The following is a 286,398-nucleotide window of genomic DNA, read 5'->3' on the forward strand; positions in this document are numbered from 1 at the left end:
TATATATATACTACCGATTCCAAATTTATAATATTAATTAAGTAATATTCTTACAGTTTTATGAACCAACAACGTGCAGGGGAACATATTATAAGAATGCTATGTGCACTATGCTAAATCCTAAAATAGCGTGACGAGGGCGATATGGGTTTGGAAGCCAGAGACGGATCACTGCTCACGGAGTCGTAACCCCAACTTTAGCTGCAGATGCACAGAGGAGCCCAGCTCAGAGAACACACTGCAAACCGTCCATGCCAGTGTGGTCATGTAGGTTCACCAGTGCAGTATAAGATGGACCACACTGAATGTGTTCAGTATGAGGATCAAAACAGCTATGAGCTTAACAAACTGAATGTACTGCCTAAACGTTATTACAGTTATATATGTTTTTTTTAACCACAGTGTAGAGTCATGTGTTACAGGGTGTCATATTACACTTCTGAATAAATATTGCCGTGATGCATGCGGACTGGGACTGTCAAGCCAAGATCTGGGACGATACCCGTGAATCGCAGCCATCCGCTTCTTTAATTAATCCGGACAGTTGATTCAAATGTTTATGGCCTCTGAGAGATTTAAGAAGCCTTTAAAGAGTAGTCCTGTTTACCATTTTTGAGAAGCATAGTCTGTGATGAAATTCGAGCCTTAGGGGATGGGTCTAAGTGTCAGAGAAAGGCGATCGACGGAGAGGTGAACGTGATCCGAATACTTTCCACCGTCAGAATACATTCACTTGCGAAGACTTGCGGCACACGGTGGCCAGGCAATGGCGGGATAGGCTGCGGAAGAGAGAACGGCCTGTAAGAGTACAGCAAAACGCAGCTGCAGGGTGGAGGACCACAGCAAATAGCAAGACGTACATATACATGTGCAGAAATGTCAGAGAAGGTCCTCAGTCCGGAAGTGACCAATCAGAAGCCTTCAGCCAAGAAGAACATCAAGAAACTGCGGGTGCTGAGCACAGTATGCAGCCTGGCAAAAAGCTGGCAGCAGTGGGTGACGGACAATGAGCAGAAGCAAGCCAACGAGCCTTCGGGCTGGAGTCCCTCCTCAGGCAAGCAGGATGAGGAGAAGCCGAACTCGAAGAGAGTCCTCTCCAAAAAGCAGACCCGTCCAACCTCGGCTCCCCCCAGTGCAGCAGAGTATACCTTGGTGTCCCTACAGCCCCTGGAGGAGGTCAACAGCAACATCCCAGGAGCCTCCAAGATCAAGACCAAGCAGGTGGCAAAGTCGGTGACGAGTAGCGTGCAGGAGAAAGGCGTGGGAATCGGGTTGCTCACCGAGCGCTACGGCAAAGAGGCCACGGAGGACGTCGACAGGATGTTAAAGGCCAGGGGCTCGCCGACGCGCCGACGCAAATGTGCTAACGTGGTGTCGGAGCTCACCAAAGGATGGAAGCAGGTGGAGAAGGGGCGACGGCAGAAGGAGGCCGACAGCCTAGAGGGTGACTGGGCCTGCAACATGGACACGAAGGACAGTAGCTTCTCAGAGGTGGACAAGAGGAGTCTGGAGAGTGACATCACGCCTGGCAAACCCATACAGACAGGCAACACCCAAGACTACTCAATAAGCAAAGACAAAAGGGATGCAATAGACACGCCTGAATCGTGGGTTAGGATAAAAAGACCTTCCTCCACAGTGTAAGTCTAACAGTTTCCCTATAGTTTGATTGTACAAAGATGCTCATGCATACTAAAATTCAAATGCTACTCTATATTCATCTCTTTTTCTCTATATTTGTCTCTTTATGCCTGTGTCTGGATGCCACTTTTCTAGGGTAAACAGGGACGTGGACGAGACTAAAAGGCTGAGTTCGGTGTCAAAGAAGTACAGTCCCGTCGGGAACCTGGCGAACAAGTGGCAGAACTGGGCCTCACAGCACGAGATCAACCAAAAGCTGAACCCGTTCAGCGACGAGTTTGACTACCAGCTGTCTATGTCCACGCGCCTCCACAAGGGCCAGGAGGGCTACGGGAGGCCCAAGGAAGGCAGCATGACGGCGGAGAGGGCCAAGCGAGCCGAGGCCCACATCCACCGCGAGATCGACGACATGTGCTTCATCATCCGCACCATGACCGAGCCGGGTGCCGACGGCCGGATACGAGTCACGTTCGGCGAGCTGTTTGACAGATACGTACGCATCTCAGACAAGGTGGTGGGCATCCTGATGAGAGCCAGGAAGCACAGCAAGGTGGCCTTCGAGGGCGAGATGCTGTGGCAAGGCCAGGACGACCACGTCGTTATCACACTCCTTGTTTGACGGCAAAAACTGCGACCAAAACAGCTGTACGAAGCAAGAAAGCAGCTGTCTCTTCATGCAGCACATATTTCATTAAGACTGATGTTACGGCAGGTGACATAGAGCTAACAGAACACACCTAAGAAACTTCTGTGCGATAAATATGACTGTATTTTTTCCAGATTTAAAGTTAAACTACATAGACAGGTAGAAACGTCAGATGTAGTTACTCTGGATAAAGGATGCACTAGCGAGGCTCAATAAATAGTTATACCTTTTATCTCAGCGTTTTGGGAAACAAACAGTTCAAAGTTGTGTTTAAAGTTGCTTTTTTTCTCATTATGTTTTGAATTTATATTCTTGGTTTTATAACATCATAAACTTTTCATAGTGAAAAATGGGACACTGGAGTTTGTAAAGCATATTGTTTTGGTATAATAAAACATTAGGTACTGAGACGGGTGATGGTGTGAATTGGCAATGTAGCTGGCAGGCAAGATCTTAGTCATAGGGAAAATGACAGATTGAAATACTTACAGCTCTGCTGTTTGATCTGAACCTAGGGCTGCTGTCATTTGAATCCAGTTTTTTTTAAAAAAATCTGTCAGGCTTGTCACATAAACCACGTGCAAAAGAAATTAATCGCACATTGCATTTTCACTTCCGGGAATTAGCTGTAAAAAATGTGAAAATCTGTTAAAGAAAAGTTATAACGAGTACAACATGTAGTGAAATGAACCCTGACCGATCCAGACTGTGCAAAAAAGAGTAAACAAGAATTTAAAATTACAATTTACAATAGCATATTATAAGCATAATTATAAGATTTGGTTTGCGATATAGGTCTTTTGATTTTATCATTAAATTATGTTACCATTACCGTTAATCACTGGAGACTGGAATTAGTACTTCTGAAAAGAACGTACGTAGCTCAATTTCTACTTTTTAACATTCTCCCAGCAGATGGCGCTCTATTACCATCAGCCAATTCTACGCAAGCTGAACCTTGTAAATAGACACCTCGGACACCCCAGCAAAGCTGCCATCTCCGCTAGTGGGTAGTCTGCCATCTCCGCTAGTGGGTAGTCTGGGAGACGGTGTACAGACTGTCCTTTGTGGCTGGCTGGCCTTCCTTTAAGCTCCATAACATATCCAGTGCGACAGAGTCTCTTTTAATAAAATCCACTGAAATATCCTCCTGAGACCCGACCTATTCATTTATGTCCATTGTAGTGGACATTGTATTTTTGCATTTATTTTTTCACTGATGTTGGGAAACGTATTTATTCTTGTTGTGCACTAAAGAGGACATGCTGTGGAATTAAAATAAGAATAAATTTGAAAAAAATCTAAATTGTAAGATGTCTTATTTCCTCCAAAGACAAATAACCTACAATTGAAGGACATTTTTTTCCTTGGGTCTCAGGAGGATATAGAAATTGACCATTTTAAAAGTTTACAGGAATGCATCCTCAGTGAGGTTGTAAGGCGTGGATGTTGCTATTTTCCATTCCATATGTGTTATCCAGTTAAGAAAAGGAACCGATTGTCCATAGTATGTGATGAGCCGTGGGTATGAGGATGGAAACCAGCTCAGTGCTTTCTGGTCTTTCTGGGACAAACATCAGGCTCGCTTTGACCCTGTATAGGATACGTGGTCTTGTGAAATGGTTGCATGGACACATGACTGTAATAACTTTGCTGTTGCCGTTCTTCGACGTCATTCTCAGCTCCAGCGTTAAAAGCCATCTGCACCTACTAGTAATCGATTAAGCGACGGTGATGCTGGGGAGAACTTTAAATTCACTTCCCGTTTTCAGCTTCATATTCTTCAATGACGCACACACGGGTATACTTTGTGTTATTTTTGGAAAACCCCTCTACCCTGTGCCTGACGCGTTTGGGAAATTACACATAATAATCCCAAAAGGCAATCCCTTCCCGAGAATGAAAAGGTATCTGTAACCCGTTGAACGGACTGGGAGGAATTATAAAGAAGCGTTTCACATTCCACAGTAAAACAATAGGCGTGCATTCTCTACATATCATCACACGTTTCGCCCATTTAGATGTGCACATCACCAAATTATTTAAGAGATCACTCCTAACAGACACACAATTCTCATTTTGCCAGTATCATATTTTCGTTAACACTTTACTTGACGGGGCACAAATAATATAGTATTATGCTATTACTTATGTATTAATTAACCACAAACTAAGTCTTAGTTACAGACTGATGTCATGTTAATTCATCATTAATGAATCGTGCCGCATATTTTGTCTCAAGCAGTTACTGTTGCTGTGCCTAGTTACAATATTTGTTACTGCATCTGTTAATTCTGTAAACCTTTGTGAACTACTGAAGGAACTACGAAATGAACATAATGAATAACAGAAGTGAAATACTGACGTCATGTTTGTTCATCATTAATGAATTGTGACGCAGTTGTCAAGTACCTGCTATATTTGTTTATGATTTGTACTTCAGTAGTAACTGAGTTATTACTAAGTATTTGTGCCCCGTAAAGTGAAGTGTTGCCATTTTTTCTTTATAGCCATTAACACTAAATATTTTTCCCTCCCACCCCCCAAGACAGGCAAAAATCATTTCACAAAAACTTTTGGCCCCCACATAAACTTTGGGTCCCTAAAAACACATTGACTTTAATCTTGTCCTCCTGCTTCTGTATATTACATATTAGCTTGATATTGTTAAACTGGATGTCATTTGTATGAGTAAATCTTAACAAATAATAATGTAGACTTCAGCTGCACAAACAGGAACTTCTTAAATGAAACATTAGTGAATGCATTTAATTCATTGGCAGACATTTTGAATGATGCACTTGCATTTTTTCAGTCCCTTCTCAAACACTATGCTGGATTTTTTCCTAAAATTCAAGCTAAGTACCTTTTCTCAGGGGTGTGACAGAAGAGTGTCTCAAGGGACTGGAACCAACAACCTTCAAGTAATAAAATAGCTTGAAGCACACAGCAGGATCTAAGGCACACTCACACACCATGGGCACCATCCATCCATCCATTTTATGAAACCACTTATCCTATTCAGTGGGAGTCTGGGCCTAAGGGCACAAGGCAGGGAACAACCCAGGATGGGGTGCCAACCCCTCTCAGGGAACAAGGCAAGGAACAACCCAGGATGGGGCGCCAAACCCTCTCAGGGAACAACCCAGGATGGGGCGGCAACCTCTCTCAGGGAACAACCCAGGATGGGGCGCAAACCACTCTCAGGACTCACTCACACACCATTCTGTAACACACTCACCCCTATAGGCAGTTTGGCCACTCCAATTAACTTGAGGATATTTTTGGACACCAGGAGGAAACCAGAGTACCCAGAGGAAACCCCACAGGGAGAACATGCAAACCCCACACATATGGATCCATACTGGAAACACAAACCCTGGTCTCAGGGGTGTGAGGCAACAGTGCCAACCACTGCGCCACCATGCCGACCCACAATAGACACCAGTTAATCTAAACTGCATATCTTTGGTCTGAGGGAAGAATTCATCTAGAAACATGCAGAAAATGTGAATGAACTGAAACCACAATCATGGAGATATTATAATGCAGTGTTTCCAGCAAATGTATAATAGTATTTTATTATTTAGTTTGAAAAATCAATTTACATTTTTTTTTTATATTCTGAAGTGACACGGTACACCCGTGTGTATGTGGTGATTTATTGTTCAGTTCCTGGCAACCCTCTGAATGAGAAGAAATATTTACCGTCTCTTTCAATTAGACGTCTAGGTGTCACGTAATGACGGTCGTCAATTAATCGGAGCAATGTGAAACTCACTGCAGTCTTCCGCATACCTTCAGCTGCCAGCCTTTTCATCAAAATATGAAGTACGTGCTGTTTGCGGTTTGTTCATACCTACATGACAAAGTCAGTAGCGTCACAGGAGATATAAGAAAAGGCGAGCTAAACCTTTATTAGGGGGGCCTAATTTTAATGAAAACCAATGAGAACACCCTTTTTCAACTAATTATTTTACATTTATTTCGGGGGGGTTATGCCCCCCAAACAAATGCCAGTATCCTAAGGCATTAATCATACCTCGATGAAACTCAACATCATGGTACAAATATGCAAAGACCGCACGAGCAGACCGGACAGCGTTCAGACCTTCACATACGCTTAATTATTCACCGCGTACCTATACAGGTCTGTGGAGGGCGATCTGACGATACTTCCATTATTGTAGCACAGTTTATTAATTAATGAAATGCTAGATATTTTAAGTAGGCCTACTTAAATATAAGTGACATATGACAAACCATTCCGAGAAACGCATAATATGTAAACGACTATAAAACAAATGCACATTAAAGTAAACAAAGGTTTTGGTATTTTGTGCGGAGAGGGCATTAAACACGAATCACTAGTGAAAATTAACCAATGTGAGTAAATGTTGCACCGTCACTCACACGACGTGTGTATAATTTTCAGTGTTTTCTTTCAAACAGCAGAAGATCCCTTCCACTCAGCAAAGGATGCCTTGTGAATACAATTCCCAATCTTAAAAAACAATGGAAACTGAAATCACTGGCATATAAAATGACTAGTGTATATATATGCAAATCACTCAGATTGGCTGGAGATGTGTAGTACTGTGACGATTAGGCTTCATCTTTAATTTGGACATTTCTTTTACATGTCAGAGAGCGAACTGGAGCAGAGCATTCAGGCAGGCTCACCCTCCCAGTCCCCCAAACCGGTTATTCTAACTACAGTCCCCACAATCCTCTGAACGCGAAACCACTCGGCTTTCTGCGGCTCGCTTGATTTTGTCAGCGCTGGTCTGCAGCAGGAAGGGAAAATGCTGCTTAAATAATAATGTACAAAGCTTTGAATGTAACGCCGAATCCACAGCCGCCCGAATAATGAGCGCATTAGAAGATGACTAGCATAATGGCTGTTGAAGGTAAGGCTGCACCGGGTGACTCATGGAAATCAACACGTTTTTGGCGTTTGCTGCTGGTTCAGTGCTTGGGAGATGCGACCATGATGAATACAGATTACAGGCACCTGGAAAGTTGTGAGATCGCGATTGGATACCGCAGATATTAAGTCACGTATGGAAAAATCCAGGCTTGCTTTGAGATAGCTGAGACAGAAAGACAGAAAAGGGGGCTCTGTGGGTATTGTTAGTAGGGCTTGCGGACAGGTCGAGGGAGGTTTTCGCGGAGCGTCATTTTGGTTTCCTTATTTTTTATTGTAGTTGTGTGGATGCACCTGTTAAAATTGGTCACCGTGCAGATTGGGATTTTATCAGAAATGCATCAAAATGCAGTCCGACTTTCATGCGGTAGCGACCTAAGACAGGTGATATTTAGGGGGTCAGTAACATTTGCGCTGCACCTCAGCGAGTCATTTTTCTAAGGCTGTCATTGAGTTAAAGCATCGCTTTCAGCTTCCAGACTCGTCTTATTTCGGCGATCTGTGGTGTATGCGGGCGCCATGTGGACAAACCGGCTGCGATCACATTAGATGGCATTGCTTTGTAAACTGCCATTTTGAACATACGTTTACTATCCAGATATATAGCATATTCCAGGTGTTTCTTGGGTTTTGCTGGGGCACTGGGCAGTCATATCACCTTAGCGGAGGGATCCCGTGGATTCAGAATCCGATGAGAGGTGGGTAAGTTCAGGGCGAATGTGCGCAACCCCCCGCTATAAATCGATTTAAACAGTTTCCCCCCATAAAATTGTTTCCATATATGGTGTTCAGACGTAGGCTGCTGTTAATGTCATTTTATCGGTAAATCTATCGCAACTCAACCAATGTTCTTAAAATAGCTACTTCTGGCAGTCTAGGGGATGATGTTATGATTGGTATAGAACTTTAAAAAGAGGTATTATTATTATTGTTGTTGTTGTTGTTAATGAATATGATGATTATACTCTGCATTTTATTGTCCATAGTTACCAAGCTCTGTATTTTTATTTTCACACTCGCTTCCCCATGCTGATGATGGACAGTGTCAAACTTACGAACTGCGAGGTGTCATAATGTGAAATAGCGAGTTAGTTGACAGTCCTGACACTGATCGTTTGCGTTCGTGCTTGTTGCCTATAGTCCTGCAACTTCACGGAAAAAGCCGATGTTGCTTCACGTCGCCCAGCGAGGTTGTACCATATCGACACGTTCAGCACTTAGAAAAGTTTCCTTCTAGGCCTGCCGAGGGAACTTAATGGGATAAGTGTACAAGAATTATATGTAAGAATAATAACGAACACCAGAACCAAAATATACAAAACTGACGCGACTAAATGTTGTCCCGTTCTTATTCGATTACCATTTTATAGTGTTTCATAGTCATTACTAATTTGAATGTAATATTAGGCAGCACCATGATACAGTTTTATACCTGTGACCTACTTCTCTGCCTTTGATCTTTAAGACGGTTAGAGATCATACAGACAATAGCTGCCTCACTTTGTGCTTACTTCAGTATATAAGCTTACTAATTTAGCCTTAAAGTGCTTAAAAGTACATCTCCGGGGTGCAATAAAATTTGTAGCCAGTGTTTTGATTTGCAGCAAGGGCATAACTTTGGGTTGAGCATTGGGATGGTTGAGGTGTCCACTAATTTAAGGGTGTTGAATTGGCTGGTTTTGATTACTGGGGGTTACAACCCCCCCTCCCCCAAAGTGTTGGTGAAATGGTCTGAAAACACTTCTCGTTAATAACTTTTATTGTAAATGAAGGATTGCCATCTTCGGCCTTGTAGAGATCTGCAGGCAAATGTGGAGTAAGATTCGTACCTCAAGTAGGTATAAGGTGATGTCAGGAAAATGATTGTATACATGCAATAAGTTTTATGAAATGTTACGTTGCTAAGGAAGGAGAGAAATGACAACACGGCTTGATTGCAGTCCGGCGACGTTACGGTGGTCACACAAAATGACAGCATGATGGATTTTATTTATTTTTGGATGAGATGGGCTTCGGTCGGGAGTGCCAGTATAGCGTGAAATCGCCGTATATAGCACTTGTGACAGTGATCGCCGATTTCTGTAGGGGCTTAATCGCGGGTATTTATTCGGAAATTGGGTTTTGTCTATGTACCGCACATGACGTTAGCCGTTTGGAAAGTGTACAAAGCTAACTGGCTTATGTTCAGAAACTTAATGCTAGGCTACCTTCTTTTCGTTGCGAAACTGGATCACGGATGACTGAAGTTATAATTAGTCTGTTTTAGCTATCATGCATTTCTGTGAACTGGGCTCTGAAAATGTGAATAAAACTGCTGCGTGGCTTTTAAAAGGAAAAATGTAGGGCAGCTATTAAACATTTAAAACAAGTGGCAAAGATAAGCTGGCGGGGGAGGCGGCCTTGCACTGCCTTAACCCCTGATTTCAGCGAAACCTCAGTCCACCCCCCCACCCCCATATCTTAACGTTCAGTTTTCAGATTATTTAAAACGCAACTTGTACTTGTAACTCCGCTAAAATGATGTACTGAAAGCATCAATGAGCATTGTATACCCACTGTGGCTGGGATCTCAGGCTGCTGTCAATCGGAGACGTTTTAATCAATTTCCTGTTGTTTCATTAGACCCGATTGGCTTACCCCAGGCAGTGACGGACAACATGCAGTAACTCCAATTAGTGTTAGTTTCCAACAATTCTTTCTCCTGTCACTAGGTAAATCATAATTTTGTGGTTTGCATTCTCCTCTCTCTACAGTGATCCATATTTAAATCGGTTTGCCAGGCCTGTCTTGGTAGTGAACCCTGTTCTGTTGGTAATTGCACAATGTTCTCTAAATTGATATTTCCAACCAGAAACTTTTTCCATGTTATGGGAAGTTAAGATGGGGGAAGTTTGAAACTTTCCATAGGAATTAATGGGAATATATGGGGATTAATGTGAAAAATCCTAGAATTTTGCAGCCCTAGTTGTAACAAGCAAGATCCCCAAGTGTGGGATCAATAAAGTCCTGTCTTGTCCTGTTCAATATGGAGCACTGGTGGTCAGGCAGATAATGAAACTGTCATGCAGAGTAGCCGGCTTTACAGACACTGATGTCAAGCAGACAGCATCCAGATTCCTTTGCACAGCACGTCTGACCCATTTAGTTTAATTCTCTCACGTTTTTTCTTCTGGGAAAAGGGGCCGGTGTAACCTGAGTAGATAATCACTTTGGATGGAAGTATCCTGTTACCAGTATAGTTTAATGTTTAATACAAGAAACGGCCAATGTCTCACAGGTCTGTCTGAGCGGAAAATGCAGGGGGGTGTTCTCAGGTCACTGCAGCTGGTTATGGAGAGTAAAGTTACCGGTGTTTGCCAAGCCTCCCGTCTTGGTACAATATGAAAGAGAAGTCTATCTGAACATACACTGAAATGATTAGTCATAGATATTGACTTCCTGACCATGAGGAAAACTTCCTGATTATTAAGGGGACGTCCTGTGTCAAAATTTCCAAAGAGATAATGTCTAAATTATTCTCATGCATGTTTTCTAGAAGCAGTGAGCACTGGTTTTGGACTATATCAAGAAAATTGGCTAAATCAAATGTTTTATTCTGTTGTTTTTTTGTAAGACTTTATATGCCTATGTTGTATGCATCACACACACATTGCACTTAGTTTAATTGGCTTCCTCTTATTGCCTCTTAATGCACCCTAAAATTTCAATGTACTTTCTCTGTAGAAAAAACACAAAGGGACAAAGAAATGAGAGAAGTCACAAATAGTTTTAATTTTCAGAATCCAATATGCTTTTTGCATTTATTATTTTTATTTATTTGCTGTAATGCCAGTAAGCAGTGTATCAGCTACATGCATAAAGACATTCGACAGCTTGTCTTTTTCTTTTGATGAATGCAGAGTAGAGACTCCTGCCATTCAAAAAGTACTTTGGTTTGGAGTAGTCCCTGTGTAACATGCTCTGACGTTGACCTGCCTGTGCTCCATCGCACTAGTGATCATATTTATATGGAATTATTACATGGTGATATGAATACCATAAGCCCCATTCTCAAACAGAACTTAAACTATACACTCATTGGCCACTTTATTAGGTACACCCGTTCAACTGCTAATTGAAGCAAATATCTAAGCAGCTAATCATATGTCAGCGGCACAGTGTAGAAAATCATGCAGATACAGGATACAGGTCAGGAGCTTCAATTCTATGTTCACATCAAACACCAGAATGGGGAAGAAAGGTGATTTAAGTGCCTTTGAAGGTGGCATGGTTATCGGTGCCAGATGGGCTGGTATGAGTCTTTCAGAAACTGCTGATCATCTGGTATTTTCGCGCAGCCATCTCTAGTGTTTACAGAGAATGGGCCAAAAAAAACATCCACTGAGTGACAGTTCTCTGGGTGAAAATACCTTCTTGATGGCAGAGAGCAGAGAAGAATGGCCAGACTGGTTCAAGCTGATAGAAAGGCAACAGTAACTCAACCACTTGTTACAACCAAGGCATGCAGAAGAGCATCTCTGAATGCACAACATGACGAAACGTGAAGCAGATGGGCTACAGCAGCAGAAGACCACACCAGGTGCCACTCCTGTTAGCTAAGAACAGGAAGCTGAGGCTACAGTGGGCACAGACTCACCAAAACTGATCAATGGAACAATGGAAAACATTGCCTGGTCAGATGAGTCTCGATTTCTGCTGCACCATTCAGGTGGTCAGAATTTGGCAAAAAATACCATCATAGCATTGATTCATCCTGCCTTGTATCAACAATTCAGGCTGGTGCTGGTGGGGTAGAGATATCTTCTTGGCATGCTTTGGGTCATTTAGTACCAACTGAGCATTGTTTAAATGCCACAGCCTACCTGAATATTGTTGCTGACCATGTCCATCACTTCATAACCACAGCATACCCAGCTTCTAGTGAATATTCCAGCAGGATAATGCACCATGTCACAAAACATGTATCATCTCGGAGGGTTTCCTTGAATTTGGAAATGAGTTCACTGTACTCAAATGGCCTCCACAATCACCAGATCTCAATCCAACAGAGCTCCTATGGGATGAGATGGAATGGGAGATTTGCATCATGAAGGTGCAGCTGACAAATCTGCAGCAACTGTGTGATAGTATCATATCTACATGGACCAAAGTCTCTGAGGAATGTTTCAATCACCTTGTTGAATCTACCATGAAGAATTAAGGTAATTCTGAAGTCAAAGACAGCGTCCATCCCTGCACTAGCAAGGTGTACCAAATAAAGTGGCCAATTAATGTCTTTTTTTTTATTGAACATAATATGCTGAAATATTTTCACCTGACGAGTCCACCCCCTGCATCCTCAGTAAAATCGCCTATACTCCACTTTACCTTCCATTTTGTTATTTAAGCTATTCATTTTATATAATCACTTCTTGCAAATGTAAACTCCTGATTTCTTCTCAATAGTGAGAATGCTTATTTACTGAAAAATATGATTGTATTTTTGGTTGAATTTCTTTATGCTTATTTTTCTGCTGTTATTGAAACATGATTTAATATTTAATTTTGGTTTATTTCAGCAATTCTGACAAAAAGAAATACTGGGAAAATGTATAGGTAAATGGGACTGAATGAACAAGTTCTCTCAACTTCTCTGGTCTTTGTACTGACTGGTACACGATACTCATTCTATATGATAAATCGATCAGAATGCTATGAATGCTCACCCTAGATTTTCATCTTACTTTCTGAATGGGAGTTGTTCCAAATGCTTGTGCATAGTTCACAGCCATAAACACCCATTTCAGAATGGGCTAAACATCCATTTACGTATATTTTAATATCCGTCAGATGAGATTCAGTTATTTGTATATAAATAATTAAAAGCATCGTTTCACATAGCCCGTACACTGCAGAAACAATATCCGCGAGATTCGTCTCGCATCAATCACTGTTTATACTGCAACAGATTCCAAAAAAACAGGAAAGTGGTTTCTTATTTTAGCAGTGATAAATATTCATTACCCGAGACGCACAGACAGCAGTAACTGCTTTTCTGTCCAAACTAAACCTTTACCATCTAAATCAGACACGGATTTGCTTTTTAACAGTTCCTTTTGTAAAGGATAGTGGATTTTTTTGTGCATTGCTATGATTTATATTAATAGAGGTCAACAATACCCATCAGCGAATGCAACAGAAAAAAAGTTTATAAAATAATTGGAGGATGTTAGACATGCCTACTTCACGAGCCTTAAAAAGATGGAGGATGTCATGACGCAGCTATTATCTGGCGTTACCATTTATAAAATATTGCGAAATGTAGGTCTTTATCTCTGGAGGCACTTGAATGGTTGTGCTGCAAGCATGAGACCCTCCTCCGTACTTTTTCCCCCTCTAAGGTTCCGGAAGCACTTTGCATGACTTTGCATGTATTAAAATAAGACTCTTGAAACATTCCCTGTTGTGCCGTATTAAATATTTATAATCTTCACTTTCTTCCTGTTAGCTGTGTTGCGCGGCTGTGCTATTTATATTTTATTTACGTCTTTGATGCTGTGGATATAAAAAATAATTCGGAATTTATGCTCCAGCGTGAGTGGTTAAGCAGAGTCGGGGATATTTCGGAGTGATTGTGACTGGGTAAACTGGGACACTCCTTTGATAACCCAGGGGAGTCGTGGGGATTAGATGATGTTTTCTCTGTGCTGGGGGAGCCTTATACAGTAGCTTGAATTAGGCGCTATATAGGTGCTCCGGAGAGCAGCAAAGTTAGCAGAAATAGGATTCGCATGTTATTTAATCAGAGGCATTAGATGCAGCCGTGGATATGTAGGCTGAGAGCGAGGAGTGGAGGATTTGCATCATGACCCATTTCGGACGATCGGGTGTTTTAATCTGCAGCTTGTGTGCACAAACAGCTGCCGTGGGCCGGGTGAAGGGGAGGGCGAGTTGGGCGGGCTCCAGCAGCGCCGGGCCGTCTGTGTTCGGGCTTCCAGAGAGACCAATTAAGACTCCGCCGATCTGGTGGCCAGCTGTCGGATCTCCCGCGGATGGCACGGGCATAGATGGAAGCTGGATCCTGGGGTAGACCGCTGGAGGATGGATTTGTATTTTTTTTTGCAGGCGTAGAGAAGTTTCCATAAAGTAGTTTCGATAACACTGCGGGTCGGCGGTGTCATCGCACTTTGCCGGAGGAGAGTGAGAGCAAGTGCAGCCTCTGTAGAAGGATGCCAGTGGTATCTTATATACAGTACTAGGCTAATTATCATAATACTGTAATTTACTTTGAATGCAAATTAATTTCTTATTCCTGTAGATAAGACCAAAGAAATTAAATATATACCCTGGGGTAATTTCAGTGGGCGAAAGAGTCTCCTCTTAATTATTTGTTGTCATTCGGATTATAGAACCTATTCACATTCTGGGTAAAACAAAATCTCCAGAATATATAGAATATATTGTTGGTGGAAATTACATTTTCTTTTGAGAGACTGCTATGAGCTGAATTAAACTAAATGAGAGATCCGTTGTTTAATTGATAGGTATAGCATAGATATGGCGGGTAATTCTGTGAACGATTCTTTTCTGTGCCAACGTTTTCAGACGCCATACAGAGCTGTACACTGTAACCTACAGTCTTGTAACATCTGCTCATCCTATGCAAGAGTGACTAGAATTGCCGGTATTTAAAGTCCGTCCCAATCCGGCCATAGTAAAATTGTTGCCATCGATCAGTAGAAAATATGAATATGTAAATGCAGTACAGCGTTAGGATAGGCGGATTTAATGGTGTGGCATAGGGTGCCATTTGCCACCATAAGAAAATTATGTGCCACCTCAGTTTTAAGCGATGTGACTGTTTTATAAAACATATTCAACATAATTAATAACCAAGTTTCCCCTGACTTAAAGCACGTCAAATATCACGTCAATGATGGTTTGTTCCACTTCCTTTCATTTCACCCGCTCACCGGCTTCAAATTTCAGCGTGCTATTTGTGAGAGAGGTAATGCTAAAATATTGTTTTCTAATTAAGGAAATAATTTACACGAATCAGCAGTTTTGTGCATCTTTGTGGCAGGGCGGAGCAATTTAAAAATATATATAAAAAAATGCGTGATATTTAAATTTGGAATATCGTGATAGATATCGAGTTCTGCAATGATATTCCTCAAGACCAACAGAGGGCAGCTGTCACCTAGGTCTAAATTAAGCTTACGCAAAAGTAGAATGAGATACAGTTTATAACTGCAAGTTTCAAGTCGTCTTGGGTTTTTAAAACAACAAAAAAACAACTTTCTTTTGTAAAACTACTTAACTGATGTCGGCTTTGTCTCCCAAACAATTTGGACAGTAAATATAGCTATTATTTACCTCTGCCCAATCACATTTCTCATTGAAAGTACTTTTTGATTCTTGTGATAAAGTATGATTTTTACATATAATTCAGTAATAATCAAGACATAGGTGCAATATATGAAGCCTCAAAAAGTTCAGGGTGGGAAAATATTTTTTGAAATAGTTCTGTGTCCCCTCGCAATACTTTTGCATTCTCACGCAATACTTTTGTCATACCTTGCAATAGTTTTCTGTCTGCAACTGAATGGGTTTGTGGAAAGGTGTGAATTGGCTTTAAAGAAGTAGTTCACAACCTTTAAATGGTAACCCTAGCTGAGTATCACAGTTATAACTAACGTTATACAGTGACACCTCCACACCAAGTAATAAGTGTTTTTTAACTGTGTCGGAAATGTTGGCTAGAAGACTGAACTAGAATTGTGCAACAAGAGTGAGAGACGAGGCTGGGCACAGGCAGGATCCAGTGGTCAGAATTAAACTCGTGGAATAAATGCTGGAAAATAAATAATTGCATTCCCAGACTTTCAGGGCACATCCGCCAAAGTGGCAGAAGTGTTGGTGTGTAAGGCGATATCTCAGAAACAGTTTGACGGATCTTTTTTGAACTTTACACAAACATTGTATGGGTGAGGAACTAAAACTGACTACATTTTCAGACAAATTCCCCCAAAGTTGAAGTAGTGCTGTGTAATGATGGCAAAAAAGGACCATTTGTACACTTGATTGTGTTAAGCCAATAACTCAAAAACTGTTTGATGACTGTTTTCAAACTTCATAGATGCACTATGGCTACTGAACTGGAACCAATTAAAGGTGCCATAGAATGAAAATCTGACTTTACAGTACCTAGGCATAGTTGAACAAGGAGAGCTGGGTACATGGAACTGACATGCCTTGAATCTCAAACAATGTTCCCCTTTTCCAATATACATCCCACATATTTAAAAGAAGGCAGTAAAATGGCCTAATCCAAAAATCTTAGACTGTTACGTAGCAGTTATTTATTATACATAGCGGGAACTATTCAGTTGTATGGTAGATTGTAGGCAAGAAGCTTCTGTACCGCTTGCAGCCTACTTTGTTAGCTAAAGAAATATCTAATCAATAATGAAGCTTTAAAAAAAATAAAAAATTGGAAGTGGAAGTCCAAATTCACTATAAACAGTACTTTTATGAGCTGCTCAGCTTGCTGTTGGCATTCTTAATAAAATTTGCACGCCAAAGCTAGCATCATAAAATCATTTATTAACTGTAACGCAAAATAATTACACTGGTTTTGTTACAATGCAAAAAACAAAGCTATGACTATGCTAAAATTGTGCCTAGGCTGAAGTGGGAGTATAACAGTTACATGTAGAAGAGTACTCTCTTAAGTAACAATAAGTACACTATAGTATAGTCGACCCTTCCACATCGCGGGGGTTTGGGGTGCAGACCCCCCGCAATCTTGAAAAACTTCGTAACTTTTTGGCAAGTGAAGTGAAAAAATGAGAAACGTGTGATACAAAGATCACTGTGAGTTACAAAGATCACTGTGAGTTACAAAGATCACTGAGATATCACACCAGAGGCTGCCATAAGCATGCTGGCATCCTTCAGACCGGCACTATACATATATTTTATGCATTTATGAGCTGCTAAACTTTTTTTGTTTTGTCTGCAGGCCTTTGCGTGTTCTCTGCTTCTAAAAATGTACATTTAATTTCTTAAGCCAATCTCGTGATGAAACACAATGGGGAAAGTCACAATGTAGGAATGTAAATACATAACCCAGTAACACAGTTGTTCATTAATATTATCAAGTGTTACACTTCACATATCTGGATGTGCTAAAGTTTTGTAAGACTGGCAGTGCAGCAGGTTTGTTTACACTAACATCACCACAAACATTAATAACGTGTTGCAGTACGACGTCACTGTGATAGGAATTTTTCAGCTCTGTTATTATCTTATGGGACCGCCGTTGTAAATGTGGTATATCGTTGACTGAAATGTAATTTGGCACATGACTAGAAATGTTGGTTGTGTGTGAGCCATCGCAGTGTCTTACTGTAAGCCAGCCAATCAGAGTACAGCTCATAACATATTAATAAGCCCACCAAAAAAGGGAAAACTGCCTGTTTTGGTCTAGGGCCAAATAATAGGGCAAGTAAAACCGTTCCTGGGCATTTTTTGACCAAACCAAGTTCAAATACCTTCTATGTAGACACCAGAGAACAATTTAAAATACTGAAAAAACTGTATACCATGGCACCTTTTAAAGTTTGAGACCAATCGCTGCAGAATTGAAGCAATGTCACCTAGCAGCATGGAAGGATGAAAGCAGAAGGTATCTAACCTTGTGAATGTAATGGTCTAAAAATGGATTTTATTACTGCTTCCCAAAAACATTATATGGTGAAGATCTACATGTGGCTGAAGACCTGAACTGGATCAAATTTTGACACCAATCGCACCACAATTGTGGCAGCGCTGTACAGTGATGGAAAAGATAAGACCAGCTCAGACACTTGATCTTGTCAGCATGAGAACGCAAACATTTTATTTGCCTGATTTTTCCCCAAACTTTTGGTGATGATCTGGATCTACTCAAATTTTGAGACAAATCACACCAAAGCTGAAACATGCGCTTAGTGACAGCAAAGAGAAGGATGAGGTGATCAGGGGCTTTTCCTTGTGAACAGGATCAATCTATTTGTCATTATTTACTCTGTTAGATGGATGTTATGGCTGCTTCACGAAATCATTATATGGATAAAAATCTACTCCTAAACATGTACAGTTAATCATTCTCAATCACCTCAAAGTCGTAACTACACTCACGGAGGGTAGCTAAACTGGAACCGCGAGACAGAGGACAGCCGAGAGTGACGATAAAGCCTTCGGCTGCCATCGGAACTTATTCCGTGGATCTTTTTGCGAACTTTTGAGAAACATCGTACAGGTCAGTAATAATAAAGCTGTAGTACAAGATAATTTTCCAAATATTTCATAATAAAATTTATATTGATTTTTGGTCACTACCCTCCCTTGTTCAGCAAATTTTACCTGTAACATTCCAGTAGCTGGTTGGCAAAATGTATCATAGGGAGGTGAAATTTGTTGTGGGAGAATTAAATCTTGTCACTTTTTTTTGGAGACTTGGAGAGAGAGTGCAAAGTAGGTTTGTAAGAATATTTGCTTTAGACTGCAAATGTTCGGCGGTTCTTTTATTAGGTGAAATTTGTCACATGAAGCACTTCAGGTGGTATTGTGCTCGTTAGCAGCCGTACCACCTGCAATTCAGACTAGGTAATGCACCTGAAGCTAAGCAAGTTTGGGTCTGACCGGTACTTGGATGGTTGACCAACAAGGAAAGCTGGGCTGCTGCTGGAAGAGGTGTTGGTGTTGGTGTAGCCAACGGGGGAGCCACCTCCCGTGATCCATTTGGAACCCAGTGCCCTAGTGCAGTGATGGGGACACAGCTGTAAAGATGTAAAACTGAGGTCCTCACTCTCGGAGGTCATAAAAGATATCTGGGTGTCTTTTTAAAGAGTAGGGGTGGTACCCTGATGTCCTGGTTCACATCTGACCTCCTAATCATCCCCTACATCTAACTGGTGAATTCTCTCCTTCCCCTTCACCACCTTAGCTACTGTGTGCTGAGCGTACTGGTGCAGAACGGCTGCCGTTGCATCACCCAGGTGGGTGAAACACTGGTGGTGGTTGAAGTGGTTCCCCATTGCTGTGTCTGTTAACAGTAAAACCTGTATGTCACAGAACATTTAGGCCACGGTGCTAAACAGACCTAAATACAATATAAATATTTAAACATATATAACAACATTTTCATACATGGACATTAAAACACAAAGTAATACAAGTAACCACCTAACTGTCGGGGAAAGATTCTGCAAATTGTCACAGAGGTGTGATGTGCAATAAATGAATAAGCATACTTACATATTACAACAAAGACTCAGTATTCAGGTAAAAAACACATTGGGGTAGTGTATGGCTCAGGGGGATAATCTGTGCCTGTCGGGGGAAGGTCGCCGGTTCGAGCCTGCCTTTGGCTGAGTAGTCATGTGTCTGGGCCCTTGAGCAAGGCCCTTCACCCCCCAGCTCCATGGACACCACTACAGGTGGCTGCCCTTTGCTGCCAAGCTCGCATTCACCTCCATTTGTGTTTGTGAGTTATGGAGAGCAAGATAGGTAGGGATCAGTGAAGTGTCACTGTTATTATTTATTTTTTATTAACGTCTACATTTCCAGGTGATCCTTCCCGGGCTTCTAGAAAATGTGCAAATTGGTGCGTGTGGGAGGAGTATGGAGTAGATGGCGGCACCAAATGTCTAGGGAATGCGATGTTGTCATTTCTGTCATTGTCATTTCTGACAGCACCAAATCTAGTTGTTATATTCAGTAAAACTCCAGCATAACTTCTAATAAAAACCGAATAGATTATACATATATACTGGGGCTTCAGACTAACGTTCTGTACTGGTCTGCATAACCATCTCTGACAGGTGCACTGCCACAACATTTAGGGCCACCCACGTCAAAGGGTACCATTTTGTCATTTCCCGTACACATTGATAGTTATGTAAATGACCATAAACAGGAATAAAGGTGTAGGTAAATGTTTGTCTTTATTTGAATCACAGCAACAAACAAAGAATTGCAAAAACTTCATCATTCTGAAACAAAACTTAAGCACTTTACACGTCAGCGCTTTTTAACAAACTGAAAATTTCAGAGGCTCAGTTGACTCAAAAGTATGTGCTGCTCCGAGACACTTGTAGAAAATGCTTTAGTTAGCCCCTTCCTGATGCTGAAATGCTGCCGGGGGGCGGGGCATTCTGGTGCTCACACACTTGTCATGACACAGGCTTTGTTTCTTATACCAGTGTTTCTGAAACTGTGTTTGCGAATGTTTTAAAAGTGCTTTATTATTAAAAGTCATTTACCTTTAGCTTGATAGTATAACCGACATGTTTTATTAACTATCAATGTGTTTTTATCTCAATAGTGGCAGCAAGCTTTAATAAAATAGGCTTACATCAGCGAATGATTTCAAAAATGTGTGTTTTTATTAATTATTTCAAATCGTTTACATTTATTTTGATAATATTACCAACTTGTTTTATTAGATTGATGTCTATATTTAGGTCAATTTGAAGCAGGTAGTGTTTACCTCAGAAAAATATACAACGATCTATACTATCTGTAGGTTTTTAAAAAGGTATGTCAGGATTATGTGTAATATAATTAGACCTGTGTCTGCAAATACATGTATATAATGGTAAAGCAAAATCCCTACAATCGATATATCAAGGTATTTATAATCCTGCAGGTTAAGCAAACATATTTCTATCAAACTAAATATACGGTTATAACAACATATCACTATAGAGTTAAATGTCCATTAATAATCTAATAAAACATGTCGATTATACTATCAAGATAAATGTAAACGATTTTATAATTTATAAAAATATACCTTTTTAAAACATTCGTAAACGTATACTTTCAGAAACGCTAGTCTAAATTGGCGAAGAACCGCTCTGGCCCTGAAAACAGACCTGTGAAAATTTTGGCACACCAGTGCGACCAAGGAAAAGATTTAGTCGCAGTTGACAGATTTTTGGTGCCATGGAGCCTTAGATACCTGCACGTTGGAAAGATGATGTTTTTTCACGTTGCAGCCCCTTAAAATCTTCATGCCGCCCTCTTGCCTCCGCATGAAAAATTCTCTAGATCCGCCCCTGGCTGTTACATAATGGCACATAATGCTTCAAAACGCTTTTTGTTCTGAAGGGCTACAGGATGGCTTAAACGCTGTTATGCCATAAGGCTGCAATGCTGTCAAGTAATTATGCTAATATACTGCATGAAGCTGCATAATGCTTCACAATGCCATTAGGCCACAAAGCTATAATGTTGTGTAATACTCTCCTTTTGGGAAGTGATGTTATGAAATGGTCCGTAATGGTGTATAATGTTTCATAATGCTGCTGTGCTATTTTGCTATTAAATCTAAGAGGAAGGCAGCATATATATGTGTAAGTCACAGTGAAGACTTATTGTGAGATACTGAGTTACAGTAACAGTTTAGAAGATACTGGTCCTCACCTCACTAAGACCGTGGGTGCTCCTTCAGGGACCTATCTGATTGATCATATTGTTTTCTGTGAAATGGATCGACATACGTTCATTGCCGGCAATAAGTCTGGAGGACACAAGCTGACCGATTCTGCACGGAAAACCTTTGCACAGTCATAAGCTGCGTCATGTGCCCTGGTGCGGCACAGCGGGTGAGACAGTTAGCGCACAGCCGCAGGGCTGACTGTCCAGTGCCCGTGACAGGCAGCCTTTTAAGATAATTACAGTTAAAACACACCCCCCCCCCCCCCCTGGAGCAGCAGACAAGGTGAGGGCGGGTCAGTGGAGAACCAGTGAACTTGTAACATGAAGTCGTCCAGGTGTGTTTCGGGAGGGGTGGGAGGGGGTGGCACCCAGTGCTCTCTCCATGTTGCTTTCCCGGAATTGCTTCACTGAAGTACCCAGCTGTAAGCATGAGGTAATCCGTAAGACGATTGAAAGGCAGAGGAGTGACTGTTCGCATAAATATGCTGAAACATATTGGTGACATTTGCGGGTTACAAGCTTGGTGGGTAAAGATACAAATGTTTCAAACAGCTCTCAGTTCCTTGAATTGCTTTGGTACTTTTGTATCAAGCTGTGTAAATGATGAGGAAATTGTCAATGGGGAAAGTCACTTTGGACAAAACACTTTGGTATTAAAATAAAATAATGATCAATCCTCCTGCAGTGATTTATGTGATTAGTGCTGATTTTTTTTTTCATCTTTTTCTTTTGTTAACGCTGTAAACAGAGGACTTCCATAGCTGGGTTGGCGACCTGGAATTACTGGTGAAAGTAACTGTTGAGTAAATTGGATGCTTGTCGCTAGGTGGTAATTTCCCCAAGCATCTGGAGCTTCCCTGGGATGTCGTGATGTGGCATGTTTCTCCAGAGGATGTTACAGTGAATGTGCAGTTTGCTGTCCATAAAGCACGCCAGTTAACAAGGATGTCAGCACTTGGAACAGATAGTGTTCATTGTGGGACATATTATCTGTACTGAAATGAAAAGGCATGTTGAAGGTGCCGATGACTGTCAGGGGGAGGGTGACGGGATCCCGGAGGTGCCGGTGACTGTCAGGGGGAGGGAGACGGGATCCCGGAGGTGCCGGTGACTGTCAGGGGGAGGGAGACGGGATCCCGGAGGTGCCGATGACTGTCAGGGGGAGGGTGACGGAATCCCGGAGGTGCCGGTGACTGTCAGGGGGAGGGAGACGGGATCCCGGAGGTGCCGATGACTGTCAGGGGGAGGGAGACGGGATCCCGGAGGTGCCGATGACTGTCAGGGGGAGGGTGACGGGATCCCGGAGGTGCCGGTGACTGTCAGGGGGAGGGTGACGGGATCCCGGAGGTGCCGGTGACTGTCAGGGGGAGGGAGACGGGATCCCGGAGGTGCCGGTGACTGTCAGGGGGAGGGAGACGGGATCCCGGAGGTGCCGGTGACTGTCAGGGGGAGGGAGACGGGATCCCGGAGGTGCCGGTGACTGTCAGGGGGAGGGAGACGGGATCCCGGAGGTGCCGGTGACTGTCAGGGGGAGGGAGACGGGATCCCGGAGGTGCCGGTGACTGTCAGGGGGAGGGAGACGGGATCCCGGAGGTGCCGGTGACTGTCAGGGGGAGGGAGACGGGATCCCGGAGGTGCCGGTGACTGTCAGGGGGAGGGAGACGGGATCCCGGAGGTGCCGGTGACTGTCAGGGGGAGGGAGACGGGATCCCGGAGGTGCCGGTGACTGTCAGGGGGAGGGCGAGACGGCGAGAGCCGCTCTGGAGGCGCCTTCCTCACCTCCTGCAGGGCGTTACAGCGATGGGGAAGTGAGGGCTTGGCTATTTATAGCAACTGTTGCAGGAAGAAGCAACATCCTCTTCTCTCCCCCTCCCCCCCACACCCACACTTACCTAATACCCCCCCAGCCACTGCCCCGGGGGCTGCTGGGAAGCAGACCCCTGCAGAACCGGCTGGCGTAGGAGATGCCATAGCTCTCTGTCATTGTGTCATTCCCTGTCTCTTTATCTCTCTTCCTCATTCTCAGGCCCTATCATTAAAGATGTGCTGCTCATTTTAATGGGGAGCATTTCAACAGGCCGCTATTGTGCGGATGAGCGGGTGTGGGAGGGAGATAAGCATGGGCCCTGTCCGCCATTCCCTTTGTCAGGTCCTATCTGTCCCTGTAAGACTGAAAAAGACATGGGGTACCGTCAGTATCAGGGACAGTAGAGCTCTGCAGTGGTTTCTACCTTCCGTCTGACAGAAAACCGCATCATAGGGTTGTATGGCTTGATTGTATTTGGTGTGTTTCTTGTGACTCCAGGTGTACAAAGGTCACACTTGAGCCTGAACTGGAAAGGCTTTTTTTTTTGGATGTCAGACCTGGAACGATGGGGCATGGTTGAAAAAAATTAGTTTGTGTATTCATGCTGTAGATGATATGATGAAGGTTGTCACATTCACATCACAGCTAACAGACTGAAGGTTTGTGTATTTACGCTGTAGATGATATGAAGGCTCGTGTATTCATGCTAGATGATGTGGTGACGGATCCTGTATTCGCGTTGTAGATGATGTGGTGACGGATCCTGTATTCGCGTTGTAGATGATGTGGTGACGGATCCTGTATTCGCGCTGCGGATGATGTGGTGATGGATCCTGTATTCGCGTTGTAGATGATGTGGTGACGGATCCTGTATTCGCGCTGTAAATGATGTGGTGATGGATCCTGTATTCGCGCTGTAGATGATGTGGTGACGGTTCCTGTATTCGCGCTGTAGATGATGTGGTGACGCTTCCTGTATTCGCGCTGTAAATGATGTGGTGATGGATCCTGTATTCGCGCTGTAGATGATGTGGTGACGGTTCCTGTATTCGCGCTGTAGATGATGTGGTGACGGATCCTGTATTCGCGCTGTAGATGATGTGGTGACGGATCCTGTATTCGCGCTGTAGATGATGTGGTGACGGATCCTGTATTCGCGCTGCGGATGATGTGGTGACGGATCCTGTATTCGCGCTGTAGATGGTGTGGTGACGGATCCTGTATTCGCGCTGTAGATGATGTGGTGATGGATCCTGTATTCGCGCTGTAGATGATGTGGTGACGGATCCTGTATTCGCGCTGTAGATGATGTGGTGACGGATCCTGTATTCGCGCTGTAGATGATGTGGTGACAGATCCTGTATTCGCGCTGTAGATGGTGTGGTGACGGATCCTGTATTCATGCTGTAGATGATGTGGTGATGGATCCTGTATTCGCGCTGTAGATGGTGTGGTGATGGATCCTGTATTCGCGCTGTAGATGATGTGGTGACGGTTCCTGTATTCGCGCTGTAGATGATGTGGTGACGGTTCCTGTATTCGCGCTGTAGATGATGTGGTGACGGTTCCTGTATTCGCGCTGTAGATGATGTGGTGACGGATCCTGTATTCGCGCTGTAGATGATGTGGTGACGGTTCCTGTATTCACGCTGTAGATGATGTGGTGATGGATCCTGTATTCGCGCTGTAGATGATGTGGTGACCGATCCTGTATTCGCGCTGTAAATGATGTGGTGATGGATCCTGTATTCGCGCTGTAGATGATGTGGTGACGGTTCCTGTATTCGCGCTGTAGATGATGTGGTGACGCTTCCTGTATTCGCGCTGTAGATGATGTGGTGAAGGATCCTGTATTCGCGCTGTAGATGATGTGGTGACGGTTCCTGTATTCGCGTTGTAGATGATGTGGTGAAGGATCCCGTATTCGCGCTGTAGATGATGTGGTGAAGGATCCCGTATTTACGCTGTAGATGTGGTGATGGTTCCCGTATTCACGATGTAGATATGGCGATGGTTCGTTTATTCACGCTGTGGATGATGTGCCAAAGGCCTATTCACACTGTACCTGGTACATATCTGTAATTCAGATTTGTCCTTGCTTCTGGATTGGTGCCACAGATTCTTCATCTTATAGTTAAATACTTGGTAGGTTTCTTCTTAGGCTGCTCAACGTATATACGCAACAGTATGTCTTTATTTGTTGTTGGAGGACTGGGTGCCAAAGAGAATATAAGTAAAGAGACTGTTTCTACCCACCTCCCATGGGACCATATACTCAAAACACTGCTGATGTGGGAAGCAGTGCCCTACTGATCACATCTCATGCTGCACTGGAGTGGCAGTTTGAATCACTGTAAGATTAGCATGTCACATTGTTCCTACACACTTAGTCAGTGACTACTGCCTCTATTAACATCACTGCAGCATTAAAAAAAAAACCCTACCAAACTTAATTAAAACTTTGGACAAGGAATGTAACTAGGATATTTTACAATCGAGGATAGATTGTTTTGGTAAATTAATTCATTGTATGGGTGCAGAAGAGACATCCTTTCATTTTCTTGTGAGGTAGCACCATCTAGTGGTTATTTTCAAAAGTGCATGTAATCGGTGGGGCCCTGGGGAAATGTAATAGCAGAAGATATGTAAACATGCAAACATCTCTGTCTTTCCAGCTAATTAACACTAAGTAATTGCATGCAAAATATGAAAAATTAAGCCCTGTTGCGTGCAAAATATGGAAAATTAAGTGCCATCTTTTCTCTGCAGGTGGGTCTTTTCTCCACTGGAGCTTTTAGGAAATTTGCCCACTGACCTTTCTGTGTTGTCTTCACCCCACAGCTTTCCACTGCAACCTTAGGCAGAATGGCATAGACCACCAGGTGTGCACAGAGGAAGTGACCTCACACCTGGAGGAAGAGTCTGTGCATCAAAACCCAGGCCTGAATGACCGAAGCCCCGGCTTCCATGACCCGAGGGGGAGTCCCAGACATCAGCAGGTGTCCGAAACTGATGGCACAAAGGTGCATCCCATGTTTTTCCATTTGCTTACGCCAGGCGGGTGGGGGGGCACATCGGGAATACCCTGGTCAGGATGCCAGTTCATGTCGAGGTGCATGCACACTTTGGGCAGTTTTAGAAATGCCAATTAACCTAGTTGCCTCCCTTAGAACTGCTGGAAGAAACTCGAAGAAGACGGGGCACACTGGGCACAGTCGCTAGGGTCATACTCACAGGGCACACGCACACGGGGCACAGTCGCTCAAGTTACACTCACGGGGTACACGCACACGGGGCACAGTCGCTAGGGTCATACTCACAGGGCACAGTCGCTCAAGTTACACTCATGGGGTACACGCACATTGGGCACAGTCACTCGGGTCACAGTCACGGGGTACACGCTCATGGGGCACAGTCACTCGGGTCACACTCACGGGGTACACGCACACTGGGCACAGTCACTCGGGTCACACTCACGGGGTACACGCACATGGGGCACAGTCACTCGGGTCACACTCACGGGGTACACGCACACTGGGCACAGTCACTCGGGTCACACTCACGGGGTACACGCACACTGGGCACAGTCACTCGGGTCACACTCACGGGGTACACGCACACTGGGCACAGTCACTCGGGTCACACTCACGGGGTACACGCACACTGGGCACAGTCACTCGGGTCACACTCACGGGGCACACGCACACTGGGCTCAATCGCTTGGGTCACACTCACGGGGTGCACGCACACGGGGCACAGTCACTCGGGTCACACTCACGGGGTACACGCACACGGGGCACAGTCACTCGGGTCACACTCACGGGGTACACGCCCATGGGGCACAGTCACTCGGGTCACACTCACGGGGTACACGCACACGGGGCACAGTCACTCGGGTCACACTCATGGGGTACACGCACACGGGGCACAGTCACTCGGGTCACACTCACGGGGTACACGCACACTGGGCACAGTCACTCGGGTCACACTCACGGGGTACACGCACACTGGGCACAGTCACTCGGGTCACACTCACGGGGCACACGCACACTGGGCACAGTCACTCAAGTTACACTCACGGGGCACACGCACACTGGGCACAGTCACTCAAGTTACACTCACGGGGCACACGCACACTGGGCACAGTCACTCAAGTTACACTCACGGGGCACACGCACACTGGGCACAGTCACTCGGGTCACACTCACGGGGTACACGCACACTGGGCACAGTCACTCGGGTCACACTCACGGGGTACACGCACACGGGGCACAGTCACTCGGGTCACACTCACGGGGCACACGCACACGGGGCACAGTCACTCGGGTCACACTCACGGGGCACACGCACACTGGGCACAGTCACTCGGGTCACACTCACGGGGCACACGCACACTGGGCACAGTCACTCGGGTCACACTCAAGGGGCACACGCACACTGGGCACAGTCACTCGGGTCACACTCACGGGGCACACGCACACTGGGCACAGTCACTCGGGTCACACTCACGGGGTACACGCACACGGGGCACAGTCACTCGGGTCACACTCACGGGGTACACGCACACGGGGCACAGTCACTCGGGTCACACTCACGGGGTACACGCACACTGGGCACAGTCACTCGGGTCACACTCACGGGGTACACGCACACTGGGCACAGTCACTCGGGTCACACTCACGGGGCACACGCACACTGGGCACAGTCACTCGGGTCACACTCACGAGGCACACGCACACTGGGCACAGTCACTCGGGTCACACTCACGGGGTACACGCACACGGGGCAGTCACTCGGGTCACACTCACGGGGCACACGCACATGGGGCACAGTCACTCGGGTCACACTCACGGGGCACACGCACACTGGGCACAGTCACTCGGGTCACACTCACGGGGCACACGCACACTGGGCACAGTCACTCGGGTCACACTCACGGGGCACACGCACACGGGGCACAGTCACTCGGGTCACACTCACGGGGCACACGCACACGGGGCACAGTCACTCGGGTCACACTCACGGGGTACACGCACACTGGGCACAGTCACTCGGGTCACACTCACGGGGCACACGGGGCACAGTCACTCGGGTCACACTCACGGGGCACACGCACACTGGGCACAGTCACTCGGGTCACACTCACGGGGTACACGCACACTGGGCACAGTCACTCGGGTCACACTCACGGGGCACACGCACACTGGGCACAGTCACTCGGGTCACACTCACGGGGCACACGCACACTGGGCACAGTCACTCGGGTCACACTCACGGGGTACACGCACACGGGGCACAGTCACTCGGGTCACACTCACGGGGCACACGCACACGGGGCACAGTCACTCGGGTCACACTCACGGGGCACACGCACACTGGGCACAGTCACTCGGGTCACACTCACGGGGCACACGCACACTGGGCACAGTCACTCGGGTCACACTCACGGGGCACACGCACACTGGGCACAGTCACTCGGGTCACACTCACGGGGCACACGCACACTGGGCTCAATCGCTCGGGTCACACTCACGGTGTACACGCACACTGGGCTCAATCGCTCGGGTCATACTCACGGGGTACACGCACACGGGGCACAGTCGCTCGGGTCACACTCACGGGGTACACGCACACGGGGCACAGTCGCTCGGGTCACACTCACGGGGTACACGCACACGGGGCACAGTCACTCGGGTCACACTCACGGGGTACACGCACACGGGGCACAGTCACTCGGGTCACACTCACGGGGTACACGCACACTGGGCACAGTCACTCGGGTCACACTCACGGGGCACACGCACACTGGGCTCAATCGCTCAGGTCACACTCACAGGGCACACCCACACGGGGCACATTCGCACGGGTCACACTCAATAATTTGGGTCACACTTAATAATTCATTCTTCATGCTTCCAGCTTCTTGCATCTAATGGCTCATTTAATGTAGCGTCATGCTGAGTTTGAAGACGCAAAGTTCAGGGGATGTTGCAAGGTAAACACACGCTGCACCTTAGATTGACAAACCCACCTTAACACATAAAATGTGCTAACTCCGCCCTCTCAGAGTAGGGACAGGACCCACACCCACAGGCCTGACAGGGTGAGGTCACAGTGATTGCCACCAAGGCGTCATGGTCACCATATTAAATGTTCACAGGGATTAGGTGATATGTGACCAGCTTTTCAGTGAAAAATGCTTATGTATCGCCTTTGTTTAGGAGCAGGTGTGTCTCTGTTCCTTGGTATTGGGCTGTAATTTTGTAACTGTCTGCCCTGCCTTGCAAAACACCTGCTAGCTTCAGATAAATGTATCCGTTTTGCCTAAACAGTATGTCTTTGTGTTTAATAAGCAGCTATGCTGCCTGGATCCATTGACATGTTACCCATCATGCACTGCACAATAAGCAAGAAGGATTGGAACTTATACAGGAGCTCGAGGTTCAGGAAATGCTTGGGATTGACTTGGAATTGCTGCATGGAGAAATTCACTCACTGACTTATCATCTAACTTCCCATTTGCCAAAGCTGTAAATCTTTAAATATAAGTATAGTAAAGAAAAAAGAAAAAAAAGATGAATTTGGTCTGTTATTTATTGCTATTAATGTAAATTGTCAATCGTGTTCATTGTTCCATGCAAGTTAATTCTTTAGCGAAATGCTGACAGTTCAGTGCCTAGTTAATCTTCATTCTGTTACTCTGCGGAGTTGAGGAGATCTGCCTGTCGATAGCAGACCGGGCTTCCGCTGCAAGAGCTGAGGGGTTTAGAGAGCATTCACTGCCCAAGCACACTTACTAAATTTAATTTTAACTGTATTCTTGGTGCACTTAGACACCCAGATCGCATCCATTTCTAGAATAATTAAGTCTGCTGAGCTGTGGCCTTGTGACAATGGCGGATTAGTGTGCCGTCGGAGCCCCGTGTTCGAGTACTACGAGCGTTGCTCTGCAATGCCTGGATAAATATCCGGTGATGGTGGGGACATAAACACAGTAAGACGTGTTTATTATTATGTTTTGGACGGTTAGCAGGGTTTCCAACTTTGGTCAGCTGGCTGGAGTGAGATTTTCAGTCTGAGACAGGTCTGCACCCATATTTACATATATGTAAGAGTTTTATTACCTTGTTAATAATCTGTAGGGTTTGCAGACCTACCCCCAACGCTTTGGGTGTAGCTAATTTTAGGTTTATAATGTAAATTTGCCATAAGGTTCCTGCGTGAATGTGACGTCAAAAGCGTGACAGTTGGCAACCCTGGGTTAGTATACGCTAATATGGTAAGGAAGGCTGGGGAAGATTATACGTGTCCCACAAAATGGTTTACCTTCATTTCACGCAGGTCCGGCCTTCTCCTGACCTTCCTGTAGTCAGAAGTACGCAGCATTTCTTCACAGATACATGATCAGTTTCATTTCCTCACCACGCCGATAAGAGCGGTCACCACCGATTGCCCTAAACGATAAATGGAAGCCGAAGCAGTTCCTCATTATAGACACCAGATGGTGCTGTGTAGTCACGATAGCTGACTGCTGTACCTCCGCCGTTGACTTGGCACAGTTGCGTGATGTACCCATTTACGTGTTTTTATGTCTTTACTGAACCTCTGTAGCATCCATATATATGAAATGGCTCTGATTAGTTATCCTTAAGGCTGTCTCTGCTTGTGTGTGTGGGGGGGGGGGTTTAATGGAGGGGTGACTGATGACCTGGCCAGTGGCTTGTTGTCTTGGCACATCGGTGAGCCTGTTTGCGGGGATCGGGTTTTTTGTTTCTGGCCAGCATGAAGTGGAGGATGACATCCGAGACGGCAGGTTCTGGGGCGTTCTGTTTCAGAGATGTTAGCACCTGAGCATCACCCCACCCCCTCTCCCTGGGGATCTGAACATGTCTGTTGCATGACTGGTATTTGGGCCACAGTTCAAGAACCAGGTGATCCAAGAGTATTCATTTCAGATGCCTCTCGCGTGTTGAGACTGTCCCATGGATCTCTGAGCAACGTGGGGCTCTGCGTTTTTAAGCGGAATGATGGGGGTGTATTTGCATTTGTGTGATTTGTCAGGCATGGTTACTTTTCAGGCTTGGTCGTTCCACACATTATGTTGTAGCCTTAGAAAGTTTGCATTTTCCTGTCAGTGGATCAAGACACAAATCCTCTGGGGATTGCAAAATACCAAAACTGGAACTAGATACAATGTGCGGACGTGTGCATTGTATTCAGTCCATAAATTCCTACTCGTAAAAATCTGTACTGTCAGCAATGTGCACGACAAAATCAATGCGGGAGCATTTTTTTTCGTACAAGGAACCAAAACAAAAATATCAGGAGTTTGAAAACATGAATCGCAAGCTGGGCTATTGTATATGTGGTATTGTATGAGTGTGTTTTCATCCTGGGCTCATATTAATGCAAATGTGCACTGGCATTTTAGTCAGGGTTCAGGGAATATTTGTATTGGCAGTCATTCAAGCACTAACGCTACCTTTCTGCCTTACAATATGTGTCTGACATTTTGGATTCAGCTCAGTTAAGAGAAATGTAATTTACTTGGAATGCTTTTACCACAGTTAGGGACATGAGATCCAGATGTCTATCTGAAGGCTTTAATGCCATAAACAATGCTCATCACCTTCTAAATGCCACCAAAACGTCTTTCCATTTTGATGCAGACAGAGAGCGTTTCCAGGAAGGAGGAGACTTTGTCCGAAATGGGTTAGCTTTGATCTCTGCCAATGTCAGAAACAGTCTGCAAGCCCACGTTTTTGAAGTAGGTTGGATTAAACATTGATAATTAATGTTTTCGCATGACGGATCCCAGTAGCTCTAGATTTGAGGAGATGGAGATTTAACAGTGACTCGCTTCATGTGGACCGCTCCCTAGATGAGTGTCTGTGTTATTGCAGCTGGAAATGGGCACTCAGCCCTCTGGAACTGGCTCTCCACAAGTTTTATGCACGCCTTTCACTTCACGTCAAGGAAATTTGCGTCTCTGTCCTTGTGCTTGTGAAGGGGTAGACAGAGATCCCTGAGGCCTCAGAATGACCCCAGCGCCACCCTAATACTCAGCCTCAGCCTCGGGGCTTTCAGGCTCCTGTCTCTCCATCACTGGCCCCCTCTGAGATATGACTATGAACAGAAGAGACCCACTGCAAGGAGATTGAGAGCCACAACAGTGAAACGCGGATGGCTGGTAGACCAATGGAGACGGAGTATAGCTTTGAAATTCCTGTCAGCTGGCATGCTGGCAAGATATCACTAATTAGCTCTATGTCTGTTACTCAAAATGTGCTTTAACGACAGGAATTGCCTTCAGTAGGATTTGATTGCTTGATGAATCAACCATACGGTAGGTATGGGGGAAAAACAAGGTTTCAAAACTCGCAGGAACTACAATCCTGAGGGTTTAAGTTTCATTTTTCCGATTGCTAGTGGCATTTACAGCATTTCTGTCTATCTGTTACTGTATTGGCTGCTTCTGTCCTACAGTCGCTCATTGGACATGTCTTCCCTGGTGGAAAATAAAAAGCTTTTGAGGGGTATTGGGCACCAATAAAGTTATTTGTCTTATTACGCTTAAATATCAAAGGAAGAGCATGATTTAATTTGTGACGATGAAAACGGCTGATGAAAGCTTCCGGAATCAAAGCAGAGCTGGTCTTTGTTCAGGTTGCCGCCATTGAAGTTCTCAGGCCTCACCAGGTTAAATTAAATTTAAATATGACGTCCAGACTATCTCTCTCACTCATTATTCTGGGAGCCGGCAGTGTACACTGCTAGTTTCCGAAAGGAACACGGACTTACGTTGTCCAACAGAGCTTAATTAAAAAGATGTTTGAAGATAAAACGGTAATGGTGAAGATGGGGCAGAACGTGAGGCCGGCCCGCTTACGACGGAGGAGTCCATTTGCGGGGCGTTTTGACAATGCCGTATATTTCAGTGTGCTGTCGGCCCCTTAAACTTTCCACACATTTATGTGACTGTCGCCCCAGGGTCCGATCGCAGGAACCAGGGCCAGTGAAAGATCAGCTCGCTTTTCACCTTCGTAATGTGTGACCAGGAAGCCTGAGGCCAAGTTAGCGTGTTATTGTTACGCGGTCTTAGCCTGCTGGAGGATCTGCTCCAGGTGGGGAGATGGCTCTCTGTGCCAGGAAGGGAGGGAGAAATGATAAACGGCAGCAGGAGAACAGGTTTGGAAAGGACCGTGACGGAATGCGAGATCCGATGTCCGTGTTTGGCCCTGGGAAGATACACCGAACGCAATCATATTTGATCAGTAATAAGGCCGGGGCGAATGAATGGTGATGAACGTCTTTGTCACCGGAGTTTGCTCTGCGCCAGAAGAGCCACGGGCCCACCCCCACATTATACCCGCGGTTATCTTTGTAGCTAGCCTGCTAATCACCTGCCATAGAGAGAAGCACGTTCAGTCATCCAAGAAGCCGTTGTTTAAAGTTGTATTATTAAACACGTGATTGTATGCCTGTCCTTGCCTGGGTATTTCAAGATTACTTTGGTTTCTTGAATATTCTTTTTCCCGTTGCATGGGAACGTCTAATTGATCATTAGACTTGTATAATAGATTGACATTTTTGAGTCTATTTTTAGGCATATGTATTGATTTCTTGTTTTTCTTCATGGTGTGTTGCTATGGTAGCATACCTGAATAGCACATTTCTGCTAATTAAGCGGAGGATGGAGTGAAGCTCTGTTTTAAGCTGGAAATAGCGCTGTTCTTCATACTTTGATTATATTTGGAAAATATTAAAAATTCGGCAGATTTTATGTCGCCAATTCAGTAACTCCGTGTCTCGTCCTGAGAAACAGCCGCTCTCTTCTGCGGAGGTGCACCTCATACTTCATTCAAAACGTCTGGCTTCGGGTTGATTTTGGCAGCGACCACACACCCGCAGCCTTCCCTGCGGCTCTCAGACGGTGGGGTTAATTAGCGCTGAACTATATTTATTGGCAAATTTGCTTCTGACCAGCTCCCCGCGGCGACGCCTTCCCCGGCGGAATTCGCTGGCCTCATCGGCGACCAGCTGTCCCCTTCCCGCGGAGCACAGCGGGTGACCCTCGGGAAGGTAAATGTCAACTTTACCGCAGGTGTCGGCTTGCAGGAGTCACAGAAGAAAGCCCGGAAGGCTCGAGCTTGAAAAACTTACACCGCTATTTTCCGAGAGACCATGGAGGGCGTTCCGGATTCGCTCTGTGGTGTCGATGCCCAGCATCCACGCTTCCTCTCCAGATGGTCCTCACACAGGTGCTCCAGGTGAAGGTTGACCCACGATCTGATCGCAGTCCGTTCCTGCGGATAGTTCCGCTCTTCGAGTTTAGTTTTTTCTCCGCGGATCCTCTCTAGCTGTTGAGTCCAACTGGCTGAGGAAGTTGACCCCGCAGTCCCCTGGAATCCTCGCAGAGCACGGCCCCATTTCGGGGGGGTGAAGGTGCTCTTTCTGTCCAAGTCCTGCAAGCCTGACTTCACACAATGCCCGCCAGGCCGTTGGAGCATCAGCGTCCAACATGCCTCCGGCGTCCTCCACCCGGTGGCTTTTTGGCAGAAGCTCCCCTCCCTTTGGCGGTATTTGGCAGACGAGCAGGGCTTGTTTTGGTTGGATGGGGCCCAGCTGATGTCAAAGTCAGAGCCTCACGGTCTTCCAGAGTGCTTCCAGAGTTCGGGGTCCCCGGGTCTTATCAAAACCAGCTGCCTGACAGAAGGGCATCATCACACAACATGTGCCCCATTGTGCTGACGTGGGGGTTTTCCGTTAAAATGCCACCTTCCTGTCCGCGACTTGCTCATGTCTTGCTTTAAATGTTGGTGGCCTTTTCAGATTACAGGTGAATGCTTCCGCGTACACAGGCTTTATAGGATCAGGCTGCTTCTGTCAGGCCCAAAATCCCAGGTTTTAGACCTGTCCCATGAGACGATGTTTGCACCAAAAGTGTAAATATTATGATACCCATGTGCAAAAATTCAGTATTGGGAGTGTTTCTCCGCTCTGGAGATTTCCATACAGGCCAGCCAGTTTTAATTAGCTATGTGCTAGTACGAGTTTTTTGATATTTACTTCTTTTTGTGTTTACCGCCTGTAGTGGAGAAGAAAAAACGCTTCAAAGTTTACTTTTTGTTCCAAATCTCTCTGCTGCAATTAAGAGGAATAAATAAATATTTAAAGGTTTACGGGCTGCTGCTTTCCGGCCTAATAAGGCTGCCACTCTTGCCCATGCGCAGTCAGGCGTGGACCGTCGCTATTCCGTTATCATCCGCAATTAGCATTTTTATGGCTGGTTTATGTGGGATTGTCCCCTGGAGGTGAACAGTCACATCGTGACTCACGCCGGATGAGGGCCGCATGCTGAAATTATGATACGACGTCTGTTTATTCTAGAAACAAACCGAGGCCGGATGGAAAAGAAGTGTTAATGGAATCCAAAAGGACCGATTTTGTGCACTTTTAAACAGCTCACCCCAGGAAATGTCTGTTTTGGGACAACGCTGCGGTTCTGTGTTTTCGGTTCCTTGACGGACACGCTGAAAATGAGCGCCGTGCCTCTTATCTAGCTGCCGACATCACTGAGGATGGAATGCTGGGTTTGTCTGGCAGCACTGTGGGAATGCAAGCTTCCGATATGAGCAGCCAGGGCCTGAGCCCGCCCTCCACGCATACGCCGGTGCCAGGGGACCTCGCCACAGTGCAGACCACCTCTCCGATTGGGCTTGTCATCACACACGCGGTGTGATGTCATCACAGGCCTTCACAGGAGATTTTGACCCTGATGGAGCGCAGAAGTCTGGGAGGCGGAGTTCATCCTGATGGCGATACGCATCCCCGTCTCTCCAGATTATTGCATGCGGTCCGAAGCGTGTGTCATGAACAGTGTTGATTTATAGCTCTACCCAGCAACAGTGCTGAAGTCACGTACATGGCTTCCGAACCCATTTTAAGCTTCAGTGTCGATTTGAGTGTGGATTTCACCAGACGACTTGCTACACTTCAGGGTCTCGCAGTGGGGATTGTTGGTTTTTTTTTACTTATTTTAAAGATAATTTTGTTATTTTTGTGCGTCAGAATAATCCATTCGTTGTGGTTGTCAGAAAAGGACAAACAGAGCAGCTGAACAGATGGGGGGGGCGTTGGACGCTCGGACCCTTGGCCCCCTGGGTATTTTATTTGTAGAATTTAAGGTGAACTTGTGTCCAGGACAAAATCCAACACAAATCATCTCTCATTTTTTTTCATGTACTTTTCTTTTTCTTTCCATACTTCTAACTATTAGCTGTCCCTCCAGCAAGTGAACCCAAAAGTATATAATCATGTATAACTTCACACATACTGTCACTTCATTATTTCTAACAAAACCACCATTAACGCAAATAATCCTTTTAGATATTGACACTGATTCGCTAGCAATATAAGGCTAACCACATGATCCTATCAAAACTACAAATAAAATATCGGCAGACCCAGTTTAGGAACAAGTCCTGTTCCCTAAGTCTGTTTTTAAGTTGAATAATAAAAAAATAAGAACAACAGTAATAATGATCAAAGTAACTAAATACAGTACTGTGCTGTACGTCAAGCTAACGAACCACTGAGGCTGTGCAGTATTTTCACGAGCGTCACAAACTAGTGCGTGCATTCGTTATTATGAACCAGGCTTTACGGTGATCCATCTTAAGTAGAGATGCTCCTCAACTTACGATGGGGTTATGTTCCGATGAACCCATCGCAAGTTGAAAATATGTAAGCCGAATATGATATGATAAATAAGTGACTGTAAGATACGTTGTTAAACAGTATGTGATATGTATGTATGTCTGCCTGTATGTATGTATGTCTGCCTGTATGTTTGTATGTATGCATGTATGTATTGTATGTATTTTTGCATGCTTGCAATGGCTACAGAGACTGGAAGTATGGCTGCATAGAAGTCACCATCACCCGGCATGAGCAGAAAGTATTGTATGGCTTATCGATAAGCCTGGGAAAAGATCGAAACTTTGATTGGTCTGATCTATCGCACCACCATAAAGTCGAAATATCGCAAGTCGAATCGCCGTAAAGCAAGGAGCACCTGTACTGGTTTTCAGCAAGTCTGATGTTCTTAATCCAGGGACGACCTGTATTGTACAAAACGATTTAAAAAGTGAGCGCAAATTATGTGGAGCAGTGAATGTACATTTTCATATCATCCTGGGATGGAGGATTGTGAGGCCGTGTCTACAGAGCTCCTTGGAGACTTACTTCTGTTTCCTCTTGGTGTCCGTAGCCAGGAACTGTGAAGCTGACCAAACCGGTGGCCCTCTGGACCCAGCAGGACGTATGCAAGTGGCTGAAAAAGCACTGTCCGCACCAGTATCAGATCTACAGCGACTCCTTCAAGCAGCATGACATCACAGGTAGGCGTGACCCCCGATGCTGCTTCCTTCCCAGCATCCCCTGGCTCTTCTCTGGTAGCTAATGGTTTCCTGCTAGCAGTCCCCCACCCTCAAGGCAATGACTGCCGATTCAGGGATCAATAACAATTTATGCTGTGACCTTTGGGGGCGAGGGAGAGGGGGCTGTCATTTATGGGCACACAGATGACGCACTGCTGGTGATTAATTCGTAGACCAATTAGCATTGATTTATACAGAGTTAAACACTTAATTCAGACCTGCACCCCATCCAGCACGAGTTAACAGCTTCCGATTAGCAAATATGGGGGGCTACCCGCACTGCTTTGCACCAGTCGAATTTTTGTAATGCAGTTTGCAGTGCGATCCGTGGGTCGCAGTGGCAGGAATAGCTCTTTAATGGCACCCTACAGATTCAAATTGATACTGCAGTAATTGCGGCATTTTCATTAATGAGCCGCCGGACAATAAGACAAAAATATATATATACCAGAGTCGCTCCCTGTGCCTGATGCTCGAGATCATTGCCGTCCTTATCCCATTTAGTAATTAGCAAACGTGACATATCAACAGCCGGTGTGTATGTTTCTTTGGAATCTATTTCCTGTTTGCTAATTTAAATGTTGTCGAGTGGGTCACCATGGCGATGTGAAAATGTCACACAAAATTGCGCTGCTTGAGAGAAACGCCGTGCACGAGCCTGAGTAATTAGTCCGTTATCAGCAGGCTTTAATTGCTCGCTGAATATTCCAGCGCCATGGTTGCCGTTAGCAGCACTGAGGGTCCCGTCAGGTTACGAGCAGCTAGATTAGAAGGCGGATGCTCTGGCCAACGTACCGCCCCCCGTGTCAGTCCTCACTCTACCCCAAGTTCATTACTGACTTCAGCAAAAGATACAACCTCCACTTGCCATTAGACTCCATCCTGGAGTGAGTGTGTCCTCCAGACTGAAGTATCTCCTCCTTTGTGGGCCTTTTAATTGGTCCTGGAGGCCGTCTGCTGCTCTATTTAAGGCTGCCCTGATATATAAGCTGATTTATTCCATTCTTTATCCGCCGCGGACGCTTCATGAATGCTGCTTTTAAGCACGACTGCTGTAATTCTGCTATTGTATGCAAATGCATTTCTGCACGTACGTCCTACATTGTGTGCATAGTAATGCTCACGCCATTGTGTGCTCATGCTGCGGAATGGCGCGGCTCCGTTCCGTTTTAGTGAAATCAGATTAAATCGTACCGGGGGGATCTCAGCATACGGTCGTAGGACGCGCGGGTCTTGGCGGATCCTCGCTCTGAATGACTCAGGATTATACAGCCTCTCTCTGTGATCTGGAGAATTCCGCCCGGACCGCAGTGGATTACGGAGACAGAGGGGGGCTGATTTTGTGGGGCCTCCGTTGGCCATCCGGAGGCCAGCCTGGTCTGTTGTGCCGTGTCCTCAGACCATCGCACCATCAGAGTAGTAGTGTTATTTTTTTGTGTGTGTGTAATGCTTGCGAAAGCAGCACTTTAATGAAACAATTGCCGCTCCTGTGTGTCAGCATGAACGGCCTGGCAAGTTGTTTTATAATGGTGAGTCAACTCCATAATAGAAGCCAACTTCATTATATTTTTTTTTATGCGTTCATACTGTGTGTTAAAAATAAGAGGTCAACATCCTGTAAATAGACACACCCATAATATCTAGACAGCGGGAGAGCGTCAAGACAATTTATGCGCGTTTTCTCTCCCATGCGCTACAGCTGATTGATTACAACTTACGCAGCTATTAGAAGAACAAAGTTAAATGAACTTCCAGGGGAAGGATAAATCAGAGCTGGAAGAATGTGCCGGAAACAATGCAAGCCAGGTGTGTTTATGTCGGACGGCGATGATGTATGCTTTTACCGCTGATGCGGTTTGCCATTGCGCCAGGGCTCAGCTGTGATTAACATGGGTGCCGAAAGCGGGCGCGTGAGAACCGGCGCATAGGAAACGGTGATTTGTGTGTCAGGTTGCTGACAAGTTTCAGAGTCGCCAGCTGACAGATAGCATCACGCACAAACGCCGTCCCACGATCCCCTCTGGGGATGAGGTCATTCGGCACAGCTTTTCATTATTAAATTGACTTATTTTATGATTATCTTTGGTTTGTTTGTCTTATGTCAGTTTTCATGCAGTGCCAACAACATTACAAATGAGGTAACCAAGGAGCTCATACACTGTGCACCAAGCCCTGCCTCCACGCATGGATATTGAATAATTTATTGTGGCAGAGTTTTAAATAAAACTCCTGGTTTTCCAGTCCAGCACCAGAGGGGATTGCTGGCATTGGTTCCAGACAATTTCTTCATAATTAGTGCTTTTATTAGTTATGGAATAATAATCTAGGTGTTTAGTCTGCTACAGTATATGATTTACATACAATGCACTGTGAGACTCTAGCACTCCTACAAATGCTGCTCACGTTTAGGGATCCTTGCCAATGTTTGTTTCGGTTTAAGCTGCTTAAGCGTTTATAGCTGGTAATAGTAACCGGCTTTAATTTCCGGTACGTGGTAAGTATTTAAAGATTTGATTAGCCCTGTATTCAAGCTAATTGGGGTTAAGGGCACGTGTAAACAAACTTGAATCTTTTATTAATTCATTTATTTAATTTGAAATTGGATTATATTATAACAGTAATCAGGTATTAATTTAAAAAATGTGTCAATTTGTGTCTTTTGCTGATTTTCTTTTTTTTTTTTTTTAACAAAAATCGAAACTGACAAGATCAGTACACTATTGTGGAATATTGTGGTATTCCAATACTGTAGCCACAGAATCATAATTATAACAATTTTTAACTTGTTTATGGTCTGCACAAATCTTCAGCAGTGTCATGTATTGCTTTTGATTGGCCTGTAAGAGGGAGAAAAACTGCTTAAAATACCTTTTAAAGTGGTTTTCTAATGATCTGAAGACAAAATGTACAAATGCAATTTTACTGTGCCTGTAATGTTCTCTCATAAACTGGGGAGAGGTTTTATAAAACATATCGAACGACTTTTTGCGGCCTAATTCTGACATAGCTTCAGTCATTTAGTTGGCCTTCTTGTTAAAGAATCTGGCTGTCTCTATTTAAACCTCCCATTGTTACCCGTTTTCTAAGATTTCTGGACATCTTGATGCAGTTTTGGAGAAGCTGACATCCCATACAGATGTTTTGGCCGTTCCATGAGGGCTCCGCATTGTTTCCTCGCTCTGAAGCTCCCACAAGCCCAAACTCTGGACAGCTTCTCCTGGATCGTGTTTCTCCAGGCCTCTTGGTATGCCTTGGTGGTCCAACCTCAGGAAACCTTCTGGTCTGTCATTTATTTTTGGTTCACCGATGTTGCCTGTTATTTTCACATTCTCCGTAGAGCTGTCCGAGTTTACTATCAATGCAGGGGTTCATGTAATATATATATATATATCTACCGCCTTTTTTTTTTCAAATCATTTTTGAGAAATGCCTTTTTTTTCATCTGTCTTGCATCGCTGCCATCTGCAGCATCGCAACAGATTTTACACGTTTTGCATTACTGTGCGAGTGGCCGCAAGGCTGAGGAGGACGCCCAGAAATCACAGTCTCACCTCGGTCTGATGGCGAAACGCTCCCCATACTGTAGCTCTGTCCACAGATGGTCTTACTTAAAATGCGCTAAAGCGTGCGTGCATGCTAAGCGCTTCTGTAATAAGATGAAAGCACCTAATCTCTGACGATTGTTAAAACGCGGCAGGTGATTAAGGGATGGCCTAGTAATGTGTGGCTACACATTTAGAGCAGGCATAATCGCTAGATAGGGTTCACAGTCGTAAGCCTTTCAAGCATGAATAGGGCAATGAGATGATTGAAAAAGTCTTCCATCCCAGAATAGCAAGTTAAAATCAACCTAGGGCAGTTGGAGAACGAGTGGAATCCATTCAAAACCTAGAATGATATGTCAAAGTCTAGTTTGTTTATTTAATTTAAAAAAACGCTTGATGGTACAGCATCCAGCCAGTTTTGAAGATCGCCTGCAGCCCGACTAAGATTTTGTTTGAGTAGATAAGACTTGATGTGCTTCCTGTGAGCAGTAACAGTCATTGGCTCGAACCATGAAGATCTTCATAAGCCATGAAGGGCCAAGATGCTATAGTACAATGGTGTCTTGTGTTCCTGTGAATGTGATGTTTGCTGGGACAAAAGGCAGCCAATAAATGGATTATTACATATGTGTAGTGAGGTTATAACTGAGCTGAGTCCCAGCTGAGTCCCAGCTGAGTCCCAGCTGAGTCCCAGCTGAGTCCCAGCTGAGTCCCAGCTGAGTCCCATAGGCTCTGTCTTGCAGCTAGAAGGCCGGGAACAAGAAGGATGGATTTATATGAATTGCCCTCCATAAGGGTATCAGTTGTAACTGGTGTAAATCAGGTGACTCGTGTGCTGACTCCATTAACGTCATTGGTGGGTCGGCCCCAGACAGTTTCCCATCATGCTCTGCTCCTGGGCTGCTCCTGCCGTCACTGCGTGCCCGATTCTAATGCGGCTTCTACATATGGATGGGCGGAAAGGCGAAACGGATGCATTCAGGTGGACCGGAGCGCTTGGTTATTTGCCAAGCGCCCGTTTCTCTCTTCGGCGGCGGGATCGATGGCGTGTCCGTCAGCAAAACAATTTCCCATCAAGTCGAGAAAGCTCTCCATTTAATGATTGTGTGTGTTTTTTTTTTTCCTTCACTCGGTGACTTAAAAACGCGGTCGATATGGCCATGTGGAGAGTGCAGTCCCCGGGCCTGATCGATGGCCCCGCGGGTGTCGGCGAGTCTCCTTGGTGTCGCAAGCTGCCGGCTTTGCCCCGGGGAAGCGGTGAGGAACTGTCATCGGAGTCCAGCCGATGCTGTACCCCCTATTATACGTGTGAACGTGTTTCATTTATAATCTTACACCTCTATTCGTGGAGGCTGCTGAGTCCCATAGGAGTAATCTTGGGCAACCGAAGCCCCCACCCTTCCCACCACGTCCCTCCACCTTGTGGACAAATGCGTAATTAGCATTGCCTCGTGGGCGAGGGAGGGGGATCCCTAGGGTGAGGCTGGCACATTCAGACGGGCGCATTAAGCCCCGCGCATTCATCAGCAAGCCGGCTGACTGCGCCGGGGCGAGACCCTGAAAAGCTGGAGATTAATATGTGGAGAGTTCCAGAAGGCTGCAGTCCTGTTCTGTCGGCCATTAATCTCTCGGCTGTTTGGCAAGCGCGCCTGCGGCGACGGCCGAGGCATTAATCTCACTGCGGTGAGTCTCGATGCCGCTGTCAGACTGTGCGGGTACGTGTGCACATGTGTGTGAGAGAGTGGCAGCAGGAGGACTCTCTGTGTGACGTGCAAACTCACAAACTCGCGCGCTAATGCATAGCCATGTGTGGCCTCCGCCCTAAACACCTCCTGAATCGAAAGTCATCAAGCAGTTTATTTCATAATAACCTGAAGGGTGAAATGGGGAATCAGCAGATTCTGTCTCGGGGTTCAGTTAAAAACTCAGTTAATAGAGCTGTTTCATTCATTCAAGTGGGGAAACTGGGTATCTTTTACATCCATCTTGAGAGGGACCGACACACCAGGAGATACAGATGAGGGTTAGTTTTGGGGGCGTAGCACAGGATCAGCCAGTGTCTAATGCCCTGGAGCCGTTGGGATTAACTCATCTGGTTATAGGATTCAAGCCCACAACCTTACACACATTGGCATAGATGCCTAACCCACGAGGGTACGTACTGCCGTAAAAACCAAAACATTTCTCCTCGTTTAAGAATTTCACCTGAGAGGCAGATTTGATGTCCTCCACACCATCGAGAACAAAGACGCGGTAAAATAGCAAGAATAAAAACTCATTGCACTGACTGGCAGAGTCCCTTCACTGTAGATGTTATTTTCGCTAACAAGCTGTTACTGAAACAGTATGTGAGTGTTTGATGAAAGCACGGGCGCCTCGATCTCGTGTTTTTGATAAATAAACAGAAATATTTAGAATTGGTAAAATGATGTCTGGAAAGGAATGCTAATTTGTCAGAACTAAACCGATAACAACTCAGAAAAGAAATTCTAAGCTTTTTTAGAACAATCTTATTTGTGTGCATTTCGAACCCGGACTCCCCTTTTATACGCAGAAGGTTTTTTATTAAGAATCCGTATAAACATACTGGGTGCCGGGCTTCCGCAATAACCCGGAGAGGATAAGATCGCGTGCCTTTTGAATAGAGGCTGAAAGTCAAAGCTAGGAACAGCTTGCATTTTAATCAGCCCGCCGACTGAATTCGCCCAGCCTGACGACGGGCCCGCGAACATCCACATGTCCCAGAATTCCCACTTTTACACTTTACAGTGAAAAAGTGTGGCTGCTTTTACAGCATTTCATCTGTGCCAGCCGTTCTTATGTTCTGAACCGTGAATCACAGATTAAAAATAGGGAGGGGGGGGGGGGGGATGATCGATAGAGTTAAAATTTAAAAAAAAACGACAACAAGAAAAACAACTGCACCTTGTGAGTGATTATTGTGGTACTGAGTAATTAGCGAATATTTTTATGGCGGTATTGAACTAGCAGGGAGGTCATGATACTGACTGGCTTAAGCAGCCCTGTGTCAGGGGGCCACAGGCCATCGCGCTAATGGGGGGGGGGGGGGGGCAGTCACGAGGCTCCTGTCGGTCCCCAGGGACTTTAACCTTCAGCAAAAGCACTTAACCTGAATTGCCTCGGTTCACATTCGGCTGTATAACCCGACGGAGTGTTAAAAACATAACCTGTTTACGTCACTTTGAATAAGAGTCTCCTGTGTGTGTTTAGCGGTTATGGGGGGGCTGCTGTGCATGGTTTTTAATTAGATCCTCCCCCTCCCCCAAATCGCGTAGTTTGAGTCTCTTTCTCTTGCAGTCTGAAGGATCCAGTAAACTCTACATTTTCCACAAGGGCTTCCGCTTTCAAAGAGGTTTGGACTCACTTAAGTAAATAGTATGCTGGTCATATACATAAATGTATCTGTATGGAAAGTTAAAAACTGAGGTAAAGACTGGTATAAGTAGTTCTTTAGTTGTCATTTGTTTCAGTCGCCGAGGGTGTTATTTTGGTGCTGAAACGCAGCGAGGCCCCCAGAGTCGACCCTGGAAGCCCCGTGGGCAGTGGGGTTTGTGGGGGGGTTGGGGAGCACTGATAAAGTGAATTTGCATTTAACATCCCTGGCTATTTAAAAATGGCCTGTCTTTAGGGGAAGGGTCAGGTGACCGCGATTAACTGTGATAATTCGGGTCACAGCCCCCACCCCTGATGCAGACGCATTGCGGTGTCGCTTTAGGTCCGTGCTCAGCGAGCTTGCCGTCCACTGCCCTGCCCCGTGACTGTCAGCTGCCTTTTTCTGTGGGTAGATGCAGGTTTGTAATTAATCGTGGTTTTAACCACATTTCAGAAAGTCCAGACTCACCTGTTCACGGTGACGTATCCGGTGATTTGAATTTAACTTGGCCTTATTCCTGGAGGCTTCAAAAACCCCCCTCAGCTGTGTAAACACGACGAATGCCGCGTCTACGGGGCTCTGGTGACACTGAGAAAGTGCACACTGCCTCCGCTGTGAATTACGACGCCGGGTGAACCTTGGGCCGGCATCGCGGCGGCTCAGGGAGCCGGGAGAGCAACACGGTCGGCGGGCAGGACTGTAAATGAATTGCCAGCCTGCCCGCCTTTGCTGAGCCCTCTGTCTTGCCGTGGAAGAGCTGGTGGCAATGCATCCGTCTTAGCGGGAGAGCAGCCGCCCCTCCCCCCCAGAGCCAATGCGCAAGCTCCCCGGCTCTCTTTATTAATCACAGCTTGGAGAATCAATGACTCAGAACAGTGTCGAACCCGCGCCCCTGGCCCCCGGACACGGGTCAGCTAGTCACCTGAGCCCACACGGTGCTGCTCATTGGCTGGAACTCTGCTGGATCTCTCAAGCAGACAGCAGCATCTTAGGTCCCAGGAATGGAAATATTACCCATACACAACTTTCTATCCGTCCGTCCATCCGTCCATCTGTCCATCCATCCATCCATCCATCTTCCAACCTCTTATCCTGATTATGGTGATAGGTTAGCATGGGGTCTGTCCTATAGGTAGTACAGGGCACAACATTGAGGAATATTATTCATGCATGAAGTAATAGCAATATTGTACACATACAGTAAAAAGTAACCACTTTGCTGGAATCAGCCTGTGCCATATTGCAAATCCCAGGGTAAATAATTGACTGGCCAGCAGACAGTGTCCTTAGATGTCCGTGACGTGACTGGCTTGTTTGGATTTAAAGCTGATTGTGTTTCGTTATGCCCTTGAAGTGTCTTATTGACGTCTGTAAGTCAGGTGTTTGTGCGTGGGGGACAATCTCGGTCTATACACATGGCTGTCACACAGATTTAGTCTATGATAAAGTGTCAGCACATCACTATTGATTGGCGTCCTCCTGCTATCACCTTAGTTTCTTGGCTGGGTCGTTCAGGTAAGACCCTGTATGCTTAATGAGGGGAAACCATACCTTCATCCGGGGAGTCGGCAGATGCTAGGGTGGGAAGATCAGAGCATTTCTCTGGGCACTGGCCAGTCCGGCGATTTGCAGAGAGCTGGAAAGTGTGGAAGGTGCCCCTTCTGTCCCTAATGTATCTGTAGATGACGGGGGGCGGGGGAGGGACCATTATCTTTCAGACGGTGTTCAGCTGAGTGAGGGAAGGGGGGGGCCGTTCTGGTCGATAACAGTGAAGGAGTAGCAGGGTCTCGGCCCCCGGGGAGCACTTAGAAGTACGTGGCAGGCAGGGTCTACCCCGGAGGGGGGGGGCGGGGGTGTCAGCACTCTGGAGCAATACTGGGGTGCTGCACCAGCTGAGTAAACTGCCAGTGATAGAGGGGTTGTCTGAAAATTCAAAGTTAACATTCCCAAATGTACTTATGTGAGACGGGTGGGGGGCACCATCTGTCCGGAGGGGCAGGTGACTGCAGTTGTTCATATTGGTTTGTTCCACCTCTCCCACACTCTCAGCGTTTGTTTACCACCGACTGTCATATCTCTGTTCACAGCCAGACTACCGTACCTACGCTGATTTGTGGTTGTTGTTGTGCAGTTCCTCCCTTTACTCCTGTATCCCTCATTTAAGAAGAAAATGTCTTTGGGCTGTTATGCCTTTTAAAAGGCATGACGAACAAACCTGTAGTTTTCTTGTCATGTCAATGCCCTGCAGAGAAGATTGATGGGAAAGGTCTTTGTGGGCAGCCTCCAAATCCCAGCATGCAGTGTGACGTAGGCTTTTCTGAGCAGCCTCCAAATCCCAGCATGCAGTGTGACGTAGGCTTTTCTGGGCAGCCTCCAAATCCCAGCATGCAGTGTGACGTGGCATGGTGGGCTCGAGGCTGGGTGCCGTTCCTTATGATAACGTGTGGTTACAAATGATAAAAGCAGCAGTGAAAATTATGGGAGTCATATGAAGATGGGGGTGAAATATTTAGGGGTTTATGCGGTATTGTTATTGTATTTGTGATTGTATTTGTGATTGTATTTGTGATTGTATTTGTAAATGTATTTGTGTTGAGAAGCTCTCCTGCCTGCTGAGGGCTTCTCAGCTGAGAAGCGGTGCTCCCCGCTGGAGGAGCAGTGTGGGTGTGTTGACGGTCTTTGTCGAGCCTGTAAATATGTTCCCCCCCTCCCCCTGTGTCGTGTTCTGCAGGCCGGGCTCTCATGCGCCTGACAGATAAGAAGCTAGAGCGCATGGGCATCATCCAGGAGGGCCAGCGCCAGTGCATCCTGCAGCAGGTGCTGCAGCTGCGCGTGCGGGAGGAGGTGCGCAACCTTCAGCTTCTCACGCAAGGTACCTGTCCGCCTCTCATCTGCCCCCTCCCCCTCATTCCCGCCAGCCCTCCGTCACACTGCCCCCAGAAAGCGGAGGTAAGAGCTCGCCGTCTCCCTGACGACGGAGCGCGGCTTCACTAGCCATCTGCGGGAGGTACAGTGGCTTTACACCAGGAAGGTGAGAGTTTTGCTGGTACTCCTTAGGTGCAGAGTGAGTCGGGGGGCTGTTGAGGGGGAGCTGTGGTTACCTGGCAGGAAAACGCCGATATCGAGCAGCGTTTAAGCACCACGATGAAGCCACATGGGCAGCCTTTAAGCTCTAAGGTAGAGTGCGGTCTGACAGAATGATTCCACTCCATGGTTCTGTTACCAAAAAGTCACACATCCTGTGAAGACATAAGAGCCTTCGCATTTTCCACACCGTGTGTATAACCACTTATAAAGGATTACCGGCGGTTTCGTCTTGTACGTGCATTTGCTGCTTTGACCGTTTTATGAATGCGAACACATCCTGGGTGTCTTCATTTTTAAAACGTTCAGCTGCTCTGGAACGAAGTCCATGAGTGAAACAGATGGCGATGCTGAAGGATCTGTCAGCCGTCCATGTTTTTGCTTGTGAAAGACATTCGAATGTAATCCGTCTGTCTCCCAGCCGCTTTTCCTGGAGCCTGTCCCTGGCAGCACGGGCCACGAGGCAGGGGCACACCCTGGACGGGATGCCAGTCCTTCGCAGGGCACACACACACACACACACACACACACTATAGAGATTCCAGTTCGGCTAGCTGTGTGTCCTTGGACCCATACAATGAGGAGAGAATTTGCAGACTCTGCAGACATGGAGCCGGGGTGGGATTTGAACCCACAACCATGGAGAACAGCCATGCAGCTTGGCCATCCAAACTCCCAAATCCAAACGTAGGAGTAATAAAACACACGTCAAGGAAGGCTTGGGCAGGGGGGCAGGCTAGGAGCTTCCCCAGCTAATTCAGTATGCAAACAATACAGGCATGTTTTATTAAAGCAGCCTGCTATTGTTGCACAAGGCCCCTGTCCTAATTGCTTATCGATCGCACCGCAAACATGCGTCCGGAACCAGCATTAATCAGCCGCGCGGAGCGGACCGTCCATTCCAGCCGCGGCATGGTTTCCTAGCACGGCGGTAATTTATTCTCCGGGGTGAAGTGGATTGGGAGGGAGCAGGGATCCGAGCCCGATCGGAACCTGGACTAGGACTGGTATCGGGACTGGAGCGAGCCTGCCAAAGTCGCTGCTGCGGTTCGCTAGAGCAGACGCTTACCTGGGGAGGGACGAAGGAAACCGCACATTTCCTATGTGGTTCTCGTGAAAATGAAAAATGTTCTCTAAATGAGTTTTACTGTTGAACTTAAATGGATTTCATTTGCATGCTTTTTACTCATTTGATTTCTAACCAAATTCAGCAATAATGATGAAGTTAAATGAAGTCTAATAACAAAATTATATATAATGATGAATATTATTTTGACACTTGTCTATAAAGGGGCTTTAAACGTGGCCTCCTTGGTCACCTGGGGGTGCTCATCTTAACGAGGCTGTCAGGTGGTAGATAAGTAGGCTTCTCCTAGATAAGTTGGCTGTACAATTTTCATCGCATACTAAGAGCAATGAGAATTGGGTTATGTTGATTGGGATATTTTATCATTTTTGGAGTTTTATCGTTTTTAAAGCCAATGCAGTCTACCTGAATTAAATAAGCTATTTGATTTAATTTACTTTAAATTCTTCATTGATTTAGTGTGATGCGAGCTCACAAAATAACAATTAGTCCTTGTATTCCCCAATGTTTCCACTAAATACCTGGCAACCCAAAATTTGTTTTTTAATAAGCCGAATAATTAGCAACCCAGAACAATTTGTGGGGTATTGTTGTTGTGGAAAAAAATCCATTAGTCAGAAACATCAGTGCTGCTTTTTAGCACAGCAGAATAAAACACTTTAATGTGTATAAGATGCCCAAGCGACAGAAGATCGAGGCGGGGTTGTACGTGAGGGATTTTTTTTTTACCTTGGCTTAATTTGTTTGATGGTTGATTTATACATTTTTACACTTTAAATGTAAATATGACATTGTCCCCCAGCTGCCTGTAACTTTAATGAAATGGAGAATGCAGCGATTGTGGGAAAATTGCGTTGTTTTTATTGGCAGACAGACACAGCGTGCTCACCTGCCTATCCAGATTTGCCATGGTTTATTGTGGCTAGGTGCATGGTGAGCGCACGTGTCTAATTGCAGGTCAGCGCGCGGCGAGGGGGGGGGGGGGGGGTAAACGCATCGTTTGCGAGTCCCGGCACGTACAGTGCTGCCTTTGTTCAATATTTACACGGCTTTGCTTAAAATTAATTTCTATCCTTGGGGGGTCATCCTTGTCCTGGACTCTCTGTAATTGATTCAGATACACCCCCATCCTCCACCTCTGTGCTACAGCACCGCCGTTCCCCCTCTCTGCAAGGCTGGACTGTAATGAGCTCCCTCGGGGACCTGAAACAGCCTCCGTGCAGGATTGTGAACCCCCCACCCATGCCAGCCCGGGGGCGTCCCGTTACCCAGCAGCCCTCTCGTAAAGCTACCTGGCTTCAACCCGTTTTTCAAAAAGAATTCGCTTGATGTTGCTCAGTTTTCCCCAGGAGAATGACTCTCCTGCACTGACTAGAAGCACGAATCTCTGCTTTTTAGGAGATATAAGAACCTCGGTTCACCCCGGCGTGCGGGACATAAAGGCGATTAACAAAAGCGGGGAAAGACACATACTGACTGCAGGAAAGACGGCGGAGGGGCCGCAGCGGGGGGAGGGCAGCCGGATACGTGGGCAGCAGTGTCACTAACGGGGCACTGGGCCCTCGGCCACTGAGGCGCTATTTTTAGGTGGTTAAGACACCTCCGAACTCCCAGCAGAGGCTGAAGGCTTTCCGCAACCTCAGAAGCATCGCATTCTATTAATTAGCTGCACACTTACGCTCTTTTTTTCCCCCCACACTCCTTTCTGCATCCCTAAGTCGCAGCAGGGTTGGGGTTTTGAGTTGAGGGAGATTAACTCCTCCTTAATTAACGTGAGTTGCTGCGCAGTGGGCCGGTTGTATGTACGGTTAAATACGTACAATTAAGGTGACTGAAGTCAGCCTCTCTGCAATGTTTGACGCAGAGACGTCGCTGTCCCTGACCTCATACCTAAGTACTGCCTTTGGGATTTAATGGCCGTTCACTACACAAGGGTCACATCACTGATCTACGTCGGTCCAATCAGACGGCTCTCTGGGAAGTCATTTAAAGACTGCTATTGCCAAATTTAATCTTTCCTTCTCTGCCGCTTTTTTATTAACCCCGAAGAGACCAGGGCACCCATAAATGTCCACCTCACGAGCCGCCAGAGCTCCCAGCGATGTGGACCTGGATCTTAGCACCTTCTGCCGCGGTTGCCATGGCCACGTTCATATACCCGAAATAAGAGGTGCACGGAGAAACCAGCTTTGGCGAGAAACTGCTGCCTATATCCATTCGTGGAAATTCCAGCATATGGTGAAATGTATTAAAGAAATGTATGAAAGAAACAACAGCTTAAATCAATCATTATATGAAGAGTAATATAGCTGTCTAGCGTATATACCCAGGGGTAGAAGCTAATATCCATTCATTTAAAAACCATTTCCTTTTATAAATGAGAACTGGCAGGGTGTTTGAGGGCAATGACAGAGAGCTACAGTGTCGCTATCTCACGGAATGGCCTTGATCAGCCTATACGTCGCTTGTTTAAAATGGCTACTTCCTGCCCGATTTCTGCACGCGCAGCCTTTACTGAAGGAGAGAGCGGCAGCTAAAACCGTATCCATCCTTCACATCAGCGTCAGTCCCCATTGCGGGGTCACGCTTTGCTTGATGCCGCTGTCACGACGCGCGACGCCATCAGAGCGGGTGACAAAATGACATAGTGCATATGTCGTGTTCAGCACTGAAAACAGCCGTCCCAGTGTTCATGATGGGATTGTAAGTGTTGTACTGTATTGTAATCACTATCTGTGACATTCTGCCAGAATAGCTGCTTAAATTCACCTTCTTTTTTGGAATTTCACTATTCCTGTCAGGAAAGTAAATCCAACTGTCCTTTCATAGTTCAGAGTTGCAGAGTTAACTCGCCGTGTTTCGGTAAGGATCGAAATCAACAAACCATCTTTAAGCTAGTTGGTTTTGTGGTTGATCGCTCTGAATATTCGTAATTTACATATTTATCCCAAACTTTTAATACTTGTATAGACCACATTAAAAGTAACAACGCTTTTTATTTTATCATACCGTGTTAATCTTCATGTTGTGTATGAAATGATTTCCAAACTGCTTAAGCATGCAAACTGACAGTAGATCCTCTAATGAAATATTGCAGATTTTTAGACCAGGATGTCATTGTGCGAACGTCTCACATTAGCAGCGAGGCTGAAGCCATTCGTTGCTTTAGGTGAAAATGCTAACAGCTTTATCTGTGTGAAAGTCTCATGAAGACGGGAGAGAAAGTGCTCAATGACGGGAAGCATTTGCATCTGCATTAGTTCACAAATCTCATTTTTACAGCGTGGATTTTATATTGAAAAATACACTGAGGGCAATTCATGTTTGAAATGTCCTTGTTCTCTTCTGAAATACTGCTGTGTGAGGTTAAATGTCACCCTTTTTTTCATAACTGACTTTGGATCTACCGAGTCACCCATAAATGTTTATGAGGAACAATTTAATGTTATTTATCACACTGGCGTTTCCTTTAGCCCGTTTTAATAGCTGCTCTGTATTCATGCTCTTGTTCACATCGCTTGCATTACTGCACCTTTTGTATCATTTTGGGGGTGGGGGTGGGGAGGTGTGGGTAGGTCGCTCCAGATAAATGTGTTTACGAGAAAAAGAAATAATACAGTATAACAGAAGTCACCCCCCAGTGTCTTCAGGGATTGGCCAAGCGTTTGGGTCAACAGGAAGTCAGGTTTTCTGGTTGTTTTTTTCCCTTTATTATTTATTCATTTTTTGCGAGGTCACTGAAAGCAACACCTGTTTCAGTTTGGTTCAATTCGGATCCAGTGTGCTGCTTGGGCTGCTTTGGGTACCGTGTGGTATGTGGCAGCCTATCACAGGTCATGGGTCACGTGTACGTTGGCAAGGTCACGTCACCTCAGGTCGAGCGTCTTTCCCAAAAGCCTCACTCACTTTTGGAGAGAATGGCACAAAGTTCTTCTTTCAAATGTTCGTCCGAAATGTAACAAAGCTTGCTTATTTTTGCAAAATGCCGGTCCATAGAATACCAGTCCATCATTGGCCAGACACGCACTCACACAGTAAGTGCAACGTAGAGACATCCATCCACAAAATGTTGGTAGCTTTCAGGTGGAAACCTGCACAAACACTTGGCTAACATGCAAACTACATGCACGCAGCCAGAGGCGAGATTAGAACCCCAGACCCAGCCTCTGTGAGGCTTTTGAGGTGCCCTTTATAAGGTGCTCAGCATGACGAATATGTTTTGCGGCTGAGAAACTGTTTTGGAACCATTCATCCTAGACTGCAGGTTAATCAGTCATTCTGTGATGTTTGGGGAAATAAAACTTGATTATATCTTTAAATTGGCATCTTGCTCTTTTAATCTTTAAATGCATAACTTTTGGTGAGAAATAATGAATTACAAGGAACTTTCTAGCGAGACTGCCAGTGCAGGTGAAAGTGTGCACTGTGTCCTGAATGTACAATTCACAGCTGGATTAATGCTGTCTTCCATTTGAATTCCTAACTTGGAATTTCACAGTTCCTAGTTGGAAATTTCAACTGGAACGCCCCCTGAAGTCAGAATTCCTACTCGGAGGGTCAGAGGAATCTACACAACCTCTATCTGTGGATGTATTGCTGTGGTGTTTTATGTGCAAAATACCACATAATGCACTGTTAACAACTGATATTGCTAACCATGGCTAACCGGGCTAGAACTGGGTCCTGATTCAGAAAGCAGGATGTTCTGGTTAGCCGGACAATTTGCTGGAGTTAAAGTAGTCTGGGCTACATGTAAGTGAACAAAGATAAAGGGCATTTAATCTGGGGTAATTTAAATCTGACAAGTTATCCCGCTAAACAAGAAATATTCCTATTTGAAACAGGTCCCTGGTATTAGTAAATGGCTTTGTGACTTGCTGTACTGGAACACGGCTAACTTGGGTGTGACGTCATTCCCAACTCTGACTTCCGACCTCCAAAGTAAATGGACACGCAGCGTGAGTGGGGGTGTGTGCGGAGTGGGGGTGTGTAGGGTCAGATGATCATGTGACTGGATTGGCTGACAGTCAGGTGGCTTAATTTAGCGAGTTAGAGATGGCTGATAGCGAGTTAGCTGAAGGCCAATCAGATCATTCAAACTTTATGGAAAGTGTGAGTGTCGTGTGGATTATGTTTATATTACGTTGTGGGGACCAATTGTCCACACAATGTGATATAATCCTGTTTTTTTTACGTTGTAGGAACCATTTTTTTGGTCTCTGCAAGGGATTTTTTTTTTAATGAAAATCTGTGACTGCAATCAAAAAACTAAAAATGCCAAAAGTCTCATATTTTGTTTTGGTTACTTGTGGTTAAGGTTAGGGCTGGGTAGGGGTTAAGGTTGTCATTGTTGGGATTAGGGTTTTTCCCATGGAAATGAATGGACGGTCCCCACAAAGAGAGAGAGAGTGTGTGTGTGTGTGTGTGTGTGTGTGTGTGTGTGTGTTTTACAAACTGTTTTTCTTTCCCCTTGAAGTGCTGATTTGTGTGCCAGCCTAGTTTAACTCAGAATATTTTGTTTTCCCACTTCATTTACAGTACAGCTTACGTTCCCGCATACCGCGTAGATCTGTTTGACTCAAACTCATCCTACATAAATTCTTACAGTAATCTTACAGGAGAGGTAACTATTTCCTAATTGCCAGTCCTCTTTGTTTTCTTGATTGCAGCATTATTGTAATTTGAGGGCGGTTCTCCAGATGTCCAGCTGTCGCTCCTGATCGGAACGAGCCTTCATCAGCCCGGCTCGCGTCTTTCCTGCCAGCCGCTCTCAGAGATTTCTCCTGGCTTTGGGGGAAGCTGATGCTCCCCTCTTGATTAGAAGGGGTTTCATCTTCAAAAGGCTTCCCTTCGCGCGTTCAGGACGGCGGGAGCAGCAGCGTGGAGCGTTTAGCTCAGCTTAATGTGTGGTAATTGGCTCGTGTCACAAGGGCCTCTCTCGCTGAAGCTCTTTTGGGACTGGGGCCCCGAGACTTAGCCCCGCCTGACCCAGGGCCCCGCCCCAGCTCCAAAGATTAGAAAAGACTGGGGCGTGGGTGTCTGATCAAAAAGATAATTGCGTCGTCCTTGTAGAAATTTGCTGCATTGCTCTGGAATCTCCTGTCCCGTGTGGCCCGCTGTGTCTGTTTGATGCTTTTCCCGCTGGACTGGGTGAGCACACACTCCCAGGTGCAAGGAAATATCCTCTGAAGCCTGCTGTGCTTCCAGACGCCATCGGCGTGTCTGCTGCCCTGTGTTTAGCTTGCACGTACGTCATTATTACCTTTGCCCATTTCGTCTGTAACTCAGGGATACATTTATGCTCTATTATACCTGTTCATTTAGCGCGTCATTCACCAGCAAACAATCTGCCATTTAAAGCGCTTTGGCATTTCCGTTCTTTTCCACATCGTAATTATTAACTGTTATGAAAATACCAAAGGGATTTATTGTACAGTGAAAGCTCTCCTGGGATATTCTGCAGGTAATAAAGTGAATGGTTTTATATTTGTTTTGTAAGGGATTTGTAATGCAGGAGGATCATGTTTGATCCGCCACCCTACAGTCTCAGGCCTGCGCCAACGCGGGTGATGTTCGTGTGGGCACGCTTTGTGCACCAGGCACATGTGCAGGAGGTGTGTGGGCACCCACACAAAGCTTTAATTACATTAATTGTATTGTAGAAACTATTGTTCTCTTAAGATATGGCAGGCTGACAGAGGAAAAAGCAGTAACTCCCAGCAGGTGTAGTCAGGAAAGGGGTCTTCCTGTCTGTGATGTCATTGGCCGGAAGTCGAAGGTAACCTCTCCATTCAGCCTGGGGTCTTTTCTCTACGCGAATCCCAGTGTTTCGCGCGGATGACCAAGCACCAATCAGAGGACTCGACCCTAACCACGATAGGCGTGCAGCAACCTCGCGAAGCCGAGAGCCGGAATACCCTGGCCGATTAATCCCCACTTCATATTTGCGAATGGGCGCAGCCGGTTCTCAGATATAAACCAGAGCCGAGCTCGGCGTCATGAAACCAAAGCCACAGCTCAGCCCAGATGGCTGTTTTGTGTTTGTGAAACAGCAAAAAGTGAAAGGGAAAACAAAAATATTGGGATTTTAGATACCTATCTCTCTACCCTACAGAGAAACATATTGTTCGTATTTAGAAATAAATAAAACATCTTTCAAAATCTGCCCATCAATCTTCTAGCTGTTTATCTTGGACACAGGGATATTTCAAAATGCATTTAGGAATTTGATTTATTTTTGAATGAGACAGGTGCTGTTTCAGTGTTTTGTTTTTTTGAACACCAGGCCCCAGACTACTACTGTAGGATATGTTTGAAGTTATTTCTGAACCTTGCGATGCTGTGAATTAATGGACAGGAGAACATGTTAAACATTAACTTTAGTCGAAAACAAACAGGCCAGTTAGTGCCCTTCGACAGGCTGAAATGTGACAGGTATTGTGGTGTACATTGTTTAGTTTCATGCAGCAATAAGATTAATGATAAGCGGTATAAGTGGCAGCTTGCTGCTGGAGCTCTTCAGTGAGATGTTACTGTAATATGAGCCTGACAGCCTGAAAGCATGGCGTGCTCTCCATCTGCCCCGGTAACTGCCCTACCCTCGCTGTGGCCCAAATCCTGCTCTTTCCTTAATTTGTCTGCAGCTGATATTAGGAAGCAAGCCCGTTTCCAACTTAGCTCAAACCCCTGCATTATTTGCAATTATATGTGCTGAATTTGCCAGACGTGCATCTGATTTTGCATGAAATCAGCTTGCGAATTTGCTCTGATTTAACGTGTATATTGATAAGTTGAGAGGCAGAACAGTGGTTAGCATTGTTACCACACTCCTCTGGGGCCAGGGTTCAAGTCCCCGCCAGGGTTCCGTGTGTTCAGTTTGCATGTTCTCCTCGTGTTATTTCCTGCAGGTACTCCAGTTTCCCCCTGCAGTCCATGCTGAGGCTCATTGGAGTTACCAAATTGCCTGCATGAATGGTGTGTATGAGTATGTCCTGTATTGGGTTGGGACCCCATCCTGGGTCCCCATCCAGTCCCCCCGCAACCCTAAATAGGACAAGCAGCTACAGAAAATGAATGGATGGATGGATTGATAAGTTGTTAAAATAGGCATGTATAATTAACTTATACATTTTTTTCACTGAATGCTCCACATAAAGTATGTGGATGTGTGAAATTTGTAGACCTGAATTTTGCAGTCAGTTGTATTTACACTTAAAACGTTAAACTAGAAGCTGATCGCTTTTGGAAACCAGTACAGTTTAATTAATGTAGCCTGACATTCATATTGATTTTTTGGGCCTTGCATAAAATTTACGGAGCCAAAAAAGAGACATGACCATTAACCCAAAGAAATGGACTTTAAAAGCCTGTGTTATTTCATATAAAATGCCATTTTTCATGTTTACTATATGGTGCTCCATTTAATAACTTAAATATTTACAGGTAACCTATAACACAGAGCTCTGTTCGGTGAGAACATTTAGTCGATAAATAGACTAAAGGAAAAATGAGCAGCAAAGAGAAGTTTTGCCTGGAGTTTGGGACGTATCATTAAATAATGATCAGGATTCTGCATTCTTTTAATCAAGTTAATACAATCTGGCACCCTTGTGGTGAGTGTAATAATTAATAACGCAGTAACTTACATCAAGAACAGAGACACAATGGATTTGTGGGGGCAGCCAGCTTCACAGAGTTTTAATGCTGATTTTAATTAATTATAAATATTTACGTGTGACTCTTGCCTGCAGGTTCAAATATAAATGAGGGTGTTTTTTGTAACTGGTTGATGTTCCAATCCCCCCGCGTGCGTGAATCGCCCCTAGCATAGTTTGCCCTCTATTAAATATTTACTTTCTGATGAAGACTAGTTATTACACCCCAGGGCAGCCTTAATCATGGTAACTTTAATGTTGATTGTAACATTGTCAGGTGATTAAAGGTAGGTCCCTGAAAGATCTTTCAGCCGTATCGCGCGATTGATCGACCCCGGCTTTTGATACCGAAGTCGACGGCACCTCCTCTCCGCAGTTCGCGCCGTCCGCGATCTCGCCGCACGCTTTTAAATGTAATTACGGCATTTAATTATCTTTCGTCTGCGGCTTGACACATTTCACATAATAACCTAGATGGCGGGCGCCCCCCCACGCCCTATAAAACTTTTATGCTCCCGCTTCGAGCTGAGTTATTTGTCCAATATGCGTGAGCATTTCAGATGGGGGGGGTCTGTTTGAGTGCTGAACTTGGTCCTGGCTGTCGCAGTACGCCTCAAAAAAAGAGCGAAGGACCAAAGCCAAACGCGCTGGCTATCATATAGAGCCGCGCGCTTTCAAAGGGGGCACAGTGCCGAGCTGGTAACTATGGTTCAGCGTGAAACCTATTTCGGGGTTTTTTCGCTCGAAGTTATAATGACGCTCGCTGGCAATAGCCGTTGTTTCCAAAAGTATCTTCTTTGTCGAGTGCAACTGAGGAGGTTCAGCAGATGGGTGAAGGTCCTTCTCATGCTGTAATTGGGCCCAGAAGACTGTAGCTTATGCATTAATGGTCTCCAGCCTGGAAAGAACCTCTGTAGCTCACAGCGCTGCATTTAAAAAGGCCAGAGCGGCTTTTTGAAGACAGTTTCACGCATCCAAAGCGCCGTCCCGCCTGTATGCTACGGCAGCTTTAAATATAAAGCCAACTTGTTAGATGTTTTTGAGCGTGTGTGGATATGGGTTAACTGCAAACTTTGAGCTTATATCTGAAACGTGTAGCATTGCCTGATGTATGAATATGTAAGTAATGTTAGCAGATGTGTGAGTATGTGAAACAGGGATTGGGGGGGGGTTTAGACTAACCTGCTAGTTTGGATGATCTGTTGGAGCCTCAGTGACTAGCATGTTGGCCTCACACCATCAGGATAGGGGATCAAATCCCGCCCCTAGCAGGCCCTGTGTGCGTATCACCCAGGACTGGGGTGATGTTGGTACTCTGGTTCTGATGAATGAAGTGAATGAATTCAGGGAGTGACACCCCTCCACCCCTTACTTGACTGTTCATTGTGACCGCCCCTCCCCCATCCTCTACCTTTTATGCGAAGAAATGTTTAATTTTCTTTGATATAAACTAATTTTCAGCCAGTTTCCATTATCAGCCTCTCGACCCTAATAACGTATACAGACGTAGCAAGCTGGTTAAGTGCCCTTTAAGATCGATATTCACAGATCGCTTCCTCGCAGCCCATCAAAGTGCTTTAAATGTGGCCATTGATGTCTGCAGAGCATTACGCGGAGATGTCGGTTCCTGTCGAAATTAGATATGTCTGTCTGTAAATCCCAGCCCATCTTTGCTGTGTTCGCCTTCCCTCTACATGTACCTGTCCCTACAGGAATGCTATTCGCGCTCTGATACACTCGCTGGTTATTAAAAAAATAAATAAAAATAAAACGCTCAAAATTTGGCGCTTCACATAATGATTGTATTTGTGCTGATAATTAATGATTCTGGTTATTACTGAAATTGTTGGTTAAACAAGAAATGAAACAACCATACAGCGTCGTAGAAATTTTCTTTGAAATTACGACCAGGCTCCAGTGTGCAAAGTGTGAGACACAAACCAACTTCGTGGCTGCTTTTCTTTTCAAATTACCAGCAGGTTACAACAGTTAACAGTGTCATCTGATGATTTTGCCTCGAGTGGGTACTGATTGGCCGGTCCTGCATACGGGACGCTGCTCTCAGCACTTACCAACACCCTGCTGACTGCGTACGGAACGTTCCGGCACTTACACTCCGGCTCTGCTCAGCCGACCGCGCTGTGCTCCGAATCCAGGAGGAGATAAAGGTGGACAACTTTTCAAACCTTTAAAAAACGGTCTGCAAACTCCCCAGATTTTACGAGCATTAAATGTCATCTGACGCGAGGGAAAATTAACATGAAGGTATGTTTCTAGCATACAAAGCAGTGTAATATTTCCTCTTAAAGGGCATCTTTCAGATACGGGGAAATGAATCTCAGCTCTTCAGACGAATGTCCCGCACATCTGTCTTCAGTGTGAACTGCAGTGTGAATAATGGTGTCTTAGAATTTGATGAGTCAACTGCACCAGAACAGCTGGGCATGAAGAATTTATTTTCCTCTCCAAGGCTTCTTGCTTTGTTTGTGTTTTTCCCTTCTATTTTGGGAAAATGTCGTAGTCAAAGTGAGGTAATGCACATGTGTTTTTTTTTTTATTATTTTAATTTTTTATTTTGCTCCAGTTTAGCGTATAGGAGGAATGCTATAGGCTAGGCCTCAGTTAGTTGCCGCATGGTGAGATATGTCCATATCTCACGGGGATCTGTACTCTGTATCTAGCCCAGCAGAATCATTGCCATCAGTGTCACTGGAGTTTCAAAAATGTGCTGCTGGAATTTAAAATGAACTATGGTGTTAAAAAGAACTGATCACAGTACACAGCGACATGGATCCGAAGCCCTGTGATATCTGTAATGATATGGCTGTTTCAGAGTTTTGGGGTCACATTCAGGGTCTCTGTGGGCCAGCAGCTTGTCCCAGGGCGAGGGGACATGGTGGACAGGCCCCCTGTCCATTACAGGACGTTTGTTTCATAGACCCGGTACGTCTCCGCATTCTTTGTCGTTGAGATTATCGCTTGAATGTTTGGCAAACACGAGCTTGTAATGATAATGCTTTTTCTGTGTGGTATATGGGTAAAGAGCAGGAATTCTGCCTGTCAGTTGCTCAGTCTCTGTCTCTGCGTGGTCACTGGCGGCAGTCTGGTGTCACCCCCAGTGAGGAGGAGAGTGATTGGCCTCTTCTTTCATTTCACACACTTCCCCCGAGCACACCCACCGGGTCCTCTGAGGCGCGGACAGAAGATATCAGCGAACCCTTTCGAGTGGGCTTTATAATTAACCGAGCACATCCGCACAGCAAGGGCGATGAGACGCTTTAAATTAAAAAGCCAAGAATCGATTGAGTGGTTCACAGGCATTTCTGTTGTTGTTTTCAGGCGTGGGGTCAGTGCGGCCGCGTCACGGGACGTGATACACACTGGCAGACGGTAATGGGCTCGCTTTCGGGGTGGATGCCAAGAAGGCGGACGGAGATTCCAGTTCAGATCGGTGTGGGAGAACGCTTTGTTTGGATTCCTGTTGAAGCCGGCCAGCCATTTTGTAGACCATCAGGGATTTCATAGCATGTGTGAAGTTGTTTTGTGAAATTTAAGATTAAGATGGGCTTTCTTGATCCCAGGGGGAAATTGTGGTATATACAGCAGCTAGAACATACAAGCAGATGAAAATATATATAGTGTACTCCGTGTTAGCCATAGTCACTTCACTAAATATGAAAAATGATACGTTCTCCTAACCAGCTAGCTAGCTATGCTCTGCTGTCTCTACACACTAGCTATTTAATTATGAATGTTTTTTAAACATTTGAGGGGGGAGCCTTTAATTGACTTTTAGAAACTGCCTCTGCGTAGAACTTCATTAAAAAGAGTCGTCAGTCTCACTCCACCCCCCCAACACTGCACATGAACATTCATGGGAACAAATCAACTGGGGTCCTTACCAGCAATTATTTATTTTGCAGCGAGGCATTCATTTTTAATTTGCGTGTCGACACGGACACGTTTATTCTTTGGCAGCCATACAGATAAGCGATTGTTACAGAATCATCCATCATCGTTTCCCAGACGTACGAAATATGGGTGGATTGAGACTGGCCTTGGTTGAGGAGCCCAGGGGGCCCCAAGCTTGGCTCCCAGACGGCAGCTGGGCCGATACCCGCGTGGTGTCTGTCGCCTGGCCCGCCGGCTCTCTGTCGCCCCCGCGCACTCAGCGGGGGTCCCTGCCTTTGATTCCTGCCTTAAAGATGGCGTCGGGAGAGCAAAGGGCCCTGGCTGGCAGTGTTACGAAGTGTCATACGCTCCTCATTTGCGAACAGATGCAAATACGATAAAAATAAAGGAAATCTAGTTAAAGTGGAGCAGCACCAAAGAAGAGATTAGTTTCAGGGTGTTCAGAGTAAAACACAGACTAACGCGGCGTAGATAATTACGGATTACTGCTCCATTTTTCCCTACGTTTCCTGTGCCTCCCACCAGTGCTGCTCTCACTGTGGATCTGAATTCCTGGAGACAGAGGGGGAGAAGGTGAAAGGGTTTCTGTTATAAAGTGGTGTTTCCCAATCCGCTCCTCGGGGACGTTCAGACGGTCCGTGTTTTTGCTCCCTCCCAACTCCCTGCCAGGCAGTCCGCATTTTTGCTGCCTCCTGGGAACCGGGAAGGAGCAAAAAAAAAAAAACGTGGACTGTGTTAGGGGTCCCTGAGCAGCAGATTGGGAAACACTGTTGCAAAGTCCCTGCAACCCGCACCCTTTGAAAGCCGGGTTGAGCTGCTCTGCCATCGCACGTTCATAAGCCCCATTGGTTGTTGACCCTTGACGAGATTATCGTTAATATCATTTCACGCTTAATTATCCAGGCATGATTTCAGAGAGGCTTAGATTTAATGGTGTGGTTTGAAGCCCGTGGGCAGCGGTCAGGCCTCGACAACCCGGCCACATTTAGGCCGACCACATCACTTTTTAATTAAGCGAAGAGCTCGGCCAAGCTCGTTTTGAAATGCACTAATTAAGGAGCATCACGGCCGGCTTTACGGACTTGGTGAATCGCGGCACTGATGAGGCGGCCTTTTGATATGATCTTGGCTTGCGAGACGGGTCCCCTCTTCTCAGGAAATTAAGGGGCTGGGCAACTTCCCCCTCCAGGGCTGGCTAATTAATTCAATTAAACAATCGTTAAGACTCACGTATTTATCTATCCTGCGCTTTGCCAAAGTCTGATCTCTATACCCTGCTTCAGGGTTTTAGTGTGATATTGCCCCCTCATTCCCCCGTTCTGCCCCGCTCTGCTCTCACACCTAACAGGTGAATCTCTGCTGTCAGACAACAGGTTTTTCTGTTTTTCTGTTCAGGGGTGAGGCCTTTAGAAGGCATCAGCGGCGGGTTCAAACCCGAGCCGGCCTTGTGGTGTCCGCTGGGCCCCCGTCCAACGGCAGAGATCAGACCTCCGCCTTCGTATCCCCTGTTCTTGTCTTTAAAGTGATAAATCAGATTCCGCAGGGATGGCAGGAACGAGCCCTTTGAAAGCCCCTGGAACCCTGTCAGATGGCTGAAATCTCTCTCTTTGTAGTGTGTGGTACACGTCGCCTCCCAGAGTTTTAAAGGGGGATTAATATTTCACCCAGGGGGGTCACTGACAAGACGGCAGTTTCTCCCCCACCTCCAGCGTTGGTCTGACACTGACTCGTTCCAATCCAGTTAGGAGTCCCAGCAATAACCAGTTAACTAGTCCTCTGTGTTTACGTTGGTGTTCGATGTCCCTGAGTCCAGCACCTCGTGGCAGGACGCCCGCTTAGCGAAGACCGCCACAGGTTTGAGTGGCACCCTGAGTCTCCCATCAGCCTTCCCTGGGTCCCCCCCCCCCCACCGATTCTCCATTTGCCCCCTGCTCCCATTTTCCTGCAGATGGCTGAGTGCTGTAAGTGTGCTTGGGCATGCACCGCGAATGGATGTGCGCAGCTGGAAGTCTGGCAGACTGGCAGAAACCGCCTGTCAAACGCGGGCGAGGATTAGAGTGGGAAAACCGCTGGGATGGTCTGCGCTGCTGATGGGGCCTCGGCTATGCGGGGGGTCCAGCTTAGACACGCGGAAATGTCTGATCGAGCTCTTCTGCCTTCTCAGGGCGTGATGGCCGACTCCTGTGTATGTATTTGTATGCATGTGTTATATACACACGCTTTTTCTTTGCCGTGTTCCTCAATAAGGGGTTAGAAGATTGAATATGGATTGATGTCACAGGCTTTCTGTGTAGCTCTGACATAACCATTTTTCCATTCTCAGTCTGTCCCCTCATTATGTTACCCTTCCTCCCATACTGTTCCTCCGCCGGTGGTCTGCACGGCGGTCAGGAATGTTCTGGAGGCTGTGCACGCAGACGGTGCCCATGTCCCGCCGGCTCCTGCGTGGGGCCCCGAATGCTGTGATAATCTGCTTATCCGCACTCGTTTGCATGGCCGCTGCACGGCCTCTCCTCCCTCGCCGGGGTGCTGGGCGTGCTCTCCATGCAGACACTTGCTGGGCCGCATTAATAAAAGCCTGCGGTGTCCATCTCGCAATGCCACCCCCATCCTGCGGGGGGCAGCGCTGCGGACAGGCCTGTGGCCAAGTGAAAGGAGAGCTCCCTGGTGATGGGTATAGGGGGTGTCGCTGGTTTGGAGAACTCTGCCAACCTCATTTCCTGTTTTATTATGAACTGTTAAATGCCCCCCCCCCCCAGTGTAAAGGATGGAAAGAGTATTTGTTTTCTTTCTTTCCGTCATGAGGGACAGCGCATAAGAGGGGATGGAGGGGGCATACCTTACATTTTCCCTCTCTGTTCCTCTTCGGTTATTTTAATATCAAAAGGGGCAATTGGAACCTCAAAGGGGGGCACTTTCAACTTCTCCCCCCGTACATGCCTGGTTGTCAGATCTTGTCATCTGATCAAGCTGATCACACAGAAAGGAGAGTATAATTTGTGCAGCATGGCATCAATTTATTAAATTGTTAATGTATAATACTATATTTCAGTTGTTCACAGGGTCATGTGATTGCTGATTGGCCAGGTAACATGTTTTATCTCATGACTGTTTGGCCAGGAGTGATGATATATGCCACCACTGATTGGCCTGGAGCAATATTATATCTTAGCGTTTATTAGCCCAGGGCAGTATAATATTTTGTCACTGATTGGCCAGGAACAGTGTCATATTGGGGCTACCATTTTTTTCTGAGAAGTCCCAGCGTCTGTGAGGTAGCGTAGGCGTGCGTGCGAAGCTACTTCACAGCGCGATTGTGAGCATTAGAGCGGTGCACTCAGAAGGCTACAGCTATTCAGCATGAGAGGCAGCTCTGAGCTCTGTGCTCACAGTGCGGGCGATCGGTCTCAGCGGGGCAAAGAAAAGGCCAACATACACCATATATATATATTATACACACACAGCTCCCTTGAAGCATTTCAGATTCACAGTCTAAGGCTGGATTCATGTCCAGCTTTTCATTTTCCCACCTCCTTGACCCTGAATCGCCTCCCTCTCGTAATCTCTTTCCAGCACAGGTCAGTATTAGTACCAGCCTGTGCGCCAGAAAGCCCCTGGTGAGACGTGAGCGCCGTAGAAGTGAAGGGATTATACATGTTCCCGTACAGCAGTAAGGATAGTGTGTTTTTTGCCATTACTGAATTATAACATTTCTCTTAAGGCCATGCATGTTAAATTTATGGCATTAATTTGCGGTCCCATTACGGACGGGTGTCTGAGTGCTCGTGTATCCCATACCCCCCCCCGTCATGGGGGGCTCGGAGACTTGCCCGAAGTCTTGTGGCCCGGAGATATGTAGTCAGTCCCTGGATGACTATGCTCCGCTTCTGTGATTGGCCAAACGATGAGTGGGGGGGAGGAGGGAGTGATATCTAAACTGGGAAGCTCTGCTGCAATGGGCCACACAAAAACAATACACCTGACAGAAGCACGAGGCGATTTCTCAGGTGACGTTCCTGATTTGAGGACCATCATGTGCTGTGTCACCGTTTAAAGGGATGAAAGCTTTATTAATATGTTTCCTTTTTCCCCCGATATGACATGACCACCACGCGGGTGTCCATGAAAGTGGGATGTACCATAGCAGCGGGAAGTGGGGGTGCTCCTTTTGGAGATCATAGCTTTGGAAACAAACGTGAGAGAAAATGCTAGCGGTAGGAATAGATAGTGCAGTTCGTGCTTTCGCTGGACTCGTGCAGGTGTCCGGGGAAATAAATCTGCAAGCGATGTAGCGAATGGCAGTGGATTGCGGAAGGATCGGCCCACCGGCAGAGTCACGCGGGGTCTCCGTGGCCTGCGCCGCAGCGCTAATGCTAAAGCTAGCCAGCGGAGGAGATAAGAAAATCAATAACAGCACAGCGGTAGCTGGGATCCACTCAGACACTGCAGGTGCGAATACGGTGTCACCCTCCTCCCCGGCTTGAGATTTTCCATCACTGTACGGCGAGTCTCCTAATCCCAGAGAAGGGGGGAACGGGGAGGTGGGGGGGGGGGGGGTAGCATCAGGCTTGTTCTGCATCGGGAGAAGCACACCGACTGCCCACGGCTCATCGGCAACTCCGTGGATCATCCTCACCACCTAGACACCCCCAGCCTCACGGGGAGACGCGCTAGACCGAATTGGGAGTCCGCGGAGAAATGTTTCAATTTTAATTCAGTTTTTTTTCCTTTCCTCTTCTGTGAACTGGATTTGTCATGAATGAATGCAAAAGTTACATTAGTTACAGTACAGTCAGTCATTAATATGCATTCCTCAGCTCAAAGATTAATGAAGTCTGTCTCTGTCTATCTGTCTTAGAATCTTTCACATTTATTCATTTAGCAGTTTGGCTGCTATCTAGCATCTTGGTCCTATAGGATGGGACTGCATGCTTTATTCGTATAGCAACTAGTTTTGGGAAATCTCAGCATAGATGTAGTGGCAGGCTGCACAGCATTAGCAAGATGTTTCATGCCGTGTACGGCTGTGCCCTTTAAGGGATTTAAAGGGAAAGGAGCGAGAACAGAGTCTTGAGGTAACCGGTAAGCCCATTCTCATAATCGGACTAACTGGTTCCCATAATTACTGCTGATTTGTATCAGTTGGTGGTGGTTGTGAACATATGTGGGTTAGCCTAGGTTCACCACCAGAGCTTGTTTCCTGACCGTATACACCTTCTCCAGGAATACAATGATGTTATCTTGTGCCATTTTCTTATTTTTTATTATTATTTTCTTTAAACCGCATTTCCGATCCTGTTTCGTTCCAACGCCTGCTTCGGTAAACAAAGAGAGATTCTAGTCACACGAGGGAGTCTTAAAACTGTTGGCAAAATATCTATAGCTACAGTAATTCTGCGGAACGAGAGGTGCGACGTTACACCCGTCCTCGCAAAACACTCCTGCACAGGTGTACCGAAGCGTTGCCAGAATTTGCAGCCTCGCATGTAACAGTGTATTTTTGAATAAATCCATAATCTCAGAAGCCGGTAGAGTTCCGGATGGGAGGTAAACACAATCCTCACAGATACATCCCTGTACACTGTGTGCAGAATCATTGGGCAATTCCTGGGGCTAATTTTTAGCAAGGGTTGAGTAGACTTATGAAAGTGAATTCAGAAGTTTTCTTTTGTTCCAAGTAAATTTATTTAGAGAGAAAATGTTAAATTAGTCTGTCACAAACAAAAATAAAAAGGCTTGATTATCATTTATCGTGCACAATTATTAGGCAATCAGAAAATGTGGATTTTTCTTTCTTCACCATCAACAGAAATAATAATAAAAAATAGTTTCAGTTATTCAATCTATACAAAGAATACCAAACTCTCGGCTGTTCTATACAGTCCACTTTACCAAGCTTAATGTCCTGCATAGCCACCTTTCTAGCCATTGACCGTCATGAGCCTCTTATCCATTGCACCAGTCAAGGTTTTGATTCGATCCTGTCCTACATTAGCTGAAGCAGCTAGGACCTCCTCCCAGGCGCTCTGAGAAGGGTACAGCATACTACTGCCTGCTAAATCTCACACTTCAGTAAGGCCCAGTAGTTCTCAATGGGGGTTAAGTTATGTGATGTGGTCAGGTCATCATTAGATCCCCGTTCAAGCTTTTCTTTGCCAATCTGTGGAATACTTTGATGTATAGAAGGAGCATTGCCCTGCATGAATATCATAAACTTTTTGAAAGCTGCTGACTACTTCTTGTACTAGTGTTTGAAGAAGGTATCTTCTAGAAATTGGCAGTAGATCTTGTATTTAATGTTTAAACCATCTGCAAGTTGGAAAGGTCATCACTGATAACTGCAGCCCACATCATCACTTTTCCACCACGCTGTTGGTGCTTGAAGAAGGTAAACATCCACAGCGTCACTCTCAATCTCATCTGTCCACAAAACCACTGTGAGATCAGTCTTGATATATGTCCATGCCTGTTCTTGATCTTTTAGTTTCAGCCTCTGTGACTTTAGCAATGTCACGTAGCCCACTGCACCTATTATTTCCGGAGATTCTCTTCAGATTGCAATTTTGAAAATTGGTGGCATTTGATTCTAAAGAGTTTCTGGAAAAAAAAGTTCTGAAGGTCCTGTAACTTGACACTTCATTGGCAGTTAATTTGTCGTCTTCTCTCTACATGCTTCTCCCAACTTCTTTTGCTGTTGGTTGGTCACTTGATTGTACAGTGATTGTGTTGTAAAAGTCTGGCAAATTCCACCCCTCTGACTGGCACTTTACTGTTTTGTTTTTTCCTCTCTAAGGTCCTGTTTGGCCCATTTTAATAGTAATAGTAATTTGCTTAATAACTCTGCACTGTTTCCTGTTTTACTTCAAACAGAAAGTACACAGATAAAATACTGAGCATGCTCTATTTTTAAAGTGCGTTCTTATCTGGACTGAAACTAATGATCGAATGATAAGATACAGGAAATGTACACACTCGTCTAATAATTCTGCATGTGATATAAACCCACCACGGAAAGATCAAGACAGTTTCCTCCTCACAGATTTTGGTCTTTTTTTTAAATCTTGGTTTCTTCATTGGTTGTGGCAGTCTGCTCCCATGTAGGGTTACCATATTTGGTGAGATAAAAAAAGAGGACGTGTCCGGGGTTCAGAATATTTTTACATTCACCAGCCAATCAGGTAGCGCTTCTCTCATGAATATTAATGCATTTCCGCTAACCACCCTGTGAAACGAAAATGCGCATCCAGAGAAACTTGGACACATGGCAACCTTACAGTTAACTCTCAATTAATAATCAACACATAATCAATACAATATACATATATACAAGTCTCTTTCAACAAACGTTACAAAACGCCAAGTTAAACTTTGTTCAAACTTCAAGCAAACGACATGATTCACTGTTCACACGAAAACAAAAATATAGTGTCAAAGTGCCAATGGTTTGAGGAAGCTGGCATCACTTGAGAGCAGCTAGACACGTAGGGATATGCATGTCGTTTCATTTAATTAATTATAAGTAATTGTGTGCATGACCCTTACAAATGCTGTGTGATGATACTGACTGGCTGCTGTACATTGGTGCCTTTTCCTTCACTTAGTACTCGACTGTAACTTGCCACACTGGTTCATACGGGCTACAGTGCTAAACCTAAACAAACCGCCGATTTTTGAAAAACTGCCCGGACACCCGGACCAGAAAAGGACATGTTCGGTGAAACCCGAATGTATGGTAACCCTACTCCCATGTGCTGAAAGCAGTCAGCTTGGATCTGGTGATTTACTGTGGGCCATCAGAACGATCTGGTTAGATTTGGGATTCATGAATCTGGGAGTGGAGGAAGCTGACCCTTACCCCGGCTGAGGACTCACCCCCCCACCCCACGTCTCCTGTACCTCTTCTGACAAGTGCCGTAATTTCGGGATAATTAGGTGACTCATGCAGCGTAACGTAAATCAACACAGGCCGGTCAGTAGAAGTTAATGACGCTAATTAGGTATTCAGAAGGCGTAAAGGCCGAGGTCTGTTTACATAAAGATGCAGTGGGCTCATTTTAAACCCTTCATATGAAACCGTTTACATTTTATCTGGGTGTCACAGGCGCTCAGGCTAGTGCTGAAGTGCTTCCTCAAGGTCATTGTTTGCGAAAGGGTGTCTTCGCGATGCAAATAGCCCGAAATTAGCCTTCCGGAGAATGACTGACACGACGCGCCAGCACCGCAACGTATTATGGGATGTTGCGCTTAACAGAAGCCAACGTTTGGTCACGGTGCATTAACGGCCAGCGGCGATGCAGGTCCTCTGCGGTGGGAGGGGCCTGGGCCTGTCCAGCCCACTTTGGTGTCTTTCCCAGCTGTTCCAGGGCTGATTCACACAGCGGGAAGCGGCGTTCCAGGACCAGGACCAGGTCCTGCTGGGATATTGCGTCAGCCCCATTGTTTTTATTTTCAGCCCGTCATTACCTTCCAGAAGTGACCACAGCCTGCTTGGGAGTGACGAGAGAGTCTCCTGTTCATTCTCCTTTGCAGCCCAAGCTGCTCTAAAAACTAAACATGTGCCCCCTGCTATTTATTTGTGACTTTGCATGCTGTTGTGAAGGGGACATTTTCACACAATGCTACCCTGTCTAAGGGTACAACAGCATGTCCCGCCCAGGACCTGAACTATGAAGTTCTAAAATTGAGTTCCCATCTTTAACCACAATGCCACCTGCTGCCCTATTTTAAAACCTTTTTATTTTTGTCACCTAACATGCAACATTTATTTTTAAGCTTTGAAATGTAATATTTTATCTCTTTTTTTCATCATTTGTGAAGCTATATAGAATGACGGAGAGATTGATGACATTTAAACTGTATTTTACTTTTGGAAGCAGTAATTATAGGTTGTATATTGTGAAATGAAAGTAGATTTTCTTTTTCTTTTAATTAGTCGGCAGGAACAAATCGTGAGGGCCAGTAAAATCCCCCTGGAGGCTTGGAGGTGAGATGGCCCCCCTCTCAGACTAGCTTATGTGTCCAGCCATGTGATTTTGGGGGGGGGGTGTATTTAAATCAAATTAAAATGTCCAGACAGCTCTGAATGAGGTCAGAGCAGACATTTCACGGTGGTGGAATAATCTTTAAAAAATGGCTAAACCTGGCCTTTGGGCATGAAAATCTGGATGTGCACATTGAATGCTGTTCCGCCAGCCAGCCCCCCTCCCCCGCTCACACATTCCCTGGGAATTCCTGACTCCGGGGGTCCCAAGTCTCCCAGCCCCTTATTAAGCTGACTTTCACAGAGGGACAGCTCAACTGGGCCCCTCTTTGATCCGTCAGTGCGCCCCGACCCTGTGGAATTGCAATTACAATCTGCCTGCCATATAATAACCAGCCTTCTGACATTCCCTTAATTATATACAGAGGTGGATAGTTCAGGTTCAGAAAGTACAAATCTGGACCAAGATTTAGTTTCAACCAACCAGTTGAGCGCTCTGTTACTGTCACTCTTTATACCCATCTGGTTGGTTGAAGCAAAATCTTGGTCTGGTGTGTGGGTGTGGGTGTGTGTGTGTGTGTGTGTGTGTGTGTGTTTTTGCTTAGCCAGTGGTTCGATCCCTGGGGAAGGTTCCCTTCTTAACCTTGCCTGGCCTCCCTCCACTGCACAAATTGATAGAAAGAGTCATCATATTTTTTTCATGAGTTCCTCACGGTTTCCTGTGCAGAGACCCAGCATGCGTTTACTGCTCATGCCGTGATGTCAGACAGCTGGGGCACTGACGTGCCGATCTGCAGGATGCCTCCAGGCCAAGTTTGGTGGTCACTTTGGGGGGGAGGTTGGAAATTCCATTGGTTTTTAAAGGAATCCTGTCCATCTTGGAACCTTTTGTTTAACGTCTGATGTCCAGCAACTACCTGAGAAACAAACGCAGATGGCGCCACTCGGGGAAAACGGCTAAAAGCCTCCGCTCACAGCTTTGCAGCTCTTTGGAATGAACAGGGGCAAAAGCAGGCAGAGAGAGGATGTTTAGCAGGGTGCGAGATACCAGCCGCATCCTACAGGAACCAGATGCACATAGCAGACGACAGCACCTGAGTACTCTTGGCTGCGACAGTGCGCTGCCCCCCCAGGGTCCTCTGATACCGACCGGTCCCCAGCGCCCACCCTCCGTCTGCTTGCTGCTTCCTCGAGCTTCCCTGCTGCCTGCGTTTCAAAACAGGACACCTTCCCTGGCCTTTCGATTCTGCTGTTTAGCTGAAGGATTGTGGCGGGGAGAAGCCAGGCCTCTGGCATCGGTTACCCCCCCTTGTGATGGCGATGCCCGCCGGGTCACTACACTCCATGTGTCATGCGTCATCAGTGGATGTTTTGCCGCAGCCCAGGTGCCCCCAGCCTTAGGTACGGGACCCAGCAGGGGGGGGGGGGTCACGCTGACAGCTGCAGAGCAGATCCGTCAAGCACGTCGCCTCCTGGGTGCTGCTGTTATTTTACCGGTACCAGCAGTTTACGCGGCATTAGGAATGCGTGCCGGGGTAGATTTAAACACTCGTGTCATGCGGCCCACAAGCCCCTGCACCCAAAGGCTCCCTGTTGAGCCAGAGCCGGAACGCGGCCGGACCCCCGGCATGGAGCCTTCGACGGCGAGATGGCAGCCATGCAAGCAGCCTTGAATATGGGCTGGGCCACATCCGGCAGCAGGATAAACACAGCAGGGTCACGCCAGAGGACTTTGGCTCTGTAGACATGAGTGAGGAGAGAGCAGCGTCCAAAAGGCTGGAGACTGAGGCGTCCTATCCCACCTGTACGGGTAAAGGCAGTGAACATGGCGGGCTGGTGCGGGTCACGCTGTCCCTCTGCGGCAGCACCTGGGCGCGTTACACATTTATGATAACGGTGCTGATGAAGGCCGAGTGCAGCTCCGTTCCCGTTTGAGCTGGGCGACATCGCGGCTCCTGCGTTTCCCCTCTGCGTGCTAATTAACCAAGTTGGTGATGAGGTATGACTGTAGCACAAGATAGATTGAAATATGACGTTTTAAAAGAGGAGTGTAATTCTGTAGGACTGCAGAGGCATGTCAATTTTTAAAGCTGGAAGCGATTTAAGGACAAGGAGGAGGAGAAGCTGTCGATTCAATAATGATTTAAATGTCCTGATAGTGCTGAGTGTTAAACGCTCATTACAGCAGTAGTGCGTGTTTGTTCCGCTATAGAGAGAGTGCTAATTGAGTAATAGTGTTAAACCGTGCTGTTTCTGGGTTACACAGAAGCTTTGGGGATTACGGGGGGGATTTGGCGCATGTGATGCCGTAAACGGCGCCTCGATCTGGCACGCCGCCCCGGGACCAGCGTCACGTCCACATGCTGAGCGGAGCTTTTCTGGGATGAGTGTGATGGGTCAGCCTATAGCCTGCTGGGCTCCATTAACATCTCTGGCTCCGGAAGTGATTACCGGGCACGGTCCGTTAACGCCAAGCGACAAGGACGTCTGTCGCCACTGAAGTGAAAACCCCGTTACCATGACAGCGATCCTGATCGGTGAGGACCCCTGTCGTTCATCTTCGCCTTTTTATCCTGAACGGGTCACCTTCTGGTACTTTCTTCGGGACCCGATTTCCCATCCCATGCATTGTGGGTTCTTTTTAAACCCGACAAGTACTTGAAATACGTGCCTGCCTCTCAGTATAAGCAACTGACATATTTGTTTTCATTTTCTGCAAGTGATTATTTTCTAATGGACACAGGCTTTAAACAATACGTCTTTCTGTCCTCATCATATTTGATCTACTTCCCTGTTATAAACTTCAGAGCCAGTCCAGATCTGATATGAACCAAATAAATTCCCCCGAGTGCTGGTGGCTGTATTGTAAACACTGAGCTAGCATTGTTCTTGCGGTGAGCCGGCTAGATTCATCACCAACGGAGCCCACCGATTGGACTACAGACAGCACTCTTCAGCGAAACAAAAACCAGAGCATAACAAGGGGGTAAACATCAGGAAGCCATGCTCGGAATGAAGAGAGCCCACCTCCTGGCCATACGGACGTCGGTCTCGACCCAGTTTCAGCTCCGCTTAGGCCACTCGACAGAGGCGCGATGCAGTGGATGGGAGAAGGAATGTCGGCGGGCGCACAGATCATAAAGAGCCAGACAGACTCCAGCTGCAGATCTTGTTTTCCAAAGACAGGGGACAAATTAGCTCCGGATGGGCTGCAGCTCAAGCCCTGGTAGAGATGAGAGCACGGAGTGTGACATATTAAAAACATTCCTTTGACTATTGCACCCGTCAATAAAGACAGTGGCTTTTGAGAAGATGATGATGCTGGATGGTATGTACACCAGCTCATGAAGGCTTGGATATGTGTGTTGGTTATTTACTTATATTAGGGGTGCGACGACATACTCAGCCCACGAGGACGAAACGAGACACGATATTTTAAGGAAAACTTCAAAGAGGAAATATATTACTGGAAAGTAGCCTTTTATTTGATACATTTAAAAGTTAAAAAATGGTAAATAATACAGATATATGGTGAAATGTTTTAAATAATCACCATCCTCATATGCAGTAAAGAACACAAACTCAAATTCTCTCGTATTTGACTACTCAATTGAACATAAAATAGAATATAAATAAAACGATATAAATAACAAACATAAAACATTTTTTTAATGTTTTCTTGACTGGTGCAGTGGATTTAAGTAAAGAGTGATGATGGTTCTGCAAATGGCTTTGCATAGTAGTAGCGTTAGTCGCTGTGTACGGTATTATTTTCCTACAATGCTTACAGATGGTTCGTGTTTTGTCTGTCACCCTTTCGCCGTTTAAATTTTCCGCCGGGTACCCAACATGCTGCCATGCAAAAGATTTAAAAGTGTCTGGGGCATCTGCTGTGGTAATTTCCGTCATGTTGTAATATCGGGAGATCTCGTGACACGAGATCTCGTCACACCCCTAACTTATATAACAGCTGTCTGTGTCTCCTGGGTGAAGCACCTATATATAGAGGTGTGCGTATATGTATCCATCCATTTTCTTAACCTCTTATGCAGTGGAGGGTCACACTGAGCTTGCTGGAAGTGCAGGGCAGGGGACAGGCTGGTTGCCAGATCTTCACAGGGAACGTACACAGCAGCAAGGAATGGTAATGGACATTTAAAAGCACCAGCTGAGGCAACCGCATGAGGAAGCTGACATGAACTTGGTGAAAATGAGGAGGAATGGAAGCCGTGGCCTTGGCAGTGCGAGGGTGCAGTGCGGCCCAGTGAGGCTCCGTGCGGTGGTCAGCATATATAACCGAGATCTCATCCATCTGTTCGGCGGCGTCCACCGTGTTCAGTTCAAGAAGACGACCTGTGCGGGGGGTCGGTCGGCTTAGCACGCTTTTCAGAAATACCGTGTCTCTGTGTGTCTCCTGCGTTTTGGCTGAGGACTGATTAAGTTTCATCTGCCCTCTAACAGGCAGCTTGTGGGTGTGTGACGGGGAGATGGTCAGCTGCGATTAGGGCTGAAGGGTTGACCGATGTCAAGGGCTACACGCAATATATAAAAAGTGCTGGACTTAAGCCCGGAAAATCTGTGCGGTTCTGATTGGGTCTGACTAGCTCGCCTCAGACAATGGATCTGTTGAGGGGCTGTCATCTCCTTTCTTTAATAAATCCCATAAAACTCAGGTTGGATAGAGAGAGAGGGAGACTTTGAGGGGAGAGAGCAGAAGGTGTGCTTTTACTGGCGGGGGGGGGGTCTCTGTCACAGCTCACCTCCAGCAGACTGTATACAACACCCCCTCTGAAAGGGCCCCTCCCTGTTTCCCGTCGGTGCTAATTTACCTTCTCTGCGATCCGCACTCCGAGGTTAATGGGGAAGCGGCCTTCTCACCTTTGTCATTGGGGTGGGGGGGCGCTCACGCTCACATTCTGGAACCTTCTGGGGGGCTCGACCACTGTGAGCGTCCAGATACACCAGCTTCTGGGAACGAGAGATGTTTTTAGCACTCTAGAAAACTCACAAAGGAGAATGATGCGAGCAGCAGCTGTTCCCGTGGAAACACCTCAAAATAAAGTAGATAATGGAGCGCGGGCATCGGTTCTGTGTCAGTACCTCGAATCCACCGAAGGCTTTTGTTTATCTTCCTAATGGAATCGTCAGGGAAGCGCCGACGGAAACGGCCCCATTTCCTGAGCAAGAGGTGATTATCATAGGTGCTTAAGTAGGAAATTGGTTTGCAGTTGTCCGTGGCTCAGTGAGTCCCCCCCCGCCCCCCCAGCTCCAGCAAGGCAGTGTGCTGGAAAGCGACGTTGAGGCTCTTTTAATTACGATTTATTACGGGGGTGGTAGCTGACTTGTTGTGTCGTCCCACCTCGTGTTTATGGTTGGCCACACGGTATCACCAGCTGCGAGTCGTTCATCCTGCAGCGTCGCATTTCTTGGCACATTTCTGGGAAGTGCAACACTGGAACCTGATGCCCACTGCTGACCCCGGAACGGGCCAGAAGGGGGTTCTGGTTTTGGCTGCTGGAGGCGCCGGGCCGGAAGATGAATGGGCTGGCTCTTGCTCTGCCTTTTCCCCTCTTTCCCTTTAACCCGGATCATTGCGAGCTCACACCGGCCTGACGAGAATGCCCGGACATGTCGGCACTGGGAAGGCTTTGCCTCCCACACACTGCATTTGCAGCTCCCCTCCCCCCCCCCCCCCCCCCATTGATCATTCCAGGTCATGTCAGTATCTGGCTGGGAAACCCTTCCGTTAAAACTCCCACAACATTCCCACCCAAGTGCTGTCGCATTCCAAGGGCCGTGTCCGTGTCCGTGAGGCAGGCGAACATCCGTCCTGCTGCCGGGACGCACTTTTAAATAAAAGATGAGCCCCCCCCCCCCCCCCCGTTAGGCCTGAGAGACAGGATCTCTCTTCAGCCACCCAGCGAAGTTCGGCTCTCGCTAAGTTCAGTGACTCGAACAGCCAAACTCCAGGCCAGAGGAAGCCGTCGCCTGCTGCGTTTCCATAGGCAACAAGTCAGAAGGAAAGCTAGAGGAGTGACGTACGCAACAGCGGACGCAAGGAAAACCGGAGCCGCCTGATCCCACCTGGCTGGCAGACGGGCGCGAGGTCGCGTTCCTCCTGCCAAGTCGCCAGGGGAAAATCACACCAATGGAGCTGAAAGCAGAGTTACACTCCCCTCAGTTTACTGACCTGTCAAGCTACCGAGATGCACATCCAGCCAGGAAAATGAAAACGCCTGTTTATGTCGGCGCCTAAAGCGGGGCCTTGAAGAATTAAACAGATTGTTTTTCATTTCCCTGCAGTCGGGTCCTCTTTCATCAATGCCTTTGCAGGGTGAAGATCGACATTTTATTCAACGGCAGCATATTTTACTGCTAAAATGTATTGGCTTTGGAATGAACAGCAGTTATGTTGTAATATAATTAAATAACACTCATCTGTAGTTAAAAAGGGATGGTTTTCACAGTCCTCTGGAGGCCTCGGTAAACACTGGACTGGAACCGGATTTGAAAGATCGTGGCCAGGAGCACCGCCACGCCTCTGGGGATTCTGGGAAAAGTGCCTAACGGCTTCTAATGCGAGTCCGGGGTCAGGTGGCTTGCCGGATTGCTGCAGGATGTGATTGGCCAGGGTGGCTGACTGGTTGGAGGCGCGGACCGGGTCAGGCCTGCCTTTCATCTGCGTCTCTTGGTGTAACCGTAGCAGTGGCGTCGCTCTGCGCAACATACCCACAATTAGCCCCAACTTGTCCTTCGCAGCGTCGTAGGGGAGATAAAGTTCTGTAAGCTGTGAAAGTAATGAGTCATATCTGTGCTTAACACCCACGCGTAACGCAAAAGCTACTTATGATGTAAGACTAACAGCTCGGTAAATTATTTCATGTAAGTAAAATATTGAAATTGGTTTATTTGTCAAGCAAATAAATATTTTTTTTTAAATGAACTACAGAATGTGAACCGAAACCGTTTATTTATTTTTATTTTTTCAAATATAAACCCTATGAACCACAAAACAGTAACATAAACACCTGAGATATACTCAAAAGACATTATTAGTTATAGGATCACAATCATGCTAAAGTACGCTGTATTATCATACATATTATTATAACGGCTTTGTGCTAAAAATTAAAGAACGCCTATATAATTCTGCCGGTGCTAACGCAAGGGAGGCTCAGTGTTGCCTCAGCCCTCAAGGGTTGCGGGTTTGAGTTTGACGGTATCTGTGGGTGTGCCTGGCATGCTGCCCAGGGCGCCCCCTGTCTTCTGCCCTCAAACGCCGGGGACAGGCTCCAGCTGCATGGTGCGAATCCCGTCAGCAGCAGGATAATCGTATCACTGTTTCACTCTTGGGGCCTTTAACCCCTTAAACTGCTCTGAGAGATGACTCTCACCCCGTCACACTCACCTGTATGGGTGTGTGCCTCATGGGAGAGCGAGATGGGACACGGCAGTATTGAATATCTTCGTACTTGCTAGCTGTACAATGACAATAAAGGCATCTAGCTCTGTTATACGGCAGGCATTTCTCTCCAAGGTGACTTGCAGGCTGAGGTAATAAGCAGCAGTACTCAGTAAATATGACTCCGCAGGAAATCGCTGAAAGGCTGTCGCCGGCTTACAGAAGGTGGCTGGATGGTCTGTAAGAGAGCAGCGTGGGTCACGTGACCAGGCTAATCAAGTTTTTCTTGTTGGGAGATGTGAGACAGCAGTGTTCGCCGCAGCGCTGCCCCCTCCCCCCCCCCCCCAATCCCGCATGCCTGGGCATGCCTCGGCTGTTGGGACGGCATGTGGCCTCTTCTGATCATTCGCAGGAAAAAGCAGGAGCCCCCCCTCAGACAGCGGCCATGGAGCTCAGCTTGGCCACATCGCGGCCTGGGGACTCATTACTCACCAGAACCGCCGGAGCACGTCGGATCTCGGGGCTCCAGAGTCACTCCCAGTGTCGCCATTGAGTCATGGTACCCTGGGCCCCATTTCAAAGACTCGAGCCCGTTTCTGGGCCGGGGTGGTGATTTTGGGTATTTGCTCCTCACTCTTTCAGGGATGCCCGTTTTACACTCGATGCCGTCTCTACATCAGAGGACTGTGTTTGAAATGTGGGGGTATCAATGCTGCCGTTCCTGTCCCCAGTGAGGGCTCCCATCAGCATCAGCCCCCCCCCCCAAAAGGAAGCCACGCAAGAGGCAGGTGGGGACCTGTATGTCTCTATTCAGAGAACTGGGCGTAATTGTAAAATTATCTATGTTACCGACAGGGGTGATTCTAAGATACTCGTTGGTGGTAGAAGAGGGGTCACAATTCATATGGAGGGGCCAACCTTATCAGTAGACAAAGATATGTTTTGATTTAGTGAGTGACAGGGGAGTGGGAACTCCAGGGACCAATCAGCTTTGTCTGTACCCCTGTGGCCACGCCCCTGTCTGTACCCCTGTTGACTGTCTGCGGTTTACATTTAGCTTCAGTTCAGCAACAACTTATAATGTAATTGGCTAACTCTTCAAATGATCTCCTCAGTCAGTCCTGTCATCACAGGTACTTTTGGCCCGTTTGAGAAGTTACAGCTAAATACGTAACAGGTCTTTCTGGGCCAGGAGAGCACGCTCGGGTTCGACGCTAAAGCAGATGTTCTGCTTTTTTGTTTTGCATGTGTGCATTCAGCCACGATTCTGAGCGCAGAAAGTGCTTCACGCATAATGGGCTGAGAGCCGACTTGCGAACCCCCCGACCCCCCCTCCCAATTTTCCTTTCTTAAGAAGAGTCGTCCTCTCTTGTCAGGAAAAGAGGCCGCCTTGGATGCGGCAGACTGCAATGCGGAGAACATCTCCCGGCGGAGAAGGCGCACTTTCCTTAGCCGCCCGGTGCGATGGTACTCCAGTTAGATATATTATTGGAGGGCTATTTTTAGGCTGATGTGCAAACGTGCTAATCCTGCGAGCGGGAGGCGGAGAGGAGCCTCTCCCCGCTCATTCAGGCAGATGTGTCGGTGTGGGCCTCTCGTAGCCTCGTCTCGAGACCCTGTGACCGCCATGCTGACGGGACTGGTTCAGGGTCACCTTTGAGGTGCTCTGTACTGCTGTTTCCCTGTGTGTGTGGTTCTTCTGCCCAAATCACACGCCCCCTTAATAACAGAACGTAATTAATCATTAACGGGCCTCAGACTCGACAAGGTTAATGACAGCGCCTCGGCACGCCTCTTAAGTGTGACGCGTCTCCCTGAATATCTGTCACTGTCGCTCTCCTTCTTATAAGTCGTCCTGCCTAATGACGCCCCGCTATTCCAACGGGCCTCTGATTTAGCACATTCATCTTCCGCCGTTCCGAACGATGTAATGAAAGTTTACGCAGTAATTACACAGCTGGAGCTGAAACAGAACAAAAAACTAAAAAAAGATCCTCCGTATTCCCGCCAGTCGGGTGCAGATCTGGAACATACGGCATGGCTTTTTCTTTTTTTTCTGTTTTTTATTTACTCATGTTTTTACCTTTTGAATAAATTGACTCTGTCCTTTTTGCTGACGTTGCCCCTGGAGAGGGGAGTCGAAAAGTAACGCTATAAAAAACTGAGGAGCAGAGCTGTTGTCTCCCGATGGGTAACGATGCGGAGGCGTGCTTGAAGGGGGGAGGGGAGCATGAGAGGGGGTGGGCCGGTTTATCTTCATACTGACAGAGAGAAGATCCCTGTCTTTAGTGATGTTACCCTCGCGTCTCCTCCATCATCATCGCCGCGATGACATAGTCAGTGGTGGGTGGGTGGGGGTATGGGGGGCAGGTGCGGGAAGCAACACTAGTCAAAGGGAGCGATCGAACACCACTCTGAGTAAGCAGTTTTAGGGAGGCCGATGAGAAGTTAAGGTTGGAAAACTTTGTAAGCGCCCCCCTCAGTTTATTATTTAAAATTAGGGCAGTAAAATAGAAGTTGCCCCTGCAGAAGCTCACGGTGACCTATTTCGGCTCCGCTTATAGTAAGAGCAGAGGAGCTCTTGCCGAATGTAGCAGCCTGGTGTGCGTGAACTTTGACCCACGTCCCACTGGGCCGCCTCGGGTTAAGCAAAGCGTTCCCATCAGAGTATCCCCATGGCGTTCGGCACACAAGCTCCAAACCAAACACTTCGGAGCGGATTCTCGGAAGGTTCAAATTTATTGCACGTTGTGCAATCCTGATCTCTGCACGTGTGTTTATTGATTTAAAAAGCAGAGAGCAATTTTCCTTTGCCTGCCTAAATAAACTGTTTCCTTCAAGCCTGAAATTGATTGCTAGTTGTTTTTATGGCAGTCTATACTGTTGCATGGTCCATTGTTTATTTTTTTGAATTTCATTTTAAAAAAATTGTAATTTGTGGATTTTGTACTGGCTAAATAATTGTTGTATCCTTCTTATAGCTTGATACCCTGTTTTATACCACATTGCATTGTTGACATCATCCATTTACAAATTAAACTGAGTTTTCTTCCATTTTGTTCCGTCTGATCGCCAAATAAATATGTAATATTCAGTTTGTCCCTCATGATTAACGGAGGGAATGGAAATTATTCAGAGTGACACAGAGTTCATTGTTTTCATTTGTGCTTTGAGGCTACATGACAAGGGATTTTTTAAAAGGTTTCTCGGAAAAAGCATTTAGTGACTGCCTCAGTATCAAGAGATTTGCAGAAGAGTAAATTAATTTGATTATTTTTTTCCCCTCCAAACAAAAAAAAATGTAGTCAGCTGAAGAAAGCAGTCAGTGACAGTATTTCATGGCTTTGAAATAACTGACTTTACTATTGTGGCTTGAGTTATCTTTTAGAAGTCATCCGGACGCTTTGTGCAGATTAATGTTTCCGTTTCTGCCGCCGATCTGCTGATGGTGATGTTGATACCTCTGGCGGGGGGGGGGGGGGGGGGGGTTACAGATGCCTGCGATCTTTGAAGTCAGCCCTCTGCCGTCTCGCATTCAGGACGCAGGGAATCTGCAGACATTCCCGCGGAGAACCACATTCATTAGTCCGCTTGTCAAAACATGCCGCAAATGTGAAAAAATATAATGCCAGTCCACATTCTCCTATTTAGTCACTGGAGGCCTCTCTCTCGCTCACGCATTATTCGCCGTGTCACTCATGGTCCATTTAACACGGTCAGCGTCCTCCTGGCTGGTGTGAGGTCGCTCGCCTCCGATTGGGCCAAGCCATGCAAATTATGGACCTTATGAAAGTCATCTTGGTTATTAGTAGAAGCACAGGCTTCTAATCATAGAAATATATGCGTCTGGTTTTTCCTGTGGTATTTCACGCGCTAAAGTCATAGTCACATTTTACTTTGAAGTAGCATACAAAAAGTCCTGGTCCTGGTCATCTCCAGCACTGCGGTGTCGTGAGATCCGGCTCTGAACCCGGCTGCTTCCCACTCCCATTTCCGGCGTCTGATCCTCACCTTTTCCGTGAATCTTGGCTGAGACTTCCGAGCGACGGGCTTTACTTCCGAATGCAAGCTTTCCCTAGTGTGGCTCTATCTTCCAATGGCAGATGTGAGGAGTGACTTGTAAAGCGATCGTGTTGCAGTCCAGTCATCCTTTAAAGGAAGCTGAATTTTTTTGTAAGCCGCCGCCGCCGCCGTCTTTGTGCGTAACCGAGGCTCATGCATTCATGGGCGTATAATGTGCCTATTATGCTGCAGCTACTTGGCTTTTCATAATTGCTTGTTTTTTGTGTCCCTCTTCCGTTTTGTCTTCCTTGTATCCCGTTGCATTGTGTCCGTGCCCTGTTCTCCCTCCGCTCTCCTGTCACATTCCGCGTCTGCTCCCGTCCCCCGACATCATGCCCCCCCCCCCCCCCCCCGCCGGTGACCTCACCTGTCCCGTTCCTCTCTCTCCTTTTTAATCTCACTCTTTCTTGTCTTTCAGCTTCCTTGGAGAACTCCCCTTAGCCCGACGTCCCAGGGAGCCTGGCCAGCCACCGTGCCGCCCTCTCCTCCCACGCCGCCTCCTCTTCCTCCTCCTACGCCGCCTCCTCTTCCTCCTCCTCCTCCCACCACCCCGCGTCCCCCAGAACAGCCTCCTCCGGACGGAACACTGCTCAGGCTTCCACCCCTTTCACCAAAATTAACGAAATGGACAAAAAGAAGTCACCCCCCCTACACATATGTGTATGTGATACACTCCACCGTCTGTCCACTCCCCAGAAGTAGCACCTCCTTGTCTTATACACGCAGACAGCAGCATTGAATAGGTGTGCTTTCAGCCCGGTATTGTGCGGGGTGAACCATTCAGCGATGGTGGGGTGGGGGGGGGGGGGGGGGCTGGCAGCATATCAGCTATATTAGCCTTGTTTCTGAGGCAGCACCCTCCCCCCCTCATTCTGCCCAAAAGCAAGATGGTTCTGTCTGAAGAATGACCCTTGGTCAGTGTCTCTTGACTCCCCATTTTATTTCTTGCCTGCTGTGTGTGATTCCTAACTAAGAGGAGTAACAGAACCCCAGTTCCTGCTAGAAACTTTCACTGTGACTCTGACCAGCTGTCTTAAAGAGACTCATACTCCGCTTAGTAGCTGCTAGCAGTGTTGTGTCCCCCGGTGTGAGATGTGTAGGGCTCACCTGGCTCGGCTGAGCAGAAGATGGAAGCCTCTGCTTGGGTCACCATGCACACCCCGCTATACTCGAAACCCGCAGCTTCTGTCTGTCTTTAGCTATGAAATATGTAGGAAGCAAAGCATCCACTGCGTGAAAAGCTGAAATAGGGTAACCTCTCCATGGACAAGTATTATTACCTGTCATCATTTTGTCCGATGAATTCTTCGCTAAGTGTTGCTGTTTTGTGAATTCGGCTGTACGCTGTAGATAATTGGGAAGTCAGTGTGGACCCCACACACCGTCGTCCATGTGTTTAACCCTCCCGGAAGACCCCAGGGGATCGCCGTAATGGGGGCGAGACTGACTATGTCAGCTCGACAGGTTGGGGGGGGCAGTATTTTAGCACTTTATGCTTTGTTTTCTGGGGCCTCTGGGGATACTGAACCGAATGGAAACTCGGGGGATTTTCATTTTAAAAACACCGAGCAGAGGATGAAATCGGGGAGATTGGGGGTGGGGGGGGTGGATGCTCCCCGATATGCATTGAACTCCCTGTTTCACGGTCAGTGGGTTTTGTGTATCCCGGAAGGAACTATGTAGGATCTACTTAGGACACCTTGGGATATTGAATCCAGGTGTTTTTAAATTCAATTCCCAGAATAGGTTGTAATGGGGACGCCCCTCAGTAAATGTCTTCTCAGATATATAAAGTAGCTATCAGCTTTATGAGGTTTTAGTAGGAAATCTGCAATGACACCCATTTACCACTCACATTCTAAGATGTGTTACTGTATTTTGTTGCCAAGGTGACACTTACCATGGAATTCCCCGACGAGACTCATATCATGTGACTATTATACTGTTCAGTCCAGGCTTCAGTCAAATAGTATTATGCTGATTTTAGGCCTGTTATTAAAAGGAGCGAAATGGATGAAGATTCACATGGCCAGAATGGACTTTTTTTTTAAGCCAGGGCTGCTTTCTACTTTTGTTTTTAAAAGCCAGGAAACATATGTTTTTGAAGTCTCTGTTGACAACGTCTGATAGCGCAAGCTTGGACTTCCAACTCTGACCGTGTCGCCTCGCTGAACGCGGGACTATGTTTAGCACTTTTCACACTCACGGTTCACTGTCACTGGGGGGGGGGGGGGCTCAAAGACCCCTCCCCCTCTCTCACAATCATTCTGCTCTCCGGTACGGACATATCACTCATCACAGATCGAATTGAAAACGCGTATTCCTGTCGCAATAGACATGACAGCATGGTTTCTGTTCATTTCTCGTGTTTTATACGGCACAGGCATGTGAAAACGGGTTTCCTGCCCAGAGACTCGTAGTCTATATCCACGAAGGGTGCCTGGTCATGGATTGTTACTGTGAACCTGTGATTACTAACGATAATAAAGGAAAATTATAATAAAATCGTAATACACTAAATCTCCTGTGTTGTTTTTTTTCCCACTCAGCGTTCTACGTCTGATTTCTTTTTCCTATAAATTATGGGCGTAGTTCTGTGTAAAATGAACTCCAGAAACTTTTTTTTGGCCCAGATCGCCCTTCCAGTATTGGGTAACATTCTTAAAAGACATATGGGCCGACTGCTTAGGAAAATATCAGCGCTGGGATACATGATAGCCTAACTGAACCTTTGTCCAATGGTATAGTGTCTTTTCAGCAGTCTAAGATTAATCAGAGTGAGGCTGGGGGCTGTTTTGGGCTTGTCCAAAGAAACTCAAGTCTTTCTGTCATTTCGACTTGCCCCGTTTGCTCTTTCTGTCCCTAACGCCGTTCCACAGACCTCTTGGATATGAGGGGGAAAAGCGCCATTTCTGTCTTCAAGCTGCAGTTCCCTTCAACTGGCTGCTGTTGCTAAATGGGGGATTTTTTCTTTTGTGAATGATTGGCGGGCAAGTTGACTGGGGGGCAGCGATAGTCACACATGCTTCTGCCTGTGCAAATAAGCCCCCCCGCTTCCTCTATGATGAGCACATGAAGGGAATCTGAATTGGAAATCGCCGGCCTTTGCAGCAGAGCGGTCTATCCGCCGCTTGCCATCATGACACTTGAGGTTGTGAGAGGTATGCTGACAGTACGAGATGGGGATTAAAGCCGCGTGTTTCAGCTCGCCCCGTCTCCCGTGATGCGACATGGCCGTCTCGGACTGAAGTGTCCCCCGTTCGTCTCCCGTCGTCCTTCAGACAAGTGTGCGCGGTCCGAAGAATTTCACAAGTGTCACCCGCAGGGCCATTTTGACGATATGCAGTCACATCCCACTCCTGCCTCGAGTCGGCAAGCAGACAGCCATCGATACGGCAGGCAGTCGGCATCTTTCAGTTCTGGTCGCCAGAGCCAAGGGCGTCAGCGGTTCTGCCCGCGCGCTCGCTCGCTCTCTCGCTCGCTCGCTCGTGTGCGGCCTGGCCCGGTCCCCGGCCTGATGAGCAGTACCAGGGCCGGGGAGCTGCCTGGACCAGTGGGTGTACCTCCCCTAGGCCTCTTACAATCCAGCAACCCGTGTCTGTTTAAAGTCAGAGCTTCACAAAACACGACTCCCGGACGCCTCCAGAAGGAGGTGGTATGTGGTCTTACGGGCCATTTAGTTATTTTTTTCAATTCTCTTATTCCCTTGCCATTTTTTCCACTGCTTTTTAAAATCTTTGTTTGTTTTCTTTCTCTTACAATATGCTAGTCATTCCTGCCTAGGGCTGCTTTGTTTGCGTTTTGCACAGGTAGAATTATTTATTATTCGTGATTGCGTTTCAGCTTTAGGCTGCGCATTCTTCGGCTGTTTTTTGACCCTCTCACCCACCTGCTGATCCAGTACAGCGTTGGTGGTTAAGTCAGGTTCCCCTTGGTGGAATAACCAGCAACTTTCCGACAAGAAAGTAACATCCTGAATTATACCATGATGTTGACCCACAGTCTCCACGGTGCTTTGTCTTCATGTGTTTTGAAACGCCGTATCAAAGCAGATAGCTTCATGGTTACTACCATGGCTGTTAGCCAAGACTTTTAAGGTGCACTGTGGAGCTTGCTGGTTTATTGCCACCTAGTCAGCATAGTGGGGGGTATGGGGGGACAAGACAAGTCATATGGTGCTGCCCCCGAAACAAAACTAACATCTAGGATGAAAATGTGTGAGGTTTGCAGGAACAGCTTCTAGACCAATTCCCAGTTGCCGGTTCAAAGAAATCCCAGAGTTGGCAGAGTGATGTCACCATTAGGCCCTTGAGCAAAGCCCTTAACCCCCAGGTGCTCCAGGGAATAGGCTGAACCTGCTTTCTGGGTTGGATAAACGCATCTGTTAAATAGATGGATTGTAAATGTAATTCCTGTATCAGAGAAGGGAAAGGAGGGATAGGTGTAAAATGATTAAATTCCAGGCCTTTAGCCTCACTTAAGTGTCAGAGAAGTCCTCATGTTCAGCTCTATAGAATAAATCCTAGCTCTCACATCCCTCCATGTACGTCTTTAGACTTTTCTTCACCGCCCTCACTAAGAGCCCCCTCCACACGAGTGAGCTGCTCATGCACGCAGCGAGGGAGGCACCTGACCTCTCAGAAGTGGCTCCATATCATTTCCCCCAACGTCTCTGTTCAGTAACGCGCTCAGAGACCTCGGGGCGTTTAAAACGCTGAGCTAGCCGGAGTGCTCACGTTAAGGTGTGCCATGTGTGAGCGAGCAAGCGAGTGAGCGAGCAGGAGTGTCTGCCGGAGGGGCGGCGGGCGGCGGACGACACACCCCGCAAGCCATGCTGCGTCAGCAAATCTCTCCCTGCCCTGTAAAGGGCCGCCCGTAGGGTTGAAATACCTCCCCCTAAAAATATATAAATCCACCTCACAGCCCCTCTCTTCATCATGGTGCTGCTGGAATTATTGACAGGAAGTTGTCACCCACCGATATACGGCCTACTGCTAAATGGGTTGCGTCAAACTAGACGCAGGATGACACGGGGGTGTATTGGCGGGTGAATCAGGAGGCCAGGCCGCCTTGCAGGTTGTGCCTGAGGGTTCCCTTCCTCCGCCGCAGACCAGGCCCTGCCTGGGTGATCGGGATGGACCCACAAACATCTCCGTTTTGCAAGGGAAAAAAAATCACAGATCCTGTTCGGTTTGCCAGTTTCCATTTGGCAGACGGGAACACTTAAGGGGCTCGGAACTGGCTATATTTTACCTAAATGTTTTTGTGCATGATTATATACTTTTAATATGTTTGTCTAAAGCTATCCAGTGATGTAATGTGCAATTAACGTCAAGCTAACATATTTATGTCCGTAATTATGCACAAAAATCTACCTTGACGTTAACTCTTCGCCAGAGGATATAAAGTAGCTTCAGGCTGCACTTAATGATTTACATAATGATTAAGAGAATTGTTGCCTCTATTTCTTTGGTTTGTAACTATGTGTTATTTTTATTATGAGTGTTATGAGTTAAACTTAAACCTCGAATGTATTAATGGTGACTTCCAAAGAAAGCACAACTAAATTTAGTATTAAAATGTGTTAATGTGGATATGGTAGCCTCATATTAAATGTTGTTTTCCAAACACATGGATGCCATTTTGACTTTATTTTATTGTAGTTGTATATAGCAGAAGCAGGCTATAGGGCCATATATGAAGAAGCCTCCATGGTTATTTAGAAGCAGCTGCGTGTCGTATATGAGGTAGCTAAATCGCAAGGGATTCACGTCACTACATCGCTAGTGGGATCGGCGGGCACCGGTCACAGATGACGGACGGGGTCAGCAGACGTCAGCGTTCACGGGTTAAGAACCAGCACGAGACTGACGGCCTGAGCGAAAGCGCAGAGAGACAGAGGGCTGCTTGACGGGCCCGCGTACGGTCCCCTGTGGCCCGTCTCGCGGCACGTCGTGGGGGTGAGCAGGGTGGCAAGCCGGGGAAGCCAGCTGGCGACGGCAGACAGCTCGCAATTGCACTCTGCCCCGCGGGCAGACTACCTGGCATCATTCCCCGTGGCGACAGCAGGGAGCGGCCCGTCTCCCCGGAGACGGTGGCCCCGCCCCCGACCTACCCCTCCTTCCCCCATTCCGGGCCAAGGTGAACAGTGAAGCTAAATGCTATAAAATCATGTCTTTGGTCATGCTTCATTAGCCACCCTGCCCCAGTCATACCCTGAGAGCCTCTCACCAAAATCATAACCAAGTAAGCAGAACATTCTGGACCTCTGGCCCGGCTGTGAGCCGTCGACTCCTCGATGAACCGTCCGCCTGGAGGAATGTTGGTGGAGCGTAGGTGAACAAGACACCAGACTGCAGCAGCAGACTCCAGGTCTCCAGACCCCATCTCCTCATCTCCTCAGTTTCAGCCACATGACCCTGGGGGCTGCGGCCTGACGCCGCCAGGAGCTCATTCACATAGATCTGGTCTCACCCTTCTTGCACCATCTCAGTCATCGTCAGTGAGTGCTTGCCATAATTATCACTAATTAACAGGTGAATCTCGCAGTTCCAGAGAATGATCAGGTCAGTAACCCAGATTAAGGCTCGCTGGTTTTGGATAATTCATACATGAAAAAATCCCCAGATTATAAGGGTTTAATGGCTGATCAATAAATATTTATTTTTGGGGATACACAGTCAACATATTTGATGCTACATTGCACTGATATTTCACTGAATGCATTGAAATAGCATAATTATTTTTTTGCAAAAGGTTGTTTCTTCTAACTGCCCCTCCTGGCCAGGTTTTTAGCACAGGCTACAAGGCTGGGGTAGACCCTAGACGGGATGCCAGTCCATCACTGGGCATGAGACAGGGGGACACCCTAGACGGGATGCCAGTCCATCGTAAGGAACGTACACACTCAGTCAAAAAACTATGGGCAATTTACGATGCTTTTCCACGGCCACCAAAAACCAAGCCATACCCGAGTCGTACCACGAAGAGGTGGTTTTCCATTGTAGGTGAGCCGTACCCACGCTGACATGGCCCTGTCTACCAGCAGGTCTAAAAGCATAACCAAACCGAGCTGCTTGCATCGCCACCATCTGATTGGTTGAAATGCATGGAGATTCCAGTGATCTGCGTATAAGATCCGGTGTAACGTTGCAGTGGAGAAACATGACTCGCCTCAAAATAACCCCCCATCCCTCTATAATTTACACCCATGAGAGTAATATCTGTTTTAAAACAAAAAAGTAGCAACGTGCCTCATACTAGCAGTGGGACCAGTTGAGGAGCTAAAATCACCCCCACCCAGGCAGTACAGGACCGGGGGGCCCTTGTAGGGGTTTTCTCACAGTCATGGCCAGCTTTCACAGCCCTCACCCTCGTGCTAGCTCCACTTCTGAGTGGGACCTCACGTCACTCTGGCTAAGCTAGCCGAAAGTGTCAGCTACTGTACTGGTAGCTTGCAAGACAGGCAGCCAAGTCACGCATAAAGCAGCTTGTGTGTTTGTTGAGCTCTGTTGAAATGTTGCATTTGAGTTTACCAACCACAAAAACTCATTTTACGCCCGCTCCCCTTCTGTAGCTAGCTAGTACCGAGATCACAAGTTTGTCTGCACGTATGAACCTACTGAAGGGGAGGGATGGAAACAGAAAAGGTATGTGTGTTGAGTGCGGGGGTGAGACTGTGGCGTGACATTACTTTCAGATTTGCTGAGTATCTCAATAGCATCAGCTGGAAGGAACGCCAGGCTGCAGCACACGAAAGATAAACTCACTTGACATTACTATGTATGAGACTGCCAATCAGATCATTCCGGCCCATTTTAACCCCTGGAGCCGACCCTTCTGCAGTGGAAAATCAAAGCGAGCTGGAACCGCGTCATAACAAGTGTCTCTTTGCAGTACGGCCTGGATCCTGTGTGCCAGTGGAAATGCACCATTAGTGAAACTAATATGGGGGGCATACAGACTCCACAAAGACACAGCCTTCAAACCCCCTGTCCTGGAGGACTCGGGTGACAGCGCTTCTCACTGAGCCACTGAGCCAGCCAAGCTCACTTCTGGTATTTACAGTATAAATGAATTTCCAGCACAGTTATGCTCTGCGACAGCCAAGTGCATCGTCCCTGTGTTTGCTGGCCTGAGCTGACAAGTCTGTAATGTATCGGTGACCATGAAAGATAGATGGATACACGTATAAATGGATGGACTGATGGATTCAGTTAAACTGAAAAGTTTGTAAATATTGACATGAAACATCATACTCTGTCAGGCATTTCGTCATAATATTAGGTCAGTATTCTGCACAAAGTTTAAAACCAAACTGGACCAGTGTGGCAAGAGGGTGATTAAAATCTTGAGTGTCGTCTTTGTTTCCGAGGGTGACTTACTTCCAGTTCTGAGGAGTGACATCTTCAGCGCACAGTATGTGCTGATTCGTTGCTTCTCAAACATAGCATGGAACTTGTCCTTCAGTTACGAAACTCATTGTCTTGTGGAATCCAACCCTAAGCCTGCTTTGCTGGAAGTTGGGGAACACATTCCCGGCCATGCCTCAGGATGCCGGTAAACAAAGACTGCCAGGGCCCTGTGAATGACAGGTCGGGAGAGGCCGGTGTTTGTCACATGACCCTATGAAGGGCTTGCCGTTGCCTCTGCATTGCATCAGTATATGGGTTTTCTTAATTGTTACTGATTTCAGAATGAGTTACGCAAAATAGCTATGAAAAATTTCCAGAAGAATAAAGAATTAGGCTGATGAGTTCCTACTGGGCCTTGTTGGCAGTTGGGGGGGTTGCGGGACCCCTTTAAGGGTACCAAGGTGACTGTTTGGCCATGTCAGGCCACGTCATGCCCCACGCATGGACCTGCCATGGGTCGGTCTTCATGGGTCGATCTGCGTGCCCCCTTACGCAGACCTGCGCGTCTGATCCCCTCCAACAGTCAACCGCTCGGCTCGCCACTTACTTTCATCCAGTCTGTCCGTCCGGGAAGTGATCCCTAATAAATCGAGGGCAGCGGCTGCTCGCTTTGTGGTGTTGATGCAGTGCGAAGTCTATGGTTCAGGCCTGAGACTCCAGGTGGAGACCAGTTTGATTTATGGGGAGGTGCTTTCTTGGGCCATTTGGGCCGCAGATAGAGCTGCGTTAAGCGATGCAGGCGAGCGGCAGCGAAGGACAGCCATGAGCCCATCTGCGTCACGCCTCCGAGGTAAAGGGTGGGGTCGTAACAAAGATGGCTGACATGACGACTGTCGTCATACTGTTGTAATTAATCCCTACGTTCGTCTAACCTCGTTGGCCATCATTCAAGCCTTTAACACAATCCTGTGTCTTAAGTGTTTAAATAAGCCTTGTTCTATTAATTTTTTTAAATGAAAGTAGTTTGACCACCTTGTTAATTTTCCATCTTCCAGTGCTGAGCTGGACCCTGAGCCATCCCCGGCAGCACAGGCAGCCAGGCAGGGAGCAAACACTCACACAATCATTCGCCTCCCAGCATGCCTTTGGGCTATGGGAGGAGCCAGAGTGCCAGAAGGAGAGCCACATGGGGAGAGCGTGCAAACTCCACACACGCAGAGCTGGGGACGGGAATCGATCCCTCAGGGTGTGAGGACACAGAAGTATGTCCTGAGCCACCATGCTACACTGGTAATTAAAACCAAGCCTTATGGTGACTCAGAGGAAAGCAAAGCTGTCACCTTGATGATTGTAGTTAGAGCGTATGTGTATGTAGCATGTCAGCTGGCTATTTCCCAAGCCTTTCTCTTACGAGGTGTGGACCAGCATTGTGCTGTTCCCCGACCAGTAAGTGCCCCTCCCCCAGGAGCGAGGTGGGCCTTGGCTGACCCCAAATGCGACGGCAAAGGCAGCCGCACGACAACAGGTGCGACCGGACGGCCGCGGCATCATAATGCGGCTCTTGCGGATCGCGGTGCGATGACAGGAAAACATGGGTCTGGTGCCCCAGAATAGGTGGGAAACAGGTGCGTCCGTGCAACATTTCTATATGAAAGAGAGAGAGAGAGAGAGAGAGAGAGAGAGAGAGACTTCCGAGGAGAAATAAAGGGCAGAGATGTCAGGGGATCATTGTGAAATTTCTCAGGAGCGGCGTCCTGCGTGCAGAAGACTGGCTGCGTGGCAGCAGGGGCGAGAATGCTTCCAGAGTATGTCAGCACTGTTGCAACGCCAGAAGGCCGCGACCTCACACCCCGCAGCCCACATTCCAGCTCAATAAGTTCATGTCGCTGCACGTCTCATAAATTGCGGTTTGCCTGTGATCAGGGGTGCAGTTAGAAATTCTGGGCCTCCTGACAGAATGTCACCTTGGGCCTAATTTTTTGTATAATTTTATTTAATCAAGGGTCCCTGGAAAATGCTGGGCCCCTGAATCTGCCCAGGTATCCATGGCTCTGCTGCAGCTCTGGCTGACATTCACCTCATGTTCTCCTTTGACGTATTTTGCTATCATTATTATCATTTTTCTGCTGAACCATCTAAGAACAATTAACTGTGGAGCGATTAGCGCAGAGCGCTGACGTAAACAGACGCACGCTCCGCTCAGGCGGCCTCGTCTATCTCCCCGGTCTTCCATTATCTCATTAATTATGATCTTGTGCAGTCGATAGCAAGATTTGCTCGCCTCCTTTAATAACTGATCCTTGTAGCGCTCGTCTGTAATGGAGTTACTGGGACATTAACGCGATGCTGGGATGAGCGCTCTCCGGGTCCCACACGCTCTAACAGGGTTTATGCTCAGGCAGCCGCCACTACCGTCTTATTGGCTCATTTGACTGGTTTCTCACTACTTGCTCAATAATAATTTATTTTAGCTTTAAACATATATTGGATGGGATGAGTTTGAGCGTGCCGCTCCACAATGAGAATAGTAAGGGCAATGCTGTATTTGTGTCAGCGGTAAGCTGAGTCCATCTGAGACCGTCTGCAGAGTGTGAATGATTTGCACAGCGTTGGATTTCCTCCAGGAACTCGCCTCATTTTCATCTACGGCCGACCAATGAGAACGAAGAGAAACGTCCCTGATAAAATAGCCTGGCTTAGATCGACAAGTTCCACTGTCTTATTAAATGTTCCTGCTCCCATAATTGCACTCCAATTTAATATGATTGTTATCTGACCGTATTGCTTCGCCTTTCTGTCAAACAGTTCCTGCATGTTCCTGTTTGTTTATATAACAAAAGCAAATTTATTACACCAAATTCTTCCCCCGCATGAGCTGCGGTTGCACATTGCGTACCGACGTTGATAGCCCTTCATGTTCGGGGTCTTGGTTTGGATTAAGTTGCCCATTCTAAGCCCAGTGGAATTTCAAAAGCTTTATGGAAAATAAGCATTAAAGGTATTTAGGTGAGTTTCAGTTAGTACATATGATGCTCTTAGTGGTATAGTGTAATAAATAGAGGAGCTAATGCAGGCAGACAGGGTTCATAGCCCTACCCAGGGCTGGACCTACATTTTCAGGGGCCCTAGACAAAGCTTACCTTGGGAGGCCCCCCTACTAAGAAAACTGATGATCACTCCACATGCCCTAGACAGCTGCCTGTTCTGCATATTTTTATTTAATGCTGCATTTTTTCATTTTATTATATTAATAAATTTTGGATATGTGTTTTTCATGACTTTGTTTGAGCCCCCTTGTGCCAGTTTGCCTGGATCCAGCACTGGCCCTGTTTGCTGGAATCTTCATTCAAGGGCAGGTTTTATAGTGGTGAAGGACAAGGGCGTTGGGTTAAATCCCAAGAGATGTATTACTGTTAGAAATCTGAATTATTCAGAGTCCGCAAGCCGCGTGATGAGTAATAAACTGTAGGTTGCTTTGGATAAAAGTACAGATTACAGTTACAGTTCTCTCACACTGTGAGCATGTATCAATTGTTCATATTTGCTTAATATTTTAATAAACATGTTTATTCATGCATTTTCCAGTCACTTTCCAGTGTGTCCCAGTCAGTCTACAGTCAGTCCACATTTTTGTCATTAGCTGGGAGGGAGCAAAATGTGGACTGTCTGTGGGTCCCCAAGGACTGGATTGGGAAACAGTGTGGTACAGGGTTACTGGGAGCCTTGGACAGGATGCCAGTCCTTCGCAGGGCATGCATATGCTAGACACAGATTTCCCTGACTGATTTTGACCTGTAGGGGCTGATCTGCAGGAAATCTGCATGACATGAGAACATGGGACCAAAGTTTCAAACCCCTCACCCTGGAGCAGGGTGGCTGCATACCACATTATGCATAAATGTCAATTAATTTTTATTCTCATTTAAAATGACGACAGTTTCCACATTGTGAAATTTGCGCGTGATCTTGGCTGCCATTGTGAGTCTGAGGTGTTTTTTCCATCACCTCTGCCTGGGCGTTCTCGTTGGCAGTGCCACCTCCCCCGGGATTGGGTCAGACTGCGGTTTCCCGGCCGACCATGGCATGGGCGTCTCCGGTGATCAGCCCCGATGCCCGCGGGTTGGCAGGTGCCCACCGTGGGAGGCCCACGGCCCCTCCTTTCAATGTTGGCCCTTCCCAGTGTGACCAGTAGCTAGAGAACTGTGGAGCGAACGAAGGCCCTCACCCTCTAAGCTTTCTGGCTCACACTGAAAGCCCAGACAGATGGCCTAATGTACGAGGCAATCAGAAGAAAGGAAAGATGGTGCAAATCAATCCCCCATCATATACAGCTCAGGTAGACAAGCACTGCCATTAACTGCACTGTAGGAAGATCCTTATGAAATATTAAGGATGGCACTTACAATAATAAACTATTTATATATTTTACATCAGAGTAGTAGTTCGAAGTAACTCATGAAAGAACGGCAAGAAAAGTGAATATCAGTGCTCCTGTTTTTAAAGGACCACAAAATATCACTGTGATATATAATCTTAATTTCAGGAAAAGAAACAAGTTAACCTCTTAATTTTTTGATTTATTCATAAAATGAAATGGATGTATCAAACGGTTCCTTTATTGGTTTACAGATGCAAGAGCTCCCTCCGGGAGCAGGGGGATAAATAATTACCCAGTTGATCCTTGACCTCCAAAAATAGGGAGAAAGCCTATTCTTTTAACACTTTCTGTTTGGTGAATCCAAATAAACGTGACGACTCACCTTTGTTTTAACTGCACATCAAAATGCATGAGGTCACACGCAGGCAGCGACAGGAACAGCACTTATCAGAAGATGTTCAATATTTGGCAAGTAATATGCAATTCAATGGAGGCCATTGAAAGGCAAAGCGATTGTCTCACCTCGGCCCTGACAGCACGGGGAGGGATCAAAGGCGGGCCTGGACCGGGGGCAACGGTCATGTTCCGACAGGAGCTGCGGAGGTGATGCCCGGGAGCTTTGATCACTGGATCCTGGCATATGGATCCTGATCCACGGCGTCTCTGGAATGTGGCTTCAGGTTCCTCGTGGTTCTCCCTCTCCCCCCCCACCGCTCAGAGAAACCGCAAAGTCACATTGATGGAGGTGCCACCATTTTCATGCTGAAGTGGTATTTCTCATTTATTGATTTCCATTTAATCCTTCAGCCATAGAGGGTAACACACAGTTGACCCTGTTCCTGGACAGACCCACCTAGTTGTGTCGTCTTACTTCATGCCTTCCATAGGAGATGGACAGCACTGTGATCCCCGCAGCTCCAGGACCTCAAACCTTTGCTCGTCTAGTGAATGGTTATCACTGTGAAGCGGAGTGGCACAGTGCAAACTACAACACCCAGCATCCCCTGCAATATCGACCCCATATCTCCATGACGACCAATATAAAAAAGGCCAGCAAGCTACTTAATGACGTGCTCATAACCCAAGTCCCAGGAGTCTGTCTTGCCATACAACGTTACAGTACCTGCATATTTTAATGCTATTTTTATGTTATAACCAACATCAGGTCCATTAAGCTTTGTGTTATTTCACGACAAAATATCTTAGTTCACCTGTGCTTGATTTTGAATAAACATACGTCATTTACCTAACGACTACACTTACAGCTGCGTGGACTCAGTTGAAGTGTCAGCCTGGTTGTTGTGTTTTTAAGGCAGTGTGGTGTCCCTGGGTGAGATACCTCGAGCCTGAATGGATTCATTAAACATTTCCGCTGTGTACAGCGGTAGAACTGCCTCACTAAGCAACTAACTGTAAATATAGAGCATGTAGCGTTTTCCAGGGGAGAAACCCCCCAGGAGCAGTGCATTAACTGAGCGCAGGGGTATCTAGCATGTCCCAACATGGCAAATGGCATCTTTACATATCATCATATTCAGCACCTGTGACCTATGAATTATTACCCACATATAGTATCAGTAATGGGGAAATGGCACTCAGTAGCACTTTCTCTGGCATATAGCTTTAAAGAGCATCTGCACATTAAATCATATGAATTATAGACCGTGCATCATGCTGCAGTCTTGACAGTGGATAATGATGGCATGGTATCGATGTGCCGTAGAAGTTCTCAGAGAACTCAGGTATGCTCGATGCTTTAATAGGCGCTACGCCAGTGAACAGTAAACAGGCTCCAGCAATTGTGTTTGGTTCCTGCGGTTCCTCAGTTAGGAACAATGACATCTCAGGAGATTTGCTGGTATATTGCTGGAAACAGTTAAAAAAAAAAAAAAAAGAGCAGCGATGGCTAAAATGAGTATGGGGCGCAAACAAAAATAGTAGGTGAGTCAGAGAACAGTGTGACATGTGGACCGTGTTGAACAGCGTGTTGCAATGGAAAACGGTGGCCATACTGCCATCAGCTGGGAGACGACCTGATCTCAAGAGGGCAGATAAAGGATTTAGGAGATAGAGTGTAGCGTACGGCTTCTGGTTAGCATACGGCTTCTGGTTAGCGTAGGGCTTCTGGTTAGCATACGGCTTCTGGTTAGCGTAGGGCTTCTGGTTAGCGTACGGCTTCTGGTTAGCATAGGGTTTCTGGTTAGCGTACGGCTTCTGGTTAGCGTGCGGCTTCTGGTTAGCATAGGGCTTCTGGTTAGCGTGCGGCTTCTGGTTAGCGTGCGGCTTCTGGTTAGCATAGGGTTTCTGGTTAGCATAGGGCTTCTGGTTAGCGTGCGGCTTCTGGTTAGCGTGCGGCTTCTGGTTAGCATAGGGTTTCTGGTTAGCGTACGGTTAGCGTAGGGCTTCTGGTTAGCGTACGGCTTCTGGTTAGCGTGCGGCTTCTGGTTAGTGCGCCACAATTAGAGGGCAGGGAAGCTGATCCCACATGCAACCTGTGAGGATATATTAACAAAAACCTTCAGAAGGTCATAACTCTCTCTTGATTGGCAAGAGTGGCAACTATTATACCCTCAGTTTATAAACTGATTGTGAGGAGTGGAATACATTCTGAATCTCTGCAAAATAGTTAATTGTTTCGTTTGAATCAGGACATAATGTAGGTGATGGCTGCATATGATCCCACCTGTCAGTCATCTTTTTCATTTTAAGCACATTTTTCATTGGGGGGCATAACCACTTTAAAAAGCATGCCTCGGGACATAATAATGAAAAACATCTGAGTTCGCGCAACATATTTGTTCTGACATATGGAAAATTTAGTCATAAGCTTTGCAGTGCACTTCAGCTTGCCTGGAATGTATCTTGGTGTCGTTCTCATGTATCTGTGTATATAATGTGAGATTTCAGCCACAAAAACGTTCCCCTGTATTTTGTTAATATAACTCACTGTAGAACACTGAGGAAAAATAAAAAAATCTATAGTTCATTCGCTTTTATTGTCTACTTAGCAAATAATTTAAGTGTATATTACTCAGTCTACAGTAACATCTTACCAGTCAAGCCACATCTGGAGTTGAAAAGGACGACTACCCTACAAAAAAGGTACTGTAATGCGGAAAAAAAACAACATAAGGAATAGATTGGCATCTGTCAGTGGGACATCTACTGAGTGACGGCCTTTCGTGTTGTACAACACAGGACTATATTTTCAGATGGAGATTGTGCTCCTATGGTACCCAGCAGGTGAAAGGTTAATGACATAAATTTGTCACATGACCAAGGCTGGTTCAAGTCCTGTGAGAGGCCTGGATCATGGTGCTTGCTTGAAGGCCTCCAGCCAGGTATACAGTCGTATAAAGGTTTCAGCCATGTCACTGACTCTTGCATGCTCATACTCTTAGATGACAGCAGGTTGTTACGTTGGACAGGAGCTTCCCGAAGACCTGGACTAGGCTGGGCTGGATGATCGCCGATCTAACCTGAGGATCCGAAGGTATTTCAGTCTTTGTTCTTAAGTCTGATTCCAGCTGAAGCTGGTGTGTTTGTCAGGCCTGCCTTCAAGTTGCTCATGTAACCTGCTACACTCCAAAAAAAAATGCACCAGTAAGCAGGGGCCTGTTAAGAAACCATAGCCCTCCTATGATATGAGATACTCAGTTTCCAAATCTGGCTAAAAATGCAGACAAAAAGGCTCACCCTTATCAACCGCGCTGAATATGGAGCCCCAAGGACGACTCATGGCTGACTCGTGGTCTCTCGGAGAACTAAATGCGGAGAGGTTTTCTTTTCAAAGAAGAAGGTTCTCCTCTCAGTCGCCTGAAGAACATTGTATTTCTATTTGACATCTGGGATTATGGCACTATTCCCAAAATATTTCTTAACAGGGCACATAATACTCAGCGAATATTTGAGGTGTCTAGCAGTTTGTATGTATAGTGCTAACCGGGTGTGTAACGCGGAAAGTAATTTCTTTGTGACTGTTAAGGAATGCTTTTATAGAGATGATTAACATATTGAAGGATGATTAATTTAATGACACGCTTAATTTCCCAGCAGTTGCTACATTATTGCAAGATGTGTCCTTGCCAATGTTAAATTTCTTCTATTTTATACTCTATTGCAATCGATTCAATTGTCTTTAGGTTTCAAAGTCCATAGGTGAGGAAACCTGTTGTTCTTGTACTCTCTTTGTCTTCTAACCAATCTCTTTCCTAGGCTATTTAGTCACCAAATCAAACGGAATGATGTATTTTAGGACTGCGGCAAGAAACCCACACATACGTGGGGAGAGCATTCAAGCTGCACACACAGAGAACCAGGGGTGGGATTCAAACCTACAACCATGAAGGAGGATCCAGCACTACCCACTGAGATGCCAAAACCAGCCACGAGAGGCATATCCATATCATAATATTCTTTGGGAGTTAACAATACACTACACAGGTATCAAATCAACTCATGTCTTCTCTATGATAAATTCTATGATCAATTTTTAATGAGGTCCAAAGACCTCACATTTGATAAATATTAATTGGAGTGTTTCAAAATTTCAAAACAGACCACAGTGTTCAGATTCCAAGTAATGACTTGTATATTATGACTAGGTGCTGAAGGCAGTGGAAGCTTAGATTTTCTTACAAACCTGAGGCTGTCTGCTTTGTTGCCTTTATTTAATTATTTAATCTCAAGGCAACAGTTTCGCTGCCTAGCTCAGCCTTTGCAGCTTTTCTTCACAGAATCGTGCAAGAAAAGATTTGTTGAGAAGTGCTTTCAGCAGCTACCCACTGAAAATGAAGTTTAAAAATATCGCTGATATGTTTCAGACCACCGGTCTTGAAAAAAACAGATACCACTGCACAGAATTTTTGCACTTAGAACTTGTTCCTTATCCGCCCTGGATACGAAGGTGGTTTCTTTTTAAAAACAGATCTTGCATTTTGAACAGTGTGGGTCTTTCTAATATGTGGGCGAGAGAGTCGAAAAAGATCACGATAAAATAACACAAAGCTGTACCCAGACAAACCGGCAAACACAAGCAATGGGGGACGCAGGGATCGATGCTGTCGTTTTCACAGCAGCTCACTGGCACAGCCTGCACGACTCTCTCGGTTGTGGTCAAGTGGAAATGAGTGGGGATCTGTGAGCTGGGATGTGCAGAAGTACAGAAAGGGAGGAATAAGATCAGCTTGAAGGAAAAGCACGAGGACATTAGAAAAGACCCCACAATAAGGCTGCATTGATTCCAATGGCCTGGACCCCAAGCTTTACGTGGGAATGCGAGAGTTCAGTGTCTGTTTGCATGTTTTCCTAACCTTAGAGATGAAAGGTGTAGATTTTTGAGAGTGTTCCCACAAGATAAAATGCTTCTTTTCTATCATGTGGGTGATGTTGTAAGGGAATTTCTATAAGATGTCCACTCTTATGAATGTTTTAAACTGTTTGTAATCAAGTTTTGGAGATAATGGCCACAAATATAGAATATATATAGATGCATTCCAGCATGTGTGGGTGTGTTTATGTGCTTGAGTCATACTTACATGAATTTTAGTGTAGATCGTCCGATTCTCATAATATTACAGTTCTGCCCTTTAACAAACTGTAAATCGTAAAAAATATTTTTTTTTTCTGATAAATGGATGTTATTTGCTATTGTGTGCATTTTGCAATACATGTTTGTATATTTCCAGCTAAATAATAATGAATTATGTGAAACTTTTAGTGGTCAATTAAGTGGACAAACAGTGCCTTTTTCTGGGTCAGCTTGTCGAGATTTTTATCGGTATACTGAAGTGCTTTTGTCCTCTGCTTGCGTTCACATTCCCATTTGATATGTCAGGGACAGGTTACATCATCTGTTGGCGGTGGGTTTCTTCACAGCCTTATCTACAGGGTGGAGAGAGCTCTCAAAAGCTGTTTTGTCTGCCACCATCCTGGGAACTCTCTGAACCCCTAGACAGAGTTTTCAGAAGTAGGTATTCATCACAGTTGCCGGCAGTCTGAATAGGAAGTGCTTTCACAGTGTCTATCTGCGTTAGAAACAAAAAAAAACAATCCTGAGCAGAGCAAAAAAACTAAACAAAATAATCCTCTTATGAGTGACAAGACAAGCAGAAACTTCTCTCTAATTCAAGCCCCAAACCAGAGGGTAGATTCCCACGTCAAATAGCTTGTAAGTTAAACAGAAATGTATTTCCATTTTAAATAAAACTATGATCACAGAGCTGGTGAAAGACTCGTTCATGAGAAGCCAGGAAGCCATCACCCAAAGAGGAAGATTAAAAAAAAAATCCCCTCAGAGAAACTGGGGACATTTTGCTCTTCAAAGTCCTTTGGTGAGATATAAAAAGATTATGACATCGTGGCCATCAAATGTCTTACAACATATGCAACGATGGGTATTATTCCAATTATCCTGGCTGTAATCTCCATCTGGCTTCTTAACCTACCCATCCAATGATCTCCCAGTCAAAAACGCCTAAGTGTGATTTCGCCTACCCAGCTGAGAATGCCGTCATAAAACCAGAGTTTTAGAAATTCTCATAAAACATTCGCGCAGAAAAACTTCGTCTTCACTGTACATGTTAATTGTTCGATAAGTAGACACTGTAATGTACATTACACGACACCGAGAAGCGCCTCAATGTATTGCCTAGAAACGGCTCGGTTAATGTTTTATTTGTGACCACATGGTTTAAAAATAACAAACCTAAAGTGGTAATTTGCATGCATCGAGTCCACTTCTATTAGAATTCTTTTTCTTATTTTAACATTAAAAAGAATTCGCCATTACCACCATAATCTAGATTAAATTCCATACATAATTTACGGCGAAGAGGGCATGGCACCGTTCCTCTCCTATACGTCTTATTCAATTTAGGAGGAGATGCATAATCAGCTTCCACACACAGCTACCAGTTTTTAGACTTTGATTGCTAAGTATTTTCCAAATCATGTTTTAAAACTGCAAATGAACTGGTTAAATTGAAAGTTTAATTGAAATAATTAATCCAAATTATACTCAGGTGCGATAAAAAAAAAAAAAAAGTCTAAAAACGATAAATCATCTCTTCGTCTGCTTCATTTAAGCATCACGCATAAAATTTTGATTTAAAATGCTGATTAATATCATATAGTTTGCTTGTTAATTAGACATTACTCTACAAGTTCCGCCACCAACCCCGATAGCGCGCCGATTTTTTCCGAAGTTCACAATTCGCTGCGCTCTGGTTATGAATGGGTGCAGCGGAAGTACAATACCGTTTCCGGTCATGACGTCAACCAATAGGGGAGCTCAACGCTCGGCGGTGGGACGTCACTCCGGCTGCCGTCGTGTCGGGATTGGAATGTTACAGTGAAACAATCGGAACAACTAAGCGCTCGGGCACTGGGCACTCGGATCAAGGGGTCTTTCTGTTTAAACAGCTTCTTTCGCTATTGCTCTTAGTGCTTCAAGGGTTGCCGGAGTCGGCCGGTATTAGTGTCAGTTTTCCTTTTGTTTATTTTAGGTCCGGTGGCGTTAACCCGATGAGAAGGATTTATATTAACGCGTATGGGGCGCTATCGGATAAATAAAAAATAAGAGATGCAGGGATTTGTTAGGTTACAGTCGCTTAGATAAACTGTTACTCTTTTGCTTTTCATGCATCTGATTTCGCTACAATCATGGAGTGAATCACAATTGCAGCAAATATACAGCGAAAGCGGGGCAAATTGACTCAGAGGCATCTGGATGTTACCAAACGTAAGGCTTTAAACCCTTGTCGGCGTGTTAACGACTTAACATCCAAACTGTGGGTACTCTCCCGGTCAGTTGCTCTGAGGTAAAGCGGCTCGGACCCTCCGCCAGGCTTGTCTAGAGATTGTTAGCCATTGCTCTCCAGTCCCAGGCGAGGAAATGCGGAGTGAAGGTGTAGCTTTGTATGCGTAGGTACGGCAGAGATTGTAGACACAGATTTCATTTTAAAACTGGATTTAGATAAGAAAATCCTCCGCCGCTCCGCACAATTACGCCGTCGTAAAATGGTAGGTAGAAAAGGGAGAGACAGAGATAATAAATAATAAAGTCGCCCACATGCTCTGGATCAATCGCTGGATTGGGGAACGGAATCAGAAGAAGAGGGAAGACGTGAATTTGAGAGCTTTGTATGCTGGAAGATGGCGGAGCGGTGCAGCTGGGGCTGGTGAGAGCAAAACTTCGGGGCGCTTTGGATTCATTCGCGAACATCTCGATTCAGATCGCAGGACACATGCAGGCCAAAAAACGCTATTTAATTTTGCTCTCTGCCGGCGCATGTCTTGTTCTGCTGTTCTACTTCGGAGGGGTGCAAGTCCCGGCGTCGAGCCGGAGCCCGAGCCGGCGTGACGAGCGCAGTCGCAATGGGTTTTACCCCGAACAGCCCTGGCCGGACTTCGCGGACTCTTTACAGGCTTTCATTCCCTGGGATCAGGTGGAGACCGAGGATTACAACGTTCACACATCACCAAGGCAGAAGAGGGACGTCAATTCAAGCGTTTACAAGGGCAGGAGGTGCCGCATGGACTCCTGCTTTGATTTCTCCCTGTGTAAAAGAACCGGCTTTAAAGTTTACGTTTATCCCCAGCAGAAGGGGGAGAAAATCTCTGAAAGTTACCAAAATATCCTGTCGGCCATCGAGGGCTCCAGGTTCTACACCTCGGATCCTGGACAGGCATGTCTGTTCGTGCTGAGCCTGGACACACTGGACCGGGATCAGCTGTCACCGCAGTATGTGCATAATCTAAAAACTAAAGTCCAGAGCTTACATCTTTGGAACAATGGTAGGAACCACATTATATTCAACCTGTACTCGGGGACATGGCCGGACTATACGGAAGATCTGGGCTTCGATATCGGCCAGGCCATGTTGGCCAAGGCTAGTATTAGTACTGAGAACTTCAGACCCAACTTTGATGTGTCGATCCCGCTGTTCTCGAAAGAGCACCCCAGGACCGGAGGGGAGCGGGGATATTTAAAATACAACACCATCCCACCTTTCAGGAAATACATGCTGGTGTTCAAGGGAAAGCGCTACCTTACTGGAATTGGGTCCGACACGAGGAATGCCTTATATCATGTGCATAACGCCGAGGACGTGGTGCTACTGACCACCTGCAAGCACGGCAAGGACTGGCAGAAGCATAAGGACGCTCGCTGCGACAGGGACAACGCTGAATATGACAAGTAAGCGTCAGAATACGTCTTCAGTTTATTTGTACACGTGAAACTTTTTTAATCAGTCGCACTTAAATCGGAGTGTGATTTAGGATGAGTGCTGGAGTCTGTGCATGCCATGATTGCACTTGTCTCATGGAGATTGGATTATAAGCTTCATATCACATTTAACATTAACATTTAATTTTATACATTTTTAAAAAACATTTAATGTTGAAAGCAGCGTGACCTTCGTCCTGCCGTTTAATGTAAATAGCGCCGCCGTAGACTTTCCCCAGTGCGCCTTCGTCTCGCCGCGCCGATCCCGCCGACTGTGGCTCTCCTGAGTGCTTTCAGTTGAAATAATGCGATTTCCACTTCCATTCATTACAATCGCAGGCAAATCGCTGTCCAGACAGCGGCGATCGCGGCTGCTCTGTCATTTTTTCCCTCTGGCCCTTCCGCTGTACTGTGAATGGAAACTCTGAGTCACATCCCCGTCCTGCATCGCCTTAGCTTTTCGGGGGGAATTCCCAGTGGACTGAGGGACTCGATGCCATTAATAAGGAAGTGCACACATTGTTGAATAAGGCTAATGTTAATAATTGAAACGGTTCTGCCTCGAAATCACGTAAATCGGAGGGATGAATGAAACGTGGCCCCCGCGTTTTGAGAGCTTCCCCAGTCCGAAGTCGCGCAGTCGGCATTACGCAGCATTATCCATGCTGCGTAATTTAAGAGTCGGCACTGCTTGCAATAACAGCTGTTTTAATCATGTTGAATGGTGTCGTGCTTTAGAGCAGAGCGCACACTGATTGTGCATTAGCTCTATATAAATATAACTCACTTTTCCTGTCACGCATCAGTTGCATTCCCGTGTACGATTCTGCCACCGAAAAAAGTTGGAATACAGTTCATATGTGCCAATATGTCATGGTACTTTTTCACTGACTTTTCCCAGTCTGGGATTTGGGTTTTGCTGCTGGGATCTATTTGTTGCTGCCTGGAGTTTAATGTTTCTATTAAAATGTTGAACACATAAACCCGGCTGTCATACGGGAGCTCACCTGTGCGATGATCATATAGGCCTATGCCAAGTTATATTTTATTCTTCTTCTTCTTAATGAATCTTGGCTTCTTACAAGTTCAAATCAAAGTCGACCACAGAGATAAAAACAGGCGATGAGATAACAGGTTTTCTTTGAAGAGAGGAAATTGAGCTGTAGTGGGAGAGGACAGCGGGAATGGGATCTGGTGGCGGCTGGCTGCTGGGATCTGTGGAGTGGCTTGTGTATCTACATGTTTAGGTATGACGGAAGAAAGAGTGTGGGCCAATTTATTATAATGATAGCAATGAAACATCTGAAAGTGTGAAAACCTGCTATCATTTTATCTGTTGCCATGATTTGATGCTTCTCTCCTGGCTCCTTGTTTCTACCCCATCTACGTCCACATCTCTTTGGCTTTTCCTGCCTTGCAGGCAGGACCTCTGGGGCAGTGAGGTACCTTATCAAAAGTTACTCCATAAGAAAACCAACAGTGGGGGGGATTCGGTGTGTGTGGAGGGTGAACGTTAAAGGATCAGCGCCGGAGGAAATTGAGACCGAATCTTCGTCATCAGATTGTCGTGATTTTTTTTGCTGCAGCGTCATTTGCATTTTCTGAGGCTGGGGTGGATAGCTGAGGCACCTCTGACCGTCATTTCTGTCGAATCAGGGTTTTCTCATTTTATTCTTTGGGTGCATTTTCTCGCTTAGTAGTTTTCATTTTAATTCCCGCATCATCAGCCTATTTAATACTTAGCCGTTTTTTTCCTCTCCGTAATGACTCTGTAGGTTAGTAATTTGAACATACTGGCATTATAAGACCGCTTGAGGGGACTCTGCACTTTATTTTCCATCCAGAGTGTCTTAGCACTGTATTTTGATTTATTTTTTTTAATGGAAGTTGCTACAGTCAGCACCACTCAAATACGTTTTCTTTGGAAATGTAATTTCTTCAGTCGGACAACAAATGAAAATTAACTGGTATTTGCCGCTGAAAGCGTCTTCCCATGCCTTTGTGACAGATTGTAAAACAAATGAAAGAAATTTTAGTCCAAAAAGGTTTAACGTTTCAGGAATAGCGACTTCTCCTTTAAGTGGAATTTGCATTTTCTGTTTTCTAACTGATAGCAGATTATAGATCATTTCCTGTGCATCTGTTCTTAAAAATTCTTTGGTATGCAAGATAGCTTTTTTTTTTTTCTTCCCCTTTTCCTCAAAGGGACTTTCGCAACAGCAAATAAATGACAATATTGAAACACATGTCAAAATAGGCCTGCTGGTGTATTATTCAGAATGGACAGTCACTTCTTGTTAAAAATGTTTAAGACCCGAACATGATTTTTCTTGTATGATGATGCCTCATTGATTTCTATCTACACTTCTGTTGGGTGGGTTTGGCTGAATACGGATTTGCTCCAGAGTCTTCGTTTAATGTTAATCATCTCCGCTGCTTTTCATTATAAAATACATACTGCTTAGTGAACGATTAAATATGAAAAGCGTGCTTTATCTCATACGACGGTGGCATGTTATAGAATGCAGTGAGCCCACAGAATTCGGGCTTTAATTATGTAATTGCGTACAAATTACACATCGTGTGTGATCGTGGCTTTTATGGCTGCTCTTGTATGACGAGTACTTAACGGCAGTCCGACGCTGTTTATCCGACGTGCCTGCGGTTTATGTAGAGTGTCGTCATCGTAAAGACGCCTGTCTGGTCCATTTACCTGCGCCAGCAGTTCCCCTTGTGGCTTTTCGGGGTATTTTTTTTTATATGTCCCATGTCCTTTATTCACCCCATGACTTCTCACTTCCTTTGAAGTCGGTCTTCCTGAGTGAGACTTTGCACTGATCCCCAGTTTCCAGTTGCCGTGGTTTAGTTCTGCATTGCGAAATTCAGCAGAATGAAAATGTATGTACTTTTAATCCAGTACTGTATAATTAATATCCACCACTAATCCGGGAAGAGCCAGTATGGGCTCAACTGAATGGGTAAGTAAAGCATGAGAGCTGTATAGAGTCGTCACTGTTTGTTTGTTTGTTTTTATGGGATTTTAATTCTGAGAACTTTCCGTAAAGTAACGGTGGAATTTTGACTGGTAACCCACACAAATAAGACTTTTTAAGGTTGTTAAGTAGTGTGTCACTTAAAGTAATGAAACTCTGAAATTACATTTGTACTTTGTTAATGTGGCATGTCATAACATCCTTGTACTGGGTGTGATTTAAGAAGTCTTTTTCAAAATCAAGATAATTTACTAATGGATATAAATTTGAAATGTAGGATCTGGGTAAGTTTAGTGACCATCACACAGGTTTAGAAATAGCTCTGACTAGTCCCCTCCCCTGAAATTTAAGTGAGGCCGTCACTATTAATTCTGGCCGGAGTCTCTGCCCTGCGGCGTATCCCAGCATGCCGTGGTCTGTGTGGCTGGCCCTCTTTGTGTCTTACACCCGGCCTGAGTGTAGCTGTCATTTTTGGGGCATGTTCCCGTATTTGCCGCTGTTAATATTTTCGTTGCCGGGTCGCTAAACCCATGAATATTTAACGACGGCCTCGTTTAAGCAGAAGCAGCCGCGGTCTTGGCTAAATGCTAATGCTCTCGAAGTAATTAGCTGGAAATCACTTGTGCTGAATTAGTGATTAGCGCTTTCTGAGCGGCGCGCTGCGGCCTTACGGGGGAGCTCATCAGGCAAATACCATCGAAATTACCCGAGCGGCGTGCTGTACTCTTTCCCCTGTCTTCGCGGGGATGTCCCGCTGTGCCTGTACGCCTTTTTATTTTTAAACTGGGGAAGGTGATGCCATGTGCCCCCCTCCACACCACTGGATTAATCTGAACAATCCCCCCCCCCCCCCAACCCGGTGATAATGCAGCCATGCCTCGACGCCTGCCTCTCGTCCCCAGGATGCCAGCACTGCTTAACCCTCTAAGTCAGGATGCCAGCAGGCCTCTGGCTGCATTAGCGGTGGTGGGATTAACTTTGAAGGAATTCTCACCAGAGATCCTGGCCAGTGGGGCTGGAGGATCTTCTGCTAGAACATGGGTGGCCAGCTGCTGGCGGGCTGGACCCCTTTCCTGCAAGTTCTTAAGTGCTTCACGGAAGACCCCCACCTCGTTCGACCTTTATGGTGTCAGACGGGTTGTGGTGCCCAGTCCTCTAACTCCCGCAGACCCTCGTGGGATAAAGGATGTATGGGCCATGTTTATGGGTCTCTCTCTATTAACAAACGGATTCGCCCTGTTGGTGGGTGACCTGGAGTGAGACTGCTGCCATATTAGGATCTTGCTGTTATGTTTTTAATCATTGCAGCGTTTTTTCTGAGTGCATGCCCGTGGATGCTGGGGGGGGCTGTGTTGAGTGGGACGACCATGGTTAAAGGCAGCTCTGAGTCACCCAGCGGGACTCGTGGGGGCCATTAAACAGGATGAGGGGGGCGAACAGACGGGCGATCGGGTGACCCCCGCCTGTAGCCCCTGACGACTGCAACAACCGACATGCTTGGGGGGGGGGGGGCTCTCTTACCGTGGTGGTGGCTCTGCTTTGTACTCGGAGACGCGCATTTGCCACCAGCCTATGAGCGTCAGGAAATCGGGTCTGCGCTGGGGGTGACGCCGGTTCTGTGGCCGCCTGACTCGCCTCATCAGAGTGGCTTCATGGGAGGATCAATGCAAGGGATGCTGCCATTTTTATTCCCCCTCAAACTCGCATTAACGTGCCTTTTAATGTGTAAGTTGCACAAGCCCTTTGATTTAATAGGCTCTTGGGGGGTGAAGTCAAATCTGCGAGTCTGATGCTAGTGACAGTGTATAAACCACAAGACACCATGGGGATTTTTATTGATAGAAAACATGCTGTATATCAGTAGTAGAGTGATATAAATTATGGATGCAGTGTCTGCGCGTACGGTATGAGCTGGTGCTGTATTGTACATTTAAAGTGTGCTGTAGCTTTAATGCTGTAATTTTAGTTGTACAGTATGTATTTTTTATGTAATCTGAGTCAGGTCCTCATTTTACTGTCTCTTTGTGGTTTAAGTTGTAAATCGATGTTCATGTGATTTTATGCTTCTAGAATATTTTCTGTCCTAGCAAAGCACTCAATAATGATGATGATGATGATGATGATGATGATGATGATGACGACAGCAATGCTATTGTTCTTCAGTGAATTCCACATAGGAGTGGTATGGGCTGGTCCCAATCGAATGGTACTGAGTTTAGTTTTAGCTTTTATTTATAAGCCATTTGAAATGTCACTTCATCAAAGCTGCGTAACAGTTTTTTAAAGTCTGTGTGTGTGTTTGTGTGGGTGGGGGGATCATTTTCTCATTCTTTTGGGTGCATTTTGGGTGCCCCTGACCTCCATACATAATTTTCCTTGCCTCTTAAGGTATGTGTTAAATAAAGAGCTTTTAAACTGTGGATCTTTTATCGCCTTTTTTCCCCAAGATGCTCCACAAGTGTGTGTTTGCTTCCGTGCCGCTGACCTTCCTCCCACTCTGGCCCAGTTGTGAAGTGACTGAGCAATCGCTCAGGCCTGTGGTGGCTCCTTTCGCTGGCTCCTGATCCACTTTGTGTGCGTCTGCCTGCCTCTATGGGCGCGCGCGTGCGTGCGTGCGTGCGTGCGTGTGTGCGTGAGCTATCTGGAGAGCCGTCTCCTAGATTTGGAACCCAGCCCCGTAATGACTCAGACCGGGCTCGTCAACAAAACGCATGACAATCCGCGCTTATCGGAGCAGGCCAGTGGGCAGGAGAGTTGGCCCGGTTCACCATTTGGGTGCCGCAGCCCGTCCGGCGTGCCCAGAATGACGAGGGGGATTATATCGCAGGGACGGCATGCATGCGGCCGCCGCCGTGCCATGTGGTCGCCTGAGTGTTTGTGTGCTTGTCCTGACTGGTGCTCCAGACAGTTTAATCAAAATATTCACAAACTGGGTAAACCGAAGACTGACCCAATTTGAGAGAGAACGCGTCAGTTTCGTATGTATGCGCTTAAGGGCTGTTTTTTTTTTTCCCCTTTCTCTCTCGGTCAGCATGCCAATTCTGTGGTGTGGAACAGATCGGGGGTGTTTTAACCATATAAATTTGCCAGTTCAGATTTTATGGTGCTTATCCACCAAATGGGTCATTCAAGGCTTCCCCAAGGATTGTCCCTCAGCATGCCTTTTGTGAGAACGTTTGCACAGTCTTTTGCCTCCTGCTCCTCGTCAACACCAGGTCCTCTCTGCATGTTTAGATCTGGAAACGGGGGGGGGCACCCCAACCCCGCCCCCTCGGTCACCAGTGACCTCTCCTCTTAGCGGCAGAGCCAATCGGGGGTGGGATTCTGTCTCTCCCTTTTTCGCTTTTGAACTCCGGGTGGGGGGCAGGGTGGCGGAATGGCAACAATAGCAGTTGAGACTGCTTTCCACGGATCACTGGCTCGGCCGCTTAGGAGGGGGGGAGGAGGGAGGAGTTCTGGGATGAGACTCCCTCCCTCCTTCAGGGATTTAACTTTATCGCTTGGATGAAGTCTAGGGAAACTACTTTTGCTTTTCCTCCCTACTTTTACTTAATTTATGTCTTTAGATAGAGGGAGGGAGACACGGTTGTTTACGAAGCGTCTAGGGTAAAGAAGGCACTCCCCCTTACTGCCACTTAACCACCTCCCAGTTACCCCCACATACTTTCACCTAGAATTCTGTGCAGCATGAGCGCATGGAGAAAACAGCCATTTGGAATCTAGCCAGCTCTGGGTCTGCTTGTGCAAAGAGAGCGTGTTGAGTGGGGGAAAGAGGAGCACAGACCCGTTTCGGCTCCTGAGAATCACGCCGAGTGTGAATCTGCAGTAGGGAGGTTTTCTTTTATTACCTGTATCAGTGTTTCCCAGTCCGGTCCTCGGGGATCCACAGTCGGTCCATATTGGAGCTTGAAATATTCCATATTTAGGTCTTTTTCCAGACTTCTCTCATTCCCTGGAACCAGTGAATCAGGTGGCTGAAAGAGGTTGTAGGCTGGAAACTCACATTAGTAATGCAGGGAAGCAGAGTAAATCAAGACTTGCCATTCTACTGTCCTGACAGTAATTCAGTGATGCGAGTCTTTATCAGGAAATTCATTGGTATTGATTAGTTCATCTAGTTCCATGGAAACCTGGTAGTAGAGCAGCATGCTATGACCCGGAAATGAGACGCGAATGAACTTTGCTCTTAAACTCTGCGTTACCGATCACCCTTATGCCAAGGACACTTGAATGCAGCGGCATGTATGTCAGTCAAGAAAAGACGGAAAAATGAAAACAACAAAATACTTCAGTGTATAAGCACTTATAGGCTAAAATGGAGGCGTTGCCAGATCAATAATTACCAAGAGTCCTTGAATGTTTAGACCCTCTCATAGCCCGTCGTCTGCAGTGACGACCTATTCAACTGTGACCCATTCCACTGTTCTGCTTTGGCATAGCCTGTTCTCTCTGGAGCACTCTTGTCCTTTTCCTCTTCCTCCTCCTCCTCCTTGCTGCTGAAGTCTTATGATGTACTGCATGGTCTTTGTGAGCGTGGTCAGTCCTGGGGATTCCTGGGTGGCCTAGCTTTTGGGGAAGATGCTAGGGGTAGATGCGAGACTTGTGGGGCTGATGTCACTAAGACACAGATGTTCACATGTCAGCGTCAGGCCTCCGATCGCTCATGTGATATGGCTCCCAAACTGGATGGTGATCTTGGTGCTACTACACACTATTTTGAAATGGGCCCTCATGCACTATGAGTAATCTAACCTTGGCGAGTATCTCGAGTCTCATTACCTATGAAGAAGGATCTGTTCCCCAGTGTGATGGGATGACCTTGTGGCATGACCCATGTTCCGCATCAAGAAGCTGGTATAGTAACACTAGCCTGACCATAATTATGTAAGAGGTCTTGAGTTCACATCTAAATCAGATTGTCTAAATTTTATTTGCTCTCTGGCAGTGCTGTGCACCCGGATCTCAGGTAAAGAACCTTTCAAGGTTCTCCAAGAGCAAGAAGAGGAAGAAATCGCACACTGCGGAGGGACGAGTCCATTCTAAGCTTTTCCTGTGTTTAGAGGTCTGTGGAATTGGCTGCCATTTTCTCCTCCTGCTGACTCTGTGGGAGCAATTTGTATTTATTAAAACTGCCTGCGGGGAAAAAATATTGTCAGCCCAGAAACACTTTGCGAACGTTTGAACGGTGGCTTGAGGGTTTATGGTGCGATGGGGCAGGGTGGGAAACCAGTACTTTCTGGTTTAATTAATTCATGGGAAGCTGAGAAGTTGCACAATTATGGCACAGTTGCCAAGGCAGGGGATTAGCTGGGATTTGAATGCAGCGAGGCTTTTCCTCGTCAGAACTGGTAACAGAACTGGCATTCCCGGAGTCCTTTTGGAGCTGCCTGTCTTGCTCCTTGTTTTTACACGCCTTGTTTTTCACTATATTGCTTGCATGTGTGTGAGCGTGTCCTGTATAGGCTGCATATTGATTGGAACAGGCTGTTTGTCGGAGGGAGGTCGGTGGGCTTCTGCTCCCTGGTTCTCTGTCCTCATTGGCCCGGCCAGTGCCTCTGGGTTCACAGAACCCACTTTGTGGTCCTGTGGGTCATATTGCCCCCTGTTTTTGGCTTGGCCAGATCAGCCACAGTGCAGTTGGGCTCCAACACGAACAACTGCGCTTTTACCTTGTGTTTTTGCTGTTTTTGGCGGTTGCACACTCACCCGTTTTTAAGACGCAGGAGAGACAAGCCGGGTTTTGACTGGGTTGTGATGCAGGTCTTTATTTTCTCCTGGAGTTCTGTAAATTCTGCTTCTCGTCCCTTTTCCATTCTAATAAGCAAAGAGTCTGAGAGCCCCATGGTTGTTTGGAGCGTAATATGGCCACCCTGCCTTCTGACACATGCTGCCGAAATATGGCCTTCAGCTCTTCAGTCACGACCTAATGCCGGATATCGGGCGGCAGAGAGCAATTTGCAGGCAGTCCATCGGTAAAGAGCCTGACCGTGTTGTTGGGAGGGGTGGAGTTAATGCTGTGGAAGCGAGCGTGTTGCGCTTTGTGACGGTCCTGTGATGCTCAATCGCCAAGGAAGCGCGGAGATTGAATTTTCGGAGAACAATATTGCCCGGCTTGCCGGCTGCCACAGCGTAACCAGACTTGCCGAGAAGAGCGGATTATTACAGTGTCTGCAACGCGGGATCCTGCAAAACACACAGAGGGAAAGTGGGCGTGTCTGTGGATGCCGAGGCGTGTAATTGCTGGTAATGTGTACGTCGCTACAGGCCAAGGGGAGCGGCTCATCTGTTATTCCCGCCCCTCTCCTTAGGAGTGGGGGTGGGGGGGGGGGGGGAGAATTTTCCAATCGATTTGCCACCTTCCTTCATTTTTATGGTTATATTATTGGTTTAAATTCTGTATCTGCGTTTTTGGAGGGAGCTGTGGGCTCTGACACAGGAAGTGATGTCGTGTTGCTGCGGTGACCATGACATTTAAGCTGTTTTGGTTCTGGCCGGGATGCTGGCAATGGGCCGAGGTCCTGTCTGAAAGGCCCTCTGGCCCTCTGAGGGAACCTCGTTGCCCCTGTTGGCTTTCCCGAGCCCTCTGTGGTTTCTGTGGGAGTTCCTTGGTCAGCATTGCTAAATCTGAATCTGGATCAGATTCAGTGCACTGCTTTCTTTGCTTGGTTTGCCCGCCATCTTTTCCCTGTAAGGATTAAGTCTTATGGCTTTTGTTAGTTTTTTTGGTTTACCCCTGTGTCATTGTAGTCGGTCAGCCAGACCACCGGCCAACTGAAATATGGAACCAAAACATCTTTGGAAAGACCCACTGGATTCTACTGTTTTTCTGCACAGTTGTTTAGACCAGGGGAGGTTGGATGGAGCAACTAGACCTCATTGGACATAGGGGTGACTGATCAGTGGTATCTCAGTCTCTTTGCCTTGTTTGCCCATAAAAGCCCCCCCTCACTGCTCAAATGGCTGACCATGAGGTAAAGGGGGGTAGCCTTGTTCACATGTTACTTTGCCTGCAGGCTGTAGATCTCTCACAACCTGAAACAAGGGAGTTGTTAATCAGAAACGAAAATGAACTTTAAGTATCACCTAACAAGTAGGTAACATTTGAGTTTAACTGGATCTGCAATATGGTCTGGTTCCATTGGTGTTCTGTTGCTGATTGATTTCACAGATTCCCACTTAGTCATTAATTGCTTGAAAAAGCAATCAAACACTCATCCCTTGATGAATCTGATGCGGTCGACTTCCCAAGCTTCACGACTGCCCTGTTATAGCTCAGTGGTTGAGTGGGAGGGCTGGACAGGTTAACGATGGATTCCTCTGAGAGAGACTGTGGTCCTGCTTTCCACTCCTCGCCTTGCTCCACTTGAAAACAGGAAACGGGAAACTTAACTCCCGTTATCTGTGTTTAGGTGGCTGAATCACAGTAACCTTGGCCTGCTCTCTGGCTGCCTCACTTCCAGTGGACTGGAAATCACGCTCGATGTATTACACCCAATTAATTTTAAAAAGTTTATTTCCCTAAAATAGTCTGTTTTGATCAACCATCGATGTTTCCATCAGTTGCAAACTTACACTTAAACTCCGATAAATCTGAGGTGGACAACGAGAGTGGGACCGCAAATAGGAAATGTAACCACTAACGTGACCGCTAATGTAACCGTTAGCATCAACGTTAACGCAAATGCCGGTTTAACTGCCAGAGACTCAGCTTTGCGGTGTGCCCCTTGCACTGTGTGTTCCTATGTTGTTGAACACCTCCTTCTGTTTCCCTTCTATATTTGTTAGTTTAATACATTTGCTGTTCGCTGTGCTTCCTTCTGGGACTGGTCATGAAATTGCCACTGAACCATGTTTGGTTCTATGATTCCTGCCCCATCCAGCACAGGATTCTCCGGCATCTGCTCTGTCCCGACAGACCCCACACTCCCTGTGAATGGTATTCTCGTTACCCGGCATTGGGAATGGAAACAGCCTCTACGTCCCAAGCACAAAACCAAGGAAAGGAATAGGGTGGATCCACTGGAATTCTTTTGGAGGGAAAAATCGAGCACAGCCTTGGTTCCTTCCTCCCTGACCCACGCAATCCGGTTCCCAGACATCTGGCACCTCCATTGGTGCCCTTGCCTGATGAATTCAACTTGACATAAATAGAGATGGAGAGGCGGCCAGTGCAAGTTCAGCAGGGAAAACGGGACACCGTTACACGGCGAGGATGGCGAAAGAACAGGCGGTGACACCTCAGGAATAGGAGGCCGGTGGCTTTTAAGTCCCTGGAAGGGCTGAGGTGGGAGGACGCTGTAATAGTGCTCACCGTGACCGTGTGATTACCGAGTTTCTGGACCCATATCCCGTTCCATTTTGGGGGTGGAATAGCTAACGAGGGAGCTGCTAATTTAATAAGCAGGCCGTACATTATTAAGACCCCTGCCGTGACGAGCAGGCATCTGCTGCTGCTGCTATTTTAATGGTTTTCTTTTTTTAATGATTGTTCCTCTAACTTACAGTAAAGACAGGTGATGAGGCTGGAGTCCAGATGACCAGGGGGAGGCCGCGTGGAGCCCGAGTCGGCGGAACAGCTCTGTAAATCTGTCAGGGGCCCCTTGATCGGGATTGAAGCAGTTTGCGGATGCAATTTAGCACATGGCTGCCTTGGCCGCCCAGGTTACTGTCGCCATCGCAGTTCGCCGCGTCGCAGCCTCCTGCCGACCTTGTTTTCGGCTCATAGCGGCGCTGTGGGTTTCGCATCTGTGAATGCAGCATTTTCGGGGCCACCGATCTATCCGAAGTTCAGCGTTATGTCTCACTGTTGACAAAATAACGTTTTGGGTGCCCCTGCTTTGCACACAAATAGGGTGCTGGCCCAAAGTATTTTAGGTATGCATTTTAAAAACGTTTTTAAGATACCGCCGTGTCTGTTCCTGTCTCTTTACACATGCAGGGCTAGCTAGGCGGTTTTTGCCAAGGCTGATGTCGAGAGATGTTTGCTTACGCCGCCCATCTGCGGGTCCGGCTGACACCCCTGATTTTTGCCGTCTCCCCACGTTCCCCCTAAACGTGCGCTCGTCTTTTGTATAGTAGAAAGGTCGGACCGGCTCTGATCGCAGAACCAGGACAGCCCTGTAAGAAGTTCAGAAATAATGGAGAGATGGGGGGGGGGGGGGAGTTGGGTGGGAAGTAAGCTTGGAGATTTCCAAGGAGATTAAGAAAATGTCACACAGCGAATTGCATATGGGGTCCTTTTTGTGCCGGGTCCATTTGATAAAAGTAAATGGAAAAGGTGAAGAGAAGCGGTAGGGGTGGAGGTGGGGGGGGGGGCAGCTCGAGGCAGCCTCTGAAAAGAGTACCTTTATCGCCCTGGCATCCATTACTGTTTAATAATTGGATGCTGTTCATATAGATTTGCCATGCCAGGTCAGAGCCATTGTTATCTCTCCCCAGAGCCCCCCCCCCTGTGTTGCGGGTCTGCCACAAAAGGCCGCCCTTCAAAGAACATTTTATTTAATCACTTTTAAAGCCCCTTTCTAATTTGTCCTATTTTGCCAATCGGAGCCATTTCTAGTTGGCTGCTGCCCAGAAAAGAACAGCTCCCAAAATGAGCGTTCGCCCCTCCAGTCTTGCCCTGCGACGTGAACCGTAACCCGGAACTCGCCGGGACTCTGATTTACCGTGCCATTAAAATGTGCTCCCAACCGGACAGGGTGACATTGCTGGGTTTTTTTTGTTCTCCCAGTGTAGCGTCGCCGGTGGCTGTCAGTAGAGCCCGTGTGATTATAATGGCGCCATTCAGGTTAAATTTGCCGTTTCATGTAGTTTACTTGAGCGGCACTGTGATGATTCGGTGTCTGGGAAGGAAGGAAGAGGTCAGAGTGCGGTAACTGCAGAGTTGCCCGGGGTGACGGTCACACGCGCGGTAGGGTTTCTCCTCGAGCGCTACAGGAAGTAACTGGAGTTTGCTTTGTGGCTTTTTTGGTCTGCTAATTACGTCTCGAGCAGCTGTTGAAAAATGACCATTCTGTTACCACTATTTACTTGTGGTTGGCACATAGATGGATAGTTGAAATTAAATGATTTGCGTTTTTTTTTTCTCTATATTCATGGATTGAGTATCACTTTTTTATTTTTTGTTTCATGTTCCACTCATTAAATCTGACTTCTGCTTTTGCTTTTTGCTGTGCTAATGTCTGCCGGAATTGGTCAGCGAGTTTCTTTTTGCAGAAGGAGAGCAGTCTTTGGTAGGTGAACGCCATATCGATGGGAAACATGCCTCCCTGACACAAACTTATCTGTTTGACATTCTGGTCACCTTCCTTATGTATTAGCCATAGGATGCCAACATGTTAAGCCATAGGATGTTAGCCATAGGATGCCAACGGTTTTACGTTGAGCTGTAACTACGATAACGAAGTGTATGCTCTCCTCTTACTTGTTTTTATAAGAATTGTAATTGGCAAGAGCTCTACTTGTATTTTGCCCTTGACTCTTTAGGTTTAATAATTAATTTGCCATTCTGAAATGCCTTTGAAACCATTTATTCATGAGAAGAGCCTTACATAAAATCAATCTTTAATTAAGGCCAAAAACCAGTAGGGGAAACCTTGCCATTGAGATGCTTGTTTATCAAGTATTAATGAGGAAAGTTATTTTGAAAATGATCCTGTGTGCAATGCTTACAAGCACAGTACCGTCATTTCCATATTAGCCAGATCTTTCAGGTGTTCTAGCTTCGAGCTCTTATTGGGGCCGTGCAGGACCTGTCGCTCTCGCCTTATGTGGTGGGGCTGAACCATGGCTCCTGGGGGGGGGGGGGGGGGGGTTCGAGTGAATGGGGTTCCTCATGGTGCACATGACAGATGTTTTTCTGGTTGGTGACGTTTATCCAGGTTTGCGGAGAAAGTGTAAGTCTTTCGACAAGGACAGTGTTTCCCAACCCAGTCCTTGGGGAACCCCGGACTGTTCACGTATCTGTAATATGGTCTCGGAGGAAGTAAAACCGTTGACTGTCCGGGGTTCCCCCGAGGACTGGGTTGGGAAACACCGGTCTAGGACATGAAATTTGGCCTAGAGGGTCCTTGTGGCTGGGGGACATTAACCTTGGACATTCGTAGTTTTAAAAAAGATAAAAGTAATCACGTAAAATGTTAAACCCTGCTGCAAGTATTTCTGCTGACAAACCCTTGCATAATTGATTTGATCAATCATTTTGCCTAATTAGCCATATTTGCTGTTGCTTCAGATCAGAAGAACCGAATTACAGCCTCTGTCTGTAGTCAGTCAGTGTTAACGTGCCAGATTGAAACGGTGCCTACATGTTTGTCAGCTACATTAATATTATTCGGTTTAAATTTTTAGAACTTTGTCCCACTTGGCTTCTGTTGGCTGTAAGATGCTTTTTGTGGCAAGGCAGAGAGGCGAGCACGGTTTGTATTATGCTAAGATGTGAATTGTCGATGTATGGCGAGGGTTAGCTACCTCTGCAGAGACTTGCACAGCTGAGACAGCCCTCAGCAATAATGTATAGAACACAAAAGCCGAGAGGATGCGTAAACATGCTTTTCAAGGGAGCGGAAAGAAGATCATGCTGTACCTATATTTTCATGATGCGCTGCTATTTTGCCAATTTTTTAAAACCTAACATTGCTGAGACTTTGAATTGCCTTCTACCAGTGATCTCATTTGTTGAAGGAAGCAACTGTAAATGAAGTTAACATAGCACAGCGTGAGCATGGAGATGCTGATCCAACAGCTAGCTGACGCATGCTCTTTCAAGGCTGGAGGAACCGCCCGTGAACAGTGTCAAAGATTAAAACCATAGAATCGCATCCCCCATTTTCACAGAAAGTGTGACCTTAAAACAGAATACCCAGAAGCCTTGGTTTTGTGCTGGATTTTTTTTTTTATTTTTATAAATCCTTTTGACTCCCGGACCTCTTGGAGCCCTAGACTTTGTTACGATTTTTTGATCTTCTGATTGCTGTGAATGCCGCCCTGTGGTTTTCGATCGATAACAGTCTGGTCGTCAGTAAGGTTTTCTTCATCCGCGTTTTGTTGAATTTGCTTTGGCAAGAATCAAATTTGGATCAACGACTTGCCTAAACTTGAAGATTTTTGACGATTCTTGAATCGCACATTGTCAGTATGATGAGTTAATAGTGTTTTGCGATCAGCACTGTGCATCTATTACCGCAAGAAATCTGCCTTGGTTTATCCCTCTCATAGATAAAGTTCTTTTCCAGAATACTGTTCCTGAAGCTTGTCCATTATCTTCACAAGGCGGATTCATCGCCTTTGGCTAATATTATAAATCCAGCAGCCACACACCGACGGGGTACTTTTCTCCTTGAAATTAAGTGGTCACCTTGGCACAACTGCATAATTGTGCGGGGATTTAAGAGTCCGGTGGAGATTTGACCCATCTCCGAATTTCTCTGGCTCTGCCACTGCGGGCCCCGTGATCCTCAAGTGCCGCAGTGAATTACGTGCCGCCATTCGTCAGCTCTTAGCGAGGGCTCTCTCCATGCCGTGTAGTTACACATGGCTCATCTGTTTCATCTTATGTGCCGACTCATAAAACCGCGAATGGGGCCCTTTTAAGGGGAAGGTGAGGAGCTCTTCTGGCTCGTCGGGAGACATTGGGCTTGAGTTGTTGGATGGGGCTGCTCAGGCTGTTAACGACGATGAGGGCAGTGATTTATGTTGCATTGTTGGATGCCATTAGTCTGCTTCCTGGGGTTATGTCATCACTGTTTGAATAATTCCAGATGATGAATGCTAGTTAGGGCAGACGACGGTCATAAGCTCTGACTGAAGGCCCATTCATTTCATTTGTCAGCAAGACGTACTAAATAGCTGCTGAGGGGGGTTGTGTTTATGGATGGCTCCTCTTTGCCCCTTGTATCGCTGGGCACTAGCAGCTGGCAAGGTTCTGAGATTTGCCTTGTTTCAGATTCACTTGGCAGCGGTTGAAACACCAAGTTGAAGGGTCATTAACTGTTTTTGAGAGAGGCTACCTAGCTATCTTCCAGCTCTGTTTTAATTCGAGTGACTTTCTCCGAATCAAATCAGCTGACTTGGTATCAGTTGGTTTCACCAGCTGGCTAGTTGTGAAGCTGACTGCTGTGACCACCTTCCACTCTTCAGCAGAAGGACACATTTTCTCTCTTCCTCCCCATCAGGTTCCCCAGGAAGTTCACTTTCCAGACGTGCGGCCGCCTCTGATATATATTCCTGTGTGTACGCTGATAAGGATGGACACCATTTTCTCTCGCCGTTATACCTTTAATTACCCAAAAGCCAGATAAGGGCAGGGCTGCTGTGCGCTCCATGGTCGCGCATCCGAAGACCGAAGGGCATACACTCATACTCAAAAGGACCCTTCCCCTTTGCCCAGTAGTCACAGAGGACTGGAGCCATCTGAGATTCCGCCCTGCACATAACGATGTGGTATAACTAACGGTAAACGAAGGAGAAAACTTGTCTGAATTGATCAGCAGGCACTTGCATCCTCATGCGTGTTTTTATCGGTGCGTACTTTCTGCAAAGCCATCTACTTTATAAATTGCATAAAGTGGATCTAGACACTTTCCTGAATCATATTTTTATGATGTTTGGAGTGAGGGCGATTAGGGGGACCCTTCTTGTCTAAATAACGGTGGGTAGGAAAGATCACGTTAATGATTTACAGCACCAAGTTGGTACCAACAGTGTGTGGAGTCTGGTTCTAATGGCCTTTGGCACCCACAGCTCGAGCAGAAGTTTGACGTCATAGGGCAGCCGTCCTGTGTTACCTGAAGCATTCATCAATGGGCTTTTATTTTTATAAACTAATGTTTTAATGGCAACATTTTATTTCACTCCTTGCTGTGCAATTACTGCTGAATAGAGGTATTTAATGTTACAGTTCTTCAGGTAATGGTTGTTGTTTCAGGTATTGGTTGTCGAGTCATATTCCCAGGGAATGGGGGGAGGCCTGGTGCCCCTCCCTCGTAAGCTTCAACCATTTGTGCCAGAACAGCGAACCCCACCGTGAGATTTGTGTGAATTGCCCCGTGTGGGGGATGTCCGGCTGCAGGAGCTTTTTTGAAAGGACGGATGGGGGGGGGGGGGTGGTTGTTGGAGGAAGAGCTCAGGCTGGGGGGGGGGGGTATGTGACGGGGCTGGGTGCTCGTGGCTCGGATGCCCCTGCCAATTAGTGTGGTTTGGTTGTCAGAGGAATCAGCCCTTGTTGAGAAGCTGCCACAATGATGATGGGATCACATGCAGTTTATACTCCTCCCCTTTGTCCATGTGTTGCTCCCATGTAGCACTACTCCCCCCCCCCCCCCCCCCGCCAATGGCAGCCAAGCCCTGTTTAGTCAGCAGAGACTGGGATTGAGAAAGTGAGAGGGCAAGAGAGAGAGGGATAGAGTAAGGCTCGCTGTCGTCCTGCCGGGATTAATCAGGATCAGCCCCCAGGGTTAAACCTGCCCTGGCAGCCCCTTCATGGAGCTTCTCCGGGGGCCCGGATGTGTGTGTGTCTGCCTGTGATTTTCAGGGAGCGTGTGTCCCTGTGTCCGGCCTTCCGGCTTTGTCTCTCTGTGTTTATTCCTGTACGCTGCTGAGGCTGGGGGGGGGGGGGGGTGTATGTGACGAGGCTGGGTGCTCCTGGCTGGACATGGACAGAGGAATGTCAGAGTGCATTTAATAATGCAAAGAAATGTCTTCAGTCTGACAAACGTCTGGTACATTATGACGCCTGTTGGTGGGCAGCCGGTCAGTGGAGGTCCGTTGATGGCAGTGTCCAGGGGTCCCGGCAGCTGCAGGGCGTTCAGGTTGCAGGGTCGCCTTCAGAGGCATGCAGCTAGGAAGCAGCTAGGACACCAGATAAAGACGGACACACAACCTTCGTTCTGTTGGTTCCGGGACTGTAAGTGTGATACCACCTCAGTTTCCCTAATGAGAGATCCAGTCATATGAATGTGTAGAACTGTCGCTCTCTAGACAAAGGTATCAGCGATAAACTCTCTTCCCCTGGGATCTCATCTTCAGTTTTAGGAGAGACCTCTGTGATCTTGGGGCAACTTGGTGGTTGTGCTGCTCGTTATGCTTGCGGGAGTTTTACTTGCACAAAAATGCTCTGAGGGCACAATGAAAAATGATTGGTTCTCTCTCTGACCCAATCAGATTGCAGGGGAGGTGGGTCCAAGCAACTAAAGGAGGCGGGACAAAGACATATGATTGGTTGGTCCCGCCTCCTCTAGTTGCTTGGACTTCACCTCCTCTTCAATCTGATTTGTTTAAGTAAAACTCCCATGAGTGCTCATTTGTTAAGAGAAATGACTGGAATGTCTCCACACAGAATGGACTGTTGGCAAACTTGCACACAGGACACGCTTTATGGGGGCATCGTGCTGTTTGACTCGTCGATGCTTCCCCTGTGTTTAATGCAGAAATTGACAGGACTGCTGGTCGACTGGCGTGTCCGATTGGCACTTCACTGGCTCTGTGTCAAACCCTCGTTTTCTGCAATTCTTGGTAACATTAAAATTTCAATTCTACACTCTGATGATTATAGCCTGCAGAACTGCATGGGCATTAGCCGTGCCGTTTCCGCCAGGTGCTATAACAGCATACTTTGTTTAGATAACAGGGTGACTCACTTGTAAGCATGAGTCAGTGTTCGCCGCTCTATACATGAAACACACCCCATTACGACGACGTCATCCCCTTTAACGTTTGTAACACGTCGTCGTTCCTGATTAAACACGTTACTGATTGTCACATCCTGTTGTTGTTTCGTCCCATTACGCCATGCTCCATTTTGTCACGCCATGGAGTTTCGGGACAGGATGGGGTGGTGCAGGGACAAGCCGCCCGCACACCTGCGTGTTTTATGGCCCTGGCAGTCGGAGCACTTTTATTGGTGCTGGATTAAACGTTTCCCCAATCGACTGGCAGCGGCTGACGTTTTGATACGACTCTGGAAATACCCCGGCTGTTACTTGATCCCTTTGGGCAGAGCTGCCTTGCAATCACCGTGCTGTTAAAGTTGTGGTTCGCTCTGCTCTGCGCCTTTGAGTTTGGTAGCCCCTCCCCTGCCCCCAATCTGCATTCTCCTCTCTCCCTGCCTGATGTGTCCCGTTCGGATAATGAGCGCTTGCATCAGCAGAGATCTGCAGTTTTGCTTTCCTCCCAAATGTGCCTTTTGACTTGAGTGGCTTTATTTAGATATATATTACACACATACACACACACACACACACACACCTGTTTACGTGTCCCCCCCCCTCCCATGCTCCTCCTTCACTTTGCCCACTCAACTCCCCCCTCCCCCCCTTGGAAAAGCCTCCCTTATGAATGCAAGGTGACCTTGGACCCATCACCCTTCTTGCTAAGGATCGACAGAGCAGATGAAGGAGGTCGGGGTGGGGGCTCAGTTTAGATCCATGAGAATCTCCCCCTACCTCTACTCAAAGGTCAACGCGGGGCCCCCGCAGGCTAAATACGCGACAACATGCGGCCCAACCAAACGCCGCTCTTCAAGGAGATCAGTGCCGGCCGCCGGTATTTATACGTAGTGCCCAAGCCGGTGCGTTATCAGATCCTGCCGCCGCCGCTGTGCCAGTGGGCGGGGCTACCCTCACCCAGCGAGCACAGGAAGTCGGGCAGAAGGTGACTGTCACCGAGGGCGGGGTTACCCTCACCCAGAGGGCACGGGCAGAAGGTGACTGTCACACAGCCACACCTTTTGAGGCCTTGTCCCCTGGAGGCAGTGGCAGCCTTATGTTTGAGGGAGAAACACCAGGCATTAGGATGCTTATTTTTATTTATCAGGAAATTTTATATGAAAATGCCACATGTTGGAGTAACCAGATGTTATTAATGCTCTGAGGAGGTTTACTTACTGCTCTCTTGTTTGCTTTGCCCTCTAACCTCCTATATGGATCCTATGCGGTATGAAATTAAATTGATATAAAAATCCATATATGGTATGCAAGTCGGCAGTGCTGTTTGTTTATCAGAGTATGTCCCCATTAACATAAGCCCCTTGAGAGGGGCACCCCCGTTATTTTAAAGGACCACTTCCAAGAACATCTTTATTTTGGGTGCTATAACAGTTTAGTGCACGTAAATCCCTTTGTTTAAAATTAGTTTCCCAGAAGTTCCCTTGGCATTTTAATTATTTATTTTTGTATTTAGCTTTATTTTTATTTTATCTTTATTTCGGGCTATTCTCAGTGGCTCAGCTAATGCCGTCTTTTAAAGCAACGAACGGTTTTCACCCTCTTTTACCGCGTTTGAAGTGCCGTACCCAGATACCGCAGGCCACCTTTAGTGGCATTCGATCCCACAACCTTCATGGTTTAGAGGTTCTGTGTTCTTAACCGCCGGCCGGGATTAGAAGGAAGCCCTTTCAGATGCTGGGTGTGATTCCGAGTACGTCCGGGGCTTAGCAGGCAAGGGCGCGCTCTGCCTGGTGTACTCTGTGGTGCCCCCCTGAATCATTTATAGCATCCTGGAGGAGCTGCATTAAGGCCCAGGGAAACACCCCCCCCCTCCAGCCCCGATGCAGTTCCTGTTTTGGAGCCTAACCCCTCACTTCATTTCCTCTTTCTAAATGAGGAAAAATTTTTGTTTTTGTCCTGGTGAGTCCGAATTGCTTGGAATTATTTCCAGTTCATAAAATGTTAAAATACTGAGCTCGTCCTGCACAGATCTGCCCCATCCTGTTACACCACATGAGCAGCTCAGTAAAGGTGCTGGGTTCAGTGCTGGATAATGTGTGTGTGTGTGTGTGTGTGTGTGTGTGCGCGCGCTTGGTTAATCCCATCTATTGCGTGACCTGAAGATCACTAGGCCAGTGAGCCCTCTCAGTGCACTTCCTATGGGGGGGGGGGGGGTCATCCCTACTGCTGGAGAATGGAGAGGAAGGACAAGCAGTACTACAGCTGGGGGTATCTGTCTATGCCAAGGAGAGACTTTGTGTGTGTGTGGATGGGGGGGCATCAGCATCTTGATGGATTTGGCCCTTTGTTTGGCACGCAGACAGACAGGCTGGGAATGTGACCTTCCCCGGTGTGCTTCACCCCCCCCCCCCAGTGCACCTCGGGCCCCGAATAAATGCCCCCTCCCCCCTCAGTGTGACAGAGTGGGTCACCCTCCACTGACAGGTCAGAACACATGCCAACGGCTCTCTTCTTTCTGGAGGGACTCTGGGCGTAGTGCCCCCCCCCCCCCCCCCAGCAGAGGTATTGCACATGGAATGAGGGCCACACATGGGGTGTGGATGTGCCCTTTGTCTAGATGAGCAGAAATGAACTTTTAATTAAGCCAGAGGTCGCAGAGGAGGTCTCTCACCAACCTGCGGAGCGGTGAGCTGCTTCCTGGGGTCGGGTTACAGTGAGTCACCGCTGCTGTGTTTCGGGCCTGGGGGGGCTTTGCGGCTGGTGGCCCCCTTGACCCAGCAGCAGAAGACTGCACCGTCCTGGCCCCCACCTGTCTGTGACAGCTGCGTGTTATGCCCTCCCTTCAATTCTGTGCCTCTCTCGGCACTCTGTCTGCAAGGGTCTGTGCAGGCGACTGTCCAGCTGCAGCGCCTGCGACCTCAGTCAGGCTGGGCTCAACCATTATCTCGGGGGGCGGTGGTCTACACCGGTGTCCAGGATACGGTGTGCAGTGTCACAACAGCATCGAGGGTGCCTCTTTGATTGCCGAGTCTGACTAAACAGAGTATTCCATGTCACATCACTAAAGAGGATGGGTGGGTCAGGGGGGCGGGGCCTGATCAGGGGGTGGGGCCTGATCAGGGGGCGGGGCTGCCACTGGTTTTAAATGACAGCAGTAAAATGAAAGGGTTGTGTCCCGCTGAGCCGTGCTGAGTGACGTGTCTCACCGATTAGAGCTAGTGGGCCAGCCAAAGGATGCTGCTGCACAGTCTGGACCATTGATTATATCCTACATGTCGAGGGGAGAGACTCTGGGTTCTGGGCAGAATCTCCATGTCGTCAAAGCCTTTGATTTAATCGCTTACGGGAACGTGGGGAGGTGTGTCCGTGCAGGCAGCCGCGATTTGAGGCTCACCCCACCTCCCTGCGTAAACGGCACGGGCCCGAACAATCCTGTGAGAAAGTTCTGCTCGATCTGAAATCTCCCGGGGGGGCTGTGTGCCCCGCCGCCAATGCTGCCACTGCTGTGAAGTGTGTGAGCGGTGCTTGGGTCCGCCGTGCTTCCCCAGCTGGCCTGTGTTTACCTTGCATTGTGAGGAACTGAAGCACAAACAGTGAGATATCCTGTTATTGACTCTTAAAACATGCTTCAGGGGAAGAGATGATAGATTTTTCTATCCAACTTCTCTTTTGCAATGTAGAGTATCAGGTAGCACTAGAATTTATTGTGCCAAATATATATATCAAATTCACTAGTTTTATCAGTCTGAATGATCAGATTTTAATGTTCAAAGCTGTAAATTAAATGAAGTTCCGCTTATTTGTAACTTGTTTTAAATTCTTGTCGTCCTGTCGGTGGACAATAAGAGATCAGGTGAGCTAAAGCCGGGTCTTGTTAGGTACCGAGATTCTCTGGTGCTGCTCAGCTGATACCTTTAAATGTCATCTTTTACGGTGTGATGGAGGCTTTATTTTCCAAACCTAGACAAACATCTTCCTGCAGTCGCCAGTTCAAGCTCTTGATCGGAGCCCTTTCCACGGTCACCCTGCAGTGGGCTTGCGAGATCTGTAAGGTAGTCTGTTACTCTCTTAGGTTCTCTCCCCTGAAGCTGATGTCATGTCATCCACTCTGCGGGGGTCCCTTCAGGGTCGCGCGTCTTGCTTTTTAAATTATGCTCTTGCGTGTGGATCGTGGTTGACATGGAAACCGAGCGAGGTGGGGAGGGGGGTGTTTCGCCACGTGACCCTCGGTCCACCATGGCGTCTGCCGCACGCGGCGAGAACCCGCTGGTCCGTGGCGAGAGACATCTGCAGGTCCCTCCGCGGCGAGCCAAGGCCACACGCGCCTGGCCCTGGGGGAGGACCGCGGGGGCCCCCGCCTCGTTCTACAGCCCTTAATTAGCAACGTGCTATTTATGGTCGCTCGCAGGTGAAGGCAGTGTGTCACGGAAAGTGCTGGAGCGTCCGGGTCGTCACATCTGCCTGCTGCCGCCTGCTGCCCCTCCCCCCCACCAGGACAGAGGGTCCCCCAGATGGGGGTGCAGATGGCGTTCAGGGTGAACGGGCATGTGCACCTTCCTGGTTGGCTGCCGTTCTGGGAAGGCTGTGTGTGTGTGTGTGTGTGTGTGTGTGTGTGTGTGTGTGTGTGTACGTGTGTGTGTGTGTGTGTGTACGTGTGTGTGTGTGTGTGTGTACGTGTGTGTGTGTGTACGTGTGTGTGTGTGTGTGTGTGTACGTGTGTGTGTGTGTGTGTGTGTCTGTGTACGCGTGTGTGTGTCTGTGTACGCGTGTGTGTGTGTGTGTGTATTACCTATGCCAAACACATTCAGTCAGTATATATAATATTTAGGGCAAGACCCATACACGCCAGTTGCTCCAAGGGCTGTCCGTCTCTGTTTGTATCTGTGGATAAAATGCTTTGGCTAAAAGCACCTGCTACCTAAACAAAATTTAATGTCTAAATTTAAATTATTTATATATACTGTCCACCTCCCCATGCATGTATATATATTTATATATCCAGGCAGCCTGTGTGTTTTGCTGTGTGCAGTGAGACGTTCGGAACACCATTAAAATATATGTAATATATATAAATGTCAACCGTTCAGTTCCCTTTAAATGTCATGGAAACGGCCGGGGGGCGGAGCCTTGGAGTGCTAACATTTTAGCCACTGGGAATTATTCACACATCTTTCTGCAGCCGTGATTCTGAGGGGACGGGACATTAATCCCCATGTGCTAATGCCACATCCCTTTGTATGAACGGGGGGGGGGGGTTGTTTGTTGATTTATTGCTTTTATTTACCAATTGTCTGTTTCTCACTGATGTTTAAATTACCCTTGTATTTAAGACGCTGAAAAGCCCTGAGCGGCAGTTTGGGAATCGGCTGTTAGGCTGCGGAGGTGTGACTCCCGTTCGTGGGCCTCCCTCGCCCGCTCCCCCTCGCTCGCCCGCTACCCCTCGCTCTCAGCACGTGCTTTATTGCGTTGTTTTTAAATGCCACATGCAGCAGGTTTTTCCACCATGGAAATATTCGCCGCTGTGGATGTGGGGCGCGGAGGGTCCCGTCCCCCGCCTCCCCGTCCCGGCCTTTGATGGTCAGCTGAGTGCTGCCAAACCACAGGCCGTGGATTCCCTCACTGGGACGCCGGCGGGCTAAGCCTTGGCGCACGGTCGGGGAAGGGGGGGGGGCGACGCTCGGGGGGAGCTCGTGGCAGTCTGTGATGGAAAGCCCCCACGTTCCACTTCTTTCCAGTTGTTTTTTTTCTGTTCCCACTCTCGTCATTCACATAGACTCTCGGTCTGAACCGGTTCAGACTACGCGCGTCTACAAAATTCCGCCTTGTGTACGTCATGTCGGCTTAATGGCTGGATGTGGTCTGTCAGTGCTCCCCCCACTTTGTTTTACGTGTTCCACGCGCCAGTCCGGCAGAACAAAGCACAAGTACCGTGTTTTAGCTGCTGTCCCATGCGACTTGTTTTTAGCTCAAGGCATCAGGAAGATGCTTCTGGCAGAATGAGTATCATAGACACTCGCCGCTCAGCTAGCAGTAAGGACCTTAACTGCTGTACCTGGAAAGAACAGGCTGCCCCCCCCCCCACAGTCTCCCCCTTCTTAAATCAGTGTTTCCCAGCCCGGTCCTTGCAAACGCTCCATGTCTTAGTTCCCTCCCAGCCTCTGATACTCTCCTTTATAATTCCCCTTGGTGCCGCTCTGATCAGCTGGATTCCCGCGGCCCCCGATGCTATAGCACGGAAAACGCCCAAACCCACCGCGTGGTCGCTAGATCAGTGCCGGGCCAGTCCGGAATCCCAATGGAAGTGAAGGGGCTTCGCTCGCAGAGCCGCGTCAGATTCTCTCATGCGCTCGCTGACATTTGCAGTCCTTATGCACATATGTATTTTGCCTTTATGTACATATGTATTAATCCTGGTGTTTTGCTTTAGTGGTTTGACGCTGATTGTGTGCAATCACACCTAATCAAAATCTATTTTCTTTTTCTTTTCTCCATGTGTTTGCGGATGGTGCTGGGTTCCTTCAACAAAGGTAAGAAGCTTTTTTTTTAAACCTCTGTTACTGAATTTGTCTAGCTGACAGAAGGTCAGGGCAGGTCAAGGGATTTCTGGAGCTATGAAGGAGATTGAGGCCTAGGTGTGTGTGTCTGTGTGTGTGTGTCTGTGTTTTGGGACTTTGCCTGTCGGTGGCAGTACTGAGCTGGTTGTGCGCCGGACGGGGGGGTGGCAGCAGCTCTGTGTGTGTGTGTCTGTAGAGTGAGGTGTGCCGTATGGTAACAGTGTCGAGTTGGGGGGGGGGGGGGGTGCGGGAGCGTGAGAATCCTCCCGTCTCGGCCTGTGAGCGTGCCCGGAATGCCGACGCCGCCGGGATGCGTGTGTAAACAAGCGGGCCGCACTCGGCCGTGGGTGGGGGGGCCTGTCATCGGCGATCGGCGCGGCTTTCAGCTAGTCTATTCAGGCCCCTGGAAGAAGGCCGCTTTCATCTGAGCCGGGGATACCTCTCCAGATTTAAGCGGCTCCTAAACGGCGGCCTGACGCTGTGTGCATTGGGCTTCTGCGATCGGCGCGGCGGGGAGGTTCGCCCATGGAGGTGGGGGGGGGCAGGCTGGCCCTTGGTTTATAGATCAGCATGACGTCTGTGTTAGTTTTTAATGGAAGAATAAAAGATGTGGTGTCTGTATAGTGGCTGATATTCACAGTATGTATTTAAATAAATTCTGCAAGGCAGGATGGGAAATATTCAGTTTCCGCTTTTGGAGAGCAGACTGTGCATTTATTCCTGGCATCACGGACGGCCGGTCTCCATGCCGCCACGCCAAGAAAACACATGATGTCAGACTGGCCAATGGCGGATTTTTTAAGTAACGATTATCATCTCCTGTGACTTTTTGGGAGTGGGGGTGGGGGGGATTTCAAAGTGCCGAGTCATGGCACCCCTGTCTGGAAGTGGTGGGCAGCATTCTTACTTGGGACTGACTGCCTTCCGGCAAATGAACTGAATTTAACCCCCTTGATCCCCCCCCCCCCCAAGCCACCCCCCCTAGCCTTATAATGGTGCTTTGGGATCACCACAGGCTGTGTGGAGACTCTGTCTGGTCCCATTACGGAAACGTCCAGAACGAGGGCGGCTGGCGTTGAGTTTATAGCTATTTTTCTAGCGGTGGTGCTGGGGGAGGGGCGGGAATGAACGGCACGACCAACAGTTGCTGCTTTGTGTTCCTGAGTCGGCCTTGTGACCCAGACTCCCGAAGCTTATACGCATTTAGTAGTGTCTGTGGGGGGGGGGGTTCAGCTGGAAAGCGGATTTCATGAGGCAGCTCCTGGGGTCAGTGTTCCTGCCCCCCCCTCCCCGTACTGGGAGGTGGGCTTTTTTTACACATACTGTATATATGGGCAGAAATCTCATCTTAAGCTGGTTTTTCTGCCTTTAAATGGCTTGATTAGTTTCTGAAGGGGAGAAATGGCATGTGTGTGTGTGTGTGTGTGTGTGTGTGTGTGACAGCCAGTGAGAACCTCTTTAATCATATTAAGTGGTCGGTGGGAGTCACTGACTCGCTTGCGGAAAAATGCCCATCCTTTCCAAGGAGGCAGTTTCTCGTTCCCAGACCACTGGGCCCTCGTTTTTGAGGGGGGGGGGGTCACGTGGCCGACCCGCTGTGCCTGCTAAGCGCTGCCTACCAGCTGCTGCCCCCGCACGCCGCCCGCGCTCAGCGGGGATGCCTATTTTTATACTTTACCTGCTTTTTATGGATTTTTAGGGCCAGGAAATGAGCCAGGGCTCGGGTGGGGGGTGGGGGCGCGGGGCAGTAGGATTTCGGTGGGCCCCCGCGTTGCCCGTTTCCTGAGGAAGGATTGCTGTCCACACTGTCCTCAGCTATGAACCGGACTCTAGGGTAAAGGCCCCCAGTCATGCTGGTGACCCTCTGGTTAGTGTGCGGAGAACATGGCTGCAATGTAACCAGCTCGCGATGAGGGAGACGGGGGGTCGGCATGCGGGCCATGCTGCAAACCGCTGGCCGGCCTGCCGCTGTCAACAGGCCAGCTTTCAATCTAGGGGCGTCGCCGGGCTCCAGTACCTCCTCTTTTTCATTGGATGGGGAACCGGTTCTTGAGGCCCCAGAAGGAAAAGACAGGCCTTTTGCTGATGCTGTGAGGGACACGGAGAGTGGCAGGGCAGCCGGCGGGCGAAAGGGGCATTCAGGAGGATTCCTGGGTTCTTTTGTTGGACCCTCGTGGGCGGCACCTGCCCGTCTCTGCAAACCCCAGGCACGGTGATCCTTTGATGGGGGGGGGGGGGGGGGGGTGTGATGTCCAAAATGTTCTCAGCCTGGCTTTCTTCAAGGGGTGGCGTGAGACAGGCGCTGCCCAAACACAAGTGCTCCGCGTGACCTGGCATGAGTCAGCGGCCGGGCACCGTGGCACGCGAGGATGTCATCACATGCAGAGCCTCCCCCCCCCCCACACACACACCCTCCTCTCCTTCCCGTAATCTCCTCTCCGCGCCTGATAAGGGCCGCTGCTTCCCCAGCTGAAAGCCACTCTCACTCCCATATCCACGTAGTGAGAGCTGCTTTTACGGCACGCCGCCTGGCACAGATCGTCGACGGAAGCATCCAGAAGGGCCCGTGTGCGTACGGGACGGGAGTCTGAGAGCGGGGTTAATGTTACGGGCCACGCTCTGTCTCCTGGCCCCTGGGGGGCTGCCGATTACATCATTAAGGTCCATTCTCATCTCCTAGCTGCTCTACCCTGTGTTGTTGCTCAGCTGCTCTGATGAGGGGAAAATGATCTGTAAGTAATAGCATATGATACTTTCATGCCCCCCCCCCCCCCACACACACACAGTATAAAATTTGCTCTGCTAATATAGTATCTCTAAATAAAGATCACCCCCCCCCCCCAAGTACCCTACCGCCTTGAATTGTGGTGCTTGAGCATGCAGATCCAGCCCCCAGGAAACACTCCCCACGGAGAGCCTACTGTAGCTTTTTTTTTTTTTGTTTTTTTTTTTACTGCTGCCTTCTGATCTGTAATTATTTTAAGTTTTTTTTTAAGTAATAAAATTCTTAAAGAAACGTTCTTTGTCTCGCAGCCATCCTCCGCCTTTGATTCGTTTAACATCCGCCCTTTGACTGTAGCGGCGTGATGGATTATGTCGGGGTTGAAAGTCCGTTTTTGTTTCTGCTCAGAGACTGGGGCGGGGGGGGTAAGATATCCTGTGAGATAAGCTCCAGGGTGCCATTCGCTGCCTGCTATGGTTGCTCCGGCTTGAAGCGACTTGTGTCTTGGCCGCGCTCCATCGCAGCCTCCTCCGCGAGTGTTCCGTCTGCGCCGCTGAGTCGCCTGCTCTCTCTCTAGCTCACCCGCCTGCTGCCTCCCATCTCGGCATCATCGAGGCTCACGTCCCACCTGCCGCCATACAGGTACCCCAAAATTCTGGCTATACCGTACCCCCGTAAACGTCAAGGAGGACCCTGTCACTCCAAACCCTGTTTTGTGGAAGCCGGGTCATTTTTACCCATAATATCAATAAACGCATGCCGTTTTGCTTAGTCCTTCGCTCGTATTTGGGTGAAACCATGGAAACGGTGTTGCGGAAGGGCACTGAGGTTATTGTGGCTGATAGCCAGGCAGATGCAGGATTTGCCGAGCCATTAGCCGGTTAGCACTGCATGGCACGGTTAGCGGAGCGGCGACGGTAACAGATACTTTTCGCTTTATTTCTGTGCGACGTCGCCTTGCTTCCCCAGTGCAGTGGGTGTGATTCTCGTGTGTGTGTGTGTGTGTGTGTGTCCGTGTCCGTGTCCGTGTCCGTGTCCGTGTCCGTGTCCGTGTCCGTGTCCGTGTCCGTGTACGCGCGCGCACCGCTTTTGCACGGCTGCCTTCTGGGTACTCCGGTTTCCTCCAGCAGTCCAAAAGCACACTGTTTGGGTGAATTTTTATCTCTAAATTGCCCCGAGTGTGTGATTGAGTGTGTGCCCTGTGATCGACTGGGATGTCTTCCCTACGATAATCTCCAGACTTGATGTGGACTCATGCAGGATAAGCAGTTACTGAAAAATGGATGGAATGTTTTTCCTGGAGCCATATTTCTTTGTGTCTTTGTGGCAGCCTTTTGCCATTTTGATCCTAAATATCAGATTATTACCTTGTAACACGCTTGCTGTGATGTGGAGCGCGGATGGGAGGCGGGAGAGGCTCACCTTTACACCTACGAGGGAATCGTTACCGATCGATACGATTCGCTGTGGTATTTCGCTGTCACTGTGTATTGTGCCTGTTTATGGTACTGATGAACCTTCCCCACGCTAGCGAGCTTCTTGTGGGGGATGTTTGAAAGCGAGTATGATATTTATGCAGGTCTCTCATGCTACATGGCGCATCCAGCAGTGCACAAGAACCTAACCATGCATCGGCAATGACCTGAATCAGAAAATAACATATTTTTCTCCAGCAACAATATGCAACAATCTCTAAGGGGTGCGACTGATAGGGAATACGGTACAAATATATGCAAACACAACCACCCTAAGAGGAGGTCTGTAAGCTCTTCTAGGCTTGGAATATATTTTAATGTACACACACACACACTTGTATAAAGTATATGTTCTGTAATTTCTGCTGAATGTTTGTCAGCAGGATTCGCAGATGTTCATTTTCAGGGCGACCTCATCCCCCCGGTGGATTTGGAAAGGCTGCGTCCCGGAGAGGAGCTTAGAATAAATCGGGTGGGATCTCGGGTGCCGTCTTATCAGGCACTCGGCAAAAAAAAAAAAAAGCCGTGAGCAGCACTTCAATTCGACAAGGTGCTTAATTCTCAGGCTGTTATGAGGAAGCGGCTTTTTGCCGAGTCCCGTGGAGTCAGACCCGGGGGGTAGCCAGACCCGGGCGGGTAGCCAGACCCGGGCGGGAGCCTGGCCGCACGCCGACACGGTGGAAGTTCTGACTTCCCTGTGTGAGTTCGCGTGTCAGCGTCGCCGTCGCCCACCTTTGATCTGCTCGTCGTTTGGGGGCCGGCTCGCCGGAGGCTAAGCGCGAGTTATGCCTGCGATCCATGTGTGACATTAATGGTGACAGAAATCAAAGCAGAAGTCATCACAGACAATGAGAAGGTTGGAGACTAACCCTGGGGAATCTGAGTGGCAGCTTTGCCCCCCCCCCCCCCCCCCCCCCCCCCTAACAGGCAGTCACACCTCAGTGCAAGGTAATCGTCTTCCTGGCTCACACTGTGAGCAGAGACTCCTCAGGGATGCCCCCCCCCAACCCGACCCTGTCTGTGTCTTTATGCCAGGCTCAGTGGGAGTCCGCCTCCCCTCCCCCCCACATTCCCACCACCCTGAATGCTCCGTCGCTATTTGCAGGCCCGCATTGCTTGAACGCACTCTGTCTCGCTCCCATCCTGCGTCTGTGTCCCCATGGGGTGGTTTTTCCCCCGCAGCTCCTTCTCCCCGGTGAACCACCTCCTCCGCAGCCGCGGTCGTAACGCTGTTCCTCCATGTGCCGCTTTGAGGGCCTCGCAGCCTGTCACCCGGCCTTGTCTGTGCCTCGCCCCGTCCTGTGAACACTGCCACTTTTGTTTCCCTTTGTATGCTCCGCTAGTGCCCCATCAGCAGCCCCCCCCCCCAATGAAAGCGGCTGTCAGTCACCCAGGGCCTGTCTTCTAGCCCATCTTGGTCCCACGCTCACACTACATGACCGTGGTGGAGTCTGTCCCGTCCTGGAGCAGCAAATCCCAACCGGGACGCAGGTCCACACGCTGATGACGGGTCACCTTCATCTTTCTGACTGCCCCATGCTCTACAGCAGGGTTATCTAACTCATGGTCCTCGAGGTCCGAGCACTGCTGGTTTTCCAGCCTTCCTTTACCTGTCAGTCAGGTGCGAAGCCTCTGACCAATCAGAATCAGTAATTATTAAACAACTACCTGGGAGAACTGAAAACACGGCTTGGATTTGGAATCGAGGTCCAGAGTTGAAGAACCCTGATCTACAGGAAGGGAAGATCTGGAAGTATCAGACTATCATACTGTTGTAATTATTGCGCAAACTTACTGTGCAAGTTTTGAGCAAAGCCCTTAACCTCCCAGTATGCCCCCGGGTGCCACATAAATAGCCTGACCTGCACTCAGACTTAAAAGCGTTGCCATGAACTGTATATTTGTGTGTATATACATCTGAAAGGAGAGCATGATGGGATATGTGAAAAGAAGCATACAGACGGTAAATAAAGCATCATTTAATTTCACTTAATCCTGAAGTCTCGGAATACACCCCCTGACCTCACCCCTTCTGGTGAGAAGCCTGGCCTCACTTCCAACAGTATGGGCAATCTCAGGTGTGTTGCTCATTTGAGTTTTGTTGAGGCATGTCCCCCCAACCCCCCCCCCCCCCCCCGTCATGCACCATTTTAATAGTTAAAGGGTCATAGAAGACAATCTAAAGGGTGAAGGCAGATAAATAATGAATGAAAGGTAGCAGAATGGCAACGTTTATGCTGAGTGCTCTCTGCTCGGAGTGCTGCCTTGCCGTCGTGTCAGGAGGCCAGCATTTTACATCCTCTGTCACGTGCCTTTCCGGCCCGTTTTCTGAACAATGCGAAGAACCGGCGGCGAGGTGCTGCCTTGTTGACTGAGGTTACCTGAGCGACTTGGAAATTGCTGGGAAGCTGCATTTCTCAAAGCCCGCAAAGACTATCTTCTTTTGCCAAACCCTTGGTATTCTGAGAGCCGGTAAATAGTATGGAGACTCTCCTCGCCACTCTTCCTTGGCTCAGTATCACCTTCTGTGATGCCGACACTGTATCGATGCATCATGCATGCTGCGGTCTTAAACCGAGCCGGACTCTCAGCTCTCGGCGCCGAGGGTGACGCTGGGGACACAGAGAGGCGCCAAATGAGATCGGCACGTTTCTGAAAAGGCTCATAAGTCCCTGAGTGATGCTGTGGGGTCTCTGTAGTTTCTCAGTGGTGTCTTGTGGATTCATGTGTATTAGACATACTGTGGAGTATATGTGTGTCTCTCTGCCTGCCTGTCTGCCTCGGCCTCTGTCTCTCTGCCTGCCTGTCTGCCTCGGCCTCTGTCTCTCTGCCTGCCTGTCTGCCTCGGCCTTTGTCTCTCTACCTGCCTGTCTGCCTCGGCCTCTGTCTCTCTGCCTGCCTGTCTGCCTCGGCCTTTGTCTCTCTACCTGCCTGTCTGCCTCGGCCTCTGTCTACCTGCCTGCTAGACTGCCCCACTCAGATGGTCTGCCTGTCTTTCTGTCTAATCTGTTAGTGCTCTCATTTCCAAAACAGAGTAAATGCAAAGAAACACTCCAATCAAAACTCAGATCTCCTGTCCTCTCCCCAATGTGCCCAACTGGCTTTATTTTAATGCTTACAAAGTGATTACTCCAGTTAGCTGGGTGTCATTATGGGACACATCTGTATAACCTGAGCAGGTCGCTTACCGGAATCACTCTTTAGCTCTGTCCGGCTCACAGAACCTAAAAGGGATTTATAGACCAAGACAAAATGCTTTTCCATTGAAAGGCTTTATGTTAATTAAGTGTGTGTGTGGACAATGATTTATTTTTCTGTTTTTAGTAAATATACAGCATCAACACAAGTGAATGTATGTATAGTTTCCTTATACCTTTGTCTTGCAGATATTGTAAGCCGTCCTTGCCTCAGTCTGATCCATTCTGCCTCTCTCCTTAGTGCTCGGTCGCTGAAGTACTGCCATTAGTGAAGTGTTGGGACGATAATGGTGTTATCCTCCTGTAATATTATTTTTTCATGGTAACTTTTAGGCCAGCTCCGACTAAAATTCTTCCGAGACGAATCGTGCATCGCGTGATTCCTCCTGTCCGGTCCTGCCGTTGTCAGACGCACGCTTTCAGCGAGGGAACTGCTTCCTTCCGCTCAGATATTTTAAATGTCCCCTTTGTTTTCGTATCTATTTGTTGCTGTGGCTGGACCAGAGATTTAAAAAACAGTCCTGATCCTGTACACATTGCATATCTGCCGTTGCTTAGCGCCACATTAATCTCCAGAAAGGGGAAATAACTCATTGTTTTTTCCTTTGTCCTTTCAGGTCGTTGTTTTGTTAATCACAGATTGTGTGACATCATTGACTTCTGAAGAAAGCCAGTGCCCCAAAAATAGTTCAAAAAACAAATAAATAAATAGCTAAGCTAGTTGGAGAGGAATGGGGACTGTGCCTTAGATTTATCTTGGCAGGAACCATCTGAGTTGTTTCATTATGGAAAACGAATTGGAAGAGGAATGGAAAAACATTATTGGTGTGAAATTGAAATACAAATTCAAAATCCTGTTTAATTCAGCTGCTGGGATTGGCTTTACATATCGTCCGGCACTTTTCTCACAGATGTCAACATTACCTTCCTCAGCCAGGTGGGAACGTGCTGTTTCTGGCCTCCATCGCAGCTGGACTCGTCTCAGACAAAAAAATATGGCTGTCCTTATTTTCCATTTGGGTGAGCTTAACAAAGCCTTTTTCATATGTTGGGGTTTAAGTAAACAGGCTTGTGTTCTGGTCCCAGATGAGGAGCGGCCTGCCCTTGCAGGTGTATCCCTCGATGACGGAATAAACTGTATTTCGTGCTTAAAAAATGGTGAATATGCTGAGAATCATTGAGGAGACCTGTTTTTTTTGTTTGTTTTAACTCTGGTGTGCAGAAACTGGACATCTCCGTAAGTGACCCTCCTCGCTTCTCCTGGAGGAGGTGTTGCACGCTCGCCTCCTCGTCACACTCTCTCATTTCATGTCCGCTCACTTATTTTAATTTGGTAGCTGAGAAACTCCATGATTATCGACCCGGAGCAATCTGAGGCAGAGCGGAGCGGCTGTTTTCAGGGTTATGCTGCAACGGAGCGTTGCAAACGAGCCTCTCACGGCCAGCGTGCCTCGTTTGTGGCAGACGTTAGCAGTCGAGCGTTGACTCAAAGCGATGACCTATTTGGCTCCTTGCAGAGAGGCAGAGCGGAGCTTGTTTAGCCCAGGGCTTCGTAACCGAGTGGCCGTTCCAGATGTACAGTGCCTGGTTTCCCTTATTAAGCCTGGTTGTGTGTTGCAGATACCGGCAGTGAAATCTCCCCCTTCCCCTACAGTAAACAAAAGTGCATTTAAAAAAAAAAAAAAATCTTTTGTTTTTACTACCAAGAAAGTTTTTAACGGCAGAAGTTACCAATGAAAACTGGCAGAGGGTTGGTCTGATGTCCAGAAAATCTGAAGCGGGGAGTTTAATTCTTATGCCGTAATTAGATAAACTCACTCCTGGCCGTTCCCGAACCCGTGTGCGATGGGTAGGACTTCACCGAGCAGCCGTCATGGTTTTGTGGACGTCCTTTACTGCTTCCTTGGCAAATGGGCGTTGAGGCCTGTTAATTTGTTGTTGGAACTTAAAGCCCTCCTGATGAATGCATCATTTATTTTTATTATTTAGCCCCAGTTCCCAGAGCCTGAACCATCTCTCACCCCGCACAGCTCCGCCTTCACACCTTTAGACACGGAGTAGTTCATGGTCGCATCACTCCCAGCAAAGGCCTCTGGGAGTTACCGTATTCATCAGTGTATGAGTGACCTTAATCACGTGTACAGATGCCTAGAAAAAATGTCGTCATACTGCATTGCACACTGGTGTTAAAATATGAAAATGAAGCAGTTTGCCGTTTGCTTCCTATTATGTCTGATCACAGCCAGAGACTTCTTTAGACAGGGATGAGCGACATGTGATGGAAGACATCAGTCTGTCTTTGCTGAGGAGGAAACATGCAGATATTATCTTCCGCTTCTGTACGGCGGCGATCGGTACACCTCTCTACATGATTAAGGGGCCGGCATGACATAAATTTTTTTCTGCAGGGTGGCTAAGGAAATATTTAAGTTGTGCATGGAAACATTTTGCTTGCCAGTAACTGTGGTCCAGGGGAAGATGGAGCACGCAGATGTGAGGTGATGAGAAGTGTTTCTTGCCAGCAGCTGGATGGATTTCCTACCCTGCTGCATCAGCAGCGTTCTGGCCTGGAGATGCTGGAAAGGCTCCAGTGCCGTGTCTGGGCCATTACTGATGTTCTGTCCATCTAATACTGGACTCTGGCAAGCTGGCGCTGCTCGGCAAAGCTACCCTGGGGCTAATGAGGGTCTAACACTGTCTGGTGAGAAAATGCGGGAAATGTAAGGAATCATATAACATTGTTTTGGTGGGTAAAGTGTCTTGCTCATGGGCCTAACAGGGATGTGACAGATGGGATTTGAACCAACAACCTTCCGATCACAGCCACCAAGACCTAACCCATTGAGCTACCTACTTATCACTTTGTGTCATTATTTCACCACCGGCAGAGCAGGTATGAATCACGTGAGCTGTCAAATAGGGGACTTAAAGTGGAACCTCTCCCAGGTCCAGTGAAAATGCCTTTTCAGCCCCCGGCGACCGGCTTTCCCAGTGTCCCGCCGAGGGCCTTTCTGTGCAAGTCGTCCAGACGTGCTGTAATTAGGCCCACGTTCACCTGCGGCCACCCCAGCAAGGAATGCGATGGGGCTGCGGATACGGCCTTTAACCCCCCCCCCCCATATTGTAGAGTGGCGCTGCATTCCTGAGGAGCTGTGGGAGTGTGGGTGGGCGGTGCCCCCTCCGCCTGGCACCGTGGGTCCCCCACCCCGTGTACGATGACTCTCTCTTTCATCTTGTCCCTCCAAGGCTCCGGGCTGGAATCCCTTTGGCTCACAGTCACGCTCTCCGGCAGACGCAAACGCGGCGTGACGGATTAAAAGAAGGGCCCCCTTTGGTCAACTTTGACAACAAGCGACCGAAGAAAAACAGCCTTGCGATCTGAAACGTAAACTAACGTTTGGGGGGAGGGCCGTAGCGTTTTATGAATGTGTGTTAGCACATGTGTGAGAGTGCACATCTTCAGCCATCTGTGGCCCCATGAGCTCGGTCAGCTGGGGGCTCAGTCACATCCTCCAGGAACAATGAGGCCTGTTCCAGCAGCATGCTGCTCTCACGCTCCTGGGGAGGTCCTGCAAGCTCAGTTTGTGCTTAGCTTTCGAAAAACACAGCTAGCGCTAAATCTCGGCTAGCTCTGCGGAAAATCGGTCTTGTATCAGTGTAAATGGCGTAGCTAGTTGGCACGGCTAAGCGTTTTTTGTGTGTCATCCTTAAAGAAGTTGTAGTATTTTACACTATAACCAGAGATGCACATATCTGATACGCAAAAATGCATTTGGCATATGAAGCGATACGCGTGGGAATTTCTTGGTATGAGTGCAAATACACAAAGTATGTACGCAGTTGCGCTCTTACGACATTACTGTGCATTTTAACCTTTACGCTGCAAATGAAGTACACATTAGCTGTACCAAGGTTAAAATGCATTGTAAGTTCTTGCCACAGTACCGCAAATGTGTATGTACTTCATGTGCATTTGTGTTTTTTATGCCAAGAAATTGGCACGTGTATCACTTTTTGCACCAAATGCATACTTGTGTGCAGTTCTGTATATACCTGACTATAATGGGCCGAATAGCATGGGGGTGTCCGGGACACTGCTGGAAACCCTAACCCTATTATTAGTGCATATATTGCTGAGATTGTCAGTTTAGAGGCTTCATAAGCAAATCACTGTAGGTGAAAGTCCCTGCTGTCCGCTTCTCCCTCAGTCCTTTTGGGTCGTCCTCCGATTGCTTGGGCTCCCTGCCGTAGCGGAGAAGCAGGCCGGTCTCCCTGTGAGAGAGCGCACGGATCGGGCGAGGTCTGAGAGAGCAGCGTGACGGAGCCGTGATTTGCGGCTTCCCAGTCGTCCGTGCGTGTTGCTAGGATACCTCCTACTCTTCCGCTTCCATTGCCGATCCCGCCCCTATTCTCTGACGCTCTTAGCTCTAATTGGTCCTTGAGAAGTTCTGCGGCCGGTGAGGCTCTTCCCTTCGCTTGATTTAATGCGTTTTCCCCTCGTCCCTGTCTTCCTTGTCCCATTGAGTTTCGGATTAATGTAGCGGGAGTGTGAATAGGCCCTCTGAAATGAGCCTCTTTAATTGGGCTTGGGCTGTAAAGCTTGATACCAGACGATATTTTCCCGCTGTCTGGGGGAGGGGCCACCGGGGTGTCGGCCAGACTGACGTTATGCAGATTTCTAATTGACACGATGGCGGTGATGCAGCTCCATGCGTCTCGCGACCGCAGGCCGCGTCTGTCGCCGCATTTATTCAAATGAGGCCTAATTACCGGAGTCGCCGGAGAGCCCCGGCCGCGGCCACCTGACCCAGCCACGCGCTGGCTGATCCGCAGCCTGTTTTTAGAAACCTCCAGAGCGCAGTCTGTCTGCTTTTGTTTTTTTTTTTTTGTTTTTTTTTAGCCCGCCCCCCTCCCCACAAACCCCCAGGGAGCCAGGCTCTGGGGACAGAGCTGAGGAGCGATGCAGCCTGCCTCCCAGCTGGGGCAACTGCGCAGCGGGACCTGGAGCAGCTGTTCCTGCTGTGGGCCTCACATGTTCTCACATCTCACATAGGGTTTAATGTCCCCAGGACAGGAAGTGTATTATGCCCCCCCCCCCCCCCCCCCCCAGGATATTCCCACACCAGCTTTCCACAGCAAAGATGCTGCTGCATAATTCTTCTCTGGGTCAGGATTTCTGTCCTGCACTTTACAAAAAACATTAGAGTCCATTCGAAGCTTTCCTGTAGTTCACCATCTTTCATTTGCCAAAGCTGGGGAAGTTTATGATATGGATTTCAAACTCGCCCCCCCCCTTGTCTGGGAAACATCAAAGTAACACTGACCCGGGGCTGCTTCCTCAAGGGCGGTCCAACATCAGGGGCGCTGTCCTGGCCCGGCCCAGTTCCATGTGCCAGAGTCGGACTCGGGGATGCCGGCTGTGGGTCGCCCTCATCTCCGCGATGGTACGGGGCCAAATGAAGCCTCATGGAGCGATGCATTATGGTCCGGACTTCCAAAGCTGTCAGTAGTGCTGCTGACACCACTGGGCTCACGCCCTGTCAATGGCGGCAGCCGTCACATAAACCCCTATGCAAAGGTTATTATACACAGCCTGCATGTTACGGATCATTTAATAGCATTATACTCCGTTATTCTAGTCATAATCTCATAATTTGGCTCCTTTCTTCTACTGGTAGTGCTGTCTTTTCAGAATTACCTAGTATTCGCCGTTGATTCAGTGCTTCATGCCAGTATTCACAATAATGCTCATCATACGTAATACTTAACGGTTAGAGCCTTGGCTTAGTAGTTATTTATTTATTACGTAAAATGGCATGGATTCCTTTAGATGTTTTGGTTGCTGGAGCAAATCCAGAGAAGATTCGAAATGCATTTGCTCATGGCTGTCCTTCATTTGGTGTTTCGAGGGCCAGAGAGACACCGCCCCCTGCAGGCCGGGTCCAGCTACTGCCCGCGCTGACTTAACATGGTCAATGGCAGTATGAGGACGCAGCGGGAAGCAGAGCCACGCTCATTATATATTAATTTTATTATTTGCATAGCGTTTGCCATGGATTTCTCTCATATCTTTGTGTTGGTTCCTCACGTCGAGATGAACCGTGGCATCTGTCGCGCGGAGCTGGGGGAGTAAATGAGTGTCTGCAAATAAAAGGCTAAATTAGATGCTCAGACATCTCACTGGGGAGAGCAGCGAGGGCTCCGGAGATCTGGTTTTAACGTTATTAGCACTTTTTTTTAAAAAAAATTTTTAATTTAATTTTTTGCTCTGTTAGCATATGTAGCGTTAGCACGCAGGTCTCTCATCTACTCCTCCCAGTATGATGGCGTGACTGGTCTAATCTCTATCCGGCGACCACTCTGGTGCACTTTGGATTCCCGGGAAGGGTCGAACGAGCCGTCCATCAGCCCGTATCGATTCCTGGCTGGTCCGGCCGGAGCAGGTTTGCTCCGGATTGCTGTCACGTCCCGGCCGCGTGCTGAGAATATTCCTCCTCCTGCTGATCTGACTCTTGCTCATTCCTGCGCTCGTGTTGACAGGAGCGATGGCCCGTCCGGCGCTACCATGCTCCAGCTCCGATCGATAGGTTTATTGTACTTGTAGAGCAGTGTGGTTCACTGTGGGTCTTTTATCAACCAGCGCCTTTGGGGGGGGGCAGCGTTCTGGGGTGTGTTACTGGGCATGGCTCACCCGACAAGGTCCATTTCCCAACCTTATTCCTGAAAGAGCGCCCTCTCTGGTCAGGGGACGGAATGACGCTTTGGCCTTACAGTGGGCCCCGAGATGTACGGTGACCAAAAGGCCATGCGATCTGAGTGTAAATGGCATGCGAGCCCAAGCCCCACTGCATTCTTCCTGTACATTTGTCCTGTGGGTTTGTGGATTTATTGCCGGTATATGGGAGAGGGAAATAATCATTCATGTACAAGTGGGCGGGTGGGCTGTATACGAGACACCTGCTTTTTTTATGTGGCCACTGGCCGCAGGTCCCAGCTCACAGATGCCTGAGGTCGGCGTCCTGGTGTCTGATGCGGGTTTGGGATCCTCCACCGAGGCGCAAGGGCTCGTCTCAGAGGATGACGGCTAATCTCAAGACATGGGGCCTAATTCTGTGCTGCTACCTGCCTTTCAGGGAGGAAACAGACCTACCCAGCGACATTGGGGATGAGCGGGTCATTGTCAGAGGTCTGCATCACAAACACACCTGCAGTCAAATTCTTTAATATGCCACTGAGATCCCGTTTCCCTGTTTGGTTCATCATTCAACGGCGAGGTTGGCTCTGCTGTGGTTCTTCTTGTGGACATCTGTGTGACTTGCGGTTCCTGTTTGGGTCGCGGTTTCCTGCTTTCACTTAAGTTTTAGTGAAATATGTAAGCCGTCATGCTGTATTCCTAACTAAATAATTGATATGCATGGATCGATGCCTTTTTTTCCCCACTAAGAAGCTAAAAGTAAGTACCTTAGTTACCCTGGCAGGTGGGTATGACCACAATTGAATGCTGAGAGCTGATCGTTTTGCATACCTGATTATTCAAAACTGTACATTTTTACGACCAATAAGCACGTGAAAGTAAGGTTAGGGTCGTGCACCATTTCACAGGGGACCACTTTGTTTTCTATGTTCATTAGTACATTTAGCTAAAATCCCAGTCAGCAGCGGGTTAGTGGTTTGATTGGAATATGCATGTGTGAACTAATTAGTGACATATATATTTAACTGCACCTGTTTAATTACCTATACCTTAATTATCGTGTTCACATTTTCCAGGGGTGTGAGTAATCATTTAGCCATGTATGTTTTAGTGATTTACGATCAGTTTGTTTCCCCTGTTAAGCGAAACCGCATTTTCTGCACCAGGGAACCCACAGGCTGTATGGCCATGCGGCCGCGTCTAGGACGGCGCCTGCCTTGCCCAGCGCTGCCCGCTACATGCCCGTCTCGTGCCCTTTAATCCGCCAATGCAGCCTGAAGGGGTGTTTTATCTCGTGATGTTAATAGGATGTAATGTGAACTTGGTAATTACCCGCGAACGGGAGAATGAATTTGCCGATGAGCGTGATTGGGGAGGGGAGGGGTGAGGAAGGGGTGAATGCAGACCCAGGATGTAATCCAGTAACAAAAAGTGATGATGACGACGAGGATGGTGATGCGAATAATAATAATGATGATGATGATGATGAGGTCACTGATATGGCCTTGACATGTCTGTGGGTCCTTGAGTGAGGCCCTTGTCCCCCCAGCCCCCTGCGTGCTGCTACGGGTGGCTGCCCTTCACGGCCAGCTTACACTCACCTACAGAGAGCAAGTTGGGGGAGGTGTACAGAGAATTTTCCCATGGGGATCAATAAAGTATCTAATTATTATTATTATTACCACTATTATTAATGTCTGACACAGTGCTGGCTTTCTTCCCTGTGAGCCGTTGGTGGGATCCCTCCCCCCATTAGCAGAAAAGCTGTTTTTTCTTCCTTTTTTTAAAAAAAAAAAAAGAAAAACACTCGAGTCATTTTTTTTTTTTATTCCTCAAAAGTACAAAAAGCTTGTAATTAAGCCACTCCAAATGGAAGCATTTATCTGCTGTTGCCGTGGCGACCGCTGAAGGCTGCCTGGGGGTCTGGTCTGGCAGAGCAGGGTCACCAGATTGAATCGAACCCGCAACACAAACACGTTTCTCACAGGTTCTCCCTCAATGTGCCCTGCGAGGTGAAAGTTCCCCCTTTCATCGCTCTCCTCTCATTCGGCTCAGTGATTAGCCTTCATTTCCTGCATATTAGCTGTGTGCTCACCGTGGTCTGACTTCAAGCCCGGCACTCGTAACCCGAATCCGGAGTGGGAGACGAGGCTCGCCGCAGCTGGGGGCCTTTCATTTAGCCCGCCCCTCCCCCACACACACCCCCCACCCCAAACTCTCCCTCATTTTCTGTAATTGTGGATGAAATGTACTTTTTGGGTAATGATCGAGAGCCTTTCTGTCAGCACAGGCCTGTCCCATTACGGCGTAATGGCGGCTTACGATCGGCACATACGGAGGCGCAGGGTTTCCGTGGGAGAATGAAGCCGCCACCAAAACTGCCGGCTGGCCCCTGTCTGCTCGTCACGCTTTATTATGCCGACGACAGCTTTGTACGCGAGAGTGACTGTCGGAACGGCTCGTCACCATGCAGAAGGGGGCTTGTAAACGAGCAGGTGAGCTCATGGGACTGGACCCCGTCCGCCTGACCCCTGTGGAGTCCGCCAAACCCGCCCGGCCTGCCGCTTCTGCCTCGGCGATTCTCAGCTGGTTCTCGTTCATTTCAAGGGCAGCGGGAGGAATCTGCTCTTAAAAGAAGTGGTTGGGGGGGGGGAGGGATTTATGGAATAATTATCGCTCTGTCCTCAGGCTCACTCTCTTTATGGCGTCCTCTGGCTAACAGCAGCATCCCGAAGGCTGAGGCAGCTTTAATTGTGCTTCAGTGCTGATGCCAATTAGTCTGGCTTTTCCTTTATTTTTCACCGCTGGGGAGAACCTTGTGTGCTGTATTTTAAGCTATTTTGTGATGAGGAGCAGCTAGTAATACAGAAATGGGGCGAGCAGAACACTTGACATTTGAGGAATGGCTTATTTTAGACTTGGGCGATGTCACCCTGTGCGTTTCCTTGTTGGCCACCTTCTCTTGGTGCCGTCCCATGTTTGCCATGGTCAGCGGCCGTCTGCGGAGACCTGATACCCAAGGCCTTATGGGGGGGGGGCTCTTCTTACAGACTAGTCCAAAATTATCCAAGGAATATGGCGACGACGAGAGAAATTCGATCTTCCTTGATCTGTGCCAGTTGGGCCGCTCTGAGTTTCCTGGAGAGACACGGCGCCGTTTGGAAGCTGGCGTTCCTAGGATGGGGGGTGTCAGTCGTGTTGGCGCCCAGCCTTTGCCGCGTGGTGAAAGCGCGAGGAATGCTGCGGGAGGCTTTTCGTTACCTACGGCCCCCGAGTACCCCCCCCCCCTCCCCACCCAGGATCGCCCAGCGACGCTGGACTGAAGAGACACTTTCAGCTCCTGGATCCTCTTCGTTAATAGGCTCCACCGCCCCTCCCAATCTACAGCTAGTCGTTTGACACTCGCCTGTCATTTTCTCTGCATTCCTCCCGTAAATCTCTCTCTGTCTCTGTAGAAACGTCACGCTTGCCTGGTAAAAGATGAGCTTGAGGCTGAAGTGGTGATGTGACGGATTGGGCCGAAACCATGTCTTGGCACCGCGCCGCCATCGGGTTTCCGGAAACGGGCATGAGAGAATACAGACGCCAGGCTGGGTATCAGCAGCTTATCTGGGGTCTGGATGGATGAAAAGCTTCTAGAAGGTGCCCCAGCAATCCTGCCTTTGGGATACCCAGTAGCCGAATTATCCCGAGGGTCATCAGACAGCTGGAACCGGGGCCTAACAGATTTACACACTCCTGCCCCCCCCCCCCCCCCCCATGCCCGGGTCAGGGAGTAACAGGTCGAGGACTGTCTAGGCCACACCTCCTGAGCCCTCAAAGAGAAATGCACCTGATGTCTGGTTATTTATCACCCTGGGGGGGGGGAATTAGGAATTCCAAGCAGCTCCTTAATCCAAGTGCTGACTGAGGCCTGGGATGGGGTCGCCGGGTTCAGCACCAGAGGCCCCAGGCGTGTGCTTACACGACAGGCCGCATGCCTTGGCTGGCGCCCGTTTCTTTTTTTTTTTTGCCTGGGGAAACATTTTGGGCCGTATTTACTTAAAATGGATGTCGCTGATAAGGGCCGGTCGGAGGCCAACACATCAGCGGCTGTTCAGTCACTGGCATGAATGACATTTGGTCAGTAAGGAGCGGCAGGGTTGCTCAAGAGACATTACAAGCCACGTGAATGTAAACTCTGCCGCGGGAAGCTTTCCGGCGTGGCGTGGCGTGGCGTGGCGTGGCGTGGCGTGGCGTGGCGTGGCGTGGCGTGGCGTGGCGTGGCGTGGCGTGGCGTAGCGTGGCGTAGCGTGGAGCGGCGCAGCACGGCTGCCCCCGAATGCGTCAGGCTAGTGAGAGGAGGCAGCTGCTGGGGGCTGTGGCTAACTGTTAGCAGCGGCTAAGTGCTAGCTGGTACATCACTCTGGCTTGGGTAGCCTTTTCAATTTCCCACAATGCCGAGCAGGTTGGGGATTCTGAGGGACACTGGGTACAATCCTGGTCTGACCGAAGTTTGTGTTTATTATTATTATTGAATAATTTTGGTGCAGTTTTAGGCCCTATAAAATAAGTATTACCCTTGATAAAATGATTTGTGGCCAACAAATCTTTTCTTTCATTCAGTAATGAAATAATCAGTCACTGGGCAGTTGAGTTAATGTGTTATTATACTAACTGGTAAAAGTCATTGAGGAGTTTGTACTGCGCTGCAAATTCAACTTTACTTTTTTCCACCTCTTAAAATAAAAAAGAGAGATTCTACGAGCTCAGTTGCTTTTGTGGTTTAGGAATTAAGTTTCACTTCAATCTTCGGAGGAGAAGTGACACTTAATTGGGAGCAGGACATGGAGGCCTGTGTCCTGGTCTGACAGGGACATATCTCACAGCTCTGTACCTGCCAGAGGAGAATATTCCCCTCAGCACTGGCTGCGTGATGACTGTCACGGGGGGGGCGGGGGGGATGGCATTTTGGGCAGGGTTCATTAACCTTGAAATACCTCCCCAGGGGTGACTTTGACCAGCTTCCCAAGAAAACCACACATTCACAGCCCAGTGTCTGTGGTTAATAATTGTTTTTGCCTTATCGAGGCCGGTCTCTCAGCCTTACGTGGAATCTGATCTTTGACCCGTCCTGCAGCGCCTCCCAGAGGGAATTGCGTGGAGGGATTTCAGGCGTTGGCGGGTTATTGGTGGTGGCTGGGGGGTGGGGGGGGGGGGGTTTAAGGGGGGGTGTGTGTGTCTGTGTGTTTAAGTGATGGATGCTCCCTATGGAGGCAGTATTTAATAATGCGTGTTTAGAAGCTGTCAGTATGGCTTGTAATATACATGCCCATGTGCTCGTGCATATGCTAGGCGTGTTAGCGGGTCACGTCCGTGGGTGTGTTTGTGGGGGTTTTTCCCCCCAGTACACGAGGTCCCATCTGCAGGTGGCTGCCCCCCCCCCCCCCCCCCGGTGGGCTGTGCCAGCGCGTGACACAGCTGTGGCTGTCTCTGAAATGCTAATGCGCCTTTATTCCGTCCCCACGTCCGTCCTTCCGTCCCGTTGCCGTGCACCCAGGTTCTGCAGACGCCCGCTCCGTACCCCTACACCCCTTGGCAGAGCCCCCAGATCCCCCTTTGACCTCTGGCTCTTTCTGTCATACCCACTGACTTTGCCCCCCCCCCCCCTCTTGTCGCTCCAGGTATGACTACAGGGAGCTGCTACACAACGCCACCTTCTGCCTGGTGCCGCGCGGGCGGCGCCTCGGATCCTTCCGCTTCCTGGAGGCCCTGCAGGTGAGGAGGCCCCGCCTCTAACTCCCCCCCCCCCCCCCCCCCAGCCGGGCCACGATGGTGGCAGTGGGCGGATTTACGGGCTGCCGTGCTCCCCATCTGTTCCTAACAACAGCAGCTGGTGTGACGCTTGTGATATTTTTCAATTGGAATAATTTACATTTTAGTCTTTAATCTTGCAGGCGCTCATTACCGGGCATTTTATTTGTAGATATGCTCATAATTCCTCCACGCATAAACACTTCTGTACTGTGGATTGATATGTGTCAGGTATAACACCCTACATACCGACGGTGAGATTTTTCACTCGTTTCAAAACTTTCAGGTGTGAAATTGTCCGCACTCTGCATTTGATTGTGGTGGTATCCTTATTAGGAGAATTTCTCTGGAATAAGTTTTGATGCTGATTGATGTTTGCTGCAGGTGTAAGAAAAGTCTTTTTTTATTTGCAAAATTCCAAGCAGTTCTTTTGTCTAAAAAAGGAAGAGGAACCGCTGAAAAGGCATTTTTAACACTTGCTTTCTTTCAAGTAGAAACACACAGACACCTTGAGTTCTAGCAGACGGCTACAGTCACATTGCCGCTTCTGCTTTTCTCTGCAGATGCACCCCAGATGAAAATATTCTCTCCTTCTCTATGTTTATCTCTCCTGTTCTTCCACATGTGCGCAAAGTCACGCTCACAGACAGAATAATTCATTTGCTAGCTTGTCGGGAATCGCCTCCCTGGCTGACTGATCGAATCGCAGCTGGTTGTGGGTCTCCTGATGCCACTCTGGGGGTGTGGGAGTCTTGCCCTTTTTTTCCCCTTCAGAGGTCTGCTTTTCTGGCCTGAAAGATTAGCACCCATCGCCCCCCAGGGAGACCGTCCTCGTGACCGGTCGTGATGGGAGCCCACTCAGAGCGCCTCCTCTGACCCAATAAGGCACTATGGATTTGGGGGTGTGGTCCCACCCCCCGAGCGGGACTGCGCCTGATTCCCAAGTTAAAAGCCAGCTCTGGAGGAGAGCAGAGTCAGTGAGAGAATTCGCGTTAGATGTGAAGAACAAAGCTGCCAGTTTCATATCTCTTCCAGGCCTACAGCCACTGACTGACAGCGACACAATCAGCCTTGCACTTGTGCCGGCTCGCAGATCCGTGCCTCATTTCCCGTGCTGTGAGCTCGGCGGTTGTGAGCTCGTTACCGGCCTTGTGATTAGGAGACACCCCCCCCCAATCTGTTTACAGGGGGACTTGACTCTGGTGGCGCCCTGCTGATCCCGTGAGTGACAGGGGCTTTTCTGATATGCAGTCTCTGTACCTGCCAGCCCTTGCTGACTCAGCGGCCCAGATTCGCATAAACGAACGTCTCTCATGAAAGCCATATTTAGAAGCCGCTGTTATTTGTTTAATTCCCCCGGATTGTCGTCTCGAAACTTCCTGACGACTTGCCTTATTTGCACTACGGAACCGAAATAGGAATCTACACCCCCACTCCAAAAGAGATTCAGCTCGTGTGCTAAGATTTCCGTGGTCCTGGGCAGGCAGGGCTGGGCTGTACCCCCGGTATGACAGGCTGGCCCCTCCGGGACTCCCCTCCCCCCCCTGGAGCACCCCCCCAGGGATCCCAATGTCTCTGGCTCTGCCCCTGCTTCTCCCCCCTACCTCCCCTCCACCTGTTGTGTGGTGTGGCGTTAGTTCCGCCCCGTCACCTGACGTGGGGACTCCGCTCGCTGTCCTCAGGCCGCCTGCGTTCCCGTGATGCTGAGTAACGGCTGGGAGCTGCCCTTCTCCGAGATCATCGACTGGAACACGGCGGCCGTCATCGGGGACGAGAGGCTGCTGCTGCAGGTATTGTGTGTGTGTGTGTGTGTCTGTCTGTCTGTCTGTTTGTCTGTCTGTCTGTCTGTCTGTCTGTCTGTCTGTCTGTCTGTCTGTGTAATTCTTTTGTAATAAACCATTATCAAAACACTAATAACCAAGATGATAATGATATGTGGCATGAAGACGCCTGCTAGTGCTGAGAGGCTTTTCATATCGTATTAATAACGATGATGATGCATTTTATTCATGTAGTGATGTCATTTAGCAAAGGCATGGATGTGTTACCTGGTTATATGCCTTCCCACTTCGCCCCCCCCTCCCCCCCCCCCCCAGCCTTTGGTGGAGTGCCCCATCACATCCTGGGAAGCGCTCTGCTGTTACGCTTTCCGGTTCCCCGCGTGAACCGCCGGCCAAGTGCACGTTTCAATCAGAGCCGCTTGACGGCGGGCCCCTGGTCGTGGCCCCCTGGCCGCTTCCCCTCTAAAAATAAAGTGCCACTATCCTGACCCGGCTTGGTGGGCCCACCTCTGCCTACAGCCTGTTTCCCCTCTGCCCCTGGTGGGACAATGATTGATGACGGTGCCAAATGGGCCGCGAATAGCGTCTGTCACATCCGGCACTGATACGAGACCTAAAAATGTCACACAAAACAGACCACTTCCCTAAAAGTACACCCCCCCCCCCTTCAGTTTTTTAGCTCACTTTCTGACCCCTGCATAGATGTAATTTAAGCACTATGCCATTCCTGCCTTATTCTTCCTACATGGGATGTTCCACTTGGTTTTGAGGATCGACCCCCCCTTCAGTGGTGGGAAATGATGGCGGGTCCGGGGCCCGGCTTGGGTTTCCAGCTGCGCCGAGTTTGTATCCCCAACCCGTATCAGAAACATGGCTCCCTGTGGGCGGGGAACAGCACATTGGTGTGAGAATGGAGCAATTCCAGCGATCTTGGGAAGACGGCAGGTCACCCCAGCTACCCTCCCCAGCACGGACACCAGTCTGACCTTCCGTCTCCCGTCCTGTGGGTTGTTAATCACATGCTAATGCTCCTTTCCCCAGGCCAGCTGCAGATGACCTGATTATTCTTGCTGTCTTGTCGTTCCCAGATCCCATCCACGGCCCGGTCCATCCATCAGGACAAAATCCTAGCACTTAGACAGCAAACACAGTTCCTGTGGGAGGCCTATTTTTCTTCTGTGGAGAAGATTGTATTGACCACTCTGGAGGTAAATAAATAATGGATGGTCCCAGATAACTCCATCTGGCCTGGCCGAGCACACACGAGTAATGGCAGAATTTGATCCCGTCGTCCTGGTGCGTTTCGTATCCACTTTCCCCACATGCCTGTAGTTGCTCATTTGGGAGAAATGAAAATCCCTCCCCTTCCACATAGGGGGGGGTGTGTTCCTGGAATATGTGGCGTTCCTGAATGAGGTGCATCCCTACGCCACTAGGTTGGGTTGCCTTCATCTCTGCCTGAGGGGTGGGGGAACGAGGCCAGCCTGGAGGTTCTGGTCAATACATGGGAACCGACTGTCGCCGTCTATACTTGGCGCCCACGCCGCTCCCCGACCCTGGGATCATTACAGCAGACCAGGAGCTTTTGTCCATATTGCTTTCGGCAAAGGCGTCTTAATTAGAAAGCAGCCCATCGTACTAAACACACCTGAGGGGCCACTTAGGCATTCCACGGACAGCCTTGCCGCGGGAACCCAGGCAGCCATGTTTGATGAGCCAACTTTTTAAATGAACTTCTAAACTTTGTGGTTCGTGTCTCCCACCTCATCAGCAAAACATAGTGATCCCTAGTGAATATCTGTGGGATGGCTCGAAATGTCTGTGCCAGAATTAAATATAAAAACACGGCCCACCTCGAAAAAAAGTACTATTTTTTTGGTTTATTATGACTGAATACAAATTAAATGCGACTGCATGTTCAGACTGGGTTATGTTGACCTTTTTTCTTTCTCACTATATGCTAATTAATCATCCATTAGCTAAGTATTAATGCCTGATTTAAATGTAGCTAAAAATTACACCATTTTTTTTCTGCCCTTCTGTTTTTGAAAGGCAGCTCTGCTTTTGATCAGAGCCAGTCGGGCCCATGCTGTCCACTCGCAGTTACCACAGCTATCGATTAGCCAGTGCTAACTAAACGTGCTTGTTTTCGCAGTTACCAAGTGAACGTGTATGAGAAATTGATAGGAAAGGGTGGTACCCCGCTGATTAAGCCAGCGTGAGGTACTGTGGGTAACAGCCCCCCCCCTCCCCCCTGCCCCCTGCCCCAGCGAAGCAGAGGGAGCAGCCCAACATATGTAAAGCGTGTCAGCACCATAGTCATGTTTAATTCACGTGCCAGGCCGTGGGGGGTATGGAGACGCCTGTAAGCAGATGTAATATTGGTGGTGTGATGGGGGGTAGGTCACATTGTTATCCCTCTCTGGGGCCCTGAAGGCAGCCCATTGGCTCTCTGGCAGCATGTGATCTCTCCAGACCGAGGCAGTTAGCCAATCAGTATACTTTGAAGGCTTTGAAGAGCCTTTACCTTACATTCCCCTCCTTCCTCATCTGCGTCTGGGTGATTGTGGCCGGAGAGTCCGGATTGCGTAGGACATCGCCCCCAGCATCCAGCTGGCTGAGAAATTGCCCGTTACTGAGGAGAAGGATGATGCTCTTTCAGCGAGTGCCCCTTCATTAAGCGGAGAAAGGAGCACGTGTAAATGTGACCGCTGCTTATCGATCTACCCCCGCGAGTGTAAGGGAGGCTGTCTGATTGGCGGCAGTCTGACAGCTTTCTGGCATTTTTCACTCAGTGTGTGACAAGTTGTGGCCTGAGTTTTAATGGTGGCCCTGTGCCCTGTTGTAATGACGGCTCTCTTTTGTGATTCTCCCTGCCATCATGTGTCACGGTGCCGTTAATTCATTCCGAATTGCGCTCGTCGCTGTCCCACGCTCCTCTCGGCCCCCTTCACTCAGAGGTGGATAGCTCAGGTCCAGAAAAAATTCATATTGTGGTTTTGTTTCAGCCAAGCAGCTCTGTGAGTATGACTCTTTATATTCTGGACCTGAACTGGGACGCCTGCCCCACGCACTCATCGCCGGTCCCTGCCTCCCCTCCCCACAGATCGTCCAGGACCGCGTGTTCCAGCACTGGTCCCGCAGCACCCTGATGTGGAACAGCCACCCTGGGGGGCTCTTCGCGCTCCCGCAGTACTCCGTCTACCTGGGGGACTTCCCCTTCTACTACGCTGCGCTCGGTGAGTGACCCCCTCCCCCGTTCCAACGTCGCCAGCGTCCGTAACTAAATCTCTGCATCACGGGGTTCGCTAACAGATCAAGCTGCTTGTTACTTTATTATCCTGCATCTGCTAAGTAGCTGTCGCTCGCTAATCTAATGGATAACTGAGCTCCCTTAACTAATAGAAAAATGAATGTAATTATGCAACGGGATGCATGTAAATGGCCCCCCTTATTCAAATGGCCAACATGTCATTTGCGTGATCTCATTTGATTAATTGAAGGAATCTGCCCACCTGGAGAGTGACATCATTTAGTGGTAAAGCCTGACCAGCTGATCAGTCATGTGACCATATTTAAAAATATCCCAAAGGATGCCGGTTAATTGGACAAAAGTCAAAGATGGCGACCTTGCGGTCCGTGGTTGTGCCGATCTGTGACACTGAAGCTAATTGTCCTTCTGGCCCGTTTCACAGGTATCAAGCCTTACCCAAAGTTCACGGCAGTAATCCACGCCGTCACGCCTCTGGTGTCCCAGTCCCAGCCCATTCTCAAGCTCCTGGTGGCGGTGGCCAAGTCGCAGTACTGCGCCCAGGTAAGAGCGCCCCCTAGGGGAAGGAGGGGGGATTGCATGGACCCCACTCAGCCTCTGCACAGGTGCAAATCCGCTGAATAGGAAGGGGAAAATGGGACATGGGGGGAAAAAAAAAAAACAGGCGTAACACACACTATAAATAAAACCCAGCTGAAGCCTCGCTCTGTTTACAGTATTATGCAAATACGCATTTAGTGCACAGATAAATAGCTTTAAACTTAATTTAATTAGGGTGTTACAGAATACTGTATGTGTCATAAAATTTTATTAAACCCTATTGGAACCCCTCGTGTGTCGGTCCGCAGCAGCATCGAAATGTCGATGCCTAAAGATCAACAAAGGCTGTCTACGTTGCTGATTAAAGGCCATGGGGAGGAATCTCAGCCCTGTGTAACGGACAGCTCACAGACTGCCGTTTCTTCACACGAGAGAAGGGCAATGGGAAGAGTTCCCGTTGATTCTGGTTAATTTCTCCGCAGCCTGACTGGGAGAGGTGGTAATTAGCCCAGAAGCTGCTTTTCCGCTCTGTCGGATAGCGGCCGGGGGCCCTTTCCTGATGAGACCGGTAAACAGAGGCTCTACCAGCTTGGATCCTGCTCACTCTAAAGCGAGCTGCCCGGTATCCCATAAGCGCACATCTCTGTTTTTCCACGGAACAACGCCTTGCCATGTCCGGCGCCCCCCACTGCCGAGCGAGCGGCATTGACTGACACAGCGCCCCCCTTGTGTTTTTCGGTCCTCTTTATCAAAAAAGGAAACGCCGCGTGTAATCAGGAAGTTCTGAAATAGCATCCCTGGGGTCCCGAGGAACTGAAGTGGACGTATGAAGATGTAAACACAGAAGCGGGGCCTGGATTTTCCAGAAGTGATAATGACTATCAGGCTGCTTGGCGGGGGGGGGGGGGGGGTATACGAATACTCCTTCAGTACCCTCCTTCAAATAAAACGCTCAGCAGTTGACATAATGGCTTCTGCAGGGTTTGCCTAAACTGAGCCGCTGCTGTGGGGGGTGTCCACGGGTGTCCCAGACTCAATAATGTAGGTAGGACAGGCAGGTAAGATCTTCAGTTGGTCAGCATTTCTACCAAAGGGTGCGATCTCTCACCAAAAGACTCCCTGTAACACGTGCTGGAAAAAAATCCAACTTAAACAAGCAATTAACTGCTGTTGGTTTTGCTCTTGACTTCACAACCGACGGTGCATGTGTGATTTAATCATGTCCTTATTACCATAATGTTGTTTTCTAATGAATATATAAGTATTACAAAGAGGCCAGTTTGACGTGTCGTATAATGTTTGTGTTCAGCGCCATCAGTCCTGCACCTTGTGTTCGTGGGTGTTCTTCCCGCGAATCGCCGTTAACACGTTTGCCGTCGATCGTATTCCCTCCCTCCCCCACAAACCCCCTCTCAGATCATCGTCCTGTGGAACTGCGACAAGCCCCTCCCTGCCAAGCATCGCTGGCCTGCCACCTCTGTGCCTGTCATCGTCATCGAGGGGGACAGTAAGGTGGGTCCCTCTCTGCGCCGTACTGTCGATTTGGGAGTCTTGTGGTGTGAGCGCTGGTGTCATGGCGTCCCTTCTCCTCACTCCTACCTCCAGCCCGCGGTGGAGAGTGTTTATCCTGTGGAGGGAGAGCCTGTCTTTGGCTGTAGGCTGCTCAGCTTGCCGGCCAGCCCGCGGTTTCTCGATTATGACCTTGCTGGCCTGGCCGGGTCCTGGCTCTGCCGACCTCGTTCCTTCCGCACAGTGCCGTCCGCCAATCTGTCCCCCGCAGGGTTGTTCTCTTGGCCTCAGACCAGGCCTTTGTTTTAAGGGTGGAAACGAAACTCACGTCCCTCTGGAGAGCCTGAAGTCCCACAATGCACTTCTTCACTGTCGGCCATTGCTAACGCGGGTCTGTGATGTAGCGGGAGATGCGGGAAGGCAGGGTCACTGTGCGCCAGGTGTTTTATAGATTAAGAAGGATGAGGGCCAAAGCTGAATCTGCGAGCTGGGTCTCAGCCGGAGAGGGAGGGTTATGCTTCTAGCCCTTTCCCACATCTGCTCATGGGCCCTCCTGGGGGGGGGGTTGCGTGTTAGGGCTCGCATGGAGCATGCGTGGGCGGGAGCGTACGGGGGCTTGCGGTGACTCAGCGACTCTGAATTGGAAGGAGGTGGGGGGAGTGCTCTATGGCACGGGACATGGGAAAATTTCTGAGCACAAAAAGCACCATCTTTCAATTTTCCATGTTCCTCCTGTTCCCTGGGGAGTGGTGGGAGTGTCTCGTTCCGCCCCCCCCCCCCCACCCCGAACTGTCATGGGAAGTGTGTGTCAGGCCGCCTGCAGCGAGACTTTCTGCCCGCTGTCACAGGACTTGTGGGTAAGCGCTCCCTCATTCCTGAGCCGCTCCTAACCCTCCCTCCGTGTGCTGTTTACTGTCCATCCCTGGACAGGTTGGGGGGGGGGGGGGGTGATCTGTGAGTCTCCCATGGGGCTTTTTCCACCGTTGGCCTGCCTAACCCACCCCGCTTCGTGTACAGGCCCCATGTCTATGTGCAACTCTCCGTATCGATCTCCCCCCAGAAGGAACTCAGATAACGCAGGCAAACTCCGGCTACCCGAGTGCGTCCTGACATTTTACACGCCTCACGCTTTATGTAACGGGAAAAGTTTCAGGAGCGCAGAGGCACCGCGGGTTGACTGACCTTCACGACCGAGCCTGTCCCAGGAGGAAGCTGGCAGTGAGCGGGAATGTGGGGCCGCGTGTGGGTGGGTGGGTGGATGTAGCACACAGCTCATTGATATTCCCCTGCACGCTGCTCAGCCCTACCGCTTGGCCAGTGTGATTCAGCCCCTGTGACACTGACCTCCGTTAGAGAACCGCAGCGCAGGTATGGTGGCCATCATCCATCTGGTCATGTGACATTTGGCCATAGAATCGCATTCGGCTGTTTCCTTTCGCTTTAATGTCGGAAATGGATATTTGCTTAAACCCGTTGCCGGGGCCTCTGTGCGTGGGGCTTTGGGGGCTCCGTGTTTGCGTATGTGCCGTGTTTGGTCGCAGCTGCAGCACTGAAGCACAGAATCCTTCCAGAGTTATCGCTGCTATTAGAGGCTAAATGTTCTGTAGCAGTTTACATTTCATGAGATTTTAATAAAATGCAGCTGGGATGCTGTGTCTCCCCCCCCAAGCCAGAGGAATGACTGTCTAATCTCGTGTCCCACTGCAGTTTTATCTTTGCTGCGCAAACTGAGAAGCGTTGTGTACAGAGTGTGTGGCGGCTCTCGAGCATTACCTTAATGATGCGCTCTCACACACCCCCCCTCCCCCAGTCTGCCCGTCCAAAATGCCCCCATTAATTAACTGGAGTCCATGGGAAGTTCAGTCAAATCGCCAGTTCTACCGGGTGGGAGCATCTCTGAATATTGCAGATCATGTGACCCTCATGGTCCCTCCCTACCGCCCCCTACAGGTGATGAGCAGTCGCTTCCAGCCTTACGAGACGATTGTGACGGATGCTGTACTGAGTCTGGATGAAGACACGGTGCTGTCCACCACTGAGGTAACTGCCTGCCGTGACTCTGCAGCGCCCCTAGTGGGAGAATGTTCTGTGTCCGCCACAATGGCCATGGGCTCTCGCACCCAGAGCCGGCCACGTTGAGCTGCTTTGCTAGTGCTGGGATGATGACATATTGATTCCTTATTTCATACCCTTTTGTTTTTCATTCGCATCTGTTACAATGAGTTAACTGGTCGTTAATTATAGGATGGGGTGTGGGCCGGGGGGGTGGGTTGAGGCTGGTGTGAGGATAAGCTGTCAGGACAGACGGGGGTGCACTTTTTCACAAACCCCCTCAGGGTGTTAAATTCCGATCTGCATTCATTTGTGTGAAAATCATGTCCAGCACCAGTTAGTCATCGGTTCTGATCCCGCCCGATCTTAATGTTCACCAGAGTGCCTCCCATGGACCCACACTGACATGAGTGGGTAGGTTGCAAATGGCCATGCATTCTCTGACTGGAAATGATGAAATGGGGTGTAACGTAACAAAGTTTTTTAAAAGAAAGCAAAGCTTTCTTTTTTTAATTAAGCTTGATTACATTTTTTGGAAACTTCTGAAGAGTCTCAGTCCTCTGTTATGGCTGGCATGGTTTCCGGTGCCAGGTCCACTTGTGTGCCAGCTCCGTGCTCTCCGGTGTGGCCTGTGGGGCCTCCTGACCACCCACCTCCCTTCAAAGACACACTGCTGCTGCTTTGTTGTTGGCCTTGTTTCCGGCTAGGGAAATGCTGTCCTTAGAGAGTGCATTTTGATTTTCACTTCTCCAAATTAATAACACGGGCAGGGGGGGGGGGATCGGTTTATTGCTGGAGAAATCGTCTGTTTTCCCTTTACAAAAAAGTATATGAAAGCCCCACCCCCCCTTTGGATCCTGCTGTTATTTATTCCTTTTGAGATACCTAACAATCGCTTGTTGTTCTGTCAACGGCCTAATAGTTATAAATTCCAAATCTTTGACGATTAACTGGTTTCCTGAAAGAGCGATAATTAGCACATTTCATAAAGAGCTCGTTTTGTGTCTTCTGTTCAAGTAGCACTGATAACTCTTGGAAATATCTGAAAGATTTTTATTCCAAAGACCATGGAGTGTTATGCAGTATTGCCCTGTGGCTGTTGAGAACCTGCTGAGTCAGCTTAGGTGGAAAGGTCACGTCCATCCTTGGATGTCTCTCTCCATCTGTTTTTCCTCCTGGCATGAAGGTAGGTCAGTCTTACCTTCGTAGGAAAAGGCTCCTGCTGAGATTAATGGAGGGGTGAGAGGTCTGTGGAGGCAGGTGTGGGCAAGAACATGAATCATAACCGGAAGGCTGAGTGTTCGAATCCCAGGAGCTCTCTGGTTTGGTATTTATAAGAAGGTAAAATGTGACTGAATGGGTAACAATTGTGAATGCTTTTGGATAAATGTTTTCTGATATGGAGGCCAAGGTGTTGTGTGCCTGCAGTTTGCTGGTGCTTCTGCGCAGTTCAGCAGTCGGTGTGGCGCGGTGATGTCAGCACTGGCGCAGTGGCGGGCAGGAGGGCGGGCCGGGCGCGGTTTCCGTTACTGTCGCCGGCACAGCTGGCACGGCGTGCGCCTCGTCCGAGCAGAGGGCTGCCCAGGGTGGTGCCCTCCTAGCTCTGCCTCCTGACGTGTCGCCCCGGCGCCCCCTTGTGGCCACTGCCCCCCACCGTAGAGCGCTGGTGGAGCTCCTGCCAATGGTGTTGCCACACCTTCGGGCCCTGTGGTTTGGGAAGCTGAGCTCCGAGCTGCCTGCTGTACATGTGCCCCCATAAAGGGACTTCGGGGGTGGGGGGGGGGGCAATATGGCTGTCGTGTATGTAGCAACAACAGGTATTTTACCTTTTTATCACCGTCTTTAAAAACCGCTCAGCTGGATTGTACCATATGGACAGGAGGGTTTGTGTGCACTGACTGCGTGTTTGACAGCTACTGTTCACCCTGCTCATTCCCCATAGGTGGATTTTGCCTTCACCGTTTGGCAGAGCTTCCCGGAGAGGATTGTGGGATACCCCGCACGGAGCCACTTTTGGGACAGCAACAAAGAACGCTGGGGCTACACCTCCAAGTGGACCAACGACTACTCCATGGTGCTAACTGGAGCTGCTATCTACCACAGGTGAGGGGCCGCCGTCGACGCGCCGGGACCTCAACCTGCCTGCAAGCCGTCAAGCTTAACCAGAACTTCCTCTTCCGACAGATATTACCACTACCTGTACACTAACTTCCTGCCAGCTAGCCTGAAGAACATGGTGGACCAGCTGGCCAACTGTGAGGACATCCTCATGAACTTCCTGGTGTCTGCAGTCACCAAACTCCCCCCCATTAAGGTCACACAGAAGAAACAGTATAAAGAGACCATGATGGGACAGGTACACAAAATAATATTATTATTATGCAGAGTAATACAACAATGTTCATATTGCTTGATTAGAGAGAGTTAAGACCTAGCGCTACAGTGCTGCTTAGCTACAGTGCTGCTTAGCTACAGTGCTGCTTAGCTACAGTGCTGCTTACATGGTTGCCAACTTTGACCAGCTGGCTGGAGTGAGATTTTCAATTTGAGACGAGTCTCAAATGCGTGCGTGCGCTTATACACACACACGCACGTGCATGTATGTAACCGTTTTCTTACCTTGTAAATAGCCTGTAGGGTTTGCAGACTACCCCAACACTTTTGACGTAGCTAATTTTAGGTTTATAATGGAATAATATATATTTGCCGTGACATTTCTTGCGTGAGCATGAGATTAAGGCTGAAAGCGTGAGTGCATGCATGAGAGTTGGCGACACTGTGGTTAGCTACAATGCTGCTTATGAACAGTGCTGCTTAGCTACAGTGCTGCTTAGCTACAATGCAACTCGGCTACAGTGCTGCTTAGCTACAATGCAACTCAGCTACAGTGCTGCTTAGCTACAATGCAACTCAGCTACAGTGCTGCTTAGCTACAATGCAGCAGTGAAAACAGTGAAGTGTACGTGAGCCATTGTGTGTTCCTCTTTCCCCTCCTTGCTTTCAGTCATCCCGAGCCTCACGTTGGGCCGACCCAGACCACTTTGCCCAGCGCCAGACCTGCATGAACAAATTCGCCAGCTGGTTTGGCACCATGCCCTTGGTCCACTCCCAGATGAGGTTGGACCCAGTTCTCTTTAAGGACCAGGTCTCCATCTTGCGCAAGAAATACAGGGACATCGAGAGACTCTGACGAGCCCTGGCGTCCCTGCCCCATGGCTGCCCACCCCTCTGCCCAAAGCGCAGGGGAGGATGGGCACGTAGAGACAAGGAAGGACAGGACATGCTGCATGTGCACCAGGGGGTGCTACAGCTCGGTCTTCCAATCAGTGCGCGTTGCCACGACGACGGCCGCAGGACCCGGGACACGTCAGGGGAAGCACATACACGCACACACACGGGCGTGCGCACATGCACACACACGACACAAGCACGCACTACTGATGACAAGACTGTGGGAGAGCATATTTTTTTAACGAATGCCGCAAGTGGACTGACCCCTATTCTCTGATTGCCCCCTTTATCGCAACCAAGCAGGTTTTATTTGAAATCTGTTACCTGGGAGAGAGAGGAAAAAAAACACTTTTTTTACTCCTTTTTTTCAGCCTTTTTTATTTGCCTGGTTTTGTTTGTATTCCCCCATCGCAGTTCCTGTTGAAAGCCCTCGATCTTTCCTTTCAGGGAGGTGAACACCCAATCGAATTGTCAAAACCACAACTTCACGGTGCCTAACACTACAAAGTACAGCTGTCCTTGTCCGTTTTATAAAGTTTTTTTTTTTTTTTATTTGTGCAGGTTTTCTCTGTTTTTATTTTGATAATGTTTGATGTCTATGGTGATCGGTTTAAACACAAGGTCACAGAATTCTCATGTTCTCCGTTCAAACCCACCAAGATTTAGTGTCGTCGAGGATTCTCTTCAGTGTTGCACTGCCCATAAATGTTGTAACATAAAAATGTGACAGACAAATTTTTCAAGCTACATTCGCCTGAACAGCTTTTTGTTGGCATTCAGTCAACAAAACAATTTTATCGTCGCCAAAACATGATCATCACCTGATTGTAACATCCTGTCGGAGGTGTACGGTAGCCATTTTCCCAAATCCTTAATGTTTTTCTATATCGTCAACATCTTCAGACCTCTTTATACACCACCCCGCATTGTTTTGTTGCCATTGTGTTCTCCTGTACAAATACAACTCGAAGGAAGGGGTGCGCCTGTGAATTACAAAGAGGGGCAGCCTCACTGCAGCAAGCCATTGTGCTGGGTTAAAAGGCCTGGGAATATCCCTAAGAGTAGAGAAGGCGACCTACCCCACCCGACACCCCAGTACTCCAGTCATTTTCAGCCTGAAGCCCCTCCCACGTGGGAGGTCTCTCAGCCCATCCGTCTCCAGCGTTGTGTGCTGTCTGTGTAGCTACTTCATTGCTCATCACTATAGTCTTGCATTCACATGTTTTTATTGATTACATTTCAAGGGAATGGTGCTGAGAACAGGGAACGGTACTTTACCATCCATGCTGAATAAATGCTTTTTTATGATTATTTTTTTATGTTTTTAGAGCAAGGGCTATGTTAGTCTTAGCTCGGACAGGTACTTGAATGTCTGAGGACTTGAAGGAGCACTCTGCAAGTGGCCTTTTAATGAAGGGGACTGGATTTCAGTGTCAACCAGCTCTGAACCAAAGTCAGATTACACAGCATCGTTGTGACTTTAATCCCCATCACGATTCCTTCTAAAAAAAAAAAAACTTTCCTATTTAGCCGCGAAAGTCTGTTTCAGATGTGTACCGTAACAGACGCCAGCTTTCCTGGATCTGTGCTCGAGCTCTCAGTGACGGGTGGTGACCTAATTCTCCAGCTTATGTCATTATTATATAACCAAACTATTTAAGAGCACAGCTAGCCTGTCACCTTAAGAAAGTGGAATTAGTTCCTATTTTTTTATCAGAATATACTAAACTGCCAGAAGTGTTAGAGACTATGGTGCATTGCAAGGATTTGACAAATATATAACAATATAGGAAACGAATGGTATAATCCTTGATTTTTATGCCACTACAGATACATTTCCCAAACTTTTGTGAAAGAATTCAAACATTTCAACTCTGCGACATTAGAAACTGCTCTTTGTTAAGACGGCAATCATATTTAAACACTACAGCAAAAGGTGTCACGGGATATCGGGAGTTCAAACTACCTCGACTGGGAAACATTGCCCAAAATTGCACCCCAATCTGACCCTGGAGATTCAAAGTAAATTTATATATAATCGCTTTCATGAGGATTTCGAAAGCTTAGGTTTACTTATTGCCTCACTATTTAAAAATGAATGATGTACTCTCAGCAAATACACAGACGAAACGATCTGTGGGAACGGATTAAGCCACGGCAACCCAAAAACTCATGACCCTCAGCTGGTTAACACTGGAGTACAGCTCTCCTTTAAATCGCATTTTAAATTGAAATCCAGTCTTTATGTCTGTCATTTTAATTTAAACATTTGAGACATCTCACATGGAAACTCCCAGTTCTGTGCGTGATTCATTTCTTAGCCAACAGACATTTCACAAAGCCTAGTTACAGTATATAGACTTGTATATTTATTTTCACAAGGAATGGAGGCTAACAGATGTATTCTATGTGATTACTGACAGCAATCCGGGGGCTACTTAGCTGGGGTAAATCTGTAAAGCATAAAAAGAACGTATCTTATTTTGTAAACGATGTACATTTGTAATGTCACCCCTTCCCCCCCCCCCCCATGCTGACAGTTTTGTTCTTATTTTCCACTATGCTGTCACGTCATTCAGAGAATAAAGACTATCCTCATGACCCAAGCATAATCATCTCTCAGCTCCACCATGGCAGGATGGAAATGATTCTGTGACCTGTGCAATTAAAGCCGGGGAACGAGGGAGATATGTCACAAAGCCATACAGATAGCTTTCAACGTAATCCGCAGTTTGACCGCTTCTTTTCCTTTGTAGATTACATTTGACATAGTTCCACCAAAGACTTCTGTCCTGTAAACATAGCTCTGTACCTCTTTTTTTTATCGGTCGGTTTTTGTTCATTATGAGATTTGTGTCACATGATGTCTCAATTAACCAATTAGCGGTCTGGGCGTCTTCGCCTCTTCTAAAAGGCACCTAAAGTACCGTTTTGTAGAACCTCCTAATGAATGAGAACGGCGTTGTACATTCGTAAGAGCCTGCAGAGATTCGAGAGATCACTGTGTACATCGGCATTTCATCTGCTCTGGAGTTCTAATGTTCCTGATCAGTGAAAAGGGTTTTTAAGTGTAAAATGTAATTAAATAGCAGTATTATTGGATGCATCCTATAGTTAACACCGTTGGCTGAAGAAAATTGTAAATATGGAACAAGAACACTACCCTCCTGTAAAATAACTAATACTCGATGTGTGTTGCGTGCCAGTCCAGAGTTTTATCGCTTCCTTCCGATATATCATGAAGGAGAATCCCCTCTCATGCTCAGTGTGTTATGCATGAAATTCCTTACTGTCAAGTCTGGGTTTTTTTTTTTTTTTAGGGAGGACGGGGCATGTCAGGATGTCCGTTTCTGGACAGTGTGAATGTGCCTTTGACTAAATTCACTTCCTATTTTGGTTTCTAAACTGGCCCCCAAATTGCACAGCCCACCCCTCTGGCGTTTCAGCAAACGGACCCGCGAGCACGCGATGCTGCCTTGATGACGTACACTGTCTAACACTGGAGTTCTCTGCTTTGATTGGTGGAAGTACCGCCCCCTTCGTTAGATCGTCATGCGGCGGCTCTCCGTGGAACAGACGTTCAGACCCGCATGAGGTTATTGTCCCCCTCCTATGTTTTGTTTCCTGGGTGGAGGGGGCCGCTAATCACACTTACGCATATTTTTTTTTGTTTGTTTTGGGTTTTAATTTTCTTCTCCTCCCTGTCCTTCCCCGTGTTTCTCATTATCAGTTGTAATTAATAAATTACTTTTATAGCGGTAATAAAGAAAAATAGAATTACAATTTTGTAAGAATGATTTTATAAAAAAAATTAATAAATCATATTTGATAATAAACCTGTGCTGTTTTCTGAGTGTTCAAGGATGCTGCTTTCAATGTGAATAACAAAAACACCTAAATATTGAAATGGATTGGATGTGACTGATTATGTGATTATTACGTCTCCCCTGGAACGATTCCACCTCTACCATTACTAGGTTAACTAGATTAGCATGCCTACTTATATAAAACAGACATTATTCCCCCCTCCTTAAAAACATGAAACATTTGGTTGTAATGTGTGATGACACTTTTCTGATTGCAGAAGTAGGCGGATCAGTTTTGATTCTACCGTTGAAGGAATATAGTTTAATTTTTAATGCATCACACACAAAGTGGGGAGATATAAAGAATGCAAAGGTTTTTAAAATAGAGCTTGGAAACATACAACCTTATCACTTTTGTGTGATCTTTTTTTGGAATTCTGTCATTTTATCTGGTGAAATATAACAATACACAAACATTGAACAGTGAATATGTACGTTATTATAGCTTAGTTTAAAAGTACTCTAGAAGATAAACACCCATTCAGCTATCCTTCCATTTTCTAAATGTGTATTCAGTCCAGGGTCACTGGGGGGGCTGAAGCCTATCAGACAGCACTGGGGACAATTAAGGCAGAGGAACACCCTAGATGGGGTGACATTATTAACCTCTAGTAGAATTTGAACACGTGGTTATTACATAAAACAAGATATTTCAGATTTTATCTAGGTATCTTACAAAAACTCACCACAGCAATAACTAATCTCCAGAAATTATAGGTAAAACATATCACATCCATGTACTCAAAGATTCAGACGGAAGCTGAATCCCTACTCACTGTATCTTAACCGATAATTTAAAAAATCGATCATAGGAAATTTTCAACAACAGAATTAATACAGTTACCTTTAACTTCTTGGAGAGACTGTTACAAATTTTCCGTTTATAGTTCTATAATACAACTCGCAGCCTATATGAATGTGTGTGTGTGTGTGTGTGTGTCTTTAAGAGAAGAGACCGTACCGAGCATAGCAGTTGATGACGTCAAATATATTACGAATTAGGCCCAATCACATGCTACCAAATTCACCTTGCATTCTGGGTAATATTCCGATTGCTTCTATATCGCAAAATTGTTGAAATTTAGTTTTTAATATATAGATATTAAGAATAGTTATATATATTAAGTATGTGATGAGGGAATATGTGTCACATTTATAACAAATACTAATAACAAATAACCATATACCAAACAGTGATTGGGAGCTCATTGTATAAATAGACTTTTAAGCTATGTTACTTTCGGATGTGAGGGCGAACTGGCTGCGACATCTGTAACTCCCCATTGATCGCTAAGGGTTATTCGGCTGATCTGGTATAGGCGGGTGTCCCCTTCCTCCCTCGACAATCCACCAGCGTTCCTCCCGAAGCTCTGCGCTCGGTCGAAGAGGACGGTCTGCGCGTATCCGCTCCCCTGCTAGAACCTCCAAACGAGCCCCCTTGTAGGAGAGCCGAGCATCGAGAGTGCTCACACACATCTAAGTGCGGCACTGCACGGGGCAGTTTGCCTTCCTTTTTCTCTCTATTGTGTCATATGATCATCGACTGCACTCACACACACAGACACACATAGTTTCCCTTCTTACAGATAATGTATGAGGTTTAATGACGTCCAAACTACAATGCAGGGTAAGTTATTAAAATATTATCAACGCCATTCCTAAAACTTCAAATACTTTTGGGTTCCATGTATCAAACCAGAAAGTTAAATGGCGAACCAGGTTAGCTATGCACGTTCACAGTCACCTGTTACAAAAGAAAAAAGTCGATGTTAAATTTGTCTGCGTTAACCTGCTTATTGTAACTGCTTGTTTTATGGAAAAAGGTCCACATTTGAAAGCTTTGTGAGGTATCCAGGGGTGAATGGCATCAGAAATTTAGTTCGTTTGTTAGAATACGTAAAAACACCATATTCATGGCTAACTTTTGCTTTTGTTTATCCTTGTTTAGTGTTCTTTAGTCCATTTTCGGTGTAAACCAATTAACTAATTTACAACCAGAAAAATTAACTTTTTTGCATTTTTGTTAATGATCTGTGGAAGATATAAAGCTAATTAATTTATTGTTTTGTTTGTTTTACTAAGGAACGGGAAAGCGGCAAACATGAAGTTAACCAGAAAAGCAGATCTTCACGTTAGAGTAAGTTTAAACTTTGACACATATTGACAGATTAAATGCATTTAGGCTGGACAGTGTAATTCGAATGGTAATCCGCAGTCTTTTTAGATTCCTTGTAATACTTCGTTATTAATTTTCTGAACATTTTAAACGCAAAGATTTTGTATGTAATAAATCAGTTGCACGGGTAGCTTACTTTTTAAACGAGGATTTTTTTAAATGTATTTTTAATTCCACCTTTTCAGCATCCTATAGATAGAGATTTAAAAAAATTTCAGTTTAATTTTTTTTTAAAGGTTATTGTTCACTTTTTAACCACGTTTAGTAATTCCAAACCAAAACCAAAGAATATTTTCCATATAGAATATTCTTAGGTTTTATCTCCCATTGCTTTTATTTTTTAATATCGTGGTTTTCCAAATACTGAAAACATTCTCCTGACATATTGCAAGGCTCTTTTGGGTCCATGATTTCTCTGCTAAGTTTTGGTTCTTTGAACTGGTGCTTGTTCTTGGTATTGCACAATGTTTTACACTGCAGAATGGTTTCAATATCCGATGTATGTTTTATTTGAAAACAGATATAGTACATATTCTTTGTTTTTAATCTAGTATTGCAAATTGTAGGAGTTTATAAATATGCATTCCTTTATGCATATTTTAGTCAAAAGTACAGGTCGTTACCAGAGAATTACAGACATACACAAGAATTTCATAACCAAAAAGTATTAAAGGTTTAAAGTATTAAAATTATTAAAAGTATTTTATTATAAAGAATGTATTTCATAAGGCTCCATATTTGTTGCCAGATTTATATTGCATTTAAGGAACATCAGTAATTAACAAGCACACACACGCATATCCATAATGATCAGATTTCAGTTATACCTCTACAAAATTTCCCAAAAAATGGCCAGCGAGTTCAGCCTTTCCCCCTTTGCCAGTCATGAATGTTGTCACATACTTACCTGAGCCGGCTGTCTGGGTTACATTCAGACCGTCTCCTCAGGTAACAATCATCTTTGTTGATGTTCCAGACATGCCTCGAACTGCTCCATCAAATCACACTGGTAACCTTTCCCCAAGGCCGTTTTGTGGGATATACCATTACTAACACTTTATCTCTGATTTCAGATGCTCATGTCTTCCCCCAGACACACAGACACTTTCCAGCATAATGCTATTTGCTCTTTGGTTTCTGCCTCTTTCTGTCCTACTCATGGGATTTAGAGGCTGATTCTAGATTTCAGGTGTTTTTCAGCACGGTCACCGTTTCTGCTGATTTTTCAGAAATATGGTAATCTTCATAATTTGGCAAAGCATCAGCAATATAATTAGTGACTAAATGTATGCTCATGGTGCGAAACACGAGTAAAGCTACAGATCTCTGGCACTGCCATCTTAAACGATGATGTGCTAATGGACCCCCGCCCCCCACTAGGGAGGAAAAAAATATATTAAAAATTCACCGAAACGGCATCTTGCAATCAGCCAGTGTCAGGCCTTTTGATGACAATCTCCTCCACGGCTTCATCATTTTAATGTTTATTTGTATTTATCATATTTTAAGCCAGTAATTTATAAATCACAATTTCCCCCCAAAGAAGTAATATTCAACAAGTTGATGGGCAAGAAAATCTTGTCGAAAGTCTTCACCGTTACTGGTTATTTACATTATAATCAACATCTCCGTGATCATTTGAAAGGTATTCTGCTGACATGCATCGTGGTGAAGGCTGGAAAGCAGACCTAGACCTAATTAAAAAGGCCCACACATCAAAGCCTGTAGATGAGATGCTTATGTACCTTCTCTACCTTCTCTACAAAGCAGCTAAAAATGAAGTTCCTGGCCTCTTCCAAGTATGGATGCAGCTGGTGTTCTGCTGGTTAACACGCACGTGCCTCCTTACTCTTCACACAAATGACTTTTCCCTGTTGTGTTTCAAGGAGGCCGTTACATTCTGAACGCACAAGGATCTGCGTCATAACCCAAAGAAAACCGTACAATATGCGGCTCTCAGAGAACAAGAGCTCCATCATTCACAGAATTTCCAACCTATCCCTACTGATTTTTTCCTCGTTCCTTTCAAGACAACGCCTCTCATCTCTTCAGCTTTGTCCTTTTTACACCTCTTTGTGAAAACATCCTCATTATATAACTTGCATGACCCAATGATCAAGTGAATTATTAATCATTTTCATTTCAGATTTCAGATAAGCAGTTTTTTTTTTTAATTGAAAGGCTTTTATGGTCTGAGTACACTCAAAAAAGCACACAAATAGATTTAATTTCATCTGCACGTCTGCAAGAGCAGACCATGAAAATGAAAGCAGGCTGGAACGACACCAACAAGCAGCAGGAATTAAAAAATACACAATAATGCTACTGAACTCAGCCCTGCTTTACAGTGCTGTACATAACAAATATATATTTTAAAACCACAACGAATGAGACATAACACTTTCCTTCATTTAGTTATATGGTGTCAGAAAATGGTTTGTGCATATAAATGCTGACCTCATCAAAATCAGAAGATTGACCCCTCATTTCAAAATTTTAGGACAATGGCACTTTGAACTGAGAGGCTAAAACAAGAACACAACTACAAGCACTCTCCAATATACCTTTCCTATTTATCTAGTCATCCATTACATTATACAACATAAATATTAATTAAAAACTCTTTCACAAAAAAAAAAGCAAGAAGCACTTAAGATCTGAATTTAGAAGTTCCATTAAAATGTAATCCTAGAAAATGAAATTCTAGAAATTACAGGAAAATGACTTTTCTGGAAAGCCTTGCTTCTCAGGGTATATTTTAAACCCCGTGTAAAATATATCGCGGTGTAGTACTGCCTACTTATAGAACAGCGTGCCAGCGCCCAGACTAAGTCAAATGAGAGTCAAGCATCTGGTATCATTAAGCAGAAAGGCGACTCTGTTTCTCTACCCTTAGGGAGGTTTCTTGATCATTTAAACACAAGTAAGGCAGTAAACTACCTTCACAAACATACATTTTGTGGGAAATTCGATCCACTGGGACAGCAGAGACGTCCGCTGCTGACTTGCGCTTTCGCAGACATCTTGATAGGGGCTAACACCTTAGATGCCATGAGTGTAATGAACTCCACCAGGACACTCCGTTACGGATAACAGGGCTTGGGGAATCGGTCTGGCTCTCGACGTGAGTCTTCTGCGTATTTTTTGCCATGTACGAAATAACAATGTAGCAACGGTGTCCCTTGGAGGTGACTGTGCTGTGTGAACTGTGAAGGTACTCTGCTCTAAAGTGCTGCTTTGGGGTCAGAGAGAGACACTCAGCCGGAGTGCAGCTGCCATCTCCCTGCCCTTGGCTGTGTGTGTGTGTGTGTGTGTGTATGGGATTATGTTTATATTACATTGTGGGGACCAATGTCCCCCACAATGTGATAAAAGTCTGTTATTTTGACGCTGTGGGGATCATTTATCAGGTTCCCACATAAATCCGTAAATGCAATCAAAAACTTAAAAATGCCAAAAGTCTCATATTTTGTTTGGTTACTTATGGTTAAGGTTAAGACTGGGTAGGGGTCAAGGTCGTCATGTTGGGATTAGAGTTTTCCCCATAGATATGAACGGAGAGTCCCCATAAAGACATAATTACAAACCTGTGTGTGTGCATGTGTGTGTGTGTGAGTGTGTGTCAGTGGCTCAATTTCTCACAGCAAGCATGGAATTTATCTCCCAGATGAGATTCCGGAGCTGGTCCATTATTTGCTTCAGCTGTTGATTCTTCTGTTTGAGCTTCTGCAATAAACAAAACACACTGGAGATTAACAAATTTGACGTAGGATTATTACCGTACATTCATTAAAATGCGTACACCAAAGCCAATTCAAACTCAACTCGGACTCTATGGTATCTGTGTTTGTACGTCTCCCTCCGTGCCTTGATATCGCGGTGAGGTGAATCGGCCAGCTTAACCCTTTTCCTGACCTCATCTTCACCCAATCTCCAGTGCATCTTCTGCTGGATACACAGGTCCCTTTCCCTCAGTTTATACACGCATAAATAAGAGTAGCTGCTGTCCATGGCAAACAGCATCATCACGGCATCGTAACAACAGTTTAACAAGGATTACGGATGTAATTAAATGAATGACTACAGCACTTTAACATCAGTCCCTAATGAAAAAGTTACATTCTGGGGAGTTATTAAATCTATTCATTCTCTTCTACTGGCAAGATGCTATATTGTGCAGAATTGCAATTAGTATTTATAATGGCTTCGGGCTAGATCAGTGATACTAGGTTTATTTTTCCCGAAGGTCCAAATTCCATCAGCAACACAAAGACAAGGCCCAGGATAAAATTTTCCGGGGTGGAAGGGTTGGTATGCTATCTTGGGTTGATCTCTGCCTTGCGACAGTATCTTCCAGGACGGGTTTCCGGACCCCCATGACCCTATATAGGACAAGTGGGTATGGAAAATGGAAATATGGTTGGATGGATTAGAAGGTACCCCCTCGGTAGATTCTGCCAACTGGGGGAAGGGGGGGGGGGGCTGGGGTGGTTCCTTCAGTAGATATTGTCAACTCTGGGGGATTAAATCATTCCAGTCCGAAGTCCACCAATTGAGTACCCCTGGGTTACAGAGATAGGAGTGTCCTCAAACAGTTATTTCACGAAGAAAAATGCCCAGTGGTTTGCTATTATCACAGAGTAACCAGAATGGCAGGAATAGAAGGGAAACAGTGATTTCTGTGTCAGCAATGACATTCATTTAAATGAATATATTAGGACTATATAGTGACACTCTGTATCTAAAGATTAATTACATGGATAATGGGTAATTAATAAGATCAAGAAGAAGTTCTTAGGAAAGAATGACTGCCATTAGTTTTTAGGGGTGAGTGATGACTGACTGATAAAGCCCAGAGGTTAATTTAAGTCGCACTATTATCGATTATCTAGTAAATTGTCCTTAACCAAGGTGCTAAACATTTTTAATGGTGATGGCAATTGAGAGGGTTCTAAAGATGTCCTTCATCATTCAGCCGGGTGAGATTCTGTTCTGTCTTTATTTGCTCTATTATATACATGATTAAATTACTTATAGGTACTGAAACGGCTCTGTATTTTCTGCTGATAAAGAGGATCGTTTACATACCGGTGATCTTATCTACTTTCCAAGCGAGGGCGTGTCAGCGCTTGTCTCACTGGGGAGGAACCAATATCTTTATGTATCACTCACATTATGGAATATCTGTCCATCTGTGAGCTCAAGTCAACACCAGCAAACTCAACAGATGCTTTGAGAAGCACTTGCTATGTTTTTTCTTTTTTTTCTCCCCGTGAATGTTTCCGTAAGAAGAGTGTGATCTTCACGGAAAACAGATGCTGCACTGACCCTGCGATGCTTCAGGGTAACACTGAGCACCAGATTGATGAGATAATGACACATTTTTTCAATTTTTTAACCATCATGACGCCGGTGAGCACAGATGAATGTCAGTCTTGCAGTGTACAACCCCCAACACCGCAGAGACCCTGTTCAGGAGCTTTTATCTGAATCCCGTCTGACAGTCACCGGTATCTGAATAGTTCCCTGTCATTTTAAGTGTGTTTCTGACACCGCTGTGTCATATGTGAAACGACAAGAAAACTTGAGTTCAATCTGGCCTGACAATGAGACCGATGTACAAATGGCAAACTCCACTTTGTCAGTTGACAGAAGGAAAAAAAAATGAATTTCTTGGTATCAGGGCTTAAGACAGTGAGACCTCAAGCTAAGCTAGAGTGATGCAGTGCTGGGGAAACATCCCTATTGTCTGGAATGAGTGAGAGGTTTCAGCACACATGCTAACAGACCCCAACCTTCCAGAGAACTGGACTCTGATGTTCTGATCTAGCACGAAAACGCCACTCCCACTCCTGTAACTCACCTATTCCTTTGACTGTTGCTTGATTCTCGTTTACTTACTTTCCCTCCATCTCTTAACCCTTTATTCCAGTCAGGGTTGTGGGGTCACTTACTTTCAACATGTTTCAATTAATCACATTGCGAGGATCTTTTTGTTTGAATAGGAATGCATATCTGGTTTGACACAAAAGAGGATGGTTAGTGTTTAAACAGTGGTACTTTACAGACAATCATTTCAAGAGGAAAAAAGGACTAATATTTGAACAGTGACAGTCTGTTTTAACTGCTTTCGCCGAATTGGCTCCTAACAGCCATTTCAGAGGTGGATCACAAGAACCCTCTTCAATAATGGTGGAAGATCGAATGTCTCTATTTTAGCACAGTCAGTAACGTTGAGTGCTCGTCTACCATTCCTGATCTTAGCTTTGATAAAGAACAACTCCACCCCAACATCACACGTCTGATATTTTTCCCTGCATCCTACTTTGTCAAGACCGACACTGTATCTCCATGCAAAAAAAGCATCACGACACATCGTTGTTATATAACTATGGTAGTTTCGTAAACCTAATACATTTTTAAAATAGCTATTGATGTATTATGCATGGTTAATTCGGCAGTACACCAGGGAATAATACCTTTGGAAACGGTGTAAAACAGATGCTGTGTTTGGTGTGACAGAAGTTTATTTGATATACTTTTAATCCCTTTCTAACCAATTTACTTCAAGGTGAATTTTTGATTTATGACTGCAGAGAAACATATAGGCTACTCATTAGTGTGAAGGATAAACTGCAGTATGCTGCTTTTGAATCAGGTTATAACCAAAAAAAGTTACATATATACTAATGACATACATTTACATTATTTAATACTCATGCTGTTGTGTGTGAAACAATACTGAATAGCATATATTGTGTAATAACCTCTTTTTTTATTAGCCAGATCCTTAGTTGATAATTCAAGGGATATCTACGAGTAATCATTAAAATGGTTCACTGCGTGATTTTACTAATTTCTCTAGTCATTCTGAATAGCCAGGAATCAGGAACACAGTTGCATTTTATTTGTTGTTTTCGCTGGAGAGTTCTGTCTTAGCCTATCACATGTTCTGGCTGAAGATGTTTGACCTGCCCGAGAAACCGGCCTCATCAGACAGCTTTATTTAAAGTTTAATTTAAATTTAAAGTTACGGCGCTTATTTACGCAGATGTGTGGCCTCGGAATCCAGAGTAAACTCCTCCGTTCTGCGTTGTCATCTACTTGTAGTTATGTATCTTCTCACGTAGTAGCAACGGTGGAAGCAGAATGTCATAGTGTGGCCCGGCTCTGCTAATCTGCAACGTTCTACCACCGGCAACTCAAATCGCCCTTTTCATTGCTGCGGTGCCGCCTGAGAATTACAAATGTAATGTCTGTGAGTGAGGTGAGGGATTAGGCAGATGGGGGGTGGGGGGACGCTGATAATCCCACTAAGGCAGCAACTGCCATCGTACGTCTGTTACCTTCCTGAAATGGGATTCACACCTTCTTCTGTTGCCGTGACACCTAAGCGTTAATATGCTAACATTGTCTGAGATGTTAAATAGGGTTTAAAAGGTCAGTGGTTTTAGAATGGTTGCAAAGTATATGGAATTCGAATTCCAATTGTGTCGAGGATTCAAATCTGCTTGTTAAATGCTTTTTGGAGACCGTGTTTAATGTTAAAATCCTTATGAATCCAGGGGCGTCACTATCGCTGACACTGTATCTTGCGTGGGATTATGAGAACACGGTTGGTGTCACAGAATAATTCCTGCAGTTTCTGTCCATCCATTAGTCTGCCTGGGACGTGTCCGCGAGTCAGAACGCTCCGGTGCAGAGGCCCGGAATGCCGGCGAGGAAGATTGATTGCTCCAACATGGGAGGGTCAAGGTTCTGACACCGAGGGGGAAAATGAAGCGGGGAGCAGTGTCCGTGACTTGTCCCCGCCCAGAAACGCACAGCCCAAGAGGCTAAGGCTGCTCATCGAAAGCCTCATCAGCACAGTAATTAAGAGACACAATCAAACATGCTGTCAAATGTTAATTAAAGAAAAAAACGCATATGTTATAAATATTTCATCACATTTACGTCAGCCATGTTGGCAGACTGTTCCCGCAGTGAGGCGCTCTGTTTTTGTGCGTGCGTGTGTAGGTCATGTATGTATTACATTGTGGGGACCAAATTAAAAACCTGCTATTTTGAGCCTGTGGGGCCATTTTTTCAGTCCCCACAAGGGGAAACCCTATTTTTCCAAGATGCAACCAAAAAACTAAAAATTCCAAAAGCATTGTATTTTGTTTGGTTACTCATGATTAAGGTTAGTGCTGGGTAGGGGTTAAGGTTGTCATAGGATTATGGTTATACCCATATAAATGAATGAAGAGATGCCATAATCTGCCATAATGTGTGTGTGTGTGTGTGTGAGTGAGATAGAGAGACCTCCACTCGCCTGATATTGAGTGCCTTTCTCATGATATGTGTGAAATCTCTCGTTCTGTGGTTCTACTGTCATCAGCATGTGAGGCAGTGTGTGGCTCAGTGGGCTGAGCCTGTGTGCCTGTAATCAGAAGGTTGCCAGTTCAAACCCAGCCTCAGCACGTCTGCAGGTCCTTGAGCAAGGCCCTTAGCCCCCAGCTCCCTGGGTGCCGCCACGGGTGGCTGCCCCTCACGGACAACTTGCTCTATGAAAAAATAGAGCAAGTTGAGGGAGGCGTAAAGACAATTTCCCCACGGGGATCAATAAAGTATCAATTATTTTTATTCCCAGTAAATCCAGTCTGCCTCCCTACAGCTCACATCCCCTGTTCTTCATTTACTTGAACAGGACAGGCTCTGTTCATGGCTGCTGGTGCTGTTGGTAGCATCAATCTATAAACTGGAGCTTTTTAAGCCAGCGTCTACATCCACGTGTCTGCAAATTTCACACTCCGGCTGTTTCTGGGATGTGGAGGGGACGGGAGGCAGTGATTTTTGGGGGGGATGTGGAGGGGACGAGAGCTAGTGTTTTTTTGGGGGGGGATGTGTAGGGGACGGGAGCCAGTGATTTGTTTGGGGGACTTGGATCTTGCTTGCCAGTACAGGGTTGGCACAGTCTACATTCTCTGCTCCTCTGATTAGCTTTCTACTTGGTCAGTTTCATTTTGCATAGTCAGTATTTTAAATCAAGTGGGTATATTGATATTCCATGTTTAAAGCAGACCTGTTAAAAAGCGCTTTTAATTTGCACCTTCTTAAGGAATCAAGGACACATACAAGGACACTGGGTTTTTTTTGGCAGAAAGAATTAAATGCATCTTTGAAATTCACAGCCTCCCCCAGGAGGTGATTGAGAGTACAGACCGCGTGTGAGATGGATCAGTGATCTGGCCATGAGTGCGCGTTCTGTGTGCCAAGTCCATCCCTTCTGGAAAAAGCTCAGGTGACGAGGTGGGCAAACGAGGTCCCCTCTGCCTAATTCCCTAAAATGTGCGTTTGCACTTTTTGAGTTTCTCGTCAAGGCCGTCCTGTCCACTCTTCCAAAAAGTAAACGTACAGCAGAAATGTACGGCCCGCTTCGAGAGATACGGAGCCTCGCCTTCTGCGCGTCCCTCTAGACGAGTCTGCGGTTTCTGCCAAAACACGACGGATCGGCCATCGCCCTGAGCTAAAGAAACATGGTAAACTTCATTATTAATCCGATATTTTGCCATTATGACAGCGCATAAAGGACTTGTAAGTTTCATCAGTTTATGGGGGATGGAGCGTGAGGCTTTGAGTTGCAAGTCTATGTTACTGGTTACTGTCATAGTTGCCTGCAGGAGGCATAAATTGCAATGTGCTGGTTTGTTTTGCCTACAATAGTCTCCTGATGCCAGCCCTGAGAGCTAAAGAGCAGTCTGGTTTGCGTTTTATTTGTCTTTCTAAAGCCACTAGCCTGTGTTGTGTTGACTCCTTCCCTGCCTGGACCCATTACTGCTGAATAGGAAAAACCCCAATTATCTGTCTTTCCTGCTAAAACTCTGAGTCACGCGGCTCAGCTGGTGGTCTCTCACATTTTACTGCAGTGTCTCTGAGCCTCGGCAAACAACACATTTCCGAGGCTGCCGGTGGTCAAAGGGAAACATCTAAGCCATTCCCAGGACGGGGATCTGGTGCCGTACCGCGGCGTCTGAGTAGCTGGAGGAAAATGGAACCTATTAATAGCTTTGTATCCTCTGCAGGTTCAGTGACACATGTATCCGTCCATCTGCTAATCTGTATCCTGGTCAGGGTCACGAGAGAATAAGGGACCAGTCCCAGGCAGCGCAGGGCATGAGGCTGGGGTTCACCCTGAATGGGATGCCAGTGCATGACAGGACACACACACACACACACACACACACTGCATGGGAGGCACCAGTTTTTCTGGATGGGGGGGAGGAAACAGGTCATATCTATATTTATGTCTATGTGCATATCTACATCTATCTATATCTATATGCGTGTGTGTTTATACACACACACACACACACATATACAATATGCAAACAGCCTCAGTGAATGACCCATTCAGTAAATTGATTGCCTTACAAGAAACACATTTAGTGCTAATTAGCACGTGAAATATATATCTAGTGAGGCACTGTACAGTGCCCTTCAGAGTACAACTCCTCAGCCGTTAATTGGACACATGCAGAACGGCACAGGGATTTGAGAGGGGGCAGCAAGTGGCGTCATTTTCGCACAGTCTGAATCCTCGTCAAGCGCCGTCACGCCTATTGTTACGGCATGTATGGACCGGCAGACCTCGGTAGTGCAGACGCTTCCACTGGCCGGGTCTGTGCGCTGAATCCGCTGATCTCGGTACCGCCACCAGCTGGTCGCAATTTGAACAGTCGTTAAGAATTTGAAAGTGAGTCAGGGTCATTCATCTTTATGTTTAGCCTTCAAACTGGGCAGCATTAATTCCTGAAGAGAGTAGAATGAAGTGTGAATGGAGACGTACTGTTGCGAGTATCTCTGCATCACTGAGAAGGTCCTACAACTGGTCACACAAACCTGACACTGCTGATACATCCGATATGTGTTCCGGCAACTTACATCCAGATGTGTCTCGGTCAATTTAGCGCTTTATTATGCGAATTTACACCTATACCAATGTATCCTTTTCCACCTTGCAATATAACTATACAAAAACTTACAAGTTCCACCAATGTTTACATCGGTCCACTAAAACCAGCTTTATACTTTTGAAGATCAACTCGTTCAGCTACCTCCTGTTAGGACAGATGCTATTTTAATAAAATTAATGCATTTAAAATCCCTAAGTTGAAAAGCTTTAAAAAATCTTCAAAGAAGCATTTAGGATTTGATTTGAAATGTTTTCGTAAGTATGAAAGGCTCGGCACTAGAGGCTGAGAGCTGGGGAATTGATTTGCCGCATTTAATCAACGGGGGGCAGGAGCGGGGGGGGGGGGGGGGTCGCTTCTGGGGTCGAGCTGAGAATCACACTCCTCCGCGGCTCTCCGTGCCAGACTGGGAAGCCCCTCCCCCTTCTGAGGACCTTGGAACATCACGTCCGGCTTTGATTTTTCACAGGGAGACGCAGAACTAGGCAGAGCGGGTCCGGCGGCGGGGGCTGCGTTCCGCTTCTCCTCCCAGGGGAGCACTGGGTACTGCGTCTCCTACGCCGAGGAAAAGCGGCTCCTTGGCACCTGGCCTCTTTCAGCCTCACTCCTCCTCCCACGGAGATCCAGTCACCGCAGGCAGGGTCTCCGGAATCCCCTGGGCTCCCCGCACATCCCCATGGCCCGCCCATCTTGTTCTCCCCTCCCCTCCCCTCCCCGGGGCGTCCTTGGCTCCCGAGTGCGCTGGGCTCGTCGTGAGGGCGGCAGGAATATGGACGTCTTACAGGTGGCCTCAGACTGGCCGCCCCCCAGCCCTGCCGGTCAGCACAGCGCCGGTGCGCTGCTGTCGGCTTCAGATACGGCCGCTACAACACCGTCGCTAAAGATAATGCACAGAGCCCGGCTCAGTGGGCTAATTGAAAACGATAAACATCCGTGTCTTTGGGCAGAATTTATAACACCCAGGAAGCCCAACCTTTCCCTTCCCAAAGTTTGGCTTAATGGTGTATGACGGGAACCTCCCCGTCCTTGACCAGATATTAAAGCGACGGCGCGGCCACTCTGCGAATCGGGCACCGAAACCCCACGAGATCTGAGCGCCACCTGCATGTTCGGTCTTCTCCGTGGGCCCATGTTCGGGAGAGGGGGGGGGGGCACCTAACCAATCGACTCGCAGCAGACAGGATGACTGCAGCACAACGGAACTCAGACACAAACCCTGACAGCAGCGGGCAGACTTAACAACGAATCCTCCTTTTCCTGTCTCACGGTTTATCGGGGGGGAGAGCAAATTCGAGGAGACCTAGTTTATTGAAGAGTGGCATTACAAGTGCAATTACCACCGTGCTGCAAATGCGACGCCGTGGCACATTAATCCTGAGCCTCGTGCGGCCTGACAAAGGGATCCTCAAGCTTCCGTGCGGTTCTGAGTCCTCCCTGCTCGCTCAAAGTGCTGACTGACTGCAAGGTTGTGCGGGAATGGCATCCCTGAACAGGCAAGCAAATCCGGAACAGTCTGAACTACATAAGCATCGCCAATTAGCTTGGCTGAATACCCTCCAGTATCGTTTTTTTAACCCGCTGTCGTGTTCTTTAAATAATTATCCATGTTTTATGTATTGCTTGTCCGTATAATATAGATTAGCATTCCCCAACAGTATTTTGGCATTGGCTGCATTAATCCTTTTTGAATTCAGCCTAATTAAATTATGATCGAAAGAAGCGGTTTGTAATTCTGCATAAAAACAGTCTATAAATACAAAATCAATATGAAGTGAGGGCCAATTAACTGATTGGTTTGTACGTCATATTGCACGGATTAGGAATGTTAAAGGCTCAGTGCTTTCGATGTAGGGGGGGGGGTGAAGTGGGGTGATTTCCAAAGCCAGGCTCGCTCCGCACGATAAGCTCAGTGCTGCAGGGTGGGTGGGGGCCACGCCATCTGTCTGGCGGGGTCATCCATGGCAGATTTGTTTTCGTGCATGTGGGATTCCACTAGTCGATCTATACTGATTTTTTATTTTTTTTTTCCCCTCCAAAAGAATATAATAGAAACCGGATAATTTTAGTTTTCTGAAGAAACTCCTAAAAGCTTCACAGTCCCTCAGAGGCACCGAAGATGTCAGGCCTATCAGGAGCGCCTCTTACAAAGGGGGGAGAGAGAGAGGAGTGAATTTTTCTCTCACTTAACACCATTTAATAGCTGGCCTGAGAGACAGCCAGCACATCAGAACGTGTATCTTTCCTTTTCTATTTTTTTATTGTCTCTTGTTTCTCAAGCTAACCATTCACTGTCAAAGAGCTTCCCACAGCACTCCCCCCCCCCCAATCCATTTTCAGGTTAGCCCCCCCTCCCCCCCAAAAAAAACACTCCTTACTCACACGATCTACCCTTTACTCCTCGTTTACTCCAACCCATTTGAGGTGGCAGGTTCCGATGGATGGCTGGGCCTAGGGGGGGGGGCATTACACTTATGTGCTGTAGCGTTACGGTACAGCCCCACAGCTGCAGCCCAGACAGAGTATGGCTGACACCCCAGCATCTCATACCACAGCTTGGCGTTCCGGTACTTTCCAGAACAAACCACGACCGTGTCCAACACCACAACTGGAGCAGATGTGGCCCAGCTCCTGAACATCTGTGTGAGAAATTCCGATTCGGTGCCTCCTTCCCACACAATCGATCATTTTTTCCCTTCCCTCCCCTCGTTTGAATTGTAACATACAGCTGGGTACCGGCGCTGGGAGTCGTGTGGAGGATGGAACGACAGAACCCCTTTGTTTGTGGCCAAAAAAGCTTCCCGTCATACCCCACCCCCCCCCCCACTGTGCGAAACCCACTCTCGGAAAGAGCCTGTGTAAATAATTAGCTGTGAGGCTGAGTGACACTATCCCCCTGTGCCCAAAAAGGGGACAAAGGGACACCCAGGCCTGAATGTGCCTCATACCACCGACCCCCCCAGCCCCCCCCCAGCTCTAGACTCCAGTTCCATGTAAATAAACAGCAGACTGTTTATAGTGAATCACTGTGAGCTGTATTCTTCTTAATAAATACCTTCAGCACATGTTCTGCACACATGTCAACAACCTGGGGTCAAAGGTCAAGCGCGCTGTTTACCTTATTGACTTCAAGCACTTCCCTCCTCTCGTCGCTGGCGTAGCGGCTCTGCTGGGCTGAGTGCTCGTCGTGTTTGGAGTCCTCCTCGACATATGGGATGAGTTGCTGTAACAGACAAACGAAAAACGGGTATGTTTTTTAACATCATACTTGAAGGTGGATCTCAGCTGCATTTTAATTTCATTGATCTCAAAACCTGCCTCTGCTAACTAAGGACAGAACTTGAGGTTCCTCTCCATCAGGCCATGGATGACAGAAGCCAAGGCTAAAGAATTTGAAGAGAAACGCCCCTTTAGAGGCGGGGCCTGGAACAGCCAATAGGCCGGTAGCTTCACTAAGCCACCTGGCAGTGATCGTGCGTGCCATGACACATCTGCCCCCCCTTCATGTTACCCAGACACCTTAAACTCACAGCATACTGGCCCCCCAGGAAGGCTGCAAGAAAACACTGCTTGGACTACCTGAAGACCAGAACGCCATTCACTTGAGCGATACATACAGACTGTCTGACAATTCAGAAAATCCTTCCTGCCTTTTGCTTGCCAGACTGACACCGAACCAGCACTCCGGTGCTGTGTAGATTATCCCTGGCTTAATCCATCAGACTCTGCTGGCCCGTCCTTTATTTGCTTTAAGTCACACTGACACCTGCTGGTGGAGACGGTGTGCAACGCCGACAATGCCTTTCGCGTCTAGGAGGACGGTGCGGCGGGAAGGGAAACGCGATTGTTAGCGTTAGTCGCTCATTCCATCCAAAGCGAAGCAGAGAGGGGGGTACTCTTTGATGTCTGTTGCTCAAGCAAACTGTTATACAGCAGGAATAAAGAACAAAGGTTTCAAAACAAACTGCTTGGTATTTGTTTGCGGGGGGAGTCAACCGTGATTCATAAACAGCACAACTAAGATGTAGCATATGTGGAATCCTGGAGGTAATAGCTATGCTATACAGACCGTAACAGGGCAGAGATATCCCACTTATCCACTCTAGTAGGATGGATGTTGGGACGGGGGGGCACCCAGAAAACCCTTCATCTGTCTGTCCACGCGCCAAGCTGCACGCCCTCCCCTAAACCAGCAGCTAGACACAGAATATACACTACGGGTCGCATTAAATTTATTCTCGTTAATGGCAAAGCTAGCAGGAAAATCAGAGAAAGGAAACGCGTGTTCAGTCTGAAGCCAGGCAAATATCGAATGTGAGACGTGAACGTTTCTCTTGGCAACCGGAGGGGCGAATGTGCTGGAGCAGAAAGGTGTCGCTGACTCACGGCGTATCCTCGCCTGCCTACGGATGAATGTGCCCCTCTGACGAAAATGGGAGAATCCGGCCAGAGGAGAGAAAAAAAAAAAAAGTTAAATGACTTGGCCTCTTCCGACGTGAGAGGTGCCTGGAGCACGGAGGAATCGGTCACTGCCTTTTTGGAAAATGCTGACATCATGCACTTTACCAGCTGTTCGTTAGTGAGACTGAGGCTAATTAGGCAGCTATGAGATAATGCTGCTTGGACAGGCTGCCTGCTCATATCTCATTCTCAATGGCTTCCATATTTACCGAGCACATTAAGTACTCCGAGTTTCTCTGCCGATCCTTCGGGACATGTGATCTTTAGCTCCACCTCCCCACCCCCCCCCCCTCCAGATGCAACCTGTGACCGTTAGCTAGAGGAGTGTGGAGTGGGGGCAGGGTGATGGTAACTGATGTGTAATTAACTGGGAAAGTCCCTCGTCACCCCACGGGGGCTAACAAACAGGTAATTTGAAGGCGCTAGATGGGCAATGGCTATCTGGCAGCCGGGGAGGGTGGGGGTTTGAAAATAATTATGTCTGCACCAGCAACCGTTTGATACCCAGGGCCTCCAGCTGGCTATCTGGCCCTTTCCTTTGATTGGCTAATGAAGCGTGATGTCAGAGAGGAAGTATGCGCTATCCTGTTTGCTAAGCTCTGCTAATGAAGGTGTCTGATGTACCGAAGAACGTTACATTGTATTATGTACTCCGATAAATCAAACGATACACAGTGATATTTTCAGTGTAAATCGCTGAAGGAGGGCTCCCCCCCCCACCCCACCCCCAAAAAAAAAAAAAAACGTCTCATTGAGGCCCATTATAAGAAGCTTATGGCAGCGGTCCCATGCGAACCCGCCCTCCTGACCTCGACAGGCACGGGGTCCAGGCCGGCACAGTTCTCGTTGCACTTGTCGTACACCAGCCGCAGCTTGCGGAAAAGGACGGAGAGCTGCCTTAGGTGTTCCTGCAGCTTTGCCAGCCTGTCCTGGTGTGTGTTGGGATGGTACGTCACGCCGTTTGGCAGCTGTGAAAGCGGCAATGCGTGTTCAGATAGGTCAGGCTGCCGTTCGGAGCCAGCAGTGACATCATGAACGCGGTCAAGGACGGAAGGATTAAGGGCATGATCCAGGACCATCCAGAGTAAAAAGCAGGGGCACCAACCCTACCTGCATGTTCCTCAGCAGCTGGAAGATCTCCATGGTCCTGAAGACGATGTCCTGCACAGTCTCCTGTCCAATGCGGCAGAGCGACGCCGTGTTGACCTCCCGTGCCGCCTGCGCCTGCTGCCCGGGGAAGGGCGTGGCCGTCATGCAAGCCCCGGCCACAGGGGGCGTGGTCATGGCGACGGAGGCGGGATTTCGCTGCTGGAAACTACCCTGCATGGGCACTCAGCAGCATACCTGGGCACGAGAAACGTCTGAGTCTGAAATTAAAGTCCTAAAAGTGAAGAATAATAATATAAAAAATCTTAGTTTCCAACTATAAAAAGGATGTGCCAGGAATAATTCTAAGCATTAAATCATTCATCTGGTAGAAAGATCTTACTTTATTAGCTCTAACAAAGTATAAATTTCCATGAATTACATTTCTTTTTTGTTCCAGCTCTCTGACTACATTTAAAGTATTAAACTTTGCTCCAACAACCAGAAAACCACGTACATCACTGCAGGGTCATCATTTGATTAACCACTGTTTATTATACAGCGATCGCTTACATCTCTTATGAGTTTAACATTATATGTTAAATAAAAGACAAAAGTTGCTTAGACTTAAGTAATTTGACTTTTTTTAATCTGAAATATGCCAAGCACATAGTTTGGAATCATGCAGGGCTGTCAACTGTCCAGAACAACCCCAAATATTTTATAGTAACTAAACGGTTAAATGGTACACACTTTATAAACTGGAAGCCCTACACATATGACTAATTAATACCTTTAAAACTGCGTCATCCCTGTTTTATTTGCCATTTTTGTTTTGCATTGTCCCATGCCCCAGCTTGTGGAGGGGGACCATTAAAGCGCCGTCACATTAATGGAGGACCGCTACCGCCCCTTAGTGCCTCACCTAAAAACAACCTTCACTCGGAAATAAAGGACACCTGGACAGGGTATAATAAATGAACGATTAATCAGCAGGCCCGGGGTCCGCCGTGCGTTGTGACCGCTTGTTATGAGGCATCTGATGCCTCCTAAGCACAGCTGATTTCCAGCCTCAGGTCCCATATTACAAAGGCAGCGAAGCGCGACGCGAAACTCGAGGCTTCTGCTAACCGCCATATGCTCCCGATATCCGGCGGACGGCAAAACGTTACCTGGACAATCGCTACTTTTGCACAGTGCTGCGATCTACGGAGACAAACGCGCTGTTACTGTTACTGTCAATACTGTACGGGTCTCATTTTTTCCTTATGCTCCGATATCTCGGCTTGCGTCGCAGTTATCGCGAGATGTCCGCGTACTACCGCAAATATGATAAAGAAGTGGCATACGAATTATTTCTTTGCACCGCGCTACATGCGTGTTTTACAAAATAATATACGAAATGTTTCTGATTGACGAGTTACACGATGGTTCTGTGGGTGGTACTGTTTAGGGTGCTAATCCCCACCCCACTTATTATGTTTGCATGTTTTTCCACCGGTGGTCCAGGTTCCTCCCTCAGTAGAGACACCAGTTAGCATCATTATTGTGTGAGTGTGTGCACTGTGAGAGAGTGACATCCCTTCCAGGGGATCCTTGCGCCCCATCCTGACAGAAAGGCACCCCAACCTTGACCTTTCCCAGTATAAACGATTAGAAGATGGATGGAGTTTTCACATGAAAATGTAAAACGTAGCATGTGCATCATGTTGTACTTTAACATTAATTAGAAATGCAAAAACCCAGATTCCCCTCTTTTCTTGACTTTACGGTACTTGCCGACTATCAGTCATAAAGCGGCACCTGCTGTTCAGAGTTATGTTTACCAACGTTATCTGGGGTCTTACTCCACAATGGTCTACAAACGTCATTCGAACACTAATAATAGCTATAACAAATTATTATCATTTATTATCCTACTATTAGTTATAATATTTGTAAGTAGTACCTGCACCAGTGAGAGTATATCCATTTGATTCTTAGTTTGCTTCTTAATTATACAAATATATAATATATGTTTCAACAGTTTCCCCTAATTTTAGTTTTCCCTAAGTATTCGAAATCAAGTGTTGTTTGAAGTAGATATTATATTTTGCTATAAAATGTAAAGAGATATATTAAGGCAAGGTGGGTTTCAGTTTTGTGTCTTGCTGCTGCATTTGCATTGTAGTCGCGCAATAATTTCGCACCAGTCTGAGTCTGGGACTTTGGTTATGGCGCCCTGTCCCACATGGTATATAATACCTGGCAACTGTTCAAACCCTTTAGTGTGAAATTACCTTAAGACAGACTCCAAAAGAGTATTAGCTTGTTTCCCACCAAACGAACCGTGACTATTAGAGCACCCGGCAGTTTCATGATGACCTCTCCATCTGTTACATGCTAAATTTGGAGATAACGTGTATGTCATATAACACATCATCTGATTACCACCGAGTTTAGGGGGAAAAAAACAAGAAATGTCATTCATTTCGTCTTAAAATCAGGACAGTGCCTTACCCATTAATTAATACACCATTTGCTAGATATTTGACTCTTTGGAAAGCACGTCTCGGGAAACGATATCCAGCCATAGCTTCTGAGCACCTGCTAAAGCCGCTGTACATTATGGGGGATCGGCAGGACGGAGTGCACATCTTAGGAAATGTGAACTCCATAATGCCTCTTCTGGGGATATCACAGTAACTCGGATTATCTGCAGTATCCAGTGATCCGATGCTTTAATTAAAACGGGACTTATCTTCTTTGCGGGTCAGGGAAAAGGCGCCCTTACCCAGTGCACAGCACATTCCTCAGGTATTTCCCTAAGCAGACTTAGCGATGCGGAGCGCCGGACGTGCGCGGGCTATTTGTTCATATGCACATCGGCGCAGAGAGCAGATAAAACGGGCTGAGAGCCGAACAAGAAGTCTCAGCTATTTGCCTGCAGCTGAGAATCATGACAACGCTAACTGCAAGTAGAGAGGTAGCAGGATTAGGGGCTGTAACTAATTTCAGTGTCCTGCACAGCATTTGTAGTAGTGGTATATAGCTTTACATTGGCTTTAATTCTGAAACACAATATAAGAGAAGTGCACGACACACGGAAAGAGGAATATGCCTGGGTTAGAATATCCCAGACATACAAATATCAAGTTTTTGCCTGACTCATGCATAATTCGGTTTATATGCCAGGCTAGCGTTACCCTTAAGAGATTAGGGTCTGTTTCTCACAGGAAAAGCATGTGTGCAGATTCTGTGGAGTTGTTGCTAGTTATTCCAATAAAGTATGAATTAAAATACAATTTAAATAGAGGCATCGAGAAAAAGTCAGTCTCAAAATGTAATACAGTAATAATTCCTGAGCACCTTGACACATTTCATGGGGCAAAAAGAAGCACACTACACAATTGTACTTATCTGCCACCCTACCCCCCCCCAGTGGAATGGGGGCGGTGGGAAGTTACTGAGACAGACCATTGACATTGCCTGCCTGCTGGTGAGCAATGTGCATTCTCAGACTGTCATAGCAAAAAAAACCACGCCATTTTATTTACCCCGCTAAGAAATATTACAAACATGAAGTACAGTTAAAAAAACAGTACAGCCACTTTGTGACTTAATGGTTTAACAGTGGCCAATTGCACTGTTTTCCTCATTAAAACATTGCACAAATAACTGCTTTGGAGAATGACAGTTGTTTGTTTATATAGGGCGCAAGGCTGGGGTGAGCTCTGGATGGGATGCCAGCCCGTTTCATGGCACATACATGCACAGACACACACACACATAATCACACAGATGCTAGTTAGCCTAACCACATGTCTTTGGACTGCATGAGGGAACCTGTGTGACAAAATTAGCAACCTTCATACAAACACAGCGTATGTGGGAGCCCTGGAGGCGTGAGGCAGCTAGTGTCTGTGTCATTGTCTGTTCCAGCAGCAAACTAAATACAAACTAAATCGATTTCTTTTGAAAAATATCTGGCCCGTTTTCTCATTAAAATGCTGTGAGAAAAAATAATATAATACATTAAAGTTACACTTTACTTGAGGGGACACAAAACAATGTAGTATTACGCTACTATCTATGTAATAATTAACCACAAATTAAGTGTTACAAACTGAGCTCATATTTGTTCATCATTAATGAATCATGACACATCTTTTATGTCAAGTACTATATTTGTTACTATATCTGTTTATTATGTAAATCTACTTAAGGAACTACTGAAGAAACAAGTAATGAATGACACAAGTGAAATACTGATCTCATGTTTGTTAATCATTAATGAATCATAACACATCTTTCATCTTAAGTAGCAACTATGTTTGTTCATGATTTGTTCATGCTTTGTACTGAGTTAACTGAGTTACTACTAAGTATTTGTGTTTCCTCAAGTAAAGTGTTACCTACATAAAGATAAACTCCAGTCATAATAGTACGGCTTGAGTTTGTCTGTATGTTGCTTTCAGAGCTGGGGGGTACTGTGCAAAGGGATATGAGGAGCTGACTCTCTATGCTAAATCCGGCCCCCAGGCAACAAACTACGTACAGCTGTTTATTGAGGGGAATCCTATAGAATCCCAGGATGCCCCAGTAGTGATTGGCAGTTCCTCTGCCCGCCAGCTCCGCCTTGCTGCCAGGGTCAGCGGGAGCGTCCCTCCGTTAGGGCGGGGCTACTGCTTGGGGTCCAGACACAGGCCACACCCCTGCCTCTGGTCAGACTGTTTCTCCAGCTGAATGGTGACTGAGTGGAAGCTGTAGGTAGTGAAGCAAACCTGATTGATCTCCTTGAGCACCGGCTGTGGCTCCACCATGTCCTCTGCGGGGGGGGGGCAAGCAAAGATCAGTCTATCAACCAAATGCCTACTGACACACCACCCACCCCTAGTGGAGTGCCAGATATGTCCACACATTATACTCCAAACACTCACCACACACCTTCTAGCACAACTAGACTATAGTCAGACCTGCTTCTATGACTGATCGCTCGATTGTGTGAAATCCCAGTCAGACCCGTCACCTTTACCTAAAGCCACATGAGCGGACAGGACAGCTTGGTTCATGGTGAGGCCCCAGAGGTGCAGGTCGTGCAGCGCTGCCACTCCCTTCACAGACAGGATCTTGTCCCGGATCTCACTGTACTTCACTCCACCTGGAGCACCTAAACAACCCAACAGAAGTGGGGAATCAGGTGGGGTGGAATTTACCTGCATCATTCATACGGTCTAGGGATTCTTTCATCAGAACTGGCAGCTAGAACACTGCTATAGCATATTACAGGTCCGAGTCCAATCATCAAGCACCTGGTGACCTAAAGAAGGCCTAGAATGGACTGGGGTCCCACCCTCAAATTTGTTTAGTGGATTATTCAACAAAAAACACCTGTTCACCATGTTGATATTTTGATAAATGTATATTATTTTCCATCTATCCATCTTCCATCCAGGTCAGGGATATGGGACACATAATTGTAATTATATTTTTCGATTTATGAATTCAAAGAACAAAGCAGCAGACTTTACCTTCCATGAGAACCACCAGGATGTCTCTCATAATGGTGATGGTGGTGCCCAGGACGAAAATGGAGAAGAGGAATGTGCAGATGGGGTCGGCCATCTTGTACTCCGGCTGCAGAACACAAAGCATTCATTATCGGATTTACTTTTTATTTTCACTGAATAGTGATGAAAAATGATATGTTTTAGAATGAGGAACACTCTGTCCCCCATACAGACACAGAAAACAGGCAAACCGTTTGTCAAATACCATCACTGTGATTTAAAGGTTGGGGGCCGAAGAGCTAACGAATTAGCAAAACGTTAATTTGTCTACAGTCTGGGCAGCAGTGCTGATGTTGAAAGTGTTTCTGCTGGGCTACGTGACGCCGAACACAATTTCCAAAATGAGAGTCTTTGGATGTCAGCCTTTGTTTTTTTAGAAAGGATGTTGAGCATGGCAGGACACCCGAGGGAAAAGCATGCACGGCAGACTAACAGGTGGCCACCACCTAATGCCCCCCCCCCACAACCAGCCCCCTACACCAGCTGTCAGCCTTGACCCCCCCAACCTTGAAGAAGATGATGATGGCGCTGATCAGTACGCTGATGCTCTGTAGCAGGTCCCCCACCACGTGCACGAAGGCCGCCCGCACGCTGGCGTTTGCCTGTGGCTGCCCCCCCGTGCCAGATTTTCCGTGTGCATGCCCGTGGGAGCCGCCGCCTCCGTGACTGTGCCCGTGTCCAGACTGGTGCAGGGTGAAGGCCATTCTGCACAAGAGACACAGCGATGAGGCCTGGGACCCGCTGTCACTTACCCACTCTGCCACCCTGGGTGCCCTTAGTAACCCGTTACTGCAATGTTTCTCAATCCGGTCCTTGGGGACCCACAGCCAGTCCACATTTTTGCTCCCTCCCAGCTCCCTGCCAGACAGTCCACATTTTTGCTCCCTCCCAACTCCCAGTAGGGAGCAAGAACATGGATTGCCTGTGGGTCCCCACATCCGGATTGGGCAACACTGTGTTACTGTGTTTTGACAACTAAGGGATCATGGGAGATTTGGACAGAAACTGTAGACCGGTATCCGGCATCCATGTGTGGTCCTAAACAGTATGGCGGTTCTTTAAGAGTATACCAAAGCTCAGACTGTGGTTTGAGGTATTACAGACAGGGGGACAGAGCCCAGATCGGAAGAAAAAAGAACTAAATTTGGGCGAAAAACGTGAGAAAGATAAATAAAACATCAACGTCACACTGATCAAATTGAGCTAAACCAACAGGGTTAAATCTCCCAGCTTCTATTGTAGCTACGCATAATTAGCCATGAAGCGGGAGACTCACATGATGTTAGCGATGACAGCACAGCTGGAAGTGATCAGCATGACGGTGCCCTCGATCGTGTAGTCGTCGTCGATGAGCCGCCGGACCGCCAGATACACCAGTACCCCCGTCACCAGCCAAATAGTGAACACTGACAGCAGAGCGCCGAGGATTTCTGAAGCGGGCAGACACAAGGGAGGCACACCATCGGGAAACATGATCAGACGTACAAGATTTGACAGTTTCGATGGTAGAAGCACTAGTTATTCAGAAGAGGAATTAATATGGGGACGATGTCACATGCTGTTTAGAAATAAGAGCCTGAATTAGCATATTGGCAGGTAGTCTTGCCTGCTCGGTGCCAGCCAAAGCTTAACGCCCGGGTGGGGGGTCTGGAGGAGAGCCACAGGGAACACAGGCTGATGAGGAAGCTTGTGAAGTCCACCATCAAGTGGGCCGCGTCTGTCATCACTGCCAGACTACCAGCGAAGTAGCCACCTGGAGGAACGCAAGGAAGAGGTGACCAAGCCTCAGCAAGAAAGGAGTAGGTTTGGCAAGAAAGAGGCAAGAATAACGATGCCGGCAGATTCCTACCCAGGATTTCGCCGACCATGAAGAGCAGGCAGATGATGGATACCAGGTACAGCCTCCTTCTAGCCTGCCGCTTCTCTCGTTCTCTGTCCTCGAGTGCACGGCTGTTGTCATGGCAGTGGTTGATGGTACTGTCCTTCTGCCGTGTCTCCTCATTTGGCACACTAAGGAGGAAAGGAGAGAAGGAGAGACAGGAAGTGTAAGAACAGGAAATGGCGATAAAAGAACTTGAAAGAAAGAGAAAGCTTTGAGGAGATCACAGGTCTGGGTTCCTCAGAACATTTTCCTCACAGTGTTCATGAAGTGTTTGTCTACCCAACAATCCATCCATCTTCAGTAAATTCTTACTAGCATTACAGTGATCCAGACCCAGTCCCTGGAATCTTAATCTGTAAAGCAGGGTACTTCCTAGACCTGACAGCCAGCCATTGTAGGGCACCCGCTGGGAGATGATCTCTAAGGGACACCCCTTTTAAGATAAGACAAACTTTATTGGTCAAGGGGTAAATTCTCTTTCTCCAGCCCAACGATGTCCAAGGTGGGTTCAAAAATTTCCACAGAATTTCTCAGGTTGGGTAATCAGAATTTCTCCAGAAATGTTAAATGTTAAGTGGATTAATTTTTTTTTGAGTTTGCCGAAACAAAACAAGGAATGTAAATCACTTACTAGGTTTGTGCCTGTTCTTTCTGTCATGTGAGATTCATCTGGCAACTCCAGTTCCCTCCCATAGTCCAAAGACATGCGGTTAGACTAACTGGCATCTCTAAATTCTATGTAATATATGTGTATACAAACTGTAATGGGTGACCCCAGCCTTGCATCCTAGACTGGCAAGACTGGCACTGTGAGGGCATTTGATGGTGCGCTCTCATGTCCCTGCCATGGATAGCATTTTTATATCCCAGTTCAGACAGGACCATCCTGGAGAAGCAAAGGAACAGCGTAGCGTGTGACTTTGCAGGTTAGGAGTTTGCGCCTCTGCCCAGAAGGTTGTTGTTTCAAATCCCATGGGTGACAGATTAATCATATCACAGTTGGGCCCTAGTTTAAGGGCTTTAAGCTGTGTGTGTCTGTTACATAGGAGAGCAAAGTGGAATATGTGAAAACTACATTCCTCTATACTTGTGCTTGAACAATGGTAAATAAAGTATAATCTCTCAATGCAAGTAAAAGGTTCCCTGCAGGCACTATAGCAGGGCATCTATAATGTGCATCTACCTTGGTTACGTACCATCCATAGAAAATGCTGCTGGAAATTGAGTAAAAATGTTTTTGGTGCCCAAAATTAACACAGTAGCCCAACCCCCCACCGCAAGACTGAGAATAAGATTTTAGTGTAAAGGATCATTCATATTTTAGCCACAAGATGTGTACCATGTGACACATTTTTGGCTGAAGGCAAATGAATGAGTCCTTGCCATGGTATATTATTTATTTTGGCTTATTTTTAACGCTTTCTGAACACTGCATGAATCATGTGATTCCACAAGGGATATCTGCTTTAATGTGCAGGGCATGTGAGCGTATATAAAACGTAAAAATAAAGAAAAACATTTTCTGCATATTTTTAAAATAACCTGCGCAACCCAATAATTAGATTATCCAACTGTTAATATGGTAACACTTAATCAGTGACTGAAAAACTCTTCAGCGTTTTTAAATAGTAGCAGTGATTAAAAGATGATTGCTTCAATCATTGACAGTCGCACAAACGAGAACAATCTAATTACATTATATTAACTGAATGTTAGTCTAAGTTTATGAACTAAGAAAAACTGAAAGACTGATCACCATTGGGCTTACTTTAAGAAAATTAATGCCGTTGATTCCGGCGGTCTCCAGATATTAACACCATCAGAATTCCTTCTCTGATATAGATCTGATGTCTCCTCTAATGTACCAAGTGTCAGTTATAATAAGAAAAATATGAAATGTATAAAATTATAACGATTCCTTTTAGTCAGTGGAAAGTTAACTGCGTCTGCACCACCGTAAAAGTATTACAACTTTGCACACTGCCAAAAGAGATCCGTGTGTAAGGAATCAATATTGTGCAATACTTCTGGCAAAAGATGCTGCAAAGCCCTTTATACAAAGGCTTGAATAAAGAAATCCTTTAAAGAAAAACAGATCATTTATACGATGTGAAACGTTTAAGTAATATAATGGTTAGATATATGACGTAACAGTTATGCATGACAACAGCTTAACGTCAATGCTAGGGGTGCAGTGCAATGAAACATCACCAAATATTTCGTTATATACAGAATTTTGAATAGGGTAACAGAGGAGACAGTTATGTAATTCTAGAGGTTCCCGTTTCTGCAATTAGGCCTATTCAATTGCTGCTATTCATTATTGCTCACAATTCAGTATTATTCAGTTATTTAGGAATATAAGGCAAGCGCTTTTGCAATAAGAAGCAAAAGAAGAACCACTCAAAATAAAAGATAAAGCTTTACCTTCCCATAGAGATGGTGTACATATTAGCTTCTTTCTCGGAAACCAAGTGAGATTTTTCTGGATCTTTCCTGAACATCTCTAAAAGTTAAAAGTACTTTTAAAACTGCTGTGCAGTTGTTAAAAATGATAATAAACTGTTGTGATGAACTTAACGATCCTATATTTCAATGAAATACTAATCTTGTTTTTGTCAATGAACTTTTCTGTTTTTTTTATTGTTATAAAGCCGCAAATAAGAATACTTTTTGTCGATGCCTATTCTTTTTCTACGAATGAATTATTAATTTCAGCTGATCTTCGGCATCTTCCGTTGGGGTGCTTTAACGTGTGAAGGGAGCAAACGGCGATATTTGAAGCCTTGTGACTGGGAACCGTGTGCAAACTCGCAGGCTGCTTGCAGCACCTTGCACAAGAAGCGGAGGGAGGGCGAAGGAAACAGGACGCGGCGCGATTATTTACACGGCACCCAATCGACCGGCCGTGGTGCTACGTGCTGTTTGAAAAAGGACGAGATTAGCGAATATAACTCACTGAGACGGACAATAGTAAATACCATCAATTATAATATATTGAGTAGATTAAAAGCAGCCTACATTGTCTGTATGGGCAAATTTTGACGTGTAATGATTTTTAACATTCTGTTATTCAGTGAATAAATTAAATTATACACAATAAATTGTGTATTTAACATTAAGAAATCTGGGCTTTTTATGTGAGAAGTTGTTTCCTGGTGGTAATCCTTTATCTCTAGGAATGTTTTGTGGTGTTTTAGTGGGCACTGCTGCAGCCTCGTGACTCCACGTTTGGAACTTGCGCGGTGTCTGCGTGCAAAATCACGTGGTTGGGTAAATTTGTGTTACTCAGGTGTTCATAGTATGCTCTATAGTGAGCTGGCAATCTACCCTGGGGAAGAGTTTATCTTTATGTTGAACACTGGGGGGGTCTCCACCCATTTTATGATTATATGGGGGGAGGGGGGTGTATTGGCTGGTTTTAACTGCTAGGGGGATTACAACCCCCCACCCCCCCTGTAATTTATGCCCATGCCTAGTGGGGTCGTCTGTACTGTGCTATCTGGGATAGGCTCCTGATTCACTGAAACCTGGTGCTGCATAATTAAGATGGACAGATGAATCAAGGAGTTTGAACAACATGAAACATTTTGAATGAAACTTGTTTGGTCATTTATCTGTGGAGGCTTGAAATCGTGATTCTGTTTGCAAATGCTGTCAATATAGCACCTGTCCCTCCTCCCTTACTCTGATCTCCATCATTGGCCACTTCCTCTGCTATAAAGGCCATCGGCAGAGTCTTATTACAATGCTCTGCTTTGCCATTTCAGAACCTTAATCAAGTGACTTCCTTGTTGTTTGGCAGCTTTGACATCAGTTATGTAACTTTTTTTTAATTATTATTTCACATGCCACTGGCGCAGTCTTAAGCAATATGATTCATGTATGTCAAAGACCAAACAACAGCCAAAACCTACGCTGTAACAAATTGCTGTAGTTTTTACAGTAAAATTCACCAGTAAATTACTGTTTTATCATTTTACAATTTGTAACTGTAGTTTGCAGTGCATCATGGGCCAAAAAAAAAAGCATTACAATATTTTTCACAATGAATGATACGTCTAATTACAAACGGGATGTGTTTTAACTGTAATACATGCATTTTACAGTAAAATCGTGATCCGCTTTTTTACCTTAGATATAGTGTCTTATCAGGACTCAGTAGCTTTTTTATACAGTTTATACAGTTTTCTGGCAATAAGGGTAAGCAAAAATAAATTGCTGATGCTAGCTATAGCTAATGTTTTGGATTCGATTCACATAATTTATGACATTTTTAACAACACACCAGTACAGACAGAATGACAGAAGACATGTGGAATCATTGCATGTTTCAACAATGTTAACTCACATTTTTAGCAAACATGACTATTTCAAACAGTGCTCGTTTTGCACCCTCTGTAACTGCTACAGGTTTATTTGTGTATATTTCAGATTCCGTTAAACTGCCGGTCTAGCTAGTCTCCTGCTATCTGCCAGCGAATTGCACGTCGATGGGCAAAAAGTCTGGTTGTAACACGATCCCGCCATCATCACAGGGGCAGAGCAGAAGCGAGCGACTCTTTTGAAAACCCATGTGTGTATATTTCAAATTTTATTTCTTGTATAGTGTAATTTATTGTTTGTATAGTGTCATTTATTGTCTGTGTACTAGGGAGTCTCAAGCGGCCGGAAGCAAATTCCTTGTGTGCCCCCAGCACACCTAGTGAATAAAGCTGATTCTGATTCTGATCCTGAAAACAACAGCAGAGATTGTCATCTGCTTGCCAGGACATTTTTACAGGTCAGCTAGCTGTGCGGACGTGTGTGCAGTGAGACGACTTGCGAGAGATCGACAGAGATTGCGAGGAGGCTGTTTAATTTTTGCCATCATTTTTGGTATCAGTTGGCATAACCTGTAACGGTCATGACGCAGAAACAAAAAAGTGATGTTTTGGCGTTTTTTTCCCCGGATATTCATAAGGACAGCAGGGAATGATAAAGATGAGGGCCAACACATCCTGCTTCCCTCAGTGGGGGCAGAATGAGAGTGGATCATCCTCTTTTGGAACATGTGCAATCGTCATGCTTGTGATGTACTTCAGAGAGAAACAGAAGACACTCATATTGCAGGCTGATGTAAGTATTCAACTACAGATGCACATTTTCCACAATTTTGTTTGATGAGTTAGTGCAGGGGTCTCCAACTCCGGTCCTGGAGAGCTACCGTCCAGTAGGTATTGCGTCATACCCGGCTTCTGATGAGCCACACCTGTTCTCAGGTAAATACCAGGAACAGGTGTGGCTCATCAGAAGCCAAGTTGGACAGAAAACCTACTGGATAGTAGCTCTCCAGGACCGGTGTTGGAGACCCCGGAGTTAGTGTGTTTTTCCACTGCGCCTTCAAAAATCAGGAACTAACAGGAGCCCAAAACAACTTGACCAAAATATGCTTTAAGTTCCCACCTACTTTGAGAGACTCCTGGAAGATCAGTGATGACCGTAGAAGCATAGTCATACTGTCACACAACAGCGACATCACAATTGGTTATGTTCAGCATGTTAGTTGGCAATCTACTTGTAAACAGTGGTGGTAATGATTTGATCTGAATATATTTGCACAAGCATCCCTACAGATCTAAATGACAATTCTATAATACTTAAGTTCAGGGAAGTCATTCATGCTGTTGTTAACCCCTCGTCCAAGTATCTTGGGTCCAGTTAGTACCAAGGCTGAACAGGTACAGGAACTGTAATTGGAACGTTTGGTTCTGTAATGGATGTTGATGGATAAGTGCAGTCCTGGTTTTGTGCAGTGGATAAGTGCCCTTAATGTCAATTATGATTTAACATTTTTTTTTTACCACTGAATGCAACTAATTTTGCAAGGTTATGCAAGGTGGACAGTTTTATTTGTTCCCTTTCATGCATTAATAAAGTAGATTTATTGAGTACATTAGAAGCAGCCTACGTTGTCTGTATGGGTACATTTTGACATACAATGTTTTTTGTAAACATTTTGTTATTCAGTGAATAAATTCACATTGTCCCGCCCGCACCAGCAGCCACGTCCACATAGGCGCAGCACACCAGCTGCAAGCAATTCAGCTGCAGTCAAAAGACGATTGCTGCTTCGCACAGATCGCAAAGTATTGTTGCCATCCTGGAATGAGCCTCACCGAGCGTTTAACCTCTGTCTCTTGTTTCTCTTCCCTGCTCCTGCTGCCCTGCCTGCCGCCCCTAACCCATCTCATCCTCCCGTGTCTCCCGCTTCCCTGTGTGGCGTGTTGGTGTAGGACTGACTCTCCCGGCTGTCGACTCCTCCGGTCCGTCCCCAACTGCGCTTCTGCCTCATCCCTTGGATTCTGTGCACTTGTGTCAAATAAACCAGGTCTCCTGCAATCCGGGCCCAGTATTCTGTCCCGTCCTCAAACCTGACACACGTGGCTATTTAACATTACATTTACATTTACATTTACAGCATTTGGCAGACGCCCTTAGCCAGAGCGACCTACATACAGTAAGTGCTTTAAGACTCCACAATGAATTTTTCCCGATACTAGCTCAATAAAACCAAGGCTATGAATACCATCGATCTAATACTCTGTTGGAAAAGTGCTTTTTTTTTTTTTAAGTAATGCAAGTATAATGCCAGAAGCGCTAAATCAGGTATTTCTGGAAAAGGTGTGTTTTAAGTCGTCTTTTGAAGACATTCAGTGACTCAGTTGTTCGGACATCTAGGGGGAGTTCATTCCACCAACTTGATGCCAGAACAGAGAAGAGCCGGGAGGTATGTCTTCCTTGTGCCTTGAGGGGTGGTGGGACCAGTCGAGCAGTGCTGGAGGATCGGAGAGATCGTGGTGCAGTGCGGGGTGTGATGAGGTATTTTAGGTAGGATGGAGCCAGATCATTTTTGGCTTTGTATGCGAGCATCAGTGTTTTGAATCTGATGCGGGCAGCCACAGGAAGCCAGTGTAGGGAGCGTAGCAAAGGAGTGGTGTGGGAGAACTTGGGGAGGTTGAAAACAAGTCGAGCAGCTGCATTCTGAATCAGTTGGAGGGGACGAATGACGCTCAGTGGTAAACCCGCTAGGAGCGAGTTGCAGTAGTCAAGGCGGGAGATGACGAGGGACTGAACGAGTATCTGGGTAGCCTGTGTGGAAAGAAATGGACGTATCCTTCTGATATTAAACAGGAGAAACCGACAAGAGCGGGAAACGTTGGCGATATGAGAGGAAAAGGACAGACGATTGTCCATGGTAACCCCAAGGTTGCGAGCAGAAACCGAAGGACGGATCAGGGAGTTGTCGAGGGAGATCGCAAGGTCCAGGAGGGGGGATGAGTCAGCGGGGATGTGCACATTAAGAAATCTGGGCCTTATTTATTTGTTTATTTATTTATTTATTTGATTTCCTGGTGGTAGACCTTTATGTTTTGTGTTTTGTGGTGTTTTAGTGGGCACTGCTGCAGCCCCGTGACTCCACGTTTGGAACTTGCGCGGTGTCTGCGTGCAAAATCACGTGGTTGGGTAAATTTGTGTTACTCAGGTGTTCATAGTATGCTCTATAGTGGGCTGGCAATCTACCCTGGGGAAGGGTGTATCTTTATGTTGAACACTGGGGGGGGTCTCCACCCATTTTATGATTATATGGGGGGAGGGGGGTGTATTGGTTGGTTTTAACTGCTAGGGGGGTTACAACCCCCCACCCCCCCTGTAATTTATGCCCATGCCTAGTGGGGTCGTCTGTACTGTGCTATCTGGGATAGGCTCCTGATTCACTGAAACCTGGTGCTGCATAATTAAGGTGGACAGATGAATCAAGGAGTTTGAACAACATGAAAGATTTTGAATGAAACTTGTTTGGTCATTTATCTGTGGAGGCTTGAAATCATGATGCTGTGCAAATGGTGTCAATATAGCATCTGTCCCTCCTCCCTTATTCTGATCTCCATCATTGGCCACTTCCTCTGCTATAAAGGCCATCGGCAGAGTCTTACCATTACAAAGCTCTGCTTTGCCATTTCAGAACCTTAATCAAGTGACATCTTTGTTGTTTGACATCTTTGACACGAGTTGTGTAATTTTTATTGTTTTTTTATTTCACATGCCTCTAGCGCAATCTTAAGCAATTCATCATGTATGTCAAAGACCAAACCAAGAGCCAAAACCTGCCACAATGCCATTGGTACAATAGAAACTGCTTTACAGTATGAAGGAAATAATTTGCTCAACAATGGAGAACTGTGTACCTCCTTGTCAGGTAAGACATACTTGCCGAGACCTGTTGAGGCGTAGCCCATTACGCAGCCAGCACGTCATCAATGTCATCCGGCTGATCAGGATTCTTAAGGGAAATTATTTCCACATGGTTTCGTTATTATCTGTACTTAACTTGGGTTTCCAAAGCAAGCCATGTAGATGAATATTTCTCATCTTTCACCAGATTTAAAGCACTACCTGAAGCTAGCACTTTTCATTCGAGGTGTAACAATGTCATCGTCCTCTGGCTTAGCAGTGCTGTGCCTGTGATTGGACGGTCAACATATTACATCATCGTTAAAAACTAGGATGCCTGTACCTGTGCTGCCTTTTATGATCCATTGAGCCCCATTATCCTCCAGGATATTTATGAATGGATTTACAAATGATGAAAGAAGGAAGAAAAAAAATCTTTTGTCAACATCACACCAAGCAGGTGGGGTACATTTAAAAACGCCTTGTAGATTATCAGGCGTTCCCCTGGTGTTGCTGTGCTTTTACTGTGGTATTCTTGAGATGTGATTAATACATGAAACATGAAACAGGCAGGATAAATCAATTGAGAAAGGACAGTACCAGAGGTCCAGAACAAGGTGGAACTGACTTCAAGGCTTAGATGTTCCAGGAGGGAACACAAATGAGTAACACCAGGAAGCACCAGAAGCTAACGAGGCCTGGTGGCTATATAAATGACCTGTCAGAAGATCTCACCACTAGGTATTGTTTGGATTTCAGTCCAGCATCAATCACTAGTCAAAGAGTTCTCACCACGGCCTTTTGTTTGGGACTCTTGCAACTGGATTGGCTACAACTCAGCAGTAGAGTATGCTGTTTGTAAGAGGGTCTGTGTTTTAACTGCAATACTCTCCTGGGCTTCCCAAGACCAACTGACACCCCTGCTTAAGTATCCTACCATGGTCTGGCTGATCACACTAAGGCTTTTACTGACTGGTTCAGCCTGGAACTTCATTGTGCATTGTACATAATGGCAATAACAGTTAACTTCAACCATTTAATCTTACTGCCAGAAAATCCTACATTTGCTGTCCCACATTCTGCATCCACTCTTAAAACAAATCAACACCATTTTTTTGGTTCTCGTATACCTGTCGTTTTCTCATTCCAGGAAATGTTGCATTTCTTTTTCCATCAGAATATTTGCTCACCTTACAAAACCTTGGCCTGACCTAACTGCTGTTCTCTGTCATAATCCGGATAATATTTTTTTCACTGATGGCTCATCCATCCGGAATGACCAGTACCCGAGTTCTGCAGAATTCGTGGTTTCTTTCTGTTTCCCTGTACAGTTCTGCACTCAACACCTTTGCTTTCTGGCACATCGGGACAGCAAGCTGAACTTATAGCACTGAAAATGACCAGCAGATCAGCTGATGACTGGTCAGATACCATATACACTGACTTGAGATAAGCTTTTGGTTCTGATTATGGCACCCCGTGGAAAGTAAGCAGTTTCCTTACTTCTCCTGGTATCCCCATAAAGCAAACCCTGTTGCACTAAAATTACTGGCGGTCATCACCCTACCAAAGCAACTGGTTAAATTCGTAGCTTATAGAAATAGCATTGATAATGCCTCCTAGGGAAATGCTTAAGCAGATACTCTTCAGTGGTTCCTCTTTTCTCATTTACCGTAGACCCACTTCCTCATTCCAGTAATGTTGCTAAATTACTAGATGTCGTTCTTGACAAAGTTGACCCAGGGCTTTTCGCGGGTTGATTCCTTCATCCTGATAGCTCATGGTGTGTCAGGAATGGCCGAATATCACAGTAGATGTGCCATTAATGCAACAGAACCACTCGTCCACCCCATGCGCTGTCTTGATTTTAATCGCCTGATAAAATTTTGCGACTACAAAGATGTACCTGTGATTGTAGCTGTTCCCTGAATGGACTGAATCATATGCATATAGAGAATCAAATAGTAGCTGAAGATTTTTTGAAAGACTTATCGACGTGTAGGTGACTACTGGAATCTGTAGCATCTGTACTGCAATTTACAGGCTAAGTAATGGAGGATGTTTGTGGAGAGCTGCAATTCAAACAGCCAATGTGTAACAATTTCAAATATTTTCTGAATATCTTGAATATTACATATTTTATCTGTGGGAATAGGGTCAACCCATAGCTTCCCGAAAACTGGTCCAGAAGATGTTACTTTGGATATATGATTCCGGCCGTGAGACATCAGGACATATTGCTTAGAATTAAGTATGTGCATTCCTGAGGAGAAGTACGGTATAAAGCTTTAATCTCATTCTCAATGTACAGTCCAGCTACAGCCATTAAAGAGATCACGTTACGTGCCAATGGTCTGGAAAAGTCGATGATGGGGCTCAGTAGGCGCAGCTCAGAGGATGTAGACGTGTGTCACGGTAGCTCCTCAGGAATCTAATCTTTATATATATTCATTAGAACTTTCTTCATTAATGATAAACCATCACTTAGTTACTAGTTATTTAATGCATTAAGAAAGCATGTACTACTATATTATTTGTGTGACCACTAGCTACTGGGGATCACCGTTTACAGCGATGCTTTCTTAGTTGCAAGGATTCATTCCATCAAAAGGAGTGTTCTCTCCTGCATCTCCTAACTTTTTCGGTATGTACCGCTCTTTCCTCCTCAATCCTTTACTTCTGGAAATCGGATAGCTTAATTTTAGATATTTTTTTTAAACCAGAAAACTCAAGCAAAATTTACAAAGGCCTAAGCCCTTAGGGGGCCTGGTTCTGCCATCAGGTCCCTGAATTACTGGTTACAGTATGTGAATTTTGATACTCCTCGAATCTGACTTATTTGGTACCACTGAAAGTAATATTATACTCCCTGATCAATTTATCCCCATTCTTATACACAGAAAATGAAATAGCGAAGTCGTCCTTTAAGATCTGGTTGCAGTTTAGATGTCACTGTAGTTTACATCTGTCCTCTTACAACACTCCTTTAAATTCTAACCTGGTAGATAGTGGCTTTTTGGTGTGGCCCAAGACTGGAGTTAAATCCTTTAAAGATTTTTATATCAGCATGGTTACTCCATCCTTATAGAAGTTGTCGGAATGTTTTCACTGCATATAGACATTTTTTTAATTAGATAATTACTGGTCTGTAGCTTTCAGCTCTCATACACAAAACCCTCATCAAACTGTAGGCAAACTGGAGGCACAGGTGGTGTTCATCTTCCCATCGAGGAGACAGGTAGAGAGTCGGTGTAGAACCTGGCACTGGATCTCTGGAGCATAGAACCCAAAATAAAAGAACCTCCAGCCATAAACACACAGATCATAACACTGACACTTGCATTTGCTTGTATATGGATGTTATATGGTCTTGTAAATGCCAATAACAAAAGTTTCCAAAAACCACCCCCATGATACAGCTGACGTCTTAGACAAACTAATGGCAGAATACAGTTCTTCAAAACTGTGTGGTGCTGGACTCTCTGTTGGGCTCTGAGAGTTGACTTGCTTTGATTACACTGAATGTTATGCCTTAATTCCAGATGAATCAAGCAATGTTTATGATTTCATAGATCATATAAAGAAGCAACAAGCTGAGCAATGGCCCAACAGAACTCTTTAGACTTCTCTTCTACAGGGGGCTATGATTTTGTGTTTTTTGTTTTTATAATAGTACTAGGTTGTGTTTTTGATGCATATAACCTAGGCTCCAGGCCATCCTATGATCCTAACTATGAAAAGCAGTTAGAAGATGGATGGATGGATGGATGGATGGATATGTACCAAGGCAATTCTTCAATCTCTGGTCCAGTGTCAAAAAGAATAAAAAACAGAAAATCTGTTGCCTCCCATTGCTGATAAAGAACCTCATTGGGAAGAATGACAGGGCTGAAAAACCTGATGATGGTGGTGATGATGATATCACTGGAAGCACAAAAGGAGGGAAAGTGTGGAGGTTTGAAGGCCAAACTCAGAACCTGAACAGGCCTATTGTCCTCCTAATTCACTAGACTTCAATGATTCTGTATGAGACCAGACTCAGTTCTTTGAGGAAAGCCAAACCAGTTGCTATCCTGCTAATGGTTTCTTTGTTCTTTCTCTGTAGCTTCTATAATATGATACCATATATGTACAGTTAGCTATGTAAGATCTCTGTGGTTAAAAGAATGAGAGGCATTTTATTGTTGATAAGCATTCATACAGTGACTGCTGGGAGACAGCTTTTTGTATATAATTAAGATTCCCTTCACCTACAATGATAAATAACGTTTTCAGTGTTTTCCTCAACAATACCTGCATCTGCTCCTGCATCATGCCCTGAATGCTGTAACTGTCAAAAACCATTACTGACTGTAATTCATCATCTTCATCATTAAATGGGTCGTGTCAATGTGCTTTCTTTTTCATGGTCTTCCAGTGCAATAAGGAATTATGACATTGGAAACGGGGAACTTCCAGTAGTGAAAATAGCCTTGGAGAAATGGAGACACTGGCCCAGGATTGTGAACCATCCATTCCAAGTCCTTACTGACTATATGGACCTGTATTTACAACCTGTCAAAATGATGAACACTCACCAGGCTCGATTCGCTCTATTCTTTCCTCTGTTTTAATCTCACAATTTCATGGCTCAAAAAACACTGAAGACGACGGCTTCTCCTAGCTGTGGGGAGTCTTATATGCCTTGGAAGACAACACCATTATTCCACGTAGGTATTTTGTTCTTGATCTTGGTTGCATTGGAAAAATAAATAAACCCAGCATGCTTCAGCTTTGTTTAACCTCGTTGGTCTTGTTTGGAAAAATATCAGATCCAGCATGTTTTGTTGTCCTTCAAAAACTGCTAAAAGGTTTTGCCCCAAAAAAGCGCTTGGTGACATTATCTTTTATACTGGTTTAACACTGTGGCCAGTGGAACAGCTTCAACTCCACATACCCTGAAAACAGATTGTGCTGGTTTTTTTTCTTTCTTTCTACAGGCACGGGTGCTTCTTCTTACAAGGAAATCAGAATTCCTTGAACCTAGACAACATATCATGATGTTCCACCCCGTGACAGAGAAGGTGAATGCAATCATAATACTTCACATACTAAAGAGACAGACCTAAAGGCTTTTACTCAGCCTTACTGTCAGTCGCAACCTCGATTCTGAGTGTTTATCACCGATGGCACTCCATCTACTGCCGAAAGGAGTAAAAGCAGGAGACCGAGTAGAAAAATATGGAGGAGTTCATGCACTTGTCAACCCTGAAGCTCATGCTGTACCGTGAGAAGAAGGACCTGGCGTTGACTGCGGTGCATATGGAGAAAGCACGGAGCTGTCTGACTGAACGTCTAGCGCAGCAAAGAATATGTGTTATTGTCAGGCTCTTAGAAGAATAACACAACCTCATATGAAGCGTGGTGGGTGTCTTTAGAGACATACTATGTTTCTGAGTTATCTTAGAGGCAGGAAGCCTAGAACTTGTGGTGTGTCTAGGGTTTCTGAAGACCGGGTTGAAAGACACTGACCTAGACTGAACTACAGAGCAGCCTGAAAACAAACCTTAACAGGCAGGGATTCAGTTTTCACACGGTAACTTCTACCTGCTTACTTGGAAGCCAACTGCTAGAGGATTCGACTGCCTGACAAAGGATGAGCTGGGGCTGTTCTGAATTATGTAGTACAAGAGTGTTGTACGCTGTGCCAAGAAGAACTGTTAGAAAACCTGCACCATCTCCTACCAGGGATTACAAGTTATACTGAGGATAAACTAGGCTCAGAAAGCAAAACTACTTCCAGCTGGGAGACCATGCTTTCGCGCACAGAATGGAGAGGATTTTGCAAGAACTCTGCAAGGTCACATCTGGGGTAGACACGTGCAATCATTTAAGATGCACGATACAAATAGAACATGACATGTCTGCCCTGCAGTTTGAATTTATGCAAAAGGAAACAGACAAGACAGACCTATGAATGAATTACCAGGGCCGGTGCACGTCCATCCCTGTCCTATGTGTTTTGTCCCCGTTTGGCCAGCAGGTGTTGCTGGCCATCCTGTTCCCTCCGTCTTAGTTCTAAGTTCCTAGTCTGTTTCCCCTGCTAAGTGGACCACTGTATAGCTCAATGGGCTGCGTGTGTGGCACAGAGGCTGTAATCCTGCGGCCATGACTTTGAGGCCAGCCTCACTGGTTGTCTGTATTAATTGGTTTTCTGTTCCTTAGTGTTTGTTATTAGTTCTTTGCTTCTGTGTTTTAGTTTGCCCTGCTGTGGCCTGTACTAGGAAGCAGGGTTACTGGCTTATCGGGGTAACTTGTTGGATTTAAGGTACCACGGTTTAAATGGACTTCATATTCGTTCACTTACATTTTGCCCAGGCTACCTTAAATCCGACAAGTTACCCCAATAAGCCAGTAACCCTGCTTGGTAGTACAGGCCCCTGGGCTCTTGGTTTTGCTTGTACCTGCTTCTAATCTTTTCCTAATGTTGTTAGACCTCTGTATTTCTTAATGTTCACTTGTTCCTGCTCTTATTAATCCTAAATTATTCCACCTATGTCTTGTTGTCCTGCTCCTTTTTTGATTGGTTGATTTTTGTATTGGTTCACACCTGCCCTTTGTTAGCCTTTGTTATCTTAGTGTATATTAATGTCTGCCATTGTCCTGTGCCTAAGTCATTGTATTCATGGTACTCTGCTTGTTTTACTGTCCTACTCCCTGTGTCCTGTTCCCTTGTTATGTTTCTTAATGATTCTTGTAGTTTTCCTGCTTGTTTTTTGCCCCCTGGTGGTTAGTTTTGTTAATAAACCCTTTTTGTCTCTGAGTCGTAATGCTGTGACACAAGGAAATTCATATAGCCGGGGGGGGTGGTTTGTTCCCATGAGGTTCCAGAGACTCTCTGATGGTGGAGTGTGGTTAATTTGAACTTGACAGATGTTTACCTTCAGATACCCAAGACATCGAAATGGGTTCTACTGACTGGTCCCGGTTATTTGACGTGTCACCTGGCTGTGCTGATTTGATCGAAAACAGGAGCGTCGGTAGAGATTTATGAAAAGGGGGGCCTACGCCTTTGCTTGGGGGGGCATTATTTTTATGAAAATGAATGACAAAGCATTATATAACCTAATCAGTGTACATTTATTTGGGGGATGGGTGGCTAAAGAACATTTTAGCGGGACTACAACCCCCTCCCCCCCCGCCCACTACCCAAAAACAACCCTAGTGATGCCCCTGCCCACAGTTCTGCTTGGCCTGGGTGAGCTGCCCAGTGCGGGGAGTACCCAGAGCAGGGAGTGCCCAGAGCAGGGAGTGCCCAGAGCAAGGAGTGCCCAGTGCGGGGAGTGCCCAGAGCGGGGAGTGCCCAGTGCGGGGAGTGCCCAGTGCGGGGAGTGCCAAGAGCAGGGAGTGCCAAGAGCAGGGAGTGCCCAGAGCGGGGAGTGCCCAGAGCAGGGAGTGCCCAGAGCAGGGAGTGCCAAGAGCAGGCAGTGCCCAGAGCGGGGAGTGCCCAGAGCGGGGAGTGCCCAGAGCGGGGAGTGCCAAGAGCAGGCAGTGCCCAGAGCAGGCAGTGCCCAGAGCAGGGAGTGCCCAGAGCAGGGAGTGCCAAGAGCGGGGAGTGCCCAGAGCGGGGAGTGCCCAGAGCGGGGAGTGCCAAGAGCGGGGAGTGCCCAGTGCTGGGAGTGCCCAGAGCGGGGAGTGCCCAGAGCGGGGAGTGCCCAGAGCGGGGAGTGCCAAGAGCGGGCAGTGCCCAGAGCGGGGAGTGCCCAGAGCGGGGAGTGCCCAGTGCGGGGAGTGCCCAGAGCGGGGAGTGCCCAGAGCGGGGAGTGCCCAGTGCGGGGAGTGCCCAGAGCGGGGAGTGCCCAGAGCAGGGAGTGCCAAGAGCAGTTGCAATCTCAGAATCATTCACAGGATATAATTTCAGCCCATCATGCTCCTGGGTATGATGCCAATCTACATCCAGCCCTATAAGCAGGTCCTCCAACATGCAGGGAGAAGCTTGAGGGTCTGCGGCAGGATTGGCACTCCAGCCACTGTAAAGACATTTCACACAGCTCCGAGGCAACGGACAGGACTCTTATTTACTCTCCGCGGGGGTGGCTCTGCTGGAGCGTATTCGGGTTGCCGTGTGGGATGTCCTGTCTCTCCAGCCGGATGACTATGTCCCCCTGGAGCTTCATGAACTCCACATTTCAGTGGCGGCACTCGCTGAGGTACACAGACCGGGGAGCGGCCAGATCTCTGTAGGTGGATACACCTATTATTGGTCTGGTCGCTCTGATGGCCGCCGTACTCGGGGAGTAGCTGTTGCTGTGGTAGACCAGCTCCTCCCGGTGGTGTCTGATGTCACTCATTTTGAAGTGTATCACAAGACTTAGATAAAGGCACTTTCTAGGTCTCTTGTCTGTTGTTTCTGTCTATGCTCCAGCTGCAATGAGTGATATACTGGGGAACATTTCATCTGCAACTTCGCTTGGCTGTTGATGGGTGCCCACGAGGTGACACTCCTCTGGTTATGGGTGACTTCAGTGTGACCACAGGCACTGACCGCGCTGCCTTTGAGGATTGTGTCGGTCCCAGAGGTGGAAATTTCAGGTCCAGAAAGTATGAATCCAGACCGTGATTTAGTTTCAACCAACCAGTTGAGCATAAAGAGTCACAGTTACAGAGTACTCCACTGGTTGGTTGAAACAAAGTCCTGGTCTGGATTTGTACTCTCTGGACCTGAAATTTCCACCTCTGGTCGGTCCCCGCGGGTCTGGAGATCGGGGTGAGAGTGACTCCATGATCCTAGACTTTGCAAAAGGTCAGGGGCTGAGGGTCACTGGATCCTGGTTCCAGCACCCTGAGCTGCATTGTTGGGCGGTGTACTCCAATACTGGTGGTGCAACAAAGGAGATCGATCACATCCTTGTGGGGAGATGCTGGAGCCTCCTACAGAACTATGGGGTCTACAGAAGTACCCAGTTTGTGAATTCTGACCACAGACTTGTTGTTGTTGCTATATAGCTTCAGGTTCACTGTGGTATCATGTACGAGGAGAATGAGGCTGGACTTGGCCAGACGCCAAGATCAGGTTGTTTCTTATGAGTTTGCACACAGTTTGTGTGAGGAACTTGCAGACTTGAGTGTGACTGCTGAATCTAATGTGATGCGGGAGACCTACCGTGGTACGACCCTGAAGGTTGCTGAGGGTTGTGTTGGTGTTGCTGGTGTTTCCTGAAGGAGGTGCTTCATCTTGCAGGGCACCATGGATATTATCCAGAGGAGACGCAGTGCATGGCTTGAACTGAGAAGGGCAGCTGCAAAGGCTCTGAGGACAGAAAAGTAGGTGTTTGTTAGATGGATCTGTGAGCAAATGACACGGCATCTGTGGTCTAGCAATCAAAACATTACATGTGTCTGAATCCATTCCTCAGAGAGTCACAGTCAGGGTGGGTGATGGAACGGTCCTTACGCATGACACTGCGGTTGTGAACTGCTGGGTCGGCTACTTTGAGCAGCTCTTTAATGCTGATGCTCAGGCTTGGACGTCGGACGTCTCTGGGTCTGCAGTTCTTGAGGCTATTCCTCCGATTAGCTGTGAACCCCCCAATCTCACTAGCTGGGGGGTAGGGAAGGCCAGAGGGATCTGTGGCATCCAGGTGAGCTTCTCCAGGCTGGTGTTAAGACTGTTCTCCTTGCACAGAAAAGCGAATTTTGCTTCTATTCGGGAGACAGGCATCAACCCGATTGAGTGGAAAATGGAAAAAGAATGGAAAATTTCTTTTCCCTATCTGGAAAGCGAAGGGTGATCGCCTGGATTTTGGCAAATACTGGGGGATAACACTGCTCTCAGTGCTGGGTAAGGTCCTTGCTAAGGCCGTCCTCAACAGGATCCATGATCACTTGCTCGCCTACCAGTGACCGGAGCAGTCTGGGAACGCCTAAGAAGCGTCTACCATGAACCGTACCCTGGCACTGAGGCTCCTCATCGAACGTAAACACGAGTCTCGACAGGGTGTCTTTGCAGCCTCTGTCAATTTTAATATAAAGTTCGACTCATTAGATTAAGTTGCCCTGTGGGACACCTTAGATCCCACAGAAGTTACTGGATGTCAAGGCCGGCCTGTACACCGGTAGCGTGAATGCTGTGCAAAGTGGAGGAAAAGCCTCTCGTTCTTCCCAGTGGATTCTTGGGTTTGTCGGGGGTGTGTTCTTGCTCCTAATCTGTTCAATGCTTGCATGGACTGGCTGTTCGGCAGGGTCGTGGGGTACAGCTGCTGTGTGGCATTCTTTGATAAAGAAAGATTTACCAATATCGACTTTGTCGAAGATGCTGTATTTTCCGTAGAATCTATATAACCTCTGATAAGGGCTCTAAGTAAGGAGTCTGAGTATCTGGGTTTGAGAGTGTCCAGGATCAAAACCAATATCCAGACCTTTAATTATCTCTTGGGCACATCCGTCATCAGTGTGTCTGTCTGTGGAGAGAATGTCGGCAGAGGGAGAGACTTACCTAAGCAGTGACTTTCAGGTCTGTTTAGTCAGTAGATGGACTGGGATAGCATGGGGGGTAATGAGGTGGCTGGAAAGGGGCTCCTGATATCTTTGCAAGAGGATGAAGGTCCAGGTCTTTAGAGTCCTGCTGCTCCCTGTCCTGCTGCATGGCTGTGAGACACTGTCCAGTAACCTCAGATGAAGACTGGACTCATTTGGTGCTGCGTCTTTTCAGAGTCCTTGGGTAGCGCTGGTTTGAATTTGTGTCGAATGAGCAGAAGCTCAGGAAGTCCCGAACGGGGAACATAATCTGCATTATGAGGAGCATGAGTTACCACACTATGACTATTCGGTGTATTTCCCTGATGGTGATCTGGCTCTCAGGATCCTCATTGCTGAGGACCCGAGCAGCTGGACCAGGCCAAGGGGACACCCAAGAAACACCTGGCTGCAGCAGTTAGATGGCCATTTCCGGAGGGCCAGATCACATGTCATCCTTGGGGGGTCGCCAACAGGGATCCTGAGGTGTTCAATCATGTGGTGGGCATGACATCATGCTGAACCAATGCATACTCCCCAACCCGACCCGACCTGCGACCTCACCCGCTCACTTCATGAAACACTCAGCCCATTAACCAATCTTCCTGCTCCGCTGAAATTTTTTAAAGTAAAATATCCCATATGGTGTTTTTTTCTTATAATATTACAATGTTTAAAAGTATTGGTAATTTAATGGCAAATAAAGATAACTTCCACTGGGTGGCGACAAAGTACCTCAAATCGCAATCCATTCGCCTAATTAAGAAACGGCTTCTGCACTTTATATTTTGCTTCCAATAAAAGTCAAATCAAAATTTTTACATATAGCTGTCACAGCAAATGCAGCGTATGAAGGAGATTCGGTGTTTTGGCACCAAAAGCAGCAGTACACAGGAGCAGTGTTCAATTTCCCTTATGTGACGTAGACAGCAGGATTTTTCTGAAGATCATTCAACAGAGATTAGAGCACTATAAAGAAAATGAATTACCTGATATATAAACTAAACAATCAAGCTTGAATTTTCAGTTGAAGCATAAATTACCAGATTAAAGCTCTTATTTCTGAAATATGATGAGGGGACCCAGTACACGGGAAAAGACCATAATGCTTGAAAGAGTTCAGTATAAAAAGGGAGAGGACAACCTTTTACATGATGGACTGGCTTAATCAAACCATGAACATGCCACTGGGATCCCTGAAGACCCAGAGAGATGTTCTGGAGAAATGTACTCTAAAAAGTCTCCGGTATTCAACATCGGCTTAAGAGCAGTCTATACAAATTACGCAATTTTTCTACATCCAGTTTAAGAGCGGTGTCATCTTTTCTTTCATTTTCAGTTCTTTAAAGGAAAATAATCATATCTTGCGTGTACATGTGATGTTTTGACTGTATGCTCGGTTTAACAGGAGTCTGCGAAGTTCTTCAGAGGAAACACGACCTTCCAGGGTGTGATGTGCAACTCAAAATCTCACTCTCCTCTGACGTAAAAGGATCTAATGACGCAGTGAGGTTCCACCTGTGCCAAAGCACTAAAAAAGCTCTTTGTCTGCTTATGGCTTTTCCCGTGCAATTCATGGATAGGATCTAAAAGCTAATTTGGTCGCAATTTAGCCTGCGATCCAAATGTTACCAACCTTTCTTGTCCTTGTCAGGCCCCTGTATTGTGTGAGTTGCTAGGCACCGGGCCGAGAGGCCAAACTGACAGGGAGCTGATTAGTCACAAAAGGGCCCCAACGCGACACGGGTTCAGAGGTTGTGTGAGTCAGAATCTCTATCAGAAAGGGGAATACAGGGACCTTAGCTGACGGAAGGCTGACTACTTTAATGATTTAATGATTAGTCTCTTCTGCCTTTGGCTGCACAAAAGCTACTTCATTTTTACTGAAAAGTCATAAGCACTCAAAGAAAATGTTTAAAGCTATTTATCTGGGTAGTAAGTGTATATTTTCTCAGAACGAAAACACCATTTAATATGAGAGCATGCGCAAATTATGAGTAAATCAATAAAAACTAACAGGAATTTCTCCTGTTCTCCGAAAAGTTACTGAAATCTTATCGGATGGCAAGATGAACACAGCTGAGATTCCTAAAGCTCTCCTCAGGGGAAACCAGCCATTCCATGGATTTATTAAATTTAATCACCAGCTCACTTAATTCCGTAATTGAACTAGTTTTGCAAAGTCACTTTGACATTGATTAGCCATATCAGATGCTAGTGGTAAAGTCAAAAATACATGGCTATATTGGATACTGGGGTGACTTTAGAAGAGGTTTGAAATGGCTAAGCTGACACACTGTAATATCATAGCTTTACATTAACATGATGATCATTTAAATTTTTTTCTGTGACTGCCTAAGACTTTTGCACAGTACTGTATATTGTTATAAGAAAGATACCATAGAATTTGTTTCAGCAAACTGAAGTACATTCAATACACGGTGTGCATTTCTTAAGAGGCAGGGAGAGAGTTGTTGACTCAATCTCAATGTCCTTATTTGTTGCTGGGACATGATATGAAAACCAAGGGCTCTCCAGGCCCTGACCTGTCTTCAGCAGGAACCCTGACTGGGTAGCCAAGGAAACTGCCCTTCTTCTGTCCCTCCATCCGCTCCTCCCTCTTACTCCCAGCCGGGGAGGGAGGACAGTGTGTTTAAAAAGCAGTAAAATGGTAAACAGAGTGGTCTGATGTTAACGGGGTGACGTCACGCACATGCACACTTAACGGCAGTTTCACAATGTTAAGCAGTGAAAAAACAAAAAGGGGGTCACCTTAAGTTTCCAGTGCGGCGCAGACCACACAGCAGCGTAGACCACACAGCAGCGTGACAGTGAGCGGTCCGGGTGCCGGGACGCAGGGACCTGGCTAGCGTTTCATTTCCCGACAACGCTGTATCTAGCTACAGCCGAGAAAAGTTCCAACGAAGCCTAAGAGTGTAAGGAAGAGCTAGACTTTAACGTCCGCACAAAACGATGGAGGTGGTCCTCACCAGATTGCGAGACTTCTCTCGCAAGACCGCCACCTTCGAAGACTTCAAGCCGACGGCGGTAATGAGTGACAGAGCGTCCCAGAGGGAGCATGACTTGGCCAGGGGGGGTCAGTTTGTGGATGAAGACGGTGGCCCCTGCCAGCTAGATATTGAGAGTGCACTGGCCTGGCTGAGGAGAGAACTGGTAAGACTGGGACCACAGTCCCACTAGTCCTGGGGTGACTGGACCCAATAATGTAGATGGATGGAGTACCATGGGGAAATTCCATTTACTGCTTTAAAAAAACAGATGCTATACAGATCATTGTATCAGTGTCGTCTATTTCGTGGTATGAATTGAGTTGATTTTTTTCATGTGCTACAATTAATACAGTTTTAGTTTAATCCCAATGGTTGATTATTATAATAATCATTAAGAATCTTTCGTGATAATCAATCATGTAGAGTTAGGGTAATCGAAATATACTGTAATTATCTTTGTCTTCTAATTCATCTTTCTACTGTATTTTGTCAGCAATTAAACATTGCTGGTTTTTACAGCCCTAGTGAGAATCATTTTGTGGCATATTTAAAGCTAACGGAGTCTCTTTACTCATTCTGAGAGTTATCTAGGGGGTAATATTGCTGCATACTGTTAGTACGGTGAGTAGCCTAATTTCCCATCGTTAATAAATAACCTGACAGTTTCGTCATGGCAACTGTGTGCCTACAGCACGGAAATGCACCAAACATAATAGAGACAATGAAACAAACTGAATGGCTGAAGAATTTTTTTTCCCCCCTCGGTACAAATGCAGACTAAGTGATGTATTCTGAGGTTTCCTGTCTGTCTGGGTCGTTAGTCGGGTCATTCCAGCTGCTGAAAAACGATCACCTACAGGAATGTGAACTATTGATCCCTGTGACAGGAGAGGAAAATCAGGGCAAACAGTGGGGCAAGGTGGCAGTTTTATTTGCCACTAGGGCAATTAACTCAAAGTTGATGTCACCGTGAAGAGACACGCTGCGTTCTGCTTCCTTTAGATGCCTCACTAACAGTCTCTTTCTGTTTCACATATCTAAGCTAAATCCTGTCTTTTGGCTTTGAGGTCAGTCACATGATATTTCTACTTCCCTGTCTTTCCCCTTCACCAGATACGCCCCCACACTAAAAGGACTGTGAACCTCACCCCCTCCTTTAAGCGCTGAATGGGACGTTGGCTCGTTCGTAACCGAACTCTGTCTGCGTGGCTTATTTATTGCGTCTTCGCCACGTCTGTCTTCACATAACATTTTGACTCATTCAGCCTGCAGCAGGTAGACTGTGACGTCTCATCGTCTGTGATAACCAGGCTCTTTCACTGTGAGGAATTATTTGCTTTGTCCCGCTTCATCCCACCAGAAATTATTCTTGAGCTGATCCGGTTGCGATGTTGTTGGATTATGACAAAATCTGTTTCCGTGACGCAGAAGGACCCTGATGAAGACCCAGAAACTCGTGTGACGTCTGGGTCACCCCCCTCATGAAGCTGAAGCTGTAAATTTCCTTGAAGGAGCTCCTGTTTTCTCCTTTTTTAAATCCATGCCATTCTGTCGACAGCAAAGCTTCTCAGCCCCATTCTCACTTTGCTCCTTACAAAATAATTGGAATAGAAAAGGATTCAGTTTATCAAAGGCATAGTTTTTTTTTTGCCTTTGTTCCTTCTGTGCGACTGATTCGGTTCTGGTTTTACTGGAATTTGGGGCATTTTACTCTCTCTGTGTAAGTAATTAGACCACCTCTGACCCCCATAAATAGGAGGGAAAGGCAAAATGAATTTACATCTGAATGATAGCCTGCTCGACAGAAATTATTTAAAGCCCTGTTTTGTCAAAGATAGAACACAGACCTGACAAACTAAAATCAAAACTGTGTTAATTAGAATACGCTTCAGTATCTTGGCCACATATTAAAACCCCCAGCATCCCTAAAACCAAAAGAAAAGCTCTAAGAAGATAGCTTCAGTCCGTCGTGGAATTCTGTGCAGTGGGATTTTGGGACCGTTCTTCAAGAAGAAAAGTTTGCATTGCGCTCCAGAGCTTCTCGTGCAGCTTCCAAGACGTTTAGATCTGGCGTCTGCAGATGCCAGAAAAAGCAATTGAATTCATCCCGCCGTTCACATAACCACTCTTGAAATTGTGTAGCAGTGTGGATGGAGGTGTTACCATCTTAGATACAGGAGCATTATGAGCAAACCGTGTTTGCACCATAGGCTGTACCTGGCTCTGTAAAATGGCCTTATTTATATTCATTGGTTATCAGATTTCAGTACTGAGCAACCATCAGGCATAATGACTCCCACAAAATGACTGCCCACACCAGCAGATATTGTAGCATGAAGGCATCCTGTGACTGTCTCTAAACATGAACCTGATCGGATGTAGGAAACAGGGTGAAATACCATTCATCAGATCATATTTTTTTTTTTCCATTGTTCCAGGTTTTGTTCTCCTTACACCAAGTTACGTGACTCTGTGCATTGGCCTTGGATACAAGTGGTTTCCAAACAGTAGCCTTGCTGTCAGTTGCAGCTTTGTGACGTTTTTGTTGAGGTTTAGTCACTGAGGTGCTTAATCTGAAGTTCTTTGGGTACTCTATTTATGGTTTTTAGCCATTATCACTTTATGTGTCTTGTTTATGCATGTGGATGTGATTTTTGAGAACCTTCCCCATCACACCTTAAATAATTGCACAGTTTTTTGTGACCAATGTACCTGCAATTTGGACATTGACTCTCTAGCCTCTGAGAATCTGATTGATGCCTCATGTTGCTTTGGAAACTTGCGTATCGGAGTTCTGAATGTCAGACATCTTTCATAACTGTTTGACATTCATCCTTATATTAATCACCTTTGTGGCAATATTGGTACAGTTACTTACACATTTTGAGGTCTTTTTTTATGTGCTGTTTCTGTTATTTTGTCCAACACCTACAAAATAGAAGAGAAGGAAAAACAAGCAAAAATAGCCATTTGCAGTGTTTGGAGGAGGAGCCACTCAAATGGACAACTTTATATAATATAATTTTATATAATGTAAAATGGGCAAATAAATCAAATAGCGCAGTAGTGATATCAGTCACTGTGTTTCTTTGTGCCGTAGATGGAGATGCGCTCTCAGGATCAGATTCTGATCCAGCAGCTGATGGAGCTGCACGCGGGGATCCAGGAGCTGAAGCTGGAGTGTGCTGAAGCAGAGGAGGAGCTGGAGGAAGAGGAGGAGGAAGAGGAGCTGGACGAAGAGGAGGAGGCCAAAAGCTGGGACTCCGGGAGCGAGTTTGCCATCCCATATCGCTGCTGGAAGGTGGGCTGTGGCCCGTACGCCTCCGCCAGCGTGCCCCTGTGCTACCGGGAATCCCTGCTGGGTCGGGCCATCAGCCGGAGAAGCTCTGTGCCCTGAGCCCAGCATTTCCCAGCTCTGACATCGTGCTGAACAACCAGAATGTCACAGAACATCTATGGATGGTGTGATTGATTTAGAGCAGTGTTTCCCAATCCGGTGCTCAGGGACCCTCATCTTGTCCATGTTTTTGCTCCCAATGATCTTCCTACCAGACAGTCCACATTTTTGCTCCCTACCAGGAGCTGGGAGGGAGCAAAAACATGGACTGTCTGTGGGTCTCAGAAGACCGGATTGGGAAACACTGATTTAGCAGTAGTGGGAGTGCAGTAAATTTGGTCGAACTGTAAAAATCTCAGCAGCACTTTTATTTAAAATGTTAATACAATCTGCCTGTTGAGCATAACTGAAAGATGAGCTATGAACATGCTTTTCATCGCCATTCTCACCCAATTGACGGGCAGCTTGCCATCTGGAACAGATCATCGTAGGAGCCCTCAGAATGGTTTTAAGAGGAATGTCCATGCAAATTTCGAATGTTATTTCCTCTTTCAAAGTAGCCAAATTGGTTTTGATTTGGTATAAAATTGCCTTTCTTGAAATTATGTGGTTTTAATGATTCCCAACTCCGTGCTACTCTGAAACGCTCACGGGCGGCTCTGAAGCCTGGTAGCTTATTTAATAGTAGCATAATGGCATGAGGTTTAACGACAAACACAGAGAGTCTCTGTGTGAGACCGATAGATAGGACAGTGTAGAGGGTGCCGGAGCACAAAAAAAACACATAGTATCAGATGTTCCACACCAGGTCATCACTTACAAGAGTCCGTATGACTGGAGCTGCGCTATTGTGCCGTGGCGGCTTCCGTTCACAAAGCCGCGCTTTGTGTGCGCGCCCGGAGCCTGGTTTCCAGCGGCCAACTGAAAGGGCCCCCAGAGTGAAATGTGGAGCATAACTCAAGGTGCTTGTTTGTCCCGCAGCCCTGTGGTGGAGTACCAGGACATGTGCCGATAGTGCGGAGTCGCGCGGAGGGATCGCTTGTCAATAGCCAGCATTAGTCGTGGCACAAGTGTGCTAGGCTTTCCAAAACGCTATGAAAAAGCGTCATCAATGATCAGATCTGTAATGTCAAATGACAACGTGTTAATGTGATTTTACACTTTGGGTAGACTTTATTTGGATATTAGACCGATATTAGATTTCGTGTTGTCAGACTGAGGGCAAAAGTCTTGCAGAAACTGCCAACAATCTGAGCTGTTATATTCATTATCATTTTTCATGTGAATGTCTATGTGTTCCTCCTACGCATCTCACAAAGTCTGTTAATGTTACATTTTAACATGATTTTTTTTTTTGTGTGTGTGACCCTCTGAAGACCGTAATTCACACCACCCTTCACCACAGAAAAAAAAACCCACAAAACCAAGCCCGCGTGAAACATTCGCCGACCTGACCGTCTGTAAATCCTTCCCTCCCGAAGTGACAAGTGGATCTCCGTCCACAGCCTTATGTAACCCCTGGCAGACAGGCCGCTCATTGTGGAATGCTACAGCTGAGTAATAAACGCTACAAAACACTGTATCCCCTAGCCTTTTCCTTTAATCCCCATTTCACCATGACGACAGGAAGGATGCTTACACAACCTAGTGTCTACGGCCCATCGACAATGACACATAAATAAAAGCGATCAGAAGTGAGCGATGGTGAACATAAAGAGAATAAGAGAACAAAAGAACACCTGGAGATTCTGTCAATGGTTCAGTCTTTTTTATACAACACAATAAGGCATGGTGTGTAATACTTTGTTACAATTCTCAAAGCATTATTCAGATATAAAAATACATCTGTATCCTACAAGCACCTCACAGGTTTAGGATTTACAGAACCGCGTTCTTGGCATTTCTAACACGACATGGAACAGAAATATGTACGGGAATCTGCGCGTTGTTCTACAGTGTATATTGTGGTTGGTCACTGCAGCAGAGCATAGGACGCACACACACACCATACATTTTCTAAGGAAGGTCCTAAAAAGGCTCTTAGATGTGCCGCAGCTTTACACATCTCCTTTTCGGTACGTTTGGGCCCATCGCTGGCAGCAAACCTCAGGGTTATTACCCAGGGACAAATCACAGGACAGCTGGAAAAAGAGCAACATCTGCAGCGAGACCGTAGACCTGCAGCGAGTCATGCTGTACCCCCGTCAGCAGCACAGCGGTAATCTGCTCCGCGTTGCGTCACGACGAGGGGTCGACACAGGAACAGCTGCGTTGCTTCCAGGGGCTGGTCTCCTTGGCTTCTCCCTCTCATCGCTGGAGGTTATATGTGCTCTCTGCCCTCTCTGCCCTCTGGCTGCAGTGCTGGGGGCACGCCCTCCCTCCGCAGCCTCTGGATCTCGCTGTTGAGGCCCAGCAGTGTCCTGGCCAGCTGCTGGTCCTGCGATCGCATCTCCAGCTGCATGTGAAAGGTGACAGGTTCATGCACAGGACTCGGCGTGCTCTCCTGACCTCTACAACAACACACCACAGCTGACAACGCATCACGTTACAAATCCGGGAATGCTGACCTGTGAAACTGCTATGCGTAGAAAGGATAAATAACTATCCCTAACTAAACTTACCGGTCATAACCAGGACTTCATGAAGAAGCCTAAAACGACCCAAGAAACAATTTCTAAGGAATTTGTTACACTTATATCTTTACTTTTCTGCTCTATCGACAAATGTGAATAAAGCTTACTCATAATTACTTTTTGAATATTATATCAGAAATAAGACATAATATTATTCAGATATTCATTTACACTGCATTTCCGTAACAAAATGACAGTATTATAGACTGAAGAAAAATTCATATGCAAAAAATATTTCAATTGATGTTTCTCAATTTTTTTGGGGAAACTAGTCAAAGCTGAGAAGCGCACTGCTATGAACAGCTGCAGACCTACCAGCTCTGATCTCAGCCAGCTTATTGCTCCATCGATTTTGGCTCTTCTTAGCTCTTCATTGGCTTGGAAGTTCTTCTTAAAGATGCTGACTGTGTCGACACCTGACCCACCGGCGGGCAGAGGCTCTCCGTTAGCCCTGAAGGCATGGATCAGCTTGTTCTTGATGTTCTCCAGCAGCATGGTGGACACCGTGTCGTCGTACTGGGCTTCGGGATTCATGGTGCTGCCTTTGGGGTCCAGCGGGCAGGGTGAGCTCTCGCGTGTGGTGTGCTGCCTTTTTCCTCTGTCCTGATGCAGTGGTGGTGAAGTTGTCTCAGTTTCTGCCTCCTCCCTCTTGAGTCAGAATGCGTCCTCTGTCTCTGCTCTCAGACACTTTCTTGTCTTACTCTGTTTCCCTCTTTTTCCCCCTGGAAGCCGCAGGCTGTTTCAGAATAACTTCCCTTCCCAATGAGTCTTCATGTTCCCAGATCTCTTCTCCCTCATATGAGCAGATATCTACCTTCTATGTGGGACAGAAGCTCGCCTGTCCTCTTCGCTGCTTCACTCATCCCAGTGTGTTTTGTCTCTGTTACTATGGAAAACCAGCCCCCCCCCCCCCCGCACACCCAACCCCCCCCCCCCCCCCCCTCCCCCCCCAACCCTGTTCTGGTAACCCCAATGAGAATGGTGGGAGATTGGGGACAAAGACTATTGTTGCCCTCAAAGAAATGAAAAGCTCCATCCCCCCTCCCCCCCCCCAATACAAGTGATGTGGTATGAGAGAGCTCTCAATAGAGCAGTGGGACAGTCACCCTAGAGATGAGGAGGGGTGGGGCTGGCTGGGGAAAAACCACAAAACTGCGGAGAACCAGTTTAGCTCACAATAGTGTCACTGGTGTTTTCGCTGATTTAATTACAACTTTTTGCATGCCAGTTTTCTCGTACCCCCACCCCCCACCCTTGGAACAGACCTGAAACCTGTTTGCCCACCTGACACATGCGTTAAAGTGCCGGCAGGGAATTTTGCAAAAAGAACTGCTACGTTGCCTCTATGTGCTTAATGGCACAGCCTCATATCAGAAAAAGGAAAGTTTATCTCTTTGAAATGCACAATAAGGCAAACAGATACGGGCTGATTAACCCTTTAGGTCCTGTAATACATGTCAGCCAATTTGCATTTGAATTGAATCTCAGTGCCATTGACTTGTTCCACAACACAGCTATAACAAAGTCCTCTGTTACAGCTTTCTCTTCAGCATTAAACTGTCAGGTAGAGAGTTTTGTGTGACTCTGTACATGTGTGTGTTTCTGGGTCAATTTCCAAGTGTAATTCACACAGGTGAAGTGGCTGTTACTCTGAAAAAAATTGAACCACCTCAGTTCAATTCCGTTGATGGCATGTGATGGCAGTCAGTTGCTGGTGCTGCTTCTGATGGCAGGATGAGCAGATGGAGAGGAGAGACGTCACAGGGACAAACCTGCTTTGAAACAAGGATGGATTTAGATTACACCTTCTGGAGCACCTGCAGATTATCACATAACTTTTATAAGCCGAGTGTGAAAATAAACACAATGGCCACCTAACTAGTACTAAGTAAGCCTCATTTTTCCTTCAGAAGAGGGGTGACCTGCTGTGCCTTCAGAGAGGCCATTCTGCGCATCATTATCGAGCTGTTATTGTTCCTCTTGTGCCCTTCCTGTTAGCTTTAACGAGCCTGACCATTCTCTCCTGACCTCTGTCATTAACGAGGTATTTCTTCCCTAGAAAACTGTCCCTGACTAGTTATTTTGATTATCACACCATTCCCTTTAAACTGCAGACACCACAGTGCGTGAAGATCTGAGTTGTTTCTGAGACGGTGGAGCCACCGTGTCTAGCACAGATAATCAGGCCAGCTTCAGAATTGCTGACACTGTGAATCATAGCTGTTCTAATGTTTAACCAAACAGTAAGTGAACCCCTTGACCCCGTCTGTGTGCTGTATGTATTCAACAGCATCACATGGCTCACTTGGAGGAAAAGACTGTTTGCGTTAACAAGTAGGTGTACCCAACAGACTGCACCCCGAGTGTAAGCTCTAAGTGCTGAAGGTCAGATGAGTTGAGCAAAGCATAACGGTAACAAAGAACAGCACTCAGAGGGAGAGAAGTGTCCTGGCCTGTCACCTCTAAGCGGAGCTGCAAGGTCACCTTCATCCACATGGACTCGACTGAGCAGATCAAACCCAGAGCCAGCGGGTGCTTGGTGACAGGGGCCTTGGGCATTCCAGCCCTGGTAACATTGTCACCCTCGTGCTGATGGGCTCTGCTCACGCTCCATGCAGAGCTCTGTCCTCAGCAGGAAGAGAATGACACAGACAGACGACGACTCCACACAGAACTGGCCCACGAGGTCCACAGATCTGGAAACAACAGCTTTGTGTGTCATGTCAGAAGAGGCCGTTTCTTTCCAATTGACTATGTGTGTCCTTGTAACCTCTGTATTCTAGACCGACCAGTTAACATCAGTGTCTCTCAATTCCTCAACCAGATGAGCTCCCCAGAGTAAATCTTTTCTCCATATCTTCATATCTCTGTTCCCTCTTCATGCCTCAGTGGGGAACAATTGGCCACATCCATCCACTTGTGGAAATGAGAGAATTTTTATTTCATGTGATGATGGACTCTGGATTATATAATTCAGCTGTTTTTCCATACGTTGATATCACCACACTTTTTGACTTATTAAAATGTGATTGATTAGGATTATCCCTCCAATGATATATAATTTAGAAACAAATCTTTGTCTTCGTTGTCTATATTTAAACAACATTTCATTGGAGAGCAACAAATTCAATTATGGCCTGTTGTATTTCTGGCCTACATCTGGACAGAAAGGCTGTTTCTTGTTCTTGTCCGGAGTGATGAAAACAACAGTGCTTTCAGAAAGGAAGCTCAATTAAAGGACATGCCCCTCATGGCCGCGATTAAAAGGTCATATGCTAAATAAGGGGAGGGGGGCTTCCTTATTAGGCTTCCGTACGTCCTCACGCTGCGGCGCGGAATGAGATTTATAAAGCTTCACACAGCTCCACAAAGGAATGAACGACTGAAATAAACCAACGAGAAAGACTGTTACAAGAAAGGAGCTGCCAGTGGCTCTTATTCATCTCTGCGCTACTGCGGTTTCTGCCTCTCACACTCAGATACGCCCCCCCCACCCCACACACACAAAGGGGACCAAAACAAGAAACAAAATGTACCCTTGAACCTCCAGAAATGGACTTGGCCTTTCGAGCAACTCGTCCTGTTGCTAAGGGCTGCTGCTTTTTCTGCTTAACGGCAAAGAATTTAACACATTCATTGGGACTCAAATAAATCCTCTTTATTGCAAGAAAAGCCGCAAATGTTAGCATCCTGCCTTTATACAAATATTTTTCATTCAGACACAGAGAAGACGAAATAACGTTTCGGCTGAATTACTGACGAAAGTAGCAGACTTTGTGGTTTGAACTGAGAAGAAGCAGTTTTTTCTTCTTTTTATCTTCAAGGTCACAGAGCTGAGCTGTTCATGAATATTACATTTGCTCCCATCATTTGGAGCTGAATGTTACATTATATTTTTCATTTGGGAAGTGAAAGAAAAACAAACCGAAGTTAAAAACACTGGGACAAATATTTGTAATAACTAAAGTATGAGCTGAACCTATTAAAATTATATCCTTTGCCCTGATTAAACTTCCCAGCTCTTTGATTTAACCGTTCTGCTATATAAGACCAAAACACCTACTTTTAGATTGTCATATAAATAGTCAACTATTTTGTTGTTATGTCAGAATGTCCCCCTGGGACCAATAAAGTTAATCTTATACGTTCACTCAAGTAATCGCAACTATAGGTCAAAAGAGCATAAGCAAAATACGTATGAAATTATCAACACATTAGAAAATAAAAAATGAAAAGGTTGCTTCAGCATTGATATTATATTAGACATTTTTTTAGGTTATGATTTTTAAAAGTATCCCTTCATAATCGAAAAATGTAGGTATTGTAGCTAGAGCAAGGACATTTTTAGAGAAATGAGAATGAAGAATAACAGACACAAAGCCAATCACTCACTATTACCTGTCGACGATTAGAAAGGTATGTTATTATAATTATTCAATGCTACGCCTTTGAAGCTTGGCCAGATGCGGCCTGTCCTGATCACTCACATTCTGTCATGGTAATACGTATAATCTTAAGCCTAAGCACAGGTAAACACTGCTAATGGAAACTAAGTCCTGGGTGTCTCATAATTGATCTATCATGCCCAATTAATTAGTAGACTAGCTAGAGCTAAACCTGCGTCCTACAAATTAAAAATTTAAACTTTACTGCTACCTAGTGGTAGATTACGTCCCTTGCTGGTACCCAGTAAAAGGCCCACTTAAGGGGATCCCATGGATTGCATTTTAAGGTGTGCTGTTAGCGTCATAGGACATAATTCAGAGTATGATTTGTGCCCCATTCCATTGATGAACTGGAATTTGAAATGAACTGACCTCACCCTGCGGGATGTTGATTTAGAATTAGAATTGAGCGGGAAGATGAATTTAATTCATTTCACTTCATTTCGAAGAAAGTCAATATAATCACACAGCACAATCTAGAAAAACCTAAAGAGTGATATAATTGATTTCTTTCTAGATCAGTGATTCACTACTGGTTAAGCCTTGGGATCTACATCATTCTTTGGTCAGTAAAATGATGTTGAGGAGCTGGGGGGTGAGGGGGTGGCAATAATCTTTTTTTAACCATGCACTCCATGACCTACTGAAAACCGCAACCCACCAGCTGAGAAACTAGTATAGATGGCGAACATATATACTGATTTTGTTTATGTACGACTGGGTAAAGTGTACTTTATATTTGCATGACTGTAAGAGAAAAAATGTGTATAACTTTTAAGCTACTCTATTCTAACATTTGTGTCCTTTTCCATGTGCTCATATATATTGTTTTTCATATTTAACTATTTATGTGTAGTAGCATTATTGAGGAGTCTGCAGGAGCTTTTCTTGTGAGTGTTCGTATATTGTCAGATATATCTGGTAGTGGTCCAATACACATGGCTTATCGTTCAATATTGTTACATTTAAACAGTAAAAGATATTCAATGCTTTTATTAACTTTCTGGCCTGAAATTCTTTCCTGCTACACTGAAGATTCCCTCAGCAGGGACAGAGAAAGCAGCTGTAGCAAGATGTTTGCAGGAAAGATGTGTGAGCTCAGAAAAGCTGGTTTGGTCTCCTTTCCAGTATCTCAAAGGGAAGCTTTGGTGACAGATGAAATACTAGTTTTATTTTCAATAGAGGAACAGAGTCTGGGACTTTTTGTTGGTTGAGCACTGTAGCCAACACCGAGTTTTAGAGGGAGACACTCATGTTTTCCTTATGAGAAGATCTACTGTACCATGGTGTTAATTTATTCTACAGGTGACACTTCAAATGATACATTCTTAATTCATTATGAATAGCATGACATTTTTATAACAATGATACAGCTTATGCTGTGTAAGTTAACATTCATATTGAAATATTAAGCTGTACTGTTAAAAGCTGTGTTTATGAAATCATTTCAATTCAATTCCATTCTGATTGTATTTCTTTAAATTCGAATTGCCAATCTTATAAGTGTATTCAACCGCAATTCGAATTCAATTTAAATTTACAGAATGAATTACAATTACAGGACTATTTCACTGGTACACTGGATTTTAATATGATGATGGTGTTATTGTTGTTGCTGTTATTGGTGATAATAGTAGTATGCTAAGGGTAATTTACAAACTTTAATTTAGAAATTGACATTTTGGAATGTGGTAACATTAAGTCGTAAAATATGTAACAGATTTACTACTAACTAACTAGTTAACTATTAATTTATGTTTGGGCGATTTGTTTTGTGTGAGTAAAAGATTCGCCGCCCGGTGGCAGTGTCGAGTCGGACGCCAGTCAGTCGCGCGCCCGACTCCTCGGGCTCCTGTCGATTTAAAAACAGTCCGGGCGGGAGGAAGAGGAGCGGCGCCGGACGCCATCTTGTTTGTTTAGCGCGTCAGTGAATCGGTGGGAGGAGGGGTGCGGGAAAAGTGCAGCACGGTAGCCGAAAAGACAGCGCGCTCTTCGGTACCGGTTCATTGGTAGGTGGGATGTGGCGACCGGATTCTTGCTTTATTAAATGTGGACTACGGGCTGTTTTCTTTTTCTTTTTTTTGTTTGTTTTGAAAGGGCCGCTCGGCCGAACGTGGGTCGTGTGTAGCTCGATTCGTTCGCCCGGTGACGGGCTTTGGCGGCACGGTCGTGTGATACTTAGGAGAACCGGGGGAAAGCCCACCGTGCATGATTTAATATAGCATATCTATACATATTAGTCGGGTTTAACTGATGTTCGTTATTATAGCAAATAATGTGCGCTAACTCGGCGAGTAGGCCCTGGGCCCTCAGCGTTCCTCCATGTTAAACCGGTTTACGTCTCTTCGCCGTGTAAAAGGCTGCATGCTGCAGGTTGCCAGGCTGCACGACTCCGTCTTATTTTCCTCCCGGCCTGGTTTCCCATGGCTGGCTCGGGCCTTCATGCCGAGGCCGGCCGCGGCGCTCCGCGACGTCTGCCCGGCATTCCAGGCCTCGGCGAGCAGCTTCCGCGCCGGCTCTCCCGGGTTTTCCCGGCCTTTCCTACCCGAGTAAACCGTGTCGTTGTACCCCGGGCCTGAGGGTCTTGAAATGTGACGTTTTGGCGACAATAACGGTCTGTTACCGCGCTAGCTAACCGGGCGCCGGCATAGACTTTAGCTCGTCCATCTGTGGGTGATTTAAATCTCCATTAACAAATGAATGACTTTTAAAAAGTACGGAACGTGTAGGAATTTTATGATATTGTGAAATGTATGGCTGACATATAGCCAGCTTGTTAGTCTTTATTCGTAGCACACGTCTGCATTTGATCGCTTATTACTTTCTGTGAATTCCTGGAAGTATTTGCTTGAGTGTTCAGCCTTTTTTGTATTTTAGCGGTTTACGTTTAACCCTTTTATATGTTCAGTCAGTGCGGTCAGATTGACTTTTTTAGGGGAGGGCTCACAACACCTGTCTCACCCTATAAAACTTTGTAAACTGTTTTGTCATATAATGAAATTTTGGCATAAGTGGGAGACGGGGGGGGGTCATTTACTTTGTTTTTTTTTGTGCCCCTTGACAGGTTTCCCACCTCTCTTTATGAGAAGGAGCTGGGACAATGTTCTACGCCCACTTCGTGCTCAGCAAGCGTGGGCCGCTGGCCAAAATTTGGCTGGCGGCCCACTGGGATAAGAAGCTGACAAAGGCACACGTGTTTGAATGCAACCTGGAGAGCAGTGTGGAGAGCATCATCTCTCCCAAGGTAAAGCGGGTGGCCGCATTGCTACTCTGTCCCATGGACTGTAATGTCCTCATCCAACCAACTGGCTGGGACAGGTTTTTGTCACATGATCGCTTGACATTATTTTGATCCTGTGAAGCTGCTTCAGAAATTATGAACAACTCTTGACTGGCTACATACAATTAAGGAACCTTGCAAAGAGAACATTTCTTATGATGAAATTCATGTCTTTGTAATGTTACACTGTTGGGTATTGCAGATGATCTAAATTCTATTCCATTGCTTGCTTTGTTCTTCTGCAGGTTAAAATGGCTCTGCGCACCTCTGGCCACTTGCTGCTTGGTGTGGTTAGAATCTATCACAGGAAGGCCAAGTATCTGCTAGCTGACTGTAATGAGGCCTTCATTAAGATCAAGATGGCTTTTCGTCCAGGTATGTTCTTGGCTGTGTGGTATAACGCTGTTTGTCTTGCGTATTCTGTAGTGTCACTTTACTGTGTTTTATTGTGGGTTAATTAAATTAGAATTTATGAAATGGTTATCAAAACTGTGAACGCAAGCACAAATACAAACAGTTGTCATGAAAGGCTATGCATTTGTTGACGCGTGAATAACAAAATCCAAGAGATCCTTATGTGCACCTATATGAATAACTGTCAAATAAAAAACACAACCATAATAATTACAATGAACTAAATCCTGTGTTCTGTACTATCTAGTATGCTCGCATCTGTGGCGATAAACACCCTTATAGCTGTAATAATTTTACTTAGCTAAATTTCCTGGCAGAAGCACCTTGAATGCCAATGAGACTAACTTGCAGATGCTCTGCCTTCTAATGGTCATTCGCACTTCGTCTGAGGGCGATGAGTTTCCAGCAACATACCCAAATACGGTATAATGGAGCCAATAGACAATCTTGGTTTTACCAACTACTTTCTCCAATGTTGGTGTAATTTTTTGGGAAACTAAAATGATCTCAAACTTAAATGATGTGAGAGGGAATTCAGCATTATGGCTGACTGTAACCAGCACTAACTGTAACCAAACTACAGCTACAATTACCATAATGCTTTGCATGTTGAACATCTACTTGTGAATCTGGGTTCATCCTCTGTCAAGAAATTTATGAATTCATATTGTTGTATGAACCGAATTGTACACAATAAGTGTTCTGTTACAGCCCTAGTGTGTAAGTGGATACACAAGGAATTTTGGCAGTCTGTATGACAAAATGCTTTCCTATATTACCCAGGTGTGGTTGATCTACCAGAAGAGAATCGAGAAGCAGCTTACAATGCTATTACTCTACCAGAGGAATTTCACGATTTTGACCAACCTCTTCCTGACCTTGAGTGAGTAATCCTTTTCACGTCTCCATGCTCTTTCTGCTTTGCGTGTAAGTCTGTTCGTGTTGTGCAGAATTCAACAAAGTTGAAAGTCTTTCAGAAACCAAAGGTATTTTCTTCTTCCCGCATTATAGTGGAGTTGGAGCTTGGAAGTGAGAAATACTTAATTTGAATCTGAGTTGCTTTGTTTGGCTTTTCCTTGTTGAAACTGCTGAGATGTTGCTGTTCCCAGCATTAATTATTTTGAGTTCTTGATTGAATTCGTGCTTTGCAACTCGGTGAAGGAACTGATCTGTACTCTCTGCTGTTTATCTGATTAGTGTTAGGGCTGGGTGATATGGACGTAAAATATCTGTATTTTAGGTCACTGTATCGATATTCAATATTTATTATAATTATTATTTTTAAATCAGGACAAAGTCAGAATTTATTATGGTCTTATTTATTCACACCCATGTTTCCCAACTGGAAACTATAAAGTGCATCTGAACATACCATATCACATAACTCTTAATTCATAGAAAAAATATAAATTGACTAAATGCTATAACCAAGTGCTTATAATGTATAAATGAATATTACAAATATTTTACAATCAAATTGTTCAATTAAATGCTTACATTCAACAACACCATAATGTTTACATTAAAATCTATTTAATGATGCATTGTCAAGCCATATTGTATATGAAAATGTATTGAATATAAGATGAAAAAATTGGATATATTACCCAGCCCTAATTAGCGTGTTTGTGGTTACTGGGTGTTTTGGTGTTAGATGTTGCATGGAGTACTATATGATGGGATGCAAAGACCAACACTAGATGTATAAATACCTTATTGGCACATTCTTTGGTAATTTGAGTATGCCCTGCTTATCACTCACCATACCAAAACCATATTGCATTTCCTTCCATAATCATACTATTTTGCTTTTGCTCAGCGTACCTTAGGCTTGGGTGATGGTATCAACAGCCTTAACACAGCATTTTTATTTTGAAATTAGCAGTAACTTTGCCATTGTATTTGCATGTGTGTGTAATGGCACCAAAAACTCCTTTTCTGTGCTCTTAGTGGCCTACATCTAAGCCTATTAGAATACACACTCCCTAATTAGTACAGCCACTCACTTAATTTCTATGGCATTGACCTGGTTGTGAAGACTGCTAGAAGACGATGCCACTGATCTGTACTGTCATCTCAGAATTTATCATTAGAATCCAGGGATGTAAATTAAGGATGGCCCAATCTATTGGCTAGTGGCTCGAAATGGCCGATATTTGCCTTGATTGGTGCTGGCCTGCAGTCAGCTAATCATTCTAAATATTGGCAATATTGTGAACTGATCACGTAGTTTACCAGCAGAGCAAGTGAGTGTAGCAGAACTGGAAAGGATTTTGGCTGGAGTGGGAGCTCACACCCAGAAATAAATGATTGAATGTGGATTTGGCTGCACAGTTAGCCAGGCTACAGTTTAAGATAAAATTAAAATAGTGTATATTTTCTTTTTTGGAATGAGCGGTGAGTGATCTCCCTGGAGCGGGGTGAATATTGACCAGAGTGATTGTGAGCGTAACGCCCCATGATTGATGAGTAGAAATTTCATCGCTCCACTCAGCTCCCATGTTCTATTTACCAGATAATGTAACTTTTTATCCCAACTCTGTCCATCCACAGTCGTGAACCCCACCCCTTACCTTCCCTCCTCTCACTAATGTTACATGATTGGTCAGGTAAAACACTTATGTGAAATGCATGTCTGTTTGGAGATTCTTTTCTGTGTGGGACAAAGATTCACCATGTGTAAGAAGTAAACAAAAAATTGTCTGTAGGGGAACTACCTGAAAAACATTGTCAATTTAATTTGACACACGTGAAGCCATTATTATATGAAAAGGTTATTTAAAAAAATTGCTTTCAGAAAACTAAGTTCATTAAAGAAGTGTTTAAAAAATGTTTAGTCTAATTATTAAACTAAGAGAATCAGAATTGGTATCGGCAGGTCAGGCTGGAAACTCGGGGAAACTATTCGATACATATATGATTATTTAGAGAGCAATTTTTCTATTCAATTAATTTGATAACCTAAATTCAAGCTTTTTAACTTTGTTGAAGAAAATTCAGAAATATGACCATGGAAACTTAATTAATTTCTTCGAGATCTCTTATGATTGGTGAATGATCTGACGAAAACCCTGCTGCTGACTTTGATAAAGTATTTAAAAATTGACTAAGACTGATGCATTGGACTAAGGCTGATATATCTTTTTTGACATATTGACCGATACTGATGTGCTTACGATAAGGCTCTCTATTTAGCTAGCTAGTTCGTTACCATTGCTGCTATAGCTAGCAAAAAAATTGTTGCTTTACAAAACATTACAACAGGCATTTCCCCATAGACATTGTAACTCCAAGATCATCAGGTAATGCTTCCTTTATTAATATCAATGAGCCTTTCTCTGCCATCCTACGCTTTGGAAATTCATATCCCAGTGCTGCTACTTTGTGCATCTACCTGCAGCATGTGAGCATAAGAGCATGCAGTTCTGAAGTAGACGTATCTTTATGGAGAGTTCTTGCCTCCAGAAATTGATTAGTCCTATAATCAGTTCTTGCATTACAGGTTCATGCAGTTGAATCGGAACCTTAATAAATTCATCGTGATGCATCTTCACACCATTGTCAGCATCTTTAAATATCAACAGTAATCCTCTAGTATGAGATTAACCAATTTAGTAATCAGTGATTTTTGGAAACTGAAAATCTCCTTGCTCTACAGTACACTTCCGGATGAGATTAATGTGTTGATGCCCATTACTTAGATTATAGGTACCTTTACACCTTTCAGGTTTAGCCGTGTATGTTTACTGAATTTGCTTTGATAAGCTGCATAAAGTGTGTATGTAAAGCAGAGGTGTCAAACTCCAGTGCGGTGTAGCTTGGTTCTTTCCCTGTTACAGCACAAATGATTCAGCTCAAGAGCTGTGCGGTAATCGGCACAATGAGGTGCAAGGAGTGTGATCAGATGTTAAAATGTGGGGAAACCCCAAAATGTGCAGGGCTCCGGCCCCCCCAGGACTGGAGTTTGACAGCCCGGATGTATAGCGTACACTCGCTCTGCGCTAGGAGGGAAGTATAAGCCTGCTGGTTTCAAATGAACCATATTTGGAAATATATTGCTGATTATTGTGCCTGCAGTGGGTGTGCTCATGCCCTGCAGGGAATTGGCATCTTGTCTAAGATGTGCCCTGTGCTTTCTGGGATTTGTACTAGGGTTACTATGCCCTATGAAAAGCTGTATTTGGATGTATAACATGATAGTATTCCATTTTATCCTAGAGTAAACTCATGGCTTAATGAAGCTCTGTCGTTATCGACATCCTTAATGATCATTCAAGGCTTTTATCTTCATCTAAATTGAGTATTTCTTTCCTTTCATGAGACTATCAAACTCATCTGTAGTTAATCCTGTCAAATACACATATATTGGCCTCTGCCAGTTTATAATACAATTAATTTGAAATTAAATGCGCATTTTTGTGGATGCATTAAGCGTCTTGAATTGGAGGATAAATCCTCTAGATGATGGTTCTTAATTTATGCACTAATGCCTTGTATTGTTTTACAGCGATATTGATGTAGCACAGCAATTCACACTGAACCAAAGTCGAGTGGAAGAGATCACCATGAGAGAGGAAGTGGGAAATATTAACATTCTGCAGGAGAATGACTTTGGTACGTCTAGATCATGTCTTCGAGTCAGATGTTTCCTGCTTACGTTCCTCCAGTCTTTGAATGCCGTGATATGATACGGAGTTTCAGCCAGTGGCAAATAACTACTTTCACAACGTGGCGTTTGTTCGATGTTGTGTTGAATCCAGCTGACTTTGGGATGGATGACCGGGAGATGATGCGAGAGGAGAGTGCGTTTGAGGTAGACATCATCCATGGGGCCTCTGCTTCTAACCTGCTGCTGGAAACTGAGCCTGGGGCAGGCCAGATAGCGGAGAAGTCCAACCACCTTGAGTATGATGAGCAGTACAAAGATGACTTTGGGGACAACCCCATGGAAAGCAGTGAAGGGGGCATGTTGGGTAAGCCATCTGCTGCATCATAAACAGCGTTCGATATCTGCCTGGGATGATCTATGCTTAGAGGAAACTGCAGGAGTTAATTCTGTATGTGCTTAGAGGGTCTGAACCAGTTGAAAGCTAATTCGTCTTAAATTTTCCTCCAGTTCCTTGCTATCTGCAGTTTTGTAAATGAATATAAAAGGCAGGATCTAAGTTTGGATTGTTTAAGTAGCATTAAAGGTTCTCTGCCTCTCTATAGTGGATAAATTGCTCAGCAATGAGGATGGAGGGGGCATTTTTGATGACCCACCAGCCATCACGGAGAGCGTGATGATGCCGCAGGATCACGGTGGCGACGACGAAGACGACTTTGACAACTTGTCTCGTGAGTGTTTGGATGCTTTTGCTGCCTTTCTGTTTTAAAGTGATTTGGAGTGGGGGGTTTAAAATCCCTTTTATGTACCGAGTGTTTAAAGGTGTGTGTCTGGATGTGTCATAGCGGCTGGGCCTGACAGCCCAGACTCTGCCCAGGCGGAGCGCTTGCCGGCCATGACAGACCAGACGGAACAGACCACACTTGTTCACAATGAGGAGGAGGCCTTTGCTCTAGAGCCCATTGACATCACAGGTGAGCAGCCCTCTTCATTATTTTTAAGCTAACTGTGAGATGCAGGCATCCCCCCGTTTTCAGTTTGTGTGGGTGAAGGACATGTTGTAAAATGCCTTTTCCAGTGAAAGAAACAAAGGCGAAGAGGAAGAGGAAGCTGATCGTGGACAGCGTGAAGGAGCTGGACAGCAAGACCATCCGTGCGCAGCTGAGCGACTACTCCGATATCGTCACCACACTGGATCTGGCCCCGCCTACAAAAAAGCTGATGATGTGGAAGGAGACGGGAGGTGTGGAGAAGCTGTTCTCCCTGCCTGCTCAGCCGTTGTGGAACGGACGGCTGCTTAAGGTGACACGTGGGGAATCGACCTGCATGATGGGCGGGACGTCGTCCTGGAGAGCTGCGGGTGCTCTCCCTATCTGCTGCTGGTCTCAGACCTTCTCTGTGTGAATAGATGTTCACGCGGTGTCTGACCCCGCTGGTGCCAGACGATCTGCGCAAGAAGAGGAAGGGAGGTGAGGCTGACAGCCTTGACGAGTTCCTCAAGGACCTGGGGAACCCAGAGGTGCCTCGTGAGGAGCAGAGGGATGTGACTGGTAGGGGTGTGCCTTTGTTACTCACACTGATGTAAAATTTTACTCCCTTTGAATTTTTTTAAATGTAGGTAGTCAGTTGGGGGGGAAATCAGATTGTCTTGGATTTTGCTCAACAACTTGGGAATGTTGCATAGAAAAGAGACTTTTCGTTCCCCTTAGACCAGACCATCATGGAGGAACCCAGTGTCCTGCAAGCTTCAGCCATAGAGGGCAGCCGGACCACGCTAGATGAGTCTGTCATGCCACCACCCTCCACGCAACGAGGGGTCAAACGCAAGGCTCAGGAACCTGAACCTGCCTTGCCAGTGAGTGAACGTCTGCTGCTGGTTTCTGGTGATGGCGGATGTGGATGTGGTGAAGAGCGCTCTCTCAGCTCAGTGTCTGCATTTGTAGATGGGCACTCTGGAGCAGCAGGTGGAACGATCTGCAGTGTCTCAGCAGCTGGACATGTCCCAGGTTGACCTGCCCCCTGAGGAAACTCCCAGCCTCACACAGCTCATCCCTGAGCTGGACCTTCTGGGAGAGAAGGGCAAGGAGAAAGAGAAGGATGATGAGGAAGAGGAGGAGGTGTGCACCTTTTAAAGCCCATTTCTTTGAACTCTTGCAGATTTTCAGACTAATTTCAGTAGGAGCATAAATGGTAGTTTTTTTTTTTGTTTGTTTTTGGATTTCTGAGGCCTCAAAACTTTCGTTTTTTTACAGGAGGAGGGCCAGGGTGGAGACCAGGACCAGGAGGAGAGGAGATGGAACAAAAGAACTCAGCAGATGCTCCACGGGCTTCAGGCATGTCTTAGAATGGGCCGGGCTGCTTAAACTACTGAAAGGCTACATTCATGTGCTGTGGGAGCTTATTCCTCACTTGTTCATGTTGTTTTTTTTTTTTTTTAATGCAGTTTGGGTTGGAAATATATTTATTAAAGCTGAATTCAGTGGTTAATATTTAATATAAAATGAGTGATAACATATATTAAGAAATTAATGTTTTTCATATAGCAGTTGTATAGCAGGGTTATTCAACTCACGGTGCTCAAGGTCCGAGCCCTGCTGGTTTTCCAGCCTTCCTTTACCTGTGAGCCAGGTGTGAAGCCTCTGACCAATCAGAATCAGTAATTAAGATAACTACCTGGGAGAACTGAAAACACGGCCTGGATTTGGAATCGAGGGCCTGAATTGAATAGCCCTGTTGTATAGGAATAATGGTCTGCTGTTGAACTAAGGCTGGGAAATGGTTTAAGTTTAGGCAGCTTGGTTCATCCTCCTCCCCACCTGCACCCCATTCTGGTGTGGGCCCTGTGACCCGGCAAGAACAGATACCCCAAAGTGTCTGTGTGCCCTGCCCTTTACGACTCATCCCTGCCATGCGGAATCCACATGTGGAACACGCTTTGTGCATGTGCTTAGGAAATACAGGGCTTGTTTAAGTGTGCGCTTAAAACATGAGGCCATTCCCTGTGTTCACAGAGGGTCCTGGCAAAGACGGGAGCAGAGTCCATCAGCCTGCTAGATCTGTGCAAGAACAACAACAAGAAGCAGGCGGCTGCCAAGTTCTACAGCTTCCTGGTGCTGAAGAAGCAGCAGGCGATCGAGCTGACGCAGGCCGAACCCTACAGCGACATCATAGCCACACCTGGGCCGAGGTTTCAGATTATATAAGCAGTCTGTCTCTGGCCATCCTACACTAGCAGGTTTTAATCTGCAAGATTTTGTTTGTATATTATGTTGTTTTTTTGGCAACGTCTGAAAATTATGTCTGGAGTTTTTTTTTTTTTTTTTAGTTTTTTTTTTTTTATCATGGTTCAGATTTTTCTGCATTTCCTCTCCAGTGATGAAAGTTGTTGAACATTTGACACATTTAGTCATTATTATAAATTATTCCAGACTGCAGCAGTTTTTTTTTTATTTTTTTTTTTTTTTATTATATTTTGGGGCTATTTTTCTTTTAAGGACCACTAGTTTAGTGGCTTTCAGCATTCCGTTAGATTGGTTTACATGTTACCAAGTGCTTTCCATGGCTTTAAAGTTTTTATGCAGACTAAATGTTTTTACCATTTTGCAAGATCAGAAAATATCTTACGTGATCTTTACTCATTTGAAAAATGAGGATGTCAGTGCACAAACCAGTCATATTCCCACTTCGATTTGTACCTGGAGAATGTTTTATTGTGGGGAAAGCAAACACTTCCCCTGTTTTAAAGTCACCCTCCAGTGCTAGTGTTTATGGCTTTTATGTTGTATCAAAACTGCATTTTTCAGCAGCTGAAACTGGGTATTTGCCATAATTTTAACCACAAGCTTGAAATCTTAATCAGAGTTTTTGTGCATATGTTGCATTTTCCAGATCAGCCCCTCTGGTCTATCATGGAAAGCACACTTGATGTGAATGTATGTGCTTATGTATGAAGATGCTTTCATTGTTGTCTAACAATGTCTCTGGGTTTCCCATGAGGAAAGTGGGGCTTTATTTCTCTGCAGCAACAAAGAACATTTTTGACCAGTTCCCCCTTATGAATCAGAAGGCAGCCATTGAAGAACCATGTCTGTATTATAAAGTAACCAGTTTCTATTAAATTGCTTCAAAGCATACTTATGTGCCTGTAAACTCGCATCACTTTTTGTATAATAAAGACTTGTAGATACCATTGTAATTCAATGTTCATGTCAATACTGTTTTGGTAGTCATGCTTCAAGTTTAACATTCGTTCTGCAACTTAGTAACTGTGTAATGTATAACTTTTCTAATAAACTTATGAACACCTTCAAGGAGTCATTATTAAAATGTTACGGGAAATTAATGGGAAGCAGTGGAATTGCAATGTAGACCAGCCTATTCTAGGAAATGCCTAAACAGGATGTTTAATATACTACCAAGTAGTACAGCTGTCCTTTGCCATCAATCCCTAGGAATTCTATCGAACTGTCAAGTGAGGTACCGGACCCTGCCAGTCCATACCAAAAGGGATGACGTAGCAGAAGGGTAAAATATGCCCATATTTTTTTCCCTTTCCATAGGTGCTGCTTTTGTGCCACTTTCGCCAGGTTAAGTCTGTATTTCATTCCTGCTGTAAATTCCAGATTTGTGTTACTCGGGACCATGGACTTTTGTTGAGCTGAGGTCACAGAAGGGCTGAATCAGTCGTATGGTAACTACTGAAGCTGTACTTTTACAGTGCTTGGAGACTATATTGTGTGTGTCTGCAGGAATGCAAAAATAAAACGCACCAGATTTCAGTAAATGTAATACAGTGATAATCTATAAAAATGACTTGAATTTACTAGGGACAATCATAAAAATGTTGACGTACTTGGCAGATTTTACAAGAGGCATAGGCATAAATTATGGGGGGTGTAACCCCACCCCCACCCACAGTAATCAAAACCAGACAATCAGAAAATGAGTTGAGACCTCAAACCCCCCTCCCCCCCAAAGTTACACCCTTGAGTGGGGGGTCCTACAAAGTCATTCCCTATCTGGTCTGTCCTGGGGAGGGACAGCTTTCCGCCTCCGGTTTCTACTTCGTTTCTTTTCTTCATCGGCTCGCTTGGGCGTTGGAACGCCTGGCTTCTTCTTCTTCTTCTTCAGGCAGCTCAGTGGGTTGGGGTTCCCAGATTTTTGCTTCCGTTTCTTGCCTCGTCTCTCTGCCTCACACCCCAGTAGCCCTTTCTCCTCTTTCATGCTGTGGATGCTCTGCTGTTGCTCCGGGGTCACCAGCTGTCCAGCCTGCACTGCCTGGACGTGGGCCACCGAGCAGGGGGATGGCTTGTCCAATACAATCGTGTTCAGTATAATGTACAGCAGAGGTACGCCGACTGCCTTCTTGACTGCTTCTGTCAGCTCCTTGTCCTGATAAAATGACATTGTGGAGAGAGATCAACTGAACGTATCTACAATGAATGTTTAACTTACAAAAAACTATATATGGACAGTTCATTGACTACATTGCATGCGGCATATTATACAGATGCTCAATACATTTCAGAAAAGTTTAGCTTTACCTGAGTGGCAATGAAATAATGATGGGGATTAGTTTCCTCCAGCATCGATATCAAACACTGCGAGGCGGGCACAGGATCTTTAAAATGCGCACAGTGGCGAGTCTGAAATCGCTGCAAGATTATTTTAGCTCCATAAAGCTCTTTCCCCAACGATTCCAGTTCCTTCAAAACACAACTGAAAAAAAAAAATACAACGTAGGTATAACGTAACATATAGATCACAACAAATACGAATTACTGAGGCTGTAAAAGATGAACCAGTGCTTCTCTTTTTCACACATGCATACGCAGCTGACAGTACGACTTACTTCGTGGTACATAGTTGCAGCTCTCCCATCAGATACTTTGGCATCTGCTCTTTTATCTGGATTTTATTCTTCAACGCGGCTTGGCAAAACGTGCCATCAAGTAATATTTGAAAAGGTTCCCTAAACCCAAAGTTATATTTATAAAAACTAATGGTCTTTTTAGCTTGCTTCTGTCGCTTAATTTTCATCCTAACAAGTTAATCAGTTTTAACCCCAAGCGCGAAACACAACTGTTATTTCTACTGGATACTTCGGACCGCTGTAACTAAATTATTATGACCCGCATGCTAACGTTTCTTTTAGCAAACTTTGCACGGTGGAGAGCACGGTACGCATGGGTTCCGAGAAGTTACGTGAAATATTTCCGTCAGGAAGCAAGTAAATACCCAAGATCCTCTTTTGCTATAATAATGAAATATATGCCATTTTAAGAAAACGTAATCAATTGATATTTAAAATAAAAAGGAACGAATCTGTATAATATCATATGGATTATCTTTCATATTTTTAAGTTAAATGTAAAAGTAAATGTAAAATGTGTGCCTAGGAACATGTTTAAAGGTTACGTTTCACTACTGCCTAATAAATAGCTGCATCACACGACCGGAACTGTCGGCAAAACGGGAACTTCCGCCTTTTTCACGAGCCGTAATTTGAAAAGATGGCGTCCCGCAAGGAATCCGGCACGACACCTAATAACGCTATGTCTCAGGCCTCGGCCAATACACTGGACTCCCCGGTGAAGCAGATACAGATAGAGGGCTTGGTGAGTCAAAGCCGAAAGTGTGATCATAATGTCTATCTGCATAACTTCATGTGAATATAATGAAAAGTTGAAGCGTGGACCGCTTGCTAGGCCTGACTGCTGGTCTGAAATGCAACTGATATGCTGGTACTGTGATAACTGCTAGCATGTGGGGGAAATGTAACCAGCAACGAAAGATTTGCCGTTTCTCTTTATTTTAGGTCAGAGACGATAATAGTAGGTGGTTGATGTGCTATTTGATTATTTAAAAGGTGGGAAAATATCGATGGTATTCAGTTAAAATTTAATTGGTTATATAGTTTTGCAATTTATAAAGGCAACAAAATATTATTGATATTTCTTTTCGAGTGGTTTAAAGATGTCCTGAGTTAATCACTGGGTTTTTAAAATTGAGTTTATATGCCTTCTTATTGTTTCCTTATGTAATCCATAATAATCCTTAGGGTGAATGAGCTTCCATGGTGTTTTTAGACTAGATAAGATACGTACCGGATCTTGCTACCCGTGTGTCGTGGATAAAAATATTTTTTACTAAAGCATTAAAAATAAGACTGGTAGATATTTCTAGCGTCGTGTAGTGTGAAAGCTGCGGGTCATGTAGTGTCTTCTTGGTTTATTTTTAATTTCGGGGCAGTCGGTCTACAGTAGGTGGAGCTGTACAGCTGTACAATAACCAAACCGAAAGCTCCATCTTGCGCTGATGCCTGCCTCCCTACCGCAAATGTATATTGTAAATAGGTTACGATGCTGACATTGAGAAGCACAGAGATTAAGCTTGTTGATATATACGGGTATGATGTGACTCTGCTGTGTATGTCCATCTATCCATCCATCCATCCATCACCATATCCATTTGGGCAGCAGTCTGAGCAGATATGCCTAGACCTCTCTCTCCCCAGCCACCTCCTCCAACCCCTCTGGGGGAATGCCCAGGCACTCTCAGGCCAGCCGTGAGATATAGTCTGCAGAGTAACCTTTTAATAAGAAACTCAATGGCTCATTTATTCAATGAAGATGAATGGATATCGATTCCATTGGTTGAGCTCCGTGAATCAGCTGAACCCAGCTAAAGAAACAAGGCCCATTTATTGAGATCTGTGTGCAGGCTACAAGATGGTCTCCTTGCAGCCTATTGTGGATGTTTTTCTTGACCGGCAAATACATTAACTGTTGGGCTTTAAAAGTAACAGCTGATAGCTTAAAATATTGATAGTTTAAAGCAGAAAATCCCATTTTATTACCCTGTTCATGGTTGAGAAGTCCCTCTCACAGTTTACACTGCTGACCGGGTGGTTGACGCGGCATATTTTCTGACGCACGCTCTCTGTCCGCTGGTGGGAGTGTGCTCACCTGTGTGTGCGTGTACATATCGGGGCGGAAGTCCGCCACGCGCGATACAGAGAGCAGAGGAGAATTGTGAATGCGTGACTGTGTAAAGACAAAAAAGACGAGCTATTGTGTAAATAAGATAAATAACATAAGGCTATTTAGTTTGTTTAATAAAAGGACAATGTATAGACCTGAAAGGTAACTTTAAATGACTTATGTTGTGATCTGGTGCTATATAGGGAAAAAAAAATTAAATAAAATTAACTTGACCTTCAAAGGGAGTTTGGAGGTGCTCCCCCCCCCCCCCCCCCAATATAATGGTAGGGGAAACACTGCTGAGAGGAGTACGCCTATACTGACCACTGCTCCCAGTATTGTGCTTTACCTTTGTGGTCATGAGTATTCAGGGTAGCCCTGCAGCAATGGCGGCTAAGAACTGCACTTGCTTGAGTGTAGTGCAATGACTTCTGACCATTTTTCTCAGATAAACGTGTATATTCTGGCTGCAGTGTCTGTACAGGAAGCAATGCCTGTTGGGTATTGAATTAATCTTGAAAGAAGTCAGCCTGAGATGGCCCTAACCTTTGTACAGTTACTGATTTATATGTACATCCTAGCAGCTTTTTGTCTGTTAGTCTCTCCATTCTCTGACGAGATCTCTGAAGTCTTTTATCCCTGATATTGCATATAAAAGGCTGGATGTGAAAGGATAGCGTGGACAGCCGGGTTTTTGTTTGATGCTTGTGTGATGGGAACACTGAACACCCACTTGATGCGTTTGCTGCTCTGAGACGTGTGGTCTTCTGTGTCGCTCTGGATGTTCTCATCCATTCAGAACAGGTTTCTTGCTGCAAAGAATGTTTTTTTTTTCTTTTTTTTTTTATAATAAACTTCTTCATGTAGTGGTTGAGTTGCAGGAGAGAATTGGGTTCACGGAGGACAGTTTCATTAAGTTTATGGTTTTGTGTTGTCCTTAACTGTGAGAGATCAGCCAGACTGACTTCTGACTGATTAGCAGATCACTCCTCTGTGATTGACAGGCTTTTGAAAAACGGCTGTTTCTGCCTTTTAGTGCTGCTCTTCAGGCACATTCATTGATCTCACTGGAAAACGGAAGGCCGTTGATTTGACTTGTGGTATATCATAGCTCTTGTACGTAATGAATGCTTGCAACATAGGGAGGGGCACTTATAAATGAAGGTCCAGATGACTTCGCAGTTGGTTCTGGTATTACTCTGGTCTGCTTGGGTATGTCTCATTGTGTTGGATATCATAAAGACCTGAATATCCAGTGCTGAAATGTATGAAGAGAAATCACACCTTACTAGGAGAAACTTCTGAAGTCAGAGCATCCATATTATGGCACACGGTCTAATTGTGCTTGTTGGCTCCTGGAAGAGCACACAGTTCCAGAACTCTAGGCAAGGCTTTCAAAGGGCAGTGCTATGGAAAAAATGGTCTGTGCCATGAACTTACCATAGTACCCGCTGTGTAATACAGTTTAGTGTTTGTGTGTTAGAGCTGCTTGTTTGTGTGAAGTGAGGGTTCGGGTGTGAGGTGAGTCGATGGCACGTCACTATTCTACTTGTACATAGGATGGCCGTGGTATACTGGTTTCACGGTGTACCATGGTATGAACAATGGTTATTATACCATGTACATTTGCTTATTACCGGTATTGGGGGGGGGGGGGGGAATGCAACTGAACCGAGTCTCACCTTTTGAGTTCAGAACTCATTTCTTTTGGATCAACACTGTTACCTAAATATCCCATATCTGAAATATTACTTTATATTTCCATCAGTTAAAATTGCTGCTCTGCAGTGACATGGGATTCTGCTATACTCTGCTTCACTCTGAACTGAAATATGACCTTAGGTGTATTTTGTATTTCTTGCATCTATATTAATATCACTGATATCAAATGATAAAAAAAAAACTAAAAAAACAGAACTGTCAATGCAAACACTGGGATCAGGGAAAAGAAAAGTGCAAAGTCCAAGCACGTAATTACATCACAGTACCTTTGGGAAGGTGGTTTTTTTAAAGGTGTTATTATGACTATTAAAAATGTGCTGATGTAACTCTATTATTAATGTATGTTTAGCTCGCTAGCAACGTTTTATGAATTATAACTAGGGGTGCACCGATTGCAGTTTTCTGGCCGATCAACGATCACCGATCCTTAGGCAACCTTACCTGCCGATCTCGATTTTTTTTTGCCGATCTTGTTTCTTTCATAACTAAAAGACAGTTACTTCAATGTTTCCATTTTTATTGAGTAAATTGATATGAATACTCACAAAACATGAGGTAGTGTCCTCAAATATAAATGAACATATAAATGAGCATTGCTGTTTGAACTACAAAATCATATTTTTTCTTCCAGACTTTAATTTCTCTAATTTTGTAAAAAAAATATATATATATAGCTGTTATGACACACTTGTCCAAAAAATAGGGAGGGAGGCAGCCTGCACTGCACCTCTCTCGGGAATGGGAGAAAAGGCTGATTTAACCCTCTGGGGCCTAGGGGTAGGAAACACACTTTCACTGACTGGGGCATGATCACACATTTCATCACACTTAATTCATGGCAAATAAATTATTTCTTATATATTTGTTTTGCCATTACACTCATCTTTCTTTTAATATATATTGTAAATATGTCAGATTTTTGTTACGTTTGAAATTTGACATCAAAGTATAGACATTGCAAAATGCAGTTTGGAACACTTGCAGAAACATTATAAAAGTACATAGTAAGCAATGCTGGCAGTTTGTTTTGATCCCAGATATCTGATCACCAAAGTCTTGGCTACATGAAGATGACTAAATGGTGTAGATGCAACATTAATTTGGATAAATAAATAAGAAAAACCTAACTCATGTAACTATTTCTGGCTCCTTTCATTGAATATGTAGCAACTTTCATGTGTATGAATGAGCCATTGTCACCTGGCCACGTCCCCAACCCCCTTTTATGGCGCTGAAGGGGATGTATCTGGATCGCGTTTCACCGTTGCGCTGTTAATCAAATTACCATGCGAATGCGATTTGAATACGCGCTAATGCGGCTATTTAGAATGTGAATAGCGATCTTCGGGTGAGAGCGGTACTACACGCCCCCGATGCAGGTAAAACAAAGTAAGATGACATGGTTTACTTTTTTGCCGATTTAACCTAATTAAAAAAACTTTAATACTTCCGACAATGGACGTTTTGAAAAGAAGACAGATTACGGATTTAGCCAGCGTTTTTTTCATGATTATACATTAAGATTTCAGCGAGATATTTATAAACTGAAATAGACACGAAAAGTACGCGAAAAGTACGCGATGTCGTCGACGACATACTCGACCCCAAAGAGTTAAAAGCATATAACTAAGATCGGTGGATCTCATGGGAATATGGTCGATTTCTGATCCCCTCAAATTAACGTGATCGAGGCCGATCGATCGGTGCGCCGATCGATCGGTGCACCCCTAATTATAACTATACGTATAGCTGTTTCATTTATGTTTTATTAGATTAATAATGTATATTTTAGCTCCATAAGAACATTATGTTTATGTTTTATTGATTATTATCTAAAGAGACTGTAGTTTTTTTTTTGTTTTTTTAAGATCCTGGCGAGGTTGCCATTCTGTTGGTATGTTTGAATAACTTGTGGCCTGTTAGAGGATTTTAATTCTGTGACTGCCCTTCAGCAGGGAGCAGTTAACCCAGACATGTTTGGGTCTCTCCAGGTATTGAATTCCTCGCAGCTTTCATCCAGCGCCCCCTGCTGGCCAAAGGAATGCTCCTTTGCCGCTTTCTCTTCCATGCCCAAATCGGGTGTCCCCATGATTGCTTTGTCCGCAGTTCTGAAGTGAATCAAATGCAATTTGCTCTGCCGAACATATTGAGCTTTTGTGTTGGGTTTTTTTTTTGTTCCTATACTCTTGTAATGTGTAATCTAGTAAGTATTCACTCAGCCAGTCTCCCTGCCACCGCGAGCTCATCATTACTCGGATGAGGACTCCCGCCTGTCCTGTGGCATCGTTCTTGCTGTGAAGATTGGCAGTTGAGCTGCCTTGCTAAGCGGCGTGTTTCTGGCCTGGGCTGGTAACTTACGGTGGGTACAATCAATGTTCCGTCTGTCGTCGTCTTGCCCTACACTTGGTGTACATGTGCGACGCACCTCGGTGTCGCAGGTAGAATATCCCCTGCTGTGCCTGTCAGCTGGAGGACTGAGCTGGTGGTTGAACCTCCATGTGCTTCTGAGCCCATGGATGGTCCTGATTATGACATCATCTGTTGATCTTCATCTCAGTGAGTCTTCTCTGCAAAACCTCAGTGGTGACGTCAATCTTCCAGCTACCTATCCTGATCAGGATTCTTTGGGGATCGTCTGGCTATCACACGCCGCAGGGACACACACTAGGCTTCTGTATCTATGTGTGTGTGTGTGTTTGAAGTAGTGATGACTTTCTTTTGGTCCATAGAGACCCCAAAGCATTAGTGAACCTACTTGAAGCTACCTCCCCCCCGCCCCCTCCCTACCTAAGCTATGTGTGTCTTGTCAGTGCTGGGCCTTCAGAGACTCCTGAAGGCCAGGTGTGATCTCGAAGCGTCTATTCTAAGGAAGGCAGGACTTTCCATGGCACTGCTCTTGAAGCTAAACATGGTCGTCATCACCTTCATCTCTATGGCTGGAGGCCTAAATTACGCCATTTCTGAGCTGAATGCATCCATGGCTGCCTCCTCCCATGCTCTACGACAGGGTTCGGTTATGGTGGTTTAGATCTCTCTCTCTCTCTCGCTGGTGACCTCTCGTCAGTAGGCCCGTGAAGGCCTGCTCCTCGTTAGCGTCCTTTTTCCATCCAGGTCTTTGTGTTCAGCAGAGTTGCCGCGGTTACCCCTTCACTCATCGCTAATGTTCCCTAAATGAGTCCGGCCCTGCCGTATCCGGGGGAGGGTGCCGCCTGAGGTCATCTCATCACAAACGCACCACGTTCCTCCAAGTCTCCACCTTTGGTCCCAGCACCAGCACGGTGTCACGGTCCTCATCTTAATCGCGAAGTCTGGCTGGCGGTATGCCGGTCGGCGCACCCACCTGTCCCTGGGCCGGAGTCACGCCGTTTTCCTACCGACCGCTTTCGCGGCGGGTCCCTCGCCGGCTCGGGTCACGGCCTTCGCTTCTCACTGGGGCCTTGGCTGCCTGCCGAATGCTGGGACGGACTCTCTCTCGCAGTTGGCACTGCTGTTCTCGGATGATTGCTCGTCGTTGCCGTAAATATTCCCTCCAAAAGGTCTCTCTCGCACAGTTCAGTGCTCTGAGCTGCTGTGGCAGCTCCGCATTGATTTCCCGTGGCTCCCTGTGCCTTGTTTCTTCCTAGATAAGATTTTTTTGGCCTGTTTCTCCCACCTTGGAGGTATAGGATTTGTGTCCCTCCTGCTTCTCACTCATTTTCTTCTCGGCTGCTTGACACGGCCAGCGGCCTCTTCCTCGGCGTGTTGCAGAGCCGTGTCTGTGTGGTCCCTGAGCTTTGTGTGTGTCCTGACACAGCATGGCGGCTGTACATGTCACCTGACCATTTATGCGCACCTTTGTGGGCTGGGGGGGGGGGGGGGGAGGTCGATGCTGATAGGCTCCTAGCAAACAAATTTAATGGCTCTGATACTAACTGGCCAGCAGCGGGCCACTGCCCCGGGGTTGGGGGGGGGGGGGGCTACTGAGACAGAGGGAAGGAGCATGCACTCACATGACAAGCCACCTCAGGGATGAGAACCTGAGTGCAGCCATACGGCAGGCAATACCTCAGCACCACAGTAGTCCAAATGGACCATTATGAGGTTTTTTCTGGTGACTGGAGTGCCAAGTTATTCCTAAGTTGGAGGACCTCCTTACAGGGCTGGATGTAGATTAACGTCATACGCAGGACCAAGCAGTTGCAGGTTAAGGGCCTTGCTCAAGGGCCCAACGGAGTCGAATCACTCTGGGCATTCACGGGATTTGAACCAGCAACCTTCCAGTTGCTGGCATAGATCCCTAGGCTCAGAGCCACCACTCCCCCCTCTGACAGAGGAGTATTAAAAACTGCTGCTCCCCCTGCTGCTCCCCTCATTTCTCAAAGGCACTTGTGGTCCTGCACCCCTATGATGAGGTGAGGTTGTCCGGGTGGCATCATTGCCACATTTTTGGCAATATGTCCATCTAAACAGCCCCCCTGCAGGCGTCCGCTTAATTGGCTGGAAACTGCAACACTAGTCCCAGATTGTCAAAGACAGTAATTTTCTGGCAGGTGGCTGGAGGGACATTTACAAGGTGTACGAAGTCGATGCCCCCGCAGCTTTTATCCACCAGCGATCTGTGATGCGTCACATCAAATGAAACGTGACGAAGCATCCTCTCTGTGTGTCTGTGGCGGGGAGCTGTCCTGCATCGCTGTGGGAACCGTGAAATGCACTGGCACATGCACTGGCACATGCACTGGCACATGCACTGGCACATGCACTGGCACATGCACTGGCACATGCACTGGCACATGCACTGGCACATGCACTGGCTGCCGAATCCCTCACAGAGGCCGTCGGGGTGTTGGCCCTAGCCGGCGCGTCCCCGGGGCCCCTTGAGCACCTGGCCGTCTGCCGGCTCCTCGTGATGCTGAGATCGATGAGAGCTGGCGCAGAGTGGAATGCTGATTTCTCCCCCCCCCCCCCCCCCGTGCTGTGAACTGCTCTGCCTGCAGATTAATGCACATCAGTGAGGTGGCAGTCACATGCTCCCTAAGCTGCTTAGGGGGGGAGGGTGTGACGCAGTGTGTTTGTGTGCTTGCAGTACGGACTTCGATATGACCCCCCCCCACCCATGGAGGAACGCTCACCATGAAGCCCGCTGAGCTGCAGGATTTTGCTCTCGCTACTCTTCCCAACTCCACCCAAGGGTGCACTGAAGTTCCGGCTCAGTCACTTCCTGTCTGAGAGGACGCGTCCGGCACACAAGCCCACGGCCTATCAATCCAGCTGCATTGCGGCTCCCAGCGCAGCAGAAAAACACAGTTAATTAAACACTAATTAACCTTTTTCATTTCACACTTAGCAGTGAGCAGAGAGCCCTCGTCCGAGGGACTCGATCAGGATGGATTGTTCTTATTTACTGTTTTAATGGGCTGTGCTCTGCTCTTTATAGACTCCGGGGAGTGTGGGGGCCGCAGCCGGCCTGGCTGTCCCTCGCAGGACAGGCGCTGCCGTGGGCATGCCAAGTGGGGCTCAGTGAAGCCCGCTGTGCCCCACAGCACCTCCGGGGGCAGTGTTGTTTTGGAGCTGCTGCATTGACAAATTTTATAATATACTTCTGTATTATAAATATGCTTTTAAAAATTGAACTGAACCGCATGAGGGTGGCTGTTGTTCGTAAGAATGTGTGTATAAGTACACGGCTGTGCGCGGTTATGTAATAAAGCTAATGGCACTTGTTAGAGTAACGTTATGTGCTTGTAAACCTACTTCACGGTGTTGGAGTGGTGTTCAGCCACGTAAATTGCAGATCATTGGGTAGATCAAGACCAGCTCCTATTTGTAAATTTGTGCACGCAAGAATGCGTGGGAGCGCATCTGTGGCTGGGCTGCAGGTCCTGTTTTGATGTTTTATGTTTTAGTGTCGTCGATAATCATGCATGACCATAACGGCCCCATGGTGGAGTCCACCTGTCTCAGAAGCTCCGTACTCTGCCGGCGGTTTCTTCTCGCTGTCCCGTCCCTGGTCACGCGATTCGGAGCGAGCCCCTCCTCCTGACGGCTCGGGCGTGCCCCCTGTGCCCCCTGTGCCCCCTGTGACCCTCAGGGTGTCGGCGGTCAGTGGAGCTCACCCCCTCGCCTGCAGTCCCTCCACCTGTCTGCAGCATTATCCTCCTCATCACCAACCCGTCACCAGCTCTTTGCCGCAGAGCTGCCAGTGGAGGGGGAGGGGTGGGGGGGAGAGATCCAGCAGTCAGAGACCTGCTTGTTCATTCCTCAGATGCGGCTGGGTGTTGTGGGGGTGGGGGGGGGTAGCTGTTTGTTTTTATCCCATTACAGAGCCTGCTGCCCCCTGGGGGTCCTGGAGGTGCTCCTCTGCTGCGCCCTGTCCACACCCAGTGGTTCTGATCTGGCCAGTAAAGATACTCGACAGTTTACATGAAAATCCTTCACTTTTTCTTCCGTAATGAAACATTTTTGGGTGACGAGGGGTTGGCTTGTAATTGGGCCTCTGCCCTTTCTGCATTGACATGCTCCCCCCCGCTTTGTGAATGCCATGTGCCATGTGTCCTGTCTCATGGGAGCCCCCCCTTGGCTGCGTTTCCTTGGGACATCCCCTGGCGCTCAGCTGTGAATCGTGATTTATATTAAGCAGTTTGTTGTGGGCGTTTTATTGCTGGAGTCTGCTCACTTTAATTAGTTTTAATAAGTGTTTGACACTGGCACTCAGCCCCCAGCCGAAAGTCACGATGGCGGGCTGCTGATTTTTTTAAAATCTGCTCGGTGCCCCCCAACCTTAAGCACCCCCCAATGCCCAGAGGAGGGACGCCGCAGATCCGGGGCTGGAAGTTTCTATTCCCCGAGCACCCTGCTGGCTTCCGGACGTGGCATCGCGGTGATTGATGGTCGTGCCTCTTGGGGAGCGGGGGGGGCGAGCGGCGAGTGCTGGGAACAGGGCAATCTGGCCGTGTCCTTCAGCACGCTCTGAGCCTCTGTTGCTGCGATGTCTCCTGGGGATCGTGGGGGGGGGGGGTTGCTAGGCTGTGCTCCGTGGCTGCATCCCAGTCTGCAGGGAATGCGCTGCATCCCCCTCCCTGCATGATTTGTTTGTTTTGTGCCCCCGCGAGTGTGAGCCGCTATCATGCGACCGCTCCATCAGCGTGATGCTCATACTGTTGCTCTGCTCAAAAGCTACAGCAAAACTTGCTAGAATAAATTGCTGCTGCAGTGGCGTGGAATTTCTGATCAATACTGCTAACTGGTCTGTTTTTGTCAAATCACAGATACCTTTAACAGGCCAGCTTCTGCGCTGGTGGGCAAACTTGCCAACTGGGATGGGGGTCGCTGGTGCCAATTACAATTTCCTTAACCTGTAAGCCATTGATCCCAGTAACAGTGTTTCCTCGCCTTTCCCCTGTGACGCTGCCAACTGAGTGGTTTGATTGGAGCTGTAATTTCTGGGATTCTGTACAAGACCTTGACTGAAACTTCTGCGCCGTTTACAACCAGGAAGGAATCCTGTTAATCTCAAGTTATTAATCTTTAATTGAGGCCTAATTTTAAAGCATAATCAGGGTATATCCATATCAGCAGTATTGTGTCCTCCTGTGTCTTGTTTTGAAACCATATCAATGCACCATTAAAATTCAATATTCTGCTCAGCTTGGTCCAGCAGGTTAAACGACAACCCAGTGTGTCTCGCCAATAAATGGTTTCCATAAATGGGATCAGGGCTGCCTCAGAATGAAATGTGAGCTGATGAATGCCCCCCCCCCCCAGCTGACCCGATAGGCATTCACTGCAGCACGGGGCCGTGAGTCTGGCGCTGGCCCCCGAGAGGCGTACCTGAGCGCTTGGATGGGCTCTCGGGGCTGCAGATATCAGGGGTGTCCCTCGCAGAGCCGTGATACAGGTGGCAGAGCTGGGGGGGTGCTTGGTCTTGCCAGTCCCTTATAGCTTGGACATAAGCAGCACAGAGGGGGATATGGTGACTGCTGGGAGGAGGGAGGGCTCATGTAAACCTGCTTTATTGTGGAGCTCACCCAAGGTGGTCTGGACCTGGTCTGGAGGGTGACTGGTAGGTAGTTTGGAGCGGGTCGTACCAAAGTGTATCCCCACTCCCCTATCCTTTGGTACAACCCGCGCCAACTGCCGCCCAGTGTTTGCTGTAGAAGGTTCCGCCCCTGGGTTCCCGCAGTGGGCATGTTTTGTCTCTGAATTTTTTATATCATAGAGGGAAAACTCAGCGGATGAGGGGGTGGAAATCCCTCCCGCATCCCTGGCTCTCCTCACTGTGTGCTGGCTGTGATCATGCTCATTTAAGATCTGTCAGACAGCTGGAATATCTGCTCATCACAAGTCGTTAAACTGTTGCGGGTGGTTAAAACTTACTGGAGCCTGTAAGCCCCCCCCCATCCTGCCTTTAATGTTGCCGTCGCCCTGGCAGAGAGGGCCGCATGGGAGGGGGTGGGCGAGCAGCTCTCCTCCGCTCCCCCGCCTGCGTCACTGCGTACCCCGCCGAGCTCCCCCTGGGTTTCTGTGTAAAGTCACGCTGCTCTTCATCGCGTGAGAAAGCGGCATGACAGGGCGTCGCCGTTAGAGCGCTCTGCCGCAGCGCCTGCCCTGTCCTGGGGTTCTGCGAGAGGAGCGACAGGCACTGAGGAGCTCAGCCACTCCCTACTCCCCGTGTCAGCGGCGTTCTGCACCGCAGGCTTTGAGTCTGAACCGACGTTGGGAGGTCTTTGGTTTTCTTGGTGCAGTGAGCACCAGGTCCTAAAGTCGGGGTGGGGCCCTGTTTGGGGGGGGCACATTAGAATTTAATGTTTCTGGAGGATGAGCCGCTCCACCATTTTCATTTATATGACACTATATTATTTTGCTAGGAGGAATGTTCAGTATTCAGCCCTTTTGATTGGTTGGTTTGCACAGAGGTCAAAGGTCACACTGTATTTACCTTCGTACTGCCGCTGCTGCAGGCATGGCGCCCGTCGTGGCTTCAGCAGAGTCTGCGCGCATGTGAAGGCTTGTTTGGTAAATTTCAGACAGGAACTTCAAAATTTCAGCGCATGAAGCCTGTCAGCCGCTGTGAAATTCCGCGTCGTTGCAGCCGCAGCCGTCTGACTGCGCTCCACCCTGTACTTTCTGCAGCTGCGCCCTGAAGGCACGGGTGTCACGCCACTGAAAGCTCCGCCTCCTGTCAGTGTTGACGCAGGTCCCGTCTTCCGGATGCCCCTCATCCACGTCTCCATCCAGGAGCCCCGTGTAGCTTAGTTCTTTCCCTGTTCCTCCATAAATGATTCAGCTCAAGAGCTGTGTGGTAATTAGCACAAGGAGTTGAATCAGGTGTGTTAAATGAGGGGAAACCCAATAATGTGCAGGGCTCTGGCCCCCCAGGACTGGAGTTGGGCACCCCTGGTCTACACCGAGCATAAAAATGTAGCAGCGTGCATGGAAACCTGGATGAGGGGCGTCCGGAAGACTGGACCTCAACCTCCCTTTTGGCCCTGGTGTAGATGGTTCTCTCTCTCCTTTTTTGTGTGATTTTAGCCTAATTTGCTTTAATTCCCGAATGATTTTCACTTTCCATCATCTTTAATATGCTGCCATTCACTAAAACTTGAATATCCCTGGTTTGAGTCATATTATTAATTATTTCTTGCATTACATTCTCAATCTTGGGCATGGTTGAAACTGAAATGAAATGTGGTCGTTCATTCACGATACTGATTGTAACAGTAAATTTACTGTAAATGTCACAGCTGTAAGAAGCCCATACTCGGTGTCCCCTAAATTCACTGTACCCAATCGAGCTACCTTCCCGTGCTGTGACGGACCCAGCAGGTAGATGAGTAATTATCTTTCAATTCGTGTTAGACTTTGGTGTTCCTAAAAGATCACGCCGCTGCCTCTGTGTCTCTCTTGCTTGATCGTGAAGCGTTCTCCAAGCCTGACTTGTGGTTAAGAAGCCTGACACGTACACCTATGGTTCCCACGGATCAGGGACTCGGGCACGCGCCGAAGTGCGTAACCCTGCCCCGGGTGATGGTGGATTTCGGCGCCGCTGTATGGATGGCGCTCCATCGCCCGCTGGGTTCTGTCAGTGACAGACGTAGCACAGGGAATCAGTTTTAATTAGTCGATTAGTTGCCGTGTCCCTGCTTTCTGAGATGTGTAGTCAGGCTGCGGGCGTCGCTGTCGTACTCGTCAGCCGCTGGTCTCTGCGGTCACCGGCGTGTGGGTACCCGTGCCTGTGGGTACCCGTGCCTGTGGGTACCCGTGCCTGTGGGTACCCGTGCCTGTGGGTACCCGTGCCTGTGGGTACCCGTGCCTGTGGGTACCCGTGCCTGTGGGTACCCGTGCCTGCGGCCTCTAACTTTTTAGCAGACTGGCTTCTGGAGCTGATCCATCCTCCCGTCCCTTGAGAGCTCGGGGTTTTGTTGCTGCCTGGGTTTCCATGCTGCCACATTAATGCGACGACCTCGCTGCCTTCGATTGTCCTACATTGAGATCTATTCTGGGGTCGTCGGTTCCCATTTGCACCCGGAAATCAATAGTGCTTTGTTTGCACAACAAGGTGGCCAGGTGGCTGTCTGCCTGGGAGACGGCAGACCCCCCCCCCCATCCTCAGTCTGCATATCTTCAGTTTCCTGCATCCTGATTAGCAAATAGGGCTCTTCTCCCTGCCTGCTCCCTGCTATTAACTGTTTTTACAGTTTTTTTTCTTTTCTTTTTTTTCTCTTTTCATCAGTTATTTTTTAGCGCTGCGCCACACTGGTGTGGGATCGATGCCCTCCTTGGGGAAGCTGGGCAGGTGTTTTTGGTTCAGGTTGTTCTCCACGTGGTAATAAAATGCTTCCTGGCCTGCTGTCTCACTCCTGGGCCTTTTCTGTGCACAAACCTACCATCAAACTGCGCTGAATTCATCTGGGCTCCCGTGGGCTAAAGAGGCCTATTTCATCCAAGACATTTTTTGCCCCCATAATGCTCATTCTGTGGTGTTAGGTGGGGGGGCACAGTACATAACTGCCTCCAAACTGATTCCCGGCCCTGCCGTCTCTCACAGGTGGTGCTGAAGATCATCAAGCACTACCAGGAGGAAGGCCAGGGCAGTGAGGTGGTGCAGGGTGTGCTGCTGGGCCTGGTGGTGGAGGACCGGCTGGAGATCACCAACTGCTTCCCCTTCCCGCAGCACACGGAGGACGACGCCGACTTCGACGAAGGTGGGAGTGCGGGGGGTGGGGGGGGGGGGGTGTGAGGAGTGTGAGTGCGTCTGGATTAAAGGCCTCTTGTGTTAAGAAACACGGCTCTGTCTCTCACCCAGTATCTGAATGATCGTCTCCGTTTCTCTAAAATGTCCTTTGCGCCTCTTACCCCTGGGCTGCACGCGGCCCATCCAGCCGCTGATCGCTGGGGGAGATTCCATCCCGGGCAGTTCAGGTGGAAGGGGGCACCACCCCACCCCCTCATCCCTCAGAGCGACACGTGCTGTCGTCTCCCGACAGGCGGGCGGAGTCCCATCTGCCTCCTGTCAGGCAGCTTTTAAATTCGCCGATGTAGCCCGTGTGTGAGTATTGAGTGATGAAGCGTAGAGTTGATGGAGAGCCCAGGGTGGACGCTAATGATGGCGGGCGTGGCCGCCCCCCCCCCCCGGGCGTGGCCGCCCCCCCCCCCCTGGGCGTGGCCGCCGCCCCTACAGTCGGATGGGTCTCCTGTTTCCTGTTCTCCGTGCCGAGCTTCTAGAGACCCCTGAAAGTGGCCTCCCCTCCTGGTCTTAGCTCATGAGGGCGCGGTGGCACGTTTCCCTGCGCCTCCTCGGGGCGTCTGGGACTCGCGTGTCAAAAGCTGCCGCCGCGGGAGTGACGGGAGACGCGGGCGGCTCAGATTAGCGCCTGACCTTGGGCCCGTGTGCCGGATCAGGGCCGGCTTTCTCGACACCCGTTCCTTCCCCGGCTGGATTTCTGGAGCCTGAGCTCATTAAGACGGGCGCCTTCTCTGCAGCTGCACAATTAAGCCCCTCAGCAGAAGCGGGGAGGGGCTCTGAAATCCATTCCAACCCCCCCCTCCGGTGTCAGACAGGCTTCCCTTTAGTAACACAGCCCACCTGTATGTGCTCCAGCTTCCTGAGCGTGTGATGCCAGTGTGCACCCAGTGGGGGTGCTTGGGGGTGCGTCAGGCGTGGTCCACTGAGATATGGGTGGGAGGAATCCCCTAGAGCAGTGGGGGTGCCAGGTGGTGCGGTATACTTTAAGAGAAGCGGAGGCGTTGGACTTAAATTCAACTTGATTATTCCTGGAACTTCATAGGAAGTACCTGCATATTCTGCTTCATCTGAGTTTTTTCCAGGGGCTGCGAGGCTTCTGTGTTAACAGTGCGTCTCTGAGGAGCCTCTCCTGCTGGGATTCTGTCGGATCGCCCCCGGCACAGGATGGCGGCCATGCTCGGACCCACCGTGCAATTTGGCGAGAATATACTTCCTGGTTAAACCTCGTAATGATCTTCGGGGCGTCCGCCTGCGCTTGTGGGCTCCGTGTCCCGTCTGTACCGTCCAGCGTCCTTGGTCACCCCCGGCGATCTGACAGCCCATTTTGTAGTCTTACCGCCTGTTGGTGGCGCTGTAAGTTTAATGCAAAGAAATGAAAAGCCGTTAAAGAACTCTCCTTTTCCTTTGCATCACAAGGGCCCCATCCAGGGTAGATTGTCAGACAGTGAGTGGTGTGTTTGAGTGGGGGAGGGCAGCGAGGGGCAGGAGTAGAGCTTAGAATGTGCCGGCAGTGGTGGCCCTCAGGAATCACGGTTCCGTCTCCGCTAGTCTGGCGAATTTCCCTTGGTGCCGCAGAGGCGTGCAAGACAGCTGCCTTGTCCTTCAGTGATCCGCCGGGCCCCACCCCGCGGCACTGGTGAAACTGGTCGTTCAGATATGGCGCCAGCAGGCAGCGCTGCGGGGTCCGGGTCTGTCCTGGTGTCACCGGAAGGCGTCCGAGCACAGTGGTGCTTTTCGCGGCCTCCGGTCGTCTCCGAAGCATCTCCGTAGATTAATTCATCGTCGAGGGTAATTAGGAGCAGTCTGCCGCACCGCTGTCCTCCAGTGCCTGCTCCAGTGCCTGCTCCAGTGCCTGCTCCGGTGCCTGCTCCAGTGCCATCTGAACGCGGGTCACGTTTGAAGGGATGCAAAAGGTTTTTTAGCCGGGTCTTATTTTTGGGATTTCCTTTCGACCTCGGGGAACAGAATCGGTCGTGAGCCACAGGTTCGATGGTGCTGCAGTGAGCCATACCAAGTTTGGTGGACCATGGCGAGATCGGGCCTCAAGAATGAGAGCCCCCCCCCCCCCCAGAGCACCACCCGGGCAGGGTCCTCACAGTGAGGGGGGGGATAATGAAAACCTGGAGAGATGGCTTTGAAGACACCCAATTAAGGCTGTAATGGAATAGCTATTTGTAAAGTTATTTTAGACTGATGCCAGGCGTGATAATTATCTCCCCCCGGTGTCATTTATCAGCCAACTTACGGGTTTATCGGTCTCCCCCTAATAATTATGAAAAGTATAGGCCAACAGCAGTGCCACGGTCGCTCTCTGAACCCGACGGCCTGCTCCTGGGGGAGTCTCTCCACCCACCGCTGAATCCGCCTCCGTTCTGGCATCATAACGACCTCTGAGGGTCGGCCTTCCCGCTAAGGGCGCGCCGATGCCGCCGGGTGTCTGTCAGATTGCAGGAGAAGCCGACACCTCCCAGAAGCTTCACGGGGCTTTTATTGTGTATTACTGTGTAGGGATGTGCAATATGATGATGTGTATCGGATGACGAAATAAAAGCATCTATCGTTCTATATTATGCGCCATCGGTAATTTCATGTTGTCGCGTAATAACACTTTATGGCAGCTTTTTGTTCATCATTTGGGTGACAGTTTTGAAAGGTTACATGTCACCCCGTGGGATGTGACACTTGGCTGGAAGCTATTTTTCGACTTGATTGTCTTCTGCGAGTTAAAAACAATCGACAGATATTTAACTATCCACCAATATATATTTCTTTGTTGTGTAAAATCATATCCACAAAAACAATTTTTTCACGTGAAATGTTTTTTTACGTTTGTGGATCGCGTTATATTTGTGACTTTTGATTGTTTTTGTCCAGTTTGTACCACTACAGAGCCCCTAACATCTGGGTGAGAAAATATATTTTTTGAAATAGTTCTGCGATCCCACTACACTTGCCCACTTGCTATTTGCTTCAAGCTGACGACAAGGAAAAACCTAAATAATACAGACATGTTCTGTAAAGTGTGCTTTAAGCATTAAACTGTGGGGGAGAATGTACACCATGTAACTTTAATATTAAATGTGTATTAATACTAATAATAATGTGTCTTCAGAGCCAGTGACTATAAGCAAGACAGCTGGGTTATTTAATGTGAAGTGCACACATACAAACACTGAAATATTTTGCAAACATTGAAAGATATTACAGCTGAGAGTAGGAGCCAAATGTCTCCTACGAGTTTGTATAGTTAGGTATATTTAATGTTTTATATTACTAATGTCTTAGTACTTTGTTTGATGCGTTTTAAGTAATTTCTTACTTTAAGATCGTGATATGGTCACTGCGTTATGGGACGCAAGGGCTGGGAGTTTGGGACGTTGGTTTGGATGGACAGTGTAAGCTCACGGTTCTTCTGTAGGCACTAGAAGGTTAGTGATATACAAGTCGGCCACAAGTCTCCATCCTTGGATTTAGTTTCCCCAATCAGGAAGCCCTCAGAGCGAGAGTTTGTATCACCTGACTATCTGGGCGGGGAGGGTGGGGCTGCATCTCCCTCCTGGTGGCTATGGGAGTGCAGAGCAGCCGAGTGACCTGCCGGAAATCAGATGGTCCCCCCCCACCCCCAGGCACTTCTCATTGGGCTGATTGGGACAGCGGCTCGCACGTCAGCCCCGTAAGCCAGGCGGCGATAGTGTCTCTTCCCTGCTCCTGTCTGACTCGGTGTCTCTCTGTTTCCTCCCACGGAGACTGAAGGTGATCCTCAGCTTGTGAGTGGGGAGCAGGCTCCGCCCCCCTGGGAATTGGGCGGAGTCACGACATGCCTGGGCTCAATCTAATACCCCGTCTCAGTATGGAAGTGTGCAGTGGCGGCTTATCAGCACGAACGTGGCGTGAGAATACATGTGCTTTTCCCGCCCCCGGCCTTCAGTGTGTCCTCCTCCTCCTGCAGAGCCCTGGTCCCGTTCCTCAGTGTCTCTGTGAAGCTGTCCAGCTGAGGTCTGTCCTGCTGGGATTCCAGCGGGTAAATACGCCGTGTCAGGTTGCCCATATCTCTCCCCGGGGGTGTCTGTTCTCTGGGCAGACGCCATCGCTTTGCTGCAGCTTCTGTGCTGTATTTTTCTGCCGGTGTAGCACTGGACAGGGGATATTAGACGTGGAAATCCGTTAAAAAAGCCTGAATAAACCTGAATTTTCATCATCCCCCCCCCGCCGCTCCCAACCTGGCCGGCTTCCATTACAGGGATTCATTTCAGAATAAATGCGGCGGTATCCTTATCTCCTAAGCTGTGCTCTCACTGCCGCGTAATTCAGCGCCGATTCATTCTGCACGTATCTCCGTGGGACACCGTGGTGCCGAGGGGGCCCCCCCCCTCCCGGCTCTTCCCAATCTCCGTCCTGCCAGAATCCCCCCGGCGCCTCTGAGTCCCAGCCCGCCCTGGGTCGTCCCGCCGGGTCTCCGGGCCGCCGCTGATTAACCTGTTGCTCGTGATCGCGGTCGCCGGGCCAGACGCGGAGAGGCGAGGGCGTCCGCTCACGACACGGTCCGCGTTTCCGGGGATGACGTGCGGGCGTCACGATTGCCGCCGAACAGCTGGTCGCACCGGAGACCGGATGAATCGTTTACAGGCCCGATGAAGTCCTGAGGATAAACACACAGCTGGAAGTGCAGAAATCTTCTTGGTACGTAATAATCGAGGTAAAACAGGCAATGGAGTCCAGCAGAGTCCCGTCAGGTGAAGGTGAGCGTGAAGACCCTCCCCCCCTCCCCTCCCTAGCTTCCCTGGGTCTCCTCCGCCCTTCCCCCTGCTTACTGAAAGTGTCGCACCCTTTACGCCGATCTCGTCACCCCTCCCCGCTGGTTCTCCTGCTTCCCTGCGCCTCCTGCTCCGCTGACCCGCATCGTGGTCTCCTTCCTGCACGACGGCGTGCCGGATTCTCACCCCTTTGATCCCATCCGTCCTCCCTGAGGGATCTCGCCAGCCTATCGGCGTGTGGCTGTGATCATGATCAGTATCTGGGTACCACTGTCCCCCCCAGGCATTCACTCCCATGCTGTTAACCCCCCCCCCCCCCCCAATGAGAGTACCCCCTGCAGGTGTGTAGCTGCCTCCTGCCTTTCCCTCTGTCTGCTGCAGGCCCCTAGTCCCGGAGTCTAATGGATGTTTAGTCTGCGATGCCGGGGTTTATAGTTATGGCCGCCTGAAAGTACATCCTTTTTTTTTCTTTAAATCGCAAGTGGCCTGACAGTTGAATTTCATTCACTCCTCTTTCAAGGCAGGGAGCTCCTTGTTTGTAGCTGTATTTTAATAGGACAGAAAACAGCTGGAAAAACACACACACACACACACACACACACACACACACACACACACACACACACACACACACACACACACACACACACACACACACACACACACACACACACAGAGCCTGGGGGTTACCTGCGCGGAACCTTCCCTTCTTGACCAGTCGATCTCACAAGTCTGCCGGCTTTATAAAAATGTCCGCGCTCCGGAATTCCCTTTTGCCGAGAACTGCGTGACTCTCCTCCTCTTCACTCCCCAGCCAGTGAGCGTGTGCCGCCCATCCTGGGTTTACATCCACTGCACGATGGCAGAGAGTTGACAGGACCTCCTTTAGCTCTTGCAGGTGTCCCCCAGCCCCCCCCCCCCCCCCATTAACCTGGCTCTGCTCAGATGCCCAGGTCCTTGGACACCCCGAGCAGTGAAGGGTTTGGCTTCCTCCCTCATTAGCTGGATTCACTGTTAGCAGTAATTATAGAATACCCTGGAGCCCCCCCCCCCAGCCCTTCAGCTCACCCTCCATGAGGAAGGCGGCTCAGCATCTGTTGCCATGAGGACAAGGCGGCACAGTAACTGGTCTGAATTGATGCCTTATTCAAAGGGCCGACAGAGGGGGGGCCTTGAGGGGGGGCCTTCGGCACACTGCCCTGCGTAGGTTTTGGGTCCTCAGTCCTGCCATCGCTAGTGGCAGTGTGGTCGCCAGTGAGGACCGTGACACGAACTGGGAGATGTGACGTCCGTCCCCTGCTCCCGCACTGCCCCGGCCTGCCTGCAGATGGCAGTGTGTCCTCACACTGGGAGGAAACTGGCACCACCTATAAACACACATAAATAATAGCAAGTGTGATTTACAGATCAAGGTGTCCCGCTGTCTGGAGGGGGTCCTGCTCGTGTCTCTCCTGCCAGAGAAGCGGCGGGTACACGGCGGAAGCAAGCTCCCCTGATTAGCAGTGGCGTTACGAGTGCGTATTGCGGGCATGTGTGATATTTCTGGCCGTTGCCCGCTTTGCATTTCTGCCATGGCAGCCGAGCAGCCCGACCTGCCGTAACCGGCAAGTCAGCTGAAATTGGGGTGGGGGTTAGCGATGGTGATGGGGAAGCAGATGGGGGGGGGGGGGCAGTGATGTGTGGCCCTCAGCCCGCATGTGGCGGGTTACTGGAGCAGAAGCTCTGTGTGTTTAGGAGGAAGGTAATTGATAACCCACCATGAGTCTAAAAATACTGAAAGAAATACCCCCCCAAGTCACCACCTGCAGGATGTAGTGCTGTGCACCTGCTAATAGATATTCTCTGATTAGCTCTGGCCTCTAAATGCTGCTCCCCCCCCCCCCCCCCCGCGGCATTGATCATTTCTCAGAACTGGGCTCTGTATGTAAAAAGTAAAAAATAAAAAATAAAAAATGAAATCATGGAAGCCAGGTGGTGGGGGGGGCGACTGCATCAGCGCAGGCCTGCAGGCTGCCCCATGGGAGCCAGGTGGGGGGGGGGGCGACTGCATCAGCGCAGGCCTGCAGGCTGCCCCATGGGAGCCAGGTGGGGGGGGGGGGCGACTGCATCAGCGCAGGCCTGCAGGCTGCCCCATGGGAGCCAGGTGGGGGGGGGGGCGACTGCATCAGCGCAGGCCTGCAGGCTGCCCGATGGGAGCCAGGTAGGGGGGGGGGGGCGACTGCATCAACGCAGGCCTGCAGGCTGCCCGATGGGAGCCAGGTGGGGTGGGGTGGGGGGGGGGGGGGCGACTGCATCAACGCAGGCCTGCAGGCTGCCCGATGGGAGCCAGGTGGGGGGGGGTGACTGCATCAGTGCAGGCCTGCAGGCTGCCCGCGATAGTTTCCTCCATTGTTTGGAAACTGCCGACTGTGGCTCTGTTGATACATCACTTGAACAGCCCCCCCCTCCACACGGCGGGGGCTGGTAATTGTAGGGATAGGGAGAGTGTAGAGAATGATGTGTGACATTTAGGTGCAGTAAATACCTTCCTTTACCGGCAGGTGTTAATTATTAATGCCCAGTGGCCTGAATACCTGAAATTGCTCTGAATTACAGACTATTGTTTTTCCAGCTGTTCCATTGTGGGGGGGCTGATGTTCGTGGTGGGGGTTGGTTTTGGGGCCCCCCATAGTGCTGATGGGAGTGTGTGCTCTGGTTTTCGGGGTTTAAAGGGGTGTGTGTGTGTATGTGTGTGTGTGTGTGTGTGTGTGTGTGAGAGAGAGAGAGATCAAATATATTCTTTAAATTGCTCTGTTTCCACATTTTCATTTAAGTATGAAGAATCTTACTCTCAGAATCTCTTGCTCACACACACACACATGCCCAGTGACACACACACATGCCCAGTGACACACACACATGCCCAGTGACACACACACATGCCCAGTGACACACACACACACACACATACATGCCCAGTGACACACACACACACACCGTCTGATCTGAGGGAGACAGACCACGCCGCCTGGCCAGGAAAAGCTGACGGCACTGATCAATGACGAAAGATGGTCATTCTATCATTCCATCCATCCTTGGTCTCGCTGGTGTGCGGCAGGGTCACCGTGCGGCTGGAGCCCGTCCCAGGACAGGCGGGGGACGGGAGCGGCCGTTACAGGGCAGAGGTGCGCACACACACCCTCGCACAGTCACTCCTGACTCGGGCGTGCTCAGTGTTCAGAGCACAGCGGCCCTGTGGCCATGCTGTCGCTGGGATGTTCTTTATGGATGGTCACCCTGTGTTTGGTGTGCGTGTCCCAGTCTGCTGCGTAACGCCCGCAGTTCCGCGTGTCCCAGTCTGGTCCGTAACGCCCGCGGTTCCGCGTGTCCCAGTCTGCTGCGTAACGCCCGCGGTTCCGCGTGTCCCAGTCTGCTGCGTAACGCCCGCGGTTCCGCGTGTCCCAGTCTGCTGCGTAACGCCCGCGGTTCCGCGTGTCCCAGTCTGCTGCGTAACGCCCGCGGCTCCGCGTGTCCCAGTCTGCTGCGTAACGCCCGCGGTTCCGCGTGTCCCAGTCTGCTGCGTAACGCCCGCGGTTCCGCGTGTCCCAGTCTGCTGCGTAACGCCCGCGGTTCCGCGTGTCCCAGTCTGCTGCGTAACGCCCGCGGTTCCGCGTGTCCCAGTCTGCTGCGTAACGCCCGCGGTTCCGCGTGTCCCAGTCTGCTGCGTAACGCCCGCGGTTCCGCGTGCTGTCGACCCAAAGCCTCCCAAGCGTCCTGCCCCGATGAGGCTGCTGTAGACCCTCCTCGTTTAAGCTGAGCGTTTGGAGGACCCAGGTGAGCGTAAACAAACTCTGATCGGCTTAAGGGGGGCTTTCAGAAAAGCCCTGAACCAGCACCCCCTCTAGGTGCATGAATTCTATATTCCCTGGGCGTGATGGAGTACCCCCCCCCTGCCACATGTATGTCCTGTGTGCTCTTCCACCCCGCGTCTGGAAGCCCTCCCGCTTCCGGAAGCCCTCCCGCTTCCAGCGATTCTCGATGCCATTCCTGCTGCCTGCTCCCTTCTGGGTGCTTTGGGGTGTGGACTCCATGACCCATAACCCCCTTCACCTTCCGAAACTGACTTGGCCCCACCCACCCTCGGTGATGCGTGTGGCCGGGGTCAGTGGAGTGCTGGCTGGTTTGCCCCCCCACTCTGGCCTGTATTAGAGCTGTGCGTGTGGGGGCTCGGTAGTTTGCCGTGTGCCTAGTGTAGCCCCCAGCCTGTAAACCGCAGCGTGTCTTCATCTTCCCTTCCTCTGCAGCCCCCCCACCATCCTCGTGCCTCTGTGAATGAGGGGGTGTGTTTCCCCGGCCCCCTTCGTGCTGAGGGCCCTATCTGTACCTGCACTGCACTCAATCCATTTTTGTGGTCGTTCAGCAGATACTCTCTGGGATACTCATCGCCTCTTTGTCTCCACATTGCAGGGCTCGAACCCGTGACCTGGGGGGCTGCCGGGCCACATGCCCCTACATAACCCATATTATCCTTTGCTCCTGCCCCCATTAATGCTGAGATGGGGATCGGTGCTGTGACTTAACCGGATGTGAGCAGGTCCCTGTTGTGGCTCTACTCTGGCCTGCTTTACCCTCCATTGCAGCTTTTTAATTGTTAATCCGTGGTTCTGGTTCCCCTGCTCTTGTCCCGGACCCTGGGCTCAGCCCTGTCTCTTAAGCTTTGGTAGTACGGGCGCTCGCGGTTCTGACCCGATGGCCGGCTTAATTGCTGCATATTAATTATAATGGAGCCCAGGTCTGCCTGTAGGTGTCCTGGTGTCTGTCGTCTGTCTCTGATGCCGTTGAATCCAAACCTCGCAGCCTGGGCCCATGGCTGGAGTTCCCCACCTGCAGACCAGCTCCCTGATGGCAGAAACGTGACCAGGCACAGGTGTCAGAGCTGAGGGTTGCTTGTGAAGCATTGTTGGGAATGACAAAGCCATCCATGATTGACCAATAGGAAGAGAGGGGCGTGTCTGATCCATACACCATGTGGTTTTCCTTCCGGCTTCTGTAAGCCCATGGGGACATTGGCCGCTGTCGGCCCACGGTTCTGATGGCCTGGTTTCTTCCTGGCGTATGTGGCCCTTCTGCACAGGCTGTGCAGGGGTCCCTGCTGGGGGGGGGGATGGGGTGGGGTCTCAATGGGATCTGTCCTGGGATCTGCTCTTGCCCCATCTGGGCCGACTTCCCAGTGTCCAGAGCTCAAAATTGGCACGAGCAGCAGAATGATCACACCGGGGTGGCGGCTCTGATCCGGATTGGTCCGTCGAGGCAAAATCATGGGGCTCTAGCATTGTTAATGTACGGAGTGCCTTTATCCGTCTGCGGGCTGCGGCGTAGTCTGATTCCGCATGCGTCAGAGAGCTGTCCGGTCGACCCAGCCGGCTGGCATCGCTGCGTGAGCTGGGCTCCACGCCGCCGCCCTGCTGGGCCCCTCTCCGAGGCTCCGGCGGCTGTCGTATGTTTCTTTTAATATAATTTCTGATTCTGAAACTGAGTCGCGTGGGAGTGGCTGTGCTACCCGGCTCCCAGTGCCAGCTCTGCTATAGAGCAGCACGTTTTTGCCCGATTCGGCCATGTTTTGCAGCAGGTATCCTGACAGGAGCTCCCCACGCATCAGCGCATGGCGCGGCCCCTCCGTTGGTTGCCCGTGAGGTCGACCCGCCGGCTCGTAGTGCAGAGTGGCTCAGCGGGACGCGCCCGGGCACCTCCCGATCAGGCCCTCCATGTTTGGCCCTGGCTGCTAGGCTGTTCACATACGGCCCGCTTTTTAATTTCCTCCTGATAGTTAATTCATATTCGAAAGCTGCCCCTGGGCCTTTGAGCTGGATTCTTGTAAAAACCTGAGCTTCACACTATGAGGGCGGATCCTGTGTTACTGTAAATGTGAAATATTGGGACTTGCTTGGGGGGGCGAATAACGACATTCACGGCCCATGATTCCTTACCCAGCCCCCCCCCCCCCCCCCCCCCCCTAAAGTCCTGGTGTCGCGATGCTCCGTTTGGGAGGAAAAGGCTGCAGCTTCCCATGGGGCTGTTGCATCTATCTGTCATGTGATTGGGGACGTCTGTAAATGTCCTTACTTTAAAAACAACACGTGCGTCTGTGACCGTGGTCCTCAGGAGTCCTTGAGGCCCCGTCATGCCCCGTCATGCCCCGTCATGCCCCGTCATGCCCCGTCATGCCCCGCCAAGCCCTCCCAGGCGGCGATCGTACTCAGAGAGCCGTCGAGAGGATTACCTCTTCATTACCTGCCATCCCTCTCCTCTCGTGGTTCATTTCAGTTTCATGGAAACCCAGCTTGCATCCATAGGGGGGCCTTATATTTTTTGGGCACCTGCGTATCACCCCAGCCGGCAGACTCTGGGGGGGGGGGCTGGGGGGCGTTGAGCTGTCTGTCCTAGCTATTTGGCCAGGCATGCCGAGATACAGCTTCCTGAGCGTTATTCGCTCTGTTTTCGTCCCCCCCTCCTCCACCTGGTATTGGTCTGTTTAGGGGGGGGGGGGGACTAATCTTGTCTAGCGGTTACAGAGACTACTGGGCAGTTGAGTACCACCTTCGCCACACACGACATGCGTGAAGCCACTGGGCCCTCATTGGTCACTACAACCCCCCCCATCCCTTTTTTGGGTGCCCAACCCCCCCATGGCTTTACCTCACCAGACAGCCAAGCCAGGACACCAGGATGTGTTCCCTGGCACTGCCAGATCCGTGAAAATGGCTGCTTCAAAGAGGCTGGCCTAAAGCATGTCCCCCACCCCCCATAGAAACGTAGCCCGACCCCTTTAATAGTGTAAGGTGCTTTAGGTTTTGGGGGAGGGGGTTGTGAAAAGCCGTTACTTCAGACTGGCCGTGTGAGTCTTGGCCCCTAGATGGCAGCATCCACCCGGCATTGGCGCTACGTCTGGAGTCCAATTATCTCTGACGGCAGGTTCAGAAGCCCAACGTGCAGCACGCCGCCGCCGGAGCGCCCCCCCCCCCCCCCCACCCCACTCCTGATCCGTTTGTTTGGCCGCACAGAGGGACCCCGAGTGTGCGGCCGGACGCCGGAACGATAATTAAAAAGATCAGTCCTGGCTGTTAACTGTCGAGTCCCTTACCATCTCGCACCCCCCCCCCCCGTCCCCTGCCTGTCTGCCACTGCAGTCCCATCGCTCTGATTGAAAAGATTGTTTGTCTGCTCGTGACCCAGATGTGGTCGGGATATGTCACTGTAATGGGACCCGTCTCCCCCGGCTTCCGGAAGGAGCAGTCAGGGACTGAAGGCATGTTGAGATTAGCAACACATCTGCCTCAAGGACCTGCCCCCCCCCCCCAAGCTAATACCTGGTTGTCCAGTTTTCCCAACACCCTGCTCTCCATGGGGGTGGTCGCAGCAGAATAGGAGTGCTCTTGAGTCTACCCCCCCCCACCCTTCAGTGCAGGTTCAAACTGTGGGTAATGCTTATAATTAAATGTAATTAACCATTTTATGCTGAAGGAAACAGCAGAGACTTAACATCCCAGAGTTTTATCTCTCCCCCCCCCCCCTCCCCGCGCTGCCACCTTTAATCCCCCCCCAAAAAATTTGTCTCCAGAAACTGCCCCCAATTGTCGAGTGGAAAGTGTGCCTCTGCCAACTGGCCTGTAAGATGTCAGTGATCTGAGGTGTGTGTGTGTGTGTGTGCCTCTCTAGCGGTACCACGCGGCCGAGGTAGAGAGACCCTAACGAGCAGCCTGAGCTTGCAGACAGCGCGCTAACAAGGCAGCCAGACTAGGCCGCGCCCAGGAGGGGGCCCGACGCTGAGAGAGGGGGCTGCTTTATATCTTATTAGTGCCTGCTCTACTGCGAGCCCCTTCCCCTCCCCCAGACAGGAGCAAAACCAAACCTGATTTGAGAATTGAGCTTTTATTTAATGGAGGCCAGAGCTGCTTTCCTCTGCAGAGTAGCCAAAAAAAATAGCAGGACAAGACACATGAATGGGCTTAAATTCCTCGTGTGTTTTTTTTTTTTTTTTTTTAAAACGTTTTCCATGATAAGTGAGCGGTTTTAAATGGTCGAGCACACGTACGTGGGGGTCGGTAGCTGATGGTGGGAGGCTGGTGTGCGGCAGGCTTACCTCGTTACGGGGGGGGTGCCCTCGACCTGCCTTCCAGGCCTGCTGGCTCGCCATCAGACCGCACCAACAGTCACGGCTTTACCTGGCAAACTTTCTAGGCGTTCCGGTGGTGATGAGCACAGGGTCGGCCTTGTTTGGCAGCCAACGCTTTCTGCAAGGTAGCTTATTGGCATTTGGTGTTGAGCCACGTTTAAGGCGACCCTAGTCTGCATTTAGCTAGTCTGTTAATCTGCTGTGAAAGAATTAGGAGTAGAACGGCGCGGCTGGATATCGTGGTGTTACCCATTTCTCATAGTGCACTCGTTCATTGAAGTGCATATCGTTAAATGAATAATTATATAATGAATAATAATTATTATCCTTAAGGAAGTAGAATAATTCGTGTTGAGAATGTTAAATATTTAGCTAGATTACAATGCAGCAGTAAGATCATTAGCCAACGCAGGTAGTTTGAGGACAACCTGCCCCCGAATCGTAAATGCGACGTCTGTAGCTATGCGCGGTGGCTTCGTGACGCTGCCGCCCCCCGGGTCGCCGAGCTGTTCCGTCTGATGGTGATTTATACTTGTCAGTGGTGGGGTGAAGCTCGTTCGGGCTGAGGGCGGCCAGGAAGAGCGGCGCCGTGTTTAGCGCTCTCAAATCTGTCACGCCTCGCGGCAGAAAGGGGTCACCCCGAGCTCCGCATCTTGAGTATTCCTTACTCCTAGCGCTCTTCGCTGGCCAGCGCTCGAGCTACATACCATAATAGCTTTGCTCTAGTTATCCCGCTGTTATAATCGGCCGCAGTGAAGTCGATTCCTTGCGACCTTACAGCCGGGGCTTTTCCAGAACGTTCTCTCTTCTCTCTGGGTCTTCAGTGAACAGCCAATAGAGCCCTTTGCTTAATTTATGCGCACAGAATGGTTCCGTAGCGTTCCTCTTTTGGAGTCGGCCTCAGAGACTGTGTGCGCTGATCGCTCATCCATCTTACCTCGAGCCCTTCATTATGAGAGTTACAGACGGGGCTAAATCGACTCCAGATAAGACTTACTGCTCGCCTTGTCCAGTAGTTACTCATACATGTGTGGTCCTAATAAATACAGGCCAGGTCAGGAAATGTGGTCACATGGTGCTGTGACTGTTCGTGGCTCTGGGGAGGAGGTGATGCGTCAGAAATGTTGGCTTCTGCTGGCTGTCAAGGCCTTTAGGTCCTGCGATGGATGTCCAGTTTGGACCCCTCGTGTAACTTAGGTGTAACTTGTGTGTTCTCATTTGGATTTTTGCTTCAGACTGCACGCCAGCCTTCGGAAGATGATGTTACATCTTACAACATGTGCTCCTAACTTTCTGCCAAATGCGGAGCTTCTCTGTGCCCACCATTTTGTTTGAAGTCTTGCATTTTTTTCATTTCAGAATGTCAGATAATTATAGCTTGCGATAAACAATCTACTAATTATCTTTCCCCCATTTTTTTAGTGTTTTGGCGGTTTTCAGTTTTTATTTATTTTTTTTGTTTCGCCCTCTAGAAAAATGTTCCGTGGCTGACTCTGGGCAGAGTGTCGGAATGTTGATGTGTTCTGTATCTCCGTAGCATCCCGGCAATCTGCGGAAGCGACGGCCGTGTTTATTTCCCCTCCCCCCAGATTGCGCTGGTTATTTCCATTTTTCTACATGCATCATGAGATTATTCAAGGCGAATGGAACAAAACCTATGATGTGGTTTAGCTTTGCTGTATCTGGAGGGAGGCGGGGCTTCTGCTGAACACTGGCCTTTGATTGGCTGATTTGTAAAATGGCCTCCTTTTTATGATGTACCTTTTGTTTTTCTTTTTAACCCTTTGGCCATGTTACTTTCCCCCAGACTGTCTGCACAGTCCACTTATGCCAGGCGTGTTCTGTGGACGCTGGCTGCGGTAAGATGAGCCCTCGGAGGAATGGCGCCCCCTCCTGGCCCCACAGAAAACCGGTGGAGACATTGGCGAGGGAAGGGCCCCGACAGCTCTGCGGAATGATCCGTCAGCCCCGGTCTCCTGCTCCCCCCATTTAGTGCCCCCCTCCAGTCCCCCCCCCCCCCTTATCTGCCGTCTTTCATACCCTACACTTTTTTACAGACCACCTGACCGGAGGCAGGTCCGCCGAGGTTGTAAATGAATGGAGGCAAATAAAATTAAAATGTCCTTAAAAGTCCATTTTGGTGCTTTTTGGTCCCCCGGCCTGTGTAAAATCAGATCCTGTCTGAGAAAGGATTAGGTCAGCCTCTTCGGGGGGTGATATTTCTTGTGTTTTCGCTGGGGGGGATATAGGCGATATAAAGCCCCCCCCTGGGCTGTAAGGGACGCGCCCTTATCTGGCTCCCCGTTTCCTCGTTATCTCCGCGTGCCGAGCACATGTCCGCTGGCCGCCCCGCCCCCACGCCTACGGTACCTTAGCTTCCCCCCTTTCCCTGCCCTAACTGAAACCTGGTGTTCTTAATGCCCCCCACCTCCCTAGCTATTAAGGAGCACAGGGATGGGGGGTGGGGGGAGATCAGGGTTGATGATCATTTCCCCGTTGATGTGCACCGCGCTGTGAGGCCCTGGCTCAGGCACGCTTAGCCAAACGAGCGCCAGCGAACCCCCCCCCCCCCCCCCCCCCCCCCCCGAACGCCATGTATCCACCCTCGAAGTAACTCAGCAGCATAGTTGCTCGTCTCCCTCCGTTGAGCCGCCTTGACTAGACATTATTTATTTTTATGTTTACTTACTAATCCAGATTGAACCTCAGACATCCGAGGTCCGCAGGCGCCGCTGATTTGACTTTGGCTGGGGGGTGTTTAAAAAAGTTAAACCTGGAGTTTGAGCCCAGAAAGTGTTTAGTGTCCTGCCTGAGCGTCAGTGGCCATAAATATCATTTGTTAATTTGCTAAATAAGATTTATCCCCGTAACCCTTTATTAAGCTGCATCAATGGCCTCGATCCCGTCAACAGTGAGTGATTTTCCAAGTATTAAAGCAACGTGCGCCATTTTAATTCTCACATTTACAGTGACACTTAATCTTTTGAGTAACTTGCTCACCCAGCGACACTCAGATCCGGGGTCTTTGCGAGTCTTACAGGAGTCTTTGGTGTGCGCTGCCCTGACTGGTGTCTGAGATGGTCGCTGATCGCCGTCTCCTGACCGTATTTGTCCTGCTGAAATGTGTTTTGAAAACGTGAGCCAGCCGTCCTGTGTGCGCCCGGACCTCCACACCTGAGCCAGCTAATCAAGAGCTTTATGATTATCTGGAAAATCAGGGCTGAAATGTGCATTGGCTTGCGGGGGGGCCGACTCCCCCAGTAGGGTGTAAGGGGTGGGATTGAGCAACCTGTGTGAGTGTATTGGCTGGATTGTGTTGGCATAGGGAGGAAGGCCTCTAATGCCTGTTCCTTTATGCAATATGCATGACGGCAATCGACGTCTTTTTACCCTTAAAGGAAGCGTGTGACTTCATCAATAATGTACGACAGCTTTGTGCCTGATTCCTACGGTACCTAGGTGCTCCCTCCAGGGGCCCTCCGATTGTCCCCTGGGGCCCCCAGAGCACTACACAGACCTTGGTCCATCATGGTTGAGCCCGGGAGTGTGACCCTCTGCTTCTGTGTGTCCTCCTCCAGTCCAGTACCAGATGGAGATGATGCGCAGCCTCCGTCACGTCAACATCGACCACCTGCACGTGGGCTGGTACCAGTCCACCTACTACGGCTCCTTCGTCAGCCGCGCGCTGCTCGACTCCCAGTTCAGCTACCAGCACGCCATCGAGGAGTCTGTCGTTCTCATATATGGTACGTTTCCACCGGCCCTCTGTCCTGCTTTTAATGTTTGCCTTGCGGTAGTTCCCTCGTATCCGTAACCTTTTTTTAAATGCATTGTTCCGCCCCCCCCCCTATTAATCAGTACTCTCCTCTCCTTTCCTCGCTCTCCCTCCATTTTGCAGCCCCGCCCTCCCTGGCCTTACCTTCCAGGCCACTCTCGGCAGCCCCCCCCCCCCCCCCCCCTGTGTAAATACCAGCACGCTGTCCCTCCAGCAGCAGCAGCAGCAGCCCAGTCTAGACAGGGTTTCCTTCGCTCTGTTTATTTTCCCTGCTATCGGAGCCCTGATGTGTACATTCAGGAATGCCTGAGCAGCCACTGCGGCCGTAATTCCGGGGAACCTGCCCGGACGCCTAACAAAGGCCCATCTCTGGAGCGCGGCTCCGTACGTGACCCGGCAGTTATGACAGTAGCCTGCCCAGCACCCCCCCCCCCTCCCCCCCCCCCACCTCTCTGCCAGACCCAGCCAGCCGCTTCCAGGACGTCTAGTTCCATTTATAAACTCTTATTATGGGGAGGGGTTTAAGGGAGGGGGGGGTGCATAAGCAAAGAGGGAGCTCACACAAACCCCTAACTGTTCCTCCAGCCCCCCAGCCCTGTCAGAAAGTTTCCTCCGTCTCCCACACGCCAGATGTGCTGCTGTATCACAGCTTAAGGTCATTTACCGTTTTTAATTTCAAGGGAATATTTATACCAGCTCGGTACACATTATGTACTTTGCCCCGCCCCCCCACTGGAGTGGTAGTGATCTGACCTGAGAGGCACAAATGAACTTTAGGGGAGGTTTGTTTTTATTTATTAATGATTCCTAAACACTTTGTCTATGTGTGTTTAACTGTTAAGTGACATGATGCAATGCATTTACTACTTCTGCACAATCCGCTCAAGCTTAATTAAGGCACATTGCCAAGGCCACTGTACACTGCTTTCTTAGGAATGAGGGTTCAGCCCTCCCCTCAGTGGGTGGGATAGTGTATGCTGTCAATCATACTTGTTCTGCTCTCTCATTGGTTAGTTTCCACTATTGAGGACTCATTTCTGGTGTTCCCCGTATGAGACGCTGTTCCTACCTGAGTGTTCCTATCCTTACACACTGTCAGACAGAAATAGGCTGACCTTGAGAACCTTTTTTTAATTACCCAGAGGAGCAATATTTCTAATCTCTTTAAAACAGTTTGTCTTTCTTGTTGTTTGGGTCCATAACATCGCCGGCTTTTTGCAGGCCTCCGATCAGCCTCACTTCACGCCGGCTTTTTGCAGGCCTCCGATCAGCCTCACCTCACGCCGGCTTTTTACAGGCCTCCGATCAGCCTCACCTCACGCCGGCTTTTTGCAGGCCTCCGATCAGCCTCACTTCACGCCGGCTTTTTGCAGGCCTCCGATCAGCCTCACTTCACGCCGGCTTTTTGCAGGCCTCCGATCAGCCTCACCTCACGCCGGCTTTTTGCAGGCCTCCGATCAGCCTCACTTCACGCTGGCTTTTTGCAGGCCTCCGATCAGCCTCACTTCACGCCGGCTTTTTGCAGGCCTCCGATCAGCCTCACCTCATTCCCCCTCTCTGGATCTGCCTTTGCTCTTTAGCGGTTCGTCATTCCTAATTGGCGGTTAGCGGAAGCCTCCACACAGTGGTTTTTCGCAGCGTCCCGTGATGGCTCTTACCTCGATTAGAGGCATTAATGTCACCCGCCATGCCAGCATTCGTGCTTTGGATGGCGAAATGGGCCTCCCTCACTTTGCCCCTCCCAGCGGGAATGCGCCCCCTCACCGAGGGCCGGTTCTTTTCCGAGATGTCACATGACTGATGGACGTGGGCCTCCCAGCGACTGATTTACTGCCTGTTTACCCAGAATTCCCCACCATTGTCTTGCAGTTTTGAAAAAAGTAGCTCAAGTATAGCATTGCGCTAACAACAAATAGGTTGTGTGTTCGAATCCCAGGGAGCGCGCATAAGTTGTGACCCTACACCGTATTTTAAGTCATGCTGGATAAAAGCGACAGATGAATAAATGTTAAACGTAAGACTTCTTTTTGCTTCAGTGTTTGGGTTCCAGGTTACTCCTGTAATGGAGCGATCCGGAATGTGTTTCTTGGCGGTTCTGGAATGACAGGTTGTGTTTGAATGGAGCAAACGAGGAGTTTGTGAGGAATCTGAGCACCTCCTCACCGTGTCGGGGTGCAGCGGTGACTGGCAGCTGCGCTCAGCTTTGCCGGGAGGTTAATAAAGCCCCTCGGATAGGAAATGTCCGCTTTCTGACAGCAAAATTAATCCGGAACGACTCCGAAATCTGTCCCTGCTCACCAGCCAGTTATATCTACATACATCCTTAAAAAGCCCGATGACCCAGATTTAAATTTTTATTTATATATTTCTGTTTCCGTGACAGTCTCCCTGTGCTTTGCTCTAAAGTACCAATCAGGTTTGAATGGGGGTGTTGTTGGTTGATCTTGTTCTTATTAATAGTGTGACTGCATTCACTTTGCCTTTCTGCTTAATTTTCAGCTAAACTAGACCAGCTGAAAGTAGTGTTTTTATTTATTTATTTTAAAGCTGAAGTACTTTTTGAGTATCTGTACGCAATGTTTCTCAGTCCTCTCCTTGGGACCCCCATACAGTCCACTTTTTTTGCTCCTGTCTGAGCTGCTAGCACACCTGAACCAGACAACCAAGGACACCGAATACCGGCCACAGGAAGCTGGGAGGGAGCAAAAATGTCGACTTTCTGGGGTGGCTAACGACCTGCTTGAGGAACACACTACATTAGGATGCTGATAACGGGTTTCACTGTCTTAAATGGGTGCTTCCCTTTCCCTTCCCGCTCAAACACACAGACGCGCACACACGCACACGCACACACACACACACACACACACACACACACAAGTGCACGCATACACACGCATTGCTACCATCTTGCAGTAATCTGTCTGCACCCCCACTCATCCTCCTGCAGCTGTTAGGGTGCGTTCTGGTACTCGGTTCTGGTACTGGGTTCTGTCTTGTGTGGCGTCCTGTGGCTGAATTTTCAATCTGAAGTGCCTGCATGGCTTGGGGGGGGTGGGGACAGAGGTGGGTCCCGTGTGTCTCCCTCCTTGCATGACATTTCGCATCACCTCTGTTTCTGCACAGATCCTATCAAGACTGCTCAAGGCTCTCTGTCCCTGAAGGCGTACCGACTGACCCCCAAACTGATGGAGATCTGCAAGGAGAAGGACTTCACACCCGAGGGGTAGGAAGCCACACTTCTAACGTGGCCCCCCTCTGCTGGGCTTTGCCGGTCCCGCCTACGTGCCGGACGAACACCGAGGACAGCAAGCACGTCTTGCGCCCAGTGCATTTAACACACGTGCCGTTTAGCCTCCGCGAATGTGCAGCAAGAATCTAATTGCTTCTGACTAGTATAAATCTGAGATGTAGAGTCTTCCCCTTCGCAAACCCATCTCTGCAAGTCACTATTTAATTCCTTCCAAAAGTGGTCAGTTTAAACTTGAAAGATCCTCCTAATTTGCAGCCCAGGGCGATTAGTTCGTCTTCATCTGGAGCCACTTTTTATCCGTTTACATTCTCGCTTCCGCACTTTCATGCGATCGCTGACCTGAAATTTAAAAGGCCTCAAGATGGAGATGAGCAGTGAGGCTTCTGGAAGCTTCTTGCTGCCTGTGTAGCTGCTAATAGCCAACCTGTGATGTGTAGATGCGGCTCCCCCCCACCCCCCCCCCCCAATACGACGACCTATGTGCTGTGGCACCCCATCATGTAAGATATGACTGAAGCACTGGGTGTCTCACTCAGTTTGCGTGTCTCTGAGCTCTGTTTGTGATCAGACTGCCCCCTCCCCACTTCTTTCCCCATTTCCTTTGATCATTTATCATTCAATGTTGTGATTGAAGGCCCCCCCCCCCCACCAAATTGCGTCATGATTGGGTAATGAGTGGGGCAGTCGCTAACAGAGGCAGCCCAGGTTCCCCGCCAAAAGCCGCTCTCAGAGACTGATCTTGTTTCTTCAGTTGGATTTAATTAGCCGTTTATTTGTGAGCGCCGAAACTCGGGGGCCCTTTAAGGCAGGACCCCTTTCAATCCCCATTACATCCATGTGACTCCGTGTTGAAAGAAACCCTGCTTTTGGGATAAATAAGTGTGCTTATTTTTGAAAGCCAAGAAACGGGTTCAGTAGCGGTAGCAGAATAAGCTGCGGTCTAGCAGAAGGGGAGAGGTGTATTCATCTTCCCCGGTCTTTTGTTTGGCTCCTGACCGAATGCTTTGAGCAGTTATTAATGGAGACTAAGTGTTCGGGGGTTGGGGAGGCACCGAGCCTCGCGGCCTGGCATGCGGGCCTCGCCGCCGGCGGTCGTGGGTTAACGTATGGCGGGAAACATTGGCAGCGCACGTCTGAACCAAGGAAGAGGGACGATTACCTCCGAAAGCTGCCACCTTTCATTAGCTCCCCTGTTAAATCTCCATCTTTCTCACGCAAAGTGGCCCAAGCTTGTGAAGCGTGTCATTCAGCAGTTCCGTGATGATAAAAATGGTCGGGGTGCGGGGGGGGGGGCAGTGGAAAACCTGGGAAAATGAGGGCCATCTTTCCATATCTGCTAGGGATTGGGGGTCAAGGTTTTATTGTAGTAAAGTAGGTAGGTTTGCACCATACCAATAATCCCCTGTTCCTCCCGTTCGGCCAATGGGCCGGAAGTGCCGAGTAATGTTCCATTTCTATGGGGTTCTGCCATTTGCAGAGCGACTCGCATCTATATTCTGACACCTTGGCGGCATGTTAGAGGCCCTGGCAGCATTAGCGATGTAGAGGTATGTGTTTGCGTAACCCCCCCCCCCTCACTGAAATGTGCCCTGTGCCCTTTCCCCCTCCAGGCTGAAGAAGGCCAACATCGGGTTCGAGCTGATGTTTGAGGAGGTGCCGATCGTGATCAGGAACTCCCATCTGATCAGCGTACTGATGTGGGAGCTGGAGGAGAAATCCACAGTGGCCGACAAGCACGAGCTGCTCAATCTCTCTAGCAAGTATGTGTCTCGCCTCCCCACCACGCTGTGCGCTCAGGGCCCGTCCGCCGCCTGTGCTTCCACTTGGCAGAGATCCCCAAAGCTGTAGGATGCTGTCACCGAGCCCTAAGCCTTAAAAAAAATATATATATGTGTGTGTGTGTGTGTGTGTGTGTGTGTGTGTATAATAGCTGAAGTAACTGCAACCATGTTGGAGCAATTGGGCCTGGGGTTTGGTTGTCTGAAGGGTCTGCTGCTCACGTAAAACCCTGTGTGTCACAAGACCAGGGCAGAGAGTGTAACCAATGGGGCAAGAGAGAATTTCAGATTAGCTGCAGCTTGCCCTGATCAAATTGTATTAAATGTAATCCAAAAATAAACACCCAGCAAAAGCATTTTCTTTTAGAGGTGCCCGGTAAGCTGTTCCCATCTACACCGGGCCTGTAATTTTTCAGTTAGATAGCGGCTAATGGCTTTGCTTTGGTCCCAAACCAAGATATGCCCTCAGATCCGATACAAATGCCCTCCAGACGGGAGAGGCTGCGACTTGGGCGATACTCAGGGGCGTGTTCAAGGCTGAGGGCCGAGTGAGGAGCCCCAGATCATGTAGGCGTCGGCATTTGAGTGTCGAAAATGGCAAATTCACATGTTTGTGTCCCCTTCGGTGAGGTAAAAACTTTTCTATGCATCAGCATGCTTTAAATTCTATTTATTTCCCTCCCCTTTAAATGTGTGCATAAGCCGATGCTCTGCTTAAAGGGGCGGTCTTGTAATGAAAGTATTAACATTTTATCGTTGTCACTTTCTAGTCAGACGCTCACAAAGGTTTGAGGTCCCCTTGTGGTTGACTGTAAAGGGAATGTAACCTTTTTAATTTGTCGCCCGTAATGCTGCCCTGAAATCTACACTTTTGCCAGATCAAAGGGTTCCCCCCGTGCCCCCCCCCCCCCCCACTTCCCCGTTAGCGCTCAAAAGAGTAAGTTCTGAATGCCTTTCCCTGGCCAGCTCCTATCTCCTCCAACACCACCAGAATCGCCTTTCTGCTGACCAGCCAATCACGGCCTTTCGCATTCCACAGACCAATCGGAACACGAATTCAATATATTTATTGTCCTGTGATTTATATAGTTCCGGTAGGATGACTGTTTAGTTATTAACTTTGAGAGCAGTTGCTCCTGATGGCCCTTGAGATGGCTATATAGCCAGGAACCGGGGGGCTTTCGGGTCTCGGGAGTGTGCGACGCATCCCGAAAAAGTGCAGATTTATCAGCACCCGCGCCTGCCCCTCCCTCGCCCAGCTCCCCCCTCTGTCCACATCTGTTTAAGCTATCTCCCTGCCGTCTGGCGTTACCCTAGAAACCAAAGCAAACAAGGAATCGCTGCTGCCTTTTCAACACAATACCTCCCTGTCTCTCTCTCTTCCTCCCGCTGCCCCCCCCCCAACCCCCACCACCCCCACGCCCTCCTGCAATCTTTCTCATGAAGAGTTCACTGCGAAATTTAATTCCTTTTTTTGAGAAACTTTTTTTTTTCTTTTTTCTTTTTGAGACAAGAATTCTAAGCGAGGCTCTGAGAATCCTCTGTCTCGTTCAGGGGGAGAAAAAAAAAAGACGTTACTCGTTTTGCGTTTGAATTTAAGTATCTTGTGGTTTATTTTTGTTCCCCCCACCCCGTCGCCTCCACTTCTATTCCCTGGGGTGCAGTTTTGGGCCCTTCCCTTTCATGTGCGTCTGAAGAGTCAGTTCTCGTGGTCTCGCAGGCATTGCTGTCCTCAGCCCCATTGTGTCCTCTCTCTGTGCTATCAATCTTTCGCTGTTCATAGGGTTGGGGTGGGGGGGGGGGTTCAGTGCTTCCAGCAACAGGAAGGGAGCCTTGGGAAGACCTTCATCTACAAGAAAAAACAGCTTCACGCACGAGTTAAAGTCCTCCCTTCCAAAGAAACTTTTTTTGGGTTTACAGTGATAGGCGTGCATTTCGAGCTTCGGATGCCCCTCTTTGGCTTAGTTTGAACATTCTCATAGCGACTTGGGAAAGTGTTACTGTTTGAAACCTGCTCTCCCAGGCTTTAGGCTGAGCCTGAGCTTAACTCACGCTGTGGTGCTGTCCTGCCTAGTAATTCCCCGGGTTTATCATTAAAGTCGTGCCTGTACGCTCTGCTAACTGGCTCCAGAGTGTCTCCTTTCTCCAGCAACTTTCTCTGCTGCTCCTTATCACTCCAGTGTGTGTGTGAGACTCCTCCGCCGCCTGTCGCTCCGTGACCCCAACGTGTCACCCTTCAGCAGTCACGGGCTCCTCTCTGTATTGTCGCCGTCGTCACAAACCCGACGGCGGCATGTGTTTCGGTTTAAGGAGGCTTTCATCTCCACTGGGCCCCGGCCTCGCTCATTCGTGCGGACTACGTCTTCGGCGCTAGGCGACAGTTGTAGCTTGGCAGGCTGGGACACTTCTGAAATCGGGGCGTGTCTGTGTACGGTTTGCAGCCGATGGGTCCTTAGATGTTCTAGTTCCATGTTTTCTATGTGGTGTTCCACCATTCGGTCTGTATCAGAGAATACGTTCCTTTTAAGAAACAGTGTTGCATGTGTTGTGTTTGTCATACAGATGTTCTTTTAGCCATCCGGTGAGTCTCAGCAGCCGGTGTTTGCTTTGGTGGATTTTTCCGAGGGGTGATGCCCCCTTCTCAACCCCCAATCCAACCCAGCCCAACCCTGTCAGCTTTCTGTTATTAGTTGTCCTCGGCTCTGGACGTTGAGTGGACCTTTTCTGCTCGTTCGCACCGCATCCATCCACCCCAATGTATCTGGCCTGTTTGAACATTAGGAGTTCGTCAGAAGATCTTGCCGAAGGTCTGTTGGGGCAGAGCAGCCTTGCCAGTGGTGTAAACAGCCCGGCTTGATGAATGCGCCAGGCCCACGCCTCAGCTCGACTCACCCTCGCACTGTAGAGCAAGCAGCCCTGTGGGGTCCTACCCTCACATCCTTGCTGGAATGAGTGCTCGCCCCATGGCGCCCCCTTTTGTCCGAGAACATGTTTTCATGCTGACATCATGTTGCGGGCTCCTCTGGATTCTGCTGGCGGCGGGGGCTCCTGGCTGAATAATTAAAGGGGATGTACAGGGTGGAGTCAAATCCGGATATCTGTAGCCGTTTGTCAAGTGGGCTGTGCCAGGCTGGGAGCTCCTTATGAAACAATCTTGACAGAGGCCACATGCAGACCTCCCCCTTAATTTTTCTGCTCCTTTTGGCACGGCGCGTAGAGTCTGAGGTCTATTTTATTCCCCGTAAGTGCAGCATTAAATCGCTCTCAAATCACCCGCAGTGCGCATTGAAGCCTTTTCTTTGTCCACTTGGGGACGCTGTCCAGCTTCCAAAGGTGAGTTGCCTTCAAGACGCCTTCTGCTTCCTTAAGCGGAGCTGCTGTTTCGATGGTTCTCCACTTCAGCCATGGCTTTTGCCCGAAGCCCACGGTGAACCCACGTAATTCCCGCGCCTTCCAGAGGCCTCCGGCTCTCTGCTGCACGATCTGGACCTCGCGTCTTGAGGCGCCACGGCCCAGCAGGATAGCTCTCCGGTTTATGTGGAGAACCGGGTGTCCCTGTGCCTCTTAAATCCTGACTTTTATTCTCGTAGTTAGTACTACCACCAATCTGAAACGCAGCCATTTTAGCGCTTGTGGCTAATAGCCAGCTATTATGGAAGATAAGTGTGTTAAAGGTTCGCTTCGGTGGTAATAAGGTATTTTGGGCATTCTGTGAAATTTAGTTTGCCAAAATTTATCTCCACGCTCAGTGATTTTTAACGGCAGGATTTAATAATATTGTAATAGCATTGTTTTTGGAAAAATAACATCAAGATACCATTTACCATGGCATAATGTCCGAATATTGTGAAAAATTGAACACTGCACAACCCTACTGAAAGTGTGTGTGTGTGTGTGTGTGTGTGTGGTCTCAGTGGCGTAAGACGCCCTCCTCCGGTTGTCAGGCCTCGCGGGCTCGTCGCTAAGTGTAAGGCCTTCCCGCTGCACCTGGCCTGGGCTCCTGATCAGCTGGCCTGTGGGACAGGTGCTCGGGCGAGTTTCTAAGCAGGGAGGCCCCTCACATATCTCCAAGGCACCTGCCATGGGCCCTCGCCACCTAGCCAGGAGGATTATGCTGGAGAGCAGCAGTATAGTTATACGGCTTTCCTCAAATTTGGGATTTATGGTTTAATGGAAATCTTTAAACTCCAATAGAATTATCTGACAAAGTGGAAAGGGGGGTATCTGTAATAAAGAATGAGTTTTTGCTCTAACGGGAGTGATCATGTCCTCAGCCAGTGTTTCGGGTGTCCCATTACTAAAGTGCCATTCCTCTGCCCCCTCACAGGGTGTGTCCAAATTGAAGTGGTCTGTAAGTTGTTGGTGCTGGGTACAGTTCAGTGCATTTAAGCTGCACTAATCAATTTATCATTAAGTGTATTTTAAAATCAGACTGACTGCTGCATGTGCAGTTCGTGTTGTTCAGCGATGTTCCTCTGAAACCTCTTGATTGGCTGGCCCTCTCCCTGACTGTCACCCTGAGATTTATTTTTTTATTTAATAGTATTTCGGGGGCTTTTATAAATATGCCATCGTGCCACATCACTGAATGCAGTAGGTCACTGGTATTAATTGGGTTTCCATGGTTAAAGAAGTCTTTGCCACTAATTGGGTTTGAAAATGACCGTTTGAAGTGATCTCTGCATGTATTCGTCGGGTCTATCAAAGCTTCCATCAGTGTCCTTTCTGGCTTAAAAAAACAAACTAATATGTATATTTGTGTGTGTGTGTGTGTGTGTGTGTGTGTGTATATGTGTGTGTGTGTGTGTGTGTGTGTGTGTGTGTATATGTGTGTGTGTGTGTGTGTGTGTATATGTGTGTGTGTGTGTGTGTGTGTGTGTGTGTGTGTGTGTGTGTGTGTATGTGTGTGTGTGTGTGTGTGTGTGTGTGTATATGTGTGTGTGTGTGTGTGTATATGTGTGTGTGTGTGTGTGTGTGTGTATATGTGTGTGTGTGTGTGTGTGTGTGTGTATATGTGTGTGTGTGTGTATATGTATGTGTGTGTGTGTGTGTGTGTGTGTGTGTGTGTGTGTGTGTGTATATGTGTGTGTGTGTGTATATACATATACAGAAGTGCCTTGAAGGTTTGTTTTTGCTCACAATCGGCAGGAAACACATATTCCTCTGCCAATTAATTTTTGCATGGTTGCTATACACTTTGCTAACAACAGCATGCTGTCATGCAAGGTAATATTTGCTCGTCGTAAGCAGATGCACATGCTCTCTGAATGTACTCAGACCAAACATCGTTGACCTCTAGCCCATGTCTGCATGAGGCTGACTGAACAGATGTTTAAAATAGCAAAGGAAATTCGATAAAGATCTGAAGAGCAGGATCCTGCATCGCTGTAGGTAACAGCTTTGCATTTCTGGTCACCTTAGTAGGTCCTTGTTCAGGCAGCCAGTTGAATTCATGGGGCTCTGAGTGGATTTCCAGAGCCACTCGGCCCCAAACTTGGAGCTTCTGTGTTTGTGTGATGAACTTGCTGTGAGTGCAGTAGCAGACTCTGCCTTTTGAAGTGGCGTATCTGAAAGTTTAAGCTGAATTTGAAACACACACACGTGCCCTTCTTCCTGCACCCCTGTGGTTGTGCTCTCCTCACCCCATCTTAGGTCAAATGCACCACTCAGCTCCTAAACCAATCGTCTGCAGCAGAGATTAACAGTTCTAGGCATTATTTCATACTTTTTATCTCTTGTAATTAAGGAACTGGCTCTGTAATTTGTGATAATCTGTTTTCACGATTTTCATTCTTTGTACAGATTTCATTATTAGTTTATGACCCCAGTTAGCAAACGTTATGATGCAGAACACGGTTGGGAATTGAAGCAATTTCACATTTTTCTATTTGGGTTTATTCAGCCCGGTTAGGGCAGCGTCTGTGAGGAAAAGAGCTCTCTTTGTGTGCGGCCATCTGGCTCTCCGTTTGCCGGTGCATCCTGCCCTGGTTCTCCGTGTGAAACACGCACCCGGCTTGATCCAATTTCATTTCGCCTTGGGCTTCGGCAACGCGGTGAAGGGGCTGTTGGAATATGGAAGGGGGCAATCGTCCTGTTAAATATTAAATAAAGGAATTCTTAGCGTTTCGTCTTTCTGGGACAGATCCGTATTGACGCAGTAATCCGAGAACGCGGTGCTGGAGTTCTGCGATGATTTGTGCGGGTTCTCTGCCTGACCGGAAATCTGCTCTTAGGAAAATATGGATTAGTATCTGCCATGAGTGGTATCGTGTCTTTCTGCCCGAGCCCACTTTCAAAGTGCTGCAGAATGTCGGCCGTCTTCTCCAGACCAGCCACGGCGGTCTGTGTACATCTGTGCCGGACATGGCTGTTTCGGGTTAGAGGTTCTGCACCTTTCCACCCTGCTCCCCCCTATGTTTTATTTTTTTTGATGTGATGCCTCATCATCTCACAGCAACCATCTGGAGAAGAGCCTGCAGATGCTGATGGACCGGGTGGATGACATGAGCCAGGAGATCGTCAAGTTCAACACCTACAGCCGCAACCTCAGCAAGCAGCAACAGCAGAAGCATCAGGTACCCCCCCCCCCCCCCCCCAAGCCATCCACCAACATTGCCTCACTCCAGTACCCCCCAAATTCAGTCTCTCGTTTTGACACGTTTAAAACCACCTTCCGCCACTAGGGGCAGCATTGATAGCTCTGCTTGGTTTATACACCCGTCAGCTGCTCCTATTTGGCCGGCCCCTCCCCCTCCATGTTCAGTGTGACACCTAGTCATTATGACCCTCCCCGTCCTGATTACCGGCCCCAGTAACCTGATTCATTTAATTGGGTTTGGTAGCGTGTGGAAGGTAATTTCGTGCCCAGGTATCACCCCTTACCCTGTCGCTGTGAGCCCTGAAGGCCACGACTGTCAGAGTGCTCTAAATGGAGCGCTGTGAAGCCTTCGGGGAATGTGCATTTCTGATTATTAGTCTTGCGTTAATAGGATCCTTTTAAATAGACATTGTGTTTTTACCTTTCATTCACGGTTACCTTCACATCCAGCCCTGGAGACCATATCGGCTGGCCCACCCGCCTCCACGTCTCATTCCCCCACCTCGGTGACCTGTCCCCCTGCCATCTTTGGCATCTGTAATATGATGGGGGGGGGGGGGGGGGGGATTGGTAATGTAGCTCACACCACAGGTGTGCTGTTTTAATAGGAATTAGCTATTTATCGTTTCCCTCTTCTGGGAATAACACCCAGAGCCACAGTGTGGTTAGCCTCTGTAAACACTGGCCTTTATTGCTCCTAAATCCTTCACTGTGGCAGAACCGGGTCGTGGGCCTGCTTGCCATCCCGGTCTAGTATTAATCAGACCTCTAAGAGGTGTGAAATGACATTACTGTGGCTTTAAGGGAGGGGCGGCACATCTACGCTGACCCTCCCATTTCCGCTTTTCCTTTCTGTAAATCTTTATTTCCCAAGGAGGAGGGCCACGTGCATGGGGGCCCCTTAGCGACTCTATCACGCCAAGTCCTCCTGCTCTGGGGGCTCAGAGCCCGGCCGGAATGAGGGACTCCACGTGGGGGCTGCGTTTTGAGATCCCCACGCCAGTACGCTCGCGCTCCCACTGTCTGGGATCCATCTACGGCCAGAGTAAAAGCCAGAAGGGCACAGCGCGCGTACTTCCCACGGAAATCTAAATAATATGTTACAGGAAACACTCGGAAAAAATGAATGCCTGGTCAGTGGCTCCGCCTTCATGCCGGATAGCATCGGCTTCTGCGATAAACAATGGGCTGAATCGGCCCACAGATGCAGCCCGGGTGTCGCGTCGCGCCGAACTGGTAAAGCAGATGGGTAATTTGCATAGCTATGTAAATGGTGATTAGTCTCAGTAGGTGCAATGAAATATCCAAGCAAATCATAATTCATCAATCTGTCCGCTATCCTTTATAAATTATAATGTGTGTGCTCCTTCCCCAGGGTCTGGTTTTTCAAGGAAAGCGCAGCCGCGTGACCGGGGCCCGTAAGCGGGGGCCTCAGACAGTCCCGGAGTTTCGTTTCTGGTTTATCTGGTGCCTCTGTGCATCCCTGTAGTGGGTCGTCTGCGCTCATTAACACGTGGTCCGACCACCGGCATTTTTTGGCCATTTGGCTGGTTTTTGCATATGTTGCGCTGGAGGTCGGGGGGGGGGGGAGGGGGAGGGGGAGCGGGAGAGTTTTGGCCAGAGGTGCTCCTGCCGGTGAGGCACGCAGCTGTGAGCGGGAAGGGGGGTCAGCCCATCTGTACTGACTGACCTTGCAGCCCAGTCCTGTAGGGGGAGTGCGTGTCATGGCCTACACCTACCTTTTTGGGGGGGGGCAGGGTGCATGCGAATGCATCTGGAAATACATGCTGGGTCATCACAGCAGCACAAACTGCGACTTCTATGCAGTTAGGCCCGGGGGGTCACAGACACTCCCAGTGTGCTACTGTCCGGGTAACACCCTTCAGTGTTTCATTAAACTATGGTTTAGCTCTGCCTCGTGGCCCGTGTTCTGTAATACTGACCGCATACACAGGACACTGGGACACAGTGCTGATCAGCAACTCTGATTCTGATGTCATATATACCCCTTAAGACATCTTAAATCTGGGGTAATAATCAGTGAGTTGCCCCAGTCAGCTAGTTTAGTTCATGTTTGATGTTACCGCTCTTTCCTGCATAGTGCTTGGAATCTCAGTGTCAGACCACGCCCCCCTTTGGTGGTTCAGTGTCACTGTATGAGATTAGGTATTTGTATACAGAGAATGTCACTGGGTTCAGCACTTGTATGTATGAATATCCCAAACAGGTTAGAATATGGCCCTAGGCCCTAAAAAGATGCGCAGTATCCTTAGTGCCTGGAGAAAAGGCGCTGTGCAGCTATCAGGGTGTTCATTACCCTGTCCCTGGTTAATATTAGCATAGGTGCCACTGATAGCTATTCCTGGCACCTCTGTGTAGAGCTTATGATGTATCTGACAATCTCTCCCCCCCTGGCTGGGATAGCATTCCCTGATGTAGTGCATAGGTGAACAGTGTCACAGGAAGGGTGAGCCAGTCTCCACACGCAAAGCACTTCCCCAGCAGAAGAGCCTGGGGATACCCCCCCCCCCCCCCCCCAAAGCAAAGTGGAATCTCCCAGCTCGGCAGGGCCAGGCTGAGGTTAATGACGAAGGGGTAGTAAATTAGAGCAAACTGCCTGCACGTGTGCCTCTATATTTCTGTCAGCCCCCCCTCCCCAGTCTGCTTTCTTCCTCCCAATCTCACGATACCTCCGCAAGCCCTCGCACGATCCCGGAGGTCTGTGTTCACACGTCTGCACGTCCCTCTCTCTCTCGCCGCAGTACGTCCAGCGCCGCCAGCAGGAGAACGTTCAGAGGCAGTCCCGCGGGGAGCCGTCGCTACCGGAGGAGGACCTCAGCAAGATGTTTAAGCCCCCCCAGCCCCCGCCGCGCATGGACACCCTCCTCATTGCAGGTTAGTGTGCTTCCATGTCCCACCCAGCCACGCTACTGTCTTCCAGGCCCCGCCCACCCATCTACGATCCTATGTTCCATGCCCCGCCCACCCATGCCCCTGTCTTACATGCCACGCCCCATCTTCCAAGCCCCGCCTACCCAGCCACACCCCTGGTCTTCCATGCCCTGCCCCTCAACTTCAACGCCACCTCTCCAGCCGTGCATCCTTGATGAGCCCACGCGGTGTGGATTAGACTAGGTAGGTGGCGGTGGACCCCTACGGGGAACACCTGTCAGAGTATAATTGGAAATTCATGAGATCCCGTTCGGAGTGAGCGGAGTGCAGGGAAGCCGGATTTCCCTCGTTCCCAATCTCATGCTCCTGCTTTTTTTTGTTCCATTTCTTCCCAGACTGGAAATAAGCTGTAAATCATGACTCTGCCAAAAATCTAAATGAATCTCATGAAGTTAAAGCTGTATGGGTTTGATTTATGGTTTATAGTAAGGTTTGTTATGAGGGAGTAAGTCAGTAGGAGAGTAAAATTCGGGATTATTAATATGCGTCTGCCTGAGTGCTAGCCTGTTACACATGGCTCGGTACCCCCACCCACAGCCGTATGCTAGGTGGACAACCCCCCCCCCCATCTGTTTGTGAGACTTGGAGCTGCTGCCCTCTTTTGCTATTAGGCACTTGGGCTTAAGGAGTGATTATTGTCTTCCATAGAGCGGCCGTTTAATGGAAATCCGATCCTTCATTCCTGACACTGAGAGCGGTTAATCTGAAAGTGGGCGTTGCTCTGAGGGCGGTGGGACTCCCCAGCGGCTTGGTGACAGTGACGCTTATTAACATACAGGCCATTCATGGTGGGGGGGGGGGGGGAGAGATGGGGTGCACTTTCAAGCCAAAATTAAAACGCACGGAAATACGATTTTAGTATGAAGGTGAATCAGACTGCCAGCACTGTGCTTTCTCCTTTCCTGAAGCGAGTAGAGAAGTAGAAATGCCAAACTCATCCCCCCCCCACTGTCAGTGTTTGTGCATCTGGGATATGTTAAGGCGCGTTTTGGCTGGGTCACGCCATCTGAAGGCTCAGGTTGGAACTGCAACTAGGCCGACACCCCAGCGGCAGTCAGTGTCGTGGCGGAACACGGAACACAGCACCGTGCTGTGTTACATGCGGCGTAAGGCATAGTCCCGCCGCTGGGACGTGGCATTTCTGCAGCCTGAAGTCCCGCCCCTGGTCCTCCATGGCGGCCCATGAGAGAGGCATTTGTCATTATTTCAGCGAGGGGCGTAAGCACCAGCCGTACCTCTCACTCTGGCCGCGTGCACACTGTGCGCTCTACTGCTGTCTCCCGCAGGACAAATCAACACCTACTGCCAGAACGTGAAGGAGTTCACGTCGCAGAACCTCGGCAAGCTGTTTATGGCGGAGGCGCTGCAAGGTCACAACGGCTAGAGACGCGGCGGAGGGGAGGAGCTCCGAGACGGGCACGCCTCCGGGCCAACGGCGTCTTTTTCCAGAAGCTGCCGGAAACCACAGGAAGACGGGACTCACGCCGGCCCAGGAAAGAAGGTCCTTTTTAACCGAGACCTGTTGGAAATTAAACGTCTCTGGTTTGGATTTGTATATTAATTGGATATAAATAAAAATTTCAAACCCTTTCAAGACACTTTTTGTGTTGCCAGTTCATTTTGGGGTGTGTGTGTTTATGGTAACTCTGTTCCCTCATGGACTCGGTGTGGACATTGTCTGGGTGTTAAAGCTTTCTTTATCCTTTTAGCAAGATAACCTGGCAAAGCCACGTCAGGGGGGTGTTTGTGTGTGTAACATGATGAGAAATAATCCCTGATTGGCAAGCAGGTGGGTCTCCCAGATTATTCCGGAATAAAGGGCCGCGATAAAGATGGAGAGTGCGTAGCGTGTCCCTAAGGGGATGTGCTGTGGCAGTGGGAGGCTTGGCAGATTTGTGCCGCTGGCTCTGTCGCTGGCTCCCAGCTGATCCCTGTCACGCAGTGCTGGGTCACCATCGCTTGCCGATGGGTGTTCGGTGTGGGCGTCAGTCAGGGGGCAAAGTGCGGGGGGGGGGCGGGATCTCAGGATGATCTTAAATGTGCTGTCAAGGCTTTGACCTCTAGGTTTTTGCGTTGGATGTTTTCTTATTCAAGTATATTTGGACAGCGAGAGTTGGCTACACTAATTAAATGCATTTGCTTTTAGTGCTGTGTAGCAGGAATCCCTGATCTTAAGGAAGGTGTCAAACATTTTCAGCCATTATTAATTAAAGGAGATGGTTAAATAAATGGCTCTTAAACATCTTTCATCAACTGGCTTGTGTTCTAAGGAAGAAGGCAGGAGTGTTACCTTCTGCAGGACGGTAGGTTCTTCACCTT

General features: G+C 47.4%; 10 protein-coding genes and 2 long non-coding RNA genes across 17 annotated transcripts; 7 read left to right on the forward strand and 5 right to left on the reverse strand.

The window, feature by feature from the left end:
- The first annotated feature begins 233 nt into the window (after positions 1-233).
- Positions 234-3,434, forward strand: abrab (actin binding Rho activating protein b). The gene is made up of 2 exons (XM_023811814.2): positions 234-1,640; positions 1,777-3,434. The coding sequence occupies exons 1-2, from the start codon at positions 877-879 to the stop codon at positions 2,258-2,260; spliced, it is 1,248 nt and encodes a 415-aa protein (XP_023667582.2). The 5' UTR covers positions 234-876; the 3' UTR covers positions 2,261-3,434.
- Positions 3,435-6,941: 3,507 nt separating this feature from the next.
- Positions 6,942-84,571, forward strand: samd12 (sterile alpha motif domain containing 12). Of its 2 annotated transcripts, none has more exons than XM_072705762.1 (5): positions 6,942-7,197; positions 26,332-26,513; positions 37,763-37,892; positions 47,602-47,742; positions 82,470-84,571. In XM_072705762.1, exons 1-5 carry the CDS (start codon positions 7,173-7,175, stop codon positions 82,490-82,492), a joined length of 501 nt encoding a protein of 166 aa, XP_072561863.1. In that variant the 5' UTR covers positions 6,942-7,172; the 3' UTR covers positions 82,493-84,571. The 2 variants fall into 2 exon arrangements, with proteins under 2 accessions (XP_072561863.1, XP_072561862.1); XM_072705761.1 differs by lacking the exon at positions 6,942-7,197 and adding an exon at positions 7,319-7,912.
- Positions 73,858-78,246, reverse strand: LOC140581914 (uncharacterized). 2 transcript variants are annotated; one of them, XR_011984957.1, is made up of 3 exons: positions 77,996-78,246; positions 75,466-75,552; positions 73,858-74,940 (listed from the first exon to the last, which is right to left on the reverse strand). It is a non-coding gene; the product is annotated as an uncharacterized lncRNA (long non-coding RNA). The 2 variants fall into 2 exon arrangements; XR_011984958.1 differs by having other exon boundaries at positions 75,466-75,555.
- Positions 84,572-102,089: 17,518 nt separating the features above from the next.
- ext1b (exostosin glycosyltransferase 1b) lies at positions 102,090-164,087 on the forward strand. The gene is made up of 11 exons (XM_072705383.1): positions 102,090-103,982; positions 148,973-149,066; positions 150,785-150,892; positions 151,972-152,091; positions 153,990-154,122; positions 154,579-154,697; positions 156,111-156,206; positions 158,154-158,243; positions 160,198-160,358; positions 160,440-160,611; positions 161,260-164,087. The coding sequence occupies exons 1-11, from the start codon at positions 102,928-102,930 to the stop codon at positions 161,443-161,445; spliced, it is 2,334 nt and encodes a 777-aa protein (XP_072561484.1). The 5' UTR covers positions 102,090-102,927; the 3' UTR covers positions 161,446-164,087.
- A 2,512-nt stretch (positions 164,088-166,599) lies between these two features.
- LOC140581871 (uncharacterized) lies at positions 166,600-197,801 on the forward strand. The gene is made up of 4 exons (XR_011984918.1): positions 166,600-166,979; positions 167,435-167,489; positions 196,419-196,573; positions 197,731-197,801. It is a non-coding gene; the product is annotated as an uncharacterized lncRNA (long non-coding RNA).
- Positions 169,676-185,365, reverse strand: med30 (mediator complex subunit 30). Of its 4 annotated transcripts, none has more exons than XM_023812011.2 (5): positions 185,197-185,350; positions 184,049-184,319; positions 183,748-183,906; positions 181,596-181,700; positions 169,676-171,254 (listed from the first exon to the last, which is right to left on the reverse strand). In XM_023812011.2, exons 2-5 carry the CDS (start codon positions 184,262-184,264, stop codon positions 171,159-171,161), a joined length of 576 nt encoding a protein of 191 aa, XP_023667779.1. In that variant the 5' UTR covers positions 184,265-184,319; positions 185,197-185,350; the 3' UTR covers positions 169,676-171,158. The 4 variants fall into 4 exon arrangements, with proteins under 4 accessions (XP_023667779.1, XP_023667780.1, XP_023667777.1 ...); XM_023812009.2 differs by lacking the exon at positions 169,676-171,254 and adding an exon at positions 171,272-171,473; XM_023812010.2 differs by lacking the exon at positions 169,676-171,254 and adding an exon at positions 171,272-171,473 and having other exon boundaries at positions 184,049-184,282; positions 185,197-185,334.
- slc30a8 (solute carrier family 30 member 8) lies at positions 187,531-194,220 on the reverse strand. The gene is made up of 8 exons (XM_023811800.2): positions 193,883-194,220; positions 191,423-191,583; positions 191,180-191,326; positions 190,850-191,003; positions 190,080-190,278; positions 189,535-189,640; positions 189,039-189,173; positions 187,531-188,831 (listed from the first exon to the last, which is right to left on the reverse strand). The coding sequence occupies exons 1-8, from the start codon at positions 193,957-193,959 to the stop codon at positions 188,686-188,688; spliced, it is 1,125 nt and encodes a 374-aa protein (XP_023667568.1). The 5' UTR covers positions 193,960-194,220; the 3' UTR covers positions 187,531-188,685.
- Positions 197,802-212,916: 15,115 nt separating the features above from the next.
- On the forward strand, positions 212,917-218,093 carry LOC111843849 (uncharacterized). Its single transcript, XM_023811782.2, has 2 exons — positions 212,917-213,337; positions 216,275-218,093. The coding sequence occupies exons 1-2, from the start codon at positions 213,137-213,139 to the stop codon at positions 216,569-216,571; spliced, it is 498 nt and encodes a 165-aa protein (XP_023667550.1). The 5' UTR covers positions 212,917-213,136; the 3' UTR covers positions 216,572-218,093.
- A 164-nt stretch (positions 218,094-218,257) lies between these two features.
- aard (alanine and arginine rich domain containing protein) lies at positions 218,258-220,042 on the reverse strand. The gene is made up of 2 exons (XM_023811783.2): positions 219,460-220,042; positions 218,258-218,966 (listed from the first exon to the last, which is right to left on the reverse strand). The coding sequence occupies exons 1-2, from the start codon at positions 219,676-219,678 to the stop codon at positions 218,832-218,834; spliced, it is 354 nt and encodes a 117-aa protein (XP_023667551.1). The 5' UTR covers positions 219,679-220,042; the 3' UTR covers positions 218,258-218,831.
- A 5,399-nt stretch (positions 220,043-225,441) lies between these two features.
- rad21b (RAD21 cohesin complex component b) lies at positions 225,442-236,195 on the forward strand. Its single transcript, XM_023811848.2, has 14 exons — positions 225,442-225,598; positions 226,654-226,833; positions 227,115-227,244; positions 228,067-228,166; positions 231,791-231,897; positions 232,044-232,256; positions 232,495-232,620; positions 232,735-232,863; positions 232,968-233,191; positions 233,298-233,439; positions 233,599-233,744; positions 233,833-234,006; positions 234,142-234,222; positions 234,901-236,195. Exons 2-14 carry the CDS (start codon positions 226,690-226,692, stop codon positions 235,090-235,092), a joined length of 1,908 nt encoding a protein of 635 aa, XP_023667616.1. The 5' UTR covers positions 225,442-225,598; positions 226,654-226,689; the 3' UTR covers positions 235,093-236,195.
- A 490-nt stretch (positions 236,196-236,685) lies between these two features.
- utp23 (UTP23 small subunit processome component) lies at positions 236,686-238,118 on the reverse strand. The gene is made up of 3 exons (XM_023811852.2): positions 237,741-238,118; positions 237,433-237,607; positions 236,686-237,280 (listed from the first exon to the last, which is right to left on the reverse strand). The coding sequence occupies exons 1-3, from the start codon at positions 237,926-237,928 to the stop codon at positions 236,897-236,899; spliced, it is 747 nt and encodes a 248-aa protein (XP_023667620.2). The 5' UTR covers positions 237,929-238,118; the 3' UTR covers positions 236,686-236,896.
- A 229-nt stretch (positions 238,119-238,347) lies between these two features.
- Positions 238,348-285,677, forward strand: eif3hb (eukaryotic translation initiation factor 3, subunit H, b). Its single transcript, XM_023811851.2, has 8 exons — positions 238,348-238,506; positions 252,620-252,776; positions 269,302-269,469; positions 272,625-272,724; positions 274,362-274,511; positions 280,984-281,104; positions 283,890-284,022; positions 285,366-285,677. The coding sequence occupies exons 1-8, from the start codon at positions 238,402-238,404 to the stop codon at positions 285,461-285,463; spliced, it is 1,032 nt and encodes a 343-aa protein (XP_023667619.1). The 5' UTR covers positions 238,348-238,401; the 3' UTR covers positions 285,464-285,677.
- The last annotated feature ends 721 nt before the right edge of the window (positions 285,678-286,398 follow it).

This window comes from Paramormyrops kingsleyae, chromosome 23 (assembly GCF_048594095.1).
Source record: "Paramormyrops kingsleyae isolate MSU_618 chromosome 23, PKINGS_0.4, whole genome shotgun sequence".
NCBI lineage: Eukaryota > Metazoa > Chordata > Actinopteri > Osteoglossiformes > Mormyridae > Paramormyrops > Paramormyrops kingsleyae.

Bases quoted from the DNA above. Each gene is read 5' to 3' on its own strand.
- abrab (XM_023811814.2), top strand. From the start codon at position 877: ATGTCAGAGAAGGTCCTCAGTCCGGAAGTGACCAATCAGAAGCCTTCA. The intron at 1,641-1,776 runs GTAAGTCTAACA...CCACTTTTCTAG, and splicing joins AAAAGACCTTCCTCCACAGT to GGTAAACAGGGACGTGGACG.
- samd12 (XM_072705761.1), top strand. From the start codon at position 7,723: ATGCGGGCGCCATGTGGACAAACCGGCTGCGATCACATTAGATGGCAT. The intron at 7,913-26,331 runs GTGGGTAAGTTC...TTCACCCCACAG, and splicing joins GATTCAGAATCCGATGAGAG to CTTTCCACTGCAACCTTAGG. The intron at 37,893-47,601 runs GTAGGCGTGACC...CGTGTTCTGCAG, and splicing joins CAAGCAGCATGACATCACAG to GCCGGGCTCTCATGCGCCTG.
- ext1b (XM_072705383.1), top strand. From the start codon at position 102,928: ATGCTGGAAGATGGCGGAGCGGTGCAGCTGGGGCTGGTGAGAGCAAAA. The intron at 103,983-148,972 runs GTAAGCGTCAGA...TTGTCGCTCCAG, and splicing joins GACAACGCTGAATATGACAA to GTATGACTACAGGGAGCTGC. The intron at 154,123-154,578 runs GTGAGTGACCCC...CCCGTTTCACAG, and splicing joins CTTCTACTACGCTGCGCTCG to GTATCAAGCCTTACCCAAAG.
- med30 (XM_023812009.2), bottom strand. From the start codon at position 184,264: ATGCAGGGTAGTTTCCAGCAGCGAAATCCCGCCTCCGTCGCCATGACC. The intron at 181,701-183,747 runs GTCAGGAGGGCG...TGTCTGTTACAG, and splicing joins TGGACCCCGTGCCTGTCGAG to CAACTCATCCCATATGTCGA. The intron at 171,474-181,595 runs GTAAACAGCGCG...TGTATCCAGCAG, and splicing joins AAGTGCTTGAAGTCAATAAG to AAGATGCACTGGAGATTGGG.
- slc30a8 (XM_023811800.2), bottom strand. From the start codon at position 193,959: ATGTTCAGGAAAGATCCAGAAAAATCTCACTTGGTTTCCGAGAAAGAA. The intron at 191,584-193,882 runs GTAAAGCTTTAT...TTTCCTCCTTAG, and splicing joins TACACCATCTCTATGGGAAG to TGTGCCAAATGAGGAGACAC. The intron at 189,174-189,534 runs GTAAAGTCTGCT...TGGGTTGTTTAG, and splicing joins CCTGGTGGTTCTCATGGAAG to GTGCTCCAGGTGGAGTGAAG.
- LOC111843849 (XM_023811782.2), top strand. From the start codon at position 213,137: ATGGAGGTGGTCCTCACCAGATTGCGAGACTTCTCTCGCAAGACCGCC. The intron at 213,338-216,274 runs GTAAGACTGGGA...TTTGTGCCGTAG, and splicing joins CCTGGCTGAGGAGAGAACTG to ATGGAGATGCGCTCTCAGGA.
- aard (XM_023811783.2), bottom strand. From the start codon at position 219,678: ATGAATCCCGAAGCCCAGTACGACGACACGGTGTCCACCATGCTGCTG. The intron at 218,967-219,459 runs GTAGGTCTGCAG...TTTCACATGCAG, and splicing joins GCTGGCTGAGATCAGAGCTG to CTGGAGATGCGATCGCAGGA.
- rad21b (XM_023811848.2), top strand. From the start codon at position 226,690: ATGTTCTACGCCCACTTCGTGCTCAGCAAGCGTGGGCCGCTGGCCAAA. The intron at 227,245-228,066 runs GTATGTTCTTGG...TATATTACCCAG, and splicing joins CAAGATGGCTTTTCGTCCAG to GTGTGGTTGATCTACCAGAA. The intron at 231,898-232,043 runs GTACGTCTAGAT...TGTTGAATCCAG, and splicing joins TCTGCAGGAGAATGACTTTG to CTGACTTTGGGATGGATGAC.
- utp23 (XM_023811852.2), bottom strand. From the start codon at position 237,928: ATGAAAATTAAGCGACAGAAGCAAGCTAAAAAGACCATTAGTTTTTAT. The intron at 237,608-237,740 runs GTAAGTCGTACT...TTTTTTTTTCAG, and splicing joins CTGCAACTATGTACCACGAA to TTGTGTTTTGAAGGAACTGG. The intron at 237,281-237,432 runs GTAAAGCTAAAC...TCATTTTATCAG, and splicing joins ATTATTTCATTGCCACTCAG to GACAAGGAGCTGACAGAAGC.
- eif3hb (XM_023811851.2), top strand. From the start codon at position 238,402: ATGGCGTCCCGCAAGGAATCCGGCACGACACCTAATAACGCTATGTCT. The intron at 252,777-269,301 runs GTGGGAGTGCGG...GTCCTCCTCCAG, and splicing joins CGACGCCGACTTCGACGAAG to TCCAGTACCAGATGGAGATG. The intron at 272,725-274,361 runs GTAGGAAGCCAC...TTCCCCCTCCAG, and splicing joins AAGGACTTCACACCCGAGGG to GCTGAAGAAGGCCAACATCG.